This window comes from Artemia franciscana, chromosome 19 (assembly GCF_032884065.1).
Source record: "Artemia franciscana chromosome 19, ASM3288406v1, whole genome shotgun sequence".
Taxonomy (NCBI): domain Eukaryota; kingdom Metazoa; phylum Arthropoda; class Branchiopoda; order Anostraca; family Artemiidae; genus Artemia; species Artemia franciscana.
Window position 1 is genome coordinate 3,986,951 of NC_088881.1, and position 261,019 is coordinate 4,247,969.

The 261,019-nt window shown below is 35.9% G+C and overlaps 3 protein-coding genes across 10 annotated transcripts; 2 read left to right on the plus strand and 1 right to left on the minus strand.

Annotated features, from left to right (window-relative positions):
* Nucleotides 1-12,780: 12,780 nt before the first annotated feature.
* On the plus strand, nt 12,781-53,517 carry LOC136039176 (uncharacterized). 5 transcript variants are annotated; one of them, XM_065722691.1, is made up of 8 exons: nt 12,781-12,923; nt 21,711-22,121; nt 25,096-26,330; nt 37,754-37,833; nt 41,736-41,940; nt 43,389-43,496; nt 49,005-49,105; nt 52,954-53,517. In XM_065722691.1, the coding sequence occupies exons 2-8, from the start codon at nt 21,965-21,967 to the stop codon at nt 53,108-53,110; spliced, it is 2,043 nt and encodes a 680-aa protein (XP_065578763.1). In that variant the 5' UTR covers nt 12,781-12,923; nt 21,711-21,964; the 3' UTR covers nt 53,111-53,517. The 5 variants fall into 5 exon arrangements, 4 of the variants coding, with proteins under 4 accessions (XP_065578763.1, XP_065578764.1, XP_065578765.1 ...); XR_010620386.1 differs by lacking the exon at nt 21,711-22,121 and having other exon boundaries at nt 43,389-43,558; XM_065722692.1 differs by lacking the exon at nt 21,711-22,121.
* A 14,338-nt stretch (nt 53,518-67,855) lies between these two features.
* Nucleotides 67,856-126,945, plus strand: LOC136039175 (uncharacterized). Its single transcript, XM_065722690.1, has 7 exons — nt 67,856-67,939; nt 75,817-76,284; nt 91,921-92,434; nt 100,161-101,644; nt 106,560-106,667; nt 115,234-115,334; nt 121,496-126,945. The coding sequence occupies exons 1-7, from the start codon at nt 67,922-67,924 to the stop codon at nt 121,650-121,652; spliced, it is 2,850 nt and encodes a 949-aa protein (XP_065578762.1). The 5' UTR covers nt 67,856-67,921; the 3' UTR covers nt 121,653-126,945.
* A 12,853-nt stretch (nt 126,946-139,798) lies between these two features.
* On the minus strand, nt 139,799-232,567 carry LOC136039177 (uncharacterized). 4 transcript variants are annotated; one of them, XR_010620387.1, is made up of 10 exons: nt 232,417-232,567; nt 219,909-220,756; nt 209,168-209,278; nt 196,476-196,616; nt 183,369-183,624; nt 164,524-164,648; nt 155,726-155,901; nt 148,119-148,260; nt 140,413-140,961; nt 139,799-140,186 (listed from the first exon to the last, which is right to left on the minus strand). XR_010620387.1 is itself a non-coding variant. In XM_065722695.1 (9 exons), exons 2-9 carry the CDS (start codon nt 220,753-220,755, stop codon nt 140,753-140,755), a joined length of 2,007 nt encoding a protein of 668 aa, XP_065578767.1. In that variant the 5' UTR covers nt 220,756; nt 232,417-232,567; the 3' UTR covers nt 139,799-140,752. The 4 variants fall into 4 exon arrangements, 2 of the variants coding, with proteins under 2 accessions (XP_065578767.1, XP_065578769.1); XR_010620388.1 differs by having other exon boundaries at nt 139,799-139,948; nt 139,983-140,961; XM_065722695.1 differs by having other exon boundaries at nt 139,799-140,961.
* Nucleotides 232,568-261,019: the final 28,452 nt, after the last annotated feature.

Consider the following 261,019-nt stretch of genomic DNA (forward strand, 5'->3'; position numbering starts at 1 on the left):
AAAATCATAAATGTATCTATATTCTTAATAAATGTCCTACTTTTGCAAGAAATACCAGGAAACCATGGGAATATTAAACATTTTGCAAAATTTCGGGGGGGACCGGTCCCGAAGCCTCCCCCCCTGCGTACGTGCCAGTGTCTCCCCTATTTTCTAAAATAAGGGAAACTTTCTCAGGCTCGTTACTTTTGATGGGTAAGACTAAACTTGATGAAACTTATATATTTAAAATCAGAATTAAAATACGATTCTTTTGATGTAACTATTGGTATCAAAATTCTGTTTTTAGAGTTTTTGTTACTATTGAGCCGGGTCGCTCCTTGCTACAGTTCGTTACCACGAACTGTTTGTTTCAACTTCCAACAGTGCAAAAGACCCTATTACTAAAAATGCGCTAAGAGCAACCGACAATCTGATAATACTCTCTAAGATCATTACTTAATATGCAGGTGTACTTCTAATATAAGCAATTTCTAGAAATCGATTTTTCCCTCTGCGTGTCAATTATTGCAGCCATATGGGAACATGCAATTCATTTAATCGTTCTAGTATGCGCGAACAGGGGGTTCTCCTTGCATGCAACATATTATCATATAAAATGTATTTACCGAATCATAGTATTAGAAAGTTTTTCATGGTCCGACTAGTTAGCGCTGCATTCCGTTGAGGGGGAACCCCTTCTATTGAGTGAGGAGTGGGGTGATTGGATTTAAAATGTAGATATATGTTGTTATGTGTGGGTGTTCGGTAAATTGTAAAATCCTGTTTACCAATTTTACGGATAATTAATACAGTACCAGAAACGGAAATTTATTTACAATTTCAATATCTAAGATAAACTGCAGATTTTGGTAATATATATTAAGTTGATTTAGAGAGCCCCTAAGTTCATTTTCCCCATAATTCCAGAGCGATGAAACATCATCCATGTAACGTCCCCAATAGGTATGTTTTAAGAAAATATGAATTTAAGGTAGAATTTTCAAGGTGTTCTACATAAATATTCGCTAAAACCCGGATAGAGGTGCCCGCATAGGAAGGCCCTTCATTTGTTGATAAAAAGAACTACAGAATTAAAAATAAATTGGACACTTGTTACAAATCTTGGCTAGGGACATTAAAACCTTGCAATCTATTCCTATTGGTGAATCTTCGATTAAAGGATAATTTTCTTCTATTTTATTTACTAATAATTGCTCAGATATTGCTAGATCTACATTAATATTAGTATACACAGAAACTATGTCAAAACTTCTTGCTATTGTATTTTCTGAAAAGCTTGCATTTTAAGTTTTTCCACTAAATCAACCGAATGTACGATTTCTGGGAATAGAGGAAAGGTATGAAGGCTGTACATAACCACTTTCTAGTATTGGAAGCAGGGGCTTTCGTACATGCTACAATAAGCCTTAAGGGAATACCTTGCTTAAGTAACTTTGGTAAATCATAAAATTATGGACAAAATCTACCTCGGGGAAAAGTTTATTATTTCATTGTGGGGTGATTTTACCATTTTGTAATAGATTCTTTTATTCGGTTAATATTTTATTCGTAAACTTATCAATATGATTATGAGTCATGGTAGTATATATATTTTTGTCTTTTAAGTGCGAATAAATTTTGTTGTCATAATCTAACGTATCCATGACTACAAGTGAATCGCTTTAGTCTGCCTTTATTGTTAGAATAGACATGTTTTTGCGTGTGGGTGGAGGTGCCCCCTCCGACGTCCTTTTTAGCTTCATGACCCAAGGGTATTTGATCAGAATTTTGAGATAGTCGTTTTGTTCTAAATAGTCTGAAGGTCAAAATATATCTCCGTGGATGACCTGACTTACTGCAGCACATGTGACCACTTTGCAAGGGCCGTAAGTTATGTAAGTTGTTCATTGCTTGCATTTGTTCTTGCGTTGGAGATGCTGAGGAGTTACGTTGAAGATGAACAAAATCAAAAGATACCATATTCATGCTGGCTGACAAAAGGAAGTATCAGCAATATCAAAGGAACGGCTGAAACATTAAGTTGAAACTTTCAGGGCATGTTGAGTGAAATGTTGAAAAGTGATCGGAGGGCAACCAGCTCCCTTCCTCTCTCGCCTTTTTAGATACTCACCTCAAAACTGATCAAAATTGCTAAAAGCCACTTTGCTTAAAATAGTCAAAAGGTATAACAACTATGTCTCCGGAATGTCATGCCCTCCACAGTTCCTAAGTCAAGGGCTCTATATTATGTAATTTGCCCACTGCTTACTCAAAGGATTTATCATGTGCAGTGCAATATCGCTTCGTAAAGAGCTATGTGGGCGCAGTGTATTATTTATGTTTTGTTTTTTTTTTTTGACCAAGGCACTTCGCATAGAAGGAGTTGTCGTAGAAACTTCGAATGGTCTCATTTGATAGAAAGTTGAAAGTTTTAGTGTCCTTTTAAGAGTCAAGAGTGATCGGAGGGCAACCAGACCCCCACGCCTATCTTTGCCCCCAATACATCCAAAAAATATTTGAGATAGCTTTTTTGCTCAACATAGTTGAAAGGTCCAGCTATTACGTCTTTGGGGATGACAGCTATAGCCACAACCTTCAGGACAAGAGCTTTAAGTTATACTAGTTATCCATTATTAACATATAAGGTTTCTATGATAGGAATGGTTGTATAAACTTCGGAAGGGGCTCATTCGATTGGAAATCAGAACTCCTAGTATCCTTTTTAAGGGTCAAGAGTGATCAGAAGGCAATGAGACCTCCCCCCCATCCTCTTTTCCCTAAAGGTATTCGATATGAATTTTAGATTGCCCCTTCTAAAAATACTCCAAAGATCATATAACAAGGCCATCAGGGTTGAAACAACCTCCCCCCCAAACCTGGGGGAAAGTGTTGTAAGTTATGTCCCTGGGCATATAAGTATTTTACGGAAGGTTGATCGTATAAACTTTATAGGAGATTCATTTAATTGGAAATTGAAATATCTAGTTCCCTATTTAAGAGTCAAAAGCAATGAAGGGCAACTAACACCCTCCCCCCTGACGCCCTCTTTTCCCCAAGTGCATCTGTTCGAAATTGTGAGATTGTTAATTTCTTCGAAGTTGTCCAAAGAAAATATAACAATGCCTTTAAGGTCTCCTTACCACGCCGTTGCTGCCATCTTGCAGGCCTAATAGCCACCAATTGTCCTAATACTCATGTATGTCCTCATTGTGCAAATATTAACCATAAAAGTACTAAGGCCATAAAACTAAGTACTAAGTACATAAAGTACTAAGTACTAAGTACCATAAAAGCAGTCATGCCTACAGAAAAAATGACGTGTTGTATGGAAAATTTCAGCTCACTCACGCTATTCAGTATCCGGCCCGGAAAATTGGAAATCAATTTCAGAGCAGAATAGATCCAACAGATTGCGATGTCGTGTCCTGTTATGTGTCGTGTGTCTCTCTGTTATGTCGTGGAATGTTAATGGTTAGATTCTTGATAAATTACCAACTTTGGAGACACTATGTAAATCATGTATAGTGATTTGTCTACAGGAGCATTTTTTGACAGATATCAACTTTCAGTTTTTACGCCCTTCTCCTAGTGAAACAGTACATTTATCCCTAGACAAAAGACTTCAAGCAGAAGGAAGACCAAGTGGCGGTCTAACCAAATTGACAACTTACCAATCACGACTGCTTAAAACGTGCGACTGCTATCTTGCCATAACAATCGATGAACTGATCATAGTTAATCTCTATCTTCCAACAAATTACAGAGACGAAGCTTCTGAAAGAAAATTAACGGAACATTGCAGAAAAGTAGCCAGATTATTAAAGACTATTTATTATTTATTTTAATATTTATTATTTTAATATTAATTTTATAATATAATAATTTTATTATTTTTATAATTTAATATAATTTAATATAATATAATATAATAATTTTATAATTTAATAATATTTTAATGTTTAGTATTTAATATTTATTTTAATATTTATTTAATAGAAAATATTCTTTAATATTCGATAAACAGAAAATGTGTGCTTATCGGTGACTTTAATTGTGACTTACTCCACAAAACGAGTGCTAGAAAAGAGACTTTCCTTTCTATTTTGCCACCGCGCTACATGGTCATTTCGAAAAATAAAAATTACATGTTTATTCCATTCTGGTAGTATGCAGCATTGGACCATGTATCTGATACTGGATTTAGGATCCAATACTGGATCCAGGATCAAACAGTTCGTGGTACTGAACTGTAGTAAGGAGCGACCCGGCTCAATAGTAACCGAAACTCTAAGAAATTGAATTTTGATACCAATAGTTACACCAAAAGAATCGCATTTTAATGCTAATTTTAAATATAAAATTTTCATCAAGTTTAGTTTTACCCATCGAAAGTTAGGAGCCTGAGACAATTTGCCTTATTTTAGAAAATATGGGGAAACACCCCTTAAAAGTCATAGAATCTTAATGATAGAAATCACACCATCAGATTCAGCGTATCATAGAACCCTATATTAGCAGTTTCAAGCTCCTATCGACAAAATATAGAATTTTTTATTTTTTTTTTTTTGCCACAAGACAGATCATGGAAGCGTGTGTTTTTTTCCTTTTCTTTTTTTTTATCCCAGGGGTCATCGTATCGACCCACTGGTCCTGGAATGTCGCAAGAGGGCTCATTCTGATGTAAATTAAAAGTTCAAGTGCCCTTTTTAAGTGACCAAAAAAATTGGAAGGCACCTAGGCTCCTTCCCACGCTCAGTGTTTTCCCAAAGTCATCAGGTCAAAATTCTGAGATAGCCATTTTACTAAGAATAGTCGAAAAATATAATAATTATGTCTTTGGGGACACATTACTCACCCAGAGTCCCCGTGGGAGGGGATGCAAGATACAAACTTTGACCAGTGTTTACGTATAGTAATGGTTATTGGGAAGTGTACAAACGTTTTTTTTTTTTTTTTTTTTTGGTTGGGAGACGGTTTGAGGGGAAGAGGGTTATGTGGGGGGAACTTTCCATGGAGAAATTTGTCATGGGGGTAGAGAATTTCGATGAAGGGCGTGCAGGATTTTCTAGCATTTACAAAATGAAAAAATAAAAATGAAAAAGTTTTTTTTTTCAACTGAAAGTTAGGAGCAGCATTAAAATTTAAAACAAACAGAAATTATAACGCATATGAGGGTTCCATCTCCTCCTAATACCCCGGTCTTTACGCTAAAATATTTTTAGTAATTTCAATTATTTATTCTATGGTCTTTGTGATTCAGGGGTCATTCTTAAGGAATTGGAACAAAATTTAAGCGTTACTGTAAAGAGCGAGGTGTTGATGAGGGGGCAAACCCCTCATATACGTAGTGAAAACACACGAATATAGGTATTCGTTACGCAAGTTGATTCGTAAATTACGTATATTTTTACTAATAAAAACATTCGTACAAAATTAAAAGTTCTAGCTACCTTTTTAAGTAATCAAAAATTTTGAGGGTAACTAGGCCTCCCCCCCCCACTCTTTTTTTCTCAAAATCGTCCGATCAAAACTACGAGAAAGCCCTTTAGCCCAAAAAATTAATTAGTATGCAAATTTCGTTTTAATTATTCATATGCGGAGAGCCAAAATCAAAACATGCATTAATTCAAAAACGTTCAGAAATTAAATAAAAAAAAGTTTTTTTAAATAAAATATGGAGCAATATTAAAACTTAAAACGAACAGAAATTACTCCGTATATGAAAGTTTTTTAAACTAAAAATAAGGAGCAATATTAAAACTTAAAACGAACAGAAATTACTCCGTATATGAAAGTTTTTTAAACTAAAAATAAGGAGCAATATTAAAACTTAAAACGAACTAAATTACTCCGTATATGAAAGGGGCTGTTCCCTCTTCCACTCTCCGCTCTTTACGCTAAAGTTTTTGACTGTTTTAAAAAGTAGAGTTCGGAGAAAGAGTCAAGCTTTAGCGTAAAGAGCGGGTGTTGAGAAGAGAACAGCCCCTTTCATATACGGAGTAATTTCTGTTCGTTTTAAGCTTTAATATTGCTCCTTACTTACAGTTTAAAAGACTTGTCTTTTTTTTTATTTAATCCAGCACTGGATCCAAGACCCTGGACAATGCGATATTGCTCCATCCTCCTGATCTAGACTTAATAGTTAAAGTTCGTCTCGAAGGTGTATATAATGGCCATACTCCCCTGTGCCTCTCAATTCCCACAAGTGGTACTCAGATAAGATAGAATTTATTCATCATGAAATACTCATACAATATTCCCCCAAAGGCTCTTTGGCCTGTAAAGAAGGGGGAAGACAAACGAGTCGCTTAATCAGAAACGGAAAATTAATTAAAATAATCACTCACTCACAGAGAGGATAGCAAAAAAGGAGAAGGAAAAAAACATAAATAAAATAAAGATTATAGAAAATGATTGAATAGACTAAATTACTTACGTAGATCAGTAGATTAAATAGACTTTAATGAAATAAAAAAAGATAAATATATTCTAAGAAGCAGATTCATAACTTGTTGTTCTGAATCTGGTAAAGGAAAAGCCAAATTTTTGTCATCTTAAGTGTTGGGATAAGATTGATAAAGTTTTCCATACGGAGTGTGACCGCATTTTGCCGATTAAAAAATTTGATCGGATATCTTTAGGCTAAAAGAGCGTGGGAGGTGGCTGGTTGCCCTCCAATTATTTATGGCTCAGAAATAAGAAACTAGAAATTCCCAGTCAAATAAGCCCCCTCTTAAGTTTTTAGGATCACTCCTTCTATGTGAAGTTGGTCTGGGGAAAATAAATAGCAAGAATGCGCTGAAGCCTTATGACTGTTACGCATAAGCAACACTAGAGCTTTTTTTCTGATTTTTTAAAACACAAATTCAAAAGCATCTTTTTAATATCCTTTTTAAGGGTGGTTCCAGCCGTGTAAAAGGTCAAAATATTATGTGAATTTTCAATCCATTTGAATAGTATTCCCCCTCCCTATCAACCTAAAATTCTATAGCAAAACTAATACTAAAATCCATAGCCAAATTTTGTCCAAAGTTTAAACAGCGAGTCAAAATCGTAATTCTTAAGAGGAAAAAAACTTAGTTAACTTTTTTTTATTAACCAATAAAAAAAAGTTAATTAAAAACAAATAGAATTCAATATATATTTTTTTCTTAAATCATAAGATGTTCAAAGGAAAGTGAAGGATAATATTAAACAAAACGCGAGCAGAAATAATTTCAGATAAGAAGTCAAGCTTAAAACGAACATAAATTACCATCAATGAATAAAAGAGACACAAAACGAACCGAAATTAAAATAAATAATGAAGTCAAACTTTAGTCAAACAGATGTTACCCTAAACAGGAGTAGGGCTAACGCCCCCTAAGCCTCATAAAGGCCATGGAGTTATTAGCGCTTTCTTCATTTATAACATTAATAAGACAAAAACTACTGTGACTTCCAGGAATGAATATCACAGGAGCCGGCGTCTACCTCACCCCCAAAAAATAACCCACATCGAAATAACCCCCGGAAACTAACTACCACGGAAAATACCCCTTCCACCCATGGAAAATATTCCCCGCGGAAAATATCTTTCACGACTGATTGGTCTCCAATCACTCTCGACTTGTACAAAAAGACTAGAACTGCCAATTTCTGATGTAACGAGCACCCTCCGAAGTTTCTGCAACCACGAGGTGGAGGCGTGGATGTAGGTGGGGCAGTCCCCCTTCTATAGAGAGTAAATTCTGGTCATTTTGAGGTTCAATGTTACCCTTTACTTTCATAATAGAAGGTAAGTTTCTTGAGTCGAAAAACCGTTTCACATTTGTTGCGTTGCTTTAGTACGAGTAAAATGATTGATTGGTAATAACAGCGTAGACCAGAAATAAGACGATGGTTTTTTACCCCCCCCCACCTTCCCAAAAAGAAAATAACCCCCTTAACAAAAGTCCTGGTTTTGGTCCTACCTTCCACCTACCCTCATCTCTCCCTTAGAACTTATCCTCCTAACTACAGAACAATCAGACAACCTCATTGTAGAACTTTAAGTACCTTTTTAAGTCTTCTAACTTGTCCATTGCTTACAGATAGCATTTGTTATTGGGAAACACACGGACATTTTTCGCGGGGGAGTTTTCTGAAGGGGGGAAGGGATTTTCAGCGATAACTTTCTGCGAGGAAGAGGGGCATTTTCCGAGAGATATTTTCCGGGGGACGAGGGGGTATTTTCCAGGGGGTATTTTTGGCGGGGGAATTTTCTGGGGAGGAGAGGGAATAAATGTCGAGACCCGAATATCATATATATTTGACAATCAGTCCACTTTCACTAGCTCTTCATAAATCTTGGTAAAAATGGCATTTTTTTCTTTTCTTGGTGTTTATATTTTGAAAAAAAAATATCCTGAGAAGGTTTAAAGGAAACAGGATGTATAACATAAAGTAGGAATCCAAAAATCATTTCTAAAAAAGCAATATTTCCTAATGAAAGCAAAGAGTGAATTTGAAACTTTTAAAAGCAAGGCTATTGCTTCGCATATCAAGCAGTCCGAGGTAACAAACTGTAATTAAAGAGCAACCCGGCTCAACAGTAATCAAAACTCTAAAAAAAAAAAAAAAAAAAAAAAAAAAAAAAAAAAAAAAAAAAAAAAAAAAAAAAAAAAAAAAAAAAACAGAACTTAGATACCAATAGATATATCAAAAGATTCAGCTTATTATGCAGATTCTAACTATATAAGTTTCATTAAGTTTATTATAACCCATAAAAGTTTACGAGCCTGAAAAAATGTGTTTGATTTTCCAAAAAAGTGGGGAACACACCCTTTAAGTCATAGAATCTGCATGACAATCCCACCGTTACGAGAATCCCCACAAACATGGAATTTTGTTGTTTTTTTTTGCAAGAAGAAAGATAAAGGATGTGAGTTTAATTGTTTCTTCCCAGGGATGATCGTATCTATCCAGTGGTACAAGAATATCGGGAGATTGCTGACTCAAACGGAAATTAAAAGTTCTAGTGCCCCTTTTAAGTGACCAAAAACATTTGAGGGCAACTAGGCCCCCTCTCACGCCCTTTTTTTTCTTAAAATCGTCCGACCAAATTTTCAGATAGTCATTTTCGTCAGCATAGTTGAAAAGCTGAATAACTCACATATGGAGGGGGTTACCCCCTCCACAATACCCTATTCTTTACGATAGAGTTCAAATTTTGTCCTAATCCTTTAAGAACGACTCTTGAAGCACAAGGTTCGTTTAATTAGAACAATAAGAAGCTTTTTTAAAAGTTCGAAAAAACATTAGCTTAAAGAGCGAGGTGTTGACTAGGGGGAAACCACCCTCACATACGTATTACTTTCTTTTCGTTTTAAGTTTTAACGTCGCTTCTTACATTTTGTTAAAAAATTGTTGTTTTTTTTTCTCTTTTAGTTATATATGACATACCAACAAAAGTAGCTTAAACAGACTTGCGATATTTTTCAATGCCTGAAGATATCTATAAACTAACGCTTTACTGAAAACTGAGTTCACTTGAATTATTAAGACGTTTACGTTTATAATTGTATACTACAATTTATCAATATCATGGCCGATTATGACTATTGAGAGCCTTCTAAATTAGTCTTGCGTTTTTTGCAAGCTATTTATGGAATTTTCACTTCTGGGTGAACATTCTTTTGTGGGGTCGATTTTGTATTTTCACTAGAGTGCTAGTTTTCAGAATTCAACAGCTATTGGGAAGTGTCACGAGTTAGTTTATTTGAGCTAGTCTTGTTGATCTGTCTTGCGTAATCTGAAAAGCAATAATTTTTGTTCATTTCACTTTCGTTCTTTCCTTGCGTGAGAAAAACTCCTTTTTTTCAAAATTAGTGCGTTCCAGATCTCTGGTTGGCTAAATGTCCTGAAAACATGAATCTAGGGACTTCCGCCAACCTTGCCCCCCCCCCGCTCATAAATTTCCACTTGAAGGCAGATTATGTTCAATATTGCTCTCAAGTTTGTAATCATCAGGCTCATATATCACAATGAACCAATTCTAATAGAAAGCGGACGCCTTATATAAAATTATGTACTTAGTGTGTTTTGATTAAAGACAAACCTACTGGTGAGCTCTAGGAGTTTTGACTGAAATTTAAGGGACAAAGACCATTCCACCGAATTCCTTGATATAAGTGGAAAGAGATTCAGCATATCTGAAGTGGAAGGTGAGAGGGGCGTGTGAAGGAGAAGCAGGCCTAAAGGTCCTAGCTATACCTCCTCAATCGTACTGATTAAAATTGTTCCCATACTACGATTTCGAAGAGCTGTGACACGCCCCAAAAATTGGTGACGAGGGTTATGGTAGGGGACCAAGCCCATAACCTCATTTACGGTCCATTGATTGTGTTGTTTTAAAATCTCAGCATGGTTCTAACTAAAACAGGTCATAAACGAGAAAAAAAGCTTTATAAGGAGCATGGGTCCAAGGGATTCCCTTTGGCTCCCATTAGTGTAGCCGAGAGAAGATAAGGGGGACGGATGTCCCCAGGCGTAGAGACCAAGGGTGCCAAACTGAACTCGTTTTCAAATAAATCACATTTTGTTGATTTTTATTGTTATAGTGATGGTGGGGGGAGGGTAAAAACATCTAAATCATCCCCTGGCCCTGATAACCCTAGCTTAGGCTCCATTGGATGCTACTTTCACACAAAGTGAAATTTCTTGCATGTGTCATTTGAGCCCCTCAGCCACGTTTTTGAATCTTTAGACTGTTTTGATTAAAACGAATCTTTGAGCATGTTGGCCCACCCCTAAATAAAAATGACAAAAATCTGTAATATTTGGGAGCACCAAACACTTTATCACAAAATAAATAAATTATACATAAATAAACAAATTATTACTTTATCACAAAACAAGCACTTCTCCCAAAACTTTGTCTCTCGGGAAGAATTTTTAAATTCTCTCCTGAAAATACTCCATGGGCGTATCTAACATATTCTCTTATGCTTAATTCTATTTTGCGAAATCTGGAGAATAAGGGGCGAAGGGTGCAAATGATAGGGCTAAAGACTCTGCGCATGCATGTGCAAGCTGGATTTCAAGCTTTTTGTTAGGAAGGAGTTAGATTTTGGCAGTGGTGGATCTAGAGCAAAATCTTAGGGGGGGCCTAATGCGACAACGGCACCAATAAGCAAAATATTGGGGGGATGTGACAAGAGTGCCAACGATTGACCAATTTATTAAAAAAAGAATGAAAAACAAAGGAATGATGGCGTCACAAAAATATTAATGGATCCAGGGACCCCCTGGATTTCGCAATTAATCTGGCCCTCAGCCACTCACAAAATTTGACCTTTTGCTCCCATAGGTCATCCCCGGTTATCGCCATTTTCTCTATCTCACTAAAGGGGTTACCTTTCGGACTCTCACCCCCCAGTTCCTCACAAAATTCGACCTTTCATCCCCACTTTTCATTCCCGATTTTGTAGCTTCCTCCTTATGACGCCAAAAAGCAAACTGTAGGCTGTTCGTCTCCTGTCGCCCGCCTACATTTGCACATCATTATCGAGAAGAAAGAAAATATGCATTTAAAATTTGTTCTCATTGCTGTTCCTTTATGTCCGGAATTCTTTTAATGAGCTCTGGCGCATATCCAACATGACAAACAGCTTTAGGCGCCTGCTCCCGCCTTTTGTGTCGAAACTATTAATAACATTTGGCAATAAAACCGGTTTTCATAAGGGTAAACGAGACGAGAAATCGATCTATTGCATAGGCGATGGCAAACTAAATTCTTTGAAATGCGCTTGTGGAATCGATTTTGCAATCCTTAAAGCGGAGTAGAAAGAAAAATGTTTTAAATGAAAATTAATTAAATTTATTGTTTTTGAAATGGTATTGGAACAGTTTGACATAGATATGATAAATACAACGGCCTATTTTGACCTTCTGTAATACTTCATGACCTAATATAACATTTAATTGTCATGATGCTATTGATACACTAAATCACGGCTTAAAGCTCAAATGAAAGCAAATGCTGTACCTCAAATGTTGTTTGGTTTTTGTGTTTTATCTGACATCTTCTGCTAGCTCGTAATGAAAATTCACAGCGTTTGGCACATCGCCAGTTTACCAAAGGAATTTGTCATTTTTTCTGAAGCAACAAAAAAAGTTACATCTGCAATCTTACTTGTAATAATACAAATTCCCAATTAAAGGGATAGAGAAGAATTTAAAGCCCACCTGAAAGTAGTAATGTATGGTGGTGCCAATTCACAGAAATTCATAGCGGAGCAAATCTATTTTTTTAAAGATAGTGGGGGGGAGGCAAATTCGTCTTTTTTGCATTTTGAGAATGACAATATAAAAAAGGTATCTAAAATAAAACAACCCCAAAATGTTTCAAAATATAGAGGGGGAATTCTAAGAATAAATGTACATACCCTCCCCCAATTGACCAAGCATTTTTTCATCATCTTTTTCAGATGATTTGTGCAGTATAGTTTGTAATAGCTAAACATTACGAAATAGTAACAAACTGCCTTATTTCACAACCGGGTATTTTGACGCATAAATCATTATTAGTTGACCGTCCCGCTCAAACAGCTGTGCAGTCAGGTTAAAAATTTAGCCTTGAGGCATATAGTGTTACCATCAATAAATTACGGGTATTTACCCTCCGGGTAAACAAATCAAGGATTCACAACATGCAGTCCTTAGTCACTACATAAACAACGCTGTTTTCAGTCAAGGGTAATGACGTCAAAACATAAAAGTCAAATAAAGAAAATAGGCGGGGCTTCACTGATTTTGCGTGGCTTTGACATCCGGGTAAGCAGTGGGCGGGGCTTGACTCACGCCGGGGGGAGGTTTTGTTACCCAAACTCCACAATGTTCTTTTCTTTTATAAGCATTTAGGAAGGAATTAATGTGAATATTATTATAAAAATAACCATTGGAGACTACCATATTCGCTGGTAAGGGAAATAGTGTCTCTTATCGTCATTTAACTTGGATTTTTAGAAAAGAACTAGGCTAATTTATATGTAGGGAATGCCCTAGGCCTAGCCTCAGTTATAAATCAAGAGAAATTTAGGCTTCATGAATAGCTTATTAATCTGCAACTTATTTGGGGTAGCCCAAAGAACTGAAAATCAAACTATGACTAAATTGGAATAGGTCTATTTGATTATGAGATAGCCTATAAAGGCCTAGGTTATACTTCTTTCCTAGGCTATGTTGTGTAGGCCAGTAGGCCACTAAAGCAAGGTCCCTTCAGCTGATCATTTGGAGTCCAATCAAAGTTAGAGCCAATTTTCTCAAATCAAGTAAAAATGGCATTAAAACTAAACAAATGATCCATATAGCCTATTACCATAAAGTCAAAGATATACTAAGGAAAACTGACCTGTATCTCCCAATACCTGATTTATGCAAACTTAACTCAGTTTTGACAAGATTTTGAAAAAAAATAAATATCAGTTGGGGGGCAAACTGAGGTCTGGAGGGGGAGTTGTCCCCCTATCCCATAGCAAATCACGCCCCTGGGCCTAGGCCAATTTCATATAGGTTACCAGCAAAATTGTAGATGATGGGTATTTGCTTACTTGAAAACTAGCCTAGTTGGGTCATTAGAGGAGAGGGTCTAAAGCATTAATTAGCCTATGCCCTTTGAAGATCATTTGAGGAAAGTCAAAACCTGTTGCATGGTCACTTTCCTAAGTCTAAAAATAAGGAAGAAGCTTGAAAATTCAGCCTCTGAAAATATTCCTGAGTTTCATTCCCCAGCCTAACTCAACAACTTCTCAAGCTAGCAAATGTTTATCATCAAGAATTTTAGCAGTGGTGTCAATTAGGGGTATGTGCATCCCTCTAGATTTAAGAAAATACCTTTTTGGGGACATTTTCAATGAAAGATGCCTATTCTTAGCATTTTTTATGAAATGACTGTTTTGCCCCCCCCCTACATTATTGTACATAAAATTCTAATTTATCCACTTTTCTCTATCTTGGAAAGGGGTCAAGTTAGGAAAATGAAACTTTCAAGGACAGGTCTACAAGCTAAAATATGTCCTGGGAAGGTATTTTGAAGTACGTACATCCACTCCTCCCTCTAGAGGGTCCTGACCAGCCTTTAAAATCTTTACATTTTTCTAGTGAAGCCCTTGCAAAAGAAATCATCCACTTAAATGAAGTACAAAAAAACTGTGTTCAACTTCACAACTTTCCTCAATCCCAATTTATAAGATATTACAGATGTGCAAGTAGCCTACACTTCATAAATTTGAAAAAAAAGACATTGATATGACATTGATTTCTATTTAAATAACAGGAATCATATTTTCAGAAGTAAAGCCCAAGAAAAAGAGACTAATAACTGAAAAATAAAGGTAAAATGTTTTTTTGTCAAAATTTCAATAGGTCTTTCCAGGGCGTTTTTGGCCCTGGATTCATTATTGAAAGTTTCTTTTTTTCTAACCTAACCCCTTTCAGGTAGTGAAAAGTAGCTAAACTGAAATTTGACTTATCAATTAGATGAATTGCTAAGACTTAGAAATTAGAAAAGGGTTAACTTAGAAGCTTGGCAATACCTTCCCTGAGTGTTTTTTGGCCCTGAATTCATTATTTAAAGTTTCATTTTTCTAACCTAACTCCTTTCAGATAGTGAAAAGTAGCTAAACTGAAATTTAACTTATCAATTAGACAAATTGCTAAGACTTAGAAATCAGGAAAGGGTTAACTTAGAAGCTTGGCAATACCTTCCCAGAGCGTTTTTTGGCCCTGAATTCATTACTAAAAGTTTCATTTTTCTAACCTAACCCCTTTCAGATAGTGAAAAGTAGCTAAACTGAAATTTGACTTATCAATTAGACAAATTGCTAAGACTTAGAAATCAGAAAAGGATTAACTTAGAAGCTTGGCAATACCTTCCCAGAGTGTTTTTTGGCCCTGAATTCATTACTAAAAGTTTAATTTTTCTAACCTAACCCCTTTCAGATAGTGAAAAGTAGCTAAACTCAAATTTTGCCTTATTATGATTGATTTCTCTGTATTTTACCCTTATTTACACATACTGATGAAATAGAAAATTGAAAATTTCTTGATGAACAATATCATCCTCTGACTTTGAATTGTCCCTAAGCATTTGGTGCTTTTGAACCATCTTTCAACACATCAAAAAAGTGCTGAAAAGTTACTTACTTAAAGTTCCTTATAGTTGTTCAGCACCATCTGGCAGTTGCCCTGCCTGTTTGATACCCTCTGTTTGCTTGATGGGTTTGTAGACAGTTAAGTTTTTAAGTTATGTTGACCATTCAGCAAATGCATTGAATTTGTTGTTGTGTTTCTCCCATGGCTTGTCACTTTTGTTTCTGAAGCTATTGATGTTTGGTGGCATGTTCAGACAGGTTGTTCCATGTGTCAACTGCTTGTGCTGAGAAAAAGCTTGCTTGGGCTTGTTTTCAAGTATTGTAAATATTTGTGTTTTTGTATGAAAAATGTGTTATGTGAGTAAACTAGCTAGCTTGTTAAGGCTTAAGTCCAGTGAAAAGGATAGCTTGCTGATCAAGACACATTACCTTGCCAGGTCATTATAAAGTATTACTACTAACAAATCATCACAGCACCAAGCCATTTGAGGCCAACACAGCTACACACACTCCTCCTCCAATGCAGACTATTCAAACATGAGATGGCTGGGGCATTTTCTGCTGATGAAGGGTAACACAATATATTATAAAGAATATAAATACAAATTTAGAAAATTATGTTTTCTATAGAAACAGCAGCCTATTGTCATCAAATTTATATTTTGTTTAGCCTACTATTATGAATATGGGTGGACTCTTAGAAACTAATTCAAGGTTCAGGCCAATAAGGCCAATTGCCTCCACCACTAGAAAAGTAAAAAGAAACAATGTAGCACCAATAGCTGCTGGGTTGTAAATGTCCCCTTGGACATGGTATTTAGAGATGGGGTTTGTCTATCTCTTCTTCCCCCTTTATAAAAGAGAGTTAATTGGCTATGTCCTGGCATCCACCATAGTTTTCTCCCATCCTAGAAGCGCCATCCACTGGCCTGAGTAGGCAAAACCCGCCTTCAAGAAGAATAGAGAGCCACCCACCACTGGTTAGCCATCATGAAGACTGTTTTGAAAACTTACATGATTTAAACATGGATTTCCATGATATTCATTGTTGATTGAAAATCAGGGACTTGGCTTTAAGTCAAGGGGTTACACAGGATTTGTTCTATTGCAGGCAGGTGTGGTTGGAGGTAATATGTCCCATAGTGCAATATGTTCAAGGGTGCCATTTGGGTCATGTGCATAAAATATTGTATAATATACATATGAAAACTACCCATGCAGCATATACATTATAACACTTACATTGTTAAGGGGTAAGACTGAAATTGCTGCTGAGATGCTGATAACATGCCTACACCTCTGATGAGCAGGAAGTATAGGGGATGAGCTCAGGGTGGAACAAGTATTTGCTACAGGCTATGTCCTAACAGCATAAAATGGCAGTCAGGAATATGGACAGCAAAGCTGGTTAATAAGCCTTTCTAGTGAAAACTTCTGTTGGTTTTTATGGTGCTTGATATTAACCAAGTGACATATAGCAACTGCAAATTCTGTTGGTCTGTCTGTCAGTCCTGGTTTTGCTACTTTAGGCACTTCCAGGTAAGCTAGGACAAAGAAATTTGGCAGGCTTATCAGGGAAAGGACCAGATTATATTAGAAATAGCCATTTTCCTGATTTGACCACCTGGGTGGGAGATTGGGGGGGGGGGTTAATTTGGAAAAAATAGAAAAAATGAAGTATTTTCAACTTACAAATGGTTGATCAGATCTTAATGAAATTCAATGTTTGGAAGGATATCGTGTCTCAGAGCTCTTATTTCAAATCCCGACCGGATTTGGTGACATTGGGGGGGGGGGCTGGGAGGGGGGAACCTAAAATCTTGGAAAACACTTAGAGTGGAGGGATAGGGATGAAACTTGGTGGGAGAAATAAGCACAAGTCCTAGATACATGATTGACATAACTGGAACGGATCCGCTCTCTTTAAGGTAGTTGAGGGGGGGGGGTTAATTCTGAAAATTAAAAAAATGAGGTATTTTTAACTTACGAACGGGTGATCGGATCTCAATGAAATTTGATATTTAGAAGGATATCTTGTCTCAAAGCTCTCATTTTAAATCCCGACCAGATCTGGTGACATTGGGAGGGGGACCTAAAATCATGGAAAACGCTTAGAGTGGAGGGATCGGGATGAAACTTAGTTGGAAAAATAAGCAGAAGTCTTATATACGTGATTGATATAATTGGAACGGATCCGATCTATTGGGGGGGGGGGGGTTAATTCTGAAAAATTAGAAAAAATTACGTATTTTTAACTTACGAAGGGGTGATGGGATCTTCATGAAACTTCATATTTAGAAGGACCTCGTAACTCAGATCTCTTATTTTAAATCTCAACTGGATCCAGCATCATTGGGGGGCATTTGGGGGGGGGGGCGGAAATCTTAGAAAATACTTAAAGCAGAGAGATCAGGATGAAACTGAGGTATTTGTAGCTTATGAACAGGTGATCAGATCTTAATGAAGTTTGATATTTAGAAGGATCTTGTGCTTTAAAGCTCTAATTTTAAATTCCGACTAGATCCTGTGACATTGGGGGAGTTGGAGGGGGAATCCGGAATTCTTAGAAAACGTGAAAATCGGGGTATTTTTATCTTACGAACAGGTGATCGGACCTAAATGAAACTTAATATATAGAAAGATCTTATGTCTCAGATGCTCCATTTTCGACTCGAATTGGATCCGGGGACATAGGGGGTTGGAGGAGGGAAACAGAAATCTTGGAAAACGCTTATAGTGGAGAGATCGGGATGAAACTTGATGGGAAGAATAAGCACAAATTCTAGATACGTGATTGACATAATTGGAACGGATCCGTTCTCTTTGGAGGAGCTGAGGGGTGTTAATTTGGAAGAATTAGAAAAATTGAGGTATTTTTAACTTAAGAACGGGTGACTGGATCTTATTGAAATTTGATATTTAGAAGGAATTCATGTCTCAAAGCTCTTATTTCAAATCCTGACCAGATCTGTTGACATTGGGGGGAGTTGGAGGGGGAAATCGGAAATCTTGGAAAACGCTTAGAGTGGAGGAATCGGGATGAAGCTTGGTGGATAGTAAGCAAATGTCGTAGATACGTGATTGCCGTAACCGTACTAGATTCGCTCTCTTTGGGGGATTTAGGGGAGGGGTTCAGCGCTTTGGCGAGTTTGGTGCTTCTGGACGTGCTAAGACGATGAAAATTGGTAGGCATGTCAGGGAGCTGCATAAATTGACTTGATAAAGTCGTGGGGGGCTAAAGGGAGAGGAAAATTAGAAAAAATGAGGTATTTATAACTTACGAGTGGGTGATCGGATCTTAATGAATTTTGATATTTAGAAGGAAATCTTGACTCAGAGCTCTTATTTTAAATCCCAACCGGCATTAAGCCTCTGATTTTCCTTTTAAATCAATCTATTGGTTCGTAGAATTTTGTTAGAGCTCATACCATATGAGCTCTTGGCTCTTCTTGCCTCGTCACAAGTGCCATATGAGCTCTTAGCTCTTGTTTTTGTGGGTTTTACCTATCACTAAGACAGATTCAAACTGATTCAATATTGGTGTGACAGCTTTCTGTTAGTTGTAAAGACCAATAGAGTGGAATACCAACTCACTAATACCACTCTAATCTAACACTGAAACCAAATGGTCTAAAAAACATAATTTAAGCTGTATGACTTGGTCTGAGCCATTTCAGGCTCTGGTAACTTAATGCATATTTTATGTTAATAGGTTATTACGTGCAAGCCAAGTAAGTTATTGGTCTTCTATCAATTGGGTCCACGGACCCCATGTATACAGAATTTTCGTACTGTTTAGCAGGCATTTTGAAGTTCTTGACACGTGATAAGCATGTCTTAATGATCTGATATTTATTGAAGAACAGCATCTTGTTCTACTCCAGTTTTTTTTTGTATTTTAAAATAACAGAATACTGTATAACTGCTATCAAAAATATATTGGAAAACTAACACTAAAATATCACATAGTTTTTGCTCGTGATCCCCCTCCTTTGATATCCATCTTAGTGAAATGAAAAATAATGTATATCCACCTCCCCCTTTTTATCACCCTGCTTAATGAAAATCATTTGTTCTGTTGTTGTTTTTTTTATTCTACCTGTCATAATTTGACTTAAAAAAAAGAAGCAAGAACATGAAGTCTTCATTCAATTCTATTTTCTTATTAATTTGAATTACTTTGTCTGATTTCCCAACTCTGGCATTTTTAAATGAATATCTGGCTATGTTTAAAACAAGATTTTCTTTTGGAATTATTTTGCCAAAATGTAAAATACCAGTGTCTGAGGACCTTTCCTTGAAAAAAAAAATGAAACACTTCAAGCTTTCTGCTAGCCTTTGATATATATATCTAACTATAATCTCCTGAGGGATCTGCTAATTTGTCGCTGTTAGCAATCAGATGAAAGAGGCAACCGGTGAAATGAAAGCTTGTTGCCATCTTTTTTTTACTTCTTAATAAAGGACTGAGCCAAAAAAAACCCATCAATACAGTCAGTTGTAAGCACAACAGACAGTTCTAGTAGGAAAATAGTAGCCCGATATATTTCTTCTGACAAATACAAGTCCTAGTTTTGATAGGCAGGGCTATATAGACCTGCCTTGACTAGTTGATTTTAGATTTTTTTTTTGTTTTGTTTTCACTGTCACCAGTTGGCATTTGCAAGTTGCGTGCTTTTAAGTGTACTGGGAAATGGGTGAATTGTAAAACTTATCCTGCTCTGGTGACTGGCAACTATTTTGCCAGTAATGGTTTATTACACTACTACTATGATAGGTCATCAAGATTCTGAGCAGTCACTCCTCCTAAACTCCGAGAATCCACTACCGAAAACAGCTTTATTACAGCGTTAAGCTGTTATTTGCCAATAGAACCATTCTAGGGATATATACCTAAAGATTTATTTCTAGGGATATATACCCAAGGATTTGTGTCTAGGATTTACACCTCTTGGCTCGTTTTCAAGAAGGTAAAATTAAGTTCAGGGGAAAGAGTAAATTATCGCCCACAGAATGAGAAATGTAATTTTCACTGTTCAAGATGAATGAAAACTATGCAAGTAAATGAACATTAAGCCATTTTGACCAATGACCAGAATCAGCATCTGGTAAACGGAATGGGATTTAGATAATACCATCTGGCAAATTGGTTACAGATTACTCTCAAAATATGAAAAAAACAGGGTTGGAGTGTACCCACTATAAGTATGATAAGTCAAATTACCTAAGGCTAAAAGAAAGACCAAACGAGATATGTTCATGTTTATTTGTCTGTGGAGGAAGGTAACACAATTTGTTGGGGTGCACGCGCCATCTTGGTCAGACATAAGGGGTTATTCTAAATAGACACACCTAATAAAATTAACTAAATAAAATTCATGTATTTTGAAAAGAAGTAAAATGTTATTATGAAATTTTATCCCAAGTTCTTCAAAAATTAAGAAATACTTCAAAATAAGAAAAACCCAAAACATTATATTTAAAGATTCTGGATATATAACATTAGACAAGGCTAGTAGCGTAGACATTTAGCAGTAGAAGTCTTAGCAAGTCAACGTTAATTTTGAATCTGAGAATTACACATAATCAAAATATAAATCATGACACTTTTCATATGATAGCCTCTTTCCAGGGCCGGATTTAAACCCTTGGAGCCCCTAGGCGGCATTTTTTTGGAGGGGGGAGAGATTAATGGAAAAATAGATCTGTTCCCGGGATAGTGGAACAGAAGGCAACTGATGAGCCAAAAGTAATGCGTGAGAGAGGTGATACCGAACTTTCAAGTGCTATTTTTGAGACATCTGACACTTTATAAGCGGCTAAGGAATTCTTGTGTTGTTTTAAAATCACTTTTCTGTGAATAGGTCGCATAGTAGCAAAGTGCACCTGGCACTTTGACAATAAATCACATCAGTCCAGTTTTTGTTACGAAAAAAATTGCTCAGTGTTTAATCGCCCCTCGGCATTGTGTGCCCCTAGGCCCGGACCTTGTGGCCTGCCTCCCTCCCTTTTGGTCGCATTCGGGGCACCTGTCAAACTTTAAGTAATTAACCATGCTAAATGCCTAGAATTTTCACATATAATGTTTTGTTGTTTTTTTCTTATTTTTATTGTTGTTAAGGAATTATTAAAAAAATAATTAGTAGACTACTTAAGGGTAAAAAAATATCCTTGGAATATATGAGTCAAGAAAATATTGACAACAAAACGCGTTTAGTTTAGATTCAAGTGTAGTCAGTTACGTCTTGTTGGTGATTCGATTTGAAATTGCCCCGCTGAAACATTCACAATTAAGATGGGAGATTTCCTTTCCTGACAAATATGAGTTATTCTCTCAGATCAATCAAAAGTAAAAAAAAGGAAAGAAAAAAGAATCCGTACCAATCCATTGTTTTTGAGATATTGTCTTGCTAAAGTTTACAGAAACACTATTTACAAAGACCAAATTCTAGGAATATTGGTTTGTTGCTGGAAACCTCCTTGGGATATCTTCGCAGCAGAGGGGGAATATTTGATATTACATTTTACCAGGGATTTTTATCGGTGGAATAGTGCCTGATTCTTATGAAGATAGTTGAAATTTGTATCGGACTCACATATTTATTGCCTGGATAGATTCTAGATTAAATAGAAAAAGTTCTTAACGCATGGATGTTTAAATGGCCACCAACTGTCTGGCAAGAACAATCTACACAAGCATCGATGGTCAGAGAGAGGCAGACCTTAACACAGTCTTTATTGGTTGAAATTCTTATAACCCTTAGAAGAAACCTTCAGAAACGTTTTGTGGTGGCATGACAGAACGAGCACGAGGAGACAAAACGCTTGCTGTCTAGAGACTTATAAATTAATACATCTTTGGTTAAAATATGGGGAAAAAGCGTAATAAGCGTGGACTTCACTTAGCGAGCGGACAAAAGCACAGGGAACAGCTAATGCAATCTTACATAAGCCGTGGAAGACCAAGACTCCCCAAACATTTGCTTCACTTGGATAAAATGCCTCTCCAAGAGGAGTCAACCATTTGTAAGTATCACTCGTTTATCTAAGTAGTTTGGGACCTGTCAAGGCACAAAAAGTAAACGTATAGTATACTGCTTTGAGAGGGTTGGGGAAGAATTGCCCCTCCTAACACAAAATTGTAGTCGCTTTGTTCCCTCTACCTCCTCTTAGCAGTATCCCCGGAAAACCAGTTTTAACTTGATCCCCTAGCCATGAGACCAAACAGGGCAGACCGACCAAAACTATAATATACCTACTGGTACTTGTGTATTATACGAGAAACTCTTGAGAATTTTGGATCGCGAGGATAAGATAGGACAATAACCGGTTAGTTTGCAATACACAGTGATAGAATATACTGTCTCACCACGGATGTTCAAATTAAGATGTGGAATTTGCCAGGGACCGAAGAACAGGCAATTATATTCTCCAGGATAAGGGGTTGTTGCCCAAAACAATGTTGCGTCAATGGGCACCATGACTTTGTACTCTTACAAGAAGCAACATCTTTGGAAGCGTAAAACTAGACCATGTTTGAAAAACGTCAATTTGCTCGTCACTACCTGGTGTTAAAAAAGTAAATATCATTTATTAGGTATTGTATTTTCATCATATTTTGTTTCAATTCATTAGCATTAACCAAACTTCACTTCTCGAGTGTTTCTCGTATAATACATAAGTACCTACCAACTACTCATGGGAAAAGTTCTTCCTTTCTGTTTAATCCAATGCTTAATTCATGTGGTCGCGTAAAATAGAGTAATGTCGATATTTTATCCACAAATTTAACTTCTACCCAAAAGTAAATATAATCTCTATTGCTTGTTGAGGTATCAGTGAGCTATGATGAGAACGCTTTTTTTGGTGGTGAGTATATACGGAATATTTAAGTTAAAGAAACAGGGGGATAGAAAATTCTTGAATTAAAATTTGTTCTGATTGACGTGTCCTGCGAATTTATCGACACTAACCAACATCAGTAGTTGGATGGCTTGTAAAAGGGGACGGGGAGGGGGAGTCAAAAAGCGAATAGCCTAGTCAAGCGTGCGTAAGTTAGTTTCCGAGGGCTCTCTTTGTTAGGGGGTGAAGGGCTGGGCTAGACATTATATAAAACAAGAATATTGAAAAAGTCAGAATATGCTGTAAAGATTAAACAAGAGAAATTTTTTTTTAAGATGCTCAAATTACTTAATTACGTTATTCTTTGGGTTTTATTTATGGTTAGCGCAATTTTTATGGCACTTGGTATCTACCAAGTGACATATAGTGATCGCAAATTCTTTCGGTCGGTCTGTCTGTCTGTCCCGGTTTTGGCTAGTTTAGGCACTTCCAGGTAAGCTAGGACGATGAAATTTGGTAGGGGTATCAGGAACCAGACCAGATTACATTAGAAATTGTCGTTTCCCCGATTCGACCATCCGGAGGGGAGTGGGGGACGGTTAAATTGGAAAAATTAGAAAAAATGAGGTACGAGCGGGTGATTGGATCTTAATGAATTTTGATATTTAGAAGGACCTCGTGACTCAGAGCTCTTATTCTAAATCCTGACCGGCATTAAGCCTCTGATTTTCCTTTTAAATCAATCTGTTGATTCTTAGAATTTTGCTATAGCTCATACCATATGAGCTCTTGGCTCTTCTGTCCTCGTCACAAGTGCCTTGTGAGCTCTTAGCTCTTGTTTAAACTGTCTGCTGGTTTTGTATCGTTTTTCAAACGTGTGTGTCCAAAAAGTGACTAAATTGTAAATTTCCCTCCACCTTTTATTGTCATTTTCTGGTATTTTCAATTGAAAAAAAAAGATAAAACTTTCACCCCCCTCTTAATTTTGGAAAATATGTTTTGTCCCTCCCCCTAAATTCGACGGTATCGATTCGGAGAAACGCCAAAAATTAGTGATATATTACTGTTATGAACAAAATGGATTGTGAGAAGTGATGCTTGTTACAAAAATACAAAATATAAACATAAAAAACTATGTACTAAAATAGTTATCACGACACCAACAATCATAAATAAATTTAACCTCGATTTCTTTTTCAAATAATTTCGTCTTTTTGATTAAATTTGTGTCAGAAGTCTGGGCATTCTTCACAGTTAGTAGACACAGGCAAGCCATTCAAAGGATCGTAAATCCTTGCAAAAAAAAAACTGTGTTTACCAGTTCATCTGCTTACTGTGTCGACCTTTTCCTTTTCTCATCAGTGACAAAACAATGTGAACATCATTAATGTTAATTGGGGGAGTTAATTGTATGTTCATTGCTTCAAGAATTTTAAGAATACACTTTTTCTTTTTTCATCGACCTATCTCTTGTCTTGGTATTTTTGTCCAGGAAAATTCTAAAAAAAATTACACATTTGCCCTCTGCAAATTTTGACGAATAAATTTTACCCCGCTCCCCGCCTAAATTCTCGTGAATTGACGCCAGTGGTAACCTTAGTAAGCTTATAAATCGTAAAAGTGGATGTTGTTACTTATATAGTAAAGACCTTTTGTAGCATATGGACGCGTTGGTTATAATAGTGCTGTCAACTATTTTTTTATATATATAATTGAACTACTTGTTTGTAATTTGTATCTTCCTCTGTTTTCTAAACTATATCCCTGAGATCGGTTCAGAGGATCTCCCTTTCCAGAAATACAAAAAAATGTGGCGGTGTGATTGCCCCCTCTCCTATTAATAATCCTTTATCTTCATCTACGAGCCCTACCTGTGGGCTGTCATGTCTTTATCACCGGTCTTACGCTTTGGAGGAGAGAGGGTAAAACTAAAATAATTAATTTTTAGGTCACTATTTTTAGTCGTCTGTAGGTAGGGTGTCCTGGGTCAATCTCAAAGAAGAAGAAAATCCTCCCCGCACTCCTTCAGTATGCAGTTGTGTCGAACAACATGACTTGATTCAATGGTATAATATCCAGTGTCTAGCTTCATTATTAAATACATTTTAATTTGAAGTTTACTCCCAAATGTTACTTCATTACGATTTTTCTCTTATAGTTTTGGAAAATATGGCTACAGTCAAGTTAGAAAAAAGAGATGACGATGACGAAATTGAAGCGCTTGCTGCTAAGATGGCTGAGGCTAACAAGGCCAAGTTAGCTCAGCAGCAGCAACAGCAAGCCCAGCTAGCAAATGGCCTAACACCTGTTCTGATAAGACCTGGTCAACCAGGAATCAGCAGCTTTTTCAGAGCCACTGGTCAACCAACACCAGCTCCAGCGCCCGTTGTACCACAAGATGACGACGACACAGCAAAAGGAAGGTTTGGTTGGGAGACTGTTGGTTCTATACCTTTCCCACATATTTTTAGACATGGTGAAAAATATGTACCTGTGACATTATTCGAACAAAAAGTATTGGAAAAGCTCAAATATCTTTTAAAACCAGACATTTACAGTTGTACGTGTATAAGAAGTGTATATGTAACACCCAATGAAGCACGGCTCCTATGTGACATAAACGCTAGGCATTGTGATTTCTATTATTTCAAGAGTCAAAATCCTTTCACTTTGAACGACTTGCTTGTGAAAGTTAGTGATGCTAAAGAATTTTACTCGTTTCTTGAAGTTGTTCACAAGAAATTGACCAAAAGGTCTACAGATCCTTCAGACAGGTGTGGTTTCTACAAAATCAATGGTGAGTCTGTGGTACCGTATACTATGAAAGCTGGTGTAAAATTCGTTCCTCTTTTTTATTTTGAAGGTGAAACTGACAATTTGAAAACTAAATCAGAAATTATATCTGGCTGGGACCTTAGTTATCTTAAATTTTGCTGTAAAGTGCAAGGGATTAGGAATGAGTTGTTTGCAAATGATCAATATGCAGTGGTTAGTATGGCAGATATTAAAGAACACTTTCCCGTTGGAACAGAATTTGTCGAATATTGGCCAAACGAACCCAATATATCTTTAAATGGATATAGTAATTCTGTCTTATCAGCTGCGGGCGTATGGACGCGAATGCCTACAACTCCCCCTGAGGCATTTACATTTACGGAACAACAAAAAAACATTCCTGCTTCAAGGGTGCTAGTCTCTGCACAAAATACGATACTCACCCCTTCTGCACCTATTCGAAGTCAACCCCAAGGGAAAGAGCCAGCAAGGACAATGCAAGGAGTTCAGCAACGTCCTCAGATTGTGACATCAAACGGAACACCGGTTTATATGACAGGATGGCCTGGTATGATCAATGGTGGATTCCAGGGACAAATATTGCACAATAATGTATTAGTAAGTTGCATTCATCTCTCACTTTTTTCATTCTCTGTTTTTTCATTCTTCATCCAACTGTCTGTCCTACTATGTCTCTTGTCACCCCTCTTTATCCCTCACTTCTGCTTTCTTCAACCCTATCTGTCAGTTTCTCTTTCCTGTCACTTCTCTGTCTTTATATCCTTCTATCTATCCTCCCACTCTCTGTCAGCTTCTCTTTTCTCTAGTTTCTGTCTATTTATTCGGTACTGCTTTCTCGCTTTTTTATGGCACTTGATATTACCCAATGACATATAGCAATCGCAATTTCTGTCGGTCTGTCTGTCGGTCCCAGTTTTGCTAGTTTGGGCACTTCCAGATAAGCTAGAAAGATTAAATTTGGCGGACGTATCAGGGACCAGACCAGGTTATATTAGAAATAGTCGTTTTCCCGATTTGACCGTCTGGGGGGGGGCGGTTAATTCGAAAAAATAGAAAAAACAAGGTATTTTTAACTTACGAACGGGGGATTGGATCTTAATGGAATTTGATATTTAGAAGGATATTGTGTCTCAGAGCTCTTATTTTAATTTCCGACCGGATCTGGTGACATCGGGGGGGGGGGGAGTTAGAGGGAAAACCGGGAAGTCTTGGAAAACGCTTAGAGTGGAGAGATTGTAATGAAACTTGGTGGGAAGAAGCTCTTGGCTTTTTTGACCTCGTCACAAGTGCCATATGAGCTCTTATTAAGCTTTATTAAATACAAGACCGTTTACAAAGGGGAGATTCTAAAACCCGTCTGATCAAGTTCCCTTGTAAGTTTCATCGTCCAGGGCTCCAAGCCATTTCTCTTTGGTCTTTAACTTATTTTTATGGCACTTGGTATTTACCAAGTGACATATAGCGATCGCAAATTCTGTCGGTCTGTCTGTCCCGGTTTTGCTAGTTTAGGCACTTCCAGATAAGCTAGGACGATGAAATTTGGCAGGCGTATCAGGGACCAGACTAAATTAGAAATAGTCGTTTTCCCGATTCGATTATCTGGGGGGGGGGGGGAGTGGGGGACGGTAAATTCAGAAAAACTAGAAAAAACGAGGTATTTTTAACTTACGAATGGGTGATCGGATCTTAATGAAATTTTTTATTTAGAAGGATATCGTGGCTCAAAGCTCCTAATTTAAATCCCGACCGAATCCAGTGACATGGGGAGGGGGAGGCTGGAGAGGGAAACCTAAAATCTAGGAAAACGCTTAGAGTGGAAGGATCGGGATGAAACTTAGTGGGAAAAATAAGCACAAGTCTAAAATACGGAACTGAAGTAACCGGATCCGCTCTCTTTAGGGGGGTTGGTAATTCAGAAAAATTGGAAAAAATGAGACATTGAAACTTACGAACGGGTGATCGGATCTTAATGAAATTTGCTATTTAGAAGGATCTTGTGCTTCAGAGCTCTTATTTTAAATCCCGACCAGATCCGGTGACATTGGGGGGAGTTGGAGGGGGAGATCGGAAAACGTGAACATTGAGGTATCTGTATCTTACGACTTGATATATCGGATCTGAATGAAACTTGATGTATAGAAAGATGTCTTGTCTCAAATGCTCCGTTTTTAATTCGAATCAGAATTGGGGCCACTGGGGGTTTGAGGGGGGAAACAGAAATCTTGGAAACTGGAAATTTTGGTAAACACTTAGAGTGGAGAAATCGGGATGAAACTTGACGGGAGAAATAAGCACAAGTTCTAGATATGTGATTGACATAATTGGAATGGATCCTCTCTATTTGGGGGAGTTGGGGGGGGGGGGTCCAGTGCTTTGGCGAGTTCGGTGCTTCTGGACGTGCTAGGACGATGAAAATTGGTAGGTGTGTCAGACATCAGCACACATTTACTTGATAACAGTTGTAACCAGAAGAACGGGTAACCAGATCTTAATAAAATTTGATATTTAGACTCATGTCTCAGAGCTCTTATTTTAAATTCCAACCAGGTCTGGTGACATTGGGGTGAGTTTGAGGGGGAAACCGAAAATCTTGGAAAATGCTTAGAGTAAAGAGATTGGGATGAAACTTGGTGGGTAGAATAAGCAAATGTCGTAGATACGTGATTGATGTATCCGGAATGGATCCGCTCTCTTTGGGTGGGGGGTCAAGTGCTTTGGCGAGTTCGGTGCTTCTGGACGTGCTAAGACGATGAAAATTGGTAGGGGTGTCAGGGACCTGCACAAATTGACTTGATAAAGTCGTTTTCCCCGAGTCGACCATCTGGGGAGGGCTGAAGGGAGAGGAAAAATTAGAAAAAATGAGGTATTTTTAACTTATGAGTGGGTTATCGGATCTTAATGAATTTTGATATTTAGAAGAACTTCGTGTCTCAGAGCTCTTATTCTAAATCCCGACCGGCATTAAGTCTCTGGTTTTCCTTTTAAATCAATCTATTGGTTCTTAAAATTTTGCTAGAGCTCATGCCATATGAGCTCTTGGCTCATGGCTCTTCTGACCTCGTCACAAGTGCCGTATGAGCTCTTAGCTCTTGTTAATTAATTATAATTAAAATATAATCCAAGGTAACCTTTAGACGAGGTATAATATATTGTAGCTATGCTAGGGGTGTGAGGGTATCACTGGATTCACTGGGCTGGAAGATAAGCTTGTTGGGGTACCTGACTTTCTCACTCGTGGAAAGCTATTTCGACCAACCATCAAGGTAGCTTGTCCGTGATATCGGATTAATTACCTTCATAGGTGCATATACTCCACAGGAGAATTGGCACGGATAAATCACTCAATATTCCACAGTAATAAAGCTGGCCTCATAGGTAAACTAAGGACGAACTAAAATATGTTACACTGGGGGGGGGGCATGTTTTAATTTATCCACATGCGTTTGGACAGTTTTTGTTGTTGCAAAATTCCACTCCCTCTTCATTGCAATCGCATATCAAGGTACACTTCTTTGACTAGGGATTTAAGAGGAATCGATACCTTAAAGATCATTTGCTGGCCTCAACATCGGTTAACTGTTTCGAAGATGAAGGGTCCATTTGCGAATCCTCCCGGGGAAATAGTTGTCATTCAAAGCTATTAAGAATTCGAGTTTTGAATATGAAATTATATTGGAAAGACAGTGCAACTGTGTCGACAATGTTTTTAACGAAAGTAGGTAGCACCACAAGGAACTCCCGAAATTACAAAGTTGATCAAAAGACATTTCTCAGGAGCTGATTTTAGGTTTTTTCCTAATAGGTATGTTAGGGTATTAAGGGACAGCCCTTTCCCGACCTTTAAAAAGAAAAAAAAGTCCATACTTTCTAGTGATGTAAGCTTCATTAAACCTGAATATTTCGATCTCCGGCACAAAACAAGAGAAGCTAAATGGTCTTTTTTTTCTGAGAATTTCGGAAAAATAAGTATCGGCTTTTAGTGTTATGTCGTTTATTCGGATCTCTTATTCAAGCTCTACAGGTTATGCCAAGACCTCCCAGTTAGTCCTAAATAATTTTGCCACACAAACTAAAACGTTTGTAATGAACGTGATATGGGGATCGTTTAAGGTATCGAATCCCCTTAATTTGCATTCAAAGGCGCGTATGCTCCATTTCAGCGTTGTTACGTCGAAATAGCCTTATAGTCCGTCATTTAAGCCCATCTATATCTAGTGTAGGCTGACTATCTACATTTAATATTGGTTTGAAGGAATAAACATGGCGTTGATGGAATATAATGGACGGGTGGGGTAAGCGGTTTTAGGCCTTATAATCCGAAGGCGGGTCAAGGTATAACACAAGGGCGTATAAATGTGAAATAAAAGACATTTAATGTCAGATGTCAGAAAAAATGGGGGGGGGGTAGTTGCCCTCTTTAGTTTTAATTCCTAAACAGGGCACTAGAACTTTTGCTTTCAAATCAAATGAGCCCCCCTCCCCTAAAGTGTCTATGACAACTCCTGCCATACGGAGTGACTTAATGAAAAGAAAAAAAATAATAAAGTATATAGCCCACTTCGCTCTTTACTTAGGCACGCTGCCCTGCCTATTATTACTGTTACTGCTAACAGCTCAGTACAGCTCCAAGCCCCGTTAGGCTGAAACAGCTGCGTGCGTTTCCCCTCCCATATATGTTCAAAGCTTCACTCTTTACGTCCTCCAGTGAAATTTACCTTCAAATCCTGTATATTGTCTTCTTTCCATTTTTTTCGGGGATGACTTGCTTTTTGTTTTGTCCCATAAGGATAGCTAAAAGCATGGTTGTTGGCAATGTGGCATCCATAAAACAGGCCAATCTTTCATTGTCGTACCTTCATTCTGTTGTCTCCATCCCCTCACTCCGATTGGTTTAACCATCTAAAATGTATAACTCATTATACGCATCTAGCACTAAGCCCATGAGATATTTGTGAAATAAGAAGGAGGAGTCTATTTTTAATTAAACCAGTTTCTGGTCGATGATAACAGCTGGTTCGGATTTTTGGAAGAAAGCCATAAACTAACCTATCGCTTTACAGTTCTGATAAATGGAAAAGGGCCTGTAGTCTAGCTCTTATTTATTTTTTACTGTCTGTTGCTATGCCAATGTATTGATTTGTTGTTAAATTATTTAAAAAACAAGCGCTTGTGCTCTCGAGAAATTTCATTAGCTAACCGAACTCATTGATTTGAATACGTACTGCATTTTTTGATTAACTTTCAAATTGAATTAGCAATGCTAATCTCAGTCAATTGGTATTTTGTGTTCTTCTCATTCTAATGTGAGAAATTTTGTGCTATGATACTTAGCAGAAGTAAAGAAAGATTAGATTGAGCCCAAATTTGTGGGAATTGTTTGTTGTTTTTTTTCCACCCAAATTTTGGAAGTACAAAATTGAAATTTAGAATAAATGCTGAAATGAACGAATATGATGTCACTGAATTGTTGATAGCGGGTCTTTTTCTGGGAACAAAGCAAGTATTTATCTAATTTCAACTTTTACTAAGTTTCTGAGCAATTTGCTAAAAAGAAATGCATAGGCTTCTCGTTATTGACGAAAGGAAGTTCTCCAAGGTAGCCTGGCTTAACTTATTTGATTAGGCTAGTCAAATCCATGTTAATGACCATAAATGACGAATTATGGCTTAAAACTTGGGCGCTTCGAAGGGCTTAGTAAGACATACCAAATGTTTATACAGTAATTGTGTAAAAACAGTTTTAACTGCTCGCTCATTAGCATTGATTTATTTCCTGCTTAAACGAAAAATCACAAGCGTCTTAAAATCTGGTTTTCGGTGGACTTGACGCTGTCTCAGTTAAGAGCGAAGTAGGCTAAGTATTATTTTTGTTCTCGGCCTAGGAGTAATTTTGAACCAATGGTCGTAGAAACTTCAGAGGGGGCTCATTTGATTGGAAATTCAAAGTTATAGTGTCCTTTTCAAGTATTAAATCAAAACTCTCAGGACTCCTACTGCTAATGCTGCTACTACTGCTGAACTAAATCAAGAAAGTTTATGTGCATTCAGGTTATCAAAATGGCATATGTGCTATATCTCAGGCTCAGAATGGGGCATTAGATTAAAACCTTCAGGGAAAGTTAAGGGGGGTGTAAAACTAAAGGCACTAGGTATATGTAGGTTGTCAAAATGAAGTATCAGCAATATCTTAAGATTGGCTGAGTGTATTAAGTTGAAGCTTTCAGGGCTACAACTGCCCCCTGCAGACCAAGCCCCCCTCCCGAACTCAGTTTGCCCCCTCAACTGAAATTTAGTTTCTGCAAACAAAAATCCTGTCAAAATTAAGGTAAACCTGCGTAATTCAAGTATCCAGAAAAAACAGGTCAGTTTTCTTTAGTGCCTTTATGGTAATATATGATTCATTTTTCAATGTTCACTGTCATTTTCTCTTGATTTTGGAAAATTTGGCTTCAATCTTACCCCCCCCCCCCCGCCCTAGGATTTTAACGAAATTGCGCCAGTCAAGGTATTCTTTCTCATGACCTGGGGCTAGACTATCTTGAAGAAAATTACTAGCATGTCTGAAAAAACCCGGTTTTCGGATAATCACAACTTCAATGCAGTGGACACGCTTTTTTTGTCCATGACCTGGATTTTTTTTCGAGGATGATAATTAGCGTGGCTGTACTTCCTGGTTAAGGGAAAAAGATATATATCTACAAACTTGTTTGGGTTGATCAGTATAACGATATAGTCCAGATTTTTTTTTTTTTTTTACATGACCTGGATCGAACGGAAGGTCATTAGCATATGTCAGTAAACTCGTTTTCCATAATCAATATTTAAGGAAATGGCCAAGTTTCCTTGGCCATGACCTGGACCGTCTCAACTCAAGGAAGGTCATTTACCTTAGCTATACTTTCTGGTTGAGCGAAAAAGACATATCTACGATAAATAATATACAAGACATATAAGATAATGATAATAAGAAATATATCTATATGTATCTACGTTGGTTAATCGTACGACATAGTCCTATGATTGACCAACGGTTTTTTTTTTTTTTACGGAACCTCGGATTTCAAGATAATAGAGGAATGTCATTGTGAGTTTGTTTTTCGGTTGTCAGCATTTAAGGGACTGGATAAGCTTTCCTTGGCCATGACCTGGACTGTCTCGGAGAGGGTCATTAGCTTATATTTCCTTCCTGGTTCAGCGAATTTCTCTATAAATCCTTTTACGGTTGATCGGTCTGATATAGTCCAGGTTTTCTGACATGACCTGGTATTGTACGGAAGTTCATTAGCATATGTCAGGAAACTCGTTTTTCGATAATCAGTGTTTTAGTGAAATGGAACTACCTTGGTATAGGTTCATTAGCATCGCTCTATGGCCTTAAGCGGAAGAGACATCTAGAGAAAAGAAGTTTTTGCATAATCATCATTTTTACGGTCTGTCAAGAAAGTAGGTCGTCCTCAAATGGAGTTGGAAGAGATCAAAAGAGAAGATTCAATGAAAGTTGTGACTATGTGGGAGGGGGTAAGCAGTGGAGCTTTGAATAGGTTGGGAGGGGGGTCGTTAGTTTCTTTCAGCTTAGCGTGAGGCAAGACAAAGAGGAGTGACATAACAGATGAAAAATATTTAATTTTGGTAGTATATTTTCACATTTGGGGGGTTGGGGGCAAAGTATTTGAACAGTGTGAAGTTAGAAAACAATTCTTACCTCCTAATATGCAGAATAATTGTGCCTAACACAATAGGTATGCAGACCCACTGTAATTTACACCCCCCTCCCACAATGTGCAAATATATAGCCCAAACTTGTTTCTAAAGTACTATATTTTAAACAAACTTAAGTATATTTCATTAGGATTGAGCGTCAGAGAAACAGGTTCTACTTAGATGAAGAATATAAGTTCGGGGCAATATAAGGTCGGGGGGCTATACCTTCTTAGAAAGTAAAGGCAAGTCACAACCGTTGCTGTCAGATGAAGAGTGGATATGAAAATCGGCCTTTTCTGAACCTACAAGGAAAGAAAAACCTAGTTTCTGATCTACCTAAAGGCCTAGTGTCTGATATACCTAAAGGCCTTCAGATCCAAACTTGTCTTGTTTTTGGAACAGTTACCGGTCAACAACTTGACGGACCTTCAGCAGTGCAAGATCCTCATGACCGATGCAAAAGCTGAGTTCCCCTTGTCATTTGCATGCCAGATCATCGAATACCTGCAGATGCAGTTTTAGGGGCTTTTTTTATATTCAGAGGCAGAAGTGAGGCTATTTCAGAAGCCATTTGAATCAGGTGTGGGCAGTTGCTCAGATGAATTGCAGGTCATTGAGTTGCAAGCAAATGACATCCTTAGGGACTAGTTTAAATAAGGACTTTCTAGTTTTTACAAGTTTCTGTCCCAGGAAGACCTTCCCAACGTCAAAGCTTTTGCATCACAATACTTTTTTATCTTTGGAACAAAATACTTCTGCAAGCAGACATTTTAGGCGATGAAATACGTGATTAACGATTTAAGAATAACTTCTCTATTGATAATCTCTGGTCACTGTTAATCTTAGGGACATCAAATCTAAAGCCAGAAATGTCTACTATTATGTCATCCAGGAAACAATTTAACCATTCCCACAAAAATAGGTGTCCATCTGCAGTGTATCAATGCAATATTAAATAATGATAATATAAACATGTTAATGTCAAATATATAAAATGTTTTCTCATTCTTTCTAAAAATCTTTCTCATTTGGACATCTATTGTGCAATGTAGTCAATCCCCCAAACTACTTTTTGATAGTTAATGCGGCCTTCCAGCAAAAATGTTTGGAAACTCAAGGTGTACTTCAACAAGAACAAGAAAATCAGATAAACTAGGACAACTCAAGACGGTGAAAAGTAAACAGGGATTCAGCTCATGAAAATGTAGGGGAGAGGAGGGCAACATTATTTTTTCAAAATCTAGGGTGTGTAATTGTGTTTATATATATATATATATATATATATATATATATATATATATATATATATATATATATATATATATATATATACTAGCTGTTGGAGTGGCGCTTCGCGCCACCCCAACACCTAGTTGGTGGGGGGGCTTCGCCCCCCCCCACGCGCGTAAACCGTTACGCGCCATTGTAGTTGTGTCCCACCTGTGAATATAGATAGATATATATGTTTTTAACTACGTAAAACTTGCGAATATACAACGTTCTTCGCCGTCCCATTGTCTGTGCATATAAATAGATTGTCAGGTTTACCGACTCTTGAACATGCAACATATAATTGTCCGTGGGAAAAACAATCCGTATTCAGATCTATACCTCATTATTCTAATGATTGCCCTTGAGCTTTGTTGATGGTGATTGCTAATCGAACATTCCTTGTGTCCCCGTCGTCATTTATATATCCCCCTGTGCCCCTCGATGTCCCCGTTGTAGTTGTGTCCCTGTGTCCCGGTCGTCATTTATATTCCCTGTGTCCCGGTCGTCATTTGTGTCCCGGTGTCCCAGTCTGTAATTTCTCTTTGAATGTCCCGGTCGTCATTTATATTCCCTGTGTCCCGGTCTGTAATTTCGTCAGTTGACAAAATTTCTCTTCGAACATACCCTGTGTCCCGGTCGTCATTTATATATCCCCCCTGTGCCCCCGGCGTCCCCGTTGTAGTTGTGTCCCGGTCGTCATTTATATTCCCTGTGTCCCGGTCGTTATTTGTGTACCGGTGTCCCAGTCTGTAATTTCTCTTTGAGTGTCCCGGTCGTCATTTATATTCCCTGTGTCCCGGTCTGTAATTTCGTCAGTTGACAAACATGACGTCAGTCGACAAACAACTTCATGACGACATACAGCTCAATCCTTATAATGACGTCAGTCGACAAACAGACAAACAAACAACTTATATATATATATATATATATATATATATATATATATATATATATATATATATATATATATATACATACTAGGTGTTGGGGTGGCGCTTCGCGCCACCCCAACACCTAGTTGGCGGGGGCGCTTCGCCCCCCCCCAAGCCCCCCCGTGCGCGTAAGTCGTTACGCGCCATATTAGTTACGCGCCATTGTAGTTGTGTCCCACCTGTGAATATAGATATATATATATATATATATATATATATATATATATATATATATATATATATATATATATATATATATATATATATATATATATATATATATATATAGATAGATAGATAGATAGATAGATAGATAGATAGATAGATATATATATATATATATATATATTTAACTACGTAAAACTTGCGAATATACAACATTCTTGGCTGTCCCATTGTCTGTGCATATAAATAGATTGTCAGGTTTACCGACTCTTGAACATGCAACATATAATTGTCCATGGGAAAAACAATCTGTATTTTACGCGCCATATTAGTTACGCGCCATTGTAGTTGTGTCCCTGTGTCCCACATGTGAATATATATATATATATATATATATATATATATATATATATATATATATATATATATATATATATATATATATATATATATATATATATATATATATATATATATATATATATATATATATATATATATATATATATATATATATATATATTTTTAACTACGTAAAACTTGCGAATATATAACATTCTTCGCTGTTCCATTGTCTGTGCATATAAATAGATTGTCAGGTTTACCGACTCTTGAACATGCAACACATAACTGTCCATGGGAAAAACAATCTGCATTCAGATCTATACCTCATTATTCTAATGATTGCCCTTCAGCTTTGTTGATGGTGATTGCTAATCGAACATTCCCTGTGTCCCCGTCGTCATTTATATATCCCCCTGTGCCCCCCGGCGTCCCCGTTGTAGTTATTTCTCTGTGTCCCGGTCGTCTTTGGGTCCCGGTGTCCCAGTCTGTAATTTCTCTTTGAGTGTCGCGGTCGTCATTTATATTCCCTGTGTCCCGGTGTCCCGGTCGTCATTTGTGTTCCGGTGTCCCGGTCTGTAATTTCTCTTTGAATGTCCTGGTCGTCATTTATATTCCCTGTGTCCCGGTCGTCATTTGTGTCCCGGTGCTTTGTTGATGGTGATTGCTAATCGAACATTCCTTGTGTCCCGGTCGTCATTTATATTCCCGGTGTCCCGGTCGTCATTTGTGTCCCGATGTCCCGGTCTGTAATTTTGTCAGTCGACAAACATGATGTCAGTCGACACACAAACATGACGTCACTCGACACACAGACAACTTATTTTTATATATTCCCTATGTCTCGGTGTCCCGGTCGTCATTTGTGTCCCGATGTCCCGGTCTGTAATTCCGTCAGTCGACAAATATGACGTCAGTCGACACACAAACATGACGTCATTCGACACACAGACAACTTATTTATATATAATATATATATATATATATATAAAAACAAAAATACTGACAAAAGATATTTTTCGAAATTTAGTGGGGGAGGTTAACCCCAGTTACTTCTCCCCTCACACCCTATGGACGCCCCTGCAATTAAATACGGATAAATAACCGAGGCTTATCAGCTATTTCTGCGTTTTTCCGACATCTGCTGTACGTGAGGAGTTTGACATCAGCAAAAAAAAACTGAACCTAGGTTAAGTTAACATACGTGAAGGAATACCACTGAAAGCTCTTAATTTTGTTACTTAGTTTTTAACTATATTTGTATTGAGGAGTTTGTGATTGTGAGCTATTTTGTGGATTTTCTTTAGCTTTTTTTTCTATTTTCTATTGACTTATATTAGTTGTATAGCCAACACATTGAATCGGCTTTAAACTAATTTCCCAGGGATCAAAAATATGATAGCTGTTCCTTTAACTACATATCTTTAACTAAATTGTGTATCAGATACAAATTTATTTTTAAACTTTTTTATCTAAAGGATTTTTTTTTAAACTTGGTCTACTTTGCTTGTCAATATATTTAAATAGACCTTGTTTCCTTTGAACTCTCCATAGCTACTGAGATCTAATTTTAACACACCTAAAGTAATAAAACAATTTTTGCAGGCAGCTCAAGGAGGATACGTGAACCCTTTACTTCCAACGTTACTCCGGAATGGATCTATTCAACAGCCGAGAGTGTCTGGGTAAACTTTCTCTTCTTATAAATTTAAATGCAATACATACGTCATAACGTCATACGTCATAAGTCACTAGAACACGTAACTTTAGAATAAGTAAACTTTCTCTTCTCATAACTTTAAATGCAAAACATACGCCATAAGTCACTAGAATACGTAACTTTAGAATATTTAAACTTTCTCTTCTTATAACCTTAAATACAAAACATACGTCATAACGTCATACGTCATAAGTCACTAGAATACTTAAATTTAGAATAAGTAAACTTTCTCTTCTTGTAACTTTAAATGCAAAGCATACGTCATACGTCTCTAGAATACGTGACTTTAGAATAAGTAAACTTTCTGTTCTTATAACTTTAAGTACAAAACATACGTCATAACGTCATACGTCATAAGTCACTAGAATTCGTAACTTTAGAATAAGTAAACTTTCTCTTCTTATAACTTTAAATGCAAAACATACGTCATAACTCGCTAGAATACGTAACTTTAGAATATATAAACATTCTCTTCTTGTAACTTTAAATGCAAAACATATGTCATAAGTCACTAGAATGCGTAGCTTTAGAATAAGTAAACTCTCTCTTCTTATAATTTTAAATGCAAAACATACGTCATAACTCACTAGAATACGTAACTTTAGAATATGTAAACTTTCTCTTCTTGTAACTTTAATTGCAAAACCTACGTCATAACTCATTAGATAATAACTAGAAGCGTTTCGTACGGGGAAGTGGGACACCCCCTTCCTCAATGTGTTTGCCATTTGACAAATGAAATGAGCTGAAAATAGTAAAAATTAAACGTTTGCCAGCTAAAGGAAAGTGGAACGTCCCAGTCTGCTTTATCATCGAGCACTTGATCTAAAAAAAACTATAAACACAAGCATTGTAAAATGAAAACATACTTATCAGCTGTTATCATCACTACAGGTGTCAGGTAAGGGGGAGCAGGATGTCCCTCTCCCAATGTTTTTATCATTGATTTTCAGAAATCACTCGTTACCGAAAGAAAAATCCCTCCCAGTGCCGGATAAAGGGCGAATGTAGCGAATGTAGCGATTGGGCCGCGTATTTGAAAGGGCCCCACGTTACCATCAAAATGAATAAAAAACCGAAATTTAAAGCAAATTATTTTTGATACTAAGGGGAAAATTATGAGTTATTCAAATAATCAAAAATATATTTGTTTTCAGTTTGCATTGTTGGATGAGATTTATTAATGTGTTTATTATTATATAATATATACGTGCTAGTATAGAAAAGTGATACCCGTTAAAGGTCATGTCAATTTTTTGAATTTAAATGTGATAGTCCATCATTAGAGAGATTAGGCACTACTCGTTAACTACTTTATATACGTAAACTTGTATGCGGACATATTTTATTTAAGTATTTAATATACAGAGAAGGCCCCACAAAAAAGTCCAATCGGGCCCCGCACGTATTCAATCCGGTCCTGATCCCTCCCCCGCCTTTAATTAAATTCTTTATCCATCTGTATGTGAATTTGAGTCTAATATTGATTATTGAGAAAACAACATGGTGAGAAACAAGTATCCAGGAAAAACAACCCCTTAATATTCACCCCCCCTTAAATAAACAACCTCTTGGTTAAGAATCATGTCAGTCAGGCACGCAGGAATTTATTTCGGGGGGGGGGGGGAAGCAAATCCTTCAAATCCCTTATTCTGGGAGAGGAATCAAAAAATTATGGGAAAATAAAAAATTGTGAGATTTTCTGGGGTTACCGGGCCCGGAGGCCTCCCTCCTGCGTGCGTGCCAGATGTAAATCACTTTACTGACTGAGCTAGCATGGCTTTGTTCGGTGCATTTATATCTTGTATTAAGTACCTTTGGTGTATTCACATGTAAAATAAACGGTTTTTCTCTAAAGTGTACAGGCATACCCAATTGGTATAGAAGAATGAACATTTTCTAAGAGGTATGGACTCCCCTAAATTTTAACTTAATTAAGAATCTGATGACAGTCTTTAGCTGAAATGCCATCAATGGATTCTGATCGATCTTTTCAACTCGAGCTTAATTAATAAGAATGGATATAAATACATTTAAATACACTGCTCTGTGGTAAATCCCCCGTCGAGACCCATAAACAAAGAATTTTCACGAATATGCAACTACGACTCCTGCTTCACTCTTTCACAAAACCAGATGCCTCCTCAGTATATAAAATAAAAAAAAAGCGTGAAAAAGAATCACAATCGTTGAATTTAATTTTTTTTGAAGACTAGAGGAAATTTTCTACCTTCCTCGCCCCAGCATGAAATATGAAGCCGTCAACCCCTCCCTCTCCCGAAAAACAATTTCTTGAAAGTTCCACCTCTTTACCCAAGTCGCAAAACAGTAACTTTACCAAAATTACGTGTGAAATTTGTCTTTTTTTAATCAAGCCTCCTGATTGTATGTGTGAGAAGAAATTTTCGCTTGGCTTCGGATTCACGGTGTATGACGTCATGGGATTCTTTCTGTTGCTGAATGTTAGTGATTGGTCGAAAGCTATGTGAGAAAAGTCTTGATTCCTATCCTTGGGGGATCGAAGCTGGTTTTCAATTGCCTAGCCATCTAGTATAAACATACCCTTCAGGAGCCAAAACTTCATTAGCAGAATTAAGGGCTTGCACCATGAAATAGAACTAAACAATGCATGGAATTTCTCTTGTTGCAATCGTGGAGGAAGTGAGCTGACGGTCAAAGAAAACCTGGGTATCTATCATCAAGTGTGAGTTTTAGCCACTTGACGAATTTAAGAAATATGGCAGACGCTGGAATTGTGACTGGTTGTGTATCGACCATCAAATGTGGAAAGACCTTCTTGTCGCCAAACATACGGTTGGGTCGCTGTTAGAAGTAAGGACTTGCAACGTGAAACTTGTTCTAAGCAATCTTTTAGGCGTCTCTTGTTGCAATCGTGGAGGAAACCAGCTGGTGGTTAGAGAAAACTGTAAACCATAAAGTTGTGACCACCTTGTGAATTCAAGAGATAAGATGTGTGCTCGAATTGAGACTCGTTGTTGATCGTCGAGTCATCAACTGTGGAAAGACGGTCCCGGAGCCAACTATGTCGCCGGATCTTGATCACTGCGAAAAGCAAGGGCTTCTGACTCGTAATAAGCGATGGTGTAATTGTCTCTTGTTGCAATCATGAAGGAAACGTGCTGTTGGTTAAAGAAACATTCGTTTATATACCCTCAAGTTTGGATTTGTGGCCACTTAGCGAATTCAGGAGATATGGGTGTACGTTCGGATTGAAACTGGTTGTTGAGTGTCGAGTCATCAACTGTAGAAAGATAGTCCTGGAGCCAAATATGTCGCCGGATCTTGATGACTGCTAAAAGCAAGGGCTTCCGACTCTTAATAAGCGATGGTGTAAATTGTCTCTTGTTGCAATCATGAAGGAAACGTGCTGTCAGTTAAAGAAACATTCATTTATATACCCTCAGGTTCGAACTTGTGGCCACTTAGCGAATTCAGGAGATGTGGTGTACGTTCAGATTGAGACTGGTGATCGTTGAGTTGTTAACTGAAGAAAGATCGTCCTGGGGCCAATCATGTTGCTGGATCGCTGCCATAAGCCAAGAGCTTGCAATGTCAAATAAGTACAAATAATATATCTGAAAATTTTATAAACAATATCGTATCTGAAGAATTATAGATGTGGAAAAGGTTTCGTTGAAGTTCCATTTGGTGCGGCCATCATCTGTTGCCCATCATATTATGAGCCAATTATAACTTCGAAATAAAACCTGCAGCCAGTTTTAATGTTTATGCCATAAAACAATTGTTTTTTTTTATTTATAGAGTTCTTATAATTTTATAATATAAAATTATAGAGCTTTTATAATTTTTATTTACAGAATTTTATAGTCTATAAATTTTTTATAGAGCGTCCATGATTCAAGCAAATTTGTCAGCTGCATATCCAAGTTATGCAAGATACCCAGGCGCTCCTATGAACCAACCAGCTTCACCTAGACCCGCGCAACAGGTTCCAAAGCCTCCCCCAGGTCTGATTCCTGTGCCAAGTGGAAGAAGCCCAGCCGGAAGTGCAAAAACAAATGGAACCAGTAGTCCTACAGCTCATGCCCAGGTACTTATGCCTCAAATATCTTAAGACAGCTCTCCCAATAATGTTGTCTTTCAATATACTGGTATTTTCTAAATGTGCTAAATAAGACCCCACTGTCTGTATATGAAGTTTGACAAAAAAAAGAGAGAAAACATAATTTAAATATAGCCAAGAAAACGAGGTTGAAATTCGGCCATTGAAAATTCGTTTAAAAAACGTGCAGATCTCATTTGTTAGTTTATTTCCAACGAAATTGCAAAAGTAAATAAGTTCTTCCTTATTTTTTGCGATTGGGATTTTTCCCTGGCTGAAAGTGCTGTTTTGTCTTACTTATTTTTATTTATATTTTTTTTAATATAAAAATGATATAGTATATTATAATATGTATTATAATAATATAATATATTTTTATATTATATATTATATGTCATATAATATATATTAATATACTACATTATATATTAGTATATTATATATATATTGTATATATATTATATACTGGAATTATTTCATTATAATTATTATGTTATATATAGTATATCTTTATATTTATGTATTTTTCAAATATGTTGTCGTTTTTTTGTCAAGCGTCTGATATTGCCTATACAATATATTTTATTTATTTGAGTGTTATTTGTTTGATTCATACAAAAACTTCTGCCATTTTTGTAGAAAAGAGACCACATATTAAAATTTAAATTAAAGAAATTTAAGATATCTAGTAGGGGTGTAATTTGCTATGGGACAGGGGGAGGGTAACTGTCCCCTCTAGACCCAAGTTGTCCCCCTAGACTTCATCCCCCCCCCTGGCTGAAATTTAGTTTCTGCAAAAACATGTCAAAACTAAGATATGCCTGCATAATTCAAGTATTCAGAGGAGCATGTCAGATTGCTCTAGTATATCTTTGCATTTATGGTAATATATTGCTTATTTTTCAGTTTTCACTTGATTTGGGCAAATTGGCTCCAATTTGCCCCCACCCCTGTCCCCGGATTTTGACGGCATTACGCCACTGATGCCTAGGAAAGATCTTGTGATTAAATTATGCGGCTAAGGAAGACGTATTTGGAGTGATGTATATATATATATATATATATATATATATATATATATATATATATATATATATATATATATATATATATATATATATTATATATATATATATATATATATATATATATATATATATATATATATATATATATATATATATATATATATATATAGAAAACTAATATTTTTGGGATATAATGTGGCATTGCGTTTCTTTTTATAATCCTTGTGCCTTCGTGATATAAACTAAAAATTTTTATTCTTGTTTTAGATACAGCCCGCTCATTTTAGAGTTACGAAAGTAGTAGTTGATGGAAAGGGCGTTCCTGTCATTAATCGGGCATTGTGTTTCTTTTTATAATCCTTGTGCCTTCGTGATGTAAACTAAATTTTTTTTTTATTCTTGTTTTAGATACAGCCCGCTCAATTTAGAGTTACGAAAGTAGTAGTTGATGGAAAGGGCGTTCCTGCCATTAATCGAAAGCCCTCAGTATTTTCACCTGATTTAGTGACATTCCACGTAAGTCTTCTTCTTCTTCAGAAATTTTTGCCACTTGGGAATCATTGATTCACTTTCGGGGTGTAAGTCAATTTTCTTGAGTTTTGTTGAACAATATTGAATGTTGCCATCTATCTTAGCTTAAAATAATGTCATATGTCTATGATAAAGATAACCCTATCTATTTTTGGCAAATAAGTGTGCAGTAGAGCTGTTTTGATCATGGTTGCAAAAGGCTATGTCCGTCTTAACACCAAAATAATAATTTTTCTTTCTTCTGTTTCTTCTGTAAGTCAAATTTTCGGAATTTTGTTGAACAATATTGAATGTTGCCATCTACCTTGGCTTAAAGTACCTTGGCCATCTATCTATGATAAAGATAACACTATCTATTTTTGGTAAATAAATGTGCAGTAGAGCTGTTTTTTTGTGCAAAAGGCTTTGTCCGCCTTAAAACAGCAAAATAACAATTTTTCTTTCCTCTGTTTTTATTCTAGCAAGGAAAAAAATAATTTAAATCTGTAATAACAATGGTGTTGCCGCTAATAACACAGCTACTAACAGTTGTTAGTGATATTCTCTGACATGTTGTTTCAAAAACCCAAAATGGGGTCGAATGGGTCGACCCCCCAGTCTATGGGGTCAAATTCCCATAGACGCTGGGTCCTAGTTGATCCAAAAGAAAACTAGACGCTTATCTATGAAGACTCATTCATTAGTAGATGCATTTCACTCGAATATGCAAGACTTTAAAAATTAAAGAGAAAGTAACAATCGATTAGAAAATTAATTTCTCATGATAAAATAGGCTACTGGCTAAACTATAATTTATTATAACGAAACTGGCTAAACTATGTCTAATTATAAACGAATTAAAATTATATCTGTCACTATATAAACTTGTCTAATATAATGGGTCGCGAGGTTATTGACATTGCTTTTAACTTTTTTTTTGTGTTTTCTTTCTTTTGGGGGGGGTATAATTAAAATAATCTAAAACAATGCTCTCTAGATTTCAGACGTTGCTAGAGAAAATGGTCGCTGAATGTTCACCGTGGACTTCATATAGAAACTTTCCTTTTTTATGGACTTTGGGCGACTTTTCCGTCTCACATCTTTATACTTGCTTTGAAGCTTGAAATACTGACTTAAATCTTATTAATTAGTTTAAATAATTAGTAATAATTACTAAGAAGTTTATAGTAATAATTATGTAGAATAATAATTAATAAGAAGTTTAAAATAATTACTTGTAAGTAAAGTAATAGGACAATTTTAGCGTAATAAACATTTAAGATGTTAAAATTTTTCTTAATTGGGGTACAGAGTGGCTTAAGTTTAAAACACCATCAGCTCGATACTGAATACCTGATACTGATACTGATACTCGATACACATAGTTCGATACTGAAACATCAAGTCCGCGATAAATACAACTAGTGATCGTATGCGACTGCGCCCCTCAAGAACGCTATTTTTATAAAGAGGAGGAGAGGTAATAGCACCTTGACGAATCCCTTTTCGTACAGGAATCATACTCTCAGACAAAACACCCCCCCCCCCCTACAGGCACCTTAATTTTAACATGGAGTTTTCTATATATACTTCTAAAACACGTTACAATGGAATGATCAAGACCTCGAGCCAGAGCCGAAAGTAGCAAATGCGAGTGTATGCTAGAGTCGAAAACTCGACGCACATCATGACTACCAACAACTAGGGGCTCCCCAAGCTCCCTCGATTCAATTAAAAGATTTGCAATAAGGCTATGGATATGATCTCTGCTTACACCCTTTTTAAATTCGAACTGTGAATCCTGGGAATAACAACATACATTTACATCATTAATCACAAGCAACTCCATTAATTTACATAAAACAGAAGATACGGTAATTGGACGGTAGGAACGACATACAGAGGAATCATTAACTTGTTTTAAAGCAGATGTCAAAATACCAGTACAAAAAGAATCAGGAACCAGACCTGAATTAAAAATAATCTGGTATGGAATTTCTAAATGTATCAATAGACTAATACTCCCGTGCATTAAATGAATACCACATAAAACGTCGACACCACGGGAAGTCTTTTTCTTGAGCTGTAAAATCTCAGAACTTATTTTAGGCATTGACACTATAAATCCGATACCATGTGAAGTAGAAAGATTCGCATCCAACTCTTGTTCATATACAACGATACAATGTTCATATACATTTGTATCGAAGTATCGAATCATATATATTTGTATCGAATGTATCATCTACATTTGTATCGAATATGATTTGTATCGAAGTTCCAGATTTGTATCGGGCAAAGAAAACTCAGTTGCGAAATGTGATACCCATTCAGGCTCACTGGGAAGATCACAAGTAACCATGTCCCTTCTAGTTGCACATTTTGATTTTATAAATTTCCACTCAGCACTAAGGTCATTACCAACTGACTGGCTAAACTTCTATACTATATCAGACTTAAGTTTTTGAAGCAACTTAATGAACATGCGCTTAGTAAACAGTCGTACATCGTCAACTGCAGAATTTCTAGGTCGGCCAAACTCACTCCAAAGTTTATGCCAGAATTTAGACCGATTACACGCTTCAGATAATGCACAATTTTCAGACCATTTAGAAATTTCAGTACAAATTCGGACCTTACAAGAAGGGACTGCCGAAAATTCAGCGCAACGCAGTGCATGAGTGATTTCTGCACAATAAATGTTCAATAGAATTTGTTTTTCACTCACCGGTAGGGCTGATTTCTGAATGAGAAGTTGATAGGGAACCTTGATCTTCTTAAGACTATCATCTAAGACAAATCGGTAAGTAGAACCATCGATATCCTTCCAAGTAGTCTTAACAGTCCATTTTTTACGTCGTGGCTTAGAGAGAATACCATTTAATTCAATTAAGGCCTCATTCAAGTGCTGGTCTATATTAGTCACTAATGTAGGAAAACAGTCTTCCTTTTCTCCTTCTGTCTTCCTTTTTTTTTTTTAATGTTTTTGTGCTGTTGCATTGGTGATTTCTCTTTTCATTTTATATATATATATATGTATATATATATATATATATATATATATATATATATATATATATATATATATATATATATATATATATATATATATATATATATATATATATATATATATATATATATATATATATATATATATATACTAGCTGTTGGGGTGGCGCTTCGCGCCACCCCAACACCTAGTTGGTGGGGGCGCTTCGCGCCCCCCCCAAGCCCCCCCGCGCGCGTAAGTCGTTACGCGCCATAATAGTTACGCGCCATTGTAGTTGTGTCCCTATGTCCCACCTGTGAATATAGATAGATATATATATATATGGTTTTAACTACGTAAAACTTGCGAATATACAACATTCTTTGCTGTCCCATTGTCTTTGCATATAAATAGATTGTCAGGTTTACCGACTCTTGAACATGTAACATATAATGGTCCATGGGAAAACAATCTGTATTCAGATCTATACCTCATGATTCTAATGATTGCCCTTGAGCTTTGTTGATGGTGATTGCTAATCGACCATTCCCTGTCCCGGTCGTCATTTACATCCCCCTGTTTCCTCCGGTGTCCCCGTTGTAGTTGTGTCCCTGTGTCCCGGTCGTCATTTATATTCCCTGTGTCCCGGTCGTCATTTGTATCCCGGTGTCCCGGTCTGTATATACATTCGTTTTTTAGTTTTGTTTTTCTCCTTTATTTTTTTCCTTTTTTTTCTTTTTTAGCTTATTTAGATTTTTAGATTTTTTAGTTTTTTTATTAGTTTTTAGTTTTTTTTTCTTTTTAGTTTTTTTGTCCCGTTCGTCATTTATATCCCCCTGTTTCCCCCGGTGTCCCCGTTGTAGTTGTGTCCCTGTGTCCCGGTCGTCATTTATATTCCCTGTGTCCCGGTCGTCATTTGTATCCCGGTGTACCGGTCTGTATATACATTCGTTTTTTAGTTTTGTTTTTCTCCTTTATTTTTTTCCTTTTTTTTTCTTTTTTAGTTTATTTAGATTTTTAGATTTTTTAGTTTTTTTATTAGTTTTTAGTTTTTTTTTTCTTTTTAGTTTTTTTTGTAGTTTTTACCTTCTTTTTAGTTTTGTTAATTTTTTTTTTACTTATGTCCTGGTCGTCATTTATACTCCCTATGTCCCGGTGCTTTGTTGATTGCTAATCGAACATTCCTTTTGTCCTGGTCGCTTTCTCTTTGAGTGTCGTCATTTATTTTTTTCTTTTTTAGTTCTTTTAGTTTTTACCTTTTTTAGTTTTTTTTAGTTTTTTAGATGAAAATTTTTTTTAGTTTTTTCCTTTTTTTCTTTTTAGTTTTTATTGGTTTTTACCTTTATGTTAGCTTATTTTTCAGTTTTTTCCTTTTTTTTTAGTTTTTTTTTATTTTTTATTTTTTTTTAGTTTTTTACCTTTTTTTAGTTTTTTTAGTTTTTTTAGTTTTTTAGCTTTTTTACTTTTTTTATTAGTTTTTAGTTTTTTTGTAGTTTTTGCCTTTTTTTAGTTTTTTCAGTTTTTTTTTAGTTTTTTATTGGTTTTTACCTTTATTTTAGCTTATTTTTCAGTTTTTTCCTTTTTTTTAGTTTTTTTTAGTTTTTAGTTTTTTTAGTTTTTTACCTTTTTTTAGTTTTTTTAGTTTTTTAGCTTTTTTATTTTTTTTATTAGTTTTTAGTTTTTTTTGTAGTTTTTGCCTTTTTTTAGTTTTTTTAGTTTTTTAGCTTTTTTATTAGTTTTTAGTTTTTTTTGTAGTTTTTGCCTTTTTTTAGTTTGACAACTTATTTTTTATTAGTTTTTAGTTTTTTTTGTAGTTTTTGCCTTTTTTTAGTTTGACAACTTATTTTTATATATATAGATAGTTTTTTTTTTACTTATGTCCTGGTCGTCATTTATACTCCCTGTGTCCCGGTGCTTTGTTGATTGCTAATCGAACATTCCTTTTGTCCTGGTCGCTTTCTCTTTGAGTGTCGTCATTTATTAGTTTTTTCCTTTTTTTCTTTTTAGTTTTTTATTGGTTTTTACCTTTATTTTAGCTTATTTTTCAGTTTTTTCCTTTTTTTTAGTTTTTTTTTTATTTTTTATTTTTTTTAGTTTTTTACCTTTTTTTAGTTTTTTTTTAGTTTTTTTAGTTTTTTAGCTTTTTTACTTTTTTTAATTAGTTTTTAGTTTTTTTTTGTAGTTTTTGCCTTTTTTTAGTTTTTTCAGTTTTTTTTTAGTTTTTTATTGGTTTTTACCTTTATAGTTTTTTTAGTTTTTTAGCTTTTTTATTTTTTTTATTAGTTTTTAGTTTTTTTGTAGTTTTTGCCTTTTTTTAGTTTTTTCAGTTTTGACGTCACCTGATCCAGTTTTTTCAGGTGACGTCACCTGACACATCCATCCACACATCCACAGACAGACAGACAACTTATTTTTATATATATAGATATATATATATATATATATATATATATATATATATATATATATATATGGGTGTGTTTTTTAATTATAAATAATATTATATTATTATTTCATTTTAGGATTTAATAGCTCCTGGAATGGTTTTTCATGGAATGGATGTAGATACATGTAAAAAAGCGTTTGAAGCTATGAATGTCAAAGAAATATTTAAACCAAATTTGTAAGTAACTAATATAGTTTTATTTTATAGAGACACGGTAAAATTGCACAAACTTATTGACTATATATAGCAATGACGAAAAATTTACGAAATTACAAAAGAAAAAAATTGAAACCGTAATCTGTAATTTTTCACCTATATTTCTCCTATCATTAATGATAGTTATTGTGTTCCATAATTAACTAATAACTAATTAAATCAATATAAAATAGTTTTTATATTGTTTATATTTATATGTTTTATATTAGTTTATTATAAAATAGTTTTTTTTTTTCTGTAAAGGGCAGATGAGCCACTATTCTTTAGAAGGTTTACGGTCAGGGGAGGGAGCACGGTAGTAGCCGAACTCCTGCTTAAAGTAATTTTTACTCCTTCTAAGATTGAGTTAAGAATCATAGCCATAATCAGAGAAGAGTTACAGAGTATACAGATTCAAGGCTACTGTAATTTTTTGATAATCAGGGTTATTTTGTTGTCTAATCGTCACTAAACTGGTAATAATATTTGTAGAGTTCTAAATAGACAAAAACAACAAACTAGGGCACGAAAGTGTGTAACAAGGTTTTTAAATTGAGCCAAAATAAAAAAATAAAAACTGTCATGTAATTGGTCTTTAACTTATAATAACAGCATTTATGGGGTATTGAATAGGCAATAACAAACTAGGGCATGACAATTTTTAAGCAGGGGTGAATCTCCAGCATTTTTATTGGGGGGGGGGGCAAGAGAGGTCTATATCCGGATAGTCAAGGGGCACGTACTGTATAACATTTTTTTTTCAAATTATATTGAATTAATGGTATTATATTAAATTATATTAAATAATTTTTCTCCCTCCCCCCAACGATGCTCCTGTATGTAAGGGAGGGACAAGTTGCTAAAATAAAACGAAATTTATAAAAGAAATCACCTTAAAAAATATGTCATCTAAGTTGGCCTTAATTGGTAATAACAATATATAAAGGGTAACGAATAATAAATATATAAAAAAATATAAAGTATAATATAATTATAAATATAAGGTAAAGAAATATATAAAGGGTAAAGGATAGGTATTAACAACAAACTAGGTAGTACAACTGAATAATGAAGAAGAAAAAGATCAAATTTCTTGCCTTTTTTGAAGAGCTTGTCCTTTTTTTTCTTTGTATTTTTTTTCTTTTTTTTTGTACTTCTCTCTCAATAAGATGCTTCTTAAAAACCTTAGTCATTTGTGCTCCTGATGTAACTGCTATCGGGAGCTGTTTTTCTTTCACACAGTTTAAGTGGTTCAAAAAGTCATAAAACTTCCGAAAGTTTGCTATGATTCATGTCACTAAAAAAGCCAAGGAAATAAAAGCATATATTTCAACACTAATTATTTGACAATAATTCATCTTTTTCTCTTTGGTTGAAAAAATCAATAAAAATATCGGAGCAATTATTAAAGAGATTGACTTTTATTAACTAACTTTCATAAAATTTTAAATGCAATTTACTTCCTTAGTGTAATGTGATATAACGTCTTCAGTTATTATTATTGGTTAGATGAGCTTGGTGAGCTCTTTTTTTTTAGATGACCTTTTTTGATGAGCTTGTCGTCTTTTTTTTTTTTTTTTTTTTTTTTTTATTTGTACTTCTCTCTCAATAAGATGCTTCTTAAAAGTCTTATTCATTTGTACCCCGTGTGTAAGTGGTACCAGGTGCTGTTTTTCTTTCCCACAGTTTAAATGATTCAAAAAGTCATAACAATTCTGAAAGTTACGATGATTCACGTCACTAAAATAAGCCAATGAAATAAAAGTATATATTTCAACATTAATTATATGACAATAATTCATCTTTTTCTCTTTGGTTGAGAAAAAACCAATAAAAATATTGGAGCAATTGTTAAATAGACTGATTTTTATTTACTAACTTCCATAAAAGTTTAAATGCAATTAACTTCATTAATGTAATGTAATATAACGTCTGCAGTTATTTTTATTGGTTAGAAATAACTTTTTTCTTGCCTTTTTTTGATGAGCTTGTCTTTTTTTTTTACTTCTCTCTATAAGATGCTTCTTAAAAGCCTTAGTCATTTGTGCTCCTCATACAAGTGCTACCAGGAGCTGTTTTTCTTTCCCACAGTTTAAATGGTTCAAAAAGTCATAACACTTCCTAAAGTTACGATGATTCACGTCACTAATATAAGCCAATGAAATTAAAGCATATATTTCAACACAAATTATATGACAATAATTCATCTTTTTCTCTTTGGTTGAGCTTTAGCTCAAAGAATGTTTGATGGGAGGGCCAACCCCTGATACTGTATCTAATTTTAGTAAAACGAAGCTAAGTGTGATATAAATATTACTATATTGATTACTATAAACATTACTATATTGACATTACTATAACTTCACCATAACATACTGTAAACATTGTTACTATAATCTATACTATAAACTATAAACATATGGATTACTATAAACATTACTATATTGATTACTATAAACACAGGTTCAAACAAGTCTTGTCATTCTCTGTTTGGGGGTGGATTGACAGACCTGATTTCTCTTCTTAATCAATCGGTAAACATGCAAAAGAACCGAGGTCTAAGAAAAAAAATTAAAAAGCTTGGATGCTTTTCAGTGAAGTCAGACCTTGGTAGTCTCGTTACCGAAACCCTATGGTTTCGAATTATAGGCCGAAATTATAGGCCGATTTCGATTTTTCGGCCTATACGCATATAGGCCGAAAGGCCTATTATGCGTTTTGATTCCCCCTCCTTCCCCCCATGAAGATGTGGATCTCATACATTTTCCTTGGTAACAGTCTCCTAACCAAATAACGTGTCTTATCTAAGGTGTGCACAGAAAGGTTTACTTTGAATAGTTCTATAGTAAAGCTGTTGTAATAAAAAAAAAACAGGCCTGTTATAAGTTATGATTCCCCCCTCCCTCTGCAAGGAAAATTACATTTTGGATATTTTATTTTATTAAAAGTTTGGTTGGGGAAAAAACACGCCTGCCGTAAGTTTCTTCTGTATGAAACTTCAACTATCGAGAGATTCTCCTACACTTCTTTTCATGAAACAATTTATTTTGGAAAATCCAATAATCGAAATTAGGTAACTAAAAAACGTCTCTACTGAACTTTTCGATTCACCCTCCCCCCTCCCTCTCTTTTTCTTGCGGAAAAATACATTTTGGATGTTTCCTTTGTATAGTATTTTCTGTAGTACTGTTAGTCAGTGACTTCAGACGGATTGTTCATTGTGTATAGCCTGCTTAAACCTATAGCAGAATTTGAATATAGTGTTTGAAGGTTTTGAAAAAAGTTTTGGCTAAAATTGAGTACGTTAACAAATTATAACACTTACAATCAAAACCTATCAAATATTCATCCAACACTTAAAAAAAAAAAAAAAATACAAAAACACTTGCTAAATAGATTAGCCTATAAATCATGAAGAGCCAGAACTGTTACTAAAAAACGGAAATAAATTGTGGCCTAAAAGGTTAATTTTCGCCCTATCTTCAAATGTTTTAGATTTTTTCTTTATACAGACTACATGATCCTTCACATTAAGCTTTAAAACAATCTCAGTGTTACTAAAAGAAAGGGGGAAACCAAATAAAAATTTACAAAATTTAAAATAAGAAACTTTAATGGGCGAAAGATCAGAAGGTCTGAAATTTCGGAAGAGGAGGGACGGGAACAATACGTGAGGCAGAGCAACAGCGCTATACATACGACCAAGGACGTCCCGACGGTAAATTATTAAACTATTTAAGCTCATTGCAATACGATAGTCCCAATAGTTCTTTGTGTAATTTTGGGTTTAACCACATTTTCTGTTTTTATAATTTATATTTTAATTTTAGAGAGCAACTGATTCAGCTAAAAGCTCATGGTTCAGTGATTGGTAGTTCTGCTGAAAATGTTTACCTCATCCGAATTTCTTATGTTCAACAGTACATGTCACAAATCAAATATATCATATCCAATGAACAGAAAAGAAAGCGATTGAAAGTGAGCTAATAATGACTTTCTGTCCTTGTTTGTATCTTTTTATTGTGCTATCCAGTGAAACCTCGAGCCATCCCTGTTTCTTGTTGCGTTTTAAAATCACTACATTGAAATCTCATTGAAGAGGAAAATTGAATTTGTGTGGTTGTGAAACGTAGGCCCAGAAATCGTTTACTTAAAGTCGCATTCAATTCTTCTGGGGAGGGGGTAGGTATTAAAATTTACTTTCCAAATTCAAAATTTCAGTTTCTTCTGAAGAATAGTGATTTAGGGGCAGCAGTTCGAAATTTGTGAATAGCTTTTTTGTAGATGCAGTGTTTTGGGTCGTAAAAATTTTTCATATGTTAAGTTAAAGTGGTGACCTTAATCAATTTTGTGACTCAGAAAAAGTTTATTAAAGACCGTTTTTATATGGATAACATACGCCTTTGTGACTTTGTATTAAGAACGAAAATCTACCTGCATGATTGGCTGTAACTCTCAGCATATCATCAAACTTCAATTCTGGATTCAATACAACGGGTACCTGCATCAACTATTCCTCATTACATAGATAGAATTAGTAGGTTTTCGATCCTCACAAGGGAGTATATGTTATGGTTATTTTCTCTTTTGTCTGTTATTCGACCGATTCTACTACTAGTTTACGATAAGAGTGATTGATGCTTTATAACATTGTTTGTCAACTGTATATGTGTCCTGAAGAGAACTGGTGTATAGAACCCAGTTTTAAGGGGCAGGGTTTCAGAATGTTGTTATATGGGAAGGGGGCGTTAAAGGGCACTGAAACTTTGTTGTTTTCTCTATTAAATTCTCCGGAGGTTGTGTGACGGTCCTTAACCAATCTTGTTACGTTTGAAACCCTCATTGTGACTGCCCATCCTCTGATATAGGAATTTTCGGTACTTTGCCAGGATTAAACATGCCCGTTTTCCAACAACAAATATTTGGGTCGTAATTAGGCAGAGGGGGGATAAATGCTGTAAAATTATATATAGTAAAAATTATAAAATCATATTTTAAAAATGTTAACAATTGCATGTAAAATTATATTTAAAATAGGTATTCGTGCAATGTTTGTGGATTTAAATGCTTTATTTTGGCTAATGCGTAAAATTGGATGAAAATCAAAGAAAGCAAAATATAGAATTTATCCCCTTCCTCCCGTTTTTGTGTGCTGATTATTTGTAGTAATTTTTTAGTTATATTTGCTAAAACCATGTTGGAGCATCAACCCCCCCCCCCCCGTACCTGTATAAATCTTTTTTTTCTTGTTTCGTCCTATGTGTATCTACGGTTATAATTGACGGAGTTATTGATTAGTCAAAAACCAGTAAGTCTGAGGAGGACAAAGGGGATGTACTCTTGCTATCGCGTACAGCTTATTTGTCGCTAGCCAAAACACATTCACAGCAAAAAAAAATGAAGAGATATAGAGTTATGTGAACCATATTTAATCTTGTGCCCTGCTCGTATCCATTAGATGCCTCTACGAAATTGATACGCAGATTTTTTTTTTTTTTTTTTTTTTTTTTTTTTTTTTTTTTTTTTTTTTTTTTTTTTGTTGTCAGAACGGAATATTTACAGTAATTTATCATACTACTACGTAATTGCAAATAACTAACTTTTTATGAATTTGCTCTGATTTTGTCGGCTGACAATTTGACAATTTCAAGCTTAATACTTCATTCTCTGGAGAATAAATTGAGACATTTTCAGATATTTGGGTTTACTACGTCTAAGATATTTTAGATTATTGAACTAAGAAACCATAGATAGATAAGTATTTATTGCATCAAAAGTCTCTTTTGGCCGTGGCAAAAAATACTACACTCAAAATCATAACATGATAGCACACATAACAATTGCAAAAGTAATACATACATGATAAGGCAGATAGATAGATAGATAATTTTTTATTTGCGCCAATTAAATAAATAAATATGACAAACCAGTGTACATGCCTGGTGGCATACTTTAGCAGTGATTAAGTTACAATGTTACGTTCACTACGAAAATAGAAACTATCACTGACAATGTTACATACGTTAGCACTGACAAAATAAAAATAAATCAAGCCAAAGTAAATACAAGCCTACAGCATCAGCATAAATATACAAAAAAATAATAATAATTCCCTGCAACATATTAAACACAAATCACCTAATCGTTTGTTACTTAATTAAATATTTGAAAACCCGTCATAACTTGCATATAAATCCGTCATACCTTTAATCCTCGCACCCAATAATTTTGACAAATTTCAACTTTGCGATTGTGTTTTGCCATTTTTAATAAATAGTAAGTTCATTATTTCTGAAAAAATTATTTTCATCACTGCGTCGTTAAGTTTTTTTTTTATTTTCAAAACTCTCGCTTATTGCTACATTCTCGTACTGATACTGGAATTGAGTCCCAAATTTTTGACCCAGTATGACGGATGCTGAAACCCGCTCTTGACGTAGGACGAAATTCACATGAAAAATCTGAACGATTAGTGGTTCAGGTAATACCATAATACTAACTCACATATTAAAAACAAAGCATAATTCTCACTTTGTATTTCATTCTTGATAGTTTTCGAGACGAAAGCTAAAAGAATACCTATGTCAATTTTAAATTCTTGGTTAAGCTGCCTGAGACTAGGCGGGCGTGCCTTTCCAGAAGCTAACAAACAAGTATTGGTCCGATGAGAGTCATACTTACTCCCGCTCTTTACATGTGCCATTTAACTAAACACTTCGAAAACTAAGTTCTATGACTATCTAACTTATTTCTTCTGCCCTAGGAATGACGCATGGATAAACGATAAGGATAAAACGATTTTATTATCAATCGCCTTACACGGTCATGCCGATTAGTGGCAGTTCTTGTCATTATAAATGATGAGGCACTAAACATACAAGAATCATAGCCTTAACCATTGTCATACAAATTTACATGTTGATTCAAAACATCACAGAGTCAAACAAGTCTAAGACATTGGAATATCCTAAAAGAAGTCTCCAATCGGCTAATGTCTCCAAATTTTTCCTTACTTTACATCATGATAATTCAAATTTGAAACTGATTTATAAAATATCTACAATTTTTATAAATTTTTGTTGCCTATAGAAAAACTATATGCGTGACTATAGAGAAGGTGATCAGCTATATACTTTGTAAACATGTGCAGTTCACTATGCATGACAGTTCACTATGTATGACAGTTCACTATGACATGCTATAGTATGTCACTATGCATGACAGTTCACTATCTAAGTAACTATTAACTAACAGAAATAACTAACTATTGAAGAGCTTAACAGAAGACAGGCATATATATGACAAAACGTAGAATATGTTGTTTAGTGAGGTCTGGAATTCTGTCCTTTCTCTCTAGGCACAAAATTCAAAGTCTCCTTACCCTCACCGCTTAACTCCTTGATTATCCTCACCCGTGCTTAACTGTATTGTAGTTTATTTTTCTCGCTAATCTGTTTTCAATATCTGCGCACTGTTTCGTTAATTTAATTTCAAGTGACAGAAAAAAGGCTGTAATATGAGTATAAACAATTTAAGAAAAAGGGTCGAATCTTCTTCGGCTTTGTTTTAAATCAGGATTTGTCAGCCACATCCAAAGAAATCAAATTAAAAAGAAAAAAAACAATGGAAGGCTACAGTATTGCCGTGAATAAAAAGAGAAGAAGATAAAAAACACATTCGCATGCTGACCAATGGTATGCGTAGCGCAGGTACCGATCTCCTGACTCTGCCTCCGTCTGGAAATGCAATGCATAGTTAGGGGGAAATCCTTCGACGCCTCCCGTATTCTCCCCCATATTTCACCAGATACCCATTTAAAGCTGGGTTGACTCTGGTTGAGGGGGTTAACAGACCCTTGACCATGAGCCAATAATCATGTTTGAATCAATCACGGTTGGTCATCTTGAACAGAAAATAGATAAATTAAAATTTATTCAAATTTAAAATTGATAAACTATAAATAACCTGACTAAAATTAAATTGATGACTACCTGTTGCGATTTTTCTTGAACTCCCTGAAAAACAATTGTCATATCGGGATGAGATTTGTAATGATTTCATTTCCAAATTAATTGATGGTTTCTTAATATGCTTAATTTACGATGAGATGGATGTTCTAACAATATCTTCTAATTTATTATCTTGTATCTTCTTATTTATCATCAGTATCTTCCAATTTAATAATAGTTTTTAATAATATCAAATAAAGACACCCGAATTTAATCAACTGATTCTAAAAACGGAAATACTTCCATGGAAGTAAGATGAAGTTCAAATAGGATAAATAGTTTTTTGTCATTGTTTTTCATTGTCTAATAAAATAATTTATTCCTATTTGGAGTGTTACTTGTAAATCAAACTGTAAACTGTAAATCAAATAAAGATAACCGAATTTAATTAACTGTTTCCAAAAACGGAAATACTTGCATGGAAGTGGGATGAACTACTAATAACAGCTCAAATAGGGATAAATAATTTTTTTGCCATTGTTTTTTTTTACTTTCTAATAGAAGGATTTATTCCTATTTGAACTGTTATTCGTAAATCAAACTGTAAATCAAATAAAGGCAACCGAATTTAAATAACTGTTTCCAAAACAGAAATACTTGCATGGAAGTGGGATGAACTACCAATAACAGTTCAAATAGGGATAAACAGTTTTTTTTGCCATTGTTTTTCACTCTCTTATAAAAGGATTTATCCCCATTTGAACTGTTATTTTTACGTCACGGAAAGCCATTGTGGTCTTACCTACGAGGTGGTATGAAGAACGTTGGAATTAACTTGGAACTTCATTTAAGCACCAGGGGCAGTGAAAATAAAGCCTGGTTTTTTGTTATGATGTGTATATACATATATATATATATATATATATATATATATATATATATATATATATATATATATATATATATATATATATATATATATATATATATATATATATATATATATATATGTATATATATATATATATATATATATATATATATATATATATATATATTGCGACTTTTTGGTTTTTTGTTTTTATACATATATTGGGATTTTTTGTTTTTTGTTTTTACAATTTAGAAGAGAAAAAACAATTAATTAGTCACGAAGGTTTTTTTTTACATATTGTTAACTTGATCTCTTGCCTAAAATAAGACATGATAAGGTACTTTCTTTTCAATTACCTATGCCCTTTCCCTCCGAAAGGCGTTTAAGAAATCTTGTTGTGTTTCATGATAAAATTCAGACAGTGAAAAGATTTATAAGCAATGAAAATTCAAGGAGTACTCCTGGAATTTAACTGAAATGAATTTAACCATCTCCAGTTATGAGCATGTAGTTACTCCTGTAATAATGTAATGTAGTTACTCGTGTAATAATAATGTAACATAATAGAATGGATGTAACTGAAAATAGTTTAATTGATTTTGAAGATTCTGTCGTTTATTTCCAACAATAACAACAATTTGTGTTCTTGCAAAAATGTATGTTTTTGAATTAAAATCCAGTTACCATCAAGCCATGGCTAATTGGAGAAAAAGCCAAAACAGATAGTTTGAGTGAGAGGCATAAGCTTTTTTCAGAATTGTATAAAAATGATGTCATTTCATTTGTTGATAGATAGTCTATGATCCATCCAGTCTAGGGTAGAACTAAGGTAGATACTCAAGTTATCTGTGGAATAAGGGTAATTTAAATATTCTATGAATTTCTATGAGCCATTTGAAGTCAATTGGAAACCCAAAGGTTTTCAGAGATTTATGACTGACCAGTTGTTGATGAACAAATCTGCTCTCGCGATTGTTAACAATTTGTTCGCCAGCAAAAGCCTTGATTTAGCACTGACGTTCGCCCTGGGATAATACTCGCTTGTCATGGCAAATTGCCAAATTTAGTTGGTTTGTCATGCAATTAATTGAGTTGAAAAATTCTACTTTACTTGGCAATCAGGTAATTTTTTTCGACACCACTGATAAAAAAAAAAAAGATTTTATATTTTCTCAGCAAAAGCCGCCGAAGGTACAATCATGTGTGGATATATCGGGAATTGAATTGCTTGTTGATGCATCCGTTGCAGTTGATGCATCCGTTGTTGATGCATCCGTACATTGCTTGTTGATGCATCCGTTGCAGTTGATGCATCCGTTGTTGATGCATCCGTACATTGCTTGTTGATGCATCCGTTGCAGTTGATGCATCCGTACATTGCTTGTTGATGCATCCGTTGCAGTTGATGCATCCGTTGTTGATGCATCCGTACATTGCTTGTTGATGCATCCGTTGCAGTTGATGCATCCGTACATTGCTTGTTGATGCATCCGTTGCAGTTGATGCATCCGTTGTTGATGCATCCGTTGCAGTTTAATATAGTTCTGACATTGCATGTTTCATATAAGGCTTTAGCTGTTTTCTTACAGATCATTGTTCATATGCAGGGTTTGATTTAAAGCTTTGACGCTCCTAGGCCCAAGCGTTTCTTCTGCTCCGTTTTGCAAAATTTTTGGAGAACCCCCCCCAAAATTCGGGGATAGTGGAAGCACTGAACAGAACGCAACTGATGAGCCAAAAGTAATGAAAGGGAAAATGATCCCGAACTCTCAGCTGTCATTGTTGGGAGGCATCTGACAGTTTATAATTGGTCATGGAATTCCTGTGTTGTTTTAAAATCACTTTTCTGGGAATAGGCAGCGCAGCGAAGGAGTGCACCTGGCACTTTGACGATAAATAATATCAGTCAAGAATTTGTTAAGAAAAAAGTCACACATTGACAGCTTATTGCGCCCCTTGGCATTGTGCACCCCTAGGCTCGGACCTTGTGGGCCTATTGTTAAACCCTGGCCTGCTCATATGTCCTATCTGGTTGATTATATGGAATAATCTAAACTGGCTAATGAAAAAGCTCATCTTAAGTTAGCCGAAGTTTGGTTGCTAAAAAACGCCCCTACTAAACTTTTCGATTGACCTCCCCCCTCCCTCCCTCTTTTTCTTGCGGTTTAATATATTTTGGATGTTTCTTTTGTATAGTGTTTTCTGTAGTAATGCCAGTAAAAGACTGTAGAATGATTCTTCGTGTTTCTCTTGTGTATAGCCTGCTTAAACCTATAAAATGTCTGAAAAAGTGCTTTGTTTTTAAAAGTAAACAATTTGTTTAGTTTACTCTATGTAAGTTTTTGTAATTATGATATTTTATCAGGGTCCTGTAAATCTGCAATGTTAATAGTTCCCATCCCTATACTTGTAATTTAGCTTTATTATCCTAGGCCAGAATTTTCTTGAGTGGTCTTTTTCAAATACTGTAACATAATGTTAAAATTCTGTTGTGAAATTTTTACTTTGTAAAATAAATTTTTTTTTGCTATTTTTTATGCTGTATTTTTGAAGTGACACTAAGTGAAAATCTAGTTAGCGTTGGTTGGTACTCTTTAAGTTTTTCACTCATATATTTTTGTATTCTAAATTTATTTGGTTTTTAATGTTTTTTTATGGATTGAATGAGTGGCTTATATTTCGTGAAATTCTTCAGCAGAGGTAGGGGGATGGGGGGTCAAACTTCCAAATGTTTCCGCCTATGGCAAAAAATATGCAGGCTTTTCAATCTAAATTTGAGATTGACAAATCTCACAATTTGAGATTGACAATCTCATCAATTTCAGATTGACAAATCTCACTTGACAAATCTCACAATTTGAGATTGACAAATCTCACTTGACAAATCTCACAATTTGAGATTGACAATCTCATCAATTTGAGATCGACAAAATCTCACTTGACAAATCTTACAATTTGAGATTGACAATCTCATCAATTTGAGATTGACAAATCTCATTTGACAAATCTCACAATTTGAGATTGACAATCTCATCAATTTGAGATTGACAAATCTCACTTGACAAATCTCACAATTTGAGATTGACAATCTCATCAATTTGAGATTGACAAATCTCATTTGACAAATCTCACAATTTGAGATTGACAATCTCATCAATTTGAGATTGACAAATCTCATTTGACAAATCTCACAATTTGAGATTGACAATCTCATCAATTTGAGATTGACAAATCTCACAATTTGAGATTGACAATCTCATCAATTTGAGATTGACAAATCTCACTTGACAAATCTCACAATTTGAGATTGACAATCTCATCAATTTGAGATTGACAATCTCAAATTTGACACGTTGCAGATCTAGGATTTTGGGAAGGAGGAGGGGGCAATGACTTGCCTATGAAATCAAATTACAGTCGTGTCTTACGCTTTTATGGCTAAGAGTATCCACAGGGGCGTCGTTTTTAGTGGAGGGGGGGCAAGGGGGCAATTCCTCCCAATAATTTGGAGAAAAAATTTCATATAGCCTATGCCCCTCGACTATTCGGATATAGACTCCTGTACCCCACAATAAAATCACCGGAGCTACATCCCTGGGTATCCACTACTCCGTTTCTTATAGGATTGCAAAAATGTGCTAATACAATCAAAAACCTGCCGACTATATTATATTTTAAGTACAGATTCATACTGGGAAAAATTTCTATTTGAGGGCGAATGAATAGTTTTCAAAAGTGTAACATTTCTTCTTCATTATACTTTTTTTCTTCTTCTGCATTATGCTTCTTTTTCTTCTTTCTATACTTCATTTTATTCAAATGTTTTTTCTTTCTTCTTCATCATAGTTGTTTCTCGATACGCTATTGACCCGACTTAGTGTTCGAAATCTGGCGACATGTTTCACTCCAAGAAAATATGTCCACTGCTGATGGCTTGACGATCGACAACTGAAGTCTAATCTTAGCGTCTGCATTAAGTCCTGAATTTGCCAAACGGCTGCATGTCGGACTTGATGGTAGATAACCGGGCTTTTCTTTGACTGCTAGTTCGCTTTCCCAAGAACAGTAGTGAGAGGCGTTTAATGCAATGCTTTGATATGGCGTTGTAAGGGCGTTGGAGAACGCCACCAAACCACAAGAGGGGTTTGCATCTGATGTCATTTGATATAAGAACCTTTCACAGCGAGGGTCCCATCTGGCATTTTAGTCAAAACTGATTGGCAACACTATGTTTGCAATTGTGTTAGCGCACATAGCGCGCTTTCAAAAGACCCTGAATAGCAGGTACCGGCAGTTGAAATTTACAGAGGTTTTTGAACGCCTTTGAACTTTAAGAAGAAGCATAATTCGTTGTAGTCTTAAGCTTGAAAATAATATTAAGCTACCTAAATTTCAATAACATAACAGCTAATCTTCAAAATATGACTAAGTGTCAGTAATATCCAATTCGATTAAAATCCAGCTTCAGTTTGAGTTTCCGAAGTATTTTCTTTAGCTCAACTTCACAATGACTTATGCTTTTTTTAGAACGCCGGCCAAATTAAGAATTTGTAAAAAGGTCCATGGTTTAGGACTTGGGCAGTATGTCGTTTCGAGCGGAAGGGTGAATTTACATGCAACCAAAGGTAGGGAAGCTTACAAATTTTGTAGGGGATTGGAAAGGTAGTAGCACAGGGGAAAAGTTCGTGCTAGTGATGAAAAGTATGCCAAAGGAGCTGGATAGGGGAATTGCTTGGAAGACGGAGCCACCAAGGGGCATGGAGAGACTTTAGTGACAGACCTCATTTGATAGTATTATCCCATAATCGTGCGGTTATTAATACCCTTGAACGCTGTAATTTTCCTAAATTTTTTTATAAACCCCAAGAACTAACCTGTTAGATTATAATTACGCAAAAGTTTTGTACCATTGAATATCGGTAAATCAAAAGAGCCAATTGGAAATATATGGAGGGGGAAACTTTGTTTGTTTTTTAATGAAGACACAGAAAAATATATTTTTCATAATATTGGGAGAGGAATTTTTATCTAGGACACTCAAGTTAATTGCATAATCTAAGTCTTGGAGACTTTTATCTTCTCCTTTGATTCCATGCTCTCCAGGCCCTTTGCCGTGTTCCTTAGGACAGAGTCTTCTAAAATAACCCATACAGACTGGGACAGGATATTGTCTGCTTAACTACTGATTCAACACCGAATCAACTGCTAACATCACTTCCTACCTCAACCGCAACAATTTTTTTCTGTTACATTTCACTGATCGCTTTAATGCACTTTACCGTACAAGGATACAACCTTCACTGAAGATATTGTCTGAATCAAGTACTGATTAAGTGAGAACTACTCATCAGTGAGAAGTACTGATCACAATCAACTGCAAACTAAAGGAGTCTGATGGTTACTAATTATCATTAGAATAATCATTACTTTAAGAGTGAAGATTTGGTTGACGACCCTTCTCCCCTCCCTAAAACTACATCGTCATTCGTTTAAAGCTTTATCTTCTACATCTCTTAGTCCAATAAGTATCATCATGTTATGTCATTTGCTTCCTATAGAAATGAAGCTAATGCCTCTATAATTACCATAGTTATTTTTATAGCCTTACCTATAAAGAGCTTTAATTAATGTTTACCTAAAACCAGTAGGTTCTCCCCCATTTTCAAAATTCATATTCTTCAGTAATTTATCTTTGACTTTGCAGCCATAACATTTCAAAAATTTCAATCAATCACCACCTGAGAAGTTATTATTTTAATCCATTTAATTTATTTTAATTTATTCAATTTAATTTATCTAATTATTTTATTTAATTTAATTTATTTTAATTTATTTTAAATTATTTATTATAATTTGAATTTATTTAACATTTATTTTATTTTAATCCTCATGAAACAGATCAGCTTTCACTTACAAATCATCGAAGCTTAAAGCTTCGCAGCTGAAGCTTAAGCAGCTTCAAGCTTAAAGCAGTTTTATTTGCAGAAAAGCTGCCGGATAAATCTCTAGCTACGCTAGATCTTATCTCGTCGAACAGAATTGGGCCTTATTACAGGCCACGACAAAGCCAAGCCGCTGGTGAACACAAATCCTCGGCAGTTCCTTACCGCAGAAACACTAGGCCGAAGACCTAAGCTGAGCATCTCCGGCCTAATTGACCCAATATGAGGCCAAGGGGCAAAATTTGTTATTACTTTGACATCATTTGTTTTTTAATGTTCTCATTCTAAGTTTTATTATTCTGAGCAACTTTTATTAAAAAAAAACTAAGTCAACTCACGAAATAAGATCAAATCAACAAGATCAAACAATGAGCACTCTTTAGGGCGTGTTCAACAACCAAAACGATGAAAATAGGCGAAAACGTTTAAATAGTGATTGAGGATATAGTATTTAAATGGTACCTGATATAAGTAATGTACCCAAAACAGTCGTTCACATATATTTAGCCAAGGATTTGTGCACAAGAAAAGTCTGCGCGAAAATGGTCCCCAAATACTCATATATGGAAAGAAGGCCCAGGATGGGTATCACAACATGCCACCTTGATTAAGTAAATTGTAAGTATAGAACAAATTTTGGGCTTTAGAAATGGGTCTTTTTGATCAGACTTATGATGAGATATCTTTCCAGATTTACATTTTTACTTTGTTGACCGGCTGTGTCATGGAAGCATCTGCTCTTCTTAGTTCTATTTGTTCGTATGGAAATTTTTCCTGTTTTTTTATTCAACTTCATAGCATCAGCATATTTTTCGTTCTACCATACCTTTTCTGATTTTTTTTTTTCCTTTCGTGTTGGGGTCAAGATTTTTTTGCTCTAGGTATAGTTTTTTCCAGTTGGTTTAAAACAGTTTTGGCTGTTTCGATTGCTGTTTCTACCATACCTTTTCTGATTTTTTTTCCTTTCGTGTTGGGGTCAAGATTTTTTTGCTCTAGGTATAGTTTTTTCCAGTTGGTTTAAAGCAGTTTTGGCTGTTTCGATTACCTTCGCTGTCTTCGCCAATCAAAAAATTCGTAAATCATTTCATATAGATGTTTCCTAAAAAGCTTCAAGTCAGCCAGCCAAGTTTTAATCAGCTACATGCAACTCCAGGTATGAAAAAACCTTTGTCCCCTTCATTACTGATAAAATAAACCGCTAGTTTTCCTTTGTTTTCTTTGATACTGTGATGCCCAAGTTTTATGTTCGCTTGATTCTTTTGTACCTTCCCCCTTGTTTATATGTTCTCTTTTAAACCTTTTTAATGCTAATTTTATCTCACTCTTTTTTTTAGTTTTGTTTTAGTTTCAAACTTTTTAACTTTCTGACACTTCGCCGCTTTATATATTTTTTTTTTTTTTTACTAATGAATGTCTTTGCCTTTCTGATTTTGATGTTTTTGGCATTGCTTAGCCAGTTTTTTAGTTGTTATGCTATTTTTAAGTTGTTTTTGAATTTTTTTGGTTTTGTGACTCCGAAATGCGAATTTAGTCCTTCGGGGCTTGGGATAGACATTTTTTGAAATTAAATATATTATCTTATTTGAATTTCAGGGGTAGCAGAGGTTCCTGTTCTCATGTCAAAATGTGCTTCAAAGTAGAATGGAGCAAAGAGGGCAACATTGTCGATCTCAGCAATTGCGCGCTCAATGCTGCGTCTTGCTTTGTTTAACGTTATAAGTGTTGCCAAAGAGAATTATCTTAATTGGATCGGCAACCATCAGGTCTTACAAGTCTTAGGACTATGTTTCTTCCTCTGTCTGGATTATAATCAGGAGCGCCAATTCACGAAAATGTGGAAAATGAGGGGCAGTGATTTTGATTTAATTTTAATGAATTATAAAAAGAGTACTTTCAAAATTTAGTGGGTCAGTGGGGGCCTGGCCAGATATAGGGGGAGCTCCCTCTTAGATTTGTGTCTGACTCTTAAAGCAGTAACAAAAAGGCATATAAAGAAAATTTATGCATTTTGTAAAGTTTTTATGATCCCTACCCCCCCCCCCCCCCGAAAAAATACTCACCCTTGTATACGATCTTTGGGGGGGGATTCTTATTTTATCAATAACAACAGAAAAACAACAGGTATTTAAAAAAAAATTAGGGTGCAGATAATTGCCCCCCCCCCACTCTATTGGCACTCTTGCTTACAATATAAAATGTATCTTGGAAAGACTATTTTTTCTTCAATGTCGATACCAATCCCAGCAATGTCTTTCTTAAAGTCCTTAGACTTAACCTATGGATGTGATATTGTGGTTAAATCTCCTATTTCCCACCAAACAATCTGTATTTTCAATAAATGTCGTAACGGTTTACCAAAATTTTTCAAGACAGTTGAAGTTTGTTTGTTGAATGCAGATAATATCTGCGTTTTTTTTCAGATGAAATAAGGGAGTTGGTTGAGTCTTAGCTACTAAGCAAAGCAGAGAGATTTAATTTACTTTGTTTGTTTTTTTTAACTTATAGTATATTTCATTTATTAATTATTATGGTACATATGCATGAACACATCATTGTCTTCATCGCCTTTTGACAAACTCAGAAGCGCAAAGACGTTCATACTAAAGTTCTTTATAGCATTAGCTTATACTTTAAGGATCTTCTTCTGTCCAAGAGAAGATCTGCTTGGAGAAAAGAGGTGGCAGTAAATACCGTTGATTGACTGTTTAGGTTAGAAGAGTGTATCTGGGAAAGGGATCGTTGTAAGGGTGGGACAGCGGCTGTTTCCTTTAGATTTTTAAGCTCATCATTGACAGATTTCCACAATTTGCCTTTAAATAGTGTAGTTGTAGTTTTACGCGTCAGAGCAGTTTGTTGCTTTGATCGTTTTTGGGGATCGAGTTTCTCAAGTTATCAATTGTAACATATGGTGCAATATTTCTATTGCACCATTATGGTGGTATTTCTTCCAATTTGGCTTGATCTTTCGAAGTCTACGTGTTGGATACTTTTCCTCTCGGTTGCTTAAGTACAATAATTACATAAAAGGCAGTTGGCTTAAATTTTGGAGGAATTCCAAGGCTGTATCTCTATGAGTTTGTTATTTTTGTCGGAGTGTTTGGTGTTCGTGGGGTTTTTGTTGCAATATTTCTATAGAGAAGTTTTTTTTTGACCGTTCAATTTCAATAGAAATCACTAAAAAGATGGTTAATCCTCCTAAAATAGAATTTGTTCTTGTGATGAGGTTTCTTCTGTTTTCACCAAAAAGTTCAATCATCACTTCTTCTGCTGAATGAGTTTTTTAATGCTATGAAAGACATGTCTATAAAGCTTTTAGGGCTGTTTTGGCTTGATATTAATCGGTTTTCTGGCAAAAAAAGGAAAAGAAAAATCGTTGACTACCATTCATAATCGGAGGAAAATGTAAGTATTGCCACTTTTTATAAATATTATACCGAAGCTATGTTTCACCATGACAAAAATTAGTCAAGGACAACATATTTTGTTTATACACTAATATTTTCGGGAGAAATTTTACTATCAAAGAGTAGCATTATTTCAGACTTCATGCATTTCATCTTAAGCAATTCCTTATGAGCTTGCTAGCTCAGCAATAAGCTCATTTCTTTATTTAATAGTTCATCCTACGCCACTGGTTGAGAAAACTATTGGTTCACTTAAAAAGCAGCTGTTTGGGCCTGGAAGCGGATTTCGACGCATGTCATTTAGCTGAAAAATTGGGCAAACCGAAACAGTAATTAAGAATATTACGGAAAAAATGCTCATGGGAACCAAATATACCCAAATCACTTTTTCTAAGTAAATGAAGGAGCAGCATTTGACATTGATATGCCTCTTTTAATCCGCTCTCATCCTTTTTATAACAAGCTAGCGAAAAAAATTAAATATATTTTAGCTGCAAGTCTAAATTTACCCAAAAATTAACTGTCTGTGAATCCCGCTGGCACCATTCACAAGCAACGCATAGTAATTTGGAATTAGTTAATGCTTGTTTGGACATTAGCCGTTAGACATCACCACAAAAACAAACAAAATGAAATATAGCATTAAGGTAAGCACTGTAATATCGATTTTTCATCAATTTTTGGTAAAATGCTAGTTAATTGACTTCTTGCTATCTCGGAAAGGGTTTAGGTTAGGAAATTGAAACTTTCAGGGATGGGTCTACAGGCTAAAGTATGTCTCGGGAAGGTATTTCAAAGTACTCATCTCCACTTCTCCTCCCCTCTAGAGGGCCCTGAAATTTGCCTACATGACAGGTCTATACCTATTGAAATTTTTACAAAACAACATTTTACCTTAATTTTCAGTTACTAGTTGCTTTTTCTTTGCCTTTAGTTCTGAAAATGCAATTCCTGTTATTTGAGTAGAATTGTGAGCCATATCAATGTTTTTTTTCAAAATTTAGGAAATGTATTTGTATATCTTTAAAACCTTATAAAATGGAATCAAGCAAAGTTATGATGCTGAAAACAGTTTTGTTGTACTTTAATTAAGCAGAAAATCTATTTTGCAAGGTTTCACTTTTATAAAACACATATTTTTAAAGATCATCAAAGGCCAGGGCCCTCTAGAGGGAGAAGGAGTAGAAGTAGTTGCTTCAAAATACCTTCCCAGGACATACTTTAGTCTGTAGATTCATCCCTGAAAGTTTCATTTTCCTAACCTAAACCCTTTCTGAGATAGCAAGAAGTCATTTAACTAGAATTTTACTGAAGATTACACTGATGGCTGATACATTAATATAAAGATCATTAATAGTGTAATTTGAGATGCCTTTTTTTATTGACAACCATGCACAGTGGATTTGGTAGCCTAGCAGAGTAGATTGGGTAAATTTGTAGTAGGTCATATAATTTAGCTAAGAAATTTGATGCTTTTTTTCTGCCTATTCATAATTCAACAATTGCTTTTAGGACTAATTGCATTGTGAGCCCTTAAATGGGCCCCAAAGGTATTTTATTTTCAACACTAGTTAAGCTATTGAAAAGTGGTTAAAAACATTTCACTAGTTTATAAATAAGTTGTCCAAGAGTAATATATTCCAAAAATACTTCTTTATAAAAATTCAATCCTCATTTATTAGGCAACTCAAATATAAACTGTTTTTCTAATGTTTAAATTTAAGGGTGGGCTTAGGCAAAGTTTTGAACTGTGAAATTCAGTACTTTGTTTGTCAACATTATTTGAAAAATTCACCCTTATATTGAAACAGTAGGAAAATTGGTTTATGTTTGAGTTGTCTAATAAATGAGGTTTAAATTTTCATAAAGAAGAATTTTTGGAACATGTTACTCTTGGACTACTTATTTATAAACTAGTGATGTGTTGTGTTTCTAACCACTTTTCAATAGCTTAACTTGTGTTGATATCTTCTGTGTGGGGTCACAAAAATGAAATACCTTTGGGGCCCCTTTAAGGGCTTAAGATTTTTTTAGCCCCATAAGCAATTATTAAATTATGAAAGAACATTAAAGAGCCAATGTGGGCCCTGGGATCAATCCTTGCTACAGTAAGGCTTGGTAACTAGCTTGAAACTAAAATATTTGCTCAACCCCCTCTGCACCAGTAATGACTCTAGAGGGTCCTTACCATCCATATTTTTTTCAATGACTCTAGAGGGTCCTTACCATCCATATTTTTTTCAATGACTCTAGAGGGTCCTTACCATCCATATTTTTTTCAATGACTCAACACTCAACTGGGATCAATCCTTGCTACAGTAAGGCTTGGTAACTAGCTTGAAACTAAAATATTTGCTCAACCCCCTCTGCACCAGTAATGACTCTAGAGGGTCCTTACCATCCATATTTTTTTCAATGACTCTAGTTGTGGAAAATTGAGTTCCTGTTATTCCAGCAGGATTCTAGCCAATTTTTTAGTCTAGAGGGCTTAAATTTAAACCAATGCCCATGTAATATCTGAATTTTAGATGCAAGGCAAGTTAAAAAAAATTCTACTTTTATTTCCCATGTGTATTCTGTTTCTTGATTTTGTCAATGTCAATTCAATTTACACATGGGTATGTTGAAACAAGAGTGATAATGGAAAATGTAGAGTTTGGGCTATATGTTTGAACATCAGTGAGGGGGGGGGGTAAAGTATAGCGGGATTGTAGTTGAAATGTGTTAACATAATATATTTAATTTCTGTTAATTGCCTTAATTTAGTTGCAGATATGTCTTGTTCACTTAAGATGTATCTAAAAAATGGTTGAAGGTATTAAGTTCAAAGTTTCAGAGGGCTGAAAAATGGTTTTTCCCTTTAAATTTCTAAAGCTTGTGGCATCATTTGTGCTTTATTGAAAATGAAAAATCAATAGATGAATCACAATAAGTCTTTACTCATATAAAGATTTATTTATTTGTCTACATTAGTAACTGTTATCTTTATGTTTACTGTGATTGTTTATTTTAATTTCTGTTTAGTCTGGGTTTCATTGATTCTTTGATAGTGATTTCTGGTTGTTTTCAGTTTTAACTTTTATAGTAATTTATTTCTGCTGGTCTTAAGTTTTGTATGACTCTTTTTTTTCTTTGAAAAATCTCCTTTTTGGATTTTTTTTTTATATCAATCATAGGCAGGACAATAGCACTGCCTAAGTAAAGAGCAATTGGGCGCAACGTGTTTTTTTTTTGGTTTTAGACCAGGGCACTTTGTATTGAATGAGTTGTCTTAGAAACTTAAAAAAAGGCTTATTCAATTGGTAATTGAAAGGGCTAGGGCCCTTTTCAATTGTCAAAAGTGATTGGAGGGCAACTAACACCCCTCCCATGCCCACCATTCCCCAAATACATCCAATCAAAATTTCAAGATAGCCATTTTGTTCAGCATAGTTGAAAGATCTGGAAATTATATCTTCAAGGATAGCACCCCCCCCCATCCCTCAGGGCAAGGGTTTTAAGTTGTGCCCTGGGGGTATATAAGGTTTGTATAGAAAGAGTGATTGTATAAACTTGAGAAGGGGCTCATTGGATTGGTAATCAGAATTTCTAGTGCCCTATCTAAGATTCAGAGTGATTGGAGGGTGGATACCCCCCCGCCACATTCACCTTGTATTTTCCTGAAATGCAACATATAGAAATTTTGAGCTGGCTATTTGTTGTCATAGAAACTTTGAAAAAGGCTCATTTGATTTGAAATTGAAGGGGCTAGTGTCCCTTTTAAGAGTTAAAAGTGATTGGAGGGGAGCTAACCCCCTTCACATGCCCACCATTTCCCAAAACACATCCAATTGAAATTTTGAGATGGTAATTTTGATCAGCATGGTTAAAGGTCAAGAAAGTATGTATTTGAGGATGATAAACCCCCTGCAACCCCTGGGGTAAGGGTTGTTGGTTTTGCACTGGAGGCATGGTATATAAGGTTTTTATAGAAAGGGTGGTCATATAAACTACAGAGGGCCCTCACTGGAGCACTCATTTTCCAAATGCATCAAGTCAAAACTTTGAGACAGCCATTTTGTGCAGCATAGTGAATTTGAATTTATTTAGGGATATTAGGCATGTCCCCACAATTATGGGGACATACCCCCCACAATTATGCAATTGTTCCATTATGCTTTAAAACTAAATGTTGCTTTAAAATAAATCAAATGACATCATGTGTATGGTTGCCAATAAGACCCCTCAGCAATATATTGAGAACAACTGCAGGTATTGAGTTGAAACTTTTAAGATACTGCTACTACTACTTCTGATCTTACAATTTAAATAAATAAAATGAGTGTAAGTGTATCCAGGTTATTGAAGAGCATAGATATAATCTTTTGGGGATGATATTTCAGGTCAACTTTGAAACTATATAATTAAATTAAAAAGTACTGTTTGTGTCAGGATTAAAAATTGTTGAAAAATTTTGCCAACAAAATATGTTTGAAATGGTTTAACTTTTCTTACTTTCAGAAATAAAAAATATCAAAACTTTAAGGAATCAATAAAAGTAAATGTCAATTAAACTGACAATCCATGGTCATTTTTTTTTCAGTGTTCTCAGCATTGAGAAGACATTTTGAGTTCTCAGCCCTACTTGTGTTAACTTTTGCTCGTTTTGAGTTTGACTCTGCTATTTATTGTAATTTCTATTTGTTTTGAATTCCTCTTATTCATTTTTAGTGATTTGTGGAAGTTTTACACTCGGAAGATTATTTGACTTTATTTTTACCCATTCATGGCTTAGTAAAGCTCTTTAATTTTCTTTGAAAAATTTGTTTTGTGGAAAAGGTTTTTTAAATTAATTAAAAAAAGAAAGACGTTGGAATGACAATGTTTTACCACTGGTGAATTCTTTAGTGCAGAAGGTTCTAAATAAAAACAACAAATAACAACTGTAGAGCTATTCAATAGATGCAAATTTGGCAAGCCCTTTTTGTGTAACATAATTTACAATCTTAAAAATGAGAGAGGAAACTAGGCTAATGAAGGGGTCTTATATCAAGAAATTCTTCTCTTCTGTATGATTCCTTTGCAGAATTCTTATTAAAAAATTAATTTTTAATTGCTCTATTTGAACTGTCTCTGCTTTTTATATATTACCACTGTAGTTAATATAAATTGTAAATGCTAGAAGCATGAATAATTTTTATTGATTCATGTGTCATGCAATTTTTTATCCTAAAAAGAAGATTTGCACCCCCAAACTTTTGGTTGATAATCTTTTTCATGCTGTTTCCAAGACACAAAAACATTTTGAGCCATGTCAAGCTTTTAAAATTGACTAGTGCTTTTAATTTCAATATCATTAAGCATGATAATGTTTCCTAGGAAACATTATCATGATAATGTTTCCTAGGAAACATTAATCATTATCATTAATCATTGATTAAGTCCGGAAATCATTAATTTTGTCCGGAAATCATTGATTAATTAATCATTAATCAATGATTAAGGAAACATTAATCATTATCATTAACATGATAATGTTTCCTAGGAATGTTTCATGATAATGTTTCCTAGGAGAAAACCACACACATTGCTTTAGAAATATTGAGAGAAAGATTATCACGAGCTTACAAAAAGTATCCTTCACCAGACAGTAGAGTCCATCCATCTAATGTGCACAGAAAAGGAGGATTGTAACATCAGTATAACCATAAGTGGCTTCAGGTGGAACAGAGGGGGCCCTTGCCCTAGGAGCAGAAAATTTAGGGGTTCCAACATTTTAAGTAGATAATCTAATGTTTATGATCATTTTGTCATTTTTCTAATTTCATTTTATTAAATTAAATAAAGTAGAGGACACAGTTGGATGTAAGTTCAAGCAAATTTATTCAAAATTTGCATTTTCACATATCTTCATTGCCATTCATTGAAAATAAAAGTAATTAGACCAGATTTAATTGATGTAAATGTTGTTTGAATTGATTGTACAATATTGAGATGAAGGGGTTTTTGTAGCCATAAGAGTTGCCTGTCAAATATTATTAGTGATTGCAGTGCTGGTTGCCAGTAATGAGTAGTTGTTTAGTGAACTTAGATTAATATTGATGTACCTCAGATCAACTATAGGCCAGGAGTGACTAAATGATTTAGCCTTAATGAGCCTACAATGCCAAGAATTAGTATTAATCAATTGAGATAAGGTAATTAATAATTTTGCAGAGGCTAAAGTAGGAAAAGTCATATTTGAATAAATAGAAATTTTGTCTAATAAATGTAAATTTTGTCTGGAAAATTTTCTGGAGACAAAGAGAAGAGGGATGCTAATCAAGATTTTGCTCCTGGTGCAAGAGAGGGCAAAACCACCTCTGAGTATTACTTATAAAAGTGCAATTAGCTAATAAACCCCTATGTCTGCAATGTTAAATATTAAAAAGAGGGGATACTTATATTGATACATGAGGGACTCCATAAGGCATTTGACTTCAATGAGAAATTGCTGATTTAAAATGAAATACAATAGAATCTATGATGTAATGAATTGACCTAAAACTTCTTAATTTGAATAACCAAATGGGAAATAATCTCCATAACTAAAATGACCTTGCCCAAAGCAATATTGATCACAGGCCATAATCTATTTTTATTCGTAAATTGTGTTCTTTTATACACTAACTATCCACAATTTTTGAAATTGTTGGAAGGGTAAAAGTTGTTCTATAGTCATCCCCTAAATAATGCTGTCGCATGCATTTTCTTAGGTGTACACAGGAACTATAGCAGCATGAAATGAGAGGCTAGTGAGAAGGAGTGCATGTGATAAGATAGGGAGCACTTACTTAAGAGCTTGCTTTGTAATCTTGCAGCATTAGACCCAGCAAGTGACTTGACAGCCAACTCCAAATCTTTCAGTGGAACCTGATCTGCTCTTGTACAGACACCATCTCGTTCTGGCTGCATAGCAGTATCTGCCAAAAAGTTTTAATTAGTGTGAGGCTGTTGCATGCCCAATTATTTTGAAATATTAGAACCTATTTCAGAGGCAAATATACAAAAACTTGTTGTCAACATTTATCATCCAACTCGTCACCTTTTTCATTTTTCATGATTTTTGGTACCATATTTTGCTATTGACTCTTATAAATTATGTTTTAATTATTTGTCTTGTGTCTTTTTTTGCAAGGTTGAATTTGTAAAAATACTAACCCTTTCTCCTCTGCCTCTTTTCTGAATTGACAATATGATTCATACTAATATTACGATATCTAATATTGTACTAATATCTATTATTTCATAAAAAAAATATTCTTGTCAGATATGTGTTAAGTATCATTTCTATATAATTTGTTCCTATTTTTATCATATTTCTCAACTCCTAGTTCACCCATTCTGCTTTATTTCCTTTTGATGATCCCCTTTCCAATGATGTTCACAACATACACTTAAAGCCTCATTTATATTTTTCTAACAACAATTCGTGAGCGTTTTAAATTTGCTGATGATTTAATTGTTTTATCACTGCGACTAAGCCCTCCGACTACTGAACAGTCTGACTTGATCGAAATCTATCATGATCTAAAAGCTGAATTAGGTAAGGTAAAACTGTAACTGACTTTGCTTTTATTTATTTATATCTTTTATCAGAATTTAATCGTATTTATTATAAGAAAGGGGTCTTACAATTGTTTTTTGGTTCTGGTAGAAATGACCAAAAATGAGGGATTACAGCCTACTCACTAAATATTGGAAGCCCATCTCTAAAAAAAACAAAAAGCTTTTTATATAGTCAATCCATTTTAGTGAAGAAGTCTCCTTAAATATCCAAAACATAAATGTTTTTTTTTCTGGCAAGAAAAAAAAATCATGGCAGAAGAAAAAAAATCGGGCAGAAAAAAAATTTTCTGGCAAGAAGAAAAATCAGAAAAGTGCGTTCGTACCAAGACAAGCAAAGTGCATTAAAATGGAACAACTCTGTAATACTTCTCATTATTATGTAGCCTTGACTATATTAAGAATTACGTAATTTTTTTTGAAAATAATAAACTTTCAGATTTTTAGAGGAAGCAGAAGAGGAAGTGCTGCATTAACGGCTGCGACCTTACTGCTAGAGATGACCTTCAAATCAGATTTTATCTTTTCCAACCCAATAATGCTTCCAGTTCAAAATGGGTAGCAGCCATTCAACAACTGAACAATCATGTTGTTGTTCCATCCAAAAGCACATAATGGAGCATCTGAGACTTGATATCTTTCTATATATCAAGTTTCATGAAGATCCGATCACCCATTCGTGAGATAAACGTACCTCATTTTTTCACGATTTCCCCTCCCTCCAACCCCCCCAGATAGTCGAATCGGCGAAACGACTGTTAAGTCAATCTGTGCAGGTCCCTGACACGCCTACTAATTTCCATCGTCTTAGCACGTCCAGAAGCACCAAACTCGCTAAAGCACTGGAAATCTTCTCATTATGATGTAGCCTTGTCTATGTTAAGAAACATGTAAAATTTTTCTTTTTTTTATTGAAAATAATAAACTTTTAAATTTTTAGAGGAAGCAATGGAGGAAGTGCTGCATTAATGGCTGCGACCTTACTGCTAGAGATGACCTTCCAATCAGGTTTCATATTTTCCCATCTAATAATGCTTCCAGTTCAAAGTGGGTAGCAGCCATTCAACAGCTGAACAATCAAGTTGTTGTTCCATCCAAGAACACATTAGTCTGTAGTGCCCATTTTCTTTCAAAGGACTATCCAACTGGGGGTAGGGTATTGAGCAAACAGGCAGTTCCCTCGCTGTTCAATCAACAAGAGGTTATGGTTGAAGCTGGAAGCAGATCTGGTAATGACAGTTCAACAAAATCTCCCTCTTCTGTGTTTGAGCCTAGTAGTATGTCAGCAGCATCATCAACTGTGGATAGTGGAAAATCTATTAGTCCTTCCACATCTTTAACAGAAGAACAGCAAATTGACTCTTCCGTCACCTCTTATTTTAATGGTGATAATGGCACTACTCTACCAGTAAGTATTTTTTTTCTTCCTTGCAACAGTTGCGAAACCAAAGAAATAAATCTTGGACAATAACAGGACTGTGTTTGTAGGAAGAAAAGGAAAAAGTTATAACGAGCAAATTAATTCTGATTCCTCCTTTTACGATTTTTTTTTCATAAATTTGGTATGCAATTAGCACTCCAAAAAGCTTTACATAAGAGGATTTTTCATGTTTGAATAGCCATCCAACAGTCGTTTTTTATTCAGTTGCCCTTTCACCGTTGCTTGGAGAGGGTCTCTTTTATTTCATATTATTTTTAAGGTTTGGTTTGTTTTTATTTTGTTCTGTGGATTTTATTGTAGTTTTGTGTATTATTTCTATTTTTGCACTGAGAATGATAGAGCAGAGCTCCGACCGAAATATTTGCATACTATTTTTCTTTCTTTCAAACTTTTTCTTTCTTTCTATTTTTCTTTCAACTATTTTCCTTGAAATTATTCTTGATTTTTCTTCGATACAATTTTTTGTTGTTTTTTGAAGAAGAAGAAGACCAATTAAAGGAATATTTCGCCAGTAAACCAAAAGGCGTCCTCAGTGTTGAAAGGAAAAAATTCAAACTAAAACACTTTAAAAAAGGAAAGAATTTAAGATCAAAAGAGAACAAAGGGAAACAGTCAAACCAATTTATATAATAATTGTCCAGTTCAAAAACGGCGGAACTAGTATTTACAATCAGGGGCCCAATCATCTTAAAAGGAATTGCTAGCGAAAAAATAAAAACAATTGAAAAAACGTAATTACCCTGTTGAGAAATAATCCTTTTATTTGATCAGCTTTTTGGTTTTGGTCTTATATCTAATCCCCTGGCAATATTGCATGAACAGGCTATAATTTTTGACTAAAGGCTTGGTTTTTAAAATAATATCAAATTGAATCAATATTTAAACTACTCATATTAGATAGTAATAGTGTTGCTAGTCTGCTACCCCAGTATTAGAAGCTAAGAGGAGGGGGCCGGATTGGTTCTGTCTTTGTTTGTTCTTTAAGTAAAACAACCTAAATAAATAACTCCTAGTGCGGTTATGTCCTTCTAACCAACCACATTGTCTCTAGGTGGAAAACAACTTTCATTGGGACTCTTTTCTAAACATTTCTATTCTCACGCCACTTCAGTTTCCGTACTCAGGGCTAGAGTGGGAGGAACTTTCCCATCTTACAGAAAGATGATCCTGTTGTATATATACTCGACGAGCTGGCACATCCCTTTGAACTGTATCTTCAAAACATCTCTCGTAGGAGACACCTGAATTACTTTCTGCACCAAACTTGTATCAATTTACCAAACCTATAGCCTAGGCGAGAATGATTAATAAGAACTCTGAAAAAGGTAAGAAACCTAGTATTGAATGCTTGTAGTGACAAAGTAGAACTAATTCAAATTTGAAAATAAAAGGAAACCAAAAAAATAGGCTCCAATCTCTTTTCAGAGATTTGTCTAATGGTGAATGAGGAAAATTGAAACTTCGAAACTAGCTACCAATGTTCCGCTTGTCTTTTTGATGTGTTTTCGTTTCGTGGAGGGGTCACTACCAGCCTGCATTTCTTAATGCTAGCTAATTAGTGAATTCTTCTAAGACGGCTCGCAAATCGCCGCCAAAAAGGGAAAAATATTAAAGGAGCTAAAAGAAGAAGCAAAAGAATTATCATTTTGCTTACCGAATAGAGCAGGTGGTTGAGTTCAGATGCCTGGGTAGTACAGTCGAAAACACTGGCTCAAACCCAAGAGAAGTCCAACTTAGGTTGGGACAAGCATAGGTTGGGTGTTTCGCCGTCTCAGACGAGTTTGGAAATCTAAAAAATACTCTTTGAGGCCGAAGCTACGACTGTTCCAAAGCAATGTTCAGTCAGTCCTGCCTTATGGATCTGAGACCTGGCACCATAATCAGCAACGTGGAAAAAAAAATACAATCATTCGAATACACTTGCCTCAGAGGAATTATAAATATAGACTGGACCCAGAGGTTAAGAAATGACACCATCAGGCAGTAGGTCTAGCCACCTTTAATAACAGACGGTTATCTGTCAACGCATGTGGCGTTATTTTGAACATGCAATCAGGATGGGCAGTAATCGCTTGCCAAACTCCATCTTCGTCTAACAACCAGAAAGATCAAGAAGACAAGGCCGTCCTAGAAAACCTCAAAGACGTACACATAGGGAAGGCGTACTAGCTACAGCACACCTCCGAGATGACTGAAGAATTTCCATGGATGCCCTGGGTGCCTCTAGAGGTACAGTTGGAACTAAGATCTAAGGTATCCTTAAGGAGCGAAAGGATATTTAGAAAAGGAGCTAAGGCCAGGGGTATCTATATTACTCGTATATCTGTAAACTGCTAAATCAATCAAAATATGTTTTTTTTTCGAAATTCTAATAACCAATTTATCGTTCCAGAAATTGCTAATGATTTCAACCAATGTAGAACTTACCACAAGAGTAAAGAATGATATTCATTCCACTTCTTAGATTGCTGCAAGTTTTATCTTCCCTGAATTTAGAAAGCTACCCACACGTCTGATTGGTTAATAACTTGTTTAAGTGTTAACTTTAAATAAAGTCTGATTAGGCTTTTTACTTTGCACATCAGGTAAAGAGATTATTACCTTTTTTTACACTGAGGACGGTTGAGCGGAGCATCGGCCAAAATATTTGCATACTACTTTTCTTTCACCGTATGGAATAATTCTCGTTTTTTTTTGTCTTTATAAAACTTGTTCTTTTGAAGAAGAAGAAGACCAATCAAAGGAATATTTCGCCAGTAAACAAAAAGGCATCCTTAGCGTTGAAAAGGAAAGAATTCAAATTAAAAAAATTTTAAAAAGAGGTGAGTTTAACATCAAAAGAAAATAAAGGGAAAAAAATCAAACTGATTTATATAATAATTGAAATTTGAAAATTTTAGAATCCGAAAGATTAGGATTTTCAGTTTATTTGTTCTAGTTTTGTTTCTCTTTTACTATTTGAATTTAACTGAATAATCGTTGTAAAATAAGGAGTTCTTACTTTAATACAGAATTAAGATACTGTGGAGTAAAAAGAATGCTAAGAACCCATCGACCAATGCAATAACTATCCTTTTCATAACACTTGTTGACATGAGTAGAAGCTCAAATGCTTATCAGCATGAGTTGGGTTTCTTTCTGTATATTGCGAAAAGTAATTAATTCTCTCTCCTTTTTTAAATTACCCAGAAAACATAGCTTATCCTTCTCTCCTGACTCGAATGTAAATTTAAATTTTTATCAAGCCTGTTTCAATGTCTGAGAGGTAGATTTAGGGACTTAGCCCCCTGCCTCCGAATAAATAAAATGTTGTCCATAAACCTACGCCGGGTCAAAGAACAAAACACAAAAAAATAAATAACCAAGGCCGTATCCAGGGGTAGGGGAATAGGGACTGTGAACCCCCCACATCGAAATGTTTGTCCGACTCGTAAAAATGTAACAAAAATGAATATAAATAATTTTTATGATTTTTTTGTAAACCCCCTCATCCAAAAAACCTTGTGTAACCCCCCCCCCCCAAAAAAAAAAAAAATCTCGGATACTTCCCTGTGAATAATCTTACCAAAACAGAATCGAATTAGTTATGGTTTTCATTTAGAATAATTCTAAATATGATTTTCATTTAGAAGTATTTATCGGTTTGATTTTTTAAATTCTTTTTTAATTTAGGATTCTTTTTTTTTATTTTTTTGTGGTTTAATTTTCGATTTTGAGAACGCCTTTGTATAAATGGGCGAAATATTTGTTTAATGGTTCCTCTTTCTCTTTCTACTAGCCATAGAGCTATTGTTTTTGCAGTTTACTTCCTCGAATTTGTCATAGTTGGTCAGTTCAGGTGTCTTTTATGCAGTATTTACCAGTATTTGTTCAAATATTGGAGATTTTGATATAAATAGTTCTTGCCAAACACTTCACGGGTACGTACTGTACGTAAAGAGCGACTCGACCCGATAGTAACCGGAACTCTAAAAAACAGGATTTTGATAACAATAAATACTAATAAAGAATTGGCTTTTTTATGTTAATTCAAATGTATAAAATTTGTAACGTTTAATGATATTCATCAAAAGCCTGAGCCCAAGAAAATTTGCCTTATTTTGGATTTTTTAGAATCCTTATTTAGGATTCTTTTTTTTACCTTTTGTGGTTTATTTTTTCGATTTTGAGAACGCCTTTGTATAAATGGGCGAAATATTTGTTTAATGGTCCCTGTTTTTATTTCTACTAGCCATAGAGCTATTGTTTTTGCAGTTTAATTCCTCGAATTTGTCATAGTTAGTCAGTTCAGGTGACTTTTATGCAGTATTTACCAGTAGTTGTTCAAATATTGGAGATTTTGATATGAATAGTTCTTGCCAAACACTTCACGGGTACGTACTGTACGTAAAGAGCGACTCGGCCTAATAGTAACCGGAACTCTAAAAAACAGGATTTTGATAACAATAGATACTAATAAAGAATCGGCTTTTTTATGTTAATTCAAATGTATTAAATTTGTAACGTTTAATGTTATTCATCAAAAGTATGTTATTCATCAAAAGTCTGAGCCCAAGAAAATTTGCCTTATTTTAAGAAAAGAGGGTAAACACCCTCAAAAAGTCAAGTGACCTTAATGAAAGTCACGCTGTCAGATCCAACATATTAGAGAACCATATTGTAGAGGGTTCAAGCTCCTATCTACAAAATGTTGATTATTTTGTTTGCCCAAAGAAAGATTGCGGATGCGTATTTTGTTTTCCCACGGGTGATCGTACCGAACCAATGGTCTTACAAGATCGTAGAGGGGTCTTTGAACGGAAATCAAAATTTCTAATACTCATTTTAAGAGACAAAAAAAGATTGGAGGCCATCTAGCCCCCCTCACGCGCCCCTTTTCTCCTAAAAGACTTCCAATCAAAATTTTGATATTGCCGTTTGATTCAGCATAGTTGAAAAGTTCAATAACTATGCCTTTGGGGGTGACAGGGCCCCTTATATTCCCTAGGGAATGAGCTGTAAGTTACGAAATTTGACCGTTGTTCACATATAGTATTTGTTATTGCGAAACGTATGAACATTTGTTTGGTAGTATTTTTCTGCGGGGGGGGATTTTCCACGGAGAGAATTTTATGTGGAGAGGAAAGTGTCTAGGGGAAATCTTACTGGGGGGGGGGAGAAGGGAATTTCTGGTATGATTTGCAAAAGGTCAGAAATTAAATTACAAAGAACACTGTTTTTCAAAGGAAAGTAATGAGCAACATTTAATCTTAAAAAGAATAGAAATTATTAGGTATATGATGGGGACTGCCCCTTATTGCTCTTTACGCTAAAATTTGACTTTTTGTCACAATTCTTTCAGAAGCTCTGCTCAAACACAAGGAGAATTGAATTTTAATAAGGAATATTTTAAAGAATTTAAAGGGTTTAACGTTGAATCTTAACTTTTTGCCACAATTCTTTAATAGAGAAGTTATTGTCATGCTAGATTGCTTCAGTTATCGCTTACTAGTTATCACTTACTAGTTATCGCTTACTAGTCCAGTTATCGCTTACTAGTTCAGTTATCGCTTACTAGTCCCCAAACTCCTTTGGTTTTGCCTTTGCTTCATAAAACTGTAGGTTTGGCTGGCAATTTTTCTTTCTTTCTGATTTTCTGAATAGGCCTACGTAGCACAATGATTAAGAAGGAAAAAAAGTTTTGTTTATCTCAAAATGTGCTAAAAACTTGAAAATATTTGTCTTGCTACCTGGGAAAATTTAATTTTTTTTAAAGACCAAGCAACGAAAGCATTTCTATTTGCTCATGTCATTACGTAACTGTTCAAGGACAACTTATGTCATAATCACCCGAGTCTTTCGTTTTTATGTTACAAAATTTTATCGCTACAAGAATGTATATTTTAGTTAAAATTGTCGATAAAAGTTTATTTTTATTTTTCAAATATTCTTATTATATCTTTTATAAAAGGATTTTTTTTCGGGGGGTTGGGGGTTACAAAAAAAAAACTTTAAAAAACATATCAAAACTTTGTTTACATTCATTTTTGTTACGTTTTTACGAGTCGGAAAAAAACCTCGGAGGGGGGGGGGTCAAACCCTTTTACCCTCTCCACCCTGGATGTGGCCATGTGCATGAGTGTTGATCTAAATGAAGCTTTGATGAAAGAGGGAGCCCTCCCTGCGCAGGGGCCACGGGCCCACTATAAGGTCAAATGAAGCGGATTAAATATTGGCTACTGGATTTGGTCCTAATATTTTTGATTTCTTTGACTGATACCAGAGCTGCTTCAATAAATGCAATTAATTAAAATAAATGTAACTAGTAATTTTTGTTTTTATTATTAATTTTGTGATTTTGCGGGGCCACACTAGATGGTGTTATTTGTTTATTTCTCAGGGATGACATTCAGTTTACTCTCTTATATGTTTCTCAACTATTTGGCCTAACCAACTATTTGACCTGGCTTTTTAATATTGAAGGTTATACTCACAACGTGTATGTCATTTTATTATGTTGATTGCTTTGCATGGGTGGTTATTTTTATTTTTTCATAAGCTTTATCTCAATATAAAGTTCGATTAAGAGCAGACATAAAAGGAAATACTTTTGTAATTATTTACTTTTTAATAAGAATAATAATATATAATAATGATAGTAATTGATTATGAAAATATAACAGCATTGTTTCGGCTTGATGTTTTTTTTTTCTGTCATGGTCTCAGGTTTTAAATTGAGTTTACTATCTTATCAATTTCCAATATTCTTTGATCTGGCCTTTATAATGTGGAAGGTCGGATAATTATGTATATATTTACTTTAGGGCATTCCAATCCTTGTAATGATTCAGTAATTTGTTCGCTAAGGACGGTTGTCGAGTAAGCCGTTGAAATAATCGAACTTTGGGTTTTAACTTTTTTTTAAACATACCTCATTTAGTACGGTATCTGTGATTGAAAGGCGACATGATATTCGTATTTCTTTTTTTTTTACATTTCTTTATTTTCTCTCCTTTATTTTCCTTCTTTTACTTTTATGTTTACTTTTATTTATATTCTCTCTTTGTTTTCCTTCTTTTACTTTTTGTTTTTCTTTTTTTTTGCTTTTATTTATATTCTCTCTTTTATTTTCCTTCTTTTACTTTTAGTTTTTCTTCTTTCTTTTATTTATATTCTCTCCTTTATTTTCCTTCTTTTACTTTTCGTTTAAATAAAATTGGACTAACGACGCTTCTTGACTACTAAGGTCCCTGCATCGGCCCTACAGTGTGTTGATACAGTCATGTTCTATCTCTGGGTCCCGTATTGCCAAGCTAAGGTCAATCCCACTGCTTTACCACAAAACATTTCGGGTTTTTGTTTTATCTGTTCCTCTTATTTAAAAAAATATGCCCCATTTAGTTCATTAATCGTGATTTAAAGGTGACATAATATTCGTCTACTCTTTGTTTGTCTTGCTTTATTCTTTGTGTTACTTTTCCTTGGTTTTGTTTACTTTCCTAGGCGAGTGGTTGGTGCGCTAGACTTGAGACACTTTGTCCGTGAAGATAGGGGTTCGAGTCCTGGTCTCGCTGGTTATTTGGTTGGCACGGGGGTCAGTGGCGGGACTCTGTAAGCTCAACCAGAGTCTACCCAGCTCTAAGTGGGTATCTGGAGGAATCTGGGGAAGGTAGACAAGAAGGATGTACGAAAGTACAGAATGGCTATTCTCAACCCGCCATTGCACTTTCTGGCTGAAGAGCCATGAAAAGGAGATCAGCGCCGCCAGTAGGGAATGTTAAATCAAGTGTCGCTCTTAGTTCTTACCAAGTGTCACTTCTTAGCTAAGCGGGAATGAAACCTGAACTAGCACATGCAGTTCCTATAATTTTGAATATTTCAGCCCTGACTTCAAATAATGTTTGATTGGGATATACGAGATCATTTATGTGCTAAAACTCTATCGAAAACTGATTCACATGAACACGCAATACGCTAAAGCGTTGTTCACATTCGCGTAAGTACTGATAGGAACAATGCACTGGAACTAGAAAATGCAACAAATGATAGATATCCTTTCGAATGGTCGAATTTTTTTTTGCGATTTTGGAGAAATCCAGCTTGCTTTTTTCATCTTTTAATTGGAAAAGTCAAAAGAGAGTGAAAGGGAAATCCGAAAGTTTGTCAGGGAAAACTAGAAAAACGGAGCATGGGATTGTACATGAATTAAGAGAAAACAGAGGATCATGTACAATTGACTTCCAATTAGCACGCCAGGCTTTATTTTTCTTGTGGCCGGTTTTCAAGCTTAAATGTCAGATAGTATTGATTAGCGTAAACGGCGTGTAAGTTTAAGGCAAGCAAAAAGATTATTTAATCCTGAAGAATGGTTGCGGGAATAAAAAAATTAACTTCAAAACGATCCAACGAGTTTCGTCATTGCTTAGTGGGATTTTCTGCCCCATGGCAATTTGTGATTCAAACTAAGATAAGTTTTCTCCATTGTAGAGGTTCAAGTAGTTTCTAGTATTGCTTCATTGGTCAAATCGATTCGACCATTGTATCATCGGTTTGACTGATGATCGGTCGAAAAGTTATGCCAGAATTCCGACACAAAACTTCACAAATGCTGCACCGTAAAGTCTGATTAGCGGAAGGATTCTTCTTAGTCGATTTTTCATCCGAAGTTAATTAGAAGATTTCTTTTTAATGGTGGTCATCTTTGACAATTCCAGTAACTTTCTGTAAACCAGATCCAGAGGTTTGGACCACCGTTACGGCACATGCTTGATCTGAAGTAGGGTTATATGAATTTTAAAATTTACTTTTTACCTTGTGAGATGGAAAGGTGGTATTTCGTTTTTGGCTGCTTATATATGGGTGACGTGTGCTACGTGACTTTTAGGGACACCTATCCTTATTTTGTTCTCAGTCGGGTTGACTGACAAATATCTTATAAGAAATTTAAGCATCAAAGTAAATCTACGTCGAAATTGTAATTGTGTGTAGAAAACTAGACTCTAGACACTCTCTACCCATATCCTACTCTAGTAGTACCCTCTACTCTAGCCCGTACCCTCTAGAACAGCTCTCACTTTGTCTTCTGAATACCATGAATGTCATGAGGAATTTTGACCTTTGCTGCCACTTTAGTAACCCCGAAGAACTGTTACCGCTGTGGTAGACTCACAGGGGTACAAAGGGTTGGCAACTTTTTTTTTTACTTAGTTCGTGAAGGATGGTTACTTCACGTGAAGTTCACGCGAGGCTGGTAGGATGGAGGAGGATGGAAGGATGGTACTTCACGTGAAGGACGATTACTTAGTCATGAAGGATGTCTGGAAATTTATCAGGGGGATTTATTATCATTATTATTATACTGCGGACTCTCGAAATCAAGTTAAAGTTCAGACCACAAGGGCCACTGGTTGAGCTCTAGAAAAGGGCGATTGCATTGATTAGACCCAATCAGGCCCCATGTTTGAAAGGGTCCCGTGTCGCCATCAAAATGAAAATCGATTTTCGAAACTGTGAAATTTTCCTAACATTGCCAGTAAGTGTTGCTTCTACATAGAGATCATTTTCCAGGCTAAAACCTATAAAAAAATGTGATATCGTCAATAAATCAGGATAGACTAAATAGTTTAGCAATCATGTTAACTGAAACTAAAGACACAAGGAAGATGGATTTTAATACCGTTTTATAAGCATTTGCAGAACAAAAATTTAGAAATATGTAAATTCATTCGCCCATATTCGGTGATGTAAATTTTAAAAAGTATTTTTAGCCGTTTCATAATATTTAGGGGGCACAAACCTAAATTAACGTTAGCAAAAAATGAGCACAAAAAAGAACAAACGAGGACAAAACCGTAAGTTCAAAATGTACAAATTGCACCATCAAAAGAAATAAGATCAAGAGAACGACCCGAGAAATGTAAATGTACGACGAGTGTTAATAAACAACCTAGAACATCAAAAGTGACAAGACCTATCCAAGCAACTAATGCAAAAGGCACTAAAAATGTCTTGAGGTAATGATAAATGAAAATAAAGATCAAAGAGATATGTAGTTAAAATATTAGTGGAACCAATAAATAGAACAAGTCAAAAACGAAATTGGACAATATGAAAATATGCAGTTGAAAGATAAGTGGCAGCGAGAATCATAACGACACAAAAACGGAAGTGAGGGACAAAAATAAAACATGCGGTTACAAAACATGGGACAATGAGGATCAGAACGAATCAAAATGAAAATGGAGAACAGAGAAATGTGTGGTTAGAAGATATAAGACCGCGAGAACAAAGAAACATGCTGTTAGAAAATAATTAGCAGCGAGAATTGCGAGCAATAGCAGGAATCAGAACGTGCCAAAGATGAAAGTGAAGAACACAGAATTGTAGGATTAGCAGAAACGCTAAAGCAAATATTAAGAGTGTAAAAAGAACTGTGCTGTTCAAGGACAAAGGGATTCAAAACGAGTCAAAAAAGAAAGTGCAGAAGAAAAAAGGATACTATTGTACATAATAGGACACGCTGGAGAACAAATCAGTTTTATCTGTCTGTTTTAAGAGACAATTAGCTTACGCTCCGGGGAAAACAAGTGACAGGTGACAGAATATACTTTACAAAATAGCTGGACAAATATATCACAAAATCAATTTAGCGCCACACCCATCACAGACCCCTGAAGGTGATTTTGAACCAGTCATAAGCCAAATGATCTCTAGGAAGAACTATTGTGAGACACAAACAGCTATGCTAGAGGTTGCATGAAAATGCAATATATATATATATATATATATATATATATATATATATATATATACGTTACGTTATGTATATATATACGTTACGTTATTCCCATAACGAAGACGTTATGGGAAAATTTGGATATGGCACCAGAAACAGAAGAGGCGAGCGCCTTCTGGAATACTGCCGGGATAACGAGCTAGTAGTGGTCAACACTTTTCAAACACAGAGAGCGACGAGAAGTCACGTGGAGATCACCTGATGGAACCACTAAAAACTGCGTCGATTATGTACTCGTCCCGAAACGCTGGAAAACTAGCACGCTAGACACAGTCGCTTTTGCAGGAGGAGAGTTTGACAGCGATCACACACTGGTAATGGAATCTTTCCGCCTCAACCCGAAGTCGGCAACAAAACTCCAGAAAAAAGTCCCGATATTCCGTATCGAGTTTCTGAAAGACGAGTCAATTCGCAACCGGTTTCTTATGCCCAAATATTTTGTCCCTGGGGGCTTTATAGGTCATTCTTAGGGTGAGGGGATTTTTTCTATCCATACACCGCACCCATCTTCGTGTAGTTTCGTATTTGGCAGAAAACACCTTCTTTTTTATTTTTCAGAAATCCGAAGATCCAAAATCAAAAGAAAACTTGTTTCTCAAAAATCCATAGGTTTTCGAGCTAACTAACTGAGCTTGGTTCTGACTGGAGTTGGATTTCACGTCCCATTAGGAAAAATATCTTTTCACCTTCGCGATGTTTATTTCGCATCTGTTTTGGATAGTAAGTAATGACGAAGACCACACTGCCTTTCCATAATACAACAACAAAAGAGAGAATAATGAGGACTTTTTTCCAAGACAATGAACCAACAAAACCTATTTGAATATTTCGGCCCTATATCTAAGGGCCGTCTTCAGCAAAGAAAAAAGAAAAAACAATAAAACACTTACAATAAAAGTTCTCAGTTAAAAATCTATTTTTATTTTAAAATAGCCTTGGCATCATTACTTCTTAACGAAAAGTTCAGCCAAGACTGTCTGATAAAAGCTAACATTTTACGAGATAAAAAGGTTCATTCATTTCACTAACTGTATTTATTAAAAATTGGAATGATTTCTTATTGCGATTACATAAAAAAAAATATTTCTTTTAACTGAAAGTAAGGAGCGACATTAAAACTTAAAACGAACAGAAATTACTCCGTATATGAAATGGGTTGCCCCCTCCGCAATCCCTCGCTCTTTACGCTAAAGCTTTTAATTGTTTTAAAAAGCAGAATTGTGGCAAAGAGTCAAACTTTAGCGTAAAGAGCGAGGGATTGCGGAGGGGACAACCCATTTCATATACGGAGTAATTTCTGTTCGTTTTAAGTTTTAATGTCGCTCCTTACTTTCAGTTAAAAAAAATAGTTTTTTTTATGTAATTTCTGAACGTTTTTGAATTAATGCATGTTTGATTTTGGCTCTCCAAACATAAATTATTAAAATGAAATTTGCATATTAATTCCTTTTTTGGCTAAATGGCTTTCTCTTAGTTTTGATCAGATGATTTTGAGAAATAAGGGATGGGGAAGGAGGCCTAGTTGCCATGCAATTTTTTCCGGTTACATAAAAAGGCAACTATAAATTTTAATTTTTAACGAATTTTTTGATTAGTAAAAAATAAAATTAAAATAAAAAATAAAAATAAAATTTTTATTATGTATATGAGGGGGTTTGTACCCTCGTTAATACCTCGTTCTTTACACCAAATCGTAAGTTTTGTCCCAATTCTTTAAGAATGACCCCTGAATCAGAAAGGCCGTAGAATAAATAGTTGAAATTACTAAAAATACAATAGCATAAAGAGCGAGGTATTTATCTCCTCCTAAATACCTCACTCTTTATGCTAAAGTATTTTTAGAACCCCTCATATGCGTAATAATCTCTGTTCGTTTTAAGTTTCAATGCTACTCTTTACTTTCAATTGAAAAAACTTTTCCATGTTTATTTTTCATTGTTTTTTTTATAGTAATTTTAGAAAATTCTGCGCCCTTTTCATTGAATTTCTGTTCCCTCCATGACATATTTCTCCAAGGAAAGATCCTACCACATAGCCCCCTCCCCTAAACCCCACCCCCAAAACCAAAAAAAAATCCCCTGAAAACGACTGTACACTTGCCAATAACCATTATTATATGTAAACACTGGTCGAAGTTTGTAACTTGCAGCCCCTCCCCCAGGGACAGTCCCTGGGGGAGTAAGTCATTCTCAAAGACATAGTTATTATGGTTTTCGACTATGCGGAACAAAATGGCTATCTCAAAATTTTGATCTGTTGACTTTGGAGAAAAAATGAGCGTGGGAGGGGGCGTAGGTGCCCTCCAATTTTTTTGGTCACTTAAAAAGGGCACTAGAACTTTTCATTTGCGTTAGAATGAGCCCTCTTGCGACATTCTAGGACCACTTGGTCGATACGATGACCCCTGGGAAAAAAAAAACAAACAAACAAATAAACACGCACCCGTGATTTGTCTTCTGGCAAAAAATACGAAATTCCACATTTTTGTAGATAGGAGCTTGAAAATTTTGCTACAGGGTTCTCTGATACTCCGAATGCGATGGTGTGATTTTCGCTAAGATTCTGTGACTTTTAGGGGGTGTTTCCCCCTATTTTCTAAAATAAGGCAAATTTTTCCAGGCTCGTAACTTTTGATGACAAAGACTAAATTTGATGAAACTTATATATTTAAAATCAGCATGAAAATCTGATTCTTTTGATGTATATTTTAGCATCAAAATTCCGTTTTTTAGAGTTTCGTTTACTATTGAGCCGGGTCGCTCCTTACTACATTTCGTTACCACGAACTGTTTGATATTTGCCTTCTCTGCAGCTAATCTGATAGTTCTTTTGATATTGGGCTTGTTTTTGTTCGTTCCTATTTTTGTTTTATTTTGAATTAGATTATTTTCTATAATTAATTTTGTGTACATAGGGTTGAGTGTGTATTCACCCAAATCTCTATTTAGAGATGTATTATTATTTAAGTTTCGTTTGATTTCGATTGCCTCACGGACAGTTTGTTTGATTCCTAGGTCATTGCTAATTAGAATTGTTTCGTCAAATAGAACACAATGGTTTGGATTTTCAAAAATATGATTACTTAAAGCTGAATCGAAAGATATGGAGTTATTTTTAGATTTTAATGCTTTTTCAATACTTTCTTTGTGTTGCTGTAATCTTGTTCCTAAATTTTGGTGGGTTCGACCAATGTAATAATTTCCACAACTACATGGTATTTGATACACCCCTCGTAGACGAGTAATTGGGGTTTTATCCTTACCAGAATTGACAAGATTCATTATACTTAAATTGCTTGTGAATACAACACGTAAATTGTTCTTTAAACAAACTTTTTTCAGTTTTGAAGTAATTTTCGGAATATAAGGTAGGTAAATCGTGCTTGTGGGTTTATTCGAATCATTTACTGGTGTGGGATTTAAGGCTTCAGAAGAATGCATCTTTAATCTTTGAGCAATAACAGTATTTATGAGAGAAATTGGGTACCCGTTGCCAAAAAGTATGTCTGTAATAAAATTTAATTCTTTTTTAACATACGGCTCTGAACAGATATTAAGTACTCTATCCACAAGAGATATTACCACACCTCTTTTAACCTGTGGAGGATGGTTAGATTTGAAGTGAAGGTATCTATTATTATGCGTAGGTTTTCTGTAAACCCTAAAATCAAGTTTATTCACACTGCGTATTATCAATACATCTAAAAAAGGTATTTTTCCATCTCTTTCGGTCTCTAGAGTGAATTGCAGGTTTCTATCGTAAGTATTTCACTTTCGCCATAATTCCAAACTGAAATTATGTCGTCCATGAAACGTCCCCAAAACACATGATTAAGAAAATACGAATCTAGGGCCCAATTTTCAAGATTCTCGACGAAAATATTTGCGAGTAGGCCTGATAGAGGTGCTCCCATAGGAAGGCCCCTTACCTGTTTGTAATATGAATCTCGAAACTGGAAGTGCATGGAATATTTGTTACATAATTTAACCAAATATATGAGAACATCAATGTCTAGACCAATATCAACAAGTATATTGGTCAAAACAATATAACAATATTATAATATAACAATATAACAATATAAAACAATAAAACAATATAACTTGACAAAAACAAGCCCAATATCAAAAGAACTATCAGATTAGCTGCAGAGAAGGCAAATATCGCAATAAGAAATCATTCCAATTTTTAATAAATATAGTTAGTAAAATGAATGAACCTTTTTATCTCGTAAAATGTTAGCTTTTATCAGACAGTCTTGGCTGGACTTTTCGTTAAGAAGTAATGATGCCAAGGCTATTTTAAAATAAAAAATAAAAATGGATTTTTAACTGCGAACTTTTATTGTAAGTGTTTTATTGTTTTTTATTTTTTCTTTGCTGAAGACGGCCCTTAGATATAGGGCCGAAATATTCAAATAGGTTTTGTTGGTTCACTGTCTTGGAAAAAAGTCCTCATTATTCTCTCTTTTGTTGTTGTGTTTTGGATAGGATTTGAAAAATTCGTTTTGCTGGCCTGAAAAATTGCATTTCGCTACATTCTTGGATCAGCTTTGACAAATATTTTTTTCTGGCCGGCGAAGTTCTCTGGCCACCAACACGAAAGAAGGTGGGCTAATATTTTTGCTGGTTTCATTTTCGAATCAGTTTTTTTTCGGCCGGGTATGTTGTGTTTAAAATAGATTAAATTTCCTTATGTACTCTTAAAAGTTTGGTATTCTTTTTTAAGATAGTTGTTCAAAAGAGTAATTTTTTTCAAGACAAAGAAGTGAGCTGCTTTCACCTTGAATCGAGCATACCTTAATGATCAAACTTTTTTTTATTTATTAGGATCACAAAACAGAGAGACAGAAAACACAAAGAAAACAGAGAGGCAAACGTGAAGTGAAAGATGTGAAAGATGGCCAGTGTGAAATAGAAGGATGCTCCAACACGAAAGAAGTTTCGAACACCCACAAGACACGTCGGCGTGCAACACCGTTCCAATTGTTCCCCTTTCCACCAAAAAGCAGTGTTTATAGGGCACAGTGGATTTCAGCTACTAACAAGGGGGGCATGTGGACTCCTGGACCGCTCAGTTGTGTTTGTTCAAAGCATTTTATCGGAAATAAGCCTAGCAGTACTTGCCCAGTTCCGATACTGAGTGTTCCGAATTCTAGTTCGAGTGTTCCAGCTCCAACTGGCTTGTCAAGTGTAAGCTCTGTTTCCCTGGTCGTGTCAAAAAAGCTTAATCGACCGAAGGTCCGGAAATCCAGTGTGAATTCTAACCAAAGGACTTGTCTAACTTCTAGTTTAGAAGATCAAATGAGTTCGAGCGCTGGTGAAGGGCGTGTTTTTGAGAAAGGTAAATATTACAACTTTTCTAGAAATATTTTAAAATACCAAGGACGGTGAAAATGAAATCTGGTTTTTTGAATAAGTCAAGTGAAAATTCTCTCAACCTAAAAAATATGAGTCCTAAAATTTGTCCTACGCCAGTACATAGTGTAGGAGTAGGAAATCCTCAAATTTCTCAAAGCGGGTCGTCAAGAAGAAATAGCTTTCTCTGCTAGTCAATTTCAAAACCAGGAAATTCCCTTATGTTGGAGGAGAGAACAAACAAAAAAACAAAAATTGCTCTTCAGAAATTTTGCTCGAATGCGTTGTTATCTTTGGAAATAAAAAATAATGAAAAAAGAAACGCGAGGTGAAAATTCCCGTCAAAAAATAAGCTGAAAATGTATGACATCAAACAGCTTAAGAAGGTGCTTTTGTTTGAAGGTTGTTATCATTAGGAATCTAAACAAAAGAAAAAAAAAATAAAGAAAAAAAAAGGAAAAAAATATATAAAAAAAGGGAAAACCGGGAGTAGAGTCTTTAATGAAAAATGTCTCCATGTGCAGTTGTGCAGGTTTTTGGTTGTAGTGGGTGCCAAATCAGAAAAAGACGTGGGTGAAAAATTTCCGAAAAAGCTAAAAAACTCATGGCACCAGATGGCTTAAGGCTTTTTATGGCTTAGGATGGCTTAGATGGCTTTTTTTGAAGGTCCTTGTGTGCCTTTGGGAATCAGCAAATTGTCTTGTCAAATTTATCGGATTAGTTTCTCTAATTTGTTTTCACAGTTCAGCGTGGCAAAGCTGACGAAAAAGTAATTCTGCTCCAAAAATTTCGTAATTTTGAAACAAGCAGAAGAAGAAGAAGAAAAAGCTGTGGTTTTCAAGTGGGATTAGACTGAAGATGATTTCTGAGGCGAAAAAATCTTTTCATTTTAATGTCCATCATACTTCAAAGGGACAGAGATAATTCTTTTTTTTATTCATATTACTGTATTTATTTATTTTATAAGTGTTTTGCATTTTTTTTTTCAGGAGCATCATTTTATTAGAAACAAATTAAAACATTCCTCACTTAAATTAAATACGTATTTTTATTTAATATGTGTATTTTGGGCTGGCTTTTGAACTAGGAATTCTTTCTAGATTAACACTGACTTAAAGTATTTTTAAGCTGACGGATTTTCGAATTTGAGTAGGGGTTTAAATTCATTCAATCTCTCTTCATAGGCTGTTTTTGACTGAACAAATTTTCTATCTGGATTATCTCTATTTTTCATATTCAAAATATTTGCCGAGAAAATGCTGAATCACACGAAGGATTTAATATCCCAGGAACAGTTAACTTGAAACTTTAAAGGAATGTTGAAGGGGGGGGGGTTGAAGTAGTCAAAAAATGTTTGTTAATCTTGGTTGTCGAAAGTGCATATCTGCAACATCTTCGGTACGGCTAAGAATATTAAGTTGTTATTGTCAGCGAACATCGAGGTGGATGATGAAATCAAAGACACTATGGGCATCCAGGCTGTCAAAAAATGTATCTACAATATCCTAAGAAAGGCTAATTGTATTGAGTTGAGATTATCAGGGAATATTGGGGGGGTGTTGAAATAAATAAAAAGACAATGTTTACATGCAGGTTGTCAAAAGGGCGTATATATAATATATCACAAACGACTAAGTGTATTAAATTGACACTTTCAGAACTTGTTGATGGGGGGGGGGGGGGTTGAACTACATAGCTTTGAATTATTATTTGACTTTATTTCTCCTCGTCTTTGGTTTGATCTGATTTTGGACTTTTTTGTCGAAATCTTTTTTTTTTAAACTTATAATGAAAAACTTAAACGTCAACAAATAAGTGTATTCGGTGGTTTGAAACTTATGGATATTCGGTTTTAAGTGACCACCTCCAAATCCCAGCTTTTTTACTCATTGTTAGTGTAAATAATCAATATCAGTACAGAAGAGAACAAGGCCGTGTCCAGAGTGGGGGGAGGCAGGGGGGTATGAACCCCCCTGAGATTTTTGTTCGGCTGGTAAAAACGTATCAAAAATTATCATAAACAAATTTTTGACGCGTTTTTAAAGTTTATTCGTAACCCCCCGGAAAAAAAAAACTTTTGCACTCCCACCCCTCCGAAAAAATCCTGGATACGACCTTGCAAGAGAATTAAAGAATTTCTGGAGATAAACTTATCACAAAGAATTTCCAGTAAATTCTTGGAAAATTTTGTCAAATTCAAATAGCATATGTCCTGGAGTGAAGGACTCCGTTAAACTCATTTTTTGGCTTTTCTTATATTATCCTACAAACCTCAAGTTCCTCACTATTTTTTGAATCCCCCCCACAAAGAATTTCCAGTAACCCAAGAGACCCTAAAAAAGGGTCTTCTTTTCGATTGTCTTATGACTGAAAGTCTGGTTCATTTGATGTGTGAATGTCTTGAAAGTCTTATACCTATGTCAGTGAAATCAATCTAGCCTAAAAATGTGAAAAGTTATTTAATGCGAGCAAATATTTAAAAGATAGAAAAAGCAGGAAATAAATGTTTTTGGTGGGCTGAGAGTTGCGGTACTATTTTACAGTTTGCGCCCCCTTTGAAACATGTAATTCTGCTTCAAGCCTACATATATAGCGTGCACCAAGGGGACAAGATACTTTTAGTATTGTATAGGTACTATATATAAATACTTACTGGTTTGTCCATTCGCTGAACCATGATTGTAACATTATTTAATTGGTATCCTATTTTTTTAGTATCTATAGATACTATCTTGTTAGTATCATCAAACAGATGCTTTCTAGGTTATCCATTCGATGAGCCAGAATTGTAACATTATTTAGAATTTTTCTCGAGAATTATCTAAACTTGCTTAAAAAGTAGGACAATTTATCTATTTTCACATGTATTTAATTTATTTTTCAACCCAAAGAACATGCAAAGCAGATTTTCAATAAAAGAATATAAGTTTTTCTTTTTAATCGTTTTTAAAATGGTCTAAAAAGTACAAAATAATTTTCTTACTGTCAATCTGTGAATTTAAGTGAAAACGAGGAGCTCAAAATGGATTGTGCTTTACATAACACAGATACCGTATTCTCTAAAAGTCGGTGGGGCGAAGAAACGAGTGGAAAAGACCAAGCTAGATAAACCCCAATCCGTTTTACGCCCATCGTTTCAACTTATATTCATAGGCTCTCGAAAAAAATTACATCCTACTTTTTAGTTCGATTTGGAATAAGTTTAAACATTTTTTTAAATGTTTATTATATTTGACTTTGTAGTCTTCTCTAAGACTTTTCTGTAGTCGCCTTTGCCTGTTTTCGCATGTTGTTAATTTAATTTTCAGTCTACTACAAATGCAAAACAAATTTCTATAAATACCAAAAATCCGAAAGCGTAATTTTGTAGATGAATAAAACCAACCCTCAGCTGTCGAATGACACCAAATCTGTAATCCAACCTTAAGTTAAACCCTAATAGCTTAAAGTGAAACATAAATCTTAAGTGACAGTTTTTATCTGTTCACTAGAATAGACAAAAGTCGCTACCAAAGTCGGTGCATAAGATCAAAGTCATAATCAAGATCAATCATAATCATAATCACCACTTTTTATACCAAAGTTCAACCTTTATGCCAACCTTTAAAATCAGTTCAACCTTTAAAAAAGGATTTTTTGGGGGGAGGGTTTTACAAAATAAACTTTTAAAATCGTATAAAAAATCGTATAGTCGAACCTTAAGTGAAACCCTAATAACTTAAAGTGAAACATAAACCTTAAGTGACAGTTTTTATCTGTTCACTAGAATAGAAAAAAGTCGCTATCAAAGTCAATGTGTAAGACCAAAGTCATAATCAAGATCAATACACCACTCTTTATACCAAAACTATGCCAATCTTTAAAACCAGTTCAACCTTTAAAAAAGTTTTTTTTGGGGGAGGGTTTTACAAAATAAACTTTTAAAATCGAATAAAGTTTTTTTTGTATATTCATCTTTGCTACGGTTTACGAGTTGGAAAAATATTTCAAGGGGGTCAAATCCCCTACCCTTCTAGATAAGCCTTGCCTGGAGCGATGAAAACATACTGCATCTAAATTCAGAATGCTGTAGCCCCTCGTCAGGAGCATGGGTGCTAATCTGGACATTATGCGAAAAATATTTTGCGACTAGCTTACCATTTACATCTGCGGAAAACAATTCCAAGTCACCTTTTACGACTAAAGATGGGGTTGCATTGTCAAAACTGCAGATCCTTTGGAGTGACTTGCAAAGCTTGAATACAGTGTTAGTAACTATGTCATTCCTATTCGTAACTTACTATTAACCCCTATTACTATTACTATTACTATTAACTCCCTTAATAGTATTAACTTGTATAATTAATAGTATTAATATAATAAGTATTATTATATATAGTATTAATATTAATATATAATAAGTAATATAATAAGTACTTAATAGTATTAATTTAGTATTAATAGTATTAATAACTCCTAGATAAAGGTTGTGTTCCATTCTCAGATGTCGAAGGACACAGCAACCGTAGTCTTGAGCTGAAACCTAAATACTTGCAGAAAATTGGCATGTAAAACTTGCAGGGGATACACAAACCTTAAGTGACTATAAACTGACTATAAAGTGACTATTAAGTGACTGAAGCCACTATAAAGTAACTATTCATTAGAATGGGTAAAAGTCAGTACATAAGAGTAATCAAGGTCAATACACTGTTTTTTATACCAAGGTTCAACATTTACCAATGTTGAACCAAGGTTCAACAAGTTTCAATTTTTAGATCTGGTTAGCAACTAACATTTCAACAATAAGATGGGAGCTGTTGTTGGGAGCTGATATTCTCTTAGGTCCCTTATTACATGTTGAGATGTTTTCTTCCAGATGAAGTTAGTGAGGGATATTCCTTCCCCTCTGTATTGATCTGAAGGACCTCTTGCGGAGAGTTTAAATTTAAACCCTTGCAATGAACTTTCTGAAGTTTAAGCTTGTTTCTTCAATGTCGAATCTTGATTTACGACCTAGATTGTAGTCTACAGTCTACATTGTAGAGGGATAAAACTAGCTAAAGTCGAGCTGTAGTCTACAGTCTACATTGTAGAAGGATAAAACTAGCTAAAATCGAGTTGTAATCTATAGTCTGCATTTTAGAGGGATAAAACTAGCTAAAATCGAGTTGTAGTCTACAGTCTATATTGTAGAGGGATAAAACTAGCTAAAATCGAGTTGTAGTCTACAGTCTACTTTGTAGAGGGATAAAACTAGCTAAAATCGAGTTGTAGTCTACAGTCTACATTGTAGAGGGATAAAACTAGCTAAAATCGAGTTGTAGTCTACAGTCTATATTGTAGAGGGATAAACCTAGCTAAGATCGAGTCGTAGTCTACAGTCTACATTGTAGAGGGATAAAACTAGCTAAAATCGAGTTGTAGTCTACAGTCTATATTGTAGAGGGATAAAACTAGCTAAAATCGAGTTGTAGTCTACAGTCTATATTGTAGAGGGATAAAACTAGCTAAAATCGAGTTGTAGTCTACAGTCTACATTGTAGAGGGATAAAACTAGCTAAAATCGAGGTAAGATCTCTGCTGCTGACTTAATTTTATCTAATCGCCTTGTTATGATTAGTTTTTCCTCAGCACAGATACTGATCTGATTGTCTTCAGTTTTATCATTGTAGAGGGATAGCCCTCTATTTTGTAGAGGGCTAAAATCGAGGTAGGATCTCTGCTGCTGACTAAATTTTATCTAATCGCCTTGTTATGATTAGTTTTTCCTCAGCACAGATACTGATCTGATTGTCTTCAGTTTTATCATTGTAGAGGGATAGCCCTCTATTTTGTAGAGGGCTAAAATCGAGGTAGGATCTCTGCTGCTGACTAAATTTTATCTAATCGCCTTGTTATGATTAGTTTTTCCTCAGCACAGATACTGATCTGATTGTCTTCAGTTTTATCATTGTAGAGGGATAGCCCTCTATTTTGTAGAGGGCTAAAATCGAGGTAAGATCTCTGCTGCTGACTAAATTTTATCTAATCGCCTTGTTATGATTAGTTTTTCATCAACACAGATACTGATCTGATTGTCTTCAGTTTTATCATTGTAGAGGGATAGCCCTCTATTTTGTAGAGGGCTAAAATCGAGGTAAGATCTCTGCTGCTGACTTAATTTTATCTAATCGCCTTGTTATGATTAGTTTTTCCTCAGCACAGATACTGATCTGATTGTCTTCAGTTTTATCATTGTAGAGGGATAGCCCTCTATTTTGTAGAGGGCTAAAATCGAGGTAAGATCTCTGCTGCTGACTAAATTTTATCTAATCGCCTTGTTATGATTAGTTTTTCATCAACACAGATACTGTTCTGATTGTCTTCAGTTTTATCATTGTAGAGGGATAGCCCTCTATTTTGTAGAGGGCTAATATCGAGGTAAGATCTCTGCTGCTGACTAAATTTTATCTAATCGCCTTGTTATGATTAGTTTTTCATCAACACAGATACTGATCTGATTGTCTTCAGTTTTATCATTGTAGAGGGATAGCCCTCTATTTTGTAGAGGGCTAATATCGAGGTAAGATCTCTGCTGCTGACTAAATTTTATCTAATCGCCTTGTTATGATTAGTTTTTCCTCAGCACAGATACTGATCTGATTGTCTTCAGTTTTATCATTGTAGAGGGATAGCCCTCTATTTTGTAGAGGGCTAAAATCGAGGTAAGATCTCTGCTGCTGACTAAATTTTATCTAATCGCCTTGTTATGATTAGTTTTTCATCAACACAGATACTGATCTGATTGTCTTCAGTTTTATCATTGGACATTATTGTCTTTAGGACATCACTTGTATCATCTTTCCAGCAACAATTATTGATAAAAGACTGGACGATTTTAAATCTTCTGCGAGTAAACTTGATCACAATTGGTCTTCTCTGCTCTTAGGATTGTAAAAATTATTTATTTTGTTCAGTGTATAATTTTTGTTTTCGTTTTTTTTCTCCCTTTTTTCCCCTTTTGTTGTACTCTGTCATTTAGAGGCTCTGCGCCCTTTTTTGTTTTGACAGGTTATAAATGGATTTAATTCAGTTAAAGCAAAGGCTTACCCTTCGAAATGTGCCTTAAAAGTGTGCTGTTAGGTCAAATTTTCAAACCTTTTATGAGAAGTCTTTCGGGTCAATTTATAATCACGTCTTCACGTCTTCACTTTTGATTTCTTTTCCTTACATATTTATATTTATATGTTGGTTAGTATGTTTATGACAAGTTTTATGATTCTTTATTTATTGTATGCCGTTTCCCGAATAACGGGCCATTGAGCCCTTTGGGATATTGTTTTTGTTATTGTTATTTTATGAAAATAAATAGCACTTGAACTTGAACTCTGCTCAAGAGTTCTTCTTTTGTTTGTATTTTAAGTCTGAAATTTACGTTTATGTCATTACAAACATCACTTATTCTTGTCTTGAGAAAAGTCATTTGGTCAAAAGGATCTGAACGAATTATTCCTCAACAAAATAGTTTAAAAACTACTTTCAAGTCTTTGTGACAGTAAGAAATTATCTTTTGAATTGTATAGTTTTCCAACAAATGTCAAACACATATTGTTTATATACAGGTGGATTCCAAATGATTCAAATTTGATATAGGATATTGCTGTACTTTTAACTAATTTTAATTTAAGCTTCTCTGTGTCAGGTTGAAACATAGTATTAAATTACGTTTTAAAGCTGTTTTTGTTTTGTAGCTTCAGAAAAGCTGTCTCCAGTCAAGCAAGAAGAAAGAGATGATGAATATGAAGCACCTGCTCCTAAAATGGCTAATGCTAACAATGCAAAATTAGACCATCAGCAGCAGCAGCTTTTGACCAGACCCGCTCAATCAGGGGTATTCAGCTTTTCTGTAAGCTCTTTAAATCATAATCCGTTGCCAGTGGATGCTGTGCAGTCTGATGATGATGATCCTTTTATCAGCAGCTTTTCTAGAGCCACAGTGCGAAAAGCTCCTGCCCCTGTTTTGCCACGGGGTGATGGTGACAACGCAATCAGCAGCTATTTCCAAGCCGCTGATCATCAAGCACCATCACCTGTTTTGTCCCGTGTGGATGATGACAAAGGAATAAGCAGGTATTGCAGAGCTACTGATCATCGAGCCCCAGCATCTGTTTTGACACGCGATGATGATGACAACGGAACCAGCAGCTATTTTCGAACCACTTGTCACCAATCACGAGTACCTGTTTTGCCAAAAGATGATGACGATACAGCAAAAGGAAGGTTTGGCTGGGAAACTGTTAACGATATACCTTTCCCATATATCTTCAGAAATGGTGAAAAGTACACACCAGTGTCATTATTTGAGCAGAAAATTTTGATGAAATTCAAATTTCTTTTGAAACCAGACATTTACAGTTGTGTGTGTATAAGAAGTGTATTTGTAACACCCAATGAAGCACAATTTCTATGTGATATAAACGCTAAGCATTGTGATTTCTATTATTTCAAGAGTCAAAATCCTTTCACTTTGAAAGACTTGCTTGTTAAAGTTAGTGACGCTAAAGAATTTTACTCGTTTCTTGAAGTTGTTCACAAGAAACTTATCCTAAAGTCCACGGATCCTTCAGACAAGTGCGGCTTCTACAAAATAAATGACGATTGTGTTATACCATATATAATGAAAGCTGGTGTAAAGTATGTTCCTCAATGTTATTTTGAGACGGACAATTTAAAAGCCAAATCAGAAATTATATCTGGTTGGGATCTTGGCTATCTGAAATTCTGTTTTAAAGTGGAAGGTCTTAGAAACAAACTATCAGCTAACGATCAGTGTGCAGTTGTCAATATGGAAGATATAAAAAAGTATTATTCAGCTGGAACAGAATTTGTTGAATATTGGCCACACCAAGCTAATATTTCCTTAAACGGATATTCTGATTCTGTACATGCTGGTATGTGGACTAGAATGCCTTCGTCTCACTCAGGAGTTAAACCCAATGAACCAACGAAAAACACTACGGCTCCAAGGATATTAGCGTCTGTACAAAACAATTCGGTTACGTCTTCTGCTTCTATTCGGGGCCAGCCTTGGGATAAACAGCCTCCAAGAGCAATCGAAGGACTTCAACAACGTCCAAGGATGTTAAATAAAAATGGAAAAAATTTTTATATGGCTGGCCGACCTAATTTTATCAATGGTTGGATTTCGGGGAAAGCTCAACGCAATGCTGTGTTGGTAAGATTTGAACTTTTGTCTATCTGTCTCTCTCCCTCATCCTATGATAGACCAGTGCATTGATTTCTGGTTGTCAGTACGGTTCCCGGACTGGAACCGATCTGCCGCAATGCCGAGCAACAGCCTTGCTACCCGACGGCTAAAACGTCGACAACTGTTGACGATCTATGTGCCATCATTGGCCTTGGAGAATCTTTATCCTTTTAATCCTTATACCCGTCCCTGTTTTTACTCAATTTTTCCATCTTCCACATTTTAGATACTAATGGTACAGATTTTAATACGGTTGGGAGACCTAACTTTATTAATGGTTGGATTTCTGGGAAAGCTCAACGTAATGCTGTGTTGGTAAGATTTGAACTTTTGTCTATCTATCTCTCTCCCTCATCCTGTGGTAACCCAGAAGACTGATTTCTGCTTGTCAATATGGTGCCCAGGGTCGAATTCAGCTGCCGCAACGCTGAGTGACAGTCTTGCTACCTGTCCCTGTAAAAAAAAAGCCCCGGCAGCTAAACTGTTGACGATCGTTGCGCCATCATTGGCTCTGGAGTATCTTTATCCCTGTTATCTCTATACCTCTCCCTCTTTTTACTCCATTTTTACTCCATTTTTCTATCTTTCCCCACCTGTTACTTCTCCTCTTGGTGTAATCGGTGTCTCTTTTCTCTTTCTTTGTTTTCGTGCTTTCATTGATTGCAACTTTTTGATTTGTGGGATTGAAAGGATCCTCCACCTTTCATTACAAATGCAGCTATTCATGTCATCATAGTATTTTTTTTCCAAGACCACACTGCCTTTTCTATGACGAAACAAATAAGAGTTCCAAATGCGGACATGTCCTTTTATAAGACAGTGAAACAAAAATATATACAAAGGCTTTAGATATTTCGATGACACAGTCGGTCATCATCATCATTAGAGTTAGTAACGTATCAAAAGTGAAACAAACAATATTTGTACTAGATCAAACAATCACTTCAAGGACAAAGCTTTCAGTTTTGACACGTTAGTAATTCTACTGATGATGTTGACCGACTATGTCATCGAAATATATAGAGCCTTTGTATATATTTTTGTTTCACTGTCCAGTAAAAGGACCTGTCCCTATTTGGACCTCTTATTTGTTTCATATTGTCATAGCAGTAATTGGAAAATCAAAATTGGAAAATGGTGAAAATTTTTCGTAAATATAATTTTTTTTCCGTTCAGAAACGCAATGAAACTTCTAACCAATAACCACGTACAATTTTGGATCAAAATTGGATAATGACGAAAATATTTCCTAAATGTAAGTTTTTTTTCCGTTCAAAACGCAATAGAACTTCCGACCAATAGCCATAAAGAGCGAATCATGTGTTACAAAGGCGACCGAGCAAATTTCAAAAACTTCCTAACCTTTGTTATGTACTTTTTCGGATCAAAATCGGAAAATGATGAAAATTTTTGCTAAATGTTATTTTTTTTTTCTGTTCAGAAACATAGTAGAACTTCCAACCAATAACCACAAAGAGCGAATCTTGTGTTACAAAGGCGACCGAGCAAATTTCAAAAACTTCCTAACCTTTGTTATGTACTTTTTCGGATCAAAATCGGAAAATGATGAAAATTTTTGCTAAATGTTATTTTTTTTCTGTTCAGAAACACAGTAGAACTTCCAACCAATAACCACAAAGAGCGAATCTTGTGTTACAAAGGCGACCGAGCAAATTTCAAAAACTTCCTAACCTTTGTTATGTACTTTTTCGGATCAAAATCGGAAAATGATGAAAATTTTTGCTAAATGTTATTTTTTTTCTGTTCAGAAACACAGTAGAACTTCCAACCAATAACCACAAAGAGCGAATCTTGTGTTACAAAGGCGACCGAGCAAATTTCAAAAACTTCCTAACCTTTGTTATGTACTTTTTCGGATCAAAATCGGAAAATGATGAAAATTTTTGCTAAATGTTATTTTTTTTCTGTTCAGAAACACAGTAGAACTTCCAACCAATAACCACAAAGAGCGAATCTTGTGTTACAAAGGCGACCGAGCAAATTTCAAAAACTTCCTAACTTTTGTTATGTACTATTTCGGATAAGGACCGGAAAATGATGAAAATATATCCTAAATGTAAATTGTTTTTCTGCTCAAAACGCAATAGAACTTCCAATCAATAGCCACAGAGAGCAAATCATACATTACAAAGGCGACCGAGCAAAATTCAAAAACTTCTTAACTTTTGATATGTGATATGAAAATTTGATATTTTGGATCAAAATTGGAAAATGATGAAAATATTTTGTAAAAGTAATTTTTTTTTCGTTTAGAAACGCAATAGAAAGGTCCAACCAATAACCACGTACAATTTCGGATCAAAACTTCTTAACTTTTTATATGTACTATTTCGGATCAAAATTGGAAATTGATGAAAATATTTCCTAAATGTTATTTTTTTTTCTGTTCAGAAACGCAGTAGAACTTCCAACCAATAACCACAAAGAGCAAATCATGTGTTACAAAGGCGACTAAGCAAATTTCAACGATCGACCGTTTTCTGATTGAATTGACCTTCACTTTGGAAAGACGCTTATAGAACTTTCTCAATTTTTTTCCTGGAGGCATTAATCAGTGGTTGCTTAAATTGATGTTTCGTATGGTAGTCGTATGAGTAGCTATAATTCATGGAAATTAATAGGCTGGGGGGGGGGTAGAGTTTGTTTTTATTTAAAAAAAAATTCAGTGAAGTACAAAAAAGCCGCTTGTTAATGAAAATACTGATGAAGAAAGCATTTTTGAAAATTTAGGGAAGAAGAAGGCCATAATAGCCTAGAAGGTGTAATGCTGCCTCCCTCCATCCTGCAATTGATGCCTCTCAGCCAGTAGGTTTTTATTGACGAGAGTGAATTCCGTGCGTAGTTTTGCCAGGTTTAATTTGTTTTATCTTATGATGGGGGATTATGTTGAAACTTTCAGGGGAAGTTTTTTTCATGGAGGTGGGTTTTGAACTTTTTTTTAGGGGATGGGGATATTTTGTCTCCAATTCTCGCAAAAGAGCATATGCATTTCTAACATTTCTATCTTCGATCTTCTTAATTTCTATGTTACACCTTTCGCCCGACAGACTTTTTAGTTAGTTGCTGTGTATAACCTTTGGTGAATTTAAAGCTAATAGAAACAATAACGTGTCTGTAGAAGCAATGGTGGGTCTAAGCGGTGATATAAGTATTATCTAGGTCGGCTGTTTTAAATCTTGACTGATTCTTTCTTGAGAAATACAAAGCCCGTGAAAAGAATAAAAAGTTTGGAATCACAGCATTTTTTATGAGTAAGCCATCTCAGAGCTCATACTACTACTAACAGGTCACTGCAGCATTAAGCTGCTTGAGCTTAACACTGAGACTGTGGGCGCTCCTCCTCCATCTCAAACTATTTAAAGCTTCCCTCTTTACCCCCTCACAAGAAGCTTGAATTCCCTTGATTCTTCCTTACGACATACTCCCACCCCATTCGCGGGTGATCTGCTGTTCGTTTTCCTCTCTTTCTTTTTTGAGAAATAGAAAGCCCGTGAAAAGAATAAAAAGTTTGGAATCACAACATTTTTTATAATCAGCCATCTCAGAGCTCATACTACTACTAACAGGTGACTGCAGTACCAAGCTGCTTGAGGTTAACACTGAGACTGGGTGCACTGAGACTGTGTGATCTGCTGTTCGTTTTCCTCTCTTTCTTTTTTGAGAAATAGAAAGCCCGTGAAAAGAATAAAAAGTTTGGAATCACAGCATTTTTTATGAGTCAGCCATCTCAGAGCTCATACTACTACTAACAGGTCACTGCAGTACCAAGCTGCTTGAGGTTAACACTGAGACTGGGTGCACTGAGACTGTGTGATCTGCTGTTCGTTTTCCTCTCTTTCTTTTTTGAGAAATAGAAAGCCCGTGAAAAGAATAAAAAGTTTGGAATCACAGCATTTTTTATGAGTAAGCCATCTCAGAGCTCATACTACTACTAACAGGTCACTGCAGTACCAAGCTGCTTGAGGTTAACACTGAGACTGTGGGCACTGAGACTGTGTGATCTGATTTTCGTTTTCCTCTCGATGGATAGCCAAAAAGGACCATCTATGGTAATCGTTCATCCAACATATGCAAAAAGCGTTCAAGTCATCTCAGCCTTCCTTCTGTTACAACCCTAGAAATTGGGATAGAACCAAATTTTTCGTGCTAAAACGGTTTTTAGCAATTATTTTTTAAGTGTCAAATTGTCAAATACGGTCTTTAGGCATGACAGTGTTGGTATGATTCACCTACAGTCATTCCCCCTTTTTTCGCTTAAAAAAAGAAAAGAAAAATGACATCTTGACGTAACGATTCATGGTTTTTTTTTGGAAAAGGATGAAAAATCAGATTTGCTTCTGAAGGCGTTTTGACTAATGCTTTTGATATGACATTTCGTTTTTTATGTCTGTGAATTACATTATACTTTCTATGTTTCTGGTTGTTGCAACCAAGTATCAGGACAAAGAGGGTTGTTACCGCAAAAGAATTTGGTCTATGGTTTTCAATGGTACCCTTCGATCCCTACTTGTATCGAATAAATTTTTTTTTTCAAATTTCCTATTTACTTTCATAATTTTTTCTCCTTGTCTCAATGTGATATCAAACTGCGATAAAAATCCAGCTTAAATTTGATTCAAATGATATTTATTGCGAAATGTTACTCTGACATGTGTGTAATTTTTTCCTCTTAGGGATGGATGAGGCTGATAGAGTTCGGACATCCAAAAAATCGATAAAAACGGGGGGCGAGGTCCAATTGAGATTGTAAAACAGCGTTTTTTATTATATGCCACCATTTAGGAAAAGATTGATGTGCCATTTTGACCCGAAGTCTAATCGTTATGCCTTCATGGTTTATATAAGTTTTTTTTTTTTTTAGATACAGCCAAATGCATATAGAGTTCAGAAAACAGTCATTGATGGGAAGAACATCCCCGCCATTAACCTAAGTCCCTCGGTGTATTCACCTGATTTAGTGACATTTCATGTAAGTCAACTTAGTGATATTTTAATCTAGTGACATTTGAAACAAGTCAATTTAATAGATTTTATGAGCGAGTAGGCTTGTCATCTATCTATGCAAAAATATTTCTATCAATCACATTAAAATTATACACATTTGTAGATTATATCAGCGCACACATAATACAAATTTGTGTCTGGTACCTCCCCGTGGCAAATGATTGGAGACAAAGGTTCAAAGATTAGGGGGTTAAAGATAAAGTGTTATAAGATCATAACGTGGAACTGAAAATTTTGTAAACGTAAAGGCAATATCTGTCATCTACAAAACCTCAATTAATGTGGTAGGAAAGTTGGTATGCTCAGCACTGGGCCTAGACTTTGTAATGCTGCAATACTGTGAGTAGTTTTAAAATTCTCATAAGAAAGTATATTTTTATTATATTGAGGTGGGCAGAACATTTTGAGGATGTGCTAAATCGGGATAGAGTTACAAGAAAATAATGTAGTGAAGAATGAAAAGTTTGTGTCACTTCGGATGTGAAGGGAGATTTATTTTGTGAGGAAGAATTAGTGACAGTACTAACAGGATTAGCCCCGGGTGCTGATAATGGGGTAGAAGATTTTTTTATCCGTTTTTTTATCTATTCTCATGCCTGAATTTACCATAGGCCTGGGCCTAGGAGTGCACAATGCCAGGGATGAAATACATTATCACTGTGTGATTTTTTTCTTAACAAAAACTGGATTAATATGATTTACCGTCAAAGTGCCAGGTGCCGCCGCGCTCAACTCAGCCGCCGCGCCGCCTATTCACAGAAAAATGAATTTAAAACAACAGAAGAATTCCGTGGTCACTTATAAACTGTCAGATGTCTCTCAAGAATGGCAGTTGAGAGCTCAGTTTCACCTCTCTTTTTTAGTTACTTTTGGCTCGTCAGTTATGTTCTGTTCAGTGCTTCCACTATCCTCGAATTTTCAAGGATTTCGCGGAAAATCACACAAAAACGGAGTGGCAAAAACGCTTGGGGCTAGAAGTGTCAAAGTTTTAAACCCGGTTCTGGGTATACTACCAGAGAAAAATTAAATGAATTGAGGCAAAAACGGGTAGATGGTGGTGCTTTACTACCCTTTGTCTTTTATCTAATCATAAGCGTGGTTTTGGAAAATTTGTTTATAAATTTCTGATCAAAATACCTATTTAAAGACAGTGTTCCCGAATACAAGGTCTAAAGTTTTCGGGATAGCTCTGACACAAAGAAAGAAGCCCATATAAGGGGATAAATTATGGATTCTCAATTTTTTTTTTTTTTTTTTTTTTTTTTTTTTTTTTTTTTTTTTTTTTTTTTTTTTTTTAGCATTGACAAATAGGACCTTTTTGACTTCTAGTTCATAAGTGTTTATAAATGTGTATTTAAAAACGACTATTTTCACCTGCAATGTACACATATTAATGAGAATGTTAAAGATTAGTGTGTATATAAAAGTGCTTGTAAGAAATGGGCAGAACACTGAGAACGTGTTGAGCCATGATAAAGTTGTTAATAGTAATATAGAAAAGAGCGAGAAATTTTTAGATCGTTGGGAAGTGAGAGAAGATTTTATTTTACGAGGAGTTGTAGATAGTACTAAAATATATAAAAAAAAGTAAGGCCTCAGGCGTTGATAGTGTGGTAAATGAGCTTCTAAAATAGGGTGGATGTGAGGTTAGAGATGAAATACTGATGAATAAGACTTTCGAAATAGGGTAATTACATAGTGATCTTTGGAAAGCCTTAATTAAACCCCTGTACAAAAAAGGTAACACGAGTTAATGTGGTAATTATAGAGGCATTAGCTTGGTTGCTGAAGGATGCAAATTACTTTGTATAATGATACTTTTTAGACTGAAAGACATTGTACATGAAGCTCTGAGAGCAGAACAGGGTGGTTTTAGGAAGGGGGGGGGGAGAATGGGACGACCATAAAAGGGTTAAAAAATAATGAGAATTAAAAAATAATAAAGATTAAAAAAAAGGATTAAAAATAATAACGCAAAATTAAAAAATCAATGCATTATTTAAAAAAACAATGAGAAAATAAATCAAACAAAAGTTTTTTCAACTGAAAGTACGGAGCAACCTTAAAAATTACAACGAACAGAAATTATTACGTATATGAGGGGGTTCGCCCCCTCGTCATCACTTCGCTCATTACGTTAAAGTTTTTTTAGTACTTTCAAAATAGCTATTTATTCTAATTAAACGGCCTTTGTGATTCAGGGGTCATTCTTAAAGAATTGGAACAAAAATTGAACTTTAGCGTAAAGAGCGAGGTACTGACGAGGGGGTGAACCCCCTCAAATACGTAATAATTTCTGTCCGTTGTAAGTTTTAAGGTTGCTCCTTACTTTATGAAGTGTCTAGCGATTTTAGGAAAACACTAAGGGAAACACTACAGGGAAAGACCCTGAATAAGAAAAGTGATAAGATTGAGTGCAGTAGTTATAGAGGCATTGCCTTGGTTTCTACAGGAAACGGATTCCTTAGTTGAGAATAAATATTAGACTAAGAGATGCTGAAGAAAAAGTTTTGAGGGAAGAAGGGTGTTGTTCTATTAAAATTTGATCAATTTTTGCTCTTCGATTAATGACTAAAAAGCGTCTGAATCATCAGACCTCTTTAGTCATCAGTTTATTATTTATTTATTATTTAAGAATTAACGACGCTTCTTGACTACTAAGGTCCCTGCGTCGGCCCTGCAGTGCATTCCTGCAGCTTGATTCGATTTCTGGGTCCCGTATTACCAAGCTAAGGTCAAATCCACTGCGCCACCACAGGACAGTCATTAGTTTTATAGATTATGAACAGTTATTTGAATCAGCAGATAGAAAAGCTTTAGTGAAGGTCCTATCATTGTATGGTATACCAGAAAAATACATTAAAGTGATTAGTGTGAGAGCAATTAAAGTGGTTATATACGAGAACAATGTTTATGTGGTTAAGGTTGGAAATAAGGCTGGTAGCTGATTTGGTGTTTATTCAGGCCTTGATCAGGGTTTTGCCCTATCCCCGTTCATATTGATTATTTTTAATAGCTTTGCACTAAGTAACACGGCATGGGAGGGCCCAGAATTAATTGGGAAGGTCAAACTCAACTAGAATTTGATTATGTAGGTGACTGGAGCGTCTTAAATAAAATGTTAACAAAATTAAAGAATTTTGGAGGCTTTGAGAGTATAAGTGTCCAACAATTGGGTTGAAAATTAACCTTCAACTTCTATGGTGAGAAATGCCAATCTATACCCATCTTCTATACCAAGACATGCATAATCTATGCTTCTATACCACAACATTACCCAACTAAACTCTACTTCTCTGACAGGGATTGCTGGTCACTACGCATCTTTTATACCGCCATACACATCTTCTATGTCTCTATACCACAACTTCACTCATCTAAACTCAACTTTTATAGCAGTAAATACCCACATGTATCCGTATTCTACATCATAATACACATCTTCTATTTTTCTATATCATAACTTGACCCATATAGACACAATTTTTATTGTCGGAAGTTCTAATCCAAAGCCATTTTTATATACACAATAAACATTTTATGTATTTCTATGCCACACCTTCACCCATCTAAACTCAGCTTCTATGTCAGGAAGCATCCACTTGTACTCGTCTTCTATACCACAGTGCACATCTTCTAGGTGATTATACCACCCATTCACTAGAGTTTTATAACTTCACCCATTTAAACCCTTTTATAGCAGGAAACGCAAATCAACACTCAATTACTATACCACAATACACATTTTCTTTGCTTCTATACTACAACTTCACCCAGCTAAACTCTACTTTTACGGCAGGAAGTGCTTATCGGTAACCATCTTCTGTAGCATAAAACGCATGCCCTATACCGCACCTACACTCATCTAAAATCAACTTCTATGTCAGGAAGTACCCCTTTTATCCATTTTCTATACCACAGTGCACATCTTCTAGATTTTTATACCACCCTTTCACCATAGTTCTATAACATCACCCATTTAAACCCTTCTTCTATAGCAGGTAGTGCAAATCCACACTCATTTACCATACCACAATACACTTCTTCTATGCTTCTATACTACAACTTCACCCACCTAAACTCTACTTTTATGGCAGGAAGTGCTGATCGGTAACTATCTTCTGTAGCATAACACGCATGCCCTATACCGCACCTACACTCATCTAAACTCAACTTCTATGTCAGGAAGTACCCCTTTTATCCATTTTCTATACCACAATGCACATCTTCTAGATTTTTATACCACCCATTCACCAGAGTTTTATGACTTCACCCATTTAAACCCTTCTTCTATAACAGGAAGTGCAAATCCACACTCATTTACCATACCGTAATACACATCTTCTATGCTTCTATACTACAACTTCACCCACCTAAACTATACTTTTATAGCAGGAAGTGCTGATCGGTAACTATCTTCTGTAGCATAACACGCATGCCCTATACCGCACCTACACTCATCTAAACTCAACTTCTATGTCAGGAAGTACCCCTTTTATCCATTTTCTATACCACAATGCACATCTTCTAGATTTTTATACCACCCATTCACCAGAGTTTTATGACTTCACCCATTTAAACCCTTCTTCTATAACAGGAAGTGCAAATCCACACTCATTTACCATACCGCAATACATTTCTTTTCTATGCTTCTATACTACAACTTCACCCACCTAAACTCTACTTTTATGGCAGGAAGTGCTGATCGGTAACTATCTTCTGTAGCATAACACGCATGCCCTATACCGCACCTACACTCATCTAAACTCAACTTCTATGTCAGGAAGTACCCCTTTTTCTATACCACAATGCACATCTTCTAGATTTTTATACCACCCATTCACCAGAGTTTTATGACTTCACCCATTTAAACCCTTCTTCTATAACAGGAAGTGCAAATCCACACTCATTTACCATACCGCAATACACATCTTCTATGCTTCTATACTACAACTTCACCCACCTAGACTATACTTTTATAGCAGGAAGTGCTGATCGGTAACTATCTTCTTTAGCATAACACGCATGCCCTATACCGCACCTACACTGATCTAAACTCAACTTCTATGTCAGGAAGCACCCCCTTTATCCATTTTCTATACCACAATGCACATCTTCTATATTTTTATACCGTAACTTCACCCATATGTGTCCATTTTCTATAGCAGGAAGCGGAAATCCACATTCATTTATTATGCCACGAAACAAATCTTCTGTGCATCTATACTACAACTTCACCCATCTAAATGCAACTTCTTTGGCAGAAAGTGCCGATTTATATCCATCTAATATAAATTCGGAACAAGTTAGATTTCTTTAAATTCAGAATATTTTTTTTCCATTAGGATCTATGATATTATTTTTGCCGCTAAATTTTACCTCTTTGTAAAATATATATTTAAAAAAAAGTAAAACTTAAAACTTTGTAAAGTAAAATGAAAAATTTTTTGATTAGGATTTAAGATACTGTTTATTGATCGAAAATCATTAAAAACAAATAAGTTTTTTCAACCGAAAGTAAGGAGCAACCCTAAAACTTAAAACGAACAGAAATTATTACGTATATGAGGGGGTTTGCCTCCTCCTCAACACCTCACTCTTTAGGCTAATTTTTTTATTACTTTTAAAAAAGCTTCTTGTTGTTCTAATTAAATGACCCTAGTGTTTCATGAGTCGTTGTTAAAGAATTGGGACAAAATTCAAAATTTAGCGTAAAGAGTGAGGTGTATAGGAGGAGACAACCCCCCCTCATATACGTAATAATTTCTTTTCGCTTAACTTTTAATGTTGCTCCTTACTTTCAATTGAAAAGACTTGTTCTTTTAATTTAATTTCTGATCGTTTTTTAAATAATCCAGGAAATCCACGGAGAAATACCTTTCCCACGGAAATATTCTCTAGACAGTTCAATCCCGGTGAAAATTTACCCAGAACAATTAGGCTTAACAATTCCGCACGTAAGATTGAGACGGAAAAGAGAAAGCAAGAATTTGCTTTCTCTTTTCAGATGGAAAGCAAGAATTTTAAAAAAAGAATTTTGTCTAGGAATTCTTGCAGATTCCCCCATTGTATAATTTCTCCTGACAATTTCACCCGCTGGAAACTTCCCTGCCCATGAAAAAATTCCCCCGTGGAAAAAATAGCTGAAAATTCGTCCCCCTCACCCTAAAATGTATGCGTGCTTCCAAATAACAAATACAATGAGTAAACAATGGGAAAATTTTATAACTTCATGCTATAAAATTTCATGTTATTTCAAATGGATTCATGTCATATCCAAATGCATTATTATTGGGCCTTTCAACTATGATAAACAAAATGGCTATCTCAAAATTTTAATTGGATGATTTTGAGGAAAAAAGGGTGGGGGAGGAGGTCTAGTTTCCCTCCAGTCTTTTTGGTCATTAAAAAGAGCACTAGAACTTTTCACATATGTTCGAATGATTCCTGTCACGATATTTTAGGAGCACTACGATAACCCCTGAAAAAGAAAAGAAAAAATAGCTATTTGATTTTTTATTTAGCAAAAGATACAAAATTCCACATTTTTAGTAGATAGGAGCTTGAAACCTCTACAGTTGGGTTTTCTGATAGGCTACGCTAAATCTGACGGTGTGATATTTTATTAAGATTCTATGACTTGTAGGGGGTGATTGCCCTTTTTTCGAAAATCAATCAAATTTTCTCAGGATCTTAGCCATTAAATATTTGAAATAAGCATGATAAGTCGATTCTTTTGATATATCTATTGGTATCAAAATTTCACTTTTTAGAGTTTCGGTTGCTATTGAGCCCGGTCGCTCCTTAGTTGTAGTTCGTTACCATGAAGCGTTTGATATTATTCAAGAATCATAGGTGCACATTAGTATTCTCTTTTTATGTCTTATACTGCACAGAATGACTGAAAACAGCACCCTGTTGTGGAACTTATTTTCTTTTATAAATTCTGTGCAGCCAGATCACAATCAATTATGACTCCACATTTCAAACCCAGAAAATATGTGAAAGCAAGGCCGTATCCAGGGATTTCGTTCTGGGGATGAAAAAATTCAGGACACATAAAAAAATTAGTTTATATCCATTTTTTATTTTTTTACGACTCGGACATTTTTTTTTGGGGGGGGGGGGCTCAAACCCGGTAACCTCCCCCGTGCATACGGCCTTGCCTGAAAGTTACAAAATAGAGCTTCGTTTTTTATGCTGTCCAAAAAAAAATGCTGTCAAAAATGTAACCAAATCCTACGAGTCTGGTCAGGTATCCGATAAAAGTTTTCCGCTATAGCAGATACGAAGTAACAAAAAAGTAGTTGCAAAGAAAGCCTATGGGCACTAAAATATTCAGATACATCTTGTGACTTGCTCTGCAAGGAAGAAGGAGACGTCTTCCAATATCTGGACTGATTCAATAATGAATTTCTTCCATTTAAATAGGGTCCATGTACTAAAATTAAATTGAAGATTAAAAAGTTAAACCAAATTAATTTAAAACCTAAGATTAAATCTTAAATGCACTCTATTAGCTATGAAGAAATACAAAGCGTAACGAAGAAAACTGAGCCTTTAGAAAACTGTCTTTTATGCAATTGTGTAACAAAGAAAATTGAGCCTTTAAAAAACTGTCTTTTATGCAATTGGTCTAAATACCACCGGCGATTAATACTACCTTTGTGGTGGCATTTTTTTCTACTCAATAACCTATATTGTATTTCTACTGGCTTTAACCGCAAATGGAACTATATTTCATGGAATGGATGTAAATACGGTTAAAAAAGCATTTGTAGCTTCTTTTTGTTCATCGTATTTTTAAGGAGTTTCTTCTTCACTAACCACCTCTTCTCTCATTTTTTTTTTGCGATTACTATTGAGTGTATGACCTGTATTGATTTGTTGCTGGATATAACGCCTTGATTCCCGATGTGGGGCGCTGGCTCCGCCGGTGGGCCATGGCAATATTTTGGTGGATCATGCAGAGGACGTGTACCCTCTGGCTAACTATATTTTAAAGCCTTAATTTAAAAAAAACATTTTTCATTTAAGTGATGTTACATTCAAATGAATTTAAGAGCAAAAAAGATATATGATAGTATTGCAGTGACGTTGTGTTTCGCTGTTGACGCTGTTGACGTTGACGGTTGACGTTGTATCGGTGACGTTGTACATTGTATGAAAGGTGTTGTATTCAGACAGTATTTATTCGTTAGATACTAATTTAAGATAAGAACCTTCATTTGAATACACGTAAAATTTTGAGTGAGAAAATTTAAATATCAAGAGGGGGCATCAGGATTTTTGAAATGCCTTGGCGGGGTATGCCACAAAATCATTTGAAAACCACTGATTTAACGGCAAGTGGAATGGCATTTCATTAAAAGGAAACTTAAAAAAAAACTTAAAAAAAAGTTTGAAACTTCTTCTTGTTCTTCGCATGTATACCATGTCCCTTTTTCCATTCACCCCTTCTTCTTCCCTTAATTTTTTGCAGTAACTATTGGTAGTATAATCGTACTATTTTTTCTTTTTTCTTTTTACAGGATTTAACGGCAAGTGGAATGGTATTTCACGGAATGGACATAGATGCATGTAAAAAGGTATTTGAAGATTTGAATGTGAAGGATATATTTGAACCGAATTTGTAAGTATTTTCAAATTATATTTTAATCATTTAATACAGAAAGAATATGGAAGAAATACTCATAATTTTAAATAATGCTTTATTGAATAGCTGGACAAGAGCTGGAGTAGCTGACAAGCTACAAAGCAGACTTATTTTTTTTAAAGTTCTTCCCATAAAATAACTTAAAATTAGACAGATAAAGCCTTACAATTCAAATAATTAAACTAAAATATAATTTCAATAATAAAAAGTAATTTAAAATAAAACAATAAAGACTAAAATACAGAAAATAATACTATCATAGCACAAGTATTGACTTAATAAAGGAAATGTCTCCTATGTAATAATTTTTTTTCCACTACCACTTCGTGGTCGTTGTAACTCGGGGGATTAAAAATTGTAAGCTCTGGTGTCCTTTTTCATAACCTGACTTGGAATACCACAAGTCAGCATCGATAAATAAATGAAACCCAAAACGAACAGAAATTACAATAAATAACTGAGTCAAACTCAAAACGAGCAGAAATTAACTCGATCAGGGCTCAAAACCCCTGTGCCTTCCCAAGGCCATAACTACAACAAATAAAACCACCAACAATATTAATAAATACAATTGTCGCAACTGATTCACGTAGGGAAAAGAAGCTATTCGAGTTACTTCAATGAGAGCATCAAGCAACTGAGTAAAAAATTCTAAAAATTGAAATTAAGTAAATTATTTTGTTGCGAAATAATCCTCTTGTTAGCTATTATTGAAGCAACTCCTTTTGGCCCAGTAGGTAATCTAGTCCCCTGGTGATTGTGTAAGATCTTAATTCCCTTATTGACTATTATTTCATTTTTCAAAAGACAATCATAAATTGCAATATTTAATTTTCCAGTGTCCCTATTTATTGAAAGCTTAGCAAACATATGTTTTTTTAATTTCTATAGTCTCCCTCGGAGACTGAGAAAAACCCCTATCATTAGAAATAGCCGTGGCTTCATCAAATTGTACAAAATGTTCAGGATGAAAGAACGTATATTCAGCCAGAGCCGAAACAAAAGTTTCAGGAGGCTTGCTTAGCTGTAGGGTTTTTTCTATTGAGTTGCAATGCTCAATAAATCTTTCAAGAATTTGTTGGTGAGTTCTACCAATATAAAACTTTTCACAACAACAAGGAATTTTATACACCCCACTAACTAAATCTCTCCGGGTTAAATCCTTCCTTGAATTAAGGACACCAACTATTGATCTCACCGATTGGAAACATGTCTCAATGTTATGTTTACGCAAAATTTGTTTAAGCATTTCCCCCAAAGTAGGTTACTAAGTCAAAGAAATGTCACTTTTAGACACATTTAATTTTGGAACCTGCGAAATTCCAATAACCCTATTGTTATGTTTAATGCGTTTATTTTTTAATATTTTATCAATGAATTTAATCGGGTAACTATCTATATATATAAAAATAAGTTGTCTGTGTGTGGATCTGTGGATGGATCAGGTGACGTCATGTTTGTTCGCATATGACGTCTGAATTATTTCACACTAATACAAAAGAAGAAAAAAACTAAAAAAGGTAAAAACTACAAAAAAAACTAAAAAGAAAAAAAAACTAAAAAGCTAAAAAACTAAAAAAAACTAAAAAAAGGTAAAAATCTAATAACTAAAAAAAAACTGAAAAAAATAAAAAAAGGCAAAGACTACAAAAAAAAATAAAAACTAATAAAAAAACTAAAAAAGCTAAAAAACTAAAAAAACTAAAAAAAACTAAAAAAAGGTAAAAAACTAAAAAAAAACTAAAAACTAAAAAAGAAAAAAACTAAAAAAAAGGAAAAAACTGAAAAATAAAAGAGAAAAAGAAAACTAAAAAAATATGAATAAATATATATAAAAATAAGTTGTTTGTGGGTTATGTCTGTCTGTCTGTCTGTCGAGTGACGTCGTGTTTGTCCGCATATGACGTCTGAATTATTTCACACTAATACAAAAGAAGAAAAAAAACTAAAAAAGGTAAAAACTACAAAAAAAACTAAAAAGAAAAAAAACTAAAAAAGCTAAAAAACTAAAAAAAACTAAAAAAGGTAAAAAACTAAAAACTAAAAAAAAACTGAAAAAACTAAAAAAAGGCAAAAACTAAAAAAAAACTAAAAACTAATAAAAAAACTAAAAAAGCTGAAAAAGCTAAAAAACTAAAAAAACTAAAAAAACTAAAAAAAGGTAAAAAACAAAAAAAAACTAAAAACTAAAAAAGAAAAAACTAAAAAAAGGAAAAAACTGAAAAATAAGAGAAAAAGAAAACTAAAAAAATATTAATAAATATAAAAAATATAAATATAAATATAATATAAATTAGCAATCAACAAAGCACCGAGACACAAATGACGACCGGGACACAGGGAGTATAAATGACGACCAGGACATAAGTAAAAAAAAAAACTAAAAAAACTAAAAAAACGGTAAAAACTACAAAAAAACTAAAAACTAATAAAAAAACTAAAAAATCTAAAAATCTAAATAAACTAAAAAAGAAAAAAAAAGAAAAAAGGAAAAAAATAAAGGAGAAAAACAAAACTAAAAAACGAATGTATATACAGACCGGGACACCGGGATACAAATGACGACCGGGACACAGGGAATATAAATGACGACCGGGACACAGGGACACAACTACAATGGGGACGCCGGGGGGCACAGGGGGATATAAATGACGACCGGGACACCGGGACACAAGGAATATAAATGACGCCCGGGACACTCAAAGAGAAATCACAGACTGGAACACCGGGACACAAATGACGACCGGGACACAGGGAATATAAATGACGACCGGGACACAGGGACATAACTACAAAGGGGACGCCGGGGTGCACAGGGGGATATATAAATGACGATGGCGACTCAGGGAATGGTCGATTAGCAATCACCATCAACAAAGCTCAAGGGCAATCATTAGAATCATGAGGTATAGATCTGAATACGGATTGTTTTCCCATGGACCATTATATGTTGCATGTTCAAGAGTCGGTAAACCTGACAATCTATTTATATGCACAGACAATGGGACAGCAAAGAATGTTGTATATTCGCAAGTTTTACGTAGTTAAAAACATATATATATATATATATATATATATATATATATATATATATATCTATATTCACAGGTGGGACATAGGGACACAACTAAGCGCGTAACGACTTACGCGCGCGGGGGGGCTTGGGGGGGGGGCGCGAAGCGCCCCCACCAACTAGGTGTTGGGGTGGCGCGAAGCGCCACCCCAACAGCTAGTTAAAAATAAAATATCCCTCAAATACAACAATTCAGAATCTAAAAACTCCTGGGAAAAAAGTCTGAAAGCTCTATCCACCGGTGAAATCACTACCCCTCGTTTCATTGAAATAGGGTGGCACGAATGAAAATTCAAATACCTATCACTTTTTGTGGGCTTTTTATACATTGAGAATAGTCAATCGAAATCACATTTTAATTAATAAGATATCAAGAAAAGGTAGTTTGTCATTTTCTTAAATTTTATATTTTTATCAAAACTTTTTTAATGCTTATGGAAAAGGTCTAAGGAATTTAAACCGTGGATCCAAATGCAAACCACATCTTCCATGAATCTTCCCCAGAAACAAGGGGAGAGCCTATAACTGTGTATAGCGGGGGTTTCAATAGTATCCATGGAAAAATTTGCCGACCAAGGAGAGAGGGAGACCCTCATAGCCAAACCAAACACCCGTTTGTAAAATTCACCTCTAAAACCAAAATAAAGAGAATATTCATTTACTAGGATAACCAACTTCATAATGACGTCAATATCCAAACTAGCCGTGGTCACATCTTGTATCAAATCAAAGTGCTTCTGTAATTTCATCCTTAATATATCTTCGCACTTTTTCACGTTACAATTTGAATACATGGACACCACATCAAAACTACAGAGAATTGAATTCTCCTCTCCTCAATGTAAAAGTTTTCTACTTATCATCAAGATCAGTCGAATTTTTAAATATTATTTTGTGTTCCTAAGAGAGGATGCAATAACACCGATCACCTTTCCAAATTTTGCAACATGTTAATAGAATGTTGATGCAGTGGGACGGAGGGGGACTCCCGTCTTAGGAATTTTGGGTAGACCATAGATCTTGGGTGTGGAGTAACCTCTTTGATAAAATTTATTATAAAATTATGGGATAATGTGTAAATTGTTTTTCAGAGACTCCAATTCCTTTCTTATCGACTTATATTTATTCGTAGGGTCAAAATCCAGTTTTTTTTATGAGCAATGGTATCAGAAATAATTGTATTCATTTTACGATCATAATCATCAGTGTCCATAATTATAGTGTTGCCTTTATCTGCTCTAGTGATAGTAAGGACCTTATCCTTTTTCAAATCAGAAAGTATTTTAATTTCATTTTTTTGTGATATCATTTTCAATTTCGCTCATATTAAAAGTGTTTAGTTTCCTTACGATCTCGGCTCTAAGTTCCTGAAGAGCCTCGACTTCAACAATAGAAGCCATAATTCCTGACTCCACCTTTGAAATTACTTTGAATAAGAAATTGGTGTTGGAAAACAGAATTTAAAACCCTTCGACAAAACTGCCTCTTGTTGACTACTAAGAGGTTTAGATGACAAATTCTTCAATGGCATGACCCAGACAAAAACGAGGATAAAAGAATCCGAATCCTGGAACTTCTCAAACAAAAGTCTATTGAACTTGCCGGCCAAGCGAACCTTTGACAAATGGAAATCATGGTGGAAAGATCTAACGGCCATTTCCTTAATTTTCAGAAAAATGTCAGATGGAAAGTTATTCCTTAAAAGGTTTTCGGCAAAATTTAAGTCTTTGAACAACTTAAAACGTCTTTGTTTTTGCTCAAAAGTCACGTGATTTAAAGCCATGAGGCTTAATTTCTTTTCAAATTTTGATTCACGTTTAATGCCAAAAATGAATATTGATTCTTAAAGATCTAGGCATCACTGATTCCTTCTTGCAATTTTTAAAGAAAATTTGTTGATTTAACAGATTTGCATGGCTTTTAACCAATGAAAGTTCTTAAGCTTTATGAAAAGTCCTTAAGTTCTTAAGAAAGCTTATATAATCACCAGTGGACTAGATTACCCACTGGACCAAAAGCAGTTGCTTCAATAATAGCTAACAAGAGGATTATTTCGCAACAAAATAATTTACTTAATTTCAATTTTTATAAATTCTTACTCAGTTGCTTTGATGTTCTCATTGAAGTAACTCTAATAGCTTCTTTTCCCTACGTGAATCAGTTGCGACAATTGTATTTATTAATATTGTTGGTGGTTTTATTTGTTTTAGTTCAGTGTTTTTTTTTCTTTTTTTGCTTTTTATCTTTGTTTCTCTTGTGCTGAGGACGCCTAGTTTGCATACAGGCGAAATATCCATGTTGTTTTAGTCTTTTCTCTCTACTGGCCGCAGTCCCGTTTGTTGTCTTTTCATTGAATTTTACCTCTTTTTGTTGTATTTTTTGTTGTTGTTGGCCAGTTCGGCTTAAGACCTTTCATATTTGTATGTGTATTTATATTATATATATGATGTATGTATGTATGCATCAATTTATTGCCCATCATAAATTTAAAATACAACACTGATGGAGTATAAAGAAAGAAAATAGAAAGAAACAGATAAATTCTGACAAACACAAACAAAACCAAAACAAAGCAGAACTGACAGGGAAAAAAGGAGAAAAAGTAAATTAATATCCATTATTTAAAGAACAAAAATTTGCAAGAAAACAACATGAACAGATTCTTTTCCTTCATGGTGAGTTAAGCTACGTCTATATTCAAGGCTATTTAGAAGATGGGGAGGGCGAAAATGATTTCAACGCCATTTAAGAGGAATTTTATTTTGAAAATTAAAAATATTATCAAAAAATTACTACAAAACGGATTAGATTTCTTTATTTTAATGACAACGACAAACTGGACGCTCGTCAGCAAGGACTCTTCAATAATTATTGTCTAAAAGACCTAAAAAATAGATCTAAAAAATAATAACCTTTTTTATATCAAAATCGTTTTACATGGTCTAAAAAGATCTAAGCCAAACTTTTTCTATTAATGTAAAAAGATGTTTTTTTTTATGTGTTTTAAGATAAAGAAATCTTGGGAAATTTTAACTCCTTCTTACGTAACCTGTTTTATTTTCAGGGGGCAATTGACTCAGCTAAAACGCTTCGGATCTGCAATTGGCAATTCCCTGCAAAATATCTACCTCATTCCTGTATCTTATGTTAAACGATATATGCCACAGATCAAACACATAATATCCAATGAAGAGAAAAGAAATATGTCGAAAGTTAGGTGAAAATCGACTTCACTGCTAGTTATTTTAGTAAAAATCGACTTCACTGCTAGTTATAATTTGTGAATGGAAAAATACTTTTATTTTTAAAAAAAAGCATGTCGAAGAAGTGCTTTCTGAGGCCAAGGGACTACTTTTATAGGTGTTTTGTAACGGAGTGTCTTAATTTACTATTAGTAATTCCTAGCTAATCGACTCTTGTGCTTCACTGCTAGTTATTTCGTCTAATGAAGAGAAAAGAAATATGTCGAAAGTTAGGTGAAAATCGACTTCACTGCTAGTTATTTTAGTAAAAATCGACTTCACTGCTAGTTATAATTTATGAATGGAAAAATACTTTTATTCTTAAAAAAAGCATGTCGAAGAAGTGCTTTCTGAGGCCAAGGGACTACTTTTATAGGTGTTTTGTAACGGAGTGTCGTAATTTACTATTAGTAATTCCTAGCTAATCGACTCTTGTGCTTCACTACTAGTTATTTCCTCTTTTTTATTCTATTTGGAGAATGCTCGGTGAATTTCATCTGTGCCCAGTGAACAAAAAACACAGTTGTTGAAAATAAAGTTTGTTTAATGCGCTTTTTTCTATGCAGTAACTGCTGACTGTTAAATGCTACTTTTTCTATTTGGAGATTACTTGAAGGAAATTGTATATGTCTTAATACTTGTTTCTTTTTAGTCACTACTCCTTATTCTGTTTGGAGATTATTTGAAGGAAACTTTATGGGTCAAATGAGTAGAATAAAAAATTTCCAACATTGAAGTAAAGGCAACTCCTGTGCCTTTTTCCATTTAGTCGCTACTGGCTGTTAACTGCTTTTCGTTCTATTTGGAGATTACTTGAAGGAAATTGTATATGTCTTAATACTTGTTTCTTTTTAGTCATTACTCCTTATTCTGTTTGGAGATTATTTAAAGGAAACTTTATGGGTCAAATGAGTAGAATAAAAAATTTCCAACATTGAAGTAAAGGCAACTCCTGTGCCTTTTTCCATTTAGTCGCTACTGGCTGTTAACTGCTTTTTGTTCTATTTGGAGATTACTTGAAGGAAATTGTATATGTCTTAATTCTTGTTTCTTTGTAGTCATTACTCCTTATTCTGTTTGGAGATTATTTAAAGGAAACTTTATGGGTCAAATGAGTAGAATAAAAAATTTCCGACATTGAAGTAAAGGCAACTCCTGTGCCTTTTTCCATGTAGTCGCTACTGGCTGTTAACTGCTTTTTGTTCTATTTGGAGATTACTTGAAGGAAATTGTATATGTCTTAATACTTGTTTCTTTTTAGTCATTACTCCTTATTCTGTTTGGAGATTATTTGAAGGAAACTTTATGGGTCAAATGAGTAGAATAAAAAATTTCCGACATTGAAGTAAAGGCAACTCCTGTGCCTTTTTCCATGTAGTCGCTACTGGCTGTTAACTGCTTTTTGTTCTGTTTGGAGATTACTTGATGGAGATTATATATATCTTTATAATTGTTTCTGTGTATCTACTGCTCCTTATTGTGTTTGGAGGACTATATGAAGGAAACCTTTTGTGTCGAATGAACAGAATCGAAAACTGTTGAAAGGGAAGTAAAGACAAGTCCTATGTTTTTCTATGTAGTCACTGCTAGCTGTTAACTGCTCCTTATTCTGTTTGGAGATTATTTGAAGGAAACTTTACGGGTCAAATGAGTAGAATAAAAAATTTCCGACATTGAAGTAAAGGCAACTCCTGTGCCTTTTTCCATGTAGTCGCTACTGGCTGTTAACTGCTTTTTGTTCTATTTGGAGATTACTTGATGGAGACTATATATGTCTTTATACTTGTTTCCGTGTATCCACTGCTCCTTGTTCTGTTTGGAGACTATATGAAGGAAACCTTTTGTGTCGAATGAACAGAATCGAAAACTGTTGAAAGGGAAGTAAAGACAAGTCCTGTGTTTTTCTATGTAGTCACTGCTAGCTGTTAACTGCTCCTTATTCTGTTTGGAGATTACTTGAAGGAAATTGTATGTGTAGAATGTGCAGAAATTAGAAGTTTGTGCATAATGAGGGCCTCGTGGTGGCGTTAAAATATTTATGCTGAGTAGTTGAAAAATATATTTAAAAAAGTTTAAACTGTAAAAAATTTATCTTGAAAAAAATTATATTTACGTAAATTACGTAATTTACGTATTATATATTATATTACGCAAAAATATTAATTTAAAATATTAATATTATATTATATTTAATGTAAACATAAACTACACGCATTGATGTTCTAAGGGTGTCACTAGCAGATCAAGAAAACCAGTTCCATCAAACTCCAAAATTCGGGAATGCCATTTTTAAAACCACCTATGTTTTTGCGAAAAGCGGCCGAGTTTGCAGTTTTGTTGCATCTTTCCGGTTTTTCGTGCAAGCGTAAGAATACGGCCTTTCTGGTCACACGGTACTAAAAAAGTATTTGACCACTAGCCACAAGGCCATGGTGGTGGCTTTACTGGCGTACATAGTAGGATAGCATTCATAGATTTGATGGAGTTACGATGATACCTAATGTAAAGCAACTAGTAGCTACGAACAAAATATTTTTGACCTACCGTTATGGTAAGTTCCCATTCCCTTCTATGAACAAGGTTTATTGCCATATAAAACCTTGTGCATTTTTAGAAAAATGACTTAGAATCTGATAAATTTGAAATCTTGTCTAAAATAAAGTTGAATCTGGTCTAGGTTAGACTCAAAGAAGTTTTAAATCAGCTAAAAATCCCGTATTTATTAATATTTCTGTTTTAAAGTAAAGGATATTTTTAAATATAGGATTGAAGTAATTCTTAGTCTCCTTTGGGCCTCTTACTACCGCCTGGTAAAAATGGTGTCGATATTGGTGCAGGTGGCAGCACCAGTCGTTGGTGAGCTTACTAAGGAATCGTAAATAACGAGATATAATTAAGCTATCGAATAAAGTAGATTCATTCTGTAGAGCCATCTGTCTATTCCTAGTATAATATATTGTATTTTTTAAAGCGAGCAGTCCTTGATCAAGGTATACTTAGACCATATCAACCATATCTGTCGTTTAGAATCAAGGAAGGGTGAAATTAGAATCAAGAATCTAGAAGGGGGTGAACAGAAAGGGGGATGGAGTTATATGAGAGATTTTGGAGTAATTTGAACTTGGAGCCATTTGTACTTTGGAGGAAGACCCATCAAAAGATCGATTCTATTTTTTTGGAGGGTAGGGAAAGGGCAGGCAGCAAATAAGATTTTTGATTTAAAATTGTTGAGAAATTCACTCTGTAGAATAAGCATGAACATATAGTAAAAGTATAGAACTTATGAATGGGAAATAGTGTCTCAGCCTGTCAAGGTTATTTGCGTAACATATGAATTTAGTCAGCTTGACCTTTTTTTAACTTAAAAAAATGTATATTTATAGTCGTATGTTATTATTATTCTTATTTTTTCAAGCAGAAAATGTTTTTCCCGAAGGTTTCTTAAAAATTCTTTTGATTAGATATGTATGTTTAAGCATTCCCTGAAATTGTACTCTTTTTATTCTTGTTATTATTCTTATTCGTATCCCTGTTGTTTGTATTCTTATTATTATTATATGTATTCGTATTATTCTTTGAAATTGTATTCTTGTATTATTCTTATTTGTATCCTTGTTATTATTACTATTGTTTTTTAAATTGTAGTCTTAATTATTCCTTGAATTTTTTTTTGTAGATCGTTTTAAATTAGTGAGTTAATGGACAGAAACTTCATATCTTGGTTTTTGTAGTTGACGGGACTGCCTTTTTTTTAAATTCGTATTTACAATACAACTTTTCAAACTCAGCACCAGGCTAACTGGAGGAGAGGGTAGATAGTATTCTGGTCTCTGGTCCAATTTCGCTAAATTTCGTCGATTGGATCTGCCAAACTCAATTTTAGTGTACTTGCCTTTGATTTAGTTTAATTCCGTTTAATCCTCTGATTTATTTTTCGAATTTGATTCAGAATAAATGAAGAATTTTCTATTTTCTCGAGTGCGGTCTGTTTCAACGTTTATATGGAACACTCATACAACCCCAAAAGCCAGTAAACGGTCTCCAGGAAAATTTGTGATCTAGCATAATGCCTTTTGAATTAATGCAGTCAAATCTAGTAAGCCAAACAGAGCAACATGCTAATATCCGATTATTCGAACAAATATGTTTCTTTGAATAATTTTTTCTTGTAAATTCGTCTTGATAATATTTTAAAAAGGACTTAATTCTAGAAAAATGTGCATCTTCAGATACTGGGTATGATTCCATGTTTGAGGAAAAAAATAGAAAATTTTTGAATATTTGAATATAAATTGAAAAATTGGCGGGTGTCCACGGTTGTCTACCCACCGAGAGGTTTTGACCTTTAAAAAGGGCAAGATAAATTCTAGTGTGTGACTAAAATACACCTTCCCGACATTCCGATAAGGTCAGAATAAAAAAAATCAATCATTCGTATTAATGAACAGTAAGTAAAGAGTAACGTTTGTCAATAGGAAAAGTGACTTGCCAATAGGGAAGTTTTAGAACACTATTTCAAAGCATCAGCCTTTAAAGATGGCATTTACTTTTTTTAAAGCTAGGGCCAAATCAATCCAAAATTGAAGGTAAATATTAAGAAAAAAACGAAAGAGAAAAGGTGACGGAAAAAAATGCTCTGAATGAATTGTATCCGAACAATCTTGGAGCAAGTGAAAAAACCCCTTCATTTGCTCATGTGTGCATTGGTCAGGAATCTGCTAAAATATTATCTTTTATGTTCAACCTTATTGGAATAGTTGGTTTCTCAAAGTCAGGATATAAAAGCCCGTCAAGATCATTCATAATACATATGTGTTTTATTTTTGCAGAAAAAAGAAAATCACAAACCATTGTGATTTTGTGATTGTGAAAATGTGATTGTGATTGTGAATTGTGATTGTGATTGTGATTGTGAAAATGTCACAAACCATTAAAGCTGATTTATTACTTTTTTGTTTCGGATGAATGAGGCCTTTCTGGACGTAATAAACATATGTGTTCATAATGTTTTACCTTTGTGAATCTAGATAGCGAATTTTGATCAGATGTCTTTGAGAAGATTGCAGCTAAAAAGTATATGGGAGGGGGACTGGTTGCATTCCAGCCTTTTTTTCAGCATCCCCAGAAAGTTTAAACTTTAAACCCTCAGGTTTATTTAGTTGAAGATTCTCCTAAACATTTTCCATACAATGTGACGGCTGATACCATCAGCCATTGTAGTTATTGCTGGTATTTCCTTTTCACGATCATTAAAGGAAAATATGTCTTTTCATTGTGTTTGGCATTCTTTTTGACATTTCCCTAAGGTTTGACCCTAATGCTCCATGTTTTTTTTTATCTATAGAATCAAACATACCCTCTTTTCTTGACCAAGAACACCTTGTATGTTAAAAATAGGCAACTTGCATAACTTACAGCCTTTGCACCAGGGGCTAACCTGGAAGCATATTATTTAAGAATTAACGACGCTTTTTGACTACTAAGGTCCCTGCGTCGGCCCTGCAGTGCATTCCTGCAGCGTGATTCGATCTCTGGGTCCCGTATTACCAAGCTAAGGTCAAATCCACTGCGCCACCACAGGACAAAAAATTGCCTGTGGCAGGATACGAACCTGGAAGCATATTTGTATAACCTTTGAACTGTTTTAAATAACTTGCTCATCTCAAAATTATCGATCGGATGTATTTGGGGAAAAAGAGGGGGGGGGGGGTTGGAAGCCCTTCGATCACTTATAACTCTTAAAAATTGTACTGGAACTTTTGATTTTCAATCGAATGAGCACCCACCCCCAAATACATACAAAATTTGAAAAAAACTATAAAGCCTTATGTGTTAATAGTGAGTAACTAGCACAACTTACAACCCTTGCTCCAGGAGCTGCTGGCGGGGTTGTTAGCCCCAGAGGCATGGTTACTTGGCCCTTAGACATTTTCGAAAACAAACAATTTTTAAATTCTGATTGAATGCATTTGGGGGGAAAATGGTGGTAAAGAGGGAGAGACTGATTGTTCTCTGATTACCTCTGACTCTTCAAAATTGAAATTTTCAATTTCTAATCGAATGAGCCTTCTCCAAAGTTTGTAAGACCAACCCTTCTATAAAAACCATAAATTTCAACAATGGGTAACTTGCAATAACCTACTGCCCTTCCCCAAGGACTATGAGAGTTTTGTTAATGAGGTTTATTAATAACGTTTTATTGTTCAAATGGAAATTGAAAGTTTTAGTGACCTTTTTAAAAGTTAAAAGTGATTGGAGGGCAACCAGCCCTCTCCCCGGGAAAAACATCTCCTATGGAAAATACCTCCGGGAAATACCACCTCGCTGAAAAATACCCCCCTCCCCTGGAAATCACCTCCCCGTGAAGAATCTCCCCCCGAAAATGCCCCTTGCGGTTGGTTGGTATCCAATCACTTTTGACTTAAAAAAGACTATAGTTGCCTGGGGATTTTAACCAATTTCTTCCTCCATCCTCCTCTCGTCTCTTCCTTAGAGATAATTCTGTATTTATTCGAAGGCTCAATCAAAGTTGAAATATTTTAGAATTAAAAATCACTCTTTGAGGTATCTCCCTCTCTCCCTAGCTACAAAAGAATCAAAGAATCCCATTGCAGAACTTTAAGTTCATTTCCACTATCCTGTCCCAAGGTCCTGCAATCTTCAGATTTTTCTGAAGTTTTCTGTATTTTTCTGAAGGGGGGAGGGAGTTTTTGTAGAGTTTTTCATAACAAGAACATTTTTTCACGGAGGGGGGAGGGGGGCAAGACTTGCACATAAGTTTCCGTTTTCCACTTTCCTTAGCACTTATCAGCTAAACTTAAAAAATAACAGAACCCATATAAAATATTCCAACTTGGGAAAAAAATTTTCCACGCAAGAGGGTATTTTCCAGGGGAGAGTTTCTCCACGGAAAGGGGGGGGGGAGTAAACGCCTGTGTCCATAGAAAGTAAAGGGGCGAAGGGAATTCCCATTAACAGACATAAAAAAAGGAGAAATAAATCTGTCTTTAAGAGTTTATAACGTCCGATTCTCTTTGTTTTTCTGACAAAAAAAAGAGCTTTTTTATTAATCATCTTGACAGTCATTCTTAGTCTGACTTTAAAAATCAAATAATTCCAAAAAGGTTGAACACGTTGAAGAATTTGAAGATTATAATTTATGTTATACCCAATTCCAATACTAATAATTAGTGCCATCTGTAAATTTTTCTTCATTGAGATATTTAAAAGACAAAGACGGCCAATGGTCACCAAACAGAATAGCCTACAATGTCTAGAAGTGGTTTCAGATCAAAACACAAGTACATAATGAAAAATACAATTATATTCTTATGGTTTTATCAACAGAAAAATATACCTTTTGAATTGAAACTAGTTAAATACCTGAAAATGCAAAAATACTTATAGTGTCTTAGTAACAGTTCTACTTTTCGAATTTATTTTAGTCTCAGTTCAGAATCTCTAAAGCTATTACGTAACCTGAGCCTTTCTGAACTAAACTTCTACTTTCTGAACTGAGGCTAGAAAAATACCTGAAATTTGGAAATTTGGCTGAAACCACGAAATTCAGCATCAAAAGCATTTTTTTCCGTTTCTCCTTCTCAACAGCAAGCGGGGAACTGGAGTATCACAGGGAGCTTTTTAATGGCTTATTTTATGGTAAATTGCTACACATAGTGCCTTTTGTAAACAGCAAAAAATAATTTTTAGGATAAAATCAATTTTTTTTACGAAAAACTGTATTTAAGAATACAAGGTGTGTAGGTTATAATCTATGCTAATGTATAATTTTAACTGAGGCTAGAAAAATACCTGAAATTTGGAAATTTGGCTGAAACCACGAAATTCAGCATCAAAAGCATTTTTTTCCGTTTCTCCTTCTCAACAGCAAGCAGGGAACTGGAGTATCACAGGGAGCTTTTTAATGGCTTATTTTATGGTAAATTGCTACACATAGTGCCTTTTGTAAACAGAAAAAAATAATTTTTAGGATAAAATCAATTTTTTTTACGAAAAACTGTATTTAAGAATACAAGGTGTGTAGGTTATAATCTACGCTAATGTATAATTTTAACTGAGGCTAGAAAAATACCTGAAATTTGGAAATTTGGCTGAAACCACGAAATTCAGCATCAAAAGCATTTTTTTTCCGTTTCTCCTCAACAGCAAGCGGGGAACTGGAGTATCACAGGGAGCTTTTTAATGGCTTATTTTATGGTAAATTGCTGCACATAGTGCCTTTTGTAAACAACAAAAATAATTTTTAGGATAAAATCAATTTTTTTTATGAAAAACTGTATTTAAGAATACAAGGTGTGTAGGTTATAATCAATGCTAATGTATAATTTAAAAATTTAGCGGTATATGCAATGGAAAATGCCTTGTTGTTACTGAGTTAAGTAACAACGTAATTGAAACAAAAATAATTTATGAAGGATAACTGAAAGGAAGTTTTCGGAATATATGACATCTTGCAAAATTATACAAGACAATGAATGAATCCGAACAGCTGATAAGGCAAAAGGCATGGAAACAATTGTCTAAGGTAGTGATGAAAGAAAATGAAGCACAAATATTACATAAAGGATGGGTATTTTTCATTAAAAATGGGGTTAAGTTTCATCAGTGTTATGCTTTTAGAGATAGCAGGAATGACATCATAATAATATAACATCATCCTTTGCTACGTTGCAGCTGCTGCTGCAATTCTGATACTGTATTACCTATTACTAGATTGTTTTAACTACAAAACTACAGCAGTCTTTAACCGAGGGCATTTCATTTCCTACTCTAAAGTTTCCTAGGGTAGGATACCATCTATCCCGATTCCTATTCCGGGCATTAAAATCCCTATTTAAATAATTAAAAATTTAAATATTTGAAACTTCAGCATGTTTTTATATTTTTTTATAAAAAAAAAAGAATTCATAAATACTTGCCAAGTTTTCAGGAAAAAAGTCTTCTTCGATAATTAATCAGTTTAGTTCCATTATTTCAAAGCGACATTTATTTATACCACTGGGTTTTTTTCGCCCTTTGAGTCTAAAAAGATATTGATTTCTTCCCTCAAAAACTAGAATGTCCTTTGTGCTTTACTGAAAGCAATATAAAGCTATATTTTGGACAATGTTTCTTTAATCATAACAATAAAAAGAACAAATCAAGTTTGTAGTTAAAAATACCAATTTTCAAAACAAATGTATTTGCAACAGCCAATACCTTGTTACTATTTAAAAAGCGCACCAATATCACTTTAAACTTTGGTACGGTTTGAAGGAGGTTTAAAGGTGGAAACCGTAATGTTTCCTTGCTCATCTTAAACCCCACTATACACCGCATCCTTCCTGCCTGAGTAAATATATTTTATGCCTAATTTCATGTTTTTTACCAATGGGACATGAGCTTCTGAAACTCCTTGTCAATCCAGTTCAAACTGACTGAATTCGTCGGTCAAAATGTCAATACGATAGTTATTATGGCTCAGGAAAAGCAATGGTCCAAAAACTAGTGCGGAACGGGGACTAACACTTTTTCGCAAGTCTATACGAAGCACTTAAGCTGGCTTACAACCGGACAACAAGGCTTTCCGGAGACCTCTGGTATGAATGGAGGCTCTGCGCAGTCTATGGCCAATGGTTGTGCAAACAATCCTGCTTAATCAATTTCAAGGCAATTATATCCGACTAATTATATATTCATGCTTAGGAATATTATACCACTATGCAAAGGCAGCCAATAGTCGATAACTTACAGGAATTTTTTTCAGCCCATAAAAGGCCAACAAAACAAACTAAACCCATGATAATTATCTATTACTCAGAATCAGGTGTTGTGTCGTTTACTAGCCTTTTATTTTATCGAGGGACTTCACTTCTCAAGGTCACCCTGCAGCACTGTTTATAATAACAGATAATGCTTCAAGATACATAATACCATCTCTAAGTTCTTGTTCATTGAAATATTTTGGAAGACCCAGCCTGGGAAAAAACGAAATCTTGCTCATAGAAACCAAAAATTTGACAACTCGTAAAAAAGAGGAACATGAGAAACATTACTATTTGAAGCTGATTCAGGAATGGTGACTATTATTTCCATTAACCTTCATGGTATAAAAGCTTATGAGCCCAAATTTATAAGAATTTTGGAAAACAGCCTGAAACCCCATGAAGGCGAATTACAGTCCTCTATCTTGTCCTCTATCTTGAGCAATAAGAAACATCACTTTTTCGTAGTAAGCAGTGATTTATATCCTTTTTGCCAACCTCTAGTGGAGCCATAGAAAAATATATTTGGTATCACAAGATGATAATTTCTCAAACCATATTCGCACGCCATAACATTAAAAAGGAAACAATCAAAAACGTAGTTTTTAAATGACAAACCAAAAAACTGAAGAAAACACAGAAAGCGAATATTTCGAGAGAACAGCCCCCTCTCTTATTCAGCACCAACAAAAAACAGTCTGTTGTTCGTTACTATCCATTGATGGCAATTCATGTTTGTTTGTATTTTGTGCAAATCGCAGATATTAGCGAATAGCTCACTTTATTGTTGTTAGGTATTTGGCTTTAATTCTCACAATTTTCAGTTTTTTATTGAACTTCATTTATCTTTAATTTGGTTTTGTTGTAATCTCAGCATTTTTATTTTGTTTTTTCCTTGAATTTTGTTTCGCTATATTTTGTTTGAATTTCGTTTGAATTTTGTTTGAATTTCGCTATAAGTGATTTCCCCCCGGGCACTACCAGCCCTAGGAACCGCTTTGGATCTTAAGTCTCAATATCATGGTTGCAGCATCAGACGCACCCTAGAAAAGAGCTCCTGGAGAAAATATTTTAGAAAGAAAAAAAAATTAGGGCCTTGCGATTCACTCTGGGTCTTTTCCAACACGGAATTTTGAATAATCCCACACAATCAAGCGCCCAAGTTCACATTCTTTCTTTGTTTTCTCAGTCCTCAACTTTGTTACTTCGTCATCAGTTACCTTTGAATCCACCTTTATGATCATTTTTTTATTATCAATGTCTGTTCGAAAACTTCGTTTCTCGTTTCCTAGAAAAAGAGCTAGAAATTTTTCGATTTCTTCTGTATCAGGGAATCGATTATCTTTTTTCCTAGGAATCACCTCCACAACAAGAGGGCATACTAAACATATCTCTATGGGTTCCCTTACCACCATGTTCTCATCATCAGAATTAATGTCATCAAGATCCTCTTCAATAACCTTCATTTTATCTTTTAGTTCGGGTAAATAGTCAAAAATGAACCGATAAAGATTGTTAATTAAAAATAAACTTAAAATAGTTAAAGATACATACAGAAAATTATTTCTTAGGTCTTCAAATGTTATTTTGGACATCGTTCAACAACTGTTAGAAAACAGCACAAGGTGAAACTAAAGGTACGCTTCTATTCTTACCCTACTTACCCTAAATACAAGTAGAATTGACTGTTGCGATTATCTGCTTCAGTTAAGCCTATAAATTTTAGTAGTGGAGCGAAATAATTATGCATTTATTCAATTTCGATTAAATACTTTCCCCACTCAAAAAAAGATAAAAAGCTCCCCTTAATTTAAGTCAAAACTTGCTCTAGCCTACAGCAAAAAAATCCTAATTCTAATCAGTCAATCATCCTAACTATGCTTGAAAGTAGAGCATTCCTCAACTCGACAAATTACCATCGGTAAATTTATTTGTGTTATTGCTCTAGGTTGTTTTGATTTTATTCACAAGTGTAAATAAAACTTGGATGCTGCTGCCACTGACATGTAAATACAGGAAAAGACAGAGGTTCTACTTAGGTTCAGACTTAGGTTCTACATGACCATTCAAAAAAGTCGTAGCTATTGAACATACCCTTGTTTGTTGTGTGCAATTTAATAAAAAGAGCCACTTCAATGCTAGCTAGTATTGAATTACTTTTTTAAAGGAAAATAAGTTTTTCTCTATAGGTCGTATACGGCATGGAGTTAATACTATTAATTAATTTTACTAAATTCGTTTAAAGTTATTTCATACATTTCAATTATCAATCGCATTCCTATTTTATCTGCAGATGAAAATTGTCTGTTATCGAAATTTTGTCGAATGTCGATAACAGACATGTACTCTTCGATGTCTATTTAAAAAATCTGACCAAGAAAAGGATTTTCTTGGTCAAACTAAAATTCTAGTGAACTTTGTAGATATATTGGAAACTAGTATTTTTTTTTTGGTAATGCCCGCTTAGAAATCGGTAAATTTACTTGTAACATTGTTCTAGGTTGTTTTGATTTTAGTCACAAAAATGTGGCTAATGCCACTGACATATCAATACAAGAAAAGACAGGAAACAGACTTAGGTTCTACACGACCATTCGAAAAAGTCGTAGTTATTGACCACTCTTTTTTATGTGGCTGTTGAATGTCTATTACAGAGATGTTCCAATGTCCCCACGTTTAAATGGCTTCTCATCTATACTGTCTGATGTATATTTAAAAGGTCTGACCGAGAAAAAGATTTTCCGAATACATCACATATTGAGAATGAAGCTTTATAAGGCTGGGGTGAAGGAGGAGCGTAAGCAGCTGTGCTAGCCTCAGGCAACTTGGTGCTACTATGAGTTGTTAATAGTAGTAGTTGTAGTTGAAAAAGTTTAGGATAAAAAGGGCTTTCTACTCTTTTTTAATATGGTTGTTGAATGTCGATAACAGGCATTAAATGTTCCAGTGTCCCCACGTTTAAATAACTTCTCACCTGTACATACAGTCCAATGTCTATTTAAAAGGTCTGACCAAGAAAAGGGTTTTCTTGGTCAAACTAAAATTCTAGCGAACTTTGTAGATGTATTGGAAACTAGTATTTTTCTTGGTAATACCCGCTTAGAAATCGCCGACCAATTCAAGCATCTCGGACCTCTTGTCAATATCTCCTGGTTGCAGTGAGGAAATGCAGAGCAGAACATCTTCATCATCTGCAGTTTCTGGCCATCTGTGGAGACAGAGAGATGTACTGTTTTCGATGAAAATCAATATTTTTGAATAGAGTCAGGAATTTCGAAAAAAGTTAAATTTTTTATGTACTGCATCTACAGTACAATTAGATTAAAGCTGGAATTTCCATGCTTTCGAACATTTTTGTTCGGATAATTGACCTAACTCTTGGATTGAAGTATCTTCGTTCTTATGAAAATGAAAGGTTCTTATCAAAGTAGTTAGTGCACGTGTTGTCATCTTGTACATGACGATTCAAGTTTGTCGTTTTGGTTACTATAGGCTAGAGTTTGTTCTTAACTAAAAAAAATAAAATAAATAGCGACATCATTACAACTAACGTAATCATGTAATTTTTACTTTTAACGTCATTTGTAACCAATGATTATGAGTTTAACATCGTCTTGTATTCGAAGATGCAGTTTTTGTCAAAAATATTGTTTTAAATATTATGTTTTACTAATTACAAAAGGCAATTTCTTTAAAATTAGTCATTAAATAGATTTCAATGATGCTTTAGCGCCCCAATGGCTGTGAAGAAAAAAAAAGAAGAGGATATCGATTATGATTCTTGGTCTTACCTTCTTGGTAGCATCGATTCCAATGGTTATTTTTTATTTAGATCTGACACTTGTTTTAGAAGTTTCAAGCTATTTTTTTGTTACTATGTGCCGTGGTTCGTCCTTTACTAGGTTGCAGCAGTAGCTGCAATCTTGATCATTACTGTTACCCAAGATACCATTTAAAGTATATCCTAATTTTCTATGTGAAAATGCAGTTTTTTGTCAAAATAATTTTATTTCAAATCTTGTTAATTATAGAAGGGATTAGATGTAGCAATTTACTTTAAAATGAGCTCTTAAACAGCTCTCAATGATGTTTTTGTGCCCCACTAGTTGTGGAAAAAAAGAGGCCATAGACTGCGATTCCATGCAAAAAAGTGGTTTCCCTTGTTGTTCAAGCCAAGTGACTGTACGTTTTACAGGGATTCCGGCCAAGACAATTCCAACAGTTTACTTTTTTTCCCATCCGGCGTCGTTTTTAGGGGTTCCATGCAATTTTTAAGGTACTATGGGCAGTAATTCGTCTTTTAATAGCTTTTGGCTACTGGTACAACCAAGATAACTTGAATATAAATCAAAAAAAGTTTGGACCTTAGGAGGATCTTTTCCCCAGATAATGAAAATTAAGAATATAACACACAGGAAAGTTTTCGGCTTTCTCTCAGTTGGAATAGTGAATAACGAACCAAAGAGAATTAGGCAGCGGACTCACTCAAGAATGAAATCATACCCGAAAGAGGCTGCTTCAAAGGTAGTCATTTGATGTTACCTTTACAAAAGATACGTGTGTTGTATCATCATGAATATGACGATACAGTTTTGTTGGATTTTACATTTTATTTCAATGTTTCGGTTACTATGAGTTAAGTTCATTCTTCCCCATCTTCTATATATTTAAAAATATACTGTTTTTACCTCTGTTAATATATATTCTCTAAAAAATCTACTGTGGTTTTTGTTTAAGCGATCAACAATTAGAAAACTAAAAAAAAGAAAATACCAGAAAAACTAAAAAAAGAAAACACCGGAAAAACTAAAAACTTCAGGCGTTGGTTCCAAAGAATCATAATTTTTGTTACTGAATGGCGTCATTGCAATACAAGGAAGCTTTAATTTTAGCAGGGGAGAGGGGGGCGAAACCGTACATTGGACCTCTCGTCCAAAGTCTTTGAACTAACCCATTCAGAAGATCGCCGCTAGATACCATTCATGTAGCGTACATTTGGCGAAAGTTTTGAATGTTTGATGCCAAAGACAAGTTTTTATACACTCTCTGGAAGTTTTGACACCTGTAGTCCTCGTCGAATATTTTCCAAGTTATTGTAGCTATAGGGTCGTAAGTTAGAAGAGAAATGTTTGCAGCATTTTTCTGGTAATTTTCACTAATAAATGTCTGGCCGTTTCCATAAAATAGTAAATTTTCAAAACTGCTTCAATAAGGGGTGACTGGACAGTTTTTTGGGGGCGATTCCAGACACATTTCGAGGTGTCCGGTTTCGCGCCATGCTGATGGACGTATCTCCGAGCCTGGAATTGGAAATAGTTGGAGGTAGGACATTACTAAGTATTTCAATTTTATTATAGACTACATATAGGCTTCTCTCCGTTCTTAACATTTTAGATTTTTCTTTTACAGATGGTTCGCACCTATATTCGAAAGGGGGGTGGTCCCCCAGATCCAGAATTACTGAAGCGTGCTGTGAGACAAGTCGTAAATGAGAATTCATCTTTCTGAGCAGCCACGGAAGAATTAGTTTACACAAGTTTACCCTTGTGGATGCCGTGAAATGCTACAAGAGTAAAATCCAAGATCTTGAGCAGGGTATCCCAAGTACAAACAATGATAATGATTGTGTTCGGGAGAGTTCTAAGTTTGTTTTTACTCCTAAAGAAGATAAAGAACTCGCTGTATACCTCGAAACGTGCTCAATGCTGAACTACGGATTAACTCCCAATGCAACGAGAAGGTTAGCCTACCAATGGGCAAGAACTATGAAGCTCGAATTCTCACCAAGTTGGGAGCTGAATGAAAGAGCAGGAGTCGACTGGATTAAAGGATTTATGAAGCAAAAATGCTAGTTCGTCCATTAGAAAACCTGAAAATACATGCCAGATTTGTGCTGCCGGTCTCAATGCCATTGTAATTGGTGCCTTCTTTCGTATCTTCAGGGACTGTATAGCAAGTTCCACTTTCCTCCTGGTAGGATTAAGGACTGCAACGAAACAGGAGTGCTCACAGTTGTTCAGGCTCCATGGTGGTTGCTAAAAGGGGGCAAAGCAGGTGGCACAGACCGTGTTGGCAGAAAAGGGAAAATACCACAATACTGTGCTTTGTGTCTGCAACTGGTCAGACTGTTCCACCAGTGTTTGTTTTTCCAAGAGTCAAGGCTCCCGAGAGCATGTATCAAGATGGACCACCAGGATGCTTTGGCTGAGCCCATCGCAGTGGATGGATGACCTTGGGGAATTTTCTTTGTTCAATGCAGCACTTCCAGAAAGAAGTTAAACCCAGCAAAGAGGATCCTGTTTTGCTCTTGTTCGATGATCATGAAAACCATATTTCAATTGAAGTAGTTTCCTTGTGCAAAGATAATGGCATTTATATTCTGACCTTTCCTACCCATTGCTCTCATCGCATCCAGCCCCTTGATGTTTCGGTTTATGCACCATTCAAACATGCCATCAGGGAGTCATCTACGCCTTGGCTGCAGATGAATCAAGGTCAGAGGATTTCAATACACGGAATAACAAAGTTGTCCAACCAGCCCTTTCTAGAAAAGCTGAACCTTCATAACATCATAGCTGGTTTCGAAAAGGTTGGAATTGGGCCTTTGAATCCGAATGCCTTCACAGAAGCCTATTTTCTACCAGCTGAAGTGACAAACCCCCCTGACCCAGCAGAGCAAAATCACCCAGATGCTACTATGGATGATCCTCACCCTGGTTCAGTTCATACTTCTGCTCCTGTCTTGGGGGATCAACCAAAGGCAACACCAAACATGGCTATAACTCCTGAAAGCATAAGACCATATCTGAAAGCAAGAATGCAACTGGGTCCCCGCAAAGAGCACAAGAAAGAGAAAACTAGGATTTTGTCAGATACTCCAGGGAAGCAATCCCTGGAAGCAGAGGCTCAGGCAAAGCTTGACAAGAAAACTAAAAAATGGGTTCCTAAGCGTAAACCAGATGAGTCCCCAAGATCAAAGTCCTTGAACTTGGAGTCATGGAAGAGGTCCAGGGTTTTATCCATTGAAGAGGAGGGTGAAGATATCATTTCAGACAAAGATATGCAGCTCATAGACGATTCGGAAGATGAGTCTTTGCACAGTGGAAGGGTCAGTAAACTTGACCGATGAAGAATTTTCTCCAGGAAATTTTGTGCTTGTGAGGTTTATGGTGGGAAAGAAACCAAACTCCGCTGTTTACTATGTTGGTTAGATTGAAGAAGTGAGTGGCAGATTAGCTAAAATAAATAACCTCCGCAAATCTCGTGAAAATTTCATCTTCCCGGAATGTCCCGATTGTGCAGAAACCGATTTTAATTATGAAGCTGCCTACTCCTTTTGCTGCAGGAGGGACAAAGCGAGCAGTCAAAGGGCTTGCATTTGGGCGTGACTTGTCTCGCTATGCCATAAAATAATGATGTGAAGTGCTAGAAAATACCCTTAGAGTTCTTTTGATATTCCAAATAACTCTGCTACTTTTATATTATTTGAATACACTGTTTGAATTGTTAGCTAATAGATGTCCAAAAATGCCCCGCATGTGTCCGAAGTCTTTTTTTAAACACTATAAACACTGGTATCATGTTTTATATTTTGAGCTTATATTTTTGTTTTACCTAAAAATTCTAATTTGATATGACTCGACTTTATTTTTTTTTTATTTATTTTAATTTTTTGATTCATTTTCTGCTTTGATTTCTACACCGTTTTAATTAAACCGACAACTCCACTGTCTTATGGTTCACAACTCAACTTGGGGAAGAAACTAAGTCTTGTATGCTATTCTTTCGTTCTTTCTTTTGAACACGTTAAATTCTGCTTTCATATTTTATATTTTTGTTCTGTCAAAGATTTTAAGTTTATTATGACTTGGTTTTAACTTGTTTCTTCTACTTTACTTCTTCATTCACTTTATGTTTATATGTTTTCACTTTATACTTACATATTTTAACTTGTTTTTTTCTATTTTACTTTTTCATTCACTTTATGCTTATGTGTTTTTCTTTTATACTTATATATTTTATCTTGTTTCTTCTATTTTACCTCTTCATTCACTTTATGCTTATATGTTTTCACTTTATACCTATATATTTTAACTTGTTAATGCTTAAAACCATCAAAAACCCCGTGCAAACCGTCCCATTGCCTGAGAAAACACTGCGACTTGGTGAGGATTCGATCCCTAAACATATATAAAGTCAATATAAATGACAGACTATCACGATAGATTTATTACTTGTATTTGTTTTATTTCTCTCCTTTTTTGTTCTCCTCCTTTTTCATTTGTTAAGAGTTTAATGGTTTTTTTTTTAAATGATTAATAAAACATCAATAGATAATTATAGGAATCGATTATTATGGAATCTTATCAAATTATTGTATTATAGCAATTATCAATAACATTTATCAATAGGTAATATATAAAAAAAATAGCAACGCATGAACAAGTTATCAAGCTTCTAACGGCAATGGAGAAGTAGACCCAAATCACCGGTTTTGTCAGCTTCAAAAACCTGTTTAAAAACCGGTTTTGTCAGCTTCAAAAACCTGTTTAAAAACCGGTTTTGTCAGATTCAAAAACCTGTTTAAAAACTGGCTTTGTCAGCTTCAAAGACCTGTTTAAAAACTGGTTTTGTCAGCTTCAAAAACCTATTTAAAAACCGGTTTTGTCAGCTTCAAAAACCTGTTTAAAAACCGGTTTTGTTAGCTTCAAAAACCTGTTTAAAAACTGGTTTTGTTAGCTTCAAAAACCTGTTTAAAAACCGGTTTTGTCAGCTTCAAAAACCTGTTTAAAAACCGGTTTTGTCAGCTTCAAAAACCTGTTTAAAACCGGTTTTGTCAGCTTCAAAAACCTGTTTAAAAACCGGTTTTGTCAGCTTCAAAAACCTGTTTAAAAACCGGTTTTGTCAGCTTCAGAAACCTGTTTAAAAACCGGTTTTGTCAGCTTCAAAAAACCGGTTTTGTTAGCTTCAAAAACCTGTTTAAAAACCGGTTTTGTCAGCTTCAAAAAACCTGTTTAAAAACCGGTTTTGTCAGCTTCAAAAACCTGTTTTATCAGCTTCAAAAACCTGTTTAAAAACTGGCTTTGTCAGCTTCAAAACCTGTTTGAAAACCGGTTTTGTCAGCTTCAAAAACCTGTCTAAAAACCGGTTTTGTGAGCTTCAGAAACCTTAGCTAGTGAATGCAAGCTTGGAGCTCGATGACATGAGCACAAGGAACTTGCCAAAAAGCACACTGTCTGTAGTATATGAAAATGGTGCCAGCGATTGTAAAAGCCACTAATATCCTACACAATCATCAAAAGAAAATCAGGCACTTCAATCCCTTAAAAAATGTGAAAGATGCGACTGCCTAACATTTTCTCTTCCTACGACATCAGGTACCTTCCAGGAGCTGAAAATTTTCGCAAATTTTTTCTGTCTTGCTACAGTATCAGCATTTACAGTTGGTATAATTTCTTTAGGCTTAATAAACCGAACGAACCGCTTCAGTTCTTCGTAGCTTGAATGTTCAGAGTAAGGCAAGGCTGAAATTAAAAAAGGAATTATAAAAAAGGAATAACCGTTGAACTAAATAGGTAATTTGGAAAAGGATGATCTTGACGTTTGAAAAAAACGAGAAAAAAAAATAATATAGTTATAAGAAATGGCTAAGATATCGAAGATGATTTTCAGGCAGTGGAAACAAAGGAAGCAAAAAGACACAAAAGCTAATATTTCGGTAAAGGACCTCCGCCAACCCATCCTAAATACAAAAAAAAACATCTATCCATTTGAAGTGAACACCAACAAAGCAGAAGAAACACTGAATGAAACAAGCAAAATCTCAAGCCAGAATAAATGAACGGTCATTCATAAATTAGATTGAAAAAAATTATCTCCTTAATGATTAACTTAGCTACGTCATACAGAGGAAAAGAAGAATTGGAGGAAAGGGTTAACTTCAAAATATCGAGAGTTCTATCAAAGAAATATGTAAAAATTAATGTGCTATTCTTCCGCGTAAAAAAAACAACAAAAAAAAACAACTCAAACGCTAGAAGAAGAAGGAGAATAAACTGAAGAACAATCCTAGAGCGGGAATTTTATTTTTTCATTTATTTTAAATTCTTTAATATGGTTATAGGCAAGGCCTTGTCCAGAATTTTTGTTCGGGGAGGGGGAGGGGTATTTATTTATATTTTTTTTATAGAGACGAACCCTTACAAAACGCAAAAAAATTATTTATATGCATTTTTGGTACTTTTTTACAGGTCGGGTAAAAATTCGGGAGGAGAGGTTTCAAACCTGGCATCCCCCCTGGATATAGCCTTGGTTAGAATCATTTTCAGATTTATTGGCTAAAATGTCATTTCCTAAAGAGTACTGATGTTAGAGACGTAGCCAGAATTTGGCAATTTACATTTTGTTATTATTATTATGCATAATCTCTACCACTGATGAACAATATCTAGCCTCTAATTTACCTTTGAATTGCTTGAAACAGTTGAATTTCATTTTAAAGGACTAGAAAGAATACGGTTTGAATTTTTTTTTCTGAAAGGAAGCTGAAAAAACTTACGGGACGAATTTTAACCAACGGATAGCAGATGAAAATTTTTCGATGGAAAAATAATTATCTCAAATAAATAATTATAACATATAACAACATAAAGCATAAGTAGCGATACAATATGTAACGTAAAGTTAAACAAATAATTGGAATAACTTTTAAATAACTAATAATTATTAAAAGTACTGTATAAAGTCTACAGTTGTTATGTAACTAACCACAAAAATAATAAGACCTACACACAATTATTCGAACTACCTAAATAGCTACAAATAAGTAATAACTATATGAATAAATAACGAGTAAATAATTATATGAATTGGGCTTTCTCTTTACAGCTAGAACAGAAACGCATTTCTGCAACGTATTTATGCGGATTGCCACTACGCCTCGTGTTTAGTGGAGACAGAAAAGATAAAAAACTAAAAAAAATCTACACATTTTTAGGAAAACGCGCTAAATTAATATCGCATTATTTAGCTTTTAGATTTTGAGATAGTTTGTTAGATTTTCTAAATTTCGTATGTGAAGATTTCTTAAACAGAAACTCATAGAATGAAAAGTACTCGAGTCAGCACAATGGAAAGTACTCCTATAGAACTAGAGTTCGCATGGAAACGCAGTAAAAAAAAACACATCGTTCTACACCCTATTTATATACATCGTATTTGAAGGACCATGGCACCGGTTGGGAGAAAAAAGTTTCATTATCTCTAGTTTAAAGATAATCAAAAGTAAATTCAATTGCATCCATTTTTATTAAAACACGTCAAACTGAAACAGGGTTATTTAGCCACAAACACAATTTCAAATTTTTCGATAATGTATAGATTTTTGAATTTCAGTTTTATAGATTTTCAAATAGAAACGCATATAATGGAAGAGTGTTTTACCAACGGACTTATCACAATAGAGCTCAAGTTCACCCAGAAACGCACTAGAATAGAAACGTATTGTTCCATATCGTATTTATACGTATCGTATTTAGAGGAGATAGAAGACTCTCGCCATGTTTGGGACGAAAAGGTTTCTTTATCCCTATTTCAGGGATTACCAAACATAAATCTCGGAATTTTTTAATATTTGCGTATAACAGTATTAAACCACTGGTCTTTGAAAATTTCTTAAATATTAATTTCTTGTTAAAACTGGAATAGAAAGTAAACTAGATAACTAGTTTATAGAAAGTTAGACAACATACTGCATTTAAAAGAGCCTTTCATATCTCAAATCATAATTTCAACATAAAAAAATACGAAATACTTGGGTATAAACTTTAAACTATGACAATCATTATATCAATTCAATCATATGCCAGAGATGAGAATGGAAAAAACTTTGAAAAGGGACAATATATCTCAAAAAAGCTTTCTTGTAAATAATACTGTATAACTAACCTTACATACATAAAATGAATTATTTAAAGCAGATCGCACATTTCAGTTTCAAATTTCAAACACGTCTTAAATTTCAAAATTTTAATAAAAATAAAAATGGACTAAAAAAAAAATAAATCGTATCCTTGCAAAGGCGAACCTGAAAAGAGTTTACACGAAACTTTGAAAGGAAACAATACAGCGACAATATAATTTCTTGCAGATGCTGATCCATAGCTTGCCTTCTATAGATAAATTTAAAGACTTAAACAACTTTGTAGATCTAGGTTTTGAATTTTAAACAGTGTTTCTTGTGCTCTTATCAGCCCATTTTCTCAGTAAACTACTACTACTACTACTAACAGCTCACTGTAGCACCAAGACACCTAACCCAACACAGCTACGCACGCTCCATCTCCATCCTCATCTATTCACAGCCTCCCTCATTACACACTCCCAGGAACTTCCCATTTTCCTTAAATTCTTCTTTACGACATTCTTCCGCCCCAACCGCGGACGACCTGTTTGGTTTGCAGACATGTCTTCCTATTCTCGCAAAAAATTTTTAAATGTAAAAAAACGCCGTGAGCCTTGACTATTCTGCTTTTAACATTTTCACTGCTCCCGCCATTTAGGGAAAAAGAAGGGCAGTGATTTTAGTAAAGACACAGTCTTCTATTTAACATAGAAGTGTCAAATATGTGTGCAAAAGCGCAAAATAAACAAATATACTCTAACAAGAGCTAAGAGCTCATATGGCACTTGTGACGAGGTCGGAAGAGCCGAGAGCTCATATGGTACGAGGTCGGAAGAGCCAAGAGCCAAGAGCTCATTAAGATCTGGTCACCTTTTCGTAAGTTACAAATACCTCAATTTTCAAAATTACCTCCCCCCTCCCAATTCCACCAAAGAGAGCAGATCCGGTCCAGTTATGTCAGTCACGTATCTTAGACAGGTTTCTATTCTTCCCATCCAGTTTCATCCTGATCTCACCGCTTTAAGTATTTTCTAAGATTTCCGGTCCCCCCAACTGCCCCCCCCCCCCAATTACGTTTGATCCGGTTGAGATTTAAAATAAGATATCGGAGTTACGAGGTCCTTCTAAATATGAAGTTTCATGAAGATCCGATCACTCCTTCGTAAGTTAAAAATACGTTATTTTTCTTATTTTTCAGAATTACCCCCCCCCCCCGCAATTGAGCGGATCCGTTCCGTTTATGTCAATCATCTATCTAGGACTTGTGTTTATTTTTCCCACCATGTTTCATCCCGATCCCTCCACTCCAAGTGTTTTCCAAGTTTTAGGTTTCCTTCTCCCAACTCCCCGCTCCCATCACCAGATCCGGTCGGGATTTAAAATAAGAGCTCTAAGACACGATATCCTTCTAAACATCAAATTTCATTGAGATCCGATCACCCGTTCGTAAGTTGAAAATACCTCATTTTTCTAATTTGTAAGACTTACTCCCCCCCCCAACTACCCAAAAGAGAGCAAATAAGTTCCGATTATGTCAATCATGTATCTGGGACTTGCGCTTATTTTTCCCATCAAGTTTGATCCCGATCCCTCTACTCTAAGTGTTTTCCAAGATTTTAGGTTTCCCCCCTCCAACTCCCCCCAATGTCATCAGACCCAGTCGGGATTTAAAATAAGAGCTCTGAGACACAATATCATTCCAAACATCAAATTTCATTAAGATCCAATCACCCGCTCATAAGTTAAAAATACTTCATTTTTTCTATTTTTCCGAATTAACCGGCCCCTACTCCCCCCCCCCAGATGGTCAAATCGGGAAAACGACTATTTCTAATTTAATCTGGTCCGGTCCCTGATACGCTTGCCAAATTTCATCGTCCTAGCTTACCTGGAAGTGCCTAAAGTAGCAAAACCGGGACTTTAGGTTTTCCCCCTCCAACTCCCCCCAATGTCATCAGATCCGGTCGGGATTTAAAATAAGAGCTCTAAGACACAATATCATTCCAAACATCAAATTTTATTAAGATCCAAATACCCGCTGATAAGTTAAAAATACTTCATTTTTTCTATTTTTTGCGAATTAACCGGGCCCCCACTCCCCCCCAGATGGTCAAATCGGGAAAACGACTATTTCTAATTTAATCTGGCCCGGTCCCTGATACGCTTGCCAAATTTCATCGTCCAAGCTTACCTGGAAGTGCCTAAAGTAGCAAAACCGGGACCGACAGACAGACCGACAGACCGACAGAATTGGCGACTGCTATATGTCACTTGGTTAATACCAAGTGCCATAAAAACCAACATTAAACTAACTAAAAATTATATCCCTGCAAGGGTAAGCCTGAAAAGAGCGTGGCAACGTTTTGACAAGGGAGAAAGTCCCACTAAACCCCCTTGAAAATATTTCAAATAGCCTTCTATTTGCAACAGTAAATATATAAAAGCATTTATTTTTAAAAGCAAAATTCAGATTTAAGTTTTAGATTTCAAACAAATATATTCCTATTGCCTCGTTTTTTTCCCCTAAGGACAAATTACATTTAATGATAGAAACAGGTGGATTTAAGAAGGAACAGCGCTTTGATTTTAACATTAATATATCAAATGTAAGTGCGTAAAAATATGAGAAACAAATTGAATTTAGAATTCAGTAACTAACAATTTAAATTACATTACTGAAAGGGCGTGAAGTTACCATGAATGTCTGAAATTCGTGGATGTCGATGTTTACGAGTAAATGTCCAAATACACTATTTTCCCCTTGGATTAAGTCAGTGTTGCCAGCCAACTTTTTCAGTTTTATGCAAGGTAAGATGGTGACAGGTTAGGTTAAGTTAGGTTTTTAACCCATTTCTGATATTTATAACCAAACTTAACATAACCTAACTAACTTTTACCATCATAGCTTGCGTAAGACTGAAAAAGCTGACTCTCAAAGCCTATTGAATCCATGCAGAGAAAAAGGAATTTCGGGCGTTCACTGGCGAATGTCGACATTAACCAGATTTCGGACACTGACGGTAACATAAACATTAGATTCAAATAAAATTAAAGGATTTAACTTAAATCGCTACCACTTTGTTGCGCACATCAGTTGTAATCAGTTGTAAACTTTAAAAAACTGATGGCTTTATGAACTTAGTCGATATGGTTTCTGAACGTAATATATAATGAAAACTCAGCAGATTTACTTCAAGTTTTTACCGCTTTGTTACTAACATTGGGTACCACTGGAGAGTTTATACCAAAACTGATTACTTTATGGACTTAGTCGATCTGGTTTCCGAATGTAACATATATTCAGGGGTCGGCCGCAACAGGATACGCATAAAAATTTATTCTAGTGTCTTTTCCATTCAGAAACTGACAAAAAGTGACTATTCAGAGACATTAAGAACAGAGACAAAGGGACTGCACAGGTCCTAGTCACTACTTTGTTCTTATATATTTGCCTCCGAGTGGCTTAATTGGGGCGAGGGAAGATGGACTTGCAACTAGTTTGGATCAATATAATTTTAGCCTATAGTTTATCATATGCTTTTAGGACCATTACAAATTTATCTTATGGTTTTATCATATGATTTTACGAGCCATGTAATTTTATCCTAGTTTTACCATATGATTTTAGGAGCCATATAATTTTATCCTTGTTTTACCATATGATTTTATGACTCAAACAATTTTATCCTAGTTTTATCATATGATTTTAGAAGCCACATAATTTTATCCTAGTTTTACCATATGATTTTAGGACTCAAACAATTTTATCCAGTTTTATCATATGATTTTAGAAGTCACACAATTTTATCCTAGTTTTATCATATGATTTTAGAAGCCACATAATTTTATCCTATAGTTTACCATATGATTTTAGGATCCATATAATTTTACCCTATAGTTTTACCATATGATTTTAGGCCCCATATAATTTTGACTTGGCGACGGTTTTTCACATCGATTTCAGTTCATTAAATAAATGAAATATGAATTTAATAAAAATATATAATTTGGCAAAGTAGGGAAATTTCAACAACAAAACTGACAGTGCGTGACTGAGAATCTATAAGTTGAGAATTAACTATAAGGGTTCGTTGTGATTGATTTGAAGGGTGCAAGGCTTAACAATGGAAGAGGGATCACCCCCCCCCCCCGGATCCGCCGACCCAACTGATAAGGGTTAAGGGCAGGATCAAAAGCTTGTGATGAAAAAATAAATGCACAACTTATGCAAGATTAATCTGTAAACATTTAAAGATGTTGCTAAGGAATTTCGAATTATTTCTTTTTTTTCATACTCCTGCGTCATATCATCATTACTAATTTTAAACAGCTAACAATCTGTTGTCCAATTTATTTTTACATTACCTTTCTAGCTCACTGAAATAGGCACTGGCTAAGTTGAGTTTTGAAACGAAAAAAAGGTGACAAAAAGTCTTTTTGTGACTGTGGCCAACCCCCTGTCCAATAACAACGCAGTAGGTTTACCATAAATGTTTGCCACTTTGTGGCGCACATTGGTTGCCATGGGAGAGTACATATAAAAACAAATCGCTTTATGAACTTGACCAATTTTGCTTTTGAACTTACCGTAGTAACAACGCCCACTATAAACTTTCACTATAAACCTTTACCAATTTTATGCACACATTGGGTGCCATTTGAGGCAAACTAATCACTTTAGGGACATCATTTATTTGCTTTCTGAACGCAGCACATAATAAATACGAGTCCAAGAAGTAAAGATTGAGGGTAAGGGGTCATTAAAATCACAGGACTTACCATAAAGTGATACCACTTTGTTGCGCACATCAGGTGCCATTTGAGGATGTATATCGAAACCTTGATACGCCCATCCTGTTGGTTTAAACGCAAGCACTGACGAGAAACAATCTCCAAATTCCGTTAAGTAATTGCTGAGCCACTAAAATGTATAATTAATAAAAAAATAACATATATATATATATATATATATATATATATATATATATATATATATATATATATATATATATATATATATATATATATATATATATATATATATATATACAGAATCTAAAGAAAAATAGAACAATAATAGCCAGTGAAAAATCGAAGAAAACTATAAAAACATTTCGGTCAAGACAAAACTGTCTTTAGTGCAGAATAAAATAAAAAAATAAAAATACAGGGAAGATTCCACACAATAATAGAAAAAACAAACCTTAAAATAAATAATAAACTCAAAAAAGACCCTTTCCAAGTAACAATAAAAGGGTAAATGAATAAAAAAAAAATGCGATCGTGAATGGTAAATCAAACTTTCATTTTATGCAAAGCTTTTTGAAAGGCTAATCGTTTACCAGATATGGTATTATCAGAGATCCTATTAGGTTACGAAATATGATTTTGTAGATAGATATAAAAAACAATTGGGATTAACAAGTTCTTTATAGATGGGACTTAGATATGTTTCTAAAGTATCTCTAGGGCGACCTTTTTGTTTCAACTGCCTCCCTGAAAACTTATATGAGACCTTTAACGGGGGCTATAATAGAGAAGTTATCAAACAACATGAAGTTGTGTGGGTTGTAACAGACGTGTTGAGCCAAGGTGGAATCAAAAGTCTCAGTTCTTTAGCATAGCTTCGTGGCTTTGTTGATTGAGGATTTGTTTTCCGATAAACTCTCTCCTCATTGTTGGTGGGCCCTTCTAATATAGAAACAACAACAAGAACAGGGGATTCTGTAAACACCGCTACACAGAATGGGGGTGGTTTTATCCTTTCCACAGTTTAAAAAACACTTTATTTTGTTTGAATTGTTAAGAGTGACACTAAGGTTATGTTTTTTTTTAGTTCTTCCCAGTTTGTCACTCAATTTAGGAATATAGAGTAGAACAGTGAAATGCTTATTGTCACATACCAAAGGGATGCTACTGTTGGAACTTATCGAGTTGGTGTCTTTTTCTACCTTTTCTTAAGTTTTGTTTTTTCGTTTAAAAAGTTGAATATAACCCTCGTTTTGAATTTTTTCTTTTTATTATTAATTTTTTTGCTTTTTTGTTGTAATTAGATGGAATGTCAGCACAAATGGTGGTTCGGAGGATTTGTCGATTTTCTTTCTTATTGACTGCCCAGAGGATAACCATCGGATAACTATGGCTTTTTCACATGTTTAGTTAATATTCCAAAAAGTAGAATATTATTAAGAAATTATAAATTTGCGGTTTACTTACATTTAATAAATCTGAAATAAAATAAAACTGAAGTCTAGATATCTTTTACAGCAATTATTAGTTCTGCTTGTTATATTTTTTCCACTTCATCCAACACTCTTCTGTTTTTCTGATACACTTTTTTTGAAGTAATTATGGAATATAGTAGCTTAAAAAACAGTGAAAAGTTGAATTTTTCTAAGGTAAGCTAAGGTTTTCTAAGGTAAGGTAATTTAAGGTAAGGTAAGTGTCTCAAGTGTTTGATAACAAAGCGAGTAAGAAGAGTGATGGTTTACATGAAATAAGAAAAATAATTGCAAAGGCCAGAAAACCAGATAAACTCAAATTTATAGGACCATGCTGCAGAAATGTCTGTTTTTATAATATATCCGTATGTTAATGTATCTTTTTGTAAAATTTGTCATTTTAATGGTATGGAAAGACCTTATCCCCTTCTCGCTCGATAATTCTATGGATATTTTTATATGAATAATTTTTATATAATATTTAATTTAATAATATGGATAATTTTTTATAAGGCCACACAGGCAAATGGATGTTCTTATAGGAATGTTTACGGAACGAGCGCTAAAAGGGCTATACCCTATAAGGTTCAAACCTCGAATAAAATATAGAAGAACAGAGAAAATTGTAGAGATAATGAGGTAAAAACGGTTTTTTGGCCCAGAGGGGTTCGAATCGTTTGGATATTTGACTCTTTAAAACCATGAAGAAACAAAACTTTAGTATTTAAGTCTTCAATATATAAGCCTTAAGTTAATCATTTCTTTACCTGGAATATATTGCCCATCTAAATGTAGTAAACCTTCAATGCTTAAATATATTGCAAACTTTAATTTTTACATATTGCTTGGGCCACTAGCTTTGTAAAGATTGCCGCATTTGGCATTAATGCAAAAATACTAATAAGTTAGTCACCGTTAGAAACAGTGAATATCTGACCTCTTCCTCGCAGATCAAATGTGGTTTGCAATGTTGCAGTTTTAATTTTTTCTAACTTTTCCTATAATGGATTCAAGTAAGTTTATGGATATCCATTGAAAAATAAACGTCCGTACGATAGTTAAGTTTTAGGACTATTTGAGCTTCTGAGCATATTCGTAGCACACGATCAACCAAAGATATAACTTCTCCTTTTTTAATACAAGGAGGGTGGTTGGAAGAGAAATGCAAATACCTCTTGTTATGTGTTGGCTATCTATAAATTGAAAATTTATAAAAATTGAAAAATATTGAAAAAGGTAGTTTATGATTATCTTCTAGCTCTAAGATGAACTGAAAATTAGATTCTAAAGTGCTAAGATGGGTCAAGAGGGAGGTTAAGAAGTGACGTCTCTCAACGATCCCAAGTAAAGTCGTCCACAAAGAGAACCCCAGGAACGGTGTTTCAGAGTGAAAGTTTTCGAGACAGTGTACTCAAACTCTTCGTAAGAAGAATATCAATATAAAAGTGGTTAAAAAAGTAAAAGGCTAGTACCCATTGGTAGACCCATAATTTGGGTGAATAACTAGTTATTGTATCGGAAATATAAGGAAGAAATATTGGAAAGGCGAACGAGACGATTCGAATAGTTTCAATATTTAATATTTTGTAAAAAGTTCACAATCTCTAATATCACAAGATGCATACATAAAAATAGAATTAAAACTGAACAAAGTTGTGTTTTTTTTATATCAAGGCCTTTCTTCTATTTTTTTACTAGTTGTCATTACTCTTCTTTACGATTTTTTTCGCTTTGTCAGGCTTAGCCAGTGTGGTCTCAGAAATTTTATGGTGCTTGTTAATTATCCAGAACAAAATCAAGAATTTTGAAATATACGATATTTCGGTTTAGCAGTCTGTATTCGTAGACAATTAGCTTAGGCTCAGCGGAAAAACTACGTTGTAGGCACATTTTATTAAAATACTTAATATTTACATATTAAATGTTGGTATTTAATGATGCTTATGTTAGGTACTTAATATAATGCGTTCAGGGTAGACTGCTTTCCATAATACTCTGTTGTATTTTCAATAATTTTATTACTATAGTATTATATTTTCATCACATTTTGGCATATTTCACAAGGATTAATCTAACTTCACTTCTTGGGTGTGTTCTGTATAACTAACAAGTACCTTATTTATCTTTGTACCTTATATATCTATATATATAAAAATAAGTTGTCTGTCTGTGGATCAGGTGACGTCATGTTTCTGTGTTGACTGACGTCATGAAATTAGTTGTCGTCATTTTTGCTTTGACGGTGACGTCATTAGACCGAGACAGAGGGAATATAAGTGACGACCGGGAACCTCAAAGAGAAATTACAGACTGGGACACCCGGAAACAAATCACGACCGGGACACAGGGAATATAAATGACGACCGGGACACAGGGACACATCATTAGAATAATGAGGTATAGATCTGAATACGGATTGTTTTTCCCATGGACAATTATATGTTGCATGTTCAAGAGTCAGTAAACCTGACAATCTATTTATATGCAAAGACAATGGGACAGCGAAGAATGTTGTATATTCGCATGTTTTACGTAGTTAAAAACATATATTTATATCTATCTCTATTCACAGGTGGGACACAGGGACACAACTACAATGGCGCGTAACTGATATGGCGCGTAACGACTTACGCGCGCGGGGGGGCTTGGGGGGGCGCGAAGCGCCCCACCAACTAGGTGTTGGGGTGGCGCGAAGCGCCACCCCAATAGCTAGTATATATATATATATATATATACACCAAAAACTTTGATCATATACTAGATATTAAATGTATTTATTTCTTCTCTCAAACGCCATCTACAAATTTTCATTTTTTGTCAGATATATTATAAGCAATCATTACTGAGTCGTCCTTTTATTTATCTCATTTATTCTTAATTCAATTAATTTATGTTATAATGTTAAAACTACGATGTTAGCTATAACTTTAATACTATGATAACTACTATGATGTTACTACAAACTCATTTCATGATAACCTGCATGAGTAATACAGCGCCAAAAATACTCCAGCTCATACCATACCGTTAAAAGATTTGCTTGAAGATAAATATTTTAAATCTAGTCTTTTTATACCCCTCCCATACACCCTTTGAGGCTATTTCGTTAAGCTGTAAAAGTAATACGCTAAAGAAAAGTCCTGGGTAATAACCAAACCAACTATGCCACTCTTTTATTATGGTCAGAGTTACGACATTTTGTATTCGGGAGGATGTACTTTTGCCTTATACAATGAGACATGGATGACAGTGTGGGCAAGGACGAGGTAAGGGCGGAGTGAACTTTTTCCCTATACGAGGAGACACGGATGAGAGTGTGGGTCATACGATCTGGGAGTGTAAACTATTGGGTGAGCTGCGAAAGGAAGCGTACGTAGAGTGTAGGTTTGACAGAAGATGGCTGGTGAGTGTTGTGAGTGATGGGTGTTTTGCAAGTACTGAAAGGTTAAGATGATTTCTCAGGCCAGCAATGGATAACAGATAAATATTTTTATAGTTTTAGCACTGTTTCTTTTTATACAATATTTCTTTTTTATAATTAATGTATAAAATTAATTTATACAGTGTGGATTAATTAGAATCGATCTGAAGCCCAAAGGATTTAGAACAATAAAAAATATTCTTATTTAGCTGATGGCAGGTGTCAGTAGGCTCATATAACATCTGAAGATCTATAACACATAACAGCTGAAGACCTAACTAAGATAATATATATATATATATATATATATATATATATATATATATATATATATATATATATATATATATATATATATATATATATATATGTGGGTGTGTGCGTGTAAAAAAAAAGTTTTGTCATTGTGGGGAGGGTTCCTTTGTCTTGATACCTGTTCTTTACGTTGTTTTGTTCAGATGTTTTAAACATCATCTTGGAATAAATCTTTTACTTTTATTTCACGTTTTTTGGATTAAAGCCAAGTTTTTTCAGGACTTTGAACACGCAACGTTCAAAAATCTACCCGACAAACACTACCGTAGGTCAATGGTTACTACTACTACTAAAAACAACTCACCGCGGCAGAAAACCGCCTGAGGCCAAAACAGCTACGCACGCTCCTACTCCATTCCAATCTATAAAAAGCCTCCCTCTTTAAACCCTTCCAGAAAGTTTCCCATTTCCTTTAAATTTTCCCTTGCAACATCCTCCCACTGCAAGCGAAGGCGAACTGTTTTCTGTTTAGCCCTGACGGTTGGCCGAAAAGGACAATCTTCGCAATCTGACTTCGTCCGCAAAACGTGCCATAGACATCTCAACCTTTCTCTCACTGCAGTCCTAGAAAGCGGGATTGAACCACATTTTTCGTACAGTCTACTATTTGTAATACGGTCAGTAAGTTGGGTACCTAAAACAACCCGTAGACAATTTCTCTGGAAAGCATCTAGCAAATCTTCCTCCGTTTTTAGGAGCACCTATGCTTCAGAACCATATTTGACCATAGTCATCACTTCAGCGCTCAATATTGTAATCTTGATTCGCAGACTCATCTTTCTATTCTTCCAAACTTTTTTCAACTGTGAAAAACACGTTAGACCTTGTTTACCACCGTCTTAACTAATAATACTACCTAGGTACGAGAAGATGTCCACTTGATCGATCTTTTCGTTACCCAGCGTCACTTCGTTATCTTCAACTATTCCTAGCCTTAGCGACTAGTCCTCTAGACATTAATTTTTAGACCTATTCTAACCTCTAAAAGTACATTCATTTAGCTCACACTTTCATCTAGGATGCTTAAATCATCAGTATAATCTAAGTTCAGGGAATTTTTAATTTCTCATTTGATTCTGTGTTCTGCCACTGGCCTCTTGTGCTCCTTAAGACAAAGTTCATCAAAATTAACCCTATAAATAGGGGATAAAATATACCCCTGCTTAGTTTCTGATTTAATACAAAACCTGTTTTGGTATTAAAATGCATATTTTTGTGTGTGTGTGGGGGGGCAAACCCCTCCCCAAAAATATCAAAAATGTGAAATTGATATTTAATCCTTCGTTATTTCTGGGAATATTTCTGGTCTACGCTGTTATTATGAGAGTAAAGAGTAGCATTAAACCCCAAAATGAGCAGACTTCAATCCGTATAGGAGGGGAACTGCTCCTTCCTCATCCCTACCTCCGCCTCATGGTCGTAAGAAATTCGGAGGGTACTCATTCAATCAGAAATTACGAGTTTGAGTCTTTTTTTTTATGCTATAAAAAATTTATTGCCTTCCGCAATCCCTTGCTCTTTACGCTAAAGTTTGACTCTTTGCCACAATTCTGCTTTTTAAAACATTTAAAAACTTTAGCGTAAAGAGCAAGGGATTGCGGAGAGGACAACCCATTTCATATACGGAGTAATTTCTGTTCGTTTTAAGTTTTAATGTCACTCCTTACTTTCAGTTAAAAACACTAGTTTTTTTTATGTAATCTTTAACTGGGACAAGTCCGGGTTGACTACTCCCCCTCAAAAAATTAACATGCCAGTACAATATTTTACTATTATACCGTCTAGCTGCATCTTCAAGACCCTCGGCAATTTTATCATGGCGTCCACTTCACACCTCCTTAGTTCATATTTTAATGCTTTCTCCACTTTCTTTACATTCCTGTTATGTTCATCTTGATCTATCACTTAGGTATTTCTTTTACAAGCCCCTTCTCCTCTCTATTAAACATAAAGTATTTTCACTAGTATTCCTAGCATTGTCCCTTCTCCCTTAAGACACTATCAGCAACTTCACAAATTATTTTTCAAAATTATTCCATCCGTCATCTACATTGTCAAATTTTAAATTCTCCAGTTTAGTATTGAACTTTTCACGGAAATTTTCTGTAAAATTTTCATTAGCCTCCTAATAAACAAAAAAGTTTCAACACGTAGCAAGCAGCAAAAGTGGCTTATTGCTAAAAAATTTTTTTTTTTAAATTTAAAAAAGTGGCTTATTGCAAAAGTGGCTTATTTATAAAAAAAATGCCTTCAAACAATAAAAGATTATTCAAGAAGAAAGTGGCTCCAAAATATTAAACTCAACACACCAAAAAATTCCGAAGATTGCCAAAACTAGTTATGACGGAGAAGTGGGTCTTTTGAAGTCTGATTTTTATGCTTTGAATTAATACCGTAATGAAAAGTTCCTTCTACATAAAGGTACTAACCCCTGCATTCAAGTGTTTCATGGGTAACACATGTAGACTTGCATCTCTTGGATTTTTTGCCAGTTTTTTGGTCAGTGATTCCATTTGAAGGCATTCCAAAACTTTTCTCTTGGCGGGATCAACCCAAATTTTTAAACCCAGTTTAGAGGCAATTCCATCGTAGATTTTTTCTTTACCTAAAAAAAACGAAAATGAAAACAATATTTATAAAAAAAACACATCTCAAAATAAATCCAGTAGGCCAACTTATATACTAAAGACTATCAATAGTCAAACAGAACGGATGGAGTATCTGAATTGCCCTTACAGCATGCCTATCTGCCTTAGTTCTGCCCTAGATTGATAGACTATCACGAAGATGTGAAAAAAAATGATGTTTATACAATTATCTGAATTACCCTTACAGTATGCCTATCTTCCTTAGTTCTGCCCTAGACTGATAGACTACAATGAAGAAGTAAAAAAAAAAAATCATTTTTATACAACTTTGAAAAATTATGCCAGCATTGCCTCTCGATTAGACTGTCTTAACTTTACTCTAATTAGGCTCTCAAGTCTTTGATCCCTTTGACCGGAACAATTTCCAGAGGTTCCAGACCATTTCTATGATCTAAGCCAGTGGTTCTCAACCGGGGTCCACATGGACCCCGAGGGGTCCATGTAACATTTCCAGGGGTCCACAGGCAAAACACAACAAATTGGGGGTCCACAATGATATTTTGGGGGTCCATGAAGAAAACCAACTCAGAACACTCTTTATTTTTGAAAATTTAATTTCTACTGTAATTTACTGTTCACTTTATATTGGGGTCCATGTAACATTTCCAGGGGTCCACAGGCAAAACACAACAAATTGGGGGTACACAATGATATTTTGGGGGTCCATGAAGAAAACCAACTCAGAACACTCTTTATTTTTGAAAATTTAATTTCTACTGTAATTTACTGTTCACTTTATATTGGGGTCCATGTAACCTTTCCAGGGGTCCACAGGCAAAACACAACAAATTGGGGGTACACAATGATATTTTGGGGGTCCATGAAGAAAACCAACTCAGAACACTCTTTATTTTTGAAAATTTAATTTCTACTGTAATTTACTGTTCACTTTATATTGGGGTCCATGTAACATTTCCAGGGGTCCACAGGCAAAACACAACAAATTGGGGGTCCACGATGATATTTTGGGGGTCCATGAAGAAAACCAACTCAGAACACTCTTTATTTTTGAAAATTTAATTTCTACTGTAATTTACTGTTCACTTTATATTATGTCCACTGCCTGATACACCGTCAACACTTAGTTGCAAAAAAATGAGTGCAAGTCTGCATGATGCCCTTACTGTTGTAATAAAAGTAGTTAACCATATTAAATCAAATTCTCTCCGAGACCACCTTTTTTGTGAATTCTGTAAGCTAAATCGAGAAAAGTTTGGGCGGCTTGTATCAAACAGTTCATGGTAACGAACTGTAGTAAGGAGCGACCCGGCTCAATAGTAACCAAAACTCTAAAAAATTGAATTTTGATACCAATAGCTACATCAAAAGAATTCCATTTTAATGCTGATTTTAAATATATAAGTTTCATCAAGTTTAGTCCTACTCATCAATAGTTACGAGCCTGAGAAAATTTGCGTTATTTTAGAAAATAGGGGGAAACACCCCCTTAAAGTCATAGAATCTTCACGAATCTTAATGAATCACGAATCAGTCATAGAATCTTAATGAAAATCACACCATCAGATTCAGCGCATCAGAGAACCCTACTGTAGAAGTTTCAAGCTCCCATCTACAAAAATGTGGAATTTTTTATTTTTTGCCAGAAGGCAGATCACGGATGCGTGTTTATTTGTTAGTTTGTTTTTTGTTTTTGTTTTTTTTCCAGGGGTAATCGTATCGACCCAGTTGTTCTAGAATGTTGCGAGAGGGCTCATTCTAACGGAAATGAAAAGTTCTAGCGCCCTTTTTAAGTGATCGAAAAAATTGAAGGACACCTAGGCCCCCTCCCACACTGATTATTTTCCCAAAGTCAAAGGATCAAAGTTCTGAGATAGCCATTTTATTCAGCGTAGTCGAAAAACCTTATAACTATGTCTTTGGGGACGACTTACTCCCCCATAGTCTCCGTGGGAGGGGCTACAAGTTACAAACTTTGACCAGGGCTTACATATAGTAATGGTTATTGAAAAGTGTACAGACGTTTTCAGGAGGATTTTTTGGTTGGGGGGGGGGGCAGAATTAAGGAGCAGCATTATAACTTAAAACGAACAGAAATTATTACCCATATGAGGGGCTCACCTCCTCCTAATACCTTGCTCTTTACGCTAAAGTATTTTTTTGTAATCTCAACTATTTATTCTACGGCTTTTGTGATTCAGGGGTCATTCTTAATGAATTGGGACAAAATTTAAGATTTAGTGTAAAGAGCGAGGTACTGACGAGGGGGCAAACCCCCTCATATATGTAATGAAAACATGAGAATACAAAAGTTCTTCACGTAAGCTAATTTATAACTTACGTATATCTTTTACTAATAAAAAGATTCGTAAAAAATGTAAAAGTTCTAGTTGCCTTTTTAATTAACCAAAAAATCGGAGGGTAACTAGGCTTCCTCCCTCGTTCTTTTTTTCTTAAAATCATTCGATCAAAATTATGAGAAAGCCATTTAGCCAAAAAAATATGCAAATTTCGTTTTAATTTTTCCTCTGCGGAGAGCCAAATTCAAAATATACATTGATTAAAAACATTCAGAAATTAAATAAAAAAAAAAGTTTTTTTTAACTGAAAGTAAGGAGCGACATTATAACTTAAAACGAACAGAAATTACTTCGTATATGAAAGGGGCCTCTTCCCCATTAACGCCCCGCTCTTTACGCTAAAGTTTTTTACTGTTTTAAAAAGAAGAGTTGAGAGAAAGAGTCAAACTTTAGCGTAAAGAACGGGGCGTTGATGAGGAAGCAGCCCCTTTCATATACGAAGTAATTTCTGTTCGTTTTAAGTTTTAATGTTGCTCCTTACTTTCAGTTAAAAAAACTTGTTTTTTTTATTTAATTACATACAGAGGTGAGATGGCTATCAAAGGGGAATTGTCTTAAGCGTTTCATTGCACTTTGGGACTCTATTGTTTCCTTTTTTGCCGACACACAACTTGGAGCAAAGCTGCTTTCAAATAAATGTGATGTGTTTTACTTATCAGATATATTCGAAAAATTTAATTCACTTAATATACAGCTCCAAGAAAACAATTCTGATCTGATATCTAGTACAAGTGCTATTGCTGCTTTTCTAAGGAAACTACAGCTGTAAAAGAATAATATCAGGCATCGTGCATTTGAACAGTTTCCTTGTTTGGCCTGTATTAACAGTGATTTGTAACATGAAGATCTTGCATTATATGGTGAATATTTGGAAAATATACATGAAGATATGCAAACTCGGGTTGGCGACCTACTCGAGATGGATATACCGATTTGGGTTTCAATTCCTTTCGAAGTTAATGTTGCCGAAATAGACATATCTTTGCAAGAGCCCCTCAACGAAATACAAAGTGATGAAATAATGCATGCAAAATTCAAAGATCACCAAGTACAATATATGGAAAACAAATGATGTTGCTACAAAGTACCCTTTGCTCTGGCATAAACTACGTTATTGCTTTTCCTACATCTTATCTTGTTGAAGCGGGATTTAGTCGTCTTTCTTAAATGTTATCAAAGATCGCAATAGACTTGACATTATGAAAAGGGGTGATCTTCGACTATCATTAACATCAATAAAACCAAATATAAGTAAACTCGCCAAGAAGCATCAACTACAGGGATCTCATTGAATAAACATGCCTTTTCCTTTTTTTTAATCACACACTTAATTTCAACTCCTTTTTTATCCAGTTTACTTAATGTTGGAGTGAATTAAACTGCCTCCGTGAGCTTGTGTTGCTTGCCCATGGAAGAAACATTTTAATATTGTAGTTATTGTCACAATAATAGTAATAATAAAAATATTAATAATACTTATTATTATTATCATAGTGGAATATTTTATTTGTATTAAATTAGTTTCATTTAAAAATAAAGCTTAATCGTATACTATTTCTTTGATAATTAAAACCCTAAAATTTATATTAGTGAAGAATAGAAAATTGTTCTTATGTCCAATAGCTATGAAGGGGTCCACCAGGATAAAAAGAAGGGAAAAGGGGTCCATGGGTAAAAAAAGGTTGAGAACCACTGATCTAAGCGGTGTAACCCCAGGGAGAAAAAACTCAAACAAATCAACTACAAGACCGCGGAACCTAACCTGCTCAGGTCAACAGAAATATCCTCTCCCCCTGCACAATAAGAAATTCAGCGGCACTGAATGATTAAAGTTTTATTTCTTTCTTCATTTATGAAAATGTTTGATGACTCATAATTTTCGATTTCGCAAAAATTAGCGAAAACTTATTTTATATTTATAAATTATTAGAGAACGTATTGTAGGATCCATAACAGTACAAAAATATCGATGTCTAACAAATAATTCATTTCAGAGGCAATAATCATTCCCCTCTCAAATCTTAGAGAGGGGGGACAGGCTGAAGGGATTACATGGCGTTCGTCACAACCACCTTTTACCTAACCTCAGGTTTAGGGTCAACACAACTTTTTTTGCCTTCAATAAGCTATTTTCGTCTATTCATCTATATGGCCAGAATGTGATTTTTTGGCGGTTCAAGGCTAATTTCTCATGTAAAAATCTATTGAATATTAACGATTAAACAAAATAAAAATCAAGACACTGGTTAACTAGTTATCATGTATATACACGCCAGAAAGCAGAATGAAGAGAGGGGAGGGGTGCTCATGATCTAACAAAATCCAATAATTTGGATAAGGTCTCCAATAAAGTCAAGAAAATTTTCAATTTGAGGGGATAAGGGGGCTTGTTAACAAGAAATACGCGCGCAGGGTTCTTAGCATTGAAACTAGTCACCCCACTTTCCTCATTCGCAGCTTTAAATATTGTGCTTTAAATTCTCCGACAGAATTGGAATTATTACTATAACTCACTAACAGCTTTTTTGTTAGCTTGGGTAAACATAATTTTCGGTCGATTGTTAGGTTAATATTATTGTTGGGAGCTATTACTTTTATTAATTATGGTTACTATTATTGTCAGTTTCTATACAATGCGTTCCCTAAGATCTCAATATGCTTTTATGATACAATTGCTCCATTTCTAAGTGTATCTCAGTGTATGCGCCTGCACAAACAACACCGTTTCCGACACAAGAGAAAAAACTAAATGATTTAATTGTATAGGATTTATTGTAGAGACAAAGATATCCACATAAATAAGAATCTTTGTTTTTTGTTAAACATTCGCGATTGAAGATAAGTGTCGTGAACATCTTTCTGAATATTGTGTTGTCAACTTTGTCAAATATGTGTACTGTCAATTTCGGGTCTAATATAAAATGTGTTAAGTTTCTTTGACTATTTGATGACTTTATTTTTTCTCGAAAATTAAAAAAAATTTTTTTTAATGTTTTTGAAATCTAATGACTTTCTTTTTTCAATAGATTTGCTGGCTAGACCCTTTTTACGTCCTTTTTATTCCATTCGTAAAAATGTAAGTGAAAACAAGACATAACTCACTGGGTCCAGCCCTCTCTCCACCACCGACTTTTCTTACAAAAAATTGTTGACTATTTGATGACTTATATTTTTTCTGGAAAATTTTAAAATTAATTTTTTTTCAATGTTCTTGAAATCTAATGACTTTCTTTTTTTCAATAGATTTTCTAGCTAGACCCTTTTTACGTTCTTTTTTACTCCATTCGTATAAATGTAAGTGAAAACTAGATCTAAACCACTGGGCCCAGCCCTCTCCTCCTAACTCTACCACCGGCTTTTCTTACAAAAAAAAATTGCTGGGATCCCTAGTCTAATTAGATTAGTTTATTACAAACAAAAAGTACAACTATCTAAAAGGTAGTTGCACATGAGAAGTACATTACAGTGTAGTCACTTATGGCAATATATTAAAAGTACTGCAAATTGCTAGACTTATATAACATATGCTATGACACTTGGAACACAAACACGAAGTTACAATACCAACATTATTCTCAGCAAGACATGTTACAATTATACTGACAATTATAAAATGCAGCAACAATTATTACAGTCACATAACCTTTGAAGCAAAATTACCGAGAAAAATAAATACAAAGAAAACAATCGTAGAATAAGAAAAGAAACAATCAAGAAACTAACGGACCCATCAAAAAAAGAAAGGAGAAAAAATATGTAATGACAACCAATAATAATAATAATAAAATGCATTTAAAGAAATAAAAATAAACTGCATTATATATACACAATAAATAAATAAGTAGTACACTGCCTGTAAAGCTTATATGCGTAGATTTGCATTTAAAAATAAATGTTCTATTGTATTGTCTCCAAACACTGGCTCCCCCTCCAACAGAAGCAAATAGAATTTTACTTAAACAACTATTGGTTCTCTTCCTCTCTAACACTATCTGGGAGGTAATTCCGCACAATCTGCCCCAGATATTGAATATTAAAAGATCTTCTACTAGTCCTATATTCCGTTACTAGGATAGTAGGTTTTCTAGTAAAATCAGAAGTGTGCAGGGACCTTTTAATCTAATACACCCTGAAGCAGACAACGCATTAAGGACGTAAACATAGCAGACCATTACTCCATGGTAATCATGGAGTTGTATGGCATCCATGTATGACATCGCCAGGCTTGAAAGAGTTCAGAAAATGATGAAATGATGAAACTGATGATAGTTTCTAAGCAGGCAGAAATGTCGTATGAAGAGCTGCTGACAAAGTTTAAAATGCAAACTCTGGAAAAAAGAAGAGAGAAACTCTACATGGATTTCGGAAGAACATCCCTGATCTAGTCAATCCACAAAACCCTTTCCCCCCTCAATCTACAACAAAACGACTCCCGCGCAGGGTTGCAGTACCTGCTGAGAAACTTTAGCCGGTACGCTGTGCCCACCAGCGGTTAGCGAAAAGTTTTATGCCTAGTTGTGTAAATATGTATAACGAAAATCAGGAGGATTGATTAGTGTTTTTTTTTTTGCGTCGCTATTTAATGTGACTACACCAAAAAAATTTGGCAGTGTCACGAAAATTTTGGTGAAAATAAAACCTTATCTATCCATCATAACATCCAGTATCAACTAATAGAATCAACAGTGATATGTAGTGATAGAGGTAGGGCAATACTTGGCAATTACAGCAAGTGCCTTAGGTCCTTCTATTTGGAAATTCCATAGAAAGTACACAAATAGAAAATGCCCTCCATACAGTCATCCATAATTATCTAACTCACCACATTATCAAGCCACCTCAGGCCAACACAGCTACGCACGCTCCTCCTCCATCTCAGTCTATCAAAGCCTCCTGATCCAAAACATTCTCATCGCGTCTGCCAAGCTGATCTTCTTTAGAAAATTCAGAGCTCTGATGTAGATGATCAACTTCTTTGAGATTTTAGCAGATTTCCTTTAAGTCAATAAGTTCATCCTCGACAGTTTAATTCCAAAGAGGCACCCAGTGCTAGTTGGAGTATCTCAAGAAAGCATTTTACCCTCGGTTTTAGTTCTTGTGTTTATCACTAACATGAAGGACCATCTTCCGAATACACCTCACCATTGTGCACCATTATACCCCACACTATTATGCTTATGGTAAAGCGACTCAAATTGCCATTCCAGAGCACGGTGATTGAATTGAATAGCATTCAAAGCTTCAGATTAACGCGACTGAGGACTGAATCCATTATTAAAATACTATTGACAAAACTTGAGTGCAACAAAACTCAATGCAAAGCTTCTGGCTGATCTGGATAAGGACTAAGCTCGTAATTGAAATATAAATAAAACAACTTCACTGACAACTGAAACATATATTTCGATGGAACCAAAAATTCAACTTCAGCCCATAATCGAAAAACAAATGAAACAACTTCACCGACAACTGAAACATATATTTCGATGCGACAAAAAATTCAACTTCAGCCCATAATCGAAAAACAAATGAAACAACTTCACCGACAACTGAAAAATATATGAAACAACTTCAATTCAACGAAAATTTGAAGCTTTACGGAAGTGGTTGAGTAAACCGACAACTGAACCGAACTGGTTGAGTAAACCGACAACTGAACCGAACTGGTTGAGTAAACCGACAACTGAAACACTACAATCGACAACCGAAAATTAAGAAATAAATAAAACCCAAAACGAAAAGAATTAAATAAACAATCATAGCAAACAGAGTCCCCTATCAGAAGAACTGTCCAGACTTATACCCGGCAGAACTCAGCCGAATAGATCTACTCACCAAGGAACTGCTTGTAAAGACCCCCGACTTCAGGGACTACCGCTTTCAATACCATAAAGAGAGCATTTTGGCCATACTGTCAATATGTCAAATAAACTCACAGATGAGCTTATCCCTAAAGAATCCTCTCTTAGTTACTTGAAGAGAATATATGATCAATACTTGGACATAAAAAAAGATAATTGTCACGATTAGCCGCATATAGTCAGGCGATGGCGCGGTGAAATCTGAATAAAAGTATCAGCCCCCACCCTTAAAACGCTAATTAACAACGGTTTAAATCCGGTCTATGACGGAAAACTGATTTATAAGATTTTTAATTACTTAATTTTTTAATAAAAATATATTCTTTTTAAATTAAAAAATTAACCCTTCGCTTCCCTCGCAAATATAAATAACAGGGTAGGTAGGGTGTGTCCATCTTACCTATCATATAGGAGCCGACGACAATTAGCAGCTTTTTGTTCATATTATACTTCTTCTCTGCAATTGCAACTGCAACATCAATAACCTTCTTTTGCAAAGGAAAATTGTAAAAATCGTCACAAAACCTGCAAAGAAAATGGTGATAAATCGTAATTACTGCCCTTTTCACAAACATCAGCTGCCTTTTTAATTATACTGCTAATAAAGCCAATGAACAACAATCTATAAAAAAAAAATATGATTATCGAATTTTCAATTTTAAACTATTTAGAAAACACTTTCAACAAGAGACCTTGAAGGGGGAGGGGGAGCTTTTCCAAAGATATAGCCTATAATATTAGCTCTTTACATTGCAATTCTGATATAAAACTTGTATTAAAGTATAAGGAGCGATTAAAGCGGCTACACTTTTTCGTAAACATGTAAAGGTGTATTTTCAGGCCCTTATTTTCCAGTTTTTTGAGGGCGAATTTCCCTTTTCTGAAAACTTTCTTGAATAATTTCCCATTGTAGTGTCAATACTTTTCTATATTTAATTGCGTTTTTCATATATTTCACAATTATGTTTAATAACTTTCAATTGAAAAGGGAGATTATAAAATTTATCGAAGACTAGTTGAGAAAAATTAATGTCGTTAAATCATATTTATAGCCTTAATTCAAAAGCTCAGCTGAATTTTTAATTATTAATATTATATTAACAGTTGGTAATTACTATATTAGCTTTGAATAAGCAAGTAGAAGTAATTAGATCGGTTGCACCTTCTCGTGTAAACAAAAACGTTATTTGGCTTCCTCAGGATATTTCCTAGAAGAAGTGTCCCCACTAAGATTTTTCCTTTCATTTCCGCAAGTTTTTTGTATAATTTAAAGTAATATTAATAGCTTTTATAAGGGAAATTACAAAATTCGTCTAAAAATAGCAGACGAAAAAAGTGATATCGTTAAATGATTTTTGTATCGTTTTTCAAAAACATATACTGTAATATTAATTCCTATTATTCATAAATAAAATAAATTTAACTTTATTGAGTCATTAGAAGTGACTAAAACGGTGAAGCCTTTTTCTTTAAACGAATTAGCAAAATTTAGCTTCGTCATGATACTTCCTAGAGAGTGTCCCAAATGAAGATTTTTTTTGCAAATATTTACTCAAGTTTTCCGTATAAACTACAGTAATATAATAAGCCCTCCTTTATAGGAGGGTTTCCTCCTTTCTTGCGTCTCTTGCGCTTAGAAGCCATCAATATCATGGCAGGTGAATGAGACACATATAAATTAGCGTCTCTTGTGGCTGTGCTTACGTCTCTTGTGCTTACTAGAAGATAAACATATAATTAGCGTCTCTTGTGGCTGTGCTTACGTCTCTTGTGCTTAGAAGCCATCAATATCATGGCAGGTGAATGAGATACATATAAGTTAGCGTCTCTTGTGGCTGTGCTTACGTCTTTTGTGCTTACTAGAAGAGACACATATAATTAACGTCTCTTGTGGCTGTGCTTACGTCTCTTGTGATTACTAGAAGAGACACATATAATTAACGTCTCTTGTGGCTGTGCTTACGTCTCTTTTGCTTAGACGCCATCAATACCATGGCAGGTGAATGAAATACATATAAATTAGCGTCTCTTGTGGCTGTGCTTACGTCTCTTGTGCTTACTAGAAGCCATCAATATCATGACAGGTGAATGAGACACATATAATTAGCGTCTCTTGTGGCTGTGCTTACGTCTCTTGTGCTTACTAGAAGAGACACATATATTTAACGTCTCTTGTGGCTGTGCTTACGTCTCTTGTGGCTGTGCTTACGTCTCTTTTGCCTAGACGCCATCAATACCATGGCAGGTGAATGAAATACATATAAATTAGCATCTCTTGTGGCTGTGCGTACGTCTCTTGTGCTTAGAAGCCATCAGTATCATGGCAGGTGAATGAAACACATATAAATTAGCGTCTCTTGTGGCTGTGCTTGCGTATCTTGTGCTTACTAGAAGAGACACATATAAATAGCGTCTCATGTGGCTGTGCTTACGTCTCTTGTGCTTAGAAGCCATCAATATCATGGCAGGTGAATGCCATACATATAAATTAGCGTCTCTTGTGGCTGTGCTTACGTCTCTTGTGCTTACTAGAAGAGACACAGATAATTAGCGTCTCTCGTGGCTGTGATTACGTCTCTTGTGCTTAAAAGCCATCAATATCATGGCAAGTGAATGAGATACATATTATTAGCGTATCTTGTGGCTGTGCTTACGTCTCTTGTGCTTACTAGAAGAGACACATATAATTAGCGTCTCTTTTGGCTGTGCTTACGTCTCTTGTGGCTATGGTTACGTCTCTTGTGCTTACTAGAAGAGACACATATAATTAACGTCTCTTGTGGCTGTGCTTACGTCTCTTTTGCTTAGACGCCATCAATACCATGGCAGGTGAATGAAATACATATAAATTAGCATCTCTTGTGGCTGTGCGTACGTCTCTTGTGCTTAGAAGCCATCAGTATCATGGCAGGTGAATGAAACACATAAAAATTAGCGTCTCTTGTGGCTGTGCTTGCTTATCTTGTGCTTACTAGAAGAGACACATATAAATAGCGTCTCATGTGGCTGTGCTTACGTCTCTTGTGCTTAGAAGCCATCAATATCATGGCAGGTGAATGAGATACATATAAGTTAGCGTCTCTTGTGGCTGTGCTTACGTCTTTTGTGCTTACTAGAAGAGACACATATAATTAACGTCTCTTGTGGCTGTGCTTACGTCTCTTGTGATTACTAGAAGAGACACATATAATTAACGTCTCTTGTGGCTGTGCTTACGTCTCTTTTGCTTAGACGCCATCAATACCATGGCAGGTGAATGAAATACATATAAATTAGCGTCTCTTGTGGCTGTGCTTACGTCTCTTGTGCTTACTAGAAGCCATCAATATCATGACAGGTGAATGAGACACATATAATTAGCGTCTCTTGTGGCTGTGCTTACGTCTCTTGTGCTTACTAGAAGAGACACATATAATTAACGTCTCTTGTGGCTGTGCTTACGTCTCTTTTGCTTAGACGCCATCAATACCATGGCAGGTGAATGAAATACATATAAATTAGCATCTCTTGTGGCTGTGCGTACGTCTCTTGTGCTTAGAAGCCATCAGTATCATGGCAGGTGAATGAAACACATATAAATTAGCGTCTCTTGTGGCTGTTCTTGCGTATCTTGTGCTTTCTAGAAGACACACATATAAATAGCGTCTCATGTGGCTGTGCTTACGTCTCTTGTGCTTAGAAGCCATCAATATCATGGTAGGTGAATGCCATACATATAAATTAGCGTCTCTTGTGGCTGTGCTTACATCTCTTGTGTTTACTAGAAGAGATACAGATAATTAGCGTCTCTGGTGGCTGTGATTACGTCTCTTGTGCTTAAAAGCCATCAATATCATGGCAAGTGAATGAGATGCATATTATTAGCGTATCTTGTGGCTGTGCTTACGTCTCTTGTGCTTACTAGAAGAGACACATATAAATAGCGTCTCTTTTGGCTGTGCTTACGTCTCTTGTGGCTATGGTTACGTCTCTTGTCCTTACTAAAAGAGACACATATAATTAGCGTCTCTTGTGGCTGTGCTTACGTCTCTTGGGCTTAGAAGCCATCAATATCATGGCAGGTGAATGAGATACATATAAATTAGCGTCTCTTGTGGCTGTGCTTACGTCTCTTGTGCTTACTAGAAGAGACACATATAATTAGCGTCTCTTGTGGCTGTGCTTACGTCTCTTGAGCTTAGAAGCCATCAATATCATGGCAGGTGAATGAGATACATATAAATTAGCGTCTCTTGTGGCTGTGCTTACGTCTCTTGTACTTAATAGAAGAGACACATATAATTAGCCTCTCTTGTGGCTGTGCTTACGTCTCTTGTGCTTACTAGAAGAGACACATATAATTAGCGTCTCTTGTGGCTGTACTTACGTCTCTTGTGCTTGGATGCCATCAATATCATGGCAGGTGAATGATACATATAAATTAGCGTCTCTTGTGGCTGTGCTTACGTCTCTTGTGCTTACTAGAAGCCATCAATATCATGGCAGGTGAATGAGACACATATAAATTAGCGTCTCTTGTGGCTGTGCTTACGTCTCTTGTGCTTACTAGAAGAGACACATATAATTAACGTCTCTTGTGGCTGTGCTTACGTCTCTTTTGCTTAGACGCCATCAATACCATGGCAGGTGAATGAAATACATATAAATTAGCATCTCTTGTGGCTGTGCGTACGTCTGTTGTGCTTAGAAGCCATCAGTATCATGGCAGGTGAATGAAACACATATAAATTAGCGTCTCTTGTGGCTGTGCTTGCGTATCTTGTGCTTACTAGAAGAGACACATATAAATAGCGTCTCATGTGGCTGTGCTTACGTCTCTTGTGCTTAGAAGCCATCAATATCATGGCAGGTGAATGCCATACATATAAATTAGCGTCTCTTGTGGCTGTGCTTACGTCTCTTGTGCTTACTAGAAGAGACACAGATAATTAGCGTCTCTCGTGGCTGTGATTACGTCTCTTGTGCTTAAAAGCCATCAATATCATGGCAAGTGAATGAGATACATATTATTAGCGTATCTTGTGGCTGTGCTTACGTCTCTTGTGCTTACTAGAAGAGACACATATAATTAGCGTCTCTTGTGGCTGTGCTTACGTCTCTTGGGCTTAGAAGCCATCAATATCATGGCAGGTGAATGAGATACACATAAATTAGCGTCTCTTGTGGCTGTGCTTACGTCTCTTGTGCTTAATAGAAGAGACACATATAATTAGTCTCTCTTGTGGCTGTGCTTACGTTTCTTGTGCTTAGAAGCCATCAATATCATGGCAGGTGAATGAGATACATATAAATTAGCGTCTCTTGTGGCTGTGCTTACGTCTCTTGTGCTTAGTAGAAGAGACACATATCATTAGCGTCTCTTGTGGCTGTGCTTACGTCTCTTGCGCTTAGAAGCAATCAATATCATGGCAGGTGAATACGATAATATAATTAGCGTCTCTTGTGGCTGTGCTTACGTCTCTTGTGCTTACTAGAAGAGACACATATAATTAGCGTCTCTTGTGGCTGTACTTACGTCTCTTGTGCTTGGATGCCATCAATATCATGGCAGGTGAATGATACATATAAATTAGCGTCTCTTGTGGCTGTGCTTACGTCTCTTGTGCTTACTAGAAGCCATCAATATCATGGCAGGTGAATGAGACACATATAAATTAGCGTCTCTTGTGGCTGTGCTTACGTCTCTTGTGCTTACTAGAGGAGACACATATAATTAGCGTCTTTTGTGGCTGTACTTACGTCTCTTGTGCTTAGAAGCCATCAATATCATGACAGGTGAATGAGATACATATAAATTAGCGTCTCTTGTGGCTGTGCTTACGTCCCTTGTGCTTAGAAGCCATCAAGATCATGGTAGGTGAATGAGACACATATAAATTAGCGTCTCTTGTGGCTGTGCTTACGTCTCTTGTGCTTACTAGAAGAGACACATGATTAGCGTCTCTTGTGGCTGTGCTTAAGTCTCTTGCGCTTAGATGCCATCAATATCATGGTAGGTGAATGAGATACATATAAATTAGCGTCTCTTGTGGATGTGCTTACGTCTCTTATGCTTACTAGAAGTCATCAATATCATGGCAGGTGAATGAGACACATATAAATTAGTGTCTCATTTTCTGCTGGCTACTTGTGGGATTTTTAGCTCCTAAGAGAACACTGTATTTTTGGGTCAGCTAAAGCAGGTTTGGCTACCCTAATTGAAAGACTGCATTGGCTTTGATGGAAAGGCTCGCATTTATTCCCGGGCCCTGGAAGCATTCTTTCTCCATATCAACCCAAGTCCCCCCAAGGGAGAGACGGCTAAGAAGTTTCTATAATCATTTAATCTACTACAAAACAGAAAGGGATACGAGTTTTATACAATCCATCGTTTCCAATATTAATCGTCAAATCAACCTTAAACTCTTTTTATCCCTCCTCCTTTAACTTTGACTTACTTAGACATAGATTCTCCTACGCCTGGGGGCACATAGGGCGGTGACGGTTGACCTCCAACTTGGCCGATCTTGTGCCAAAGACCAAAGTTCGTTCAGAGTGGTTCAGAGACTCGTTGCCTCTTTCTCCAGGGATCGACCAAGTGCTATGTTGTCTTCCACTCCTTCGAATGCCACCATAAATGGTGCAGGAGACGTCCTTCACTCATGCTAGTCATCTGTCCCCAATACTTCCATCTTCCCATTCTGATCTCGTCGATCAACAGTGGTTGTTCGTTATCAGCCCTTATCTAGGCATTCGTTACTCTATCGGTCCAATGTACCGCGAGGATTCTACGCAGGCAATTATTCTCGAAGCCAAGTAGTCTTTTCTCAGCATTCTTTGAAAGGCTCCAGAACTCGCATCCATATAAAAGTACAGAGAGTACATTAATCCAAAACAATCGCAACTTCAACTTCTGAGAGTAGTATCTACATCTCCAAATATTCTTCAGCTGAGAAAATGCTCCACCTGCATACGCTATTCGTAGCAAGACTTCTCTATCACAATTCCCATCCTGGGTAATTGTACTACCGAGGTACTTAAATCTTCTGACATCTTCTACATCAGTGCCTTCGTATCGAATCCCAGCTGCAATGGTCGTCACAACTGCGTTTGACATATTTTCATTTTATCAACATTAATCTTCAGGCCCATAGGGGCAACTTTCACTGCTAGTTCATTCGGATTATGTTGAATGTCCTCATGGTAGTGAGCCACGAAAACAATATCGTCAGCAAAACCACAAAGGTGTAGTTGACGCTCAGGGCTTAGTTGTATGCCTCCTCTAAAGTGGCAAGCTCGAAGCACAAAATCTATAAGTATTGCGAATAATATTGAAGATAGTAAACATCCTTGACGTACACCGGACTCGACAGGGAACGCTTTAACCCCATATGTATTTGTATTTTTTTCGCTAGATTTTTCCTTTGAGAACCTTTTTATTTAATTTTGGCTGGTTTTATATTTTGTTTATCTTGTTCTCTTTAGGTTACTTCTTAAGCTTTTTGTTGTTCTGAATTATTAGTATTTTTTTTTTTTTGTGACAAGAAATACATTTCCGTAAATTTTTTTGCGTATCAAAACATTTTGATGCTAAAATTTTTGCGTTATCTTTTTGTTTATCTTGGCTACTCATTGAGTTTTCGTATCTTTTAAAATGTGGTTTTTATTGGATTACTATTATTTTCTATGATAAGAAACACAATGTCGTCATTATTTGTTTATAAAAGCATTCGATTAAATACAATTGTTACGTCATTCCGTGTTTACTTTGATTCGACTTTGAGATTGGGCATTTTTTAAACTTTCCGGATTTATTGCACAATTACTGTTTTCTTTTATATGATCAGAATTGCAATTTCTTTTATAAGGGGGCGATTCAAAGATAAATTTTAGTATAAATCCTACAATGGCAGAAAAAACAGCCGAGGAAGCTGCTCAAAGAGTTAATTCAAAGAGAAATTTTAGTATAAATCCTACAACAGAGGCGCCATTTGGAAGGGGGGGCGGGCAAATACCCACCCCAGATTTTCCAGGGGGCCCAAGCGTCCACCACGAAGGGCCCTTTGCCGGCCATAATAATTACGCTATTTGCTATTAACCATTGTAAACTTTGAAAGTAGGTTAGATATATAATTAAATTCTCAAGTTCTGTCGAATGCCCATTTTCTAGATGATTATATTAATATTATAAATTCTGAATATTTGCAGTAATTCCTCTAAGTTGACAGATTAAAATAGGTCAGTTCCTGGCAAATGTTTCAATATTTATTTCCTTGTTTTAGTGAATATAAGCAACCGTTTTAGATTACTCGAGTCAGTTCTTATTCTGTTTCTGTCCTCGTCTTATGTACATTTACTGTTTCCTATGTGTAAATAAACATTTTTATACTCGAAACATAAACCTTATGAAAGTTACAGACGCTTGATATCCTCTACCGGTCAAACCCCAGATTGTAGGCCAACGCTACCATAAGACTCTAAAGAACATCACAGAGAAAGTCACACTTTACAGAGAGGAGTAAAAGACTTTACACCATTAAGCCTATTGACGTAAGGTATTAATAGACATTAGCAGTAGTTAGTATAAAGTCATCCTAAGGATTGGGATTGGAGTGACAGAATTGTTTGTGATCTTGTTGATTCAATATCTTATTTGTTTGTTATCATGAGTTTGTCAGGAGCTCAAAAGCGGAAATTGGCAGCCTCGGAGAAGGAGAAAGAGGCAGTCTTCTCTGAGTAGATGGATTAAGAAACAGAAACCGTCACCATGTGAACTGGTTCAGCGAGTAAGTGCAAGTTTGGGTTTCAATTTTCTGTGCCACTCACAGTTTTGCGGACTAAAAGAACTGAATTTGGGCGAAAAGGGTTTTCCGTGTTTTTATGGCACTTGGTATCTACCAAGTGACATATAGCAATCGTAAATTCTGTCGGTCTGTCTGTCTGTCCTGGTTTTGCTACTTTAGGCACTTCTAGGTCAGCTAGGACGATGAAATTTGGCAGGCGTATCAGGAACCAGACCAGATTATAGATATCAGGATAGATATGTAATTGACATAACCGGAACGGATCAACTCTCTTTGGGGGTATAATTTTGAAAAATTAAAAAATGAGGTATTTTTAACTTACGAAGGAGTGATCGGATCTTAATTAAATTTGATGTTTTGAGAGATATCGTGTCTGGGCTTCAGTGTACGAAAGTGCAAGAATTAAAAAGCGCCAAATACTTTGTCGTTCTGGTCGACGAAACAAAGGACAACTCGAAGAAAGAGCAGCTCGCCATGCTTCTTAGGTACTTCGACGAAGGAAAAGTAAAAGGAAGACCGATCGGATGCTATCACATGAAGAGCCTGGATGCTGAAAGTCTAGCAAATTTCATTCATGACACAGTGACAAGAATTTGAGTCGATTGGAACTACTGTGTCGCGCAGTGCTACGATGGAGCAAGCGTAATGGGCGGACCATTCTCCGGTGTTCCAGCTCTTTTGAGCGCAAAATCACCACATGCATTCTATATTCATTGCCATCACATAAGCTAAATTTGGTCATTGCAAGCTGCGTTGAATCTGTCGACACTGTTGCTTCTTTTTTCTCACTGGTCCAGACTCTATACACATTCATTTCCAACAGCAACACTCGGCATCAGTTGTTTGTTGAGGCCCAGAAAGCTGCCGAACTGAAAATTCTGGAGCTGGAAAGAAGTGCTGCCACACGATGGTCTTACTAGTATCGATTTATATCAGAGGTTAAACTCTGATATGAATGCATTTTAGCTGTACTGTCTGTTGTAAGCGAGGGAGCTGACGGCAAAGTATGGGCAGAGGCAGCTGGGCTCCAGAAGAAGATGGAATCGTTCCTTGTTATCTTCCAATTGCACTACGTAGAAGCAATTATGTGAGCGACGAACTCGCTATCTCAGCAACTCCAAGCTGTCGACTTGGTTATTTCTCGATCGCGCACCCTGATTCAGGCCACAAGAAGCGAACTCACCGACCTGCGTTCAGACGCTTCATTCGTATCGCTTTTCGAGAAGGCTAAAGATTTTGCGACAGAACTCGGAATCGAAGTACCTGCTGTGAATGAACCCACGACTAGACCCTCCTCTGTTGGTCAGAAAGGACGATCTCGAAGAACTCAAAAGATCACCCAGCATCTGAAACAATTTGTGACAACTTTGACGCTAGGAAAGAATTTCATCGAATCCGGAAATCGGACTATGACTGTGGTGGATGAAATGAAGCGAATTAGTATTTGAAAGAAGGTTCACAGATAGCTTACCAGTGCTGAGTACACTCGAAGCCTTGGATCCAAGCTCAACCAAGTTTATGGACACAGAGCTGCTCGAGCATTTCTCTGCTCTTTATGGCGAGCTGGATATCGACGACATTCTTCTCGAATCTCAAGCTGGTATTGCCAAGCTGAGATGAGGAGAAAAAGCTGGAAAACTTCCTAGATAATGTCGACCATCTTCAGGCATTACCAGTGGCTTACTCAGAAGTAATTAAAGTACTTCGTATTGCTGCCACACTTCCTGTGATAACAGTGAGCAATGAGCGTTTGTTTTCTAGCCTAGAAATAGTGAAAACTACCTGCGGTCTTCAGCAGGAGATGATCGTCTCAGTCACCTCCTTTTGATATTTTGCAGAGAAGGATTTAGTCAAAAATTCGGTCTACGACCAGCTTGTTGACGATTTTGCAAAGATGAAACCTCGGCGGTTCCCCTTGTTACCTTGAGTGTTGTAATATTTTATTATCTTGTTATGTTTTTCCTTTTTGTAAATATATTTGATCTGGAAGATTTCTGCTGAAGGAAAGCCGAGATTTTGGATACAACCCGCAGCATGTAAATGAAGATTACTTTCACCGAGGTATTGTTTACTTAAATAAGAAAGTTTCTCGCTGAGGAATGCCAGCCTGTAGTCTGGTTGGATTTTCCACTTTCAGTTTAATCACTTAACCTCGTTGCTTGTATTCTTCGTTGTTACAATTAATCTTAGAGGTCAGTGTGGCTGAGTTCCACATTCGGTTACAGTACATTTTCAAGCAACACACGGGTGCTGAAAATGCGTTTTTACTCATCTGGGGGCCAGATGAAGTTCATGCCCAGCCCAACATTTGGCCCGAATGGCGCCTCTGTCCTACAATGGCAGAAGAAACAGCCGAAGAAGCGGCTCAAAGAGTTAATGCCAAAAGGCTTGCGGCTAAAAGAGAAGGTAAGAAAAGAAAGCGTGCCGAGGAATCACAAGAACAACGTGAAAACAGGCTTGCGTCTCAAAGAGAAATTACCAAAAAAATCGTACCGAGGAATCACAAGAACAATGTGAAAACAGGCTCGCGGCTCAAAGAGATAATACCAAAAGAAAGCGTGCCGAGGAATCACAAGAACAACGTGAAAACATACTTAAGGCTCAAAGAGAAATTACCAAAAAAATCGTGCCGAGGAATCACAAGAACAACGTTAAAACAGGCTCGCGGCTCAAAGAGATAATGCCAAAAGAAAGCGTGCCGAGGAATCACAAGAGCAACGTAAAAATTATCGCCTGGCATTCTGGTACAGCTTAGTCGATGATTATAGCTTGAGTAGATGTGTTCAAATCGGGACTATGTCTAAAATTTGTCCCTTTCGCAAGACCTCAAAATTTAATGGTGAAACAATGGGAATGTGTTGCGCATCAGGAAAAGTTAAACTTCCTCATCTGGCTGCACTACCAGAGCCATTGAAGACTTTATGACGTTATAGACCGGGAAACCGGGACACAAAGAATATAAATGACGACCGGGACACTCAAAGAGAAATTACAGACCGGGACACAGGGAATATAAGTGACGACCGGGACACTCAAAGAGAAATTACAGACCGAGACATCGGGACACAAATGACGACCGGGACACAGGGAATACGAATGACGACCGGGAAACAGGGACACAACTACAGCGGGGACGCCGGAAGGGCACAGGGGGGATATATAAATGACGACGGGGACACAGGGAATATTCGATTAGCAATCATCATCAACAAAGCTCAAGGGCAATCATCAGAAAAATGCGGTATAGATCTGAATATGGATTGTTTTCCCATGGACAATTATAAGTTGCATGTTCAAGAGTCAATAAACCCGACAATCTATTTATATGCAGAGACAATGGGACAGCGAAGAATGTTGTATTTTCGCAAGTTTTAGGTAGTTAAAAACATGTATATATCTGTCTATATTCACAGGTGGGACACAGTGACACAACTACAATGGCGCGAAACTAATATGGCGCTTAACGAATTACGCGCACGAGGGGGGGGTTTGGGGGGTGCGAAGCGCCCCCACCAATTAGGTGTTTGTGTGAAATACAGCTAGTAAAACTATAAATAAAATGAGGGGTGAAATATTGTCGGAATGATTTCCTGTATCGCTGTGTTGCTCCGGGGTTGTATGGCTGTAGCTTGTTGCGGTGTCGGGTGTCGTGCTTGTTTTGTGTAATATTCGGTGGTAGGATATCGCGATGCTTCTGTGATGAGAGAAGGCCATGTCCGAAGCCCAATAGAAGTTCGTGCCTCCTTGTTTCAAGCGTTGTCAGACCTGACAGAACAAGACATTCTTCATAAGGTAACAGTGTCTCCCCCAAAATCACTCGCAATGCATGCTTTTGTATTCCCTCAAGTTTGTTAGTTTGATCTTTTGTGAGACCAGCATGCCAGACTGAGGCATAGAAAGGCATAGTTTCATGAAAGCATTCCAGAAATAGAACCTTATCTTTAGATTATATCAATACACGATTCCAGACATGAAAGACCGACACAAATTATTCCATATTGCAGGGTTGAGTCGTATACCTCCTCCCCCCATGATGCATGAATGGTACCTGAGGTAAACTTGTTCAAAGTGATTTAAGTAGAAATAACGGACTGGAGAGAAATATAAACACGATTTTTGAAAAAAACTAAAACAAAATGCAGCAAAACATCTTACACAAAAACATCAGTGGCAAGAAAGTTGTGTTGCTGCTTCCCCTCTATTTCAACTGAATTGCAGTTCAAGTAAAAAACAATTCAAACGTAATTCTATCCATTCTCTAATCAAATGTAAGGGTAGCCAAGGCTGTATCCAGGGGAGGGGGCGGGTTTGTATTCCCCTCCCCCAAATTTTTTCCGTCTCATAAAACGCAAGAAAAATGCATCTAAACAAATTTTTGACGAGTTAAAAACATTGAACCCCCCCACCCCCCTCGTACGATATCCTAGATATGGCCTCGATGGTAGCCCTCGTTTAAAATCAGAAATACCACTTTCACCCCTGATACCATTATAGAATCGGTGAAATTCCTATTCCAATTAACTATTGTACGCAGAGAATCCACGAGAAAAAAATGGGGTGCCATTCTCTGGACTGGTGCATTTTGAACCCAATTCTTCAACCTTTAGAACTTGAAGAATATCCTGCTGAGATTTTCCCCTATTCAACATGAACACGAACCAAACTTGCACCTTATTCCGATTGTACCTTATTCTACCTACTATCATATAAACTACCTACTATCATATGGCAACTCCTTCATATACAGAATAATTTCTGTTCATTGTAAGTTTAAATGTTGCTCATTACTTTCAGTTGAAAAAAAGCTTTTTTTTATTTAATTCCAAGAAGAAATTATGATGAAAATTTCTTAAACCTTCTTTGATTTCAAAGCGTATTGGCTAGAGATTACCTGTATCCTTTATTAAAGTTCATCAGGGGTTTTTAATATTGAATTGTTACTAGATTTCATTTCATAATTGAAGTTTGAAATCGAACAAGACAACCATGAAACAAAAAGAAGTGGCAGCAAGTAACCACTGCGGGACCAGCCACCAAGCGATTAACTGGTTACGCAATGATATTAAAACACAAAGGTTGTGTTTCGTGCCACTTCTTCTTAAAAAAAAATAGGGGATTGGAGAATTATTCTTCGCTTTCCTTATTTTTTCTTCTTTGTTTTACTTATTCCAGATTTTGATATAATATATCAGTCTGTTTAAAAATTTACTGAACTTGTCTCCTCCTCCCCCCCAAAACAAATTTCTATATATATGACATTTCTAAATGTATTTGAAAATTAATCTCACTAAGACAATGATACAAATAGTCCAGTCAGAAACCAACGATTAACCTTTGCAATATTATTTATCTTATTTGTTTATTGACTCATTCATTATTATTTAATTTATTTGTTATTTAATTTATTTATTTAATTAATGAAATTTATTGATTTTTTTAAACTGATACATCATTAAAGTTATAATTGATTAACTTATAATGTTTGATACTGATACGCAAAGAACAATTTGTTATTTAGATTTTCTGCTGTTGCGAAAAATTGAAATTTTTCGCTTGAAAATTCAGATGTCATGCTCTCTTTATAAACTCTCCCTTCAGATCACGTAATCTAATTTATTCCCTCTTATAGATGAATGCAACCTACAAACTGTGACTTCCCTACAAATAGACCTGAAACTTCTCACCAAACTGTTGGCCTTAAATACACCTTCCTACATCTCGCACCCCACCCTCGAACCTTAGTATGTCCCCCTCCAATATCCTTGATATCATGGCAGGATTGCGGCAGGATGTAGGAGGGAATAGTCAACATACCAAACTAGATGGGGGTCCCTAAACTAGACTCATTAAGCTTTTTCCTTCTCAGGCCTATGCAGTAATTTACTTTGTAATTTAAAAAATGTAACTTTATTACTCTTTTTATATCACATTCCCTATAATAGTTGGCTATGAAGTTCCATAAAATAGAATAAGCTGGATTTTTTTTTTCAATAAAAGACACAATTCAGTCTTGTCAACGAACAGGTTCAATTATGTTCTCCAACACGATAGAACATGATCTTTTAGATTATCTATAATACAGACCATTGAATTTTTTGTCAAAAAAAAACAAAAAAACTGACCATTCCGAAATCCCGGCTTGTCAATGAAAATGTTCAATTATGTTTTCATTAATTATACAATATGTTCTATTATGTTCTCTATAAAAGAACGCTGTTTTTTTTTTCAAGAGACCGGAGCGTTTCACAATTCGAGCTAGTCAAGAAACATGTTCTAACATGTTCACTATTTTTTTTCAAGAAACCGAGCATTCACAATTCTGGCTAGTCAACAAACATGTCCTATTATGTTCTCTTTAATGATACAACATGTCCTATTACGTTCGCTATAAAAAGAAAACTGTTTTTTTTTTTCAAGAGACCGAGCATTTCACAATTCGAGCTAGTCAACTAACATCTTCTGTTATATTCTCAACAAAAAGAACACTTTTTTCAAGAGACCAAGCATTTAACAATTCTAGCTACTCAATAAACATTTTTTTATCAAGTTATCATTCTAGAAGAACACTAGTTTTTTTCAAGAGACTAAGCATTTCACACTTCAAGCTAGTCAACAAACATGTTCTATTATGTTCTCTTTAGTGATACAACATTTTCTATTATGTTCTCTATAGAAAGAACGCTGCTTTTTTATTTAAGAGACCGAGAACAAACATGTTTTATTACGCTCTCTATACAAAAAAACACTATTTTTTCAGGAGACTGATCAGTTCACGATTCGAGCTAGTCAACAAACATGTTTTATTATGTTCTCTATAAAAAGAACACTTTTTTTTCAAGAGACCGAGCATTTCACAATTCGAGCTAGTCAACAAACATGTTGTATTATGTTCTTTTTAATGATACAACATGTTCTATTATGTTCTTTATAAAAAGAACGCTGTTTTTTTTTTTTACAAGACACCGAGAATTTCAGAATTCGACCCAGTCAACAAACATGTTCTATTATGTTCTCCATAAAAAGAAAACTATATTTTTCACGAGATCGAGCATTTCACAATTCGAGCTAGTCAACAAACATGTTATATTATGTTCTTTTTCATGTTACAACATCATGTTCTATTATGTCCTCTATAAAAAGAACGCTGTTTTTTTTCAAGAGATCGAGCAGTTCACAATTTGAGCTAGTCAACAAACATGTTCTATTATGTTTTTGATAATGATAGATCATGTTCTATTATGCTCTCTATGATTCAGAGCGCCAATTTTTTTGTCAATAAGAGACGTTCTTTATAAAGAACATAATAGAACATGTTGTGCCATTACAGAGAACAAAATAAAACGGGTTAGTTGACCAGCATGAATTGTGAATGCTCGGTCTTTTACTGATAAAAAAATCATTGTTATTTTTACAGAAAACATAGTAAAACTTGTTGTGTCATTATAGAGAATATGTGAACAAACATGTTATATTATGGTCTCTATAATGATTAAATAAAAAAAACTAGTTTTTTTTAACTGAAAGTAAGGAGCAACATTAAAACTTAAAACGAACAGAAATTACTCCGTATATGAAATGGGTTGTCCCCTCCGCAGTCCCTCACTCTTTACGCTAAAGTTTGACTCTTTGCAACAATTCTACTTTTTAAAACAACTAAAAACTTTAGCGTAAAGAGCGTGGGACTTCGGAGGGGACAACCCATTTCCTATACGGAGTAATTTCTGTTCGTTTTAAGTTTTAATGTCGCTCCTTACTTTCAGTTAAAAAAACTAGTTTTTTTTATTTAATTTCTGAACGTTTTTGAATTAATGCATGTTTGATTTTGGCTATCCGCACATAAATTATTGAAATGAAATTAGTATATTAATTTTTTTTTTGGCTAAATGGCTTTCTCTTAGTTTTGATCAGACGATTTTGAGAAATAAGGGGCGGGGAAGGAGGCCTAGCTGCCCTCCAATTTTTCGGTTACTTAAAAAGGCTACTAGAACTTTTAATATTCAACGAACGTTTTTATTAGTAAAAAATATACGTAACTTAAGAATTAACTTACGTAACAAACTTTTATATTCTTATATTTTTATTATGTGTACGAGGGGGTTTGTACCCTCGTTAATACCTCGCTCTTTACACTAAATCGTAAGTTTTATTCCAATTCTTTAAGAATGACCCCTGAATCAAATAGGCCGTAGAATAAATAGTTGAAATCACTAAAAATATTTTAGCATAAAGAGCGAGGTATTTATCTCCTCCTAAATACCTCGCTCTTTATGCTAAAGTATTTTTAGAACCCTTCATATGCGTAATAATCTCTGTTTGTTTTAAATTTCAATGCTATTCCTTACTTTCATTTGAAAAAACGTTTTCATGTTTATTTTTTCATTTTTTTTTTTTTATAGTAATGCTAGAAAATCCTGCGCCCTTTTCATTGAATTTTTTTCCCCATGGCATATTTCTCCAAGGAAAGATCCTCCCACATATCCCCCTCCCTCAACCCTACCCCCAAAACCAAAAAAATCCCCCTGAAAACGTCTGTACACTTCCCAATAACCATTATTATATGTAAACACTGGTTGAAGTTTGTAACTTGCAACCCCTCCCCCAGGGACTGTGGGGGAGTAAGTCATCCCCAAAAACATAGTTATTAAGATTTTCGACTATGCCAAACAAAATGGCTATCTCAAAATTTTGATCCGTTGACTTTGAGAAAAAATGAGCGTGGGAGGGGGCCTAGATGCCCTCCAATTTTTTTGGTCACTTAAAAAGGGCACTAGAACTTTTCATTTCCGTTAGAATGAGCCCTCTTGCGACATTCTAGGACCACTTGGTCGATACGATGACCACTGGAGAAAAAAAAAAAAAAACAAAAAAAAAAAAAAAAAAACAAATAGACACGCACCCGTGATTTGTCTTTTGGCAAAAAATGCAAAATTCCACATTTTTGTAGATAGGAGCTTGAAACTTCTACAGTAGGGTTCTCTGATACGCTGAATCTGATGGTGTCATTTTCGTTAAGATCCTACGACTTTTAGTCATTCCTACCTACGTAGGATGACTAAGATCCTACGACATAGGTGTTTCCCCCTATTTTCCTAAATAAGGCAAATTTTCTCAGGCTCGTAACTTTTGATGGCTAAGACTAAACTTGATGAAACTTATATATTTAAAATCAGCATTAAAATGCAATTCTTTTGATGTAGCTATTTATATCAAAATTCAATTTTTTAGAGTTTTGGTTACTATTGAGCCGGATCGCTCCTTACTACAGTTCGTTACCACGAACTGTTTGATACAACATGTTCTATCATGTTCTCCATAAAAAGAACACTGTGTTATTTTTCAAGAGACCGATTTTTTTTGCAAATCGAGTAGGTCAACAAACATGTTCTATTATACCTTTATAATGATAGAACATACTCTATTATGCTCTCAGAAATACAAGTATAAAAGAGACCGAGCATTTCCCAATTCGAGCTAGACAAAAAATATGTTTTGTTATGTTTTCTATAAAAAGAACATTATTTTTTTTCAAGAGAACCGAGCATTTCACATTTCGAGCTAGTCAACAAACATGTTCTATTATGTCCTCTTTAATGATACAGCATGTTCTATTACATTTTCTATAAAACAACGCTGGTTTTTTTTTCAAGAGACCGAACATTTCACAATTCGAGTTAGTCAACAAACATGTTCTATTATATTCTCTATAGAAAGAACGCTAGTTTTTTTTTCTACAGACAGAGCATTTCACAATTTGAACTAATCAATAAACATGTTATATTATGTTCTCTTTAATGATACAACATGTTCTATTCTGTTCTCTATAAAAAGAACGCTTTTTTTTTAGGGACAGAGCATTTCACAGTTCGAGCCAGTCAACAAACATGTTCTATTTTGTTTTTCATAATGATAGATCATGTTCTATTATGCTCTCTATGATACAGAACGCCAAATTTTTTTTTATCAATAAGAGATGTTCTTTTATAGAGAACATAATAAACAGCTCAGTTGACTAGCACATGCTCGGTCTTTTACTGATAAAAAATCATCGTTATTTTAACAGATAACATAGTAAAACATATTGTGTCATTATAGAGAACATTCTCTATAATGATACAACATATTCTATTATGTTCTCTATAAAAAGAACACTGAGTTATTTTTCAAAAGACCGAGTTTTTTTTGCGAATCGAGCAGGTCAACAAACATGTTCTAATAGGTTTTTTACAATGATAGAACATACTCTATTATGCTCTCAGAAATACAAAACGCAAAATTCTCAATCAATAAAAAACTGAGCGTTTAACAATTGGAGCTTGTTAACAAACATGTTCTAATATGTTCTCTATAATGATACAACATGTTCTATAATGTTCTCTATAAAAAGAACACTGCATTTTCTATAAGAAAAAAAACTCAGCCATTGTATCGCAATGTTTGATTAAAACAATCATTAGATTCTTACGTTGTATCGAGGTAGACAGCCTCAATTGGTTCTTCTCTCAAAATACTGATTTTTTCCATCTCTTCACATGCCCGAAAATCCCCAGTATGTAGAATACGTCGTCCCGTTGGCAATTTAAAAAGAAACATCACAGCACCGGGACAGTGGTTGGATTCCAAAGCAGTGACATCGATGTTGTCAAGAGTAATTGTTTGATTCAAGTCGATGATTCGAACAGAGGCCGGACTGAGGCCCAACTTCAGAATGGCTAATTTACCTTTTAAAATAATTATTTTAACTCCATTAGAAAAAAAGGGCAAAAAATTAAAACAGCGTTGTGTAACATCTGTTGTCTCCTCCGTTTGCCACTCATTATACTTTATTATATACCATTTGCATGGTAAACCCCACCACATTTAACATCAATTTATTGCTCTCAGACATGCTGATTATATTAGCACCATTCTTAGATTATTTGTCGTAAAATAAGGAGTGATTACCATAACAGCCCTTTAGTTATATGATAATTATCATTTTAAAAAATTCCACAAAAGAAACATTTCTCGAAGAAAAGTCAAGAACTACATTAAACAGAAAATACCCAGAATTAAAGTCAAATAATTTTTCAAGCGTAAAACTGCCAAAAATCACCATCAATAAATAAATGAAACCTAAAATGAGCAGAAATTACAATAACCGAGTCAAACTCAAAACGAGCAGAAACTAAAATGAGTTGGATTGATGCTCCCCCCATGCCTTTTAAAGACCATAATATAATTTGCACTTAACTGAATACGGTCCTTGCTTGAAATTCCTCTTCCTCTATTATTTATCGAAAGTATAACAGTTCAAAATAGGGATGAAACCTATTAATCGACAGTGAATAGATATAAATTTTTTTAACTGGATATTTCGAACACATATACAGTGTTCATCATCAGCAGTAAAACTAAAAGACATGAATAAAAATAAACAAAATTTATACCCAATAAACTAATTACATATAGTTGTTTGCTCTTATTTTTTTCAATGCTACAGCGGAAGCCAATCTCCTTGACCCTTTTCGGTTCCGGTTTATCAGATTTATCTGACAAATCAGGTGGACAGAGGTCATAGCTCTTAGGTGAGGTAAGTCACTTTTATATCATGCCACTTTAATATCAGTTTAAAAATCCTCACAGTCAAGCTGTGTGTTACAATCAGTCACTAATAATAGAAAATATCAACTATTATCAGTCTTTTAGATTAATTGGGTCTGCTCGCACCAAGGCATACTGTGCATAGATAACGGCATAAATTAACTTACATTTAATTAATACATTAGTTAATATATTGATTTAATAATTAATTAAAACATTTAAAACTTCCTCTTTATCATTGAAATTAAATTACGGAACAACTCATACTTTTTTGTCCATAAACAAAATAAGAATCAGGAATTAAAGGATTATAGAAACAAATTTGTTTCTGGATTAGAAAATTAATATACAGATTTAACAACAGGATTATTTTCTGTTATTCATCTATCCCTCCAAAATTACAAATAATCAAACAGTTCGTGATAAAAAAAACTGTAGCAAGGAGCGACCCGGCTCAATAGTAACCAGAACTCTAAAAAACAGAGTTTTGATATCAATAGTTACATCAAAAGAATCGCATTTTAATACTGATTTTAAATATATAAGTTCCATCAAGTTTAAACTTACCCATCAATAGTTATGAGCCTGAGAAAATTTGCCTTATTTTAGAAAATAGGGGAAAACACCCCCTACTAATCCTAAAGTCTTAACGAAAATCACACCATCAGATTCAGCGTATCAGAGAACACTACTGTAGCTGCTTCAAGCTCCTATCTACAAAATGTGGAATTTTGTATTTTTTTGCAAGAAGACAGATCACGGATGCGTGTTTATTGCTTTTTTTTCCAGGGGTCATTCTATTGATCCAGTGGTCCTAGAATGTTGCGAGAGGGCTCTTTCTAACGGAAATTAAAAGTTCTAGTGCCCTTTTTAAGTGACCAAAAATTGGAGGGCACCTAGGCTCCCTCCCACGCACATTCCCCCCCAAAGTAACCGGATCAAAATTTTAGATAGCCATTCTGTTCAGCTTAGTCGAAAACCTAATATCTATATCTTTGGGGACGACTTGATACCCCGCATTCCCCCGGGGGAGGGGCAAGGCTTTGATTTGTCCATCAAAGCCTTTTTTTATCAGTCAGAAGTAGACAGAGCCTAAATAAATAAATAAACGGTCAAATTAATTGTCATCTGAGTTTACTATAGGCTCACATCTCAAATAAAAAAAAAAAAAAAAAAATATAAAATACCATCTTACAACATTCACATTTCGGCTAAAAAATAAAGTGAAATATTATTTTTTATGTACTTATGGTTTTTTTCAATTAACTACATTAGGGTACATGTGGGTTACACTAGAACTTTCAATTTTCAATTTAATGAGCTGTTTGCGAAGTTTCTGTGACAACTTTTTCCATACGAAATGCCGTGGTGGAAAAAATAAGGAAGAATAAATAATACAATGTGCCCACTTCGCTTTTTACTTTGGTTACCTTTTGGTTAGTTTAACATCCAGCACAAAAAGCTCTCTAAGTTTCAACTTCAAGCCATACCTAAGGTATTGCCGATGCGCCCTTTTGACAGCCTACATCCACACAGCATTCTTTGATTCTTTTCAACTTCCCCTTCAATATTCCCTGAACTTTTCACCTTCATATCATTAGCCTTAGTTGTAGTAGTAATCACAGTAGTTTAGAAGTAGTAGGAGGGGTGCTAGTAGTAATAGATGGATTAATAGTGCCAACAGTAGGTAGTACTTGTGTTAGTAGCAATAGTAGCATGATCATACTGTCTTTTGGTCAGTTAACACCCCCCTCACTAAGCCCTAAAAGTTTCAAATTAATATAATAAGCTTTTCCTATGATGTTGTCGATATGCCTTTTTGATAACCTGCATATCCAAGGTGTGTTTTAATTTACTTCAACTCCCCCCTTGACGTTTCCCCGAACTTTCCCCTTAAAACTCTTAGCCTAAGTAGCAGTTGCAACAGAAGCAATAGTTGAAATAGCAATATTAGTAGTAGCGTAAACTTATTGCCTTTTGGTTAATTGATCTTCCCTCTAAGCATTCTCTGAAAGTTCCAATTTAATACCCTAAGCTACTCCTGAGGTACCCCCTTTTTAAAATCTCTTTGCACATAGTATACTACTACTACTACTAATAACTCACTGCAGCACCAAGCCGCCTGAGGCCAACACAGCTACGCACGCTCCTCCTCCAACCTAATCTATTTAAAGCCTCCCTCTTTACACCCTCCCATGAAGTTCCCATTTCCTTTAAATCTTTATTTATGGCATCCTCCCAACCCAGACAAGGACGACCTGCTTTCCGTGTAGCCCCAGACGGTTGGCCAAAAAGGACAATCTTTGGTAATCTGTCATCCTTCATCCGTAGAATGTGGCCTAGCCATCTCAACCTTTCTTTCATTATAGCCCTAGAAAGCGGGATTGAAGCACACTTTTCTTACAACCTACTGTTTGAAATACGGTCAGTCAGCCGGGTACCCAACACAATCCGAAGGCAATTTCTCTGGAAAACATCTAGTAAATTTTCATCTGCTTTTCGGAGTGCCCATGCTTCAGAGTCATATTTGACCACTGTCATCACTGTAGCTTCCAATATTCTAATCTTGGTTTGTAGACTTATCTTTCTATTCTTCCAAACTTTTTTTTAACTGTGAAAAGACACCCTGAGCCTTAGCTATTCTACTTTTAACATCTTCACTGCTCCCACCATCTTTACTAATAATACTACCAAGGTAACTGAAGCTCCCAACCTGATCAATCTTTTCGTTACCTAATGTCACCTGTTCATCTTCACTTATTCCTAGCCTTAGTGACTTAGTCTTCTTAACATTAATTTTCAAGCCTATTTTAGCACCCTGAACTCGCAAAACCTCCAAAAATTCATTCATTTTGCTCACACTTTCATCTAATATGCATAAATCATCAGCATAATCTAAGTCCAGGAGCGTTCTTCCTCCCCATTTGATTCCATGGTCTCCAATTTCCTTTCCTGTGGTCCTTAAGACGAAGTCCATCAAAGTGATCCATATAAAGGGGGATAGAACACAACCCTGCTTAACTCCTGATTTAATACAAAACCAGTTGCTAACCTCATTTCCTACCTTAACCGCAGCAGTATTATTCTCGTACATAGCACAAATCACTTTAATGTATTTTCTGGTATACCATATAACGATAAGACCTTTGTTAACGCTCTTCTATCAACAGAATCGAAAGCTTGCTCATAATCGATAAAACTGAGGACCAAAGGTGTTTGACAACGAAGGGACTTCTCAATTATTAACCTAAGAGTGAAAACATGGTCGACACATCCTCTACCTTTTCTAAAACCGCATTGTTCTTCCCTTTAAAAACTTTGTCTACAGCATGTCTCAGTCTAAAAAGTATCATATTACTCAGTAATTTGCTACCTACAGAGACCAGACTAATGCCTCGATAATTACGACACTCACTCTTGTCACCTTTCTTATACAGTGGTTTAATTAAGGTTTTCCTAAAATCATTGGGTACTTCCCCTTTTTCAAAAATCATGTTCATAATATTCAGTAGCTTATTCCTAACCTCAGAGGCACCATATTTAAGAAACTCATTAATCATACTATCAGGACCTGGGGCCTTATTATTTTTTAATCCTTTTAGTACTGTCGCTAATTCTTCCTCACTAAACAAATCTTCCTTCACATCCAAGGTATCACAAACTTTTTCATTTTCATCTATATCTTTTCCTGCAACTGTATCTCGGTTTAGTACATTCTCGAAATATTCCACCCATCTTTCTATAACTTTTTCCTTATCACTAATTGTGGCCCCATTTCTATCTTTAACTGGGACTAGTCCGGATTGGCTACTCCCTTTCAATTTATTAACATGCCAGTATAATATTATACTATTATGCCGTCTAGCCGCATCTTCCAGCTCCTCAGCAATTTTATCCATGGCCTCCACTTCACATCTCCTTAGTTCATATTTTAATGCTTTCTCCACTTTCTTTACTATCCTTTTGTTTTCATACGACCTATCACTCAGATAATTCTTATACAAACCCCTTCTACTCTCAATTAAACCTAAAGGTTTTTCACTAATATTCCTAGTTGCAGTCTTAGCACTCTTCCCTAGGACACCATCAGCAACTTCACAAATTGTTTTTCTGAAAATATTCCATCCATCTTCCACATTGTAAAATTTTAAACTCTCAAGTTTAGTTTTCAACTGTTCCTGGAAGTTTTTTCTCAAATTTTCATCCTGGAGTCTACCAACATCATAACTTTCCGGGAGGGAGTTACCCTTCCGAAATTTCAGCTTTAAATTAACCTTAGACACAACTAGATGGTGATCTTTACTTTTAACATCAAAAACAGCACTCCTATACACCCTAGTATCTTGTATTGATCCTGCTAGTCTTCTGTTTACAATAACATAATCAATAAGGTTTTCTGTCTTACCATCACGTGAATACCATGTCAACTTATGGGCCATTTTGTGACCAAACACCGTATTGGTTATAACTAGGTTGTTATACCTACAAAATTGCAAAAGCCTATAGCCTTTACTGTTTTCTTTTCCAACACCAAATTTACCTAGGCTAGGATACCATCTATACCTATTTCTACCAACATGGGCATTAAAATCTCCAAGCAAAAACACCATATTTCTACCTGGTACCCTGTCTATTTGCTCCTGTAACTGTAAGTAAAATTCATCTGAGTCACTAGTATCTCCATCAGTTGGTTCAACGGGGGCATATACTACTATAACTGATACCCTGAACTTTTTAGTCATAAAATGAGCAATTAGTATTCTATTATTAGTACCTTCCCAGCCTAAACAAGACTTAGCAGCTTCCTTATTCATCATGAGCCCTACTCCCTGTCTATGTACCCCATCCTTTCTGCCTGAGTAAACAAATTCTATGTCACCTAATTTCATGCTTCCTACCCCTGGGATACGAGTTTCTGAAACTCCTAATAAATCCAGTTCAAACAGTCTGAATTCGTCAGTCAAAATGTTGATGCTATATTCATTTTTTAACGTCGTAACATTCCAAGTTCCAATTTTCATGTTCTTTAAATCTTTGAAATTATTTTGGCCTCAGGAGAAGCAGTGATCCCGGATACCAGTGCAGGATGGGGACCAACATATCTTCTCAAGTCTACACCGAAGCGCTTAAGCCGGCTTAGAACCCGACAGCAAGAAGTCCCTGGGACCTAAGTAAGTTGGAGGCTTTGTGCAATCCTGGGCCCATCTTGGTCACAACATGGTTTTCAGCACTTTGCGATGCTCTTCTATCAACAAGAGTCGAAATCCTGCACAGACAGTCCTAAGCCTATTACCTCCGACTCATTATATATTCATGCCTACAAATATTATGCTACTAAGGGGAGGCAGCCCATAGTAGATAAATTAGCTAGGAAGAGGTTTTTCAGCCCGAAAACGCCCATCAAAACCAACCAAGCCCAGAAAAATATCCAATAATCAGAATCTCGTACGAGTGCTGTGTTGTTTACTAGGCTATAATTTCCCCAAGGGGTGCCACTCCTCAAGTGGGAAAAATTGACCGCAAGTTTCCCAGTCTTGCAGGTACCCCGAAAGGGTCGAGGCAGCCCTTTACAGTGGCCGTTGTCCATAAATCTGGATCTTATGCCCTGTCGCAGTTGTCCTCCTATAGAGGATCCTCCCACGATGGTGTTCTGCATCACCATGCAATTTAACCATTACTGGGAGAAAGTTTGTAACTCATCTGATGTGTGAACACGGCAGTGTGCCCTGTTGAGTGTACATTTGAGGGGCCTTCTTCCTCCTCCACCTGTAATTATGACCCCCAGGGGGGGGGGGGTTCAGTTTCTATTATGGACCCCCCTGGGACAAGGTCCTACTAGGTCTAAGCCTCCTATGAAGCTACTCTACCTATCTGTAGGGCATTCCCCTATCTGTTGTCCTCTACCAAAACCTAGCATGATTATCTAATAATTAACTAACTAATGCAACTAATAAATAGTTGCAGTAAATTGCAACTTTACTTTAATTTAGACTACAAAGTAAAGGACAAAATAACATATACAAACTCTGTTGTCCTCTGCTAAAACCTAGCATGCAAACTAATAATTAACAAACTATTGTAACTAAATAATATTTGTAATAAAGTGCAACTTTCCTTTTAATTTATACCCTGAAATAAAGAAAACACAAAGAAGCTCTATTGTCCTCTACCAAAACCTAGCATGTTAACTAATAATTATTTAATAAATAGCCCATTTGGCCTGATTGCAACACCTCACAAGCCACACCTTATAGAAAACACCTTTGAGAATTTAAATCAAGAAGGAAACTTATTAGAAACCCTGCTAGTACTGCGAAAGTAGACCTAAGTATCCAATTTAGCCTGTTTGAAACATCTCACAATCCAACCTCTTATAGAAAAACACCTTTGAGAATTTAAATTAAGAAGGAAACTTATTAGAAACCCTGCTAGTACTGCAAAAGTAGACCTAAGTAGCCAATTTAGACTGTTTGAAACATCTCAAAAGCCAACACCTTATAGAAAAACACCTTTGAGAATTTAAATTAAGAAGGATACTTATTAGAAACCCTGCTAGTACTCCAAAAGTAGACATAAGTATCCAATTTAGCCTGTTATAAACATCTCACAAGCCAACGCCTTAGAGAAAAACACCTTTGAGAATTTCAATTAAGAAGGAAACTTATTAGGAACCCTGCTAGTACTGCAAAAGTAGACCTAAGTATCCAATTTAGCCTGTTTGAAACATCTCACAAGCCAACACCTTATAGAAAAACACCTGTGAGAATTTAAATTAAGAAGAAAACTTATTAGAAACTCTGCTAGTACTGCAAAAGTAGACCTAAGTAGCCAATTTAGCCTGTTTAAAACATCTCACAAGCCAACACCTTATAGAAAAACACCTTTGAGAATTTAAATTAAGAAGGAAACTTATTAGAAACCCTGCTAGTACTGCAAAAGTAGACCTAAGTAGCCAATTTAGCCTGTTTGAAACATCTCAAAAGCCAACACCTTATAGAAAACACCTTTAAGAATTTAAATGAAGAAGAAAACTTATTAGAAACTCTTAGTGCAACTTCTCCCTCAATATTTTCTTAAATTTTCACTTTCAGACCCCTAGCCTTAGTCGAACTAGTATCATAGAGTAGGAGTAGTATTAGTAGTAGTAAAAGCAGTTGCAGTAGCATTAGTATACAAATATTGCCTTTTGGTCAGTTAAACATCTCCCTCATGAAGCCCAGAAACTTTCAGCTTCATAGAATAAGCCGTTCCTAAGATATTGCTGATACACCCTTTTGACAGTCTATATGCACGTAGTATGTTTTAATTTAGTTCAACTTTCTCCTCGACATTTTCTCCAATTTTCACCTCAATCCTCAAAAGTCCTCAAGAATCTTTAAAAGTAGTTGCTACAGAAGCAGTATTTAAAAGTAGGGGAATTAGTAGTAGTAGTAGCAGCAGTGCGAGCAGTAGGAGTAGTGTGCATTGCCTTTTTAGTTAATTGATCACCCACCTAATCGCTCCCAAATGGCTATCTAAAAGTTTGATCGGATGTGTTTCGCGGATTAATAAGCGTAAGAGGGGGGCTAGTTTCTCCAATCACTTTCGACTCTTAAAAGGGCACTAGAACTTTCAATTTCCGATCGAATGAGCTCATTCCAAAGTATCTGCGACAACCCTTTCTATACGAAGTGCCTTGGTGAAAAATAATAAAATATTCCATTGTGCACACGTCGCTCTTTACTTAGGCAGCGTTATTGTGCTGCCAATGATAAATTAGACATAATTGATATTTTTGTCAGAAATTTATAGTTCCTTAAAATACAAATAGATTTAGAATATGTTTATTAACTTCAACAGTTTGAAGACAACACGAGTATGTTAACACAAAAACAAATAGAAATGAAAGCAAAATTCAAAGTGGAAGCTTCACGGTTAATATCACGGTTAATATATGACGTTAATAAATTTGAAGCTATAAAATTAAAGGTTAAAATTATAGTACCTAATTTACTTATTACTTCCTCCACCTCTTCTTTTGTTATAGTATTATATAGGTTCTGGCCCTCTTCTCGCTGATTCTACTGCTCAGTATGGGCCTCCATCAGACCACTCAGCGTTTCGCCAGGTTGCGTCACTTTGGCAACACCCTACAGATATGCAGGGTAACTCCATAGAAGGCACGGAACAAGGGAGGATCTTGTTCCTGGGGGCCCATAATAGAAACTGGGGCACTCTCACCCAAGGGCCGTAAATAAAGGTGGAGGAGGAACAAGGCCCCTCAAAAGTACACTCAGCAGGGTCCATTGGTGAGTGCACACGTCCCGTGAGTTTCAAACCTCCTAGTATTGGTTTAAATTGCTTAGTGACACAGAACACCATCGTGGAAAGATCCTTTATTGGAGGACAACTTCGACAGGGCGTAAGATCCAGCCTATGGATAACGGCATCTGCAAAGGACTGCCTTGACCCTGTTGGGGTACCCACAAGACTGGGGAAGTTGCGGTCTGAACAATGAGCAAGACCGGGGACTGACCATAGCTCTCTCAAAGGAAAACTGTTTTTTTTTTTAAGTCTCTTTCGCAAAAACACTTCAAGTTATCAAAACGTTACATTATAGTGCAGAAAATAAATCTGTTTAAATACATTATATTAAGTGCGTTTAAAAAATCTTTGTTCAGTATTTTCATTATAATTTTTTTTTCAAAAATGCTCTCCGTCGTTTGATTCTGAGAAATATATCTTTTGAATCTTCATTAAAAAATCGAAAAACTCCCTCACCTCTAAGGTATTTTCGTAAATTGGTGCCTTCGAACTATACAAAGGAAGAACAAACTCACTTTATTGAAAATCCAGTCCAAAATAACAATAAACTACTACTACAACTACTGCTGACAGATCACAGCACCACCAAAGCGCCTGAGGCCAACACAGTTACGAAATCATTTCCTCCATCCTGATCTTTTCAAAGACTCCCCCTTTACAACTTCTTAGGAAGTTCTAATGTCCCTTAAAAATTTGCTGACGACCTCCTCCCATCCCATTCGGTGAAGACTTACATTTAGTCCTAGATGTAATAAGGTGGCATTTCGTTAGACCCTTGATGGTTGGTCGCCGACAAGGACAATCTTTGGCAATCTGTCATGCTTTATCCACAGAGCATGTCCTAGCCACCTCAACCTTTCTCTCATTATAGCTCTAGAAAACAGGAAGGGACCGCATTTTTTACACAGCTTGCTGTTACAATATACGTTAAGTTAAACACTATTTATCTAAATGTCAAAGCTCAAACTGATCACTTTCTGAGTGTTGTCTTATTAATTCAGTAATCGGTATAAACAAACTCGATTAGCCCAGTCCACAGCGCGGTTTCAAAAGAAAAACACTTCCTTTTTTCCATTAGGGCACTGACTTACCACCTCAATCCCATCTATTCAAGCCCTTCACGTTCAGGGGTCTGTAATTTCAGTAGGCAGACGCTTTATGAAATATTTCAAGGAACTTGGAGGGAGAAACAAATTTTTCCAAGGTCATAACATATATATATATATATATATATATATATATATATATATATATATATATATATATGATGATCTACCTTGTTCGTTGTACAGGTTTAAGTCTAATTACGAAAATGGCTTAAAACATGTTTTTGGAACGTCGAATTTTCTCAATATTTGTAACAAACATTTTGAAAAAATACCATGATTTATAATAAGTCATGGTTATTAACTTCAATAAATCTGCAGAGGACTGGCAGAGCTCGTGGGGTTTGTTCTGTCTCTCTTTTTTTTTTTTTTTTTTTTTTTTTTTTTTTTTTTTGTGTTTGTGCTGTAGCATTGGTGATTTCTCTTTTCATGATATATATATATATATATATATATATATATATATATATATATATATATAGACCTTGGCAAACTTTTTCCATGGTCGTAACCTATATATCTATATGTTCCATTCCAATCCATGATAGATATAAAATATTACACAAAAGAATCAAGATATTCTATGTTGCTGAAGTGAAAATTCTATTTTATAGTCTACTGGTATTCCTTCAAGTTGGTCAATTATATTCGTAAGTCAATGTTTAAAGTAATTAGTCACCTCTCAGAATAGCATCCCTTGACAAAGAACTGATTTAATAAGTACTGAATTCTTTTGTTCAAACTATACATGTGAAATACATAATTAAGCTATTATTACCTATCATGAATCATACGACATATGTAAATTATTTATGTTTTTAAATTGGACAAAAAGCAGCAGGAGTGAAGCTGAAAATTCAGTCAAAAGAGATTACTGTGGTAAAAATGGTAGAAAATAGGCCGTCAGAGTCGGTGGGGCAAAGAAGACCAAATTAAACTAAAACTAATGAGAGAACTCCAGGTATAGATCCTGTTCAACCCCCTTTCAGTTCAATACACTTAGCTGGACGCTTTCCGGCTATCCTGCTGCAATGTATCAACGAAAAAAACCGACGTTTTGAGTCCTAAGCAAAGATTATGATCAGATTGTAATAGAAAGCAAGCCTTCAGAAGGAAGGGCAGAGAGACCGAAATAATCAAAAATAATCAGAAGTTTCCAGAAATATATCCCTGTTCAATCCCCTGTTACTTCAATACACTTAACTGAACGCTTTCCGGCTATCCTGCTACAATGTATCAACGAAGAAAACCGACGATTGAGTCCAAAGCCATGATTACGATGGATAGCAAGCCTTCAAAGGGAAGGGCAGAGAGACCGAAATAATCAAAACTAATCAGAAATTTCTAGGGATATATCCTTGTTCAACCCCCTTTTACTTCAATGCACTTAGCTGGACGCTTTCTGGCTATCCTGCTGCAATGTATCAACGAAGAAAACCGAATATTGAGTCCAAAGTAATGATTACGATAAGATTATGAGATTATTGAGTCCAAAGTAATGATTACGATAAGATTATGAGATTATTGAGTCCAAAGTAATGATTATAGTAAGAGTGCAACAGAAAGCAAGCCGTCAGAGAGGGAAGGGAAGAGAGATCAAAATAATCAAAACTAATCAGAAATCTCTAGGGATAGATCCCTGTTCAACCCCCTTTTACTTTAATGCACTTAGCTGGACGCTTTCTGTCTATCCTGCTGCAATGTATCAACGAAGAAAACAGACGAATGAGTCCAAAGTAATGATTATAGTAAGAGTGCTACAGAAAGCAAGCCGCCAGAGAGGGAAGGGCAGAGAGACCAAAATAATCAAAACTAATCAAACATTTCTAGGAATATATCCCTTTTCAACCAAAGTGCAAAGTAATGATTACGATAAGATTGAAATAGAAAGCAAACCTTTAGAGGGAAGGCCAGAGACCGAAACAATCAAAACTAATCAGAAATTTCTAGGGATATATCCCTGTTCAACTCCCTTTTACTTCAGTACACTTAGCTGAACGCTTTCTGGCTATCCTGCTACAATGTATCAACGAAGAAAACCGATGATTGAGTACAAAGTAATGATTATATTAAGAGTGCAACAGAAAGCAAGCCGTCAGAGAGGGAAGGGCAGAGAGACCAAAATAATCAAAACTAATCAGAAATCTCTTGGGATATATCCCTGCTCAAATTCTTTTTTCTCCTTCAATAAACTTAGCTGGACACAGTTATTCTGCTATAAAGTATCGACACAGAAATCTTCCGACTGCGTCAGAAGTGAGGATTATGGCAAAAAAGAAGTAGAAAATAAGCCGTCAGACTGGGTTGGGCAGGGAGACAGAAAATAATAAAGCTAATCAGAGGTCTCAAGGGACAGATCCCTCCTCAACTCCCTTTTTTTCAATAATCTTAGCTAGACACTTTCGATTTACTCTGTTACAATGCATCAATGATAGAGTCCGAAGCGATGATAATCGCAAAAACGTGATAGAAAAAATAGTCGACGGACTAGGTAGGCAGACACACAAAAATAATTAAAATTAATCAGAGATCTACTCAACCCCCTTTTTGTCTTCAATAAGATTACGGAGGCTACTTACCAGTTATTTTGCTGCAGTATATTGGTGATGAAAACCTGCGAGTGAGTCCGATGTAATGGTCATAGTGAAAATGTGACAGGAAGTAAGCCGTCACACCGGGCAGGCTCCCATAAGAAAAAGCATCCACAGCAAAAGGAGTTCCTGAAAAAAAAAATTAAATAGGAAAATGACTGCTCAAGTTGTCATGCATTCAGACAAGACCAAACACTAATAAAATGTAGAACTAATGTTTATATTTTACACTAGCTGTTGGGGTGGCGCTTCGCGCCACCCCAACACCTAGTTGGTGGGGCGCTTCGCGCACCCCCCAAGCCCCCCCGCGCGCGTAAGTCGTTACGCGCCATATTAGTTACGCGCCATTGTAGTTGTGTCCCTGTGTCCCACCTGTGAATAGAGATAGATATAAATATATGTTTTTAACTACGTAAAACATGCGAATATACAACATTTTTCGCTGTCCCATTGTCTGTGCATATAAATAGATTGTCAGGTTTACTGACTCTTGAACATGCAACATATAATTGTCCATGGGAAAAACAATCCGTATTCAGATCTATACCTCATTATTGTCCCGGTCGTCATTTATATTCCCTGTGTCCCGGTCGTCATTTGTGTCCCGGTGTCCCAGTTTGTAATTTCTCTTTGAGTGTCCCGGTCGTCATTTATATTCCCTGTGTCCCGGTGTCCCGGTCTTCATTTGTGTCCCGGTGTCCCGGTCTGTAATTTCTATTCGAACAATCCCTGTGTCCCGGTCGTCATTTATATATCTCGCCTGTGCCCCCGGCGTCCCCGTTGTAGTTGTGTCCCTGTGTCCCGGTCGTCATTTATATTCCCTGTGTCCCGGTCGTGATTTGTGTCCGGGTGTCCCAGTCTGTAATTTCTCTTTGAGGTTCCCGGTCGTCACTTATATTCCCTCTGTCTCGGTCGTCATTTGTGTCCCGGTCTGTAATTTCTCTTTGAGTGTTTTTTCTTTTTAGTTTTTTTTTTAGTTTTTTACCTTTTTTCTTTTTTCAGTTTTCTTTTTCTTCTTTATTTTTCAGCGTCACTATGACGAACCTTTGTTTTTTTTTTAACTTAAATCTGGTAGGCATTGATGACCTTATCCAAGTCAAAATCCCAAACCCAATCATCATCGCTATCATTTTCAGTTTTGATATGTTTTGACTCTCGCTGTCCAGGTGGATTTTCATCTAACTGCGCGGTTTTAAGTTCTTTAGCCGCAAGCCTGTTTTCTTGCTGTTCTTGTGATTCCCCGGCACGCTTTCTTTTCTTACTTTCTCTATCAGCTGCAAGCCTGTTTTCTTGCTGTTCTTGTGATTCCTTGGAACGCTTTCTTTTCTTACTTTCTCTATCAGCAGCAAGTTTTTTGGCATAAACTCTTTGAGCAGCGTCCTCGGCTGTTGCCATTGTAGGTTCTTCAGTCATTTTACAATTAAACATTTTTCCGTGAACAAATGTCTTAAATACCATTAATGACGTCACCATCAAAGCAAAAATGACGACAACTAATTTCATGACGTCAGTCAGCACAGAAACATGACGTCACCGGACAGACAGACAGACACACAGACAGACAACTTATTTTTTTTATATATAGATATAGGGAATATAAAGCTCCACCGAATCTGCACCAACTCTACTATGTATCGCTGAAGTCTTCAAGACAGGGATGGTGGGAAGAACGTCAGAAAATTCAGCATAAAAAAAAACTTCAAAAGGCATTCTACATTTTTTGGGGCTTTGAACTTTAAGGTAAGCGGATGTTTATTGACAGCATAAACATTGACAATTTTAAAAGAAGATTTAAAACTTACTGACAATTTAAAGACAATGTAAGAAAAAAATTACAGACAATTTTAAATTTACCGTTTTAACACAAATCAGGTCAATAGAGAGGCTACGTTACTCGCTAGGGAAAGAATTACAGTCCAATCCAATTTTGAATGGCCTTACATTTGTTTTGGTTGCGTTTTGTTTTAGTTGTTTCACTGTCAAGATATAGTTTAATTCAAAGGGTTATTTTTGACTTGTTTTAACTTGTTTTTTCGTTCCTTTAATTAGCACTGAGGACGGCTTGGCGGAGTCCTAGCAGAAATATCTGTTTTGATTTTTCGTTTTTTCTTTTCCCTAGATTTGGTTCCTTATTTATTTTTAGACCTTTTTCTTATTTTTTGTTCAATGAGTTATTAATTGTATCCTTTAGCCAGTTTTAAGTGCATTGGCGTTCTTAAATCTTGTTTAATATTTTCTTGTTTCATTTTTTCTTAATCCAAAATACGAATTCAGCTGTTCTCAGCTTCGGAAGGTGATTTTTCAAATAGAGATCTTATCTTACACACCTCATAGCATGTCCTTTAGCACCATCGTAATCAGTGTAATAAGGGTAATAAGGATTCTACATCCTACACATTCCAAGCATCTTAGTTAGATGCTTTGACAAAAACAGGGGACGAAAAATGACAAAAAGACAAAAATTGGACTGAGCCAGGGGTCATTCCAACCATCTTAAGGGCAATAAGGATTCCACATCTTAGACATTTTAAGCATCTTAGTTGAATGCTTGGAAAATAACAGGGGACAAAAAAATTACAAAAACTGGACTGAGTAGATTTCACTCAAAGCATCTTAAGCGTAATAGGGATTCTTAGACATTCCAAGCACCTTATTCCTACATCTTAGAATCTTCATGGACAGCATAAACTAATGGCCAGGTATGAAAAAAGTTCCAAAGCTGCCAGTAGCAGAATCTGACAGAATTCCCAAAGTAGCGAAATCTACCAATAAATTTCACTAGGTCGCGAAAACTGCTAAGTATACACTGCTACTAAGCAACCCCACTTTTTCCACGACGGTCCTTGGCTTTCCTATGTCTAATCATAATTTGGCATTCCTAAACTGGTCAGCACCAAATCCAGACATGAGGACAAGAACAAGGTCAACGTATTTCTTTCTACTGATATCTAGCAACAGTTTACTGTCGCGAAGAATGGCATGAATAATCTAGCTTCAGTTTCCCGTCGCGAAAAATCGCATGAATAACTCCTAACACCATAGCAAACTTGAAACTACAAATATACAATTGGATTTCAAATTACCTTATCGTTGTATAAATAAGTGGCCCTTCCTTTAAAAAGAATATAATAAAGGAAGCTAGTATAATGATAAAAACGAGACGTCCCTATGGATTTTGCTTGTCTATTACTGCGTTTAAAATCATAAAATTCCTATATCCCTTTCCCGTTTCATTATTTGATCAGTGTAGTCTCTCATAGCATTTCCCGAAGTGATTATCTATATATATATAAATAAGTTGTTTGTGTGTTGACTGACGTCATGCATGTTTGTCGACTCACGTCATTATAAGGATTGAGCATTATGCCGTCATGAAGTTGTTTGTCAACTGACGAAATTACAGACCGGGACACAAATGACGACCGGGACACAGGGAATATAAATGACGACCGGGACACTCAAAGAGAAATTATAGACTGGGACACCAGGACACAAATAACGACCGGGACACAGGGAATATAAATGACGACCGGGACACAGGGACACAACTACAACGGGGACGCCGGGGGGCACAGGGGGGATATATAAATGACGACGGGGACACAGGGAATGTTCGATTAGCAATCACTATCAACAAAGCTCAAGGGCAATCATTAGAATAATGAGGTATAGATCTGAATACGGATTATTTTTCCCATGGACAATTATATGTTGCATGTTCAAGAGTTGGTAAACCTGACAATCTATTTATATGCACAGACAATGGGACAGCGAAGAATGTTGTATATTCGCAAGATATAAGTATATAAGGCTTTGTATATGACGTCATTATAAGATGACACTACAGACCGGGACACCTGGACACAAATGACGACCGGGAAAAAGGAATATAAATGACGACCGGGACACTCAAAGAGAAATTACAGACCGGGACACAAATGACGACCGGGACACCGGGACACAAATGACGACCGGAACACCGGGACACAGGGAATATAAATGACGACCGGGACACTCAAAGAGAAATTACAGACTGGGACATCGGGACACAGGGAATACAAATGACAACCGGGACACAGAGACACAACTACAACGGGGACGCGAGGGGGCACAGGGGGGATATATAAATGACGACGGGGACACAGGGAATGTCCGATTAGCAATCACCATCAACAAAGCTAATGAGGTATAGATCTGAATACCGATTGTTTTTCCCATGGACAATTATATGTTGCATGTTCAAGAGTAGGTAAACCTGACAATCTATTTATATGCACAGACAATGGGACAGCGAAGAATGTTGTATATTCGCAAGTTTTACGTAGTTAAAAACATATATATGTCTATCTATATTCACAGGTGGGACACAGGGACACAACTACAATGGCGCGTACCGACTTACGCGCGCGGGGGGCTTGGGGGAGGGGCTCGAAGCGCCCCACCAACTAGGTGTTATTTTACTAGCTGTTAACAGCTAGTATTTTATATGGACACTTCTTTGAAAAATAAGAGAATTCTACGCCAATTTTTGCCACCGCAGACTGTGGCCCCATTTGAGATGACACTTTCTTATGTAACAAAAGACATTGGGTGCAAACCTACTGACTTTTTAGAGGAGCAGGTTTGGACAAGTTGTATAGGTGACGTTATTTAGAAGTAACCTAAAATCTACAAGGATCGATAGCAGAAGGCGTGGGTCAGAATTCGGCTCAACCTCCCAAGAACCGCCTCACCAATGCCCATAAAGCAGAAGGAACAGACTTTAAGGGACCCTGTTCAATAATGGATTAACCATTCAAATCCAAATTTTAATTCAATGTTCAGTTGAAATCTTAGGTTTTCATTTCTTGTTTGGATGTTCTAATTACACATGTAGTATTGAACAAAATTATCGAATTAGATGGATGTTTCAAACTGCCATAACATGCCTCAGTTTTTCATGGAAAGAAAGGAGAAAAAAAACTGAACTAGTAAAACAGGGAACACAACACAATGATGCAACCATGGATGCATTCATGGGACACTGAGCCTATTGGGAAATGCTGTGAAGCTTTACAACCTCAACCATTTACTTAAACCTCAACTATTTAATTAAAAACAAAAATAAATAAACTATAACCTATAAATATGAAAAACTAGATAAATAAATAAATAACAGAATTTAAAAAAATAAGGGATGGTAAAAAAATCTAAAAGAACAAGAGCTAAGAGCTCATATGGCACTTGTGATGAGATCGGAAGAGCCAAGAGCCAAGAACTCATATGGTATGAGCTCTCGCAAAATTCTAAGAATCAATAGATTACTTTAAAAGGAAAATCAGAGGGTTAATGCCGGTCAGGATTTAAAACAAGAGCTCTGAGTCACGAGGTCCTTCTAAATATCAAAATTCATTAAGATCCTATCACCCACTCGTACGTTAAAAATACCTCAATTTTTCTACTTTTTCCTCTCCCTTCAGCCCCTTAGATGGTCGAATCGGGATAACGACTTTATCAAGTCAATTTGTGCAGCTACCTGACACGCCTACCAATTTTCATCGTCCTAGCACGTCCAGAAGCACCAAACACGCCAGAGCACTGAACCTCACCCCCTAACTCCTCCAAAGAGAGCGGATCCAGTCCAGTAATATCAATCACGTATCTACAACATTTATAAGCGTTTTCCAAGATTTCCAGTTTTCCCTCCAACTCTCCCCATTGTCAACAGATCTGGTCGGGATTTGGAATAAGAGCTCTGAGACATGAGTTCCTTCTAAATATCAAATTTCTTTAAGATTCGGTCACCCGTTCTTAACTTAAAAATACCTTAATTTTTCTAATTTTTCCAAATTAACAACTCCCAGCTCACCCAAAGAGAACGGATCCGTTCCAATTATGTCAATTTCGTATCTAAAACTTGTGTTTATTCTTCCCATCAGGTTTCATCCCTATCTCTCCACTCTGAGCGTCCCCCCCAACGCTCTATGTCCCCAAATCCGATTTGAATTTGAAAACGGAACATCTGAGACATAAGATTCTTCTATATATCAGGTTTCATTAAGATCCGATCACCCATTCGTAAGATACCTCGATTTTAACGTTTTCCAAGAATTCCGGTATCCCCTCCAGCTCCCCCACTGTCACCGGATCTGGTCGGAATTTAAAATAAGAGTTCTAAAGCACAAGATCCTTCTAAATATCAAATTTCACTAAGATCTGATCACCGGTTCGTAAGTTACAAATACCTCATTTTTTCTAATTTTTCCAAATTACTCCCCCCCCTCCCCAGCTCCACCAAAGAGAGCGAATCCGGTCCGGTTATGTCAGTCACGTATCTTGGACTTGTGCTTATTCTTCCCACCAAGTGTCATCCTGATCTCTCCGCTTTAAGCGGTTTCCAAGATCCCCCCCCCATGATACTGGATCCGGTCAGGATTTAAAATAAGAGATCTGAGTTACGAGGTCGTTCTAAATATGAAATTTCATTAAGATCCGATCACTCCTTCGTAAGGTAAAAATACCTAATTTTTTGAATTGACCCCCCCCCCCCCAAATCCCCCAAAGAGAACGGATCCGTTCCGGCTATGTCAATCACGTATCTAGGACTTGTGATTACTTTTCCCACCAAGTTTCATCCTGATCCCTCCACTCTAAGCGTTTTCCAAGATTTTAGGTCCCCCCCTACTCCCCCCAATGTCACCGGATTCGGTCGGGATTTCAAATAAGAGCTTTGAGAACAACAAATTTCAATAAGATCCGATCACTCCTTTGTAAGTTAAAAATAACTCATTTTTTCTAATTTTTCAGAATTAACCCTAACCACCAAACCCCCCAAAGAGACATATCTAGGACTTGCGCTTATTTTCCCTACCAAGTTTCATCCCGATCCCTCCACTCTAAGCGTTTTCCAAGATTTTAGGTTGCCCCCAACTCCCCCCAAAGTCACCAAGTAACTAATAAAATATAAGTACTTTAAAATTATCCGAGTTTTCGCTGAAGGGACCTTGTTGAAGGACAGAATATCTTTACAGTTGTATTTTAGAATTTGCTCCATCTTTATTATACATTCGTTTCATAAAGATTTTAAGGCTCTTATCTAACAATAGCTATAGGGCGCTACTGACTGATGCTTCCTTTTAAGCTTAAAATATTTTGTAAGTATGTTTTTTTTACATATTGTACCCACAGAGATCAAAGGAGGGGAGGGGGCTTCGGGCCTGCTTTTCCTACATTTTTGTACTTAATTTTAGCAAATAAAGTTTCGTATTTATTTTTTGCGTGATGCGAGGATCATCACAGATTTCAACTCCTCTGAAACTGGCTAGCGACATCACAGAGGGAGACCACGCACCTGGTGGGCTTACATAATAGACCAACGATTCATTATCCGCAATATCAAACCCAAACGAGGCCCCATAGCTAGCTCGGGACAGGACCACCTGGAGAAGACTGACGGTGCTGTTAACTAGTTCCCTAAACGCTGGGGACCCTACTGAGCAAAGGCGTTAAATAAGTAAGTGAGATCTTTCCATAGACCCTAATATGTCACTTGTTTTTATGCTCTCTGGAATTTGGCACCCTTAGGGTTCTGTTTCACCATTCCAAATATTCTCACAATACATGCCTGACTCTCTAACCCGGTCAAAACTTATCATGTAGACATCACTAGAAATCACTCTTTATGTTCTTTAAAAATAGCATCATGTTTGCAACTTAATTTCATAAGAACGATAAATCTTATCTTCGGAATTTATCTATATTTCAAACAAATCTTGAAGTTCAAATAGCAGCCAAAAATATCGTGGAATGCCTTTAGAAGTAAACAGTATTTTGTTATTTCCTCTGTGATTATTAAACACTTTCTATTCACTGAGATATCTGCTATTTCTCCTGATGTCCCTTCTTACCCCTCTCTCCTTTAAGAGAAAAGGTAATCCCCCTTTTACATCAAATAAACGTAGGCTATTGTACGTGGGTTTTAGACCAAATGACTGATAGCATAGACGCACAAAAAGCGTGACCGGTCATATGGAAAGAATAAAAATCAAAAAGCGACTTTCCATAATAAAGAAGGGACACCAAAAACTACATATTTCGCAAAGCAACTGTATATAATCACCACTTTTCCGAAATGTATCAGAAAGTGTTTACATGCACATGGAAAGTTCGTACGTTAAAACCTTCGGATTAGAAAAGAAGTTCAGTTTATATTGAAAGGTTTTTTTTGGAGATTTTCGATATATTCAGGCTTTTTCAACTTTAGCAAATTTGTGCGATTTCTTTTTGCGCACAGAAAAATATGTGAAATTAACCAGGCCAAAACTTACACAGTACAATACGGGAGCAATGAGGATAGAGGTGCCGTAGATTGGGGTGACAAGACACCACTTCTTGAATTTGTCAACCATATCTGGTGAAATAGTCGTATTTAATGATTCATTTGTTTTACTACATCTTGTAAAGTCAAACCTTGTCTACAAGAATGTGAAATATCTTCTTTTTTTAATTCAACTTTAAATAGTAAAGAAAAGAAGAAAATCGTGTCAAGTCACCTCATAGAGAGGGTCCACTTGAAACCAGCTAATATAATTCAATGCTATTCCTATGCTAAATCTCCTTATATCAAGTCATGGCGGTTGTACGAAACCACATCTAAAATGTAGTACATCGAAACATCGTAGGCTATTTTATTGCAGAATCTCACCAAGTTAAAGCAAAATATTTAAAACAAAACATAAAATTTCCTTAAAGGTTCAAAAATGTTAATAAAACAAAAAATGGCCCTAAAGCAATTGCACTTAGAAGAAAATGAAGAAAAATGGTTTAACTTTTTGGGAAAAACCCCAGCGTCACAAAATTATTCATTGATTGCTGCTTTTAAAACAGTCCATTTTTGTGTTACTTACTACTTGTAAATACTATATATATATATATATATATATATATATATATATATATATATATATATATATATATATATATATATATATATATATATATATATATATATATATATATATATATATATATATATATATATATATATATATATATATATATATATATATATATATATATATATATATATATATATATATATATATATATATATATAAACATGTATAAATACTATAATAAATACTTGTAAGTAACACTAGCAAGAGGGAGGCCTTGAATAGATTAGGTTGGAGGAGGAGCGTGCGTAGCTGTGTTGGCCTCAGGCGACTTGGTGCTGCAGTGAGTTATTATTATTAGTAGTAGTAGTTATGCTTGTTCTGTTCCTGCAAGACACACTTCCCGTATCTCAGGAACCAAATAAGTACCTCAGGTATTTATTAAAGTAGGTGGTTCAGTGATTTCTTCAATTTCTGACTCGTGATACCACCCACAGTCCTTTACTTCTGGGCACTTCCAATACATGGGGTCACTCATTGCCCTTAGTGGTTTCGAGTCGCCCCCTACGACATGGAACAGTGTTTGGGTATATTTCAATAATACCAGCTTATCAGATAAAGTGAAAGACATAATAGTTTCATGTTCCCTAATAAATAAATACAAAAATGTTTTGGCCTGTAGAAGTAATAGTGTGGGCTTTACATGCCACTTAAATCGACATACGAAATTCAATGTTCCAAAATTTTTTCAGTTCGTGTCCTTGCAACCCCATCTTATTTGAATTAATATGCTAATATAATAGCCCAGAACCTGACTTTTAATTTAGGCTATTGTGGGACTCTAGAAGGCATAGCTAGGCAACTAGGTAAGTTCAATTCTATTTTTTACTTTTAGTGTCATGTCACCCAACCCAACAGTAGGCTATAAACATCTGCAAGTTGAAAACTAATATATATATATACTAGCTGTTGGGGTGGCGCTTCGCGCCACCCCAACACCTAGTTGGTGGGGGCGCTTCGCGCCCCCCCCAAGCCCCCCCGCGCGCGTAAGTCGTTACGCGCCATAATAGTTACGCGCCATTGTAGTTGTGTCCCTATGTCCCACCTGTGAATATAGATAGATATATATATATATATATATATATATATATATATATATATATATATATATATATATATATATATATATATATATATATATATATATATATATATATATATATATATATATATGGTTTTAACTACGTAAAACTTGCGAATATACAACATTCTTTGCTGTCCCATTGTCTTTGCATATAAATAGATTGTCAGGTTTACCGACTCTTGAACATGCAACATATAATGGTCCATGGGAAAACAATCTGTATTCAGATCTATACCTCATGATTCTAATGATTGCCCTTGAGCTTTGTTGATGGTGATTGCTAATCGACCATTCCCTGTCCCGGTCGTCATTTATATCCCCCTGTTTCCCCCGGTGTCCCCGTTGTAGTTGTGTCCCTGTGTCCCGGTCGTCATTTATATTCCCTGTGTCCCGGTCGTCATTTGTATCCCGGTGTCCCGGTCTGTATATACATTCGTTTTTTAGTTTTGTTTTTCTCCTTTATTTTTTTCCTTTTTTAGTTTATTTAGATTTTTTAGTTTTTTTTTCTTTTTAGTTTTTTTGTAGTTTTTACCTTCTTTTTAGTTTTGTTAGTTTTTTTTTTTACTTATGTTCTGGTCGTCATTTATACTCCCTGTGTCCCGGTACTTTGTTGATTGCTAATCGAACATTCCTTTTGTCCTGGTCGCTTTCTCTTTGAGTGTCGTCATTTATTTTTTTCTTTTTTAGTTCTTTTAGTTTTTACCTTTTTTAGTTTTTTTTAGTTTTTTAGATGAAATTTTTTTTTAGTTTTTTCCTTTTTTTCTTTTTAGTTTTTTATTGGTTTTTACCTTTATTTTAGCTTATTTTTCAGTTTTTTCCTTTTTTTTATTTTTTTTTTATTTTTTATTTTTTTTAGTTTTTTACCTTTTTTTAGTTTTTTTAGTTTTTTTAGTTTTTTAGCTTTTTTACTTTTTTTTATTAGTTTTTAGTTTTTTTTGTAGTTTTTGCCTTTTTTTTAGTTTTTTCAGTTTTTTTTTTAGTTTTTTATTGGTTTTTACCTTTATTTTAGCTTATTTTTCAGTTTTTTCCTTTTTTTTAATTTTTTTTAGTTTTTAGTTTTTTTAGTTTTTTACCTTTTTTTAGTTTTTTAGCTTTTTTATTTTTTTTATTAGTTTTTAGTTTTTTTTGTAGTTTTTGCCTTTTTTTAGTTTTTTTAGTTTTTTAGCTTTTTTCATTTATACTCCCTGTGTCCCGGTGCTTTGTTGATTGCTAATCGAACATTCCTTTTGTCCTGGTCGCTTTCTCTTTGAGTGTCGTCATTTATTTTTTTCTTTTTTAGTTCTTTTAGTTTTTACCTTTTTTAGTTTTTTTTTAGTTTTTTAGATGAAAATTTTTTTTAGTTTTTTCCTTTTTTTCTTTTTAGTTTTTTATTGGTTTTTACCTTTATTTTAGCTTATTTTTCAGTTTTTTCCTTTTTTTTAGTTTTTTTTTATTTTTTATTTTTTTTATTTTTTTACCTTTTTTTAGTTTTTTTAGTTTTTTAGCTTTTTTACTTTTTTTTATTAGTTTTTAGTTTTTTTTGTAGTTTTTGCCTTTTTTTAGTTTTTTCAGTTTTTTTTTTAGTTTTTTATTGGTTTTTACCTTTATTTTTGCTTATTTTTCAGTTTTTTCCTTTTTTTTTAGTTTTTTTTTAGTTTTTAGTTTTTTTAGTTTTTTACCTTTTTTTAGCTTTTTTATTTTTTTTATTAGTTTTTAGTTTTTTTTGTAGTTTTTGCCTTTTTTTAGTTTTTTTAGTTTTTTAGCTTTTTTATTAGTTTTTAGTTTTTTTTTGTAGTTTTTGCCTTTTTTTAGTTTTTTTAGTTTTTTAGCTTTTTTATTTTTTTATTAGTTTTTAGTTTTTTTTGTAGTTTTTGCCTTTTTTTAGTTTTTTCAGTTTTGACGTCACCTGATCCAGTTTTTTCAGGTGACGTCACCTGATCCATCCACAGATCCACACACAGACAACTTATTTTTATATATATAGATATATATATATATATATATATATATATATATATATATATATATATATATATATATATATATATATATATATATATATATATATATATATATATATATATATATATATATATATATATATATATACAAAATAAAACAACAAAAACAAGCAAACAAGCATGGCAGAAGATTTGCAAGGGCCGAAGCTCGAATAATTGGACAAAAAGAAGTTAAAGGTAATAAAAAGTCGGCAAAGCCGTGAAACATTTTGAGGGATAAAATACGCAGCTAATAGATGAATCTTAATACTACAGGATCTTAATCGATCTTAAATAATGGATCTTAATAGTAAAGCAGCTCATTCCCAGAAAGTGAGCTTACGGTCTTTGGGTCAAGGATAGCAATATGTCAAGCACTCAATGCCTCCTTGACCTTATATATGAGATAGTATGGGATATTTATGCTAAAAGATGAATCTTAATATTGCAGGATCTTGATAGATCTTAAATAATGGACCTTAATAGTAAAACAGCTCATTCCCAGAAAGTGAGCTTACGGTCTTTGGATTAAGGATGACAGCATGTCAAGCACTCAATGCCTCCTTAACCTTATTTATGGGATAGCATGGGATATTTATAACCTTATTTATGGATAGACTTACGGATTTATTGGATAAATAAGACATACGGTGCAAAAATACGACTATATACTAAAAAACTAACCTTTAATTAGTTTAAAAGGAGGACAAGGTAGCCGCTTATCCTTTCTCTGGTTGTCTTGCATTTTTGCCATGAGAGAACTCCAAGCAGTTTTTGAATTGTTGACAGAGCCACCTATAATCAATAAAAAAAATACAATTGAAAGGCCTCTAGAGAGTGGGACCAGAATTGCGTTGTAGGGCCAAAATAAATTGATTTTGGATATTTTAATTTACTTCGAACAGACACCCCAGAGAAGGCTAATCTCCCTTTGTTGTTCAGACATAGAGCATTAAGGCAAGAAGTTTTTAAGCTTTAAGGATTACACAGCACAGTTACTATTAATACGAAAAAATATATTACGAAAAAATATTACGAAAAAAATGTTACGAAAAAATATATGGTGAGTCTTTTCTTTCTCTATTTCAACAACAAGACCGTATCCAGGAGAAGAGGATTTGAAGCCCCTCTGCAATGTTTGTCCAACTCGTGAAGACGTAACAAAAATTCAAATAAATAGATTTTTGATGCTTTTTCAAAGGTTTTTTGTACCCCCCCCCGCAAAGAATAACCCTCCGTATAAAAAAATCCTGGATACGACCCTTCTCTGCATATCAAATGAAAGGGAATGGGCTATCTAACCCACTTTTCAAAAATAAGCTAGACAGCAAAAAAACATCCTCTACTGGATCTGTATCCACCGTTTACACTTAGTGAGGCGTATTTACACCATAGAAAACAGTGAGAACCGGCAGTGATTGAGACAAAGTGTTTCAGTACGTTTAGCTTAGAGACTATTATTATTCAGACTTTCACATAAAACTTATTCAACATCAAGAGCAGGTTTCAGCATCCTATATACTGGGCCAAAATTTCGAAGCTCCATTCCAGTAACTACGCGTTTATAATACAGTTTATCAATTGCATTTGTGGCGCTCGAAATTTCGCTCTCTCTCTCTCTCTCTCTCTCTCTCTCTCTCTCTCTCTCTCTCTCTCTCTCTCTCTCTGCCTTGCCTTGTCATGGTTGGCCAATTTGACTTTAGATCTTATCTATTAATTATTCAAATTTTCTATGATATAAATTTATTAAAAATTTGATCATGTAATGTAAAAGTTTCCTTCTTATTTAAGGGTTGATTTCTATTTTTGAAAGTTGTTGTTTTTCGGTGGCTGAAGTTTTAAGACTTAAGAATTTCGTGGGGTTTCGCCCAATTCCTATAAATGCAATTTTTGTAACAAGCTTTTACCATTAAGATAACCGAAAATAACAAAACACCATTCCTGAATCAGCTTCAACAAACATTGTCATTGGTGCAGTAGTAGCCAAAACCTAAAAGACGCATCTAGCATTCATTCAGTGCAGTCGCATTTCGCTAGCTCTGATAATTTGTGACGTGTGATTTGACCAGTCAACAACTAATTGAATTTAAGCCGGATTAACTCTGTACCTGTTTGGAATAAATAACGAGTGAAATACTTTTGAACTTGTAATTGAAACTTGTTAGTAAATTTATAAACTTGCATATGGTTACGGCTTAAGGATTATTTATGGATTGTGGCTGTGAGTTAGTATTCAGCACTACTATCATCTGAGTCGTGCATTGAAATATTCGGATTACTTGCAAATCACTGGATTACTAGCCCCACTCAAAGATAAGTTATTATTTATTCTCATTGCATTCATTTAGCCAGTGTGGATCATTTCATAATTGTGCTTATTGAGAACTTCTCTGTGGATATACCTCTTTCACTTAATTGTTTTTGGACTGATGTCGAGCCGTGAGTGAAATTTGCTTATCATGGACAATTGGAATACCAGTACGCTTTATTATTGCCCAGTTTTGAATTTTGCTCAGCACAATCTCGATGAGGGGTTGGACCATCAGTCTATTGTGAAATACGCTAGTGATTTTTTCCCGTATGAAGATGTTCTTGGAGCTAAGAAACTTTTATATAGCAATTGCTTCCCAGATGAGCCTATACCTCGTCGTTCGTGATCCAGTACTAAGAATAGTTCATTGTCGGACATTACCGCTACTCTTTCTCGCTGCTCTGCAGAAAATATTGATATTTCAGAGTTCATGATCAAATCCCCCTCTGAAGTCCCTAGCATTCCGGCGACAGCTTATTCTATCCTTACCGCCAAAGTCAACCAGTGCCTTGATCAGTTAGAATTGCTTGCTCACCTCGATAGTCCAACAACGTCTATTAATAGTTCTTTGGTCTCAGATAGTAAGGGTACCAATCACAAACCCTTGTACGCCGTTGTTCTTAAATATCCGCCTCCAGAACTAAGAGACCCCGTTTCTCGCAAGAAAAAGCTTGATTCTTTCGCCGGACATGACGGTATTGTGTCGGTAAAGTCCGATCCGGTAAGGAAAAGATGGGTTGTTGTTACGCGGGATAAAGTTTCCGCCAATTCTCTTGCCGCATTTGCTGTTGCGAGCTATCCAAATATTCTTGCTAAAGTGATTGATCGCAAACCTCTTGGAGTAATTAGGGGACTTCCCGATAGTGTTTCTAGCAGTATACTCATCTCCGCTATTCCTGGTCTTGTTGAGGCCAGCCAGATCGGCTCTTCTCATACATTCCGTTTAGAGTTCCTTGATTCCGCTGCACTAAAATCTGCCATCGCTACAGGTCTGCGCTTGGGTTACGAGTCTTTTAAAATATCGGAATACAAAGAATTGCCCAGACGGTGTCTTAGATGCCAAAGTATCCATCATTCGTTAGCTCACTGCCCATGTGCCCCGAATGAGATGAAGTGCTCTAAATGTTCTGGATGCCATTCCAATACTAAAGACAATCCTTGCTTAGAGGCTCCGAAATGTGCCAACTGCGGCGAAGCTCATGTTTCCTATAGTATGAATAGCCCAGTGATAAAACGCGCTCTGAACTCTGCTCCAAAATGAACCAAGCCACTATTTTCAATTCAATTCAATTTATTTATAACCCATCTAAAAAAAGAGGGCGGAACGCCCTTAAGATGGAGTAATAAGAGAGAAAAAAAAGGTATAAATAAATACAAATCAACACAATCAAACAATTAAATAAGTAATGCTGACCATGGGTGAGACACTATCGACATAGAAGAACGAAAATCATGAAGCCTTTTATCAATAATAGATGTAGGAGAAACTAGGCGGAATTTGTTCACTAAGTAACTATTTCTAGTCCAAGGAGGGTAACTGAGAAGGAATTTAGCATAACGAAAATATACTCTACGAACAGATATTTTCTGAGGTTCACTAAAAAACTGCCAAACCGGACAAAGAGAAAGGAGATGAGGTACAACTAGGCTATTATAAATTTTCGCAAGATTTAATTTATCAATATGTTTAATATTAGATGCAATTGAAGCATAAGCAATTCTCAGTTTTTTCTTCAAAAGTTCTAGGGATAAATTCACAGTTTCTTTCATATTTTTTCCAATAGGCATTCCAAGGTAAACTAATTTTTGAGAAAGGGGGACATGAACATTAGCTAAAGATAAAGAAATAGGGCCATTTGTCTCTTTAAAGTTGAAAGCTACAACAGCAGTTTTATCAACATTGAAAGAAAGCCCAATATTTTTATATTCATTATAAAGCTGATTAAACGCGTTTTCACATCCACTAAAAGTACGGCTTAGATTCAAAACGTCATCTGCAAAAGTTATTAAAGACAAGTTAAATCCACGGTGAATACAACTAAAATTAACAGAATTTTGGGCATTTAAAACAGAGTTATTAAATAAAGAAGGTGAGGTAAGGCCACCTTGACGGACTCCTTTCAAAATATTAAAAAGGGAAGATCCCCCCTTTAACTTCGCCTTAAGGTGATGGTACATATACAGAAGGCACTTCACTATACAAAAATTTACCCCTCTTTTATACGCTTCAAATAAAACTTGGGAAAAGATACAAGAGTCGAAAGCACGAGCAACATCTAAAGCACAAAGGATAATATGGGATCTACTTCTTTCTGCATCAGCAAGAACATTCATTAAAGCAAAAAGGGCATGCTCCCGGCTAATACCTTTTTGGTAACCAAACTGGTGGGGTGGGACATAACATTTAGAAACAATTTCATCCAAAATAACTGACTCGAACAATTTAAAAATAGTGCAAGAAACTGTTATAGGTCGGAACGAATCACACGAAGTAAAATCCTTTTTGCCTTTTTTCGGGATAGGGGTTATTTGACCAACTGTAAATTGATAAGGAACAACTCCGTTTTCAATAGACATTTGAAAAAGTAGAATTTGAAAAGTTTTGCTTCTCTTAATATTAACGGCACAAAAGACAAAGACTTGTTAATTAATGAATTATTAGTCCATGACATAGTGTTCTTGCAAGTACATCTTTTGACCAAATCAAACGTTTCTAGCCTGAAGCGATCTTCTGTCCACCATTTCTTTTCGCAAGAGGCCAAGAAAACTAGAGGCCGCCCTTCCGGTGGCCTAGCAATTTTTTTCCGTTCCCCATCAAAGCCCTCGGTGATTCATTGTGATGATAACATCTTAGCGATTCAATGTGACAGTACCGCCTTTATAAACGTTTACTTACCTTGCGATCGACGTTCTATAGCATCGTTCACATCTTTCACTAAATGTTGCTCCAGTTTAAAGTCTCTACTCGAAAGTCTACGTTTGAAAGACCTAAATTGGGTTTTAGATGGTGACCTTAACTGTGAGATTTTTGGTACCTCCGATAGATCAATCCTCTTGCTAGAATCTATTCCTAGCATATATCATGTCGCAGTTAAGAGCCTCCCATTCACGTATATTCATAACAGAGGCTGTTCAAAATCGAACCTGGATCACGTGATCTCTTCCAGTTCCAGCTTAATATCATCGATTGTCAGGGTGGACGAAGAGAAGATTGACGACGATCACCTTATTCTTAGCTGTAATTTGTCCTGTGAGCTATCTGGCAAAATACTTTCGGCTCAGCCGAAGTGGCATACGAAGTTGAATTGGGATCGTGCTAATGTCCCACTATACCTTGCTACGCTAACTGCTTTACTCTCGACCATAAAAGTGCCATATCACCTGCTGCAAACGTCAGTTTCCTCACCTTCAAGTACAGTTAACCTAAATTTCTATTATTGTCAAATCGTCCATTGCCTTAAATCAGCTTCCAAAGCTGCAGTGCCTGTGGATAAAGTTTGGATTGGCACAAGAAAGCCTAATTGGAACGTTGATACTGAAGTAAAACATACTAAGCAAAAAGCCAAATTTTGGTTACGTATGTGGATATCATGTGACCGACCATCTTCCGGAGCTGTTTTCTCTGTGAAACAAATGTGTAAACTTGAATATAAGGCCAGTTTGAAGAGGGCACGCTTGAATGCATGGCCAGGCCCCACCGATAAGGCCTCCTGGAATAAGGTTATTAATAGTGAGAAATGTTCCCCATCTACCCTATCTTGTCTCCAGCTAGTTAATTTTGTTGATCATTATAAGCGTGTGTTCAGTGTATTTAACAGTTTTCTTCAGTCCTTTTATTATAAGTTGCTTAAACCGCTTTTACCATACCGTCTCCTGCAGGCTCATGTCCAGCCTGTAGCAATATCTGAAATTCGCCGGGCTTTAAGAAAAATTAAGCGTTCAAATAGCCTTGATAGGACGGCCTTTCTTACCGATTTTTTGCTTATGATTGTCCTGCTCTACTTAACCATCTACAAATATTTTTCCAGTCTTGCTTAGCACGGTCGCTTGTTCCTGATAGTTTCCTTTGTGGCTGTGTAACGTCTATTCAAAAGCGAGGCAAGGACCCCACGTCATGTGTGAATTATCGTCCCATTACAGTATCGTGTTTCTTAAGTAAGTTGCTTGAACATTAGTTAATACCAGAAATTGAGTCGAATTGTGATTTTACGCCTTTTTAATTTGGTTTTCGGAAAAGTTTCGGTTGCTCCCATGCACATCATGTTTTAAGCCGACTCATGAAAGATGCCGTAAAAGCTAAAATGTCTTTATACTGTCTTACTGTTGATATTTCTGGAGCTTTCGACAATATTGTGCATTCTCAGGCTCTATTTTCCCTTGCGTCTTCAGGTGTTAATCCTTCCGTACTAAGTTTATTGTCTTCCTGGTATTCAAAGTCTAAAATTCAAGTTACCTGAAATGGCCAAATATCTGACCCGGTAAAAATTAATAAGGGAGTTCGGCAAGGTGCCGTATTGTCTCCTAGCATATTTAAATGCGTGCTTGCATCGTGCCTGCGTCCCCTTAGAAGTTCTGTTTTTTACGGTAATACTGGTTTGTCTTCTATTGCATATGCAGATGACGTTCTTCTTGTTGCCCTGACTCGCCGTGGATTGCTTTCTAATTTTACTATATTAACCAATGAACTATCTAAGATTGGACTGTCAGTTAATGCGTCTAAATGCGAGTTTATTTGTTTTAATAGCCCTTATGCGGTCGCTCCATTCGTTACTGGGACTGCAGTTCTACCATGTTCTTCTTTAGTTAGTTGGCTTAGACTGTGTTTCGGCCCAACACTTTCCGCTACCTGTTCATCCCTAGTGAATCAAGCCGTGAAAAACCTACGCGTCGCTTACGGAAAAATATCCCCAAACAAAAGCCGTTACAACCGCAACGGTTTGTGCATGATTTATAACGCTTATTGCGCCCCTGTGCTTTTGTTTTTATCAGGCATGGCTCATCTGTTTCGTAAGAAAGATCGACATACTCTACGTACGGCTTATTTCAGATATTGCAAATTCCTCCTCCGGCTTCCTAGATGGCACCGAAACAAAAAAATAATTGCTCGATTTGGTTTAGTAGATGTGCCTTCTCGGATTCGGTGTTCCAGTGATGATTTATGTAAAAAGACTGTCAACTTTATTCACGTTTATGACCCTCTGCAGCCTTTTTTCCATATAGATACTGGTTGATTAGTCCATATTGTCTTTTGTTAGTTTGAATTTTGTTTTTCTTCGCTCTTTATCGTATTTGTTTTTGTTTATTTATTTATATTTATTTATAATACTCCGTACTTTGTCTTTTTTATACTTTACGGGTAATAAAGTTCATTCATTCATACTATTTTAAAAATACTAATTGTCATTTGAATGCAAATGAATAATAACTTGTTGCTACAACTTGGAGCTTTTGAGAATTTTTAAAGACAAAAATGAAGTCCACTTGAAATAAGAAGCACACCCTTGAAATTGGTGCTGTCATGTACCCTTAAATGGAGGTTAGTAGCCTCCCACCATGAAAAACACCTAAATCGCATTTTGTATAGATTTTTTATGGTTAATGTTTACTTTAAAGAGCAGCTTGGGTCAAAGCAATAGCAATAAAATAAGATATAGTTTTTGACAAAAAGTTTATTTTTGGTAGCAGGTCTGCTAATCAACATTCCTCATGACATAACTAGTCTGACCAATCTTTACAAATAATATCATTCTTGTGACTAACAATGACATAAGGATTATAAGGATTAGCAAATTCTAGGATTACTTCGCCAGGCGTCATTGGAAAAAAGAAAGATAACTGAACACCAAGATGATATATTTTTTTATTCTAAAAAATTAATCAAGCTAACAGTCATCTACATAAGAATTTTCTTGTTATTTTTGTAGATGAGGCTTTTATTAGCTACTCAAATATTTGTAAATTACATCATTGCCTTCACCTGAAATTTTAGTATTAAATTTACCAATTAGCGTAAATTCTTGATTACAGGGAAACTCCCAACACTCATTTCAATTTATCCTTAAATTTGTGTTGTAATTGTGTTGCGAGAGCAACACTTTGGTTTTGTCCCGATTTTTTTTCCTATGTGTCCAATCTCAGCTTATTCCTGGAAACTGGTAAGGACCTAACCTTTGCGGTTTTTACGGAAAGTGTGGACCTCAGGCAGGATTGATGAATATGACATTACATTTTGGAAAGCTCCGCAGAACTCTTGCCTGGGGCCAAAAAGGATGGTTTTTGCTTGTCCACGAGCCAGAGCCTATGGTGTGTAAAGTAAAGTGGAGTTATATAGCATATGTCAGAGAGGAGTATCTGAAGTTGTGCAGCCAAGCTTTCGTTTCATCAAAGCATGTTTCTGCTTTCGAGTGGAAAGCTCCGTTCTAGCAGGCAAGCAGACAGGCACCACTTTCAAATTGAAGATGGACTAAAATCTAAAGTATTAAAGTCTCCTGTGGTGGCGCAGTGGATTTGACCTTAGCTTGGTAATACGGGACCCAGAGATCGAATCACGCTGCAGGAATGCACTGCAGGGCCGACGCAGGGACCTTAGTAGTCAAGAAGCGTCGTTAATCTGATACAATACAATAAAGTGTTAAAGTCCTGTGGTGGCGCAGTGGGTTTGACCTTAGCTTGGTAATACGGGACCCAGAGATCAAATCATGCTGCAGGAACGCACTGCAGGGCCGACGCAGGGACCTTAGTAGTCAAGAAGCGTCGTTAATCCGATACAATACAATATAAGTGTTAAATATATGCGGCAGTTACCCAGCCCCACAGCCAATATATCTTCTTTGAGTGATAAATAGAAAAAATTGACAGAAGCAAAAAAGCGCCATTTTCCGAAAGTGCTGCCGTGATTTCGGCTGGGTTTATCATTTGTTTTTTCGGACTTGGGATTGAAGTAGAGAAATGTTATCAGATGTACCTCTTAAACATTAAAAGTTCTGTCGTTGCTAAAGAAATTGGAGCTTATCCTTTGCTCCTTTCTAAGTGGTGACGTTAAAAAGTTGGCCTACGGCAAAAAAATCAACTTTTGAACTAAGACAGATAGAATTTTATTTTTCGATGGCGATCGATAGCTCTTGATGAGCTGATCAAAGTATATGACATCCATTTTTTGGTACAAAAATTCCTTCATGAGATATACCAGTTTAAAAGGGGTTGACAACTTCAGTAGTAAGGTACACTGAAACGAAATCTAGGCCGATACAAATTGTGAGACATATAGAGGACTTGTAAGCAACAGTTGGATGTTAGGTAATAATCACCTTAGGCAATGAGGAGTTAGCAACTTATGCTCGTTGGTGTATCTATTATTTGTTTCCAGTGTATTTGATGGTAGAAACCAATTTGGTTCCAGTGGTAAGACAGGTAGGGGACTTGTAAGTAATAATCTGCTATTAGGCTACAATCAACTTCAGCGATGAGGGGTTTGCAACTATGCTAGTTGGTGTACTCATTTATTTGTTTCCGGTGAACTTGATACCTATCACGGGAGAGGGACTTATAAGTAAGAATCGGTTCACTTTGGGCGAGAAATTGCTGTTAGCTCATAATCATCTTCGGCAATGAGGGGTTTGCCACTTTTGCTAGTTGGTGTACCTATTATTTGTTTCCGGTGTATTTGATGGTTAAACCAATTTGGTTCCAGTGGTAAGACATGTAGGGGACTTGTAAGTAATAATCGGCTGTTGGGCTACAATCATCTTCAACGATGAGGGGTTTGCAACTTTTGCTAGTTGTTGTACCCATTTATTTGTTTCTGGTGAACTTGATGTCTATCATGGGAGAGGGACTTGTAAGTAAGAATCTGTTCAATTTGGGCTGGAAATTTGTGGAAATTAGTGCACCATGTACTCGATCTCTTTAAATCTGACAGAATTAAGTGTTTACACAACGGGTACAAACGATAACATAAAACAATAAGGTAGTTTTGCATTAATTAGTGTCACCTTTGGTATTTTAATCCTGAAAAGTTATGGATAGTTTTATAATACCAACTAGATTATATAAGATATTGTTCCAAGTTTTCATCCGTCACAATGTCTATGATTGAAAAGGATAAAGTTCAACTGGCTACCAAGTCAATTTAGTACCTTCTTTCGATACTATTTTTCTGTTGTTTTTTCAATAATGAGGAATAGCCTTTGATCATGTGATTACTGATCTATAGCGAAGAAAGAAAACCAAAGTGTTGCTCTTGCAACACTTTAGCCAACGAAGCCGGACAAAGGTTGCTGCAACACTTCATGTTGCCTGGGCAACGTAGGTCTAGTTAATTCTTTCAATTAGCTCACAATCATATAATTTACAAATATTGAGAAGCTAATACAAACCTTATCTACAAGAATAACAGTGACTGTTAGCTCGATTAATTTTCTAATTAATCTAATTAATTAATAACTAGAAATTAATTTCTAATTCATTCTAATTAATTTTCTCAAAATTACATTATTTTGCTCGTCATTTATCTTTCACTTCTTCCAACGATATATGGTGAAGACATCCTACAACTTGATAACCCTTGTAACCTTTGAGGTAATTGTTAGGCACAAGAATGTCATTATTTGTAAAAAAATAGTCATAGTACTTCATGGTTGCAACAGCAGCTGTAGCCTAGTAAGTGACAAACTAAGGTCCATAGTAATTTGTAAGGATTAGCCATTCTAATGATATAATGAAGAATACTGATCATCAGATGTGCTGCCAAAAATACACTTTTTGTCAAAAATATATCTTATTTCAATGTTATCACTTTTACCCCAGCTGCTTTATTTATCCTTAAGCCAACCATTGTGAAACATAAGAGATTTTTGTGATTCTTAAGACAACAAAATATTAAAAATTACAGGCTGAGGCATGGATCAGAACCTCAACCTCTATTTAAGTTACCCTTTTGTCTATTTCTTTTGCCTCTATCCTTTTCTCCTTTTCTGGGGTGATCTTACTCAAACAGTTGTCATGAGATATTGGGAGAGGACACATTTGAACAAAAAAAGGAAGTAATGTACTTTTTAAATAACTGGATATTTTAAATAACTAAAAAAAACGCCAACAAAACTACTTTCCCCTCACCAATTTTTGTAGCTGCTTCTTTAGTAGGCATTACATCTGACTTGGCAATTTTCTTCACAGTGAAATAGCTTTTTATGGACTGTTGGCCACCAGCCATTGATGAGGACATCTGAGAAACACTGGCTGCTGGAGGAAATTCTTGAGATACATCAACAAAAATGCTTGGGGAATCAACAGGGTGTACTGATTCCTGTAGGAGAGTTGCTTGCTCCCTAGCAGCCTCTGTGGGGTTCAGTTGATCATCTAACTGCATCCCATGACTTTCTACGTGGCCACTAAAAGTCTGACAATTTTCAATCCATTCTCTGATAAAAATAGCTTTTGCAGTTCCTGATAAACCAGAGTCAACATTTATTAAAGCAGAAACTTCACTATTTATTAATTCACCAACTCCTGCATTGCCATCTAATTCTTTTATGGGAGAGGATTGAGTAGAGTAAGAATCAGGAACGACACAAGGTCTAATGTCTTCGGCAATGTCTGGTTTGGCTGTTTTAAAAGCCTGTGATATAGAATTTGACAGCCTGGAACATGGTTTGGTGATGCCCAGCTTGGCCTTTTTAGAAGGCTGTGATGCAGAATTTAACAGCCTGGAACATGGTTTGGTGATGCCCAGCTTGACCTTTTTAGAAGGCTGTGATGCAGAATTTGACAGCCTGGAACATGGTTTGGTGATGCTCAGCTTGACCTTTTTAGAAGGCTGTGATGCAGAATTTGACAGCCTAGAACATGGTTTGGCAACACGCAGCTGGGCCTTTTTAGAAGGCTGTGATTGTCTCCTTTTTCGTCCTTGTAAATCATCTCGCCAAGACGTATCACACAGCTCATATATTTCATCATCATCCATTCTAAAAGAAAAACAGATTTTAAATACTTGTTCATAAAGCAGGATCACTACCCAGACGCTTAAGACCCTACCAGGGTAATCAAGATACCTATAAACAACTAATATTTCTTAAAGCAGAGCTAGGAAGTAGACTAAAATACCACAAGACAAAATATTAAGATGAAGAACTAAATCAACTTTTCTTCCAGGCTGGTCATTTCACAGAACAATCAATATCATAATCAATACAGTAGCATTTATCAAGAGCACTGGATTCTGAACGTAGAACTTTTCAGCCACTTTTCAGTCTCTTTTTTTGGTCTTGTAACCATAGCATTTGAGCCAAATTTCAAGAAAGCCTTTTTTTGGAACGATCAAAAAGCCCAGTAAGTATGCCTCCAGGCTTGCACAATCTCATGGGTAAGGACTTAAAATTATATTAATTTGACATAGTTCACAGTTAGGTTTTTACAGAAAAGAAAATGTAGGTGAATTAGGCTCTGGCAAAATCATCAACTTCAACATTTCAAGAATCCTTGCATTGGCTGAGGAGCGTCAAATTTGTATGGGGATCGGGAAGGGAGTTAGGAGGGGGGGCACAAAAATTAGGTGGAAAGTTTTCATCCTTGTTTGATTAGAAACTTACAGCTGTATTCCTCTTAGCCACTGAATCCCTAATGTTAAAACAAATATAGGAAAAAAAATTGTTCAACCAAAAATGGGCCAACCAGATTTTCTTTCCAAATGGTTTGAAACGTGAATGCATCAATTAGAACACAAAGCACAAAAATAAAGTGAAAAAAATGATTTGCGCAAAAATGGGTCAAAAATAACTTTTTCTTTTTGATCATCAGTACAATTATATCCATATGTCCTTGGGCAAGAGGTACCATTTCATAAAAAAAAATAATTTGGGTTTCCCAAAAAGGGTTCAATAACAATTTCTTAAATTAGAGTTAATTAAGGTTTTCAAATTTTTCAAAATGGGGTTTTTTCAAATTAGCTTAAAACTAATATCTGCAAGTCCCTGGGTCAAGGGTACCCCAAAGAACAAAAAACAAAACAACAACTTGGAAACGAACTTGGTCCAGTCTAGACAGGGCCAAGAAGACCTCAATGAAGTGAGTAATATTTTAAGAGGATAGTTCTTTATTAATTCATAAAATCAAGAAAAAGAATCAAAATGGCACCCAAAAATATGCCAAACAATACTTTCTGTTTGGCTAAAAAATATTTTCAATCAGCCCAGATCAAAAGAGTTGCTGGATTAGATATATTTTTAATAAGCCCAGACCAAAAGACAAAACGATTTGTAGTGCCCAGAAGTGTTGTGCCTTTTAAGGGATTGAAAATTACATCTAAAAGTCCCTAGGCCAAGTCAACACTTTTTAGTGCTACCAAGAGTGCTATCACTAGCGTTCCAACAAGAACATTTAACAGAGGCGAAAGCTTATTACAAGCTTGCATGATGACATAATTGATAAAATGATATGGTGATAAAATCATATAATATAAATATAAAATGACATAATTGATGATAAAATGACAGCAAAAGAGAAGTTTATTTATACCTGCAAAATCAAGGTTTGTGACTGAGATTAAAAACAGAACTGGCAGTTGAACCTAATTTTAAAGGCACCCCAATTACATCTGAAGGTGAACAATAACAGTTCAAAAGAAATTGATCCACCAGACTAATAAAATTAAAACAGAGACAGACTCCTCCTTACTCCAAAATATCGCAATTTCGACAGCAGAATTTCATGATTTACAAACATCCGGAATAAGGTTGCAATTGAAAAACAGGCTGTCTCCCTGAGGGCTGAAATTTTAAAAGGGTTGCACATGCATGCTCTGATTAGCATTTTACGTGAAAAACAAACTTGAAATCAAGAAATAATCTTACAGATATGGAAAAATAATGGGGCAAGAAAGCAATGCCCTTTCAGAAATCTTGATAAACCTAGGCAACAAGGATATGGCTGGATTCAGGTTCATTTATTTTTCAACATACTAAATATACAAATATCTGGAAGAGAGACCGGCTAGTTTGCACAGATAAAACAATTAAAGTAAAAAATAACTAAACACATGGATAATCAATAAAAGAAAGAAGAAAGATAAAAACAGACATAATATTAATTACTCACCATGCCACAGCAGACACTCACCCAATAATATACTAAAAAAAATTAATGTTTTCCAACAAGAGGAATAGCAAGAGGAAAATGAAGACCAAAGAAAAAGACTAAAAAAAATTAACAATAAAATAAATAAAAAAATAAAATAACTAATAAATATCCAAAAAGAAAGACTATAACTTATTTTTTGAAATTCAAAACAACAAATCAAAACTGAAAGCAGACTCTTATCAATTCCATGCAGCAACCACACTATATCTTAGAGAAAAGCAGGACCTCTCTGAAATTATTAATAGCTGGCTGAAATTATCAATTACCAGGATACAGTCTGATATAGGATATAGAGATTGCAGGGAAACAGAGACCAATAAATGTCTGGATTAACCCTTGTCCATTCTATACAAAGCAAGGATCCAAGCATGATTAAAAGATCAGGCACAAACAGTGCAAACAGATTAAAAAAAGGAAATAATACATGGGTGACTCTTCAACCTTTACTAAGTCAATTCTGGTGCATTGACACTGATTAAATATTAACAAATTTATTATAAGTAACATTGGTATAGAAAGACAACAGTAATAGTTACAGACTGTTGCAATTTTGTTGGTATAACAATCTGCCAATAACCAATGCAGTGTTTGGTTGTAAAATGGCCCATAAGTTAACATGGCATTCACATGATAGTAATACAGCTAGCCTTATTGGTTGTAATTGTAAACTACAGACTGGCAGGATTGGTACAAGATACTAGGGTATATAGGAGCGCAGTTATTGATGCTAAAAATAAATATCACCATCAAGTAGTGCCTAGGATCAATCTAAAGCTGAAATTTAGGAATCATTACTACCCACTTTGGAAACAGTGGGGTAGCATAGTAGCAATACTACTTGGCAGATTAAATGACCTAATGAAATTTATTGGCAGCTTTTGGACTTCTGCTGCTGGCAGATTTGGGAATTTTTCCATGCCTGGTAACTACCTTGCAGGAAGCTAAAACATTGTTTGACTCCAGGATGAGAATTTGAGAGAAAATTTTCAGGAACAGCTGAATAAAAAACTAGAGAGTTTAAAATTTGACAATATCTAAGATGGATTGAATAATTTTAGGAAAATTGTTTGTAAAGGTGCAGATGGTATCCCAGAGAATACAGTTGGAAACACAGCTAGGAATATTAGTGAAAATGTTTTACTTTTAATAGAGGAGGAAGGGCTTGTACAAGAATTATTTGAGTGATTGATGATATGAAAATAAGAACAATGTACAGGAAGTGCAGAAAGTATTAAAATATGAAATAAAAAGGTGTGAAGTGTAGGCCATGGATAAAATTGTTGAAGATCTAGAAGATGCAGCCAGACAGCATAATATAAAATATTTCACCACCATGTTAATAAAACATATGTTAATTAAAGACAGAAGATTATAAATGGGAAAAAGCATTGAATAGGAAATTAAGTAGTAGTCTAATGTGATGTGAGTAATTATTATATTTAAATTAAAGTTCAAATAGGCATAAATCCTTTTAAAGGACAGTGATAATTCACAAAAATACTGGATTTTTCAATCACATGTGCAGTATTTTTTGTGAATTATCACTGTCTATTTAAAAGATTGATCCCTATTTGAACTTTTATCTATTGTCATGGAAAGGCAGTGAGGTCTTTGGAAGTATCTACCATTCAATTTGAAAATAGTGTTGATTAGGGAATCAAATAATATTACTCTTTTGTTATTATAGTGTTTCAGGAGGAGCATTAATGTACAATTTCAGGTTCCTCCTTTGAAGGAAACATTATAATGGTTTCTATCAAGGCTGTAACCAGAAGGGGTAACTGGGTTTGAACCCCCCCCCTGAAATATACATTTTGTACAACTGTATCCCCACTTCCCTGATGGGGCCAGACACAGAACTAGATAACATATTGATCCATTATTTTCATTACTCTTATAGTGATTTTACTTCTATTAAATAGGCAAACTATTTTATTACCTATTCTATAACATCACATCATAAGAATAGCCAAATTAGATAGATATATAATTGAAAAACAACTAAAATCTGATTAATATTGTTAAGGTCATAACAATAACAAATCCATGTGGCTGAATAAATTTGAACCCTGGATATATATGTATTAAACTGTGAGATAAAACTGTTTTTCTTTGTTTTTTGCATTTTCCTTGGTCTTGTGTTACCCTAGGTGTTGATTTAAGGGACTTACCTCAGTGCTGTGACTGATATATTTAGACTTTTGGGCAATTCATTTTGTTTTCAATTCTCCAGGGAATTGCGTATCTTCCCGTTCTTCCTTATCTACCTATACAGTGTTGCCACAATACATTTGCGAAGTATTTATTTTTTTTTTTGATAAAGCCACAGATTACGTAAGTTGAATCGTTTATTTTCTGCATTTGGGGAAACCTGTGCAGAAGAGAGCGATAACAAACACGAAGAGCCGTATTGGTACCGGCGGGATATCCATCCTTAAACTGCTGGGGATAGGTGATTTGAGTATCCGCGCTTCCCACAGGTCCCCCAAGTTCTGAATCCGTGCCCACAAACTTGACACTCTCATCTGCGTACGAGTACGAACTAATTACAGACTTTTCGAGAAAGAACCACAGATGGCATCGCAGTCATCTAAGCGGAAGAAAGACAGTCCGATTAAAGGCCAAGACAAATGCTCAGCGTGCGCGGTAGCATTAGACCCTAACTCATCTGCCCTTGAATGTGATTCTTGTGAAAATTGGCTATGTATAAAGTGTTTGGAGATGCCCCTAGCTGAGTACAATCTTTTCACAAAGATGACAAGGCGAATTGGTTGCCAGTGGGTATGCCCAGTGTGCAAACTCAGGGCACCGCAGTCGTCCAATCAAAGTAACATTGGTAACCAAGTAAAAACCCTCCTTTTCGAGTTTGAAGATCGAATCACAAAAAAGTTTGATGATTCGTTCGACTTATTCAAGGACAGTATCACAAAAGAAATAAGCGAGGCAGTAAACCCACTCAGTGATCGGATCACCAACATTGAAAGAGACATGGCATCTAAGTGTTCTGTTGCTGATGTCGATAGCAGAATCTCTAAACTAGTCGCGGAGGGAAAAGTTGGTACTGACCTAGAGGACCAAGTCCTAAAAGTGATGAGGCAGGATAGGGACAGACAACGCAGGAAACTGAACCTCATCGCTTACGGTGTCTCACCTACAGACGATGATACAAACTTTGTGATCCAGCACCTAGCCTCAGATTATAGTCTCCCCGGCGTCAAAATTCTGAACCTGAAAAGACTCGGTGCAAACAAACCACCCACCCAGCAAGTCCCACACCGCCCTCCCCCGATTCTTTTTAGTGTTACAGACATTGCCACCAAGGTAAAGATCTTGAAAAAATCCGTCGAGCTGAAAGCAGACATACAGTTCCACAGCGATGAGTCCCGAGAGGACAGATCTAAACGTAAGAGCGCTACAGAGGAACTTAAAAGACGGATTGCAAACGGTGAGACTGACCTCGGAGTACGGAACGGCAAAGTCGTCTCAAAAAACGGTCAGCGAGCTCCACCCCCAGCATTGGGAGCGATGGAGCACTAGATGCACAGCCAGACGAAAGACATGTAAATAGTAGTTTAGTGTCATTTAACAGTGTATTATATAGTAGTTCCATATCAGCTCAAGAACATTCATCGGAATGCAGTTTTGAAACTGCCAAATCTGACACTAGCTGCGTTCTTTCTGTTGAATCGGAATACAACTCGCCAGATTCTTATTCAACTGACGCAGCATCTAGCGAAGCAGACGAAAGTCCGTCATCCAACGATGACGTGCTAGTTCCAGCGGGCTCAGGAAGAAGAAGAAGCAGACAGAAACAAGTGATGAAAGTGTTGTCAACAAACATTGACTCCTTGCCAAACAAGCTGAATGAGCTAAAAGTGTTGCTGGCTCACGAAGATATAGACGTTGTGTGCTTAAGTGAAATTTGCCCAAAAAACTCTCAAAATAGACTGGAGGATAGCCATATTCAGATACCAGGATACACAGTCATTTCGAATCTGGACAGACCCAATGTGAGGAGAGGAGTTGCCATATACATCAAGTCAGCCTTGAAGGTAAATAACTTTGACCTTTTCACAAGTGCCAATTATTTTTGGGTAGAGTCTATCCTGGTTGAATTGACAGTAGGGTCTGAAAAGTTTAGAATTGGTGTGATTTACCGTAGCCCTTCCCCCCCCAGCTCCGAAGAATCATTTCAGTATGTGGCAAATATTATAAATGAAATGACAATATGTAACCCCAAAAATGTCATCATCACAGGAGACTTTAACATGCCGGACACCAGGTGGGTCGATGGTTTAGGCTTTACTCTTCAAAACAACTATACCAATCCAACTCTTGAAGCCTTTGCTGATAACCTGCTGGTCCAGACAGTTGAGTTCCCTACCAGACATAGAGATCATCAAACTCCATCTCTCCTTGATCTCGTTCTGTCAAACAACCCCGAAAAAATTATGTCAACAGCAAACTTACCCCCCCTTGGAGCAAGCGACCATCTTTGTATCCTGAGTGCAATAATCTTGAATCAGATACCAACCAACAAAATCAAACGAACGTTTGTTGATTACAAGAAAATACGCCAGGACCTACAAGAGATTGAATGGGAAAACTCCTTGCAACAAGACACTGAAGCATCCTGGGAGCTTTTCAAGGACATACTACTGAGTCTTGAGTTGAAGCATACGAAAACTTACTTCTCAGAACGTCCCAGAACCCTTCCGTATATGTCACCACAGCTAAAAAAAGTCATTAATAAGAAAAAGAAAGCTTGGAAAAAGTATAAAAATTGTGAGAGTGCAGCCCATCTAGAGCAGTACAAAAAGGCCAGGAACAAACTGAGAAATGCGACCAGAAAAGCAACCATAAGATATGAGGAGTCGATAGCACTAGAGGCAAAAACCAATCCAAAAAAGTTTTGGAGATATGTCACTTCAAACAACCCAAGCCGCAGGTCGATCCATCATTTTACCTCCAGCGATGGAACCAAAATAACCGACCCATTGGTAATGGCAGATACCCTCAATCAATGCTTCTCGTCAAATTTCTCTAAAGACCCTGGATACCCCCCACCGGATATGCCAACCACCCACATCAAACACCCTATGCCACCGATCCAGTTCACAGCTTGTGATACTTACAAGCGCCTAAAAACTTTGGACCCATCCAAGGCAAAGGGACCCGATGGCATCCATCCTAGGTTGCTGAAGGAGACCGCAGCTGAAATAGCGGAACCCCTGACAAGAATATTCCAGATGTCAATAGCTTCCAAAACTATTCCCTCTGACTGGAAAACAGCAAATGTCATGCCAGTTTTCAAAAAAGGACAGAAAGATAAACCACAGAATTACAGACCCATCAGCCTGACTTCTGTCCCATCAAAAGTCATGGAAGGCGTCTTAAATGATGCAATCGTTGCACATCTGGAAACTAACAGCCTGTTATACGATGGACAACATGGTTTCAGGAAGGGTCGCTCTGTGGAGACAAACCTAATTCAATCATATGACATAATCACCAAGATGATTGAGGAAGGCCTTCCAGTTGACGTACTCTTGCTGGACCAAGCCAAAGCTTTCGAGAAGGTAGTACACTCGTACCTGGAAAGGAAACTAGAGTTCTATCAACTCCACCAAGATGTAAGAGAATGGATTATCCAGTTTCTCAAGGATAGAATACAGAGGGTGATGATGTATGATGAGGAGGGGAATCAAATCATGTCAAACCCAACTCCAGTGCTCAGCGGAGTTCCGCAAGGAACTAAACTGGGACCTACCCTCTTCAACATGTTCATCAATGACTCAGCCCAGTCAGTGCAAAATGACCTTAAACTGTTTGCAGACGACTCGAAATTGTTTGGCCCAGTCGCAAACAACCAACAGTGCGCAGCTCTGCAGGCAGATCTGCACACCCTCAACAACTGGTCCTCTTCCTGGTCCCTCGAGTTTAATGCTGAAAAGTGCAAAGTCCTACATCTTGGCCCTAAGAACCCAGGAATGACATATACAATGACAGATCGTACTGGGAAGCTCATAACTTTGGAAACTGTCACCGAAGAAAGAGACCTTGGGGTCATTGTTGATGACAAAATGAAATTCCATAGTCACAGCAAATACCTAGCTGCAAAAGGCAACAGGTCCCTTGGTCTCATCAGACGTAATATCACCAGTAGATCTCCCAGGACAATCAGGAAGCTATATACAGGACTGGTCAGACCGCAACTTGAGTACGGAGTCTCTCTTGCCGTTCCCCACTATGTCGTGGACAAGATGATCCTTGAGAGCGTTCAGCGGAGGGCTACAAAACTACCAACCAAATGTAAGAACCTCTCGTACCCTGAACGCCTCAAGAAACTCAAGCTCCCAACCCTGACGTACAGGAGGAAACGCGGAGATGCAATCCTGACCCACAAGCTGCTGGAGAATGGTGTCACACCAGGGCTTTTTAATAAGTCGCTCTCTAGCCACACCCGGGGCCACACCAAGAAGCTCCAGCAACAAAGAAGCTCACGGAGAGAACGTTCCAACTTCTTCTCAACTCGTGCTGTTCCACTGTGGAATTCCCTTAGTGAAGAAACAGTTCAGTCCAAAACTGTTGACAACTTCAAAAAAGCAATTGACCGAGACTGGGCAGCGATGGAGTGGAAACTACACTGGGAGGCCAGTGGATCTACTCAACAGAACTAGACAACGCACTTCCACCTCCATCACTCAACCGGCGAATCTACAGGATGTTCACCCAACCTTATTCGCCGGCCAGTGCGATTTAAGGTAATTAAGGTAATAGAAAATGTTTCTGTATATTATAAAGTAAGACTTTTGTTAATATAGCATGGTACTTGTTTATTATTTAGAACATGCTCAAAACATCATGAAAATATAATACTTTATTAGAAAAATTGTAACCTAACCTAACCTTTCAAACATGGCCTATTGTTACACTTCCAAAAATGTTCCTTCATGTAAGAGCATAAAGTCATATTGTGTCCATTGATGCACTGTTTTGCTGAGGGCAACAGCCCCTTATCCAGGAAAAATATAATTGCCTCTTTTAAAGTCTTTGGCAAATTGCAAATCTTCAGTTCAAAATCTATATTCAGACAGTATCTTCTATCACTATGTGTAGCAAACTAAATTGAGTTTTGTCTTTGTGGTTATGAAATCAGATTTCCAAATAAAATGTGCCTGCATTGCAGTATCTTCTTTAAAAGTTTTCTATACAGCCTAGTCTAGGGCTACATCTGACTCCATTAGAGGGAGGGGGGAAGATGCACCACAGTAGAAATAATCATATTTGGAAGGTGTTGAATAGGGAAAATAAGTTAATGACATGCTACTACACATCTATTGCATGAGACTAGTGTTTCCTAGTCAAGAAAATTTGGGTGCATAATTACCCTAGTCTACACTCTATACAAAACAAAGCTTATTTAAAGTTACTGCCTTAGTGAGGGATAATTGTTGGAGGTCTTAGCTTGGTAATACAGGACCCAGAGATCAAATCACACTGCAGGAATGCACTGCAGGGCCAACACAGGGACCTTAGTAGTCAAGAAACGTTGTTAATTCTTAAATAAATAATAATAATAAATAACGGGTGGAGGTAGGCTAGGTACTTGAAAAGACCTTTCTAGGGCATAAACTAGACTTGAGATCTATTTTCAGAGCTTTATTCCCCTAACTCAATCACTTGACAAGATAGCACAAATTCTGTCACCTATTTTTATGCTACTATTTTCAGTTTCAGCCCAAAATGGTTATATTTTGCCTATGTCTAGAGTAACCTTGGTTTTTATCAAAAATGTAATTACTTACTCAAGAGCTGTTCTTGTTTGAAAAAAACCCTAGGCCCTAATTTGGCCTTATTTTTTTTAATGACCAAACGTTTTGTCTCCTGAACAGCTTCTTAAATCATAAAAAAACTACTGGACTACAACTTTACTGATAATTTCTGTCAATTTCCTGTTTTTTAATAATCTCTGTTTTTTTTTAAATAATCTTGGAAAGTAGTTGAGTTAGGAGAATGAAACATACAGAAATAGATCCACAGCCTTAATAATCCCACAATTTTTTTTTAAGTACTTCCCTCTACTCCTTCTCTATTGAAAGGGCCCTGACCAATTTTTATCCTTATATCCAAATCTTCAAATTTGTTTTCTTTAATTTCAGGAAAAGTCTGGACATGGCTTAGCCTAATATAAGGACTTGTAATTTCAAAAACTAAGGTCTAGCCTACAAAAGAGACTGTTGACCCAAGGCTATAGCTTGCTTTACCCCAAAACACCACTTACATGTAAATGTAGACCTAGAGTAAATTTAATACCTGCAAATTGGATCAATACTGACAGAACCAAGAAGCAGAAACATATACCTTAAAATACCTTAAATCACAGCTTGGAATGATATAAGGATTTTTTATCAAATATGGTAAATATAGCTGATATAATTTACCATACTTTTTTCTATATAGGCCATTTCACCACTAAAGGGTAGGATGGGGCTAAAGTATAGTGGGAGTAACTTTAAAATGTGGGTAAAATTCTAGTTTAATGACTTCTTGCTATTTTGGAAAGGGGTTAGGTTAAGAAAATGAAACTTTCAGGGATGGGTCTACAGGCTAAAGTATATCTTAAGAAGGTATTTTAAAGTACCCACCTCTACTCCTTCTCCCTCTGGAGGGCCCTGAAATTTGCCTACATGATAGGTCTATACTTTCTAGGCAGGCAAATGGCAAATAGCCTAGTGTTTGTTTTCTTTTCTTAATAAATGTATATCTCATCTCATATACCTATTGGAATTCTAACAAAACAAAGATTTACCTTAATTTTCAGATACCAGTTGCTTTTTCTCTGCCCTTTCCAAGATAGCATGAAGTCACTAAACTAGAATTTTACCAAATTTTAGTTTAGCTACTTTTTCCTATCTTGGAAAGTGGTGAGGTAAGTTGCCTAAAATGAAACTTTCAGGGATAGGTCAACAGACTTAAGTAGCCTATACCCTGAGAAGGTATTTTAAATTACCTAATTTCTTATCTTGACTCCTTCTCTGTCTAGAGGCCAGTCACCTTTAATGACCTTTAAAATCTTTGTGTCATAAAAGTGAAACCTTGCAAAATACATCTCCAGCTTAAATGAAGTAGGCCTACAACAAAACTGTTTTCAGCTTCACAACTTTGCTCAATCCCAAAATATGAGGTTTCAATGTTTTGCAAATGCATTTCCTAAACTTAGAAAACATATAACTTAAATTTGGCTTAAAATTCAACTCAAATAGGCTAGCAGGAATTATATTCTCAAACCTAGGCCTAATACCAGAGAAAAAGAAAGTGATAACTGAAAATTAAGGTATAATATTGTTTTATCAAAAGTTCAATAGGTATAGACCTGTCAACTAGGTGCTTCATTCCTGAAAGCATCATTTACTTAGCTCAATTCATAACTTGCCTATTTGAGATAACAAGAGGAACCACAACTAGAATTTTAACATTTTAAACATACCTTATTTCTTAGGCGTAGCTACACTATAATTGCTAATTCTTGATAATTAACCGTCCTCTCTTGTCTGGTGAACAAAGTTCTCTAATTCTTGAAAACCTCACGAGGCTATTCAAATCTCGCGGCAAAAATTTCGAAATTTGTAATTTGGATATTGGCAAATGTGCTAATTTGACTATTCTCCAGTCGGGCAAAATAGACTAGCCATGTTTACTTTCGGTGTATGCTCGAAAACTGGGATGGAAAACTTGAAAACTGGGTAGTGTAGTCTGCTACTACCGTTCCATTTTTCTGTTTCTGGATAGGGAACAAAAATATGCCAATTAATGGGACAGCATAAGACAAATCAGGAAGTGAAGACTGTTCCGGACAAAACCTTATCAAGCAACAAATTTGAAAAAGGAACTATCGGATTTACCAAAAAGGATAAAGAGGATTCAAAAACTCACAGAAATGGTCAGATGAACAGAATCGCTTACTATTTGAAATTTTGGAAGGACAAACGTGATGATAGGAAAAATGCGCAGAAAACCGGAGAATAGAGGAAACATGTAACAGTTACTGCTTGTCTTTTTGTTCCCTGTCCCGGTTCTCTATAAAATTTTGAACTTACAAGCACTCTTAGATTACTTTTTTGCGCAAATGTGGGTTGAGTAGGGAGGACTTGAAGAATTTTTTGTTGCTAAGAGGAGATAGTTTAGATTTAGGTATCAGAAGGAAATATTTGAGAAAGTTTAGGCAGGAGGCAGGCCCCTACTTTTGCCCTATATGTGGCGGGGGGAATGAAAATTTAGTTCATTTTGTATCCGAGTGTGAAGAGCTGTCTGAGTTGCTGAAGGAATGTTTTGGACGAGTGTTGGGGAGTGAATGCTGGTTAAAGGAGCGAATGGCTGAGAGGAATGGATATGCTATTAAACAGTTGTGTAAGTTTCTTCGTTTAGGGATTAAGCATAGGGAATCATGTTTGAGGAGTTAGCTTGGTAAGAGTTTATTTACGGGTGTTTTTGAATTCATAAAGTGTTTGCAAATTTGTTTGCTTGTTTAAGTTGTTTGCAAGTTTGTTTGCTCGTTTAAGTTGTTGTAATTAGGTGTTTGTTTAAAGTTGTATGTGTTTTGCTATGGCCTGCAGGCTTTTTTGCAAATAAATCTTATCTTATCATAATAAAAGGTAGCTAGAATTTTCAACTTCAAATGAGCCACCTCTCGAGTTTATTCAACCTTCCCTTACATTAAAACCTTATATGTCCCGGGGTATAACTTAAAACACTTGCCCCCGGCCTCTGTGGTTTGTGTCAACCCCGGAGTTTTTATCATTCGATGTTTGAAATATTTTTAGCAAAATGGCTATACAATTTTTTTCATAGGATGGGTTTGGGAAAAAAGGGCGTTAAGAGGAAGGCAAGTTGCACTTTGATCTATTTTGACTATTTGAAAGTGAACCAGACCTTTCAATTTCCAATCAAATGAGCCCTCTCTTAAGTTTATACGAGCATCCCTTATATAAGAACCATTTAAGCCCCTAGGGCTTAACTTAGAATGCCTACCCGGCCCTAGGGGGTTGTGCTAACCCCTGAGTTTTTGTCTTATTATCTATTAATTAATTTTAACGAAATGGCTATCTCAACATTTTTATCGGATGTATTTATTTATTTATTTATTAAACTTAAGACCAACTAGGGCCACTTGCAAAAAAAAGAAAAAAAGAAAGAATAAAATAGAGCAAAAACAGATAAATCAATAACACACAAAAAACAATCAGTAACAAAAAAAACAGTTCATTCAAATATCAATGGTACATTTAAACTAGTCAAAATTGCTGTGTTTAAACCACACTTGATCAAGTCAGCCAAAGCGGCAGAGAGAGGCCAAAAACCGGCTCAGAAAGCACCAAAATGAGGGGATTATCCGAAGCAAGTATCCTTGTCTAGATAGAAAGAGAAGATTTTCTACGCAGCTCAGGAAAAGACGGGAGGCCACCACCAGCAAACATTCCAGATGCACTACAATTCAAAGGAAGATTAAGAAGCCACCTTAAAGAATTGTTATAAAGAACCCAAAGAGAATTCTCAGACCCAACAGACAAACATTGTACAAAAGCTAGACCGTACAACGGAGTGCAGTAAGCTGTGAAAAGAAAGCATCTTACAGAAGGGTCGCAGCTCCCGAACTTACGAATGAGTATGTTACCCCTGCAGCACAGCGAACGTGAAAGTGCCTTAACATGAAGCTCATCACTCAGAGTTGGAGCCACCGTGAATCTAAGATATTCGTAGGATCCAAGAAAAGGTAATGATACTCCAGAAGGCCAAGCCATAGGGATATGTTTCAAAGGAGTTCCCTGGGGAATAAACGCCATACACTGGGTCTTAGCCGTGTTGAAAACGATATCATTGGCTGACGCAAACTCATCACATATTGAAAGTAAATGGTTAAGTGCAGCCACTGTAGGAGCTATAATAACCAGGTTATCAGCACAACTGAGGTTATTGAAGCCAACACCACCAATGAAACAACCAACCCCAGTTTTTACCAGACGCAAGTTAAGATCATCCGCATGAAGGTTATACAGCAACGACGAGAGGAGCCCACCTTGCCGCACATCATTCAAAACACGGAAAGACTCACTGAAATAACCACTCTATTTGATTTTGAAACGCTGCACTTCAAACCAGTATTGAAGAGTTCCAATGATACGACGGTCAACTCCTTTAGTGTCTTCTTTGCCAAGGAGCTTCTCAAGGTTCACTTGGTCGAAAGCCGCCTTTGCATCAACAAAGCATGCAAACACAGGACTTGGAATAAGCTAAAAGTACTGCACTACAGATTTAAAGATAAACACACAGAACTCCGTCGAAGATCTTTCTTTGAACCCGAATTGATAATGCAATGAATCAACCTGGGTGATATAAAAGAGCATAGACATTTTTCAAAAAGTTTTGAGATGGCAGTCACTAGAGCAATCGGTCTGTAATTCCTTAACGATTCCATATCACCAGCATTTGACTTGGGAATAGGGATCAGGCGAACTTCAGCAAGGGAATCTGGGAAATAGTAGTGGTTAAGGAACCACTGAAGAGCAGTGTCAACAAACAAATCAAGGATGGGCCACCATGCTTAATTTGATTTGCCGTCACTCCATGAAGTCCCCCAGATTTGCTGCCCGAAAGCCCAGACAACGACCGCGCCACAGACTCTGCCGTTATCAGCTGCTTAACAGGATCAGTCCAAGGTTTGTTGAAGGATCTTGCCCTTGCTGCTTTGGGTTTCCAAGCCACTGACGAGAAAACAGCACTGTAATGACCCCTCCATAATTCAGCAGTGTCTTTGGGACCAGTCGCTGAACCGACTCTGGTCGACATTTTTTGGGGACTAGCACTGTTAGAACTAGCAACTTTTTTCCAAAAATCACGGAGATTAACTGAACCCAAACTACTGACTAGAGCCGAAGTCCTCAAACTCTTCTTATTCTTTTTGCACCACCAAAGGGCACTCCGGGGCCTGCTGTGAAGTATCCTCCTCGCAAAATCGAGCCCACCTCCAAAAGGTCTGCCATTAGGAACCCACTAAAGCAAGGCATTTGTTGCAGCTACATAATGAGGGCGAACGTGAGTATTCCAACCAGGAATAACATTTAGCCCCACTCTTTTCCTGTTAGTACTACCCGGACGAAGTGGTAGAGTATGACATGCACTAACAATAAGAATTGAAATCAGTGTATAAAAAAGAGCCCCTAACCCATTAGTATGAGAAGGATTAGTACAGTAAGAGAGAGCACAATGGTAAATACTGGTTATATCTAGAGCAAGGATACGCCTATCAACCTGTACACCATAGGCCACAAGCTGAGACGCACTCGCACTCTCCCAGTCCACACTATTTGGACGAAAAGGGCGGGGGGGATAGTTACCCTCCCATCACCGTTTGACTCATAAAAAGGGCACTGAAACTTCAGAATTCTAATCGAATGAGATCCCTCTGAAATTTATACGATGATCCCTTCCGCGCATCTGGAAAAAAAGCGCATCTGGAAAAAAGATAATGAAACATTGGAGCCTATGGCCTTTACTATATAAACATTTTTCGCATGCTGACCAATGGTTTGTGTCGTGCAGGTACCAATGTCCTCATTAGATGCCTTTGGCCGGGGATGCAATGTGTGGTTGGGGGTAAATCAGCCGACGCCTCCTGTTTTTTCCCTCGGATTTCTACAGGTAACCATTTAGAACTGGGTCGACTCTGGCCGAGCTTAAAGGGTCATATTATTGACCCTGTTCCAAACCAAATAGCCAGCGACACCAGGATTCGAACCCCTGCTTTAACATTGCCTCTAAATAAAAAACAAGCTGTTTTTAGCTAAAAATAAGGAGCAACATTAAAACTTAAAACGAAGAGAAATTATTTTGTATACGAAGAGCTGTGTCCTCCTCAATACCTAGCTCTTTACGCCAAAATTTGACTGTTAGTCCTAATTTTTTAATAACGGCTACTAAAACACCGAGGCAGTTTAATTAGAAAAAGAAGCTTTTTAAAAAGTGCTGATAGCTTGATCGTAAAAATCAGGGTGTGGAGGAGGGGGCAAACCTTCATATACGGGATAATGTCTGTTGGTTTAACTCTTTACTTTCAATTGAAAAAAACCTTGTTTTTATTGAATTTTTGGTGGTTTTTTAATTAATCTGGCTAGCACTCAGTAGAATTTGTTTCATCCAACGTAAAGTGTATTCCATTCCCCCGTCAATTTCCCTCCTGACAGTTTTATCCTCGCTGAAAATCCCCCAACCCGCAAAAAAACTTGCGGACGAATCGGCCTGAAAAATTATTCTTAGCAAACTTTCATTAAAAAAGACTTTAATTTCTAATCGGTTTCTCTATAACTCCAGAAATGTCCCCTTCAGTGGAATCCTTTTCCCCGGAAATCGAAACACACGAAAAATAGCCCATAGATAATTCCTCAGAGCATCCCCGCATGCAAAATTTAGTTGGCAAAGAGAATATAAGCCAATTATAGGGAATTTTGTATAGGAATTCTGTCAAACTCTCCAGTGTAAAATTTCCACAGGAAAATTCATTCCCCAAAAATTTTTCTTTTCAAGGAGGATTCTCCCAACAGAAATCCACCCCAAGCACATATCCCCCCTCCTTAAAATGTCTGTATACCTCCCAATAACAAATACTACGAGTAAACAATGGGCAAACTCCATAGCTTACAGGTCTTTTCCGACGGACTGTGGGGGGTCATTTTAACCCATAAGACATAAGTATTTGATCTTTAAACTATGCTTAACAACCTTGCTATCTTAAAATTTAGATTGGATAGTCTTGGGATGAAAAGGGGCATCAGAGGGGGGCCAGTAGAACTCCAATCTTTTTGGTCACTGAAAGAGGGCACTAGAACTTCTAATTTCCGTTCGAAGCCTCTCCCGATCTTCAAGGACTATTAGTTTGATACGATCATTCCTGGAAAAAAAAACAACAACAAAAATAAGAAACAGCAAGGCAAAATGCTATTGAAGCAAAAATAGGAAGGTTCCACAATTTTGTATATACGAGCTTGAAACTTCTACATTATGGTTTTGGTAAGCTGAATCAGACGGTGTAGTCTTAATTAAGTTTCTGTAAATTTTAGGGGGTGTGATCTTTTATTTCAAAAATCAGGCAAATGTCCTCAGGCTCGTAGCTTTTTGGAGTCAGCATAATCAGCTGATTTTTTTATACATCTATTGATATCAAATTCTGTTTTGAAGAGTTTCGGTTACTATTGAGCCGAGACACTCCTTACGTAGAGTTAATTACTACGAACTGTTTGATTTGTAGTCTATAGTCGAACATGGGTTATTTTTTTTGTGAGAATTCTTCACTAGAAAGTTACAAATATTTCTTGGTATATTTGAAAGATTTGCAGCTAAGGTCGTCAGGGAATTGAGGCTTCTTGAAGTCTCCCTCAAATTTACCTTTTTGTAAGCGAATTCATTTTGGAGTATTGTCAATAGTAGACCTTTTCTCTCTTTCGCCAATTCTGTCATTCCTTTTTCTCTATTTTGTCCCAAGGAACATGCTGCTACATCATATACTGTCCACATAACATGATATGTCTGGTCATATTTTGATTGTATGTGAAGTGTATTGTATCATTGTATGTGAAGTAAAATCTTTCAAGAATAAGAAAGAAACAGTAAGAAAAAGGCTTTGAATGCACTGTGGATAACCTGATGGAAGATGAAAGCTGACCAAATTGAAATAAAGTTGTAAAGGGTTTATTGCCTCTTTTTAAAGTTGTCACTCCTTCACTAAAAGAAGATCAAAATAGCCCTTAAATACCCTCTCAGTCTGTACCAGACTTATCGCTAACCTTATATTAAATCTCCTTTTCATATTCTTCACCAGTGAAGTTTTTCAGTTGTAGCTCGGTTTCAGCCTCTCCTTTCATTTTATCCCTTGATCAGCCAGTTTTCAAAGTAGATCGGTGGTATTTTGGTTTATTGATTCGTCTGAATCATTTATCAGGGGAATGAGAATTAGCTCAAATTGTGTTCTGGTCTTGAGAAGGCATAGGGGTCATCAGCCCTATTTATTTTAAATTTTTGCTCGTCTTGAGTTTGACTCAGCTATTTATTGTAATTTCTGTTCATTTTGAGTTTCATTTATTAATTATGATATGTGGTAGTTTTACGCTTGGAAGATTATTTGACTTTAAATTTTGTACATTCTAGGGTATATAGAGCTCTTAGCTTTTCTTTGAAAAACTTGTCTTGTGGAAAAAGTTTTCATCATTAATTTCTGTTGTTTTTTTATTGACATACTCTATTCCATGGAGACAAAATTCGTGAATCTTTTCAGTTTTCTTTTATAAAAATCCATAGTATGGGTTGCCATTTTGTATGCTGGAGAAACTTTTTAAATAATTTTTAATCCTGACAAAAATAGTATTTTAAAAATTTTAATTTTATAGCTTCTGAAGTTGACTTGAAAAATAAAACTAAATATCATTCCCAAAAGATGCTATATGCTCTTTGACAACCTAGACACACTTACATTCTTTTTATTCATTGAAATTGTACGAGTTGAAGTAGTAATAGCAGTATCCAAATGTTTCACCTTAATACTACTCACCAAAGCACCGTCAAAGCACTACTCAAGCACCAAAGCACCAAGCACCATCAAGCACCGTCAAAGCACCAAAGCACTATTCACCTTCAGTCGCCTGAAGCCAGCAGAGTTACGCACGTTCCACCTCCATCCCAATCTATTCGAAGCCTCCTTCTTTACGTAGATAACTTCGAAGACCACACTGCCTTTCCATGACGAAAGTAAAACAGTTCAAAATAGGGATGAAACCTTTTTATTGACACCCAGAGAGTGTCAATGACACACTCCCAGAGAGTTCCCGTTTCCTTTAAATCTTTCTCTATGACATCCTCCCATTCCAGACAAGGACGACCTGCTTTCTGTTTAGCCCTAGACGGTTGGCCCAAAAGGACAATCTTTGGTAATTTGTAATCCTTCATTCTTAGATTTTGCCCTAGCCATCTCAACCTTTCTTTCATCATAACCCTAAAAACTAGGATTGAACCACATTTCTCGTACAACCTACTGTTTAAAATACGGTTAGTGATCCGTATCCAGAACAGTCCGTAGGAAATTTCTCTGGAAATCTAGTATATCTCATCAGCTTCTTGGAGTGCCCCTGCTTCAGAGCCATATCTAACCACTGTCTTAACTGTACCTTCCAATATTCTAATCCTGGTTTGCGGACTTATCTTCTTATTTTTCCAAAATTTATTTAACTCTGAAAAAACACCCTGAGCCTTGGCTATTCTACTTTGAACATCTTCACCGCTCTTATCGTCCTTATTTTATGGTACCTGATCAATCTTTTCGTTACCAAACTTTACCTTTCCATCTCCACATATTTCTAGGCTTGGTGACTTAGTCCTCTTAACACATAAATGTTCAAATCTGTTCTAGCACGCTGAATTCGCAAAACCTCTAAAAGTTCAAAAATTTTGCTCAAATTTTCATTTAGGATGCTTAAGTCATCAGAATAATCAAACCCTAGGAAAGTTTTTCCTCCCCATTTGATTCCGTGGTCTCGGATCACCTTTCCTGTGCTCCTTAAGACAAAGTTCATCAAAACAATCCATATAAAGGGGGATAGAACATAACCTACTTAATTCCCAATTTAATACTAAACCAGCTGCTAACCTTATTTCCTACTTTAACCGCAGCAGTGTTATTCTCCTACATAGTACAAATAACTTTCAGGTATTTGTCTCGTATACCATACAAGGATAAGTCCTTTGCTAAAGCTCTCCTATCAACAGAATCGAAAGCCACAATGTCAAAATGTCACAATGTCTGACCACAATGTCAGGTATTAACACAAGGTTTGAACTGAATGAATCCAATACAGTCTTGAATGAGCCACAACAGTTTTTATTTGTTTCGAACAGCATAATGAAAGCTGTGGGGAGAGGGAGTAACTGCAGTCGTTACTTTTTTTTCGCAGATGTAAATTTTAGCTCTGATCAACGGTTCTGAGCTAAGAATATTTCTAAGAACCCGTGAATTGAAAACATATTCATGGTTTATTGGGGTTGAAGAACAGTAAATGGGAGATTAAAGAGCATTGAATGGAATGTCCTGGGGCTTTCTAAGTGCACATAGAGCATTAAACCGAGGCAACGCTATAGCAGTTGCCTATAATAAAGGCCTCACAGCATTTTTTCCCCATAGGCATTTCATATGGAAGGGGCCGTCATAATAAACTTCAAAGACTGCTCATTCGATTGTAAATCTAGAGTTCTAGCGCCCTTTTTAAGAGTTAAAAGTAATCGGAGGGCAACTAGGCTTCCCCTCGCCCTTTTACCACAAGATCTATATATATATATATATATAAAATAAGTTGTAAGTTTGTGTGTTTGTCCTGTTTGTCTGTTTGTCCGCATATGACGTCATTATAAGTATGTAAAAACCAAAAAAGAAAAAAAGAAAAACTAAAAAAAAATTAAAAAACTGAAAAAAAGAAAAAGAAAAAAATAAAAAAAAGAAAAAAAACTAAAAAGAAAATAACTAAAAAAGAAAAGACTAAAAAAACTAAAAAGAAAATAACTAAAAAAAGAAAAAAACTAAAAAAACTAAAAAATAAAAAAAAGAATAAAAAATAAAAAACACAAAAACTAAAAAAAAAGAAAAAATATAAAAAGAAAAAACTAAAAAAAGAAAAAATGAAAAAAGAAAAGTATTCAAATTGAGGCTCTTTCAATTTTATTAAATTGCTTAAAATGTAAAAAACTGGTAATTGCACAAATCTATATACATAAAAATGTAGTGTCTGTCCGGCCGTCTGTTACACTATCTTTACCGTTACACCGTTACACGTTATTACCGTTATAAAAGAAAAAAAACTAAAAAAAGGTAAAAAACTTTTAAAAAAACTAAAAAGAAAAAAAAAAAAAAAAACTGAAAAAGCCAAAAAAGAAAAAAGTATAAAGAAGAAAAAAACTAAAAAAGAAAAATTAACTAAAAAAAAAGAAGAAAAGAAAAAACTAAGAAATAAAGAAAAAAAGAAAACTAAAAAAAAGGAAAAAAATGAAAAAAATTAAAAAGGTAAATAACTAAAAAAACTAAAAAGAAAAAAGGATAAAAACTAAAAAACTAAAAAAATAAAAAACTAAAAAAAGAGGAAAAAACTAATAAAGAATACAAATTAAAAAAAAGAAGAAACCAAAAAAAAAAGAAAAGCTAAAATAACAGAAAAACTGAGAAAACATCAAAAATCTAAAAAAAGAAAAAACAAAAAAGCAATCATTTAATAAAACTAAAAAAAGGTTTCGGTTCTTTTTCATTTTCTCTACCACTCTGTCTTAATCAAGTATTCAATAATGCTTTTTTAAAAAAATAACTATTCAAAAAAATTGAGGCTCTCAATTTTATTAAATTGTTTAAAATGTAAAAGCTGGTAATTGCACAAATATTTCAATATATTTTGACAATGGATTAAAGTAATTCGAAAACCTTAAAACAGAAACCCAAAAGTTTGAGGTTTATTAGAAGTTTTTGAGCTTTAGAGTGCTAGGTACACAAAGAAAATTTGTCCAAGTTTCAATTAGTGTCAAATGTTACCAAATGTCAAATGTCAAATGTTACCAAAAATTGAACACCAGGACAAAACACTGGAGCAACGCAAAACCAGGCTTGCGGTTCAAAGAGAAAGGGCCAGATTAGGAATGTGCAATTTACGTCAACAAAGGCATGTCCAGGAACCACGAGAGCAACGCGAAACCAGACTTGCAGTTGACAGAGAAAGTAAACAAAGAAGGCGTGTCGAGGAACTACCAGTTCAACGCGAAACCAGGCTTGCAGCTGATAGAGAAGGTAAAAAAAGAAAGCGTGTCGCTGTATTACAAAAGCAATGCGTGTATAATTGCCTGGCATTCAGGTACAGCCCAGTCGATGATTATAGCTTGAGTAGATGTAGTTTGTGTGTTTGTCCGCATATGACATCATTATAAGTATATAAGGCTTTGTATATGACGTCATTATTAGTATATAAGGGGGCGATTCAAAGAGAAATTTCAGTATAAATCCTACAATGGCAGAAGAAACAGCCGAGGAAGCGGCTCAAAGAGTTAGTTCAAAGAGAAATTTTAGTATAAATCCTACAATGGCAGAAGAAACAGCCGAGGAAGTGGCTCAACGAGTTAATGCCAAAAGGCTTGCGGCTAAAGGAGAAAGTAAGAAAATAAAGTGTGCCGAGGAATCACAAGAACAACGTGAAAACAGGTTCGCGGTTCAAAGAGATAATACAAAAAGAAAGCGTGCCGAGGAATCACAAGAACAACGTGAAAACAGGCTTGAGGCTCAAAGAGAATTTATCGAAAAAATCGTGTCGAGGAATCACAAGAACAACGTAAAAACAGGCTTGCGGCTCAAAGAGATAATGCCGAAAGAAATCGTGCTGAGGAATCAAAAGAACAACGTGAAAACAGGGTTGCGGCTCAAAGAGATAATGCCAAAAGAAAGCGTGCCGAGGAATCACAAGAGCAACGTCAAAATTATCGCCTGGCATTCAGGTACAGCCCAGTCGATGATTATAGCTTGAGTAGATGTGTTCAAATCGGGACTATGTCTAAAATTTTTCCCTATTGCAAGGCCTTGAAATTTAATGGAGAAACAATGGGAATGTGTTGCGCCTCAGGAAAAGTTAAACTTCCTCAACTGGCTGCACCACAGGCTCTTTCAATTTTATTAAATTGTTTCAAATGTAAAAAACTGGTAATTGCACAAATATTTCAATATATTCTGACAATGGATTAACGTAATTCGAAAACCTTAAAACATAAACCCAAAAGTTTCAGGTTTATTAGAAATTGTTGAGCTTTAGAGTGCTAGGTACACAAAGAAAATTTGTCCAAGTTTCAATTAGTGTCAAATGTTACCAAATGTCAAATGTCAAATGTTACCAAGAAATGAACACCAGGACGAAACACTGAAGCAACGAAAAACCAGGCTTGCTGTTCAAAAAGAAAGGGCCAGATTAGGAATGAGCAATTTACGTCAACGAAGGCGTGTCAAGGAACCACGAGAGCAACGTGAAACCAGGCTTGCAGCTGATAGAGAAGGTAAAAAAGAAAGCATGTCGCTGTATTACAAAAGCAATGCGTGTATAATCGCCTGGCATTCAGGTACATCCCAGTCGAAGCTTATAGCTTGAGTAGATGTAGTTTTTGTGTTTGTCCGCATATGACATCATAATAAGTATATAAGGCTTTGTATATGACGTCATTATAAGTATATAAGGGGGCGATTCAAAGAGAAATTTTTATAAATCCTACAATGGCAGAAGAAACAGCCGAGGAAGCGGATCAAAGAGTTAATGCCAAAAGGCTTGCGGCTAAAAGAGCACAAAAACAACGTGTAAACAGGCTTGCGTCTCAAAGAGAAATTACCAAAAAATCGTGCCAAGGCATCACAAGAACAACGTGAAAACAGGCTCACGGTTCAAAGAGATAATACCAAAAGAAAGCGTGCCGAGGAATCACAAGAACAACGTGAAAAGAGGCTTGAGGCTCAAAGAGAAATTACCAAACAAAATCATGCCGAGGAATCACAAGAACAACGTGAAAACAGGCTTGCGGCTCAAAGAGATAATGCCAAAGGAAAACGTGCCGAGGAATCACAAGAGCAACGTCAAAATTATCGCCTGGCGTTCAGGTACAGCCCAGTCGATGATTATAGCTTGAGTAGATGTGTTCAAATCGGGACTATGTCTAAAATTTGTCCCTATTGCAAGGCTTTGAAATTTAATGGAGGAACAATGGGAATGTGTTGCACCTCAGGAAAAGTTAAACTTCCTCAACCGGCTGCACCACCAGAGCCATTGAAGACTTTATGACGTTACAGACTGGGACACCAGGACACAAATGACGACCAAGACACAAGGAATATTAATGACGACCGGGACACTCAAAGAGAAATTACAGACCTGGACACCGGGACACAAATGACGACCGACACACAGGGAATATAAATAACGACCGGGCACTCAAAGAGAAATTACATACCGAGACACCAGAACACAAATGGCGACCGGGACATAGGGACACAACTACAACGGGGAGGACGGAAGGGTACAGGGGGGATATATAAATGACGATGGGGACGCAGGGAATATTCGATTAGCAATGACCATCAACAAAGCTCAAGGGCAATCATTAGAAAAATGCAGTATAGAGCTGAATACGGATTGTTTTCCCATGGACAATTATATGTTACATGTTCAAGAGTCGGTAAAACTGACAATCTATTTATATGCACAGACAATGGGACAGTGAAGAATGTTGTATATTCGAAAGTTTTACGTAGTTAAAAACACACACACACACACACACATATATATATATATATATATATATCTATATATATATAAAAATAAGTTGTCTGTGGATGTGTCTGTCAGGTGACGTCATGTTTGTGTGTTGACTGACGTCATGAAGTTAGTTGTCGTCATTTTTGTTATAACGGTGACGTCATTAAAGATATATAAGACATGCGTTCACGTAGAAATCTATTAATGTTTAACTTTAAAATGACTGATGAACTTACAATGGCAACAGCCGAGGAAGATGCTCAAAGAGTCTATGCCAAAAAACTTGCTGCTGATAGAGAAAGTCAGAAAAGAAAGTGTGCCGAGGAATCAAAAGAACAGCAAGGAAACAGGCTTGAGGCTGATAGAGAAAGAAAGAACAGAAAGCGTGCCGAGGAACTACCAGAGCAACGCGAAAGCAGACTTGCTGCTAAAAGAGAAAGTGAAAAAAGAAGGCGTGCCGAGGAACTACCAGAGCAACATGAAACCAGACTTGCTGCTAAAAGAGAAAGTGAAAAAAGATGGCGTGCCGAGGAATCACAAGAACAGAAGGAAATCAGGCTTGCTGCTGATAGAGAAAGTAAGAAAAGATAGCGTGCCGAGGAATCAGAGCAAGCTGAAAGTTATCGCCTGGCATTCAGGTACGGCCCAGTCGATGATTATAGCTTGAGTAGATGTGTTCAAATTGGGACTATGTCTAAAATTTGTCCCTATTGCAAGGCCTTGAAATTCAATAGTGAAACAATGGGAATGTGTTGCGCCTCAGGAAAAGTTAAACTTCCTCTATTGGCTGCACCACCAGAGCCATTGAAGACTTTCCTTACTGGAACTACGTCAGAATCTAAGCATTTTTTGAAACAAATAAGAAAATATAACTCATGTTTCCAAATGACGTCGTTTGGAGCCCAAATCGAAAATCCAGATCAATTTATGTCTACTTTCAAAGTAAAAGGGCAAATTTATCATAGAGCAGGGTCCCTTCTACCATTCTCAGGCGAGAATCATAAATTTTTACAATTGTACTTCATCAGTGATAGAAATTCTGAATTGAATGCACGTTGCAAAATTTCTCCCAACGTTGAAAGGACAATCGTTTCCCAATTGCAACATCTTTTCCACGAAAATAATAATTTAGTGCGTCTGTTCAAAACAGCCATCGATTTGATGCCTACTGATACGCATAAAATTGTTATTTCCGCTGACAAAACGCCTTCTGGCCAACATGTGCGTAGATACAATGCTCCAACTATCGACGAAGTGGCAATCGTTATGGTCGGTGATCAGTTTTTACCTCGAGATATTATTCTTCATAAGCGGAGCGCTCAGTTGTTAAGAATTGCTGAAAATCATCGATGCTACGATGCCCTACAATATCCTATCATTTTTTGGGATGGAGCCGACGGCTATCAACTTAATATTAAATTGATGAATCCAGCCACTAACAAAGAAATGAATAAGAAATGCAGTGCAATGCATTATTATTCCTATAGACTAATGATTCGGCAGGATGAAGAAAATTATATTTTGAAATGCCGTGAATTGTTTCACCAATTCGACGTTGATATGTATGCTAAAATTGAATCAGAACGTTTGGTATATATCCGCCTGAATCAGACTAAGCTCCACTCTGAATAATACATTCATTTGCGAGATACAGTTATAAATGACGGTAATACCACAAACGTTGAAAGATTAACAATTTTACCTTCGTCATATGCTGGCAGTCCCCATCATATGCATGAATATGCTCCAGATGCTATTGCGTATGTTCGTCTCTATGGTCGTCCAGATTTATTTATTACATTTACATGTAATCAATCTTGGGACGAGATACTGCAGCTTTTACTTCAAGGACAATCGGCGGTTCATAGACATGACATTACGGCCCGTGTCTTCCGGCAAAAGTTGAAATCACTGATAAACTACATAGAAAAATTTGAAGTGTTTGGGTCAGTGCGATGCTGGATGTACTCAGTGGAATGGCAAAAACGAGGTTTGCCACACGCACATATACTAATCTGGCTACATAAGAAAATTATTTCGAACGAAATTGATGATGTGATTTCCGCTGAAATACCTGATGAAAATGTCGATAAGGGGTTACATGATATTATTGTAAAAAATATGATACATGGACCTTGCGGTGCACTGAACGAAAATTCACCATGCATGGCCAAAGGAAGGTGCACAAAGCAATATCCTCGACTTTTAGTATCCAACACAATTACTGGCAATGATGGTTACCCAAAATATAGAAGAAGATCTACTGAAGATGGCGGTCAAACAGCAATAATAAAGAAGCGTAACGGTACCGCCATCGAAGTAGATAACCAGTGGGTTGTTCCATATTCCCCATTATTATCAAAAACATTTAATGCACACATAAACGTTGAATACTGTAACTCCGTAAAGGCAATCAAATACATATGTAAATACGTCAACAAAGGCAGTGACATGGCAGTTTTTGGCTAGCAGCCCGAAATCAAAGATATCGACGAAATCGTACAATATCAGGCTGGAAGATACATAAGCAGTAATGAAGCTGTTTGGCGAATTCTTTCATTTCCGATACATGAACGTAGTCCAGCTGTTGTTCACTTAGCGGTACATTTACAGAATGGTCAACGTGTTTATTTCTCGGAAACCAACGTGCTTTGTATCCACCGGATACAAAGTTAACTGGTTTCTTTTCGCTTTGCAAAAATGATTCTTTTGCAAAAAAACTGCTGTATACTGAAGTGCCTTCGTATTACACGTGGAATACTAAAAATAAAGTATTTGAACGTCGAAAACAGGGTAAGTCAGTCAACAGCCAACCTACCATCTTCAAAGATACCACGATAGGAAGACTCTACACCGTTCACCCCAATCAACATGAATGCTTCTTTCTACGCCTGCTTTTGGTGAATGTACCCGATCCGCAATCCTTTGAGTATTTGAGAACTGTAAACGGTACTATACATGACACTTACCGTAGTGCATGCCAAGCTCTGAATTTATTGGAGAATGACCAACACTGGGATAACTGCATCAATGACGCATGCGAAACGTCAACCCCAAGTCAAATTCGTGCATTGTTTGGCATCATTTTAACAACTTGCTCTCCATCATTTCCTACAGAGTTATGGGAAAAATATAAGTCAAAAATTTCCGAATATATACTCCATCGAAAACAGTTAGAGACATCAGATATGACTTTTGATTTTACATCAGAAATTTATAACTACACTTTAGTTATTATAGAAGATTTGTGCGTACGTATAGCAAACAAACCTCTTCAGGATTTGGGGATGCCTTCACCTAACCGTATCGCTGCTGTTTCGACATGTGTAGAATTGGATCGTGAACAAAGTTACAGTACGATTGATCTATTGTCGTATGTACAAAATAACATTTCCAAGTTAACGTCGGAACAAAAAGACATTTATGATACGATAATGCATTGTGTCGATAACAACGTTGGAGAAATTTTCTTTTTGGATGCGCCAGGAGGTACTGGTAAAACGTTTGTGATAAAACTGATTCTGGCATCAATTCGATCAAAAAATGATATAGCGTTGGCAATTGCGTCGTCCGGAATAGCCGCAACATTGCTGCCTGGTGGAAGAACTGTTCATTCCGCTTTGAAATTGCCTCTGAATTCGCATTCTACAGAAACTCCCACGTGCAATATTTCCAAATCATCTGGGATGGGTAAAGTATTGCAGCAATGCAAGCTTATTATTTGGGATGAGTGCACAATGGCACACAAAAAATCGCTCGAGACTCTGGATCAATGCTTGAAAGATTTGCGAGGGAAGTCGAAACCCTTTGGCAGCACATTAATATTGCTTGCGGGAGATTTCAGGCAAACATTACCTATAATACCTAGATCAACTCCTGCAGACGAAATGAATGCTTGCCTGAAAAATTCTAATTTATGGGCACACGGGAAAACATTAAAATTAACTACAAATATGCGTGTCCGATTGCAAAATGATGACTCTGGTCAAACATTTTCAGATCAATTGCTGGCAATTGGAAACGGAAAGCTCCCAGTAGACTCAATTTCAGGACGTATACAACTACCTGCTGATTTCTGTAATTTAGTGACGTCCAAAAATGAATTTTTTGAAAAAGTATTTCCGAATATTCTAAAAAATTATAAAAATAATAAATGGCTAAGTGAAAGAGCGATTCTCGCACCCAAAAATATAGACGTCCACGAAATCAACAATATTGTTTTGACCAAGATTCGAGACCAGGCAGTCCTTTACAAGTCAGTCGACAGTGCTACAACTAAAAATAGGCGTACCAATAATACTTTTAAGAAATATCAACCCACCAAAGCTTTGCAATGGCACGCGACTTGCCGTAAAAAAAAAAACAATGGAAAACCTAATAGAGGCCACAATCTTGACAGGGCCTTTTGAGGGTGAGGCTGTTCTTATTCCTCGCATTCCCATGATTCCAACGGATCTGCCTATTCAATTTAAAAGATTGCAATTCCCAATTCGATTAGCATTTGCAATCACCATTAACAAATCTCAAGGGCAATCACTAGAAAAATGTGGTATAGATCTTAATACTGATTGTTTTTCCCATGGACAATTGTACGTTGCATGTTCGAGGGTCGGTAAACCTGACAATCTATTTATATGCAGCGACAATTGGACAGCGAAGAATGTTGTATATTCGCAAGTTTTACGCAGTTAATTTGTATTGTATCTATCTATCTATATAAAAACGAGTTGTGTGTATGCATGTTTGTTTGTTTGTAAAAAGAGCGTTTGCATATGACGTCATTATTAGTACATACAGCTTTGTATATGCACAGACAATGGGAAAGCCAAGAATGTTGTATATTCGCAATTTTTACGTAGTTTGAAACACATATATAAATCTATCTATATTCACAGGCGGGACACAGGGACACAACTACAATGGCGCGTAATTAATATGGCGCGTAACGACTTACGCGCGCGGGGGGGCTTGGGGGGGTGCGAAGCGCCCCACCATATATATCTATATATATAAAAATAAGTTGTCTGTCTGTGGATCTGTGGATCAGGTGACGTCATGTTTCTGTGTCGGCTGACGTCATGAAATTAGTTGTCGTCATTTTTGCTATGACGGTGACGTCATTAAAGATATTTAAGACATATATGTTCACGTAGAAATCTATTAATGTTTAAGTTTAAAATGACTGATGAACTTACAATGGCAAAAGCCGATGAAGATGCTCAAAGAGTCTATGCCAAAAAACTTGCTGCTGATAGAGAAAGTCAGAAAAGAAAGCGTGCTGAGGAATCAAAAGAACAGCAAGGAAACAGGCTTGAGGCTAAAGAACGCAAAACCGCGCAGTTAGATGAAGATCCACCTGGACAGCGAGAGTCAAAACATATCAAAACTGAAAATGATAGCGATGATGATTGGGTTTGGGATTTTGACTCGGATAAGGTCATCAATGCCTACCAGATTTTAGTTAAAAAAACAAAGGTTCGGCGATATGTATTTCATAGTGAAGCTGAAAAATAAAGAAGAAAAAGAAAACTGAAAAAAGAAAAAATGTAAAAAACTAAAAAATACTAAAAAGAAAAAACACTCAAAGAGAAATTACAGACCGGGACACAAATGACGACCGGGACAGAGGGAATATAAATAACGACCGGGACACTCAAAGAGAAATTACAGACTGGGATACCATGACACAAATGACGGCCGGGACACAGGGAATATAAATGACGACCAGGACACAGGTATTTAAGAATATCGTTCAAAGACAAATTTTTAATTGTAAGAAGACCGTTGAAAGAGAAATTTCTAATTGTAAAATGACTGAAGAACCTACAATGGCAACGGTACCACCATCGAAGTAGATAACCAGTGGGTTGTTCCATATTCCCCATTAGTGCGAAACGTCAACCCCAAGTCAAATTCGTGCATTGTTTGGCATCATTTTAACAACTTGCTCTCCATCACCTCCTACAGAGTTATGGGAAAAATATAAGTCAAAAATGTCCGAAGATATACTCCATCGAAAACAGTTAGAGACGTCAGATATGACTTTTGATTTTACATCAGAAATTTATAACTACACTTTAGTTATTATAGAAGATTTGTGCGTACGTATGGCAAACAAACCTCTTCAGGATTTGGGAATGCCTTCACCTAACCGTATCGCTGCTGTTTCGACATGTGTAGAATTGGATCGTGAAAAAAGTTACAGTACGAATGATCTATTGTCGTATGTACAAAATAACATTTCCAAGTTAACGTCGGAACAAAAAGACATTTATGATACGATAGACTCAATTTCAGGACGTATACAATTACCTGCTGATTTCTGTAATTTAGTGACGTCCAAAAATTAATTGATTGAAAAAGTATTTCCGAATATTCTAAGAAATTATAAAAATAATAAATGGCTAAGTGAAAGAGCGATTCTATATACTAGCTGTTGGGGTGGCGCTTCGCGCCACCCCAACACCTAGTTGGTGGGGGCGCTTCGCGCCAACCCCCAACCCCCCGCGCGCGTAAGTCGTTACGCGCCATATTAGTTACGCGCCATTGTAGTTGTGTCCCTATTTCCCACCTGTGAATATAGATAGATATATATATATATATATATATATATATGTTTTTAACTACGTAAAACTTGCGAATATACAACATTCTTTGCTGTCCCATTGTCTGTGCATATAAATAGATTGTCAGGTTTACCGACTCTTGAACATGCAACATATAATGGTCCATGGGAAAACAATCCGTATTCAGATCTATACCTCATGATTCTAATGATTGCCCTTGAGCTTTGTTGATGGTGATTGCTAATCGACGATTCCCTGTGTCGCCGTCGTCATTTATATATCCCCGTGTGCCCCCCGGTGTCCCGGTCGTCATTTATATTCCATGTGTTCCGGTCGTCATTTATGTCCCGGTGTCCCAGTCTGTGAATTCTCTTTGAGGGTCCCGGGCGTCATTGATATTCCTTGTGTCCCGGTGTCCCGGTCGTCATTCGTGTCCCGGTGTCCCAGTCTGTATATACATTCGTTTTTGAATTGGTCTTTTTTTTAGGTTTTAGTTTTCTGCCTTTTTTTTAGTTTTTTTTAGTTATACCTCATGATTCTAATGATTGCCCTTGAGCTTTGTTGATGGTGATTGCTAATCGAACATTCTCTGTGTCCCCATCGTCATTTATATATCCCCCTGTGCCCCCCGGCGTCCCCGTTGTAGTTGTGTCCCTGTGTCCCGGTCGTCATTTATATTCCCTGTGTCCCGGTCTTCATTTGTATTCCGGTGTCCCAGTCTGTATATACATTCGTTTTTGAAATGGTAAATGATGAAATAAATTTTTGTATTTTTCCCCTTTTTTTCTTTTTAGTTTTTTTTTGGTTTTTACATTTTTTTAGTTTTTTTAGTTATTTTTTCTTTTTAGTTTTTTTTTATTTTTATTTTTTTAGTTTTGTTTTTCTCCTTTATTTTTCTTTTTGTTTCCTTTTCTTATTTTTTTAACATGACGTCAGCCGACACAGAAACATGACGTCACCTGATCCACAGATCCACAGACAGACAACTTATTTTTATATATATAGACTAGCTGTTGGGGTGGCGCTTCGCGCCACCCCAACACCTAGTTGGTGGGGCGCTTCGCGCCCCCCCAAGCCCCCCCGCGCGCGTAAGTCGTTACGCGCCATATTAGTTACGCGCCATTGTAGTTGTGTCCCTGTGTCCCACCTGTGAATATAGATAGATTTATATATGTGTTTCAAACTACGTAAAAATTACGAATATACAACATTTTTGGCTTTCCCACTACTGGGAGCTTTCCGTTTCCAATTGCCAGCAATTGATCTGAAAATGTTTGACCAGAGTCATCGTTTTGCAATCGGCCACGCATATTTTTAGTTAATTTTAATATTTTTACGTGTGCCCATAAATTAGAATTTTTCAGGCAAGAATTCATTTCGTCTGCAGGAGTTAAACTACGTAAAAATTGCGAATATACAACATTCTTGGCTTTCCCATTGTCTGTGCATATACAAAGCCGTATGCACTAATAATGACGTCATATGCAAACGCTCTTTTTACAAACAAACAAACATGCATACACACAACTCGTTTTTATATAGATAGATAGATAGGTAGATACAATACAAATTAACTGCGTAAAACTTGCGAATATACAACATTTTTCGCTGTCCAATTGTCGCTGCATATAAATAGATTGTCAGGTTTACCGACCCTCGAACATGCAACGCACAATTGTCCATGGGAAAAACAATCAGTATTAAGATCTATACCACATTTTTCTAATGATTGACCTTGAGCTTTGTTAATGGTGATTGCAAATGCTAATCGAATTGGGAATTGCAATCTTTTAAATTGAAAAGGCAGATCCGTTGGAATCTTGGGAATGCGAGAAATAAGAACAGCCTCACCCTCAAAAGGCCCTGTCAAGATTGTGGCCTCAATTAGGTTTTCCATTGTTTTTTTTACGGCAAGTCGCGTCCCATTGCAAAGCTTTGGTGGGTTGATATTTCTTAAAAGTATTATTGGTACGCCTATTTTTAGTTGTAGCACGTGTGGTGGAAACCCTGAAAGATCTATGGAATTTAAAAATTCAGATGGATAATTAACCGCTTCATTTGGTTCCAAAACTGTGTCGACTGACTTGTAAAGGACTGCCTGGTCTCGAATCTTGGTCAAAACAATATTGTTGATTTCGTGGACGTCTATATTTTTGGGTGCGAGAATCGCTCTTTCACTTAGCCATTTATTATTTTTATAATTTCTTAGAATATTCGGAAATACTTTTTCAATCAATTAATTTTTGGACGTCACTAAATTACAGAAATCAGCAGGTAATTGTATACGTCCTGAAATTGAGTCTATCGTATCATAAATGTCTTTTTGTTCCGACGTTAACTTGGAAATGTTATTTTGTACATACGACAATAGATCATTCGTACTGTAACTTTTTTCACGATCCAATTCTACACATGTCGAAACAGCAGCGATACGGTTAGGTGAAGGCATTCCCAAATCCTGAAGAGGTTTGTTTGCCATACGTACGCACAAATCTTCTATAATAACTAAAGTGTAGTTATAAATTTCTGATGTAAAATCAAAAGTCATATCTGACGTCTCTAACTGTTTTCGATGGAGTATATCTTCGGACTTTTTTGACTTATATTTTTCCCATAACTCTGTAGGAGGTGATGGAGAGCAAGTTGTTAAAATGATGCCAAACAATGCACGAATTTGACTTGGGGTTGACGTTTCGCACTAATGGGGAATATGGAACAACCCACTGGTTATCTACTTCGATGGTGGTACCGTTGCCATTGTAGGTTCTTCAGTCATTTTACAATTAGAAATTTCTCTTTCAACGGTCTTCTTACAATTAAAAATTTGTCTTTGAACGATATTCTTAAATACCTGTGTCCTGGTCGTCATTTATATTCCCTGTGTCCCGGCCGTCATTTGTGTCATGGTATCCCAGTCTGTAATTTCTCTTTGAGTGTCCCGGTCGTTATTTATATTCCCTCTGTCCCGGTCGTCATTTGTGTCCCGGTCTGTAATTTCTCTTTGAGTGTTTTTTCTTTTTAGTATTTTTTAGTTTTTTACATTTTTTCTTTTTTCAGTTTTCTTTTTCTTCTTTATTTTTCAGCTTCACTATGAAATACATATCGCCGAACCTTTGTTTTTTTAACTAAAATCTGGTAGGCATTGATGACCTTATCCGAGTCAAAATCCCAAACCCAATCATCATCGCTATCATTTTCAGTTTTGATATGTTTTGACTCTCGCTGTCCAGGTGGATCTTCATCTAACTGCGCGGTTTTGCGTTCTTTAGCCTCAAGCCTGTTTCCTTGCTGTTCTTTTGATTCCTCAGCACGCTTTCTTTTCTGACTTTCTCTATCAGCAGCAAGTTTTTTGGCATAGACTCTTTGAGCATCTTCATCGGCTTTTGCCATTGTAAGTTCATCAGTCATTTTAAACTTAAACATTAATAGATTTCTACGTGAACATATATGTCTTAAATATCTTTAATGACGTCACCGTCATAGCAAAAATGACGACAACTAATTTCATGACGTCAGCCGACACAGAAACATGACGTCACCTGATCCACAGATCCACAGACAGACAACTTATTTTTATATATATAGATATATATGGTGGGGCGCTTCGCACCCCCCCAAGCCCCCCCGCGCGCGTAAGTCGTTACGCGCCATATTAATTACGCGCCATTGTAGTTGTGTCCCTGTGTCCCGCCTGTGAATATAGATAGATTTATATATGTGTTTCAAACTACGTAAAAATTGCGAATATACAACATTCTTGGCTTTCCCATTGTCTGTGCATATACAAAGCTGTATGTACTAATAATGACGTCATATGCAAACGCTCTTTTTACAAACAAACAAACATGCATACACACAACTCGTTTTTATATAGATAGATAGATACAATACAAATTAACTGCGTAAAACTTGCGAATATACAACATTCTTCGCTGTCCAATTGTCGCTGCATATAAATAGATTGTCAGGTTTACCGACCCTCGAACATGCAACGTACAATTGTCCATGGGAAAAACAATCAGTATTAAGATCTATACCACATTTTTCTAGTGATTGCCCTTGAGATTTGTTAATGGTGATTGCAAATGCTAATCGAATTGGGAATTGCAATCTTTTAAATTGAATAGGCAGATCCGTTGGAATCATGGGAATGCGAGGAATAAGAACAGCCTCACCCTCAAAAGGCCCTGTCAAGATTGTGGCCTCTATTAGGTTTTCCATTGTTTTTTTTTTTACGGCAAGTCGCGTGCCATTGCAAAGCTTTGGTGGGTTGATATTTCTTAAAAGTATTATTGGTACGCCTATTTTTAGTTGTAGCACTGTCGACTGACTTGTAAAGGACTGCCTGGTCTCGAATCTTGGTCAAAACAATATTGTTGATTTCGTGGACGTCTATATTTTTGGGTGCGAGAATCGCTCTTTCACTTAGCCATTTATTATTTTTATAATTTTTTAGAATATTCGGAAATACTTTTTCAAAAAATTCATTTTTGGACGTCACTAAATTACAGAAATCAGCAGGTAGTTGTATACGTCCTGAAATTGAGTCTACTGGGAGCTTTCCGTTTCCAATTGCCAGCAATTGATCTGAAAATGTTTGACCAGAGTCATCATTTTGCAATCGGACACGCATATTTGTAGTTAATTTTAATGTTTTCCCGTGTGCCCATAAATTAGAATTTTTCAGGCAAGCATTCATTTCGTCTGCAGGAGTTGATCTAGGTATTATAGGTAATGTTTGCCTGAAATCTCCCGCAAGCAATATTAATGTGCTGCCAAAGGGTTTCGACTTCCCTCGCAAATCTTTCAAGCATTGATCCAGAGTCTCGAGCGATTTTTTGTGTGCCATTGTGCACTCATCCCAAATAATAAGCTTGAATTGCTGCAATACTTTACCCATCCCAGATGATTTGGAAATATTGCACGTGGGAGTTTCTGTAGAATGCGAATTCAGAGGCAATTTCAAAGCGGAATGAACAGTTCTTCCACCAGGCAGCAATGTTGCGGCTATTCCGGACGACGCAATTGCCAACGCTATATCATTTTTTGATCGAATTGATGCCAGAATCAGTTTTATCACAAACGTTTTACCAGTACCTCCTGGCGCATCCAAAAAGAAAATTTCTCCAACGTTGTTATCGACACAATGCATTATCGTATCATAAATGTCTTTTTGTTCCGACGTTAACTTGGAAATGTTATTTTGTACATACGACAATAGATCAATCGTACTGTAACTTTGTTCACGATCCAATTCTACACATGTCGAAACAGCAGCGATACGGTTAGGTGAAGGCATCCCCAAATCCTGAAGAGGTTTGTTTGCTATACGTACGCACAAATCTTCTATAATAACTAAAGTGTAGTTATAAATTTCTGATGTAAAATCAAAAGTCATATCTGATGTCTCTAACTGTTTTCGATGGAGTATATATTCGGAAATTTTTGACTTATATTTTTCCCATAACTCTGTAGGAAATGATGGAGAGCAAGTTGTTAAAATGATGCCAAACAATGCACGAATTTGACTTGGGGTTGACGTTTCGCATGCGTCATTGATGCAGTTATCCCAGTGTTGGTCATTCTCCAATAAATTCAGAGCTTGGCATGCACTACGGTAAGTGTCATGTATAGTACCGTTTACAGTTCTCAAATACTCAAAGGATTGCGGATCGGGTACATTCACCAAAAGCAGGCGTAGAAAGAAGCATTCATGTTGATTGGGGTGAACGGTGTAGAGTCTTCCTATCGTGGTATCTTTGAAGATGGTAGGTTGGCTGTTGACTGACTTACCCTGTTTTCGACGTTCAAATACTTTATTTTTAGTATTCCACGTGTAATACGAAGGCACTTCAGTATACAGCAGTTTTTTTGCAAAAGAATCATTTTTGCAAAGCGAAAAGAAACCAGTTAACTTTGTATCCGGTGGATACAAAGCACGTTGGTTTCCGAGAAATAAACACGTTGACCATTCTGTAAATGTACCGCTAAGTGAACAACAGCTGGACTACGTTCATGTATCGGAAATGAAAGAATTCGCCAAACAGCTTCATTACTGCTTATGTATCTTCCAGCCTGATATTGTACGATTTCGTCGATATCTTTGATTTCGGGCTGCTAGCCAAAAACTGCCATGTCACTGCCTTTGTTGACGTATTTACATATGTATTTGATTGCCTTTACGGAGTTACAGTATTCAACGTTTATGTGTGCATTAAATGTTTTTGATAATAATGGGGAATATGGAACAACCCACTGGTTATCTACTTCGATGGCGGTACCGTTACGCTTCTTTATTATTGCTGTTTGACCGCCATCTTCAGTAGATCTTCTTCTATATTTTGGGTAACCATCATTGCCAGTAACTGTGTTGGATACTAAAAGTCGAGGATATTGCTTTGTGCACCTTCCTTTGGCCATGCATGGTGAATTTTCGTTCAGTGCACCGCAAGGTCCATGTATCATATTTTTTACAATAATATCATGTAACCCCTTATCGACATTTTCATCAGGTATTTCAGCGGAAATCACATCATCAATTTCGTTCGAAATAATTTTCTTATGTAGCCAGATTAGTATATGTGCGTGTGGCAAACCTCGTTTTTGCCATTCCACTGAGTACATCCAGCATCGCACTGACCCAAACACTTCAAATTTTTCTATGTAGTTTATCAGTGATTTCAACTTTTGCCGGAAGACACGGGCCGTAATGTCATGTCTATGAACCGCCGATTGTCCTTGAAGTAAAAGCTGCAGTATCTCGTCCCAAGATTGATTACATGTAAATGTAATAAATAAATCTGGACGACCATAGAGACGAACATACGCAATAGCATCTGGAGCATATTCATGCATATGATGGGGACTGCCAGCATATGACGAAGGTAAAATTGTTAATCTTTCAACGTTTGTGGTATTACCGTCATTTATAACTGTATCTCGCAAATGAATGTATTATTCAGAGTGGAGCTTAGTCTGATTCAGGCGGATATATACCAAACGTTCTGATTCAATTTTAGCATACATATCAACGTCGAATTGGTGAAACAATTCACGGCATTTCAAAATATAATTTTCTTCATCCTGCCGAATCATTAGTCTATAGGAATAATAATGCATTGCACTGCATTTCTTATTCATTTCTTTGTTAGTGGCTGGATTCATCAATTTAATATTAAGTTGATAGCCGTCGGCTCCATCCCAAAAAATGATAGGATATTGTAGGGCATCGTAGCATCGATGATTTTCAGCAATTCTTAACAACTGAGCGCTCCGCTTATGAAGAATAATATCTCGAGGTAAAAACTGATCACCGACCATAACGATTGCCACTTCGTCGATAGTTGGAGCATTGTATCTACGCACATGTTGGCCAGAAGGCGTTTTGTCAGCGGAAATAACAATTTTATGCGTATCAGTAGGCATCAAATCGATGGCTGTTTTGAACAGACGCACTAAATTATTATTTTCGTGGAAAAGATGTTGCAATTGGGAAACGATTGTCCTTTCAACGTTGGGAGAAATTTTGCAACGTGCATTCAATTCAGAATTTCTATCACTGATGAAGTACAATTGTAAAAATTTATGATTCTCGCCTGAGAATGGTAGAAGGGACCCTGCTCTATGATAAATTTGCCCTTTTACTTTGAAAGTAGACATAAATTGATCTGGATTTTCGATTTGGGCTCCAAACGACGTCATTTGGAAACATGAGTTATATTTTCTTATTTGTTTCAAAAAATGCTTAGATTCTGACGTAGTTCCAGTAAGGAAAGTCTTCAATGGCTCTGGTGGTGCAGCCAATAGAGGAAGTTTAACTTTTCCTGAGGCGCAACACATTCCCATTGTTTCACTATTGAATTTCAAGGCCTTGCAATAGGGACAAATTTTAGACATAGTCCCAATTTGAACACATCTACTCAAGCTATAATCATCGACTGGGCCGTACCTGAATGCCAGGCGATAACTTTCAGCTTGCTCTGATTCCTCGGCACGCTATCTTTTCTTACTTTCTCTATCAGCAGCAAGCCTGATTTCCTTCTGTTCTTGTGATTCCTCGGCACGCCATCTTTTTTCACTTTCTCTTTTAGCAGCAAGTCTGGTTTCATGTTGCTCTGGTAGTTCCTCGGCACGCCTTCTTTTTTCACTTTCTCTTTTAGCAGCAAGTCTGCTTTCGCGTTGCTCTGGTAGTTCCTCGGCACGCTTTCTGTTCTTTCTTTCTCTATCAGCCTCAAGCCTGTTTCCTTGCTGTTCTTTTGATTCCTCGGCACACTTTCTTTTCTGACTTTCTCTATCAGCAGCAAGTTTTTTGGCATAGACTCTTTGAGCATCTTCCTCGGCTGTTGCCATTGTAAGTTCATCAGTCATTTTAAAGTTAAACATTAATAGATTTCTACGTGAACGCATGTCTTATATATCTTTAATGACGTCACCGTTATAACAAAAATGACGACAACTAACTTCATGACGTCAGTCAACACACAAACATGACGTCACCTGACAGACACATCCACAGACAACTTATTTTTATATATATATAGATATATATATATATATATATATGTGTGTGTGTGTGTGTGTTTTTAACTACGTAAAACTTTCGAATATACAAAATTCTTCGCTGTCCCATTGTCTGTGCATATAAATAGATTGTCAGTTTTACCGACTCTTGAACATGTAACATATAATTGTCCATGGGAAAACAATCCGTATTCAGCTCTATACTGCATTTTTCTAATGATTGCCCTTGAGCTTTGTTGATGGTCATTGCTAATCGAATATTCCCTGCGTCCCCATCGTCATTTATATATCCCCCTGTGCCCTTCCGGCGTCCCCGTTGTAGTTATGTCCCTACGTCCCGGTCGCCATTTGTGTTCTGGTGTCTCGGTCTGTAATTTCTCTTTGAGTGCCCGGTCGTTATTTATATTCCCTGTGTGTCGGTCGTCATTTGTGTCCCGGTGTCCCGGTCTGTAATTTCTCTTTGAGTGTCCCGGTCGTCATTAATATTCCTTGTGTCTTGGTCGTCATTTGTGTCCTGGTGTCCCAGTCTGTAACGTCATAAAGTCTTCAATGACTCTGGTGGTGCAGCCGGTTGAGGAAGTTTAACTTTTCCTGAGGCGCAACACATTCCCATTGTTTCTCCATTAAATTTCAAGGCCTTGCAATAGGGACA

Coding starts and splice junctions, on each gene's coding strand:
- LOC136039176 (XM_065722691.1), top strand. CDS start 21,965: ATGGGGAAAAAGCGTAATAAGCGTGGACTTCACTTAGCGAGCGGACAA. Junction 22,122..25,095: donor CCAAGAGGAGTCAACCATTT/GTAAGTATCACT, acceptor TTTCTCTTATAG/TTTTGGAAAATATGGCTACA. Junction 26,331..37,753: donor TATTGCACAATAATGTATTA/GTAAGTTGCATT, acceptor CAATTTTTGCAG/GCAGCTCAAGGAGGATACGT.
- LOC136039175 (XM_065722690.1), top strand. Junction 101,645..106,559: donor CTCAACGCAATGCTGTGTTG/GTAAGATTTGAA, acceptor TTTTTTTTTTAG/ATACAGCCAAATGCATATAG. Junction 115,335..121,495: donor GATATATTTGAACCGAATTT/GTAAGTATTTTC, acceptor TTTTATTTTCAG/GGGGCAATTGACTCAGCTAA.
- LOC136039177 (XM_065722695.1), bottom strand. CDS start 220,755: ATGGATGATGATGAAATATATGAGCTGTGTGATACGTCTTGGCGAGAT. Junction 148,261..155,725: donor TGAAACACTTGAATGCAGGG/GTTAGTACCTTT, acceptor TATACATTTTAG/TGGCTCAGCAATTACTTAAC. Junction 140,962..148,118: donor CAAAGTGGTATCACTTTATG/GTAAGTCCTGTG, acceptor TTTTAATTTCAG/CCTTGCCTTACTCTGAACAT.